Source organism: Balaenoptera acutorostrata, chromosome 19 (genome assembly GCF_949987535.1).
Source record: "Balaenoptera acutorostrata chromosome 19, mBalAcu1.1, whole genome shotgun sequence".
In the NCBI taxonomy this organism is placed as follows: domain Eukaryota; kingdom Metazoa; phylum Chordata; class Mammalia; order Artiodactyla; family Balaenopteridae; genus Balaenoptera; species Balaenoptera acutorostrata.
The window spans coordinates 60,733,866-60,957,782 of NC_080082.1; the positions used below are offsets into that span (position 1 = coordinate 60,733,866).

Here is a 223,917-nt window from a genome sequence, read left to right on the forward strand (position 1 = left end):
GGTGTCAGGGAGTGTTCTAATTTCATACTTTTACATGTTCCTGTCCAATTTTCCCAGCACCACTTATTGAAGAGGCTGTCTTTTCTCCACTGTATAAATTTGGAATGTTTGAACAGATTTTATGTGAAGTCACTGTGTCTCCTCTTTTACCTGAATGTAAATAGATACCATGTATGACTAGGGAACATTTCCCCTTCCTAGTATTATTAAACAGGAGTCATGTAAATCCTCCCTTCAACCAAAACTGATTGAACTTGATAAATAGGAACCAATAAAACTGCCCAAGCTCACACAGTTTGTTAATTTGAAAAGTATAGGATATCTGGTTGAAAAAAGATGTTAGAAGCCCAGTGTTTGATTGGCTTATTTGGATTCTAGAGGACACTGTATTCTACACCTGGGATTATTCCTAGCTCCTGCCCATAAAAATACTGGAAATTTTCCACTTGAGAGACAACTAGCCAGCTATTGGGCTTTTTTTTTTTTTTTTTTTCCTTTTTGGCTGCGTTGGGTCTTTGTTGCTGCGCACGGGCTTTCTCTAGTTTTGGCGAGCGGGGGCTACTCTTCATTGCGGTGCGTGGGCTTCTCATTGTGGTGACTTCTCTTGTTGCAGAGCATGGGCTCTAGGCACGCGGGCTCAGTAGTTGTGGCGCACGGGCTTAGTTGCTCCGCAGCATGTGGGATCTTCCCAGACCAGGGATCAAACCCGTGTCCCCTGCATTGGCAGGTGGGTTCTTAACCACTGCACCACCAGGGAAGTCCCGCTATTGGGCTTTAATTGAGACCGCCCCTATGTCTGAGGACATAAAATAATTCTGGAACCTGAAATACCCATGATGTCTTGGTAATGTTTGATAAAAATGCTAATAAGGAAGGCCACATCCAGACGTATTTTCTCATTCTGCCTCTTTCCCAGGAATTATTGCAGAATTATTGTAGAAATGGCCCAGAGAGGAAAAGGAATTGTCTCTGGTTCCCCAATGAATCAGTGTCATGGCTTACATAATCAGCACTCAAACCCAGGATTCCTGCTCTGAAGTCAGTGCTTTCCAAAAAAAAAAAAAAAAAGCGGGGGGCTGGGGGGAGGAATAGTTTCAAGAAAGGTGAGATTTTTTTAAAATTTTTATTTATTTTTTATACAGCAGGTTCTTATTAGTTATCTATTTTATACATATTAGTGTATATATGTCAATCCCAATCTCCCAATTCATCCCACCACCACCGCACTCCCCAAGAAAGGTGAGATTGACATGAACATTTTATCAGTGACTATCAAACAAGTTCATTTCCAAGCTCTGCAGAGGGCACGAAGGTCTACTTGATGTAGGGCTTTCTTTTAAAGAGCTCACTCTCAGGTAGATTCTCTAGTGAGATATTTCATTAGTTTCCTAACTAGAGTGACCTACCCAAATTAGAGTTTATTTTCCTCATATAAGAAGATGTGCAAACAAATGAACCTATCTACAAAACAGAAACAGGCTCACAGACATAGAGAACAGACTTGTGGTTGCCAAGAGGGAGGGGGTGGGGGAGGGAGGGACTGGGAGTCTGGGATTAGCAGATGCAAACTATTATATATAGGATAGATAAACAACAGGGTCCTACTGTATAGCACAGGGAACTATATTCAATATCCTTTTATAAACCATAATGGAAGAGAATATGAAAAAGAATGCATATATATGTACAACTGAATCACTTTGCTGTACAGCAGACATTAACATTAAATCAACTATACTTCAATTAAAAAAAAAAAAAGATGTGCGGAGGTGGGCTGTGCAGTGTTGGCGTAGCAGCTCCACGAGACCATCAGGGAACTAAGCTTCTTGAGTTGTTCTGGTAAAACATCCTTAATGAGTGGCTTTCATCCTCATGGTTACCTCATGGTTGCCAAATGGCTGCTCCACCTCCAGTATCACATCCATAGTCTAGGGAGGAAGAAGAAGGAAGTGACAGGAAGAAGAAAAGGACAATATCAGGAAAGCCAAAACTTTCCCAGGATTCCCCAGCTCACTTCCACGAAAACAATGTCACATGGAACCCCCTTAACTGCAAAGGAGGTCAAATTAGTGCTTTAGCTTGCAATATTGCACCCCTAAACAGGTTGAATTTATTAGTACTGAAGGGCAGGGTAGGTTACTATCTGGCACATACACAAAAACAAATAACTCTCTCATGAGGAAAAAATTACTTCCCCCGAAAAGAACAGATAAAATCCCTTGATAATTCTGATAGGGGAGAAATTACCCACTTCTGACTGGGTAGGACGATCAGGAAAGGTTGCATGGAGGAAGAGGCATTGAACTCAGCTGTGAAGTTGAAGTAGGATTTGAATGTGGACAGAGGAGAGTTGCAAGAGGGAAAGCTGCAAAAGGGGGAAAACTTGGGTGATGAGAGAGTTATGTTTAAGGTGGACTTTGGAGAGGGGAACATTTGGCAAATGTTGGAAAAGGCACAGGGGGATATAAGGCAAGAGGGAGGAAAAGTTGTGGGCAACCTCATCTACAAAGCGAGGAAGTTGGGAACTTTTCCCATCAGCAGTAAGAATCCCTATCCATTTTTATTTCCCCCAAAAGATGTTAAATCAGTTCCATCCTCTCCATCATTCACAGCCCATGGACCAGCTCAAGTGGGTCATTCTTCCCCGATCACCACACCAGTCTCTCCCCTGGCCACCTGGCCTGCAGTCACTCCCCCTCCAAGCCATTTCTCACATGGGTCCCAATGGGACATTGCAAACATCCAGACCTGATCCTGTCCCTCTGTGGTACCCAGCCCTTCCACGGATCCCCATTAGCTTTGGGAGAAAACCTGAAGACCTGGTACTTGAGACCCTACTAAGGGAGCTGGGGTGGGGAGTGACAGACTAGGGGAGAAAGGAGACACCGCACTGGAGCTTCACAGAGGATCGGGGAGGTGCCCCCCTCTCCCCAGGCACTCAAGCAACACATCCCACAGAATTCCTGCTTCCCAGAGGGAACAGGCCTTCCGATGACCAAAGAGGCAGAAGCCCCTGGCTTTGCTAAGAATACTTTCTGCTCTCCCCGCCCCCACAGCCTCTTTCAGTTACTCATCATCTCACCCATTCTGAACCAGACGGTTCTGTTCGGAGCCAGAACAGGAGGCCCTGGGTCTCTCCTGTTCCTGAGAACCATTGCGGCTGCAGATGGTGCTGCCACGGCTCCGGCTGGGTGAGTGGGATGAGAGGCAGCGCAGGGGGGGTCTGAGGAAGCCGAGGCCCCAGAGCCAGGGGTGGGTTGGGCTGCAGTGATGTGACGAAAGAGGACTTGAGGGTGTAGGGTACCAAGTAATCCATGTGGGTTAGACATCTGTGTGCCAGATTCTGGCAGGGCTGGGGGGTCTGCGCCAGGGAGTGGAGTTGGGGGCCAGGGTAGGAGCTCAGTAAGGGGGGTTTGAAGAGATGAGAGCACAGGAGCAGTCTGAATATCACTAGCACGTGCTGGGAGCTCCAAGGTTAGTCAGTTTTTCAGCGTCTGTTGGTCGCTGTCCATGCCATGCTTCCCCAGATGGTAAAAATGAATAATCTGGAGGACAGCAGTGGAGGAGAAGCCCTACATCACAATTCCCTGCAAATTCCTCATCCCCCCCCCACCAACACGTGACCCAGATAAAAAGTCCAAGATCAAGGGCTACTGTTCAGGGGAAATTACCCCTTTCTTCCAGTAACTTCAAACAACTCCAATGAGAAAGCACGTGGAAGCACTAAGGACCGAGTCCTCATTACTGGAGACCTTGAAGAGCGTGACTGTCCCTTATCAATCCATGATCTCACCAAATGGGCAGCATGTCCTAGTTAGTCTACGTAGAGCGAGACAGTTTCACATGTTCTTCCTCAGAAACTGGCATAACAATCTTTGCTTAAGATGAATGCTCAGTCAACGGCCACTGGGATTGGGAAGAAGAAAATCTAGAGAGGGGTTCTGTTTATTGAATGGGTAGTACTTGGCCATGCATTGAGCCAGGAACACGGCAAACCTTAGGGTGTTCATTCTTACAGCAAGGATAGTATGATACGGGTTCAGTGACTATCCCTATTTTCCAGACTAGGAAAGAGCAGAGAGGAGAAGTGACTGGCCAACGGCATCCAGATAGTGACGGAGGGAAAATCTGATCACAGGTGGAGCTGGGAAGGGGCAGAGTTGGCGATGGGAGGAAGAGAGAAGCTGAGGGTGAGAAGTCTAGCCTGGGGGTGGGGGGCAGATAAGGGAGCGCGGGCAATGTGTCATAGATCCTGAGGAGATTGCCTTGCCATCGGTCTGGAAAGTTGAGTGTTCAGGTGCAGGTCAGATGAGGAGAAAGAATGAAGGGCAACTGGTCTGTGAGGCCCGACTCCTCTGGGCTTCCAGAAAGCCTTTCCAAAGCTCCCTGTGAATCAGGAGTAAGGAGGAGGCTGGGTCCTGGGGGCAGCGCAGAGGGAATCAGGCTGCCTTGCCGATTCCTGACTCTCCCCCCACCACAGCCCCCGGCAGGCTGCTCGATTCCTCTTGTTCCTTGAAGAAGACGCTGCAGTGCAGCTGTTCCTTCCATGGGACCCCCACGCCCTCCGTGCGGTGGTGGACGGGGGGCGCTCCCGTGGGTATGAACGGCATGGACGGTGGCCTCCAGGTGACTTTCACCACGCTTGGCCCCTGGGCCAACAGCACCATCAGCCTGACAGAGCAGCCCCAAGTGGGCACGAGCCTCCGCTGTGAGGGCAGGAACCAAAAGGGAACCCACGCCTTGAGCATCCTGCTGACGTCAGGTGACAGTAGAGGGGCCCAGGGACGGGTGGGGAAGAGCAGGGTGGGCCCTGGAGCCAGGGGAGGGAGCAGGGAGGTCTCAGGGGACAGGCCTTCCTCACGCGCTCTCTACTTCCAGGGAAGAGTTCTTTGGTTCCCCAGACTCTCATGAAAGGACTGATCCAGGGCGTTTTCTACGGAGCCATCGCGATGACACTGCTCTTCCTCTGCCTCCTCACGCTCGCGTGAGCACCGGGGTGACACTAACCCGTCAGCCTCTCCTGGAGCCTGCCACCCCCAGACTCTGGCTGTGGGGCTGGACGGACCCCCGCCCTCGAGGAGCTCGGGGTCTGGCAGCAAACACGGTCCCCACGAGCCAGGGCCGTGGGGACTATACTAAGCCACGAAAGAGGCCCAAGGGGCCGAGGCTTTCAGAGACTCTCCTAACGGAGAAAGCGAAGGAGAAGTGGAGAAGCCAGCAGAGTCCCCAGGGCTCTGTCCGAAGTGGCAGCGATGCTGAGCATTCTCTCATTTCGTGGGAAGGAGCGTATGCAGACCCCAGGAACACGTCTGAAGGATTTCCGGTGTCTTTGTGCAACGTCAGGTGCACTGAAAGTGACAAGTAGTGGCTAAAAATGAGGTTGAAAAAGGTTCTAGGTGTTGGTTCATAAAGACTCTTGGAACTTGGCTAAACATGTTGGCCAGAAGCCTGGAGTAAGTAGGGTAGATTTCCCAGAGGTCAGGCCAGAGAGTTCGGTAGCGGAGCCTCTGGCCAGTCCAGGTGTCTTGGACTTAATCCTCAGCTGGGGGAAGAGTCAGCTGGGAGGGAAGGCGTGAACTTGGGTTGGGACACAGACCAGAGAGGGAGAGGCTGGAGGCCTGAGGCCAGGCAGGAAGCTGGTGCCGAGGTCTAAGCCGGGCCTGAGCCTGGCAAGTGACGAGGGGCAGAGAGGCAGGACTTGGGAATAACTGTGTATCAGGATGAGAAAGAAGAGGAGCAGGGTGGCAGGGCAAACTGGGAGCTATGTGGTTTTTCTTTTTCTTTTCCTTTTTTTTTGGCCTTGCCACACAGCCTGTGGGATCTTAGTTCCCCGACCTCATCTGAGCCCCCAAGCATTGTGCCCCCATTGTCCAGAGTATGAAAGCAATTCCCAGAGAGGCTGCGTGCCTTGCCCCAGACCACACGGCAAGCTGGCAGCGTGCTGAGGCTCTAAACCAGCACTTCCTATCAAGACCAGAGCCCATATGGTGGGGTGGGGAGCCAGAACTGATCAGGAAGTTCATTTCCTTAGAGCAAAGCATATCAGAATGAAGCAGGCAAAGAAAATTGCAACAATCAAAGCAGAAAAGAACCCTAAAGTCAGAGCGCACCAAGAACCCGAGACGTCTCTGAGGCCTGAGGGACGAGAAAAATCCATAGTCACCCCATCTTCTGAGAGCCGGATATTGGTGGGTACCCCATGTGTCTGGAATCCAGTCTATCAGAGTAATGGGCATAACATCCATGAGAAGAGGTACATACAGGGTTTAAAGGAAGTACTGTCCTCAATCCTACAGGACTTCTAGAATGCCAGAATGTGCTTCCAAATCATCTTATAGATGATGGTGCTAGGGCCCGGGGAGGAGGAGAAGGATGAAAATTAAGCACACACACACACACACACACACACACACACACACACACACACACACACACACACACACACACACTGAGTCCCCACTGAGAACAGGGTTGGGAGAAGCCCTAACAGCAGTTGTAGCATCAGAGTGGAAATCAAAGGGTTTGGTCTCTCTTTGGCAGGCTGCAGTCAGCACAGTGTGTAGATGCCAGAGGCCCAGGTCAGCCCAAAGTGCTTGAAGACCAGGCCAAGCCCAGGTTACTCCTTCATTTACCCTGTACCCCATATCCTCCTCAGGGCTTGGAAGGGTCAGCACCTGAGTGGCTGGGTCTCACTATTCATTACTCTTTATGATTCTCTAGGACCAAAGTGCCCTGCTGCTCTCCTTACACCCTGCACTAGGAGCTGGTGTCCCTTTGTGGATAAACCATGCATCTGTTAAATTCCACCAATATTTCCTGCAGTATCTCCTGTTCTCCACGTGGGGCAATGCTGGGATCTCAGAAAGGGCCTGCCCTCAGAGCACCCAGGCTGGTGGGGAAGGCAGCCTCACAGTAACAGGGCTGAGCTGGGGGTTAAGGTTGCCCAGAGGAGGGAGGGACTGAATCTCGCTGGAGACGTCAGGCAGAACTTCCCAGGGGAGTCTGGGGAACAGTCGGGTGGTTCCTGGTGGTGGGAATTCACAGGGAGGAAGGATCAACAGGAGAAGACAGTGTTGCAAGCTCCAACCACGGGATTTTGATGAGAGGCGAAGCCAATCACTGCTCCACACTGCCTTTAATTCTGTGCTCAAAGGGAGGGACAGAATTCTGTCCTTTTCAGCTTTGGGTACCTCACCTCTAGACTGGTTCCAACATCCTTCTTTCTTTGCCCTGCCCTGCAGGACCCATTGCCCTAAACTTCCAGGAAAAGCAAGATAAAGTGGAGCTGACAAAGCCTGTGAAAACGACATTCATACCTGGAGTCCCCATCATCCGTGGAATTACAAAAGTTCACAGAATCCTTAGAGACCTCAGGAACCCTGGAGTCTATGACAGACTCGGAGCCCGCAGAGTCTCCTCAGCTCACAAAGCCCTCTCAAGCCCCACCTACCCCTCTCACTGGTTATCTGTTGAACAGAGTTACTCTTGGACCTGGTCATTGAACCCTTGAAAGCAAACTCTATGATCTGCCGTTTGGGTTAGCCAGAAGAAATATGCCCCATCCCGGGATGGTGTCAAAGGAAGGAAAAATAAATGTGAGACTGTGAAATAAGTCCACCAAGAAGTAGCTTTTGAGCCCCTGCTATGTGCCTAATACATGAACCATACAAGAGCCATCACATATGGATTGAATCCTCACTTGAATGCTTAGTGGTTATATGTCTTTGGATACGATCTTTTGCCCACCTCCCCCTCCACCCCGCCTTCACATTGAACTTCCGTATCCTCACTTGAGGTGTACCTGGGTAGAGAGTGAGTGAAAAGTGGTGTCCAGAGATACAAGAGGAGGAAAGACATAACGATATAAAAGGCCCAAATGCCAAGATAAGGCATTGGGACTTTTCTGGTAGGGCCTTATCCTGATTCCCTTAGAATGTAAGTTCCATGAGAGCGGGGATCTTGTCTGTCTTGTTTTCTACTTTTATCACCAGCACCAGAATGGCTCCTAAAATAGGCTTTCAAAAATGTTTGTCGAATAATTGAATGATTAAGCTGTTGGAAGGTTCAAAGCAAAGTAGAGTGACCAGATATATAGTGAAAGATGATCCTAGGACTAGTTATTGAGGTGTATTTAGAAGAGGTAAGACTGGAAGCAAAGTGCCCAGTGAGGAAGTTATTACAATATTTCTTGGCCAGAAAGGAATACAAGGAATGAGAATGGGGTTCTGGCATGAGAACGGACCACAGCTGTGTGCTCCCTTCAGATTGGATGACAACCTCATTTTTGAAGCCAGATGCTGATAATTTTTCAGAGTTTGGGGAAAGTGTCATCTCTTTGCTGGGACATTATTTGTGAGTAAATCCAGGGGTTCTCCCTTCGTCACCAGTGAGATGGTCATCCTGTGCTCAGGGTAGGTGTTTATATAAGCCATGCATATATGCACGCAGTTCACACGTTTCACAGAAATATCAGCATCCACCGTGCACCATACAATGAGGCAAAGAAGCCATACACTGGACCTCACAGTCTGCACAAGTACACAGACGATGAAGAAATAAACACAAAATTATAGCCTAAAATGTTGATAAGTGTCAGGAAAAGAGGAAAGAATGCGATGAGAAAGTCTAAGGGACCAGGGGAGACACCTAGTTTGGACAGAGGGTCGGAGGAGGCCTCTCTGAGAAAGTGACATTTGTGCTGAGACCTGAAGGAGTAGGAGGAGCTAGTCAGAAGGAAAAGCATATCCTAGGCTCTGAGATGGGAGAGATTTGGTGAGGTCAGGAGCCCAGAGGGGGTCTATGAGGATGGAGCTCAGATTGTGGGGTGAGCTCCCAAGGGGCCAGACCTTTCAGGGCCTCCAGGACTCTGATGAGAAGTTGAATTTTTTTTTTATATATATAAATTTATTTATTTATTAATTTATTTATTTTTGGCTGCGTTGGGTCTTCGTTGCTGTGCGCAGGCTGTCTCTAGTTGTGGCAAGCGGGGGCTACTCTTCGTTGTGGGGCGCGGGCTTCTCATTGCGGTGGCTTCTCTTGTTGTGGAGCACGGGCTCTAGGCACGCGGGCTTCAGTAGTTGTGGCTCACAGGCTTAGTTGCTCTTAGTTGTGGCATGTGGATCTTCCCAGACCAGGGCTCAAACTTGTGTCCCCTGCATTGGCAGGTGGATTCTTAACCACTGCACCACCAGGGAACCCCGAGGGTATTGTTTTAGATTAAGTGTCCCAGGGTCCCTTTTTAATGGGATTTGTATTGGCCATGCATTTTCGGCCTTCCCTGGGGTGCCACACTTCTGGCCTTACCTTTGCATAGACCTCGGGGTAAAGAGCTCAGTCTCCTTTTCTGGGGTGTCCATGAGCGCCATCTGCAGGCTTACAGTGTGCTGTGATGGGACCCTGATGTCAGGCTGTTCTGGTGAAAAAGTTACTTGAGCGTTTAATTTACAAAGGAGATCTCGGCCCAAAAGAGGGATTGGACACGCCGCCGGCATATATAAGAAGCTGTGCTTCAAGGTGAGGTCCCCTAACTGGCATTCTAGAGGTTGTATGAAAGAACAATTTTGTCCTTCTCCAGAAACGCCTGTGACTGGGATGGATTGAGATGTTTTCTGTGCCACCTTGGTGTTTACCACAGAGTATGTTGCACCCGTATCGATCAGAAAGTCAATCAGCTTGTCCGCCACTGTCAGAGTTACCCGGGGCTCCTGTGGGGCATCTTCAGAGCGTTGCTCTCTCTCTACCATAGGAGAGGCTCCTGTCTTTCTTTTGTTGTTTTCCTTCTTATTCCTTAGCCGAGCGCAGTCTTTTTTCCAGTGCCCTTCCTCCTTACAGTAAGCACATTGTTCCCTCCCCAACGGGGCTCACCTCTCTCCAGGCTACTCGCCTTCCGGGAATCCAGTGCTGCCACCAGATAAGTGGCGTTAAGTCTTGCAAAGAGCTCCTTTCGTTGTTCCCCGTTGTTGAACACTTTAAAAGCAACATCTACCAATGGAGAAGGGTTCATTCCAAATGCACCATCTAACTTTGTAATTTTCTTCTTATATCTGGGGCGCTTTGCCCAATGAAGTTCATATTTACCATTCTCAATTTTCGGGGGCCTCAGGGTCTGCACCAGTGTAGCACCTATAAGCTTGATAAATTCTTTCTGGAAACTCTGATGGATCCTCATTGGGATTTTGGTGTATCTCTTGAATTCTGTTTAAGCTCTTTTGCCTAGCTACTCCCTTTCGAAGACCCGCTGAGATACACTTCCTGTAACGCTCTAGGTGCGGCGTATCTCCGTTATTAGGTTCGCAGTCAGGCTCAGGAGGAACTGCCAGATTTGCTTCTGGAGTTCCACCTGGGTCCGCTAGATGGAGCTAGTGCACTTCCTCTCTAGTCTTGTCAATGACCATCCTCCTTTCATCCCCAGTAAGCATCATACTCATAAAAGTGTGAATGTCTGCCCAAGAGGGATGGTGAGTGACAAAGGTAGACGTGAAAAGTTCAGTCATGTGGAGGGGGTCCTCTCGGTATGTAGGGTTATGGTTTTTCCAATTAAATCTGAAATTGAGAATGGATTGTGCATCCATAGAAACCCAGCTGATTGGCCATCTGTATTAAGGCCTCCTACGGGATATCGGTGCAAGGGAAATTGCCTGCTCCAGAAGTGGCGCCCAGTCCAAACTGGATGCTCTGTCGCATCTTAGATGGTGACACCAAACCAGGTCCCTGTGCCCCAGGGGTTAACACAGAAACTTCTAATCGGTCCCCATAAGTAGGCGAAACAGGAGGTGGTGAAAGGAGTGAATATGTTGGTGGCATGGGGGCAGTCAGAACAACCACTGGTGTAGACTGCTCGGCCACTGGGGGAGCCAGGTTGGCTGGAGGGGGGGGGTTAAGTTTTGAAATAATATGTCCTCAGTCTCATTTTCTCCCTCTCCCTCTTGTAGCACAGATTTTCCCCTGGTTTTCCTTTCAGATCACTGTACCATAAGGCGGCAGCTGTCTGACTTCTTTTCCTCCTGATGCAATAGCATAAATTCTTCTACATATGGAATCTCATCATTTATACGTGCTCTTTCACAAAGCAATTGTAATTGCAAGATTGTATAATAAGTGAGCCATTCAAGCGCCATTGCTCTCCTGATCCTAACGTATATTGGGACCACACACTATACAATAGAATATCATCTCTTTCTTAGTCACAGACCCACAACTATATTTTGCCCATTTATTTAAGATACGTCCCAAAGTGCTTTCCTTAGGGACCGATGGAGTATTTCCCATATTTATAAGTTCAAAAACAACAAAACACAAAAAGCACAAGCAAATTCCAATACCAAAAGCACAGATTCCATCACGAATGAATACAAAACAAAAGCAAAACAAACCAGTTCACAAATCGGGTATAGAGTCCAACAACAATTCCCCTCTTCAACAGGGCACTCCAATCCATGCAAAATAAACTGGCTTTTCCCCTAAAGGAAAAGCCTAAACTGAGAGGGGAGAATTTTCCTGGTTGTACACAGCAGAGTTACTTACCCTACTGTATGAAGCCCATCGGCTCCCAAATGTCGGTTCCTGGCTCCCACTGCCAAGTGCTGGGGCAGCCGGTGCCACTTCAGGGGATTTTGAAGGGAAGATCCTCAGGACAAGTGGTCCTGTCAGCTGCTAGGGCCTTACCCGAAAATTCCCCAAGCAGGGCCCACTGGCCACAAGCAGCAAGGCTCTTGGCTAACTTCGTCAAATTTTTTACCGAGCCCAAGCTCACTCTGCTTTACCCCATAACAGGCCAATAAATCAGGAGACAAGTTGTTGGGGCAAGGAATAACGACTTTAATCTGGAAGCTAGCAGACGGAGAAGATGGCAGACTCGTGCCTCAAAAAAACCATCTTCCCTCCGTCAGAATTTGGGCTCCTCTTATACAGAGGAGGGGGAGGGGGCGGGGCCCACTACAATTCCAACCAATGACTGAACGGGACCCCTAACGGTGTCTAACTGTCGCTCGCTTGGGGGTGGGGCCCACTGAGACCCCAACCAATGGCTGAGCAGGACTGCTAACCGATGCTCACTTGGGGGCGGGGCCCACTGCAATGCTGGCCAATGGCTGAGCAGGACTGCTACCGGTCACTAGCTTAACACCACGCCCCTATTACAGGAATAGGTCAGTGATGGGTTTGGACATGAAAATGGAAAGGTGGGTCTTGTTTCGTTCGTGATAAGGGCCTTGGTTAAGGACAGGAAACAAGGGGGTACCAAGGTGCCTCCTGATCGGCCCTGAAGGTCACGCACTTGGCATTTTGTTCCTTGATCAATGGCTTCCAATCCACCCATCACCTTCTTGCCCACAAGTACTGGGTTGCGAAAGGATTGTCATTAACGCTGATGAGATCTGGAGTCTCAAGGTCTAGCAGGGGTTTAGAAATGCCTGCTCAAGAAAGACGATTCTCACCAGGACCGCTAGAGCCCAGGGCACCCAGTAGTGATGGTTGGACGGCTGTTCGGTGCTGGCACAGACAGTAGAGACCCCTGGCTCAAGGTCTGTCCCTATTGGCTCTGGGTGCATTCGCGCATGCTCACTGGCACGCCTGGGGAGTGGAACTTGGTGGGGACAGGGGGGTGGGGCGGGAACCCCCGAGTGACCTCCTGGGGGTGGGGGGCGTTGGAGAGGCTCGGGGACTCCCGGCTGCCTAATGAGCTGGTTATAGGACCGCTAATGAGTTAGCCTTCCTCCACCTTAGTCACTTCCTGGTGAGTTAGTCGTTGTGCCCATGGTTATCCCACATGTCAGTTCATTGGGCTCATCGTGAGGTGTTAAATCAATCCAACAAGTCGTCCTTCTGGAAAGTAAGTTCTCCAGTCAGTGTTTCTATACTAGTAAGTTAGCCTGTCACTTGATGCGCTCAGCACAAGTAAAGGAGAACATTCAGTTTTCAAGGAAATAGCCAGATGGGGTTGTGCTAGGGAAGGTCTAGGCTGGAACTCTCTGAACCCCAGACAAGGAGGTTAATTTGGAAACAGAAATGATTATTTAGGGGGAGGAGAAAGGTTGCCCGTGGAGACAACCCATGGAAGCACCAAGGCCCAGGGAAGGGAATGAGACCTGGAAGAGATCAGAATTTTCAAGTCTGAAGGACCCTTACATGCTGGGCTATAAAACCCACTCATTTTACAGATGAGGAAAATGAGGGGAATCCAGGGAGGGCACGGTACTTGCCTCAAGTACTTTGCTTTCCTGGCAAAGCCCTGGCTGGAACCATCCCAGAGCTCTTCTCAATCTTCGGTTTGAGGTTGTGTATAAATCACTATATTCTCTGAAGCAATTAGATTCTGAAAATTCCTAACTAAAATTTTTATTTCAAAAAAATTTTTTTAGTATGTACTCTGACTGAAAGGAGAACTGGACACATCAACTCTCCCCTCTCAGTAACTGAGCAAGTAGACAAAAACATCGGAATGGATATAGAATACTATCAACCAAATTGACATAAGTGATATTTATAAAATATTCACCCAGCAATAGTAGAATACACGTTCTATTCAAGGGCTCATGGAACATTTACCAAAATAGACCATAGCCTGGGCCCCAATACAAGTCTCAACAAATTTAAAGGAATTGAAATCATATAAAGTATGTTCTCTAAGCACAATGGAATTAAACCAGAAATTAATAATAGACAAATAGAAAATCACCAAATATGTGGAAACTAAACAATGCACTTCTAAACAACTGATGGGGCTTCCCTGGTGGCGCAGTGGTTGAGAATCTGCCTGCTAATGCAGGGGACACGGGTTCGAGCCCTGGTCTGGGAAGATCCCACATGCCACGGAGCAGCTGGGCCCGTGAGCCACAACTACTGAGCCTGCGCGTCTGGAGCCTGTGCCCCGCAACGGGAGGGGCCGCGATAGTGAGAGGCCCGCGCACCGCGATGAAGAGCGGTCCCTGCACCGCGATGAAGAGTGGCCCCCACTTGCCGTAACTAGAGAAAGCCCTCGCACGAACTGAAGACCCAACACAGCCAAAAATAAAAAGAAATAAATAAATAAAGTAGCTATAAACAACTGATGGGTCAAAGAAAAAAATCACAGGGTGTGTTAGATTTTGAGGGCTGCCATAAAAAAGTACTGCCAACTGGGTGGCTTAAAACAACAGAAATTTATCGTCTCATAGTTCTGGAAGCTGGAAGTCCAAAAATCAAGGTGTTGGCAGGGTTGGTTCCTTCTGAAGTCTCTGAGAGAGAATCTGTTCCCTGCCTGTCTTTTAGTTTATGGTGACGGCTGGTAATCCTTGGCATTCCTTGGCTTGTAGATGCAACACTGCAATCTCTGCCCTCATCTTCACACGGCCTTATCCATGTGTGTTGGATGTGTGTTTCTGCATCCAAATTTCCCTCTTCTTATAAGGACACCGGCTGTGTTGGAGTAGGGCCCACTCCAAAGGTAATCTGCAAAGACCCAGTTTCAAATTAGGTCACATTCACAGGTATGTAGGGTTAGGGTTTCAACATAACCTTCTTGGGGACACAATTCAACCCATAGCACAAGACAAATTGGAAAATATTTAGAATTGAATGTATTTTTAAAACAACATATCAAAAGCTATAAGATGCCACTAAAGCAGTGCTTAGACTAGGAAAAAAAAGGTGGGGGGGGGGGCTCAAATCCATGGTAAGAGCTGCCGCTTTAAGAAAAGAAGGAGGAAAAGAGTGAGACCTCTGCGGCGCCCCTGGCGCTGCTTCAGAGCCTTGGTTACCGTCTGCGGAGCCCAGCCGCCACTCTCTGTGGGGAGGGGCCACCCAGCCGGGGTCTCACTTTAGGAGCCCTCCCATGGCTTCCCAGGAGAGGGTGGAGACAGTGACCAAAGGAACTGGGTTCTGGCGCTGCCCCAAGCCGGCCACTTACACCCCAGGGACCTGCGAGCTGCTCAGAGCGATGTTGAAGGAATCCAAACTGACAAACTTCCAACAGCGCCACATCGTGGACACCATGAAACGAGGAGACACTCTCCCACTACAGTGCAGCCCAACTTCCAGCCAGAGGGTCTTGCCTTCCAAGCCGCCGGCCTCAGCCATCTGCTTGCCTCCCATCCTGGCCTCCCGGTCCCACCTCCGGACTGCCAGCATGTGCCAAGCCAACGGGACCTACAGCCGGGAGCAGTCGAAGCCTCAAGCCACCCGAGATCTGGAGAAGGAGAAGCGAAGACTCCAAAATATTTTTGCCACCGGGAAGGAGCCAGAGGAACGGAAAAGAAAGCCCCCTCCTGTGCGACAGGAGGACCCAGCCCCTGAGCTGGACCGGTGTGAAGAACTGGTGAAGGAAATCCAGGAGAGGAAAGAATTCCTGGCTGACATGGAGGCCCTAGGGCAGGGCAGACAGTACCGAGGGATCATCCTTACTGAAATCTCCCAGAAGCTACAGGAAATGGAAGACCTTGACCACAAGAGTGAGGAACTTAGGAAGGCTTTTGCCACCACTTAATCTGCCTCCGGAGGGGGGCGGGGGAACCCAACCTCCACCACTGGAGCCCACCCCCTTGCCAAGCAGGGTCACCCCCAGGCCAGCCCACCCACCCCGGCCTTCAGCCATGTAAATGGTTGTATAGCACTGCCCCCGCCTAGGGTACCCTGGACATAGACAGCACCCTAGAAAATGGACCGCATCTCAGAAAATGAGCTGATTCTCCTTGAGGCTCTGCCCAGGGATCCTCGGTCAGCTGAGCCTCTGAGAGCCGTCACAGATACAGACACAGACACACACACAACGAATCTTTTCTTGGGGAAAGAGCCCCACACACAGTGAAAGCAAGGCAGAAGGAAAGAAATAAGAGAAAGCAGAAATCAATTAAATTAACAACAGAAGCAACTGACACTGCAGAAATACAAAGGATCATGAGAGATTACTACAAGCAACTATATGCCAATAAAATGGACAACCTGGAAGAAATGGACAAATTCTTAGAAATGCACAACCTTCCAAGACTGAACGAGGAAGAAATAGAAAATATGAACAGACCAATCACAAGCACTGAAATTGAAACTGTGATTAAAAATCTTCCAACAAACAAAAGCCCAGGACCAGATGGCTTCACAGGCGAATTCTATCAAACATTTAGAGAAGAGCTAACACCTATCCTTCTCAAACTCTTCCAAAATATAGCAGAGGAAGGAACACTCCCAAACTCATTCTACGAGGCCACCATCACCCTGATACCAAAACCAGACAAAGATGTCACAAAGAAAGAAAACTACAAACCAATATCACTGATGAACATAGATGCAAAAATCCTCAACAAAATACTAGCAAACAGAATCCAACAGCACATTAAAAGTATCATACACTATGATCAAGTGGGGTTTATCCCAGGAATGCAAGGATTCTTCAATATATGCAAATCAATCAACGTGATACACCATATTAACAAATTGAAGGACAAAAACCATATGATCATCTCAATAGATGCAGAGAAAGCTTTCGACAAAATTCAACACCCATTTATGATAAAAAAAAAAAAACCTCCAGAAAGTAAGCATAGAGGGAACTTTCCTCAACATAATAAAGGCCATATATGACAAACCCACAGCCAACATCATCCTCAATGGTGAAAAACTGAAACCATTTCCACTAAGATCAGGAACAAGACAAGGTTGCCCACTCTCACCACTATTATTCAACATAGTTTTGGAAGTTTTAGCCACAGCACTCAGAGAAGAAAAAGAAATAAAAGGAATCCAAATTGGAAAAGAAGAAGTAAAGCTGTCACTGTTTGCAGATGACATGATACTATACATAGAGAATCCTAAAGATGCTACCAGAAAACTACTAGAGCTAATCAATGAATTTGGTAAAGTAGCAGGATACAAAATTAATGCACAGAAATCTCTTGCATTCCTATACAATAATGATGAAAAATCTGAAAGTGAAATTAAGAAAACACTCCCATTTACCATTGCAACAAAAAGAATAAAATATCTAGGAATAAACCTACCTAAGGAGACAAAAGACCTGTATGCAGAAAATTATAAGACACTGATGAAAGAAATTAAAGATGATATAAATAGATGGAGAGATATACCATGTTCTTGGATTTGAAGAATCAACATTGTGAAAATGACTCTACTACCCAAAGCAATCTACAGATTCAATGCAATCCCTATCAAACTACCACTGGCATTTTTCACAGAACTAGAACAAAAAATTTCACAATTTGTATGGAAACACAAAAGACCCCGAATAGCCAAAGCAATCTTGAGAAAGAAAAACGGAGCTGGAGGAATCAGGCTCCCTGACTTCAGACTATACTACAAAGCTACAGTAATCAAGACAGTATGGTACTGGCACAAAAACAGAAATATAGATCAATGGAACAGGATAGAAAGCCCAGAGATAAACCCACACACATATGGTCACCTTATCTTTGATAAAGGAGGCAAGAATATACAATGGAGAAAAGACAGTCTCTTCAATAAGTGGTGCTGGGAAAACTGGACAGCTAAATGTAAAAGAATGAAATTAGAACACTCCCTAACACCATACACAAAAATAAACTCAAAATGGATTAAAGACCTAAATGTAAGGCCAGACACCATCAAACTCTTAAAGGAAAACATAGGCAGAACACTCTATGACATAAATCACAGCAAGATCCTTTTTGACCTACCTCCTAGAGAAAGGGAAACAAAAACAAAAATAAACAAATGGGACCTAATGAAACTTAAAAGCTTTTGCACAGCAAAGGAAACCATAAACAAGACGAAAAGACAACCCTCAGAATGGGAGAAAATATTTGCAAATGAAGCAACTGGCAAAGGATTAATCTCCAAAATTTACAAGCAGCTCATGCAGCTCAATATCAAAAAAAACCAAACAATCCAGTCTAAAAATGGGCAGAAGACCTAAATAGACATTTCTCCAGAGAAGATATACTACAGATTGCCAACAAACACATGAAAGAATGCTCAACATCATTAATCATTAGAGAAATGCAAATCAAAACTACAATGAGGTATCATCTCACACTGGTCAGAATGGCCATCATCAAAAAATCTACAAACAATAAATGCTGGAGAGGGTGTGGAGGAAAGGGAACCCTCTTGCACTGTTGGTGGGAATGTAAATTGATACAGCTACTATGGAGAACAGTAAGGAGGTTCCTTAAAAAATTAAAAATAGAACTACTGTACGACCCAGCAATCCCACTACTGGGCATATACCCTGAGAAAACCATAATTCAAAGAGAGTCATGTACGAAGATGTTCATTGCAGCTCTATTTACAATAACCAGGACATGGAAGCAACCTAAGTGTCCATCAACAGATGAATGGATAAAGAAGATGTGGCACATATATACAATGGAATATCACTCAGCCATAAAAAGGAATGAAACTGAGTTATTTGTAGTGAGGTGGATGGACCTAGAGACTGTCATTCAGAGTGAAGTAAGTCAGAAAGAGAAAAACAAACACTGTATGCTAACACACATATATGGAATCTAAAAAAAAACAAAAAAATGGTCATGAAGAACCTAGGGGCAAGACAGGAATAAAGATGCAGACCTACTAGAGAATGGACTTGAGGATATGGGGAGGGGGAAGGGTAAGCTGGGACAAAGTGAGAGAGTGGCGTGGACATATATACACTACCAAACGTAAAATAGATAGCTAGTGGGAAGCAGGTGCATAACACAGGGAGATCAGCTAGGTGCTTTGTGACCACGTAGAGGGGTGGGATAGGGAGGGTGGGAGGGAAGGAGACACAAGAGGGAAGAGATATGGAGACATATGTATATGTATAACTGATTCACTTTGTTATAAAGCAGAAACTAACACATTGTAAAGCAACTATACTCCAATAAAGATGTTTAAAAAAAAATTAACCTTCCAGAATTGGAAACAACTAAATTTTCATTAAAGTGGCTTTTTCATTTAAAAAAAAAAAAAAAAACAGAAGCGATACAGAAAAATCGGTTGAAACCAAAAGCTTTTTCTTTAAAAAAAAAAAACAACTCAATAAAATTGATAGACCTTAAGTAAACTGACTGAGAAAAAGACAGAAGACACAAATTTTGAATACCAGGAATGAAAGAGTAGTTATAACCACAGATCCTAAAGACATTACAAGGATAATAAGGAATATATTTTTCAGAAGAGAACCTTTCTAAACACTGGGAAGGACACAAAGATGTATTTGATGTAGGGCCTTTTCTCAAGGAGCTCACTCTTGGATAGATTCCCTGGTAGGGTATTTCATCAGTTTCCCAACGAAAGCAGTAACCAAGTGAAGAAGCGTGCGGTAGACTGTGCAGGTTTGTGTAGCAACTCCACAAGGCTGTCAGGGAACAAGGATCCCTATACTGTTGTCAATAATATCCTCAGTCTGTGGCTTTGATCTACATGGTTCCTCATGGTTGCCAGAGGGCTGCTCCACTTCCAGTATCACGTCTATATTCCAGGGAAAAAGAAGAAGAAAAGCAACAAGAAGAAAGTAGTGGTGCTAATATCAGAAAACCAGAACTCCCCAAAAGTCTCCAGCAGATAGCCTCAGACATTTGGTATTTCAAGTAGGCAAGTCTCTCAAAATATTTGCTTAATAATAAATCTAACAGCAGAGTCTGTGGTTTTTATTTTTGCATTGTCTACGTGGGAGAAGAGAACAGTACCATCCTACAGATAGGTATACAATTTAAGAAACAGAGATGTCAATTACAATGTTATTGTTACCAGAGCAAGAAATTATCAAGTAAGACAACCGGTCAGAATTCCATTTTATTTGGATATCATTTTCATAAGACATGGAATAATTTCTAATGTCTTTGGAGTATTGTAAGACCGCTTTGTTTGAATTGTTCTTCCAAGGGTGGATTTATATCAACAGAGAACAGAACAAATCAGTACCAGTCTTGAATATTCATATGAAACTGTATATTGCAGAGGAGAACATAAATTATGTTCTTATAAGCATTCTCAGTTTTGCACAATATCAAATCAGACTCCCTGAACTCTTTTATAACACAAAACCATATCTTTTGATTTATAGCTGCAGGGGAAGGGAACATCTTCAATTCTTTCTGAGACATGTTTCCTTTATCATGAACACTTTTTTTTTTTTTAAAAACCGAGCTCTCAAATTTCATTAGCTAGTATTATATGCAAAAAACAGACCTTCAGAGCTCAATTGTGATGGCAAAAAATGGGGTAATGGCTCAATAGAATTCTATTTGGTGATAATAATTTAATAGCATTTTTCTTGTACTTGCTTCGTTGGCCAGAACTATGTCACATGGCCAGCCCTAGATGTAAAGGAGGAAGGGAAATAGGTTGTTTTTTTTTTAACTGATAACTTCACCACCTGAACAAATTTGAAATAATAAGAACATACAAGAAGGTAAATATCAGGCAACTCTTGGGTTCTCCCTGAGACATTGCCCTAAAAGAGATGAATATATAGAAGTGCTGAAGCAAGTCTGAGAAAAGAGGCTTTTTTATGGTTGTGAGGATCCAGGAAGGCTACCAGGAGGAAGTTACATTTGACCTGGGCTAGAAAGAGAGGTATGATTTGAATGTGGGCAGAGGGGAGAGTTGCAGAAGGATGCCATGAAAAAGGGAGTGGCCCAAGTAAACATACAGAGGTAGGAATGCACGGAGTAGATGTGGTATATATGTATACATACTTGTTTCTCTTAAGCTTGCAAAGAATGGCAGAAAGGGGAGAAGTAGAGATAGGGCAAGTGTGAGCCCAAATTACGGACAGCCTTGATGCAAGGCAAGGGAGTTTGGAATTTATCTTGCCAGCCGTAGAAATGTCTTTTATCACTCGAATATCTCTTAAATTTTTTTTTTTTAAGGATTTTCTTTTTAATTAATTAATTTATTTATTTTTGTCTGTATTGGGTCTTCGGTTCGTGCGAGGGCTTTCTCCAGTTGCGGCAAGCGGGGGCCACTCTTCATCGCGGTGCGGGGACCGCTCTTCATCGCGGTGCGCGGGCCTTTCTCCATCGCGGCCCCTCCCGTTGCGGGGCACAGGCTCCAGACGCGCAGGCTCAGCAATTGTGGCTCACGGGCCCAGTTGCTCCGTGGCATGTGGGATCTTCCCAGACCAGGGCTCGAACCCGTGTCCCCTGCATTAGCAGGCAGATTCTCAACCACTGCGCCACCAGGGAAGCCCTCGAATATCTCTTAAATATACCCCATCCTCTCCATCCCCCATAGCCACTGGGCCAGCTCAGGCCACATCATCTTTCTCTTGAACTATTGCTTCCTCCTCAACGCAGACCATAGAGACCTTTATAACATCCACACCTGTTGTCCGCCCCCCCCCCCCCCCCCGCCATCATGGTTCAAAACCTTTCCATGACTTCCGCATCGACTTGCGAAAAAGCCCAAGCTCCTCAGCCTGGCATTTGAGACCCTTTAAAGGGAGAAGGGGCTGGGAGTGAAGACTAGAGGAAAGAGAAGAAAGCAGACATGGTCTTGAGACTCCACAGAGAGTCACGGGGAACCTTCCCTGTCCCTGTTCTTGAAGCTGCTCAGCCTCTGGTCCCCTGAGTCTCCTAATTCACAGGTGGACAGACCTTAAGGGTGATCGCAGAGGTAAGAATCCCCAGTAAACAGTGAATTTATTTCTACCTCCACCTTCTGCTTCTTACTGCTGCTCCTCTCCTCTTGCCTTCCAAATCCTGCGCTCCAGGATGTGTGGATCTGAGATCAAGAGTTAGCAGCATAATAGGTCCTGATCCTCTCTTGTCCCTGAGAGCCTGTTGGTGCTGATGGTACGACCACTGTTATGGCTGGGTAAGTGCAATGAGAGGCACGGTGGGAGCTGGTTGAGAAAGCCAAGGAAGTGCCGGGGTGGGTGTGGGTGCGGGGGTGGAAGCTGGGCTGGGCTGAGGTCAGGTGAAGTGGAATTCAGCAGAACTATTCTGTTCCTGGTTACAATTTATTTATTTATTTACTTATTTATTTATAAATTTATTTTATTTATTTATTTATTTTTGGCTGCGTTGGGTCTTCGTTGCTGCACGCGGGCTTTCTCTAGTTGCGACCAACAGGGGCTACTCTTCGTTGTGGTGCGCAGGCTTCTCATTGCAGTGGCTTCTCTTGTTGCGGAGCACGGGCTCTAGGCACACAGGCTTCAGTAGTTGTGGTACGCAGGTTCAGTAGTTGTGGCTCACGGGCTCTAGAGCACAGGCTCCATAGTTGTAGCATACGGGCTTAGTTGCTCCGCGGCATGTGGATCTTCCCGGACCAGGGCTCGAACCCGTGTCCCCTGCATTGACAGGCGGACTCTTAACCACTGCGCCACCAGGGAAGTCTCCCCTGGTTATGATTTATTATAGCAAAAGAACAGAGACTAAAATCAGCAGAGGGAAGAGCACATAGGGCAGGACCTAGGAGAGACCAGACGCCAGTTTCCAGTTGTCATCTCCCAGTGGACAGCACCCCTCCTCTCCCAGCAACAAAGTATGGGAAACTCACCAGACCTTGGTGCCCAGGGTTTTTATTGTGGCTCGATCGCTTAAGCATGGCAGACCACCCCCTTGGCTGACCTTTGTCTGCAGCCCCTCCAGAGATCAAATTGATACTGCATAGCCCAAGTCTTCCCCTAAATCATGCTTTTAGCATAGACTGTTTGGTGTGGCCCGAGGCCCCAGGTAAACCAAGACACTGGTCATTACTAGACAGAACATTGCAAGGGCCCAGAGCTTCCCACCCAGAACCTGGGCGAGAGCCAAGCCTTTCTAGGGTAAGATTAATCCTTTAATGCGCAGGTAGGATACTAGAGGACACGAGGTGAGTCTTTTTCAACTTGAATCTCTCCCCACAGGATTACTTTTTCATGTGTTGGTAGAAGTCAAGAAGATACCAGTGGAAGAGAGCCTGTGCTCTGCAATCTCTTGTGTATTTGAATTTCCCAAAGAATCCCCAAGCAGCTCCATGACCCTGGCCTCCTGGCTCAGTAAAAGCATCAGCTCCCCTGTAGCTACGAATCAACCCAATGTTGCCATAGATGGTAACACCAAGGACAGATCCCACACTATTTGGAGTCTCGAAGAGCAAGAATGTACTCAGCTGATCCACGACATACTCAAAAGGAACAACACGACGTACTTACTCTATGCAGATCTAGGAGAACACACGAGTGCTTTGCTGAGGGAGAATATCGATCTCTCCGTGTCAGGTGACATTCAATCTCATGCAATGGTTGGTTTGGAAAGAAGGAACTCCAGAAGGCGTTCTGGTAATTGTGTGGCTTTTGCTTCACCTGGTTCCGGGCTTTACAAAATCTTAGGTATTTCATTTTTACAACCATAATACAACTCAATTGGCACAGCTGATAACTTTTTCCCCCGAGTAGGAATGGCAAAGAGGGGGGGAAGTGACTTGCCCAGCGGTATCCAGCCAGTACGAGTTGGAGGTGTAAATGATCATAGATCAGCTGGGAAGGGGCAGAGCCTAAGGGAAGAGATGCATTGGGAGGGAGAAGGCAGAGTAGGAGGGAGTAGGCTAAGAGACAGGTAAAGAATCGAAAGCTATGTAGCTCCTCAGAAAATTCACTCATCCTGTCTTGAAAGTCAAGGATCTGGTTCAAGCTCTGCCACCTTAAGCAACTCTCTTCAGTTTGCTCACCTAGACCCTGAGGTGTGCCCCTTCCATATAGAGAAGGGAAATATACTTGTGAAAAGCCACCCAATAATAACAATCCCAGCTTCTATGAGGTGGTTGGATTAAGGGAGGGGTACCAAATGAGCTAATGGGTGGGAAAGCACTTTGCAACCTGCGACACTGTGCATCACTGAAGTGTCCATGAGGGTCCCTTGTCTCCAAGTTTTGGATCCAATCTGTCTCTCTCCTCCAGACCTGACCCAGAAACCAGAGCGCCACATCCCAGAGATTCTTGCAGCTGGGGGACGTATGTCCTTGGCCTGTGCCTTCAGAAGCACCTGCAAAGAAACCAAAGCCCTCTTCCTCTCCTGGAAAAGGCCCAATATGTCCTCTAACACAGACGGCTCCAGCAACTCCTCCTCCTCGGTGCTGCACTTCACCCTGAAGCCTAAGGACCATGACACCACTCTCGGATGTCATCTGAACTTCTCCCCAGCTAACCTGACCGGGAGTAGCATGGTCTGCCTCCAGGAGGCCTGTGAGTGCTGGTGGGCAAGGGAAAATCCAGAGTCTGTGAGGAACGGTGGGCCCAAGAGAAAGACCTAAGTCCTGGGCTGGGGGACAGGAACAGTCTGGGGCGCCGTCTCCTCTTCCCCTAAGTTCTGGGCTGAAAGGCCAGAGGTAAGAGCTGAGGCTGAGTCTGAGGCAGATGAGGAGAGAAGATGAAGGGGAGCTAGTCTGAGTCCCAGCCCCTCTGGGCTTCCGGAAAGTCTTTCTGAAGCCCCATGTGAATCACAAATAAGGAGAAGGCTGGGTCCTGGAGGAAGCAGAGAAGGGAAGTCAGGATGCTTGCTGACTCTTGACCCTGCTTCCCTACAGCCCCCGCCAGGCTGCTTTATTCTTCTAGTTCCTTGGAGAAGACTCTGCAGTGCAACTGTTCCTTCCACGGGATCCCCACGCCCTCCGTGCAGTGGTTGATGGGAGGTGTTCCCGTGGGTCTGAACAACATGAATAACATCCTGCAGGTGACTTTTAGCATAATTGCCCCTTGGGCCAACAGCACCATCAGCCTCCTCGGAGAGCCTGAAATAGTCACGGGCCTCCACTGTGAGGGGAAGAACCAATACGGAATCCATACTTCAAGCATATTCCTCATAAAAGGTAAGTATACAGGGGTCTAGTTACTGGGCTAGAATGACAACACCTAGGGACCAGGATGAGGCTGGGTACAGAGCCAGAGGAAAGAGTCGTGGCTCAGAATTTACAGCCATAGGAGAAAAACTACTCTCACTTCCCTCTGATTCCAGATAAGAATTCAGTTTCCAGTGCATTCGTGAAAGGGCTGATCCAGGGCATTGTGTATGGACCCATTGCATCGGCACTGTTCTTCTTCTTCCTTGTCCTCCTTGCGTGAGTATCAAGTTAAAATTCATCAGCAAGCCTTCCCCAAAGCCTACCACATTTATTTACATTCTTTATTTCCTACCTTATGATTCTTCCAGTTAATCCAGCTCTGTCAGTTTTCTTGATACAGACACTCACATCGTTAAATTTCAGCCATTCTTCTTTTCCAGTTTTCCATTTAAGGCTATAAATTTCCCCATACGCATGACTGTAGCTGAATCTCACAAATTTTAATATAAAGTCTTCTATTATCTTTTGGTTAAAATATCTCTAATTTCCATTATTATTTTTTGACCCATAGAGGTTTTTTTTAGAGGCATCAATATTTTCTAATAATCCTCATTTCTTTATTTCTATTTAAATCCAATAAGGTCAAAGAATATACTATGCATGATTTCAGTTCTTTATTTCTTTGTGACAAAATTTTTGTTTAGTTTATATAAATAAATATTCCAAGGTGGGCTTGAAAAGAATATGCATTCTACACTTGTTGAATGCAGTGTTTTATATAAATATTATATATATGTATATGTGTATATATATATAGCCTTTAAACCAAATGTATTAGTCATGTTGTTTAAATCTTCTCGAGCTGTACTGTGACTTCTGCTTTGTGCCCTTCTCTACACTTCATCTCCCATCCCTGAACCCCTCTCTTACCTGGCTGACGTTTACTCATTGTTTAGGACTCAGCTCACAGCTCTTCCATCATGTGCTCCAGAAAACCTTCCCTGGTACCTGGGCTGGGTGCCTTTTCAGGGCCCCCATAGCTATCTGGGCTTTGAGGTATTAGCACTAATGGTTTCACTCTGATGTGACTAAGCGTGGATATCTTTTTTTGTTTGTTGTTATATTTGTTTGGCCTCTTTAATCTCTGCGTTGGTGTCTTTTATCAGTCCTGGAAAAGTCTCAAACATTCTTTCATATATGCCTCTGCCCTTTCCTTTCACTATGGGATTCTCATTTAATATTTGTCAAAGCTTCTTTCTCTTTTTTTTTTCCTCTAACCTTGTCTCCTGTATTTTCCAAGGATATAGACAAGTAAACAAGTGCTGGGTTAGAGGCCTGCACAAGGAAGATTCTAAGGGAAACTTACCCCTTCAGCATCTCCTTATCCCTTGGGAGCAAACATCAATACTGCCCAGAAATCCGTCAGCCTACCTCTAGCCAGCCCTTTCCGACAGCACTCTGTCAGTACTACAAATGTTTTCCTTTTCCCCCCAACTCTCTTATCTCTTCTCCTCTCACTCTTAGCAATAAGGTTTCCCTACTTCGCAGGAAAAAAGCAGCTCCCCAAACCTACAGAGTTATTTACCATGGGCACTGATGATTTACTCCTTGCCTTTTTCAGACAAAGAGGCACCCCTTTTCCCATCCAAGGTTAGCCCTACCTCCTTTGCTTGGGAATCCATCTCCTTCACACTCCATTAATCATTCCTCCTGTCTCTTAAATTATCAATCGCTATTTCTTCACTGGCTCTTTCTCTGAATCATATAAGCATGTCCAAATCTCTCCCACCTCAGCCCCACAACCTCCTTCTTTGTACCATCCAGTGTTTAAAATCCAATAGCAGATGTTCTTTTTCTGGTTCACCTTTAAGTGACATTTATCACTGGGTGGCCATTTGTGATTGGATCCAACCCAGTGCTCCTTTCCAGAGGGAAGAAATATGGCAAAGCCATCTTCTGAAAGTGATGTGGGTGGGAGCAGGGGTGAGGGGTAGAGAATTAAGAAGAGTGACAGTGTTAGGTGTGGTTAGAATAGCCACTGAGGAGAATAATTGGGATCTGTACAAGGACAAGGAAAACACTTGGTAAGCAGCAGCAAAGTCCCAGCAGTGACTGGAGATGATTAATTTTTTTTTTTGGAGATTATTAATTGTTAATGGCACAGAGCGTCATTGCCCTGTGATGTTTCCTCCCACCAGTGGTCATTGGAAAGAAAGAGTAGATGGTAGCATTGATCTAGGTTTGGGTCTTTGCAGGCAGGGTCCCATGGAAGGGTGATGGGGTGGGGGAAAGGGAGGCAGGGAGGCTGGAGGGACAGAGCACTTCAAGTGGGCAACCAGTTGTACCCTGTGGGGTTGAGAAGGAAGGGAAACCAAGAGGGTCTTCACAGGTGCTAGAGAACATGGTGTCTTGGCCTTGAAGTTTCCACCTGTGGGATCAAAGAAGAGGAACATGAGATTGGAATGACAGCACAGGAAAGCTGATAGAGTAGAACCAGGGAGAGCATGGGGGCATTGGGGTTCATATTTTCACAGGTGGAAAACTTTGGAGGATAATGGAAACTTGGTGGTTATTAAGGGAGATAAGTTGCATTAGTCAGAAGTCTTCCAGTTGTGGGTGACCAGAGCTGAACTCAACAAGTTCAAGAGAACTTGACAACAGGTCTGGTTGCTTGTTGTCATAATCTCCCGGCCCTATTACCTAAGCCATGATTTTAAGCCATGATCGTTTTAATGTATCTCACAATTTCATAGATCAGGAATGTGGGTAGGACCCAACTGGATGAGTCGTCTGCCCTCCTGTGGCATCTACTGAGGTCACGTGGTGGTCGTTAGCTAGCAGCTGGGCTGGGCTGTGGCATTTTCATGGGGACCGTCAGAAGATTGCTGGGCCCCTCTCCCTTTCCCTGGAGTCTCAGGGCCTCTCATCCTGGTCTCTTCCAAGGCATAAGTTGCCAGTCCCCTTTAGGGCTAGACCTGGAATTGACAGTGTCATTTCTGCCATATTCTTTTACAAAAAGTCATAAGCTAGTCAAGATTCAAGGGGAGATGAAATAAACCCCACCTCTCCATGGGAGGAGTGCCAAAAACTTACAACTGTGAAAAGACTAAGGGAACTCTCTGTACACTGATATGCACAAATATGCCAGGAATATTGAGAAAGAAAAGAGATGCAGAAGAGACTTCTCTAGGGAATTCCCTGGCTGTCCAGGGGTTAGGACCCCGTGCTCTCACTGCCGAGGGTGTGGGTTCGATCCCTGGTTGGGGAACTAAGATCCCACAAGCTGTGCAGCACAGCCAAAAACATATTTTTTTAATTAAAAAAAAAAGATTTGTCTATAAAAAGAAATTGCATACATATCGAGACTTCAGGGGGCCAGGAGAGAAGCAGAGGAAAGGCACAGTCATGAAGGGCCACGAGGCTGGAGGGCTGGGACTTTTGTCCCGGGGGACACGGGGGCACCATGGGAGGGCTGTGAACAGCATTAACCATGTGGCTCACTGCCTTAGAATGAAGATGCGTAAGTGGTGGGAGGAGAGTCATATTCCCATGGCCAGTGAGGCCCTGATCCTCAAGAAACCAGAGCTGCTGGAGGAGCCAGAAACACCCAAGGAGTCTGAAGCTGAAACCTCACCTGCTTCTGTCAGAGGTACGTCCCTGGGCTGGGCTGCTGCACAGCTGAGACCACCAGAGGGCACGCGTTAGACACAAAGATGCCCAGAGCCCCCGGATACCTGGCAACCGGCCGGGAGACCCAGGGCTCAGCCAAAGCAGAGCATCTGTCTGCTTCTTCAAGCCGAGGCCCCATTCCAGCAGCCAAGCCCCCTGTGCCCCAGATGGTGACGACCCTGAGGGGTCCCAGCCCCTTCCTGCTGCCCCGCCCACAGGCAGCCCTTGCCCCACCAGGAAAGGAGAGCAAAATCTAGAAGGGGGCTTATGAGTCCGCTTGTGCTGCCATAAGAAAGCACCACAGACTTGAGGGCTTAATCAACAGAAATTTATTTTTTCACGATTCTGGAAACTACAAGTCCAAGATCAAGGTGTGGGCAGGGTTGATTCCTTCTGAGGCCTCTCCCCTTGGCTCGTAGACAGTCATCTTCCTCTTGTGTCCTCACGTGGTCATCCTTCTGTGTATGTCTGTGTCCTAATCTCCTCCTTATTGAGGGCACCAGTCCTATTGGATTAGGGCCCACCCACGTGACCTCATTTTACCTCATCTCTTTAAAGGCCGTGTCTCCAAACAAAGTCACATTCTGAGGTGCTGAGGATTAGGGCTTCAACGTATGCATGGGGTGAGGCGGGGAAGGGACACAATTCAGCCCATAACAGAGGCTTCAAGGAGCTAATTGGATTCCTCCGTTTGTGGGAGACCCTTCAAGGGGAAGGGGCTTGCCCACGGCAGAGGGACGCCAGGATCTGGTTCTCCCACAGTCTAGGGCTCTTGAGAGCGAAAGAAGACCGCAGACATGTGAACTCCAGGACAGACCAAGCCCAGCGCGTAGCTCACAGCCGCCTAGATCCAGCGGCCCGGGCAGACCCGCGCAGACCCGCGCAGACCCGCAGGGCAGGAGCGGCGGCTACAATTCAGAAACTAAGACCAGAGGCCCTGCCCAGCACTCACCCATTCACTGGGCAGACACCCCCCCAGGCCTCCTGTCCGCCCACACGCCTGCTCCCTGCCCTGGAGGAGCGAGGTCAGGACCGGCCTCCATCACCCAGGAGCACAGGTGAAATACAAGAACCCTGTAGGGGGCAGTACTAGGGTATGGGCTGTTACCGTGGCAGAGGCCACATGGGGCCCTGTGAACCAGAGTGACAGCGACCACCAACCAAGTCCAGCCCCAGCATTCTACAGGGAGAGAAACTGAGGCCCGCAGAAGGGAAGTGAGACCCTGTAGGTCCCTCTGCAAGGACTCTGGGGATCCTCCCCATCCCCACATGGCAAACGGGGAAACTGAGGCTCACAGAGCCCCAGGCCACACAGCAAGACCTTGCCCCGCTCAGGACCCCTGGGTCCCTGGAGCAGCTGTCCGGGCCCCTGATCATTTTCTCCCGACCTTATAAGCCTCCAGTGCAGAGGCTGCAAACTCAAGCCCACAGGAGCCAGGCGGGTAGCAAAACAAGTGCCTGGCGGGACCGCATGCACCTTGAGAGCACGTGCCCCACCTGAAGGGGCCGTCCCGCAGCCGCCGTCTCCACTCCCACGCCTTCCACCACCCACCCGCCCCGAGCAAGAGTAGGATCTCTATGGCCGGATCTGCGGGGTTTTTTTCCCCAGAGATCCAGATTTCCGTGGGAAATTTCTGGATTCACACACGTTGGTAATCGAGACCATGTTTTTTAAAAAACAGCATGGGCCCAGGAAAAGCCATACGTGGGCCTCTCATTTGCAAATCTCATCAGAAGCACAGACGTAGAGGGTCTCCCTTTCTCTAAACCCAACCCCTGCCAACAGGAGGTGTCCTTATTCAGAATTCAAACACCTCAGGCCAAGCGCAAACAGAACCCCCGGCTCAGGGCTGGGAGGATGAGGACGAGTTCCCGGGGGAGAGGAAAGATCCAGGAAGTCATTCACTCGCGCTGCCACGAACGTCCCCGGAGGCCTCCCGTGTGCCAGGCCCCGGAGGGAGGGCGCGGAGATGAGTCGGATCCAGGTCCCGCCCGCAAGGAATCCAGGTTGTCACAGCCTGCGCGGCCAAGGGGCTGGGTACAGGGAGACTCTGGGAGGGCGGGGGGCCGGCACTGGGGAAGGGGGGGGCTTGACCTCACCTGGGGAGCTGGAGCGGTGCCACCTGAGCTGGGGGGGCTGATGGCAGTCCGGGCACAGTAAGCCACAGGATCAAAACCAGGGGGGCACCCAGGGGGCTTGGAGCGCTCCAGCCAGGGCAGGGCAAGCAGAGGGTCTTGGCAGGGGGCAGGCGACAGGGAGAAACAAGCCAGGCAACATGCCACTGGCTGGGCCTGGAGGAGGCTCCCTGCAAACAGGCCTCAACCTTCACCCAATCCACTCTCAGGAGAATCAAGAGGGGCCGTGCCTGGCCGGCGCCCCCCACCCTCCAGGACGAACCGGGTGGAGAAGCCAGAGCTGGGGTATTGCATTAAAAATATATATATGCAGCTTATGAGCTTCTGACCTGCTAACTGGGGAGGCAGAAGCCACCCATACGGGGCTGGCATATAGCTCCCGCAGCATCCAGCTCCCACTTCGGGGAAGGTGCGGTTTCAATAGCGCCACAGGATTTTGGTGACTTACAGATCCCAGACGCAAGGGGGCGCGGTTGAGCCGGGGAAGGGCAGTCCTCCACCCCCGGGCACTGGCAAGCCCGAGATCGCGGGGTAGCAGCACCTATTACTTGTAAGGTGGTTGGGGCCAGGTCACTAACTGTTCTCGAGCTCAACTCTAAGTGGTTATTTTATTTTTTTATTTTTATTTTTTTAAATAAATTTATTTATTTATTATATTTGGCTGCGTTGGGTCTTTGTTGCTGCACGCGGTCTTTCTCTAGTTGCGGCGAGCAGGGGCTACTTTTTGTTGGGGTGCGTGGGCTTCTCGTTGCTATGGCTTCTCTTGTTGCGGAACACGGGCTCTAGGCGCGCGGGCTCAGTAGTTGTGGCTCACGGGCTTAGTTGCTCCGCGGCATGTGGGATCTTCCCAGACCAGGGCTCGAACCCGTCTCCCCTGCATTGGCAGGCGGATTCTTAACCACTGTGTCACCAGGGAAGCCCCCAAGTGGTTATTCTAAAAGGTGTCTTGGGAAAAACAAAGCGTGAACTTATGGCGAGCATCCTACACTCAAGTCCTTATCTAATGTTCAGACTCCGGGTGTGAGCAGAATTATCACACTATAAAACACCGAGACACAAGTGGGAAAAGCAAAGTAATTTTCCTCAAAAGTTGTTTTTCTCATTGTAAGAACACACGTGGCAACATCCTTGAGTTCGACTTCAAAGACCCCACACTCTGCCAAGCTCAGGTGTCTCACGTCTGGGCTGAACCAGGTGAGGAGTAACATTAAAGATTCGGGATTTTTCAAAAAAAAAAGACCCCACACTCCACCAGTTAGGGGCTCGTGGAGACACGGAGACGGAATTCAGGAAAAATGGTACGTCCTCCTGGGTGGGCGGCAGGGTGGGGACGGCAGGGAGCTGGCAGCAGCTTCATGAATAAAGATGAGGTTGGAAAGTGGATCATCTTCCTAGAAGTGGTTACAGGGCTGACCTTTTCCTCCAGAGTCAAGAGAGAGACACGAGAGGGCACTAAGGGGTCAGACACGGCTCCAACCCCAGGCTGTGTGACATCGGGCCAGGCACAGCCTCTCTGCGCCAGGATAAGAATCAAATGCTTGAAATGTAGTCGTGCACGGGGGGCCCCCATGCAAAGGGCCCCCAGGAACCTACAGCTCACCCCCTTCTGAGCAGACATTTGCTGATGTCCACTGTGTTTCAGCAATTCACGGGAAGGATCCCAGAACTCTGCAAAGCTGTCATGCTCACGGTTTACTGCAGCAAAAGGATAGAGATTAAAACTAGCCATGGGGGCTTCCCTGGTGGCACAGTGGTTATACGAATCTGCCTGCCAATGCAGGGGACACGGGTTCAAGCCCTGGTCCAGGAAGATCCCACATGCCACGGAGCAACTAAGCCCGCCTGCCCCACAACTACTGAAGCCCGTGCGCCTAGAGCCTGTGCTCCGCAACAAGAGAAGCCACCGCAATGAGAAGCCCACGCACCGCAACGAAGAGTAGCCCCTGCTCGCCACAGCCAGAGAAAAGCCTGCGCGCAGCAACAAAGGCCCCAGGCAGCCAAAAATAAATAAATAAATAAACACATTTTATTTTGGAAAAAAAAAAACTAGCCATGGGAAGAGCACACAGGGCAGAGTCCCAGAGAGGCCAGGAGCCTCCAGTGGTCCTGTCCCAGTGGAGTGGGAAGTCTGCGTGATCTCCCAGCAACAACGTGCGACAAGATGCACAGAGTGTTGTCGACAAGGGCTGCTCACCTGAGCCTCAGTGTCCAGGGTTTTATTGGAGGCTGGTTATGTAGCTCTTAGTTTCCAGGGCCACCGCCCACCAGGATGTCAAGCTGCTACCACACGACCCAGGGCATCCGCCATAAATCACACTGTTAGCATAGACTATCTGGTGTGGCCCAAGGTCCCCAGATAAACAAAGGCACTCGTATCAGGACATTCCAAGGGCTTAGAGGTTCCCTCCCAGGAGCCAGTCCTCTGTTTAGAATGGGCAGGGTTTGGACGACCCAGGCCTGCTGCGTTAACCCTTCACTGCGCACCTGTTTGAGGCCTGGTGGAAGTGCAGGAGATGCAGGTGAGTCAGCCGAGATGAGGATAAGAGCATCCGCCTCTGAGAGATGATGCGACTCAGTGGTCTAGGCTGTTTAGTGCCCACTTCTGAGCCTTGGCATCTCCCACTCACAGAGCCCTGCCCCGCCCCTCCCACCCCGCTGGGTTGACCTGTGTCCCAGTCTGGACAGGGGGAGGCCTGTCTCATCTCTGCACCCCTGCACTGCTCAGCACGGAGTGTGGAAACATTTGCCAGATGAGCAACAGAAGGAAGGAATGAGAAACCGTGAGGGAGAGACAGAAAGGTGGGGACAGAGACGGAAAGAGACAGATGGCAACCGAGCTGGAGAATGACACAGAGGCGGAGACAGGGACATAAACCAGAGAGAGAGAAGGATGAAGGGGAGGTGCACAGAGGGAGAGAAAGAGGAGCTCACGGGAAGACAGATCTGTATAAACCCCTTCTGTCCCTTCAGGAGGTGATGGCAACAACCATGATAATGGCACTGGCCAGGACTGAGTGACCCAAGCCCTCGGCCCTTATCCACTTAACCCAGCGGCCCTGCGGTCTGGTCATTGTGACCCTTTCACAGAGGAGGAACCTGAGACCCAGAGAGGTTCAGAAGCCTACCTATGGTCACACTGCAACCTTGTGAGATGGGAGCTAGGACCCCACCCCTACCCTCGAGGATGAGGACGCTGAGATTGAGAAAGGGGAGGGTCCTTCCCAGGGGCTCACAGCCTGAGAGGCAAAGCCAAATCCAACCGGGTGCACCTGCCCTCTCCTGGCTGCTCCTAGGACCTGGGTCCATCAGGATCACTTCTCCGCATCTCCCAGACAGGCTGGAGCATGGTCCTCCTTCCCAGAGACAAACACTGTTCTGGTGCCTAGTGTCTCCTCCCAGAGAGGTGGGTCTAAACCAGGAGCCATGTTGCGCCTCCCAGGGGACAGTCTGGGTTGTCATGACATCTAGTGGGTGGAGTTCCAGAATGCTGCTTAACACCCTTCAACACACGGGGCAGCCCCCACCACAAAGAATCACCCAGCCCCAAATGTCAGCAATGCCAAGACTGAGAAAGCCTATTCTAGAGGAATAAGATGGACCTACAAGCATACGTGTGTGTTACACATTTGCGTTATGTACTTTGCTTCCTTCCACTTACAGAATACCACACAGTCTGTATCACTAACCTCACTCTTTACCAGCTGCCTATCAATGCATATAATGTATCGAACCAGTCCCTTGTTGAGTATTCAGGTAGTTTGTCCTCTGAGCACTGCAGACAATGCTACATTGATGATCTGGTCCCTCAGCCGTTGGGCATGAACGAGAATACACCTGCGGGAGAAAATTCTGGATATGGACTTTCAAGGTTAAGGGTGAGGTACATAGTTTTCAGGGATAATGCCAACTTGCCCTTCATAGAAAGGGAACCGATTTCCCTCTTGTCAGCAACTGCCATCGCCAACCTGGTGTGTTTCTGGGTCCTTTGAACTTTGCCTATCCAGTGTATGAAAAAATAGTATCTGTGGCCATCAGAATCTTTATTTCACTTGTTAGGTGTGAAATGGAGCATCTTCCGCACTCCTGAGCCATCTTCAGGGGGCTTTGGGCCTCGACTGTGAAACCCCAATAGTGTTAGGACAGCAGGGGTCCTGGCCGGAAAGAGACAGCCACTTCCAGAGGAATTCCTAAACAGACTTTGTGATAAAGGTACCATTCACAGAGGTGCGAGCAGGGTTAGGGATACAGGGATGGTAAGGCTCCCAGGAACCAGCAACAGAAGGAAAAGATTCCTTCCAAATTCTGCTGCATCCTTGAGGAACTAGGGAGAGAAATGGTGTCTCTGAGGCCTTACTGAGGAACCAGAGCCGTGGCCAAGGGGCCACCTGACAGGCCCCAAGGTAGGGCAGCAGGCAAGGACCAGAGCATTCTCCAGCCGCACTTCAGTGTTCTGCCTGTGCCTCCCTTTGGCCAGACCCCCCTTGAGGTCAAAGGGCAAGTAAGCTTGCAGGGTATGAGAGTTCCAGGTGCTCCACATCCTTGCCAACACTTGCTACTATCAGTCCTTTTAGCCATTCTAGTGGGTGAATAGGAGTATCTCACTGTGGTCTTGATTTGATTTCCCTGATGACTAATGGTGTTGGGTATTTTTTTCATGTGCTTATTAGAAATCCTCTTTCTGTGAAGTATTTGTTCAAGTCTTTTGCCCATTTAAAAATTGAGCCGTCTCTTTTTTGTTGATTTGTGGGAGCTCTTTATATTGATATTTTCTGGCTATAAGTTCGTTATCAGATACACATATGGCAAATGTCTTCAGCTGTGTCTACAGCTTTGGGGAATTCCTTTACTTTTTTACTTCTCTGCTTTTACTTCTCTATGTCTGTTTCCTCATCTGTGGAACAGAGGTAAAGATAAGACACACCCACAGGGACATGATAAGGCTTCAAGGAGAATGTAAAATGTGCTCAGAAAGATGCCTGCATGTAGGTAAGTGCTCATATTGTCATCAGGCCTGGGATGGGTCATTCCAGGAAGAGGGAACCCCGTCCTCATCCTAAGCCTCATCATAGGGAAGCAATAAATGACCTTTTGCCGGGATCCCAACGGATTTTGTACAAGGGTGTGTTGGTACAATGGCTCTCAAACAAAAAATCCTGATTTGTAGTGTTTGCCAGTTGCCACAGTGTAAATACTTCCATCATGTCCAATTTCAGGCTAACAATGGTTTAACATCCATTTTGCAAAATTCCTGAAAATTTAACCATCAGTTCTCACAAATCAGTGCGAACAAGCAGCGGCACACCACCAGCTCTTACGCCACCTGGCTGTGTTAACGTAGGTGGGTCCCTTTCCCTCTCTGGATCTTCGTTCTCTCCATCTATCCAAATAGGGCTAGTAACTCATCCAACCCATGCATACAGTACATATTTGTCGAGTACCTACTAGGTGTCAGTCACTGGGCTAAGCTCTGGAGATAAGTCTTGAGCAAAAGCAGACAAAAAACAAACAAACAAAGAACCTGTCCTAGATGCCCAACATTGCTAATCACCAGAGAAATGAAAATCAAAACCACAATGAGCTCTCACCTCACGCCTGTCAGAATGGCTATCAGCAAAAAGAGCACAAATAACAAATGCTGGTGAGGATGTGGAGAAAAGAGAACTCTTCTACACTGTTGGGGGGAATGTAAATTGGTGCAGCCACTGTGGAAAACAGTATGGAGGTTCCTCAAAAAAATAAAATAGAACAACCATATGATCCAGCAATTCTACTCCTGGGCATATATCCAAAGAAAATGAAAAACATTAATTTGAAAAGACACATGCACCCCAGTGTTCATAGCAGCATTATTTACAACAGCCAAGACATGGTAGCAACCTAAGTGTCCATCAACAGATAAATGGATAAATATTCATATCTGTATATATATGAATACTACTCAGCCAAAAAGAAAAAGAATGAAATTTTGCCTTTTGCAACAACATGGATGAACCCGGAGGGTATTATGCTTAGTAAAATAAGTCAGACAGACAAATACTGTATGATATCACTTATATGTGGAATCTAAAAAATAAAACAAATGGATGAATATAACAAAACAGAAACAGACTCACAGATATAGAGAACAAACTAGTGGTTACCAGCGGGGAGAGGGAAGGATGGAGGGGCAAGATGGGGCAGAGGATTAAGAGGTACAAACTACTATGTATAAAAGAAACAAACTATAAGATTATATTGTATAGCACAGGGAATATAGCCACTATTTTATGACTTTAAATGGAGTATAATCTGTAAAAATTTTGAATCACTATATTGTACACCTGAAACTAATATAATATTGCAAATCAACTATACCTCAATTAAACAAACAAACAAAAACACAAAACCCTGCCTTAGCAAAGCTTATATTCTGGAAGTGGGAGATGGAGGGGAAGGGAAGTGACTGGAAACAAACAAGTGAACACATGAAATAAGGGAATGGTAAAGGCTATGGGGAAAACAAAACCGATGTCACAGAGAGCTGTTGCATTGGGAGCGGGGGTTACTTTGGATAGCATGATCAACAAAGGTTTTTTTTTTAAGATTTATTATTTATTTATTCTATTTATTTATTTATTTTTGGCGGTGTCAGGTCTTAGTTGCGGCACGCCGTCACTTCATTGTGGCGTGGGCTTCTCTCTGGTTGTGGTGGTGGATCTTCTCTACTCTAGTTGTGGCGCGTGGGCTCCAGGGCACATGAGCTCTGCAGTTGTGGCTCAAAGGCTCTCTAGTTGAGGTGCGTGAGCTCAGTAGCTATGGCATGTGGGATCTTAGTTCCCTGACCAGGGATCGAACCCACGTCCCCTGCATTGTAAGGCAGATTCTTTACCACTGGGCCACCAGGGAAGTCCCAACAAAGGCTTCTGAAAGGTGAGACCTGAATGATAAGAAAGAGTCTTGTGTCAATCTGGTGAGAAGAGCATTCCAGCAGAGGGAACAGCAAGTGCAAAGGCCCTGAGGTTGGAACAAGTTGGGCTTGTTCAAGGAGCCGAATGAAGGCCACAGCAGCTGGAGCTGAGTGAGTGAGGCAGTGCAGTAGCGTCAGCTGGTTTATGAGCTCAGTGCTTGTTGATCTGAAGGTGGAGGGCTAGAGACCAGGGCATTGCCTGCTGCCTTCAGAGCAGTCATCCAGGGGAGACGTGACAGCTCAGAGAAGGGTGGAGTGGGAAGAAGAGGACAGAGTAGAGATCTGTTTTGAAGGTGGAGGCCGAGCTAGCCTCCACCTAGATTGGGGGGGGGGCGGGGCAGTAGGAATAGAGGGTGGATATGCTTTTGCAGTTAAACAGCCCCTAGGGGGTGACTTCAAAAACTTCTGCCTCCAAGTGCCCCAGACATGGAGTGGGCTCAGGGATTGTTCTCTTGCCTCAGAGCCTAGATGGGGGCACAGGGGACAGGGATACCTGGTGGGCCAGGAGGGAGGACGATACCCGGTAAATGGATGCATAGTGGGACCAGGAGGAAGAACTAACTTCAGGTTGTTAGGGCACCGGGCTGAGCTAGCACCCTCCCCAGGAGCTCCGTTGTTCTTCTCAATAACCTTGAGAAATAGAGATGATTCCATCTTGCAGGGAAGACACTGAGATTCTGGGGAAAGAAGTGACTCGTCCAAGGTCCCGCCGCAGCCAAGTGACTGAAAGAATGAGCAGTGGGGATTCTTTGTACCTGAACCCTGGATTCCCATCTCCCAAGGTCAAGTCCCCCAGCCTCTCCCCATTCCCCTGTTATCCTGGGGATGAGGGTTGGGATGGACGGAAGAAGGAAATTTCACCCCAAAGTCAGTGCTATTCATGAAAGTAGATGGAGAAGCGGAACTATGTCCCACAGGAAGAGGGGGCTGGGAGTTCTGATTCCCGGGTCTGGGGGAGGTGGGGACTTGGGGAGCAGACCCCTGGGCCTGAGGGGGCTGGGGGCCCGGACTCCTGGGGTTGGGGGGCCGGAATTTCTGGGTCTGAGGGAGGATGAGATGGGGACCTGAAGCAGGAGGGAGGGGGGCTCCAGGAAAAGTGTCCCAGACCCGGGGTTCTAGGGATCCGAGGTGGGAAGCCATGTGGACGCCGGGGGCGGGAGGGGGTAGGGGCCGGGCCGCAGTAACAAAGGCCTCTCCCTCCACCGAGCAACCCTCCTCGGCCCCGCCTCCCCGGCCCCCCGCCTCCCCTGATTGGTCGGCCTTCCTGCCCGTCAGCACCGCCCCCTCCCCGGGTCTGCAGCAGCTCCGGCCGCCTCGTCGCGCCCCCCCAGCCCCCTCCCCCCGCCCCCGCCGCCCCCCGGGCCGGTGCAGCCGCAGGCGGGGTCCCCCCTCCCCCTCCCCCTCTCCCCCCAGGCCTCGCGCACCCCTGACCGGCCCCCCCTTTCCCCTCCCCCTTCGCGCCGCCGCTGCCGCGATGCCCCCCCCTGCGCCCGGGGCCCGGCTCCGGCTTCTCGCCGCCGCCGCCCTGGCCGGCCTGGCCGTCATCAGTCGAGGTACCGCAGCGCCGGGGGCGGGGGGCTCGGCCGGGACTCCAGGGTCCCGGGCGGGGATTGGGGGCGGGGGAGGGTGCAACCCTGGGCAGGGAAGAGGAGGCCCCCAGACGCGGAGGTCTGGGCCCGGGGGCGGGGGCTGCATCCTCTGGCTGGGAAGGGGGTCCTCGGACGTCTGGATCCATGCCCGGGGCGGGGGTCCGCGTCCTGGGGCCCGAGCCTGGGCCTAGGGGCGGAGGTGTGCTTCTCCGGGCCGGCGAGAGGGTCTCGGACACCTGGTCCCGGCCTGGGGGCGGGAGTCTGCGGCTCCGGATCGGGGAGGGAGATGGAAGCTCCGTAAGGGTCCCCGGCAGGATCTCTGAACTGAGTTGGTGGGGGTGGGAGGAGGGTAGGAAGAGGTATGCCCCGTCGGGGGTCTTCGTCTCTGCGTGGGGAGGGTCCCGCAGGGGGTCCCTGCCTGAGGGCTGGGGTAGGCGTTTCTGGAGAAAGGTTGGGGGGATGGTGTCTTCCCAGGGTCAGTAAGAGGAGGGGGCAGGGGTGTCCATAGACCTCCGTCCCACGGCCGGGAAAAGAAGGGGGTGGGGTCTGGTCTCCCAGCTGGGAAGGGGCTGAAATTCCCCAGCTGGGTGGTCTAGGTTGGGAGAAAGTATTAGTATTTGGAAGGTTGCAGTTACGTGGGGGGCAATGGAGCTGGAGATCCAAGAAGTTGGGGTGCTGGGCTGGGGACTCAGATATGGAAAGCTCTGGCTGAATATTTGGGTTCGGGGGCAGGACGGAGCCTAAGAGACGGGCAGATTGAGGAGGGAGGGAAGGGAAGGGTTAACACGGGGTCAAAGGGTTAAACTCAGCCCTCCCAGTGGGGGAGGGGGACTGGGGCTGGTCTTTTGTTGAGCAGGAAGGGGAGAATGGAAAGTGGGGAGGGGGGGGGGCTGGGGAGTGAACTTGGCAGTCTCTGTTTAGAGGACGTGTGGCTGGATCTTGTGTCTCCCCAGCGGGCTGGCAACCTGGGGATGGTCCAGGAGATGCCCCCTAAGGAGAGGAGGGGAGAGCAAGAAGGCAGGGGGCAGGGGACAGGGTTAATTCGGTGCTTCCAGAGGATTCCCCCAGGCCCTGCCCCAAGCCAGGATCACAGAGCCAGGGACACACAATCGGGAACACCCTAGAACCCCCAACAGTCTCAGCGAGACAGCGCCAGCGGCTCTGAGCCACCCGCCCACACACACCGGCCTCGCACAGCCACGTAAACACCCATCCCCCCGGTCTGACCCGGAGCCGCACCTGCAGACACCCACGGTCACACAAACCCGGCCCTGCACACACAGGACACAGGATGCTGAGCCGGAGGGTCCCTCCCCCCCTGGTGCAGACCGTCTGAGTGCCCCTCCCACTTGACCCGTCTGAATCCCTGCCTGTCTGTGTCTCTGTCTCTGTCACTTGTCTCCTGAGGTCTCTCTCACATCTCGGCCATTTCCGGAGGCTCCCTGGCTCTGGGTGACGTTCCGTTTGTCTCTGTCTCTGGGTCCCCTTCTCTCCATCCCTGCTGGGCCCAGCACAGTTTCACATCTGTCCCTCCCTGCCTCTGGAACTGCTTCTCCATGTCACACCACGTGTGTCTCTCTGTCTCTTTCTGGCCCCTGAGATGCACCTTGGTCCTCATTCACTTCTGGGAACTCAGGTCTCATCTCGCCCACTCCTTTTCCTCCTTGTGCTTTCACTGTCTCTGGCTGTCTCCCGTTAGCTCTCTCTCTCTCTCTTCCTTTTCTCTCAAGTAACTTCCCACTTTCCTTCTACTTTTACTCTTCAGAACCCTAGAAATCACTGCTGTTCACAGGTGCTGGGCTGGGATCTTAGTGGAACCAGGAGGTGGTCTGTGACCTAGGTCAAGTCCAGTCCCATCTCTGGGCCTTTTGTCCCCCATCAGAGAACTGCGAGCAAGGGAGACAGGGCAGAGTGGGGGATGAGCTGAGACGGGATTAGGGAGGCAGAAAGAGAGCCCCACTCACCCACCACCCTCTGACCGTTGGGACTGAGAAAAAGCCGGTGGAAGATAACACCAAATTGCATCTCCTCCTCTCTTTTATTCATTGGATGGTTTCCAGATTACGGGAGGAAAGCATACAAGTGAACCATCCACTACAAATATGCATAAGAGCAAACCCCACTGCGTCCAGCTCCCCTACCCTCCCCAAGCCCACTCTCGAGAGGGGGCCGGGGTCCACAGCCCTGGCCCAGCGTCCCCAGCCTTCTCCCACCTACACAGTCAGACGCGTGCAGTTCAGCATCTGTAAGGGATTGGTTAGTTTGATGTTTTTCCCCAGATAGAAACAAAATAAAGCCATTTCTCTGCAAAACTGGCTTTTTTTTCCCACTTAACTCTACCTCCCCAGCATCTGTAGATATTGTTCTATCGTGCCTTCCCCCCACCCCAAATTCTTTATGCCAACACACACACACACACACACACACACACACACACATCCGCTTAGAAAAGTAGATGCTGCAGGAGATTTGGGGGCAATTCCTTTGCCATATTACACGGAGTGGGGACAGGGTGAACCTGGGCATGGGTGACCCCCCAGGCCCCCGATTTGTCTGGACTGTGGGCGCCGCGTCATCGGCTCATTTAACAGGTATTTACTGAGCACAGAGTCGCTGTTCTAAGCACTGGGAATCTATAAACACAGCAGTGAAGTCCCTGCCCTCGCAGAGCTTACATCCTCGTGGGATGGAGAGAGATCCACAAAGTAAAAAAAAACCCTCAGAAGTAAACAGGTAATTTCAGAATGTGATGAGTCACGTAGAGAAAATAAGAATGACTCGGCAGAAGTTGGCCTTGTGACCTCAGGTGGTGTCTGAGCAGCTGAGGGGAGTTCAGACTGAAAGGAGGGGAGAAATCAGCCTTGGAAAGATCCCGAGGGACCGGCAGAGGCAAAGGCCCTGCGGCGAGAACCAGCGGAAAGAAACAGCCAGCATGTGGAAGGTTCCCGGGCTCTTGGCTCTGCAGCCAGACTCCGGGCATCAGTGCTAAGAAGGACTTGGGAGATCAGCAAAGAGGAAGAGGGCTCTGGGGACTCCTCAGTGGCCGTTAGACCAGGCCCGGCCCCTTCTCACGGCTCTTCTCTGCCAAAGCCACACGGATCCGCACTCACCCCTCCCTCCAGCCCGGCGTCTCCTCCCCAAACGCCCGTCACAAGTTCACACACACTCCTGGGCCTCAGTTTCCCCATCTGTGAGTTCTGGGATGGTGGAATCTAAGCATCCCCTGCATTGGAGGGTCCCATTTCCACCTAAGTTCCTTTGAGGGGCAGCAGGCTGTTCTTACGTCCAGCTCAAGGTCACTCAGCTTGTTAGAAATCCCCTTCTCTTTTTTTTTTTCGGTTTTTTTGTTTGTTTGTTTGGCTGCGTTGGGTCTTCATTGCTGCGCGCGGGCTTTCTCTAGTTGCGGGGAGCAGGGGCTACTCTTCCTTGCGGTGCGTGGGCTTCTCGTTGCGGTGGCTTCTCTTGTTGCGGAGCACAGGCTCTAGGCATACGGGCTTCAGCAGTCGCAGCACGTGGGCTCAGTATTTGTGGCTCGAGGGCTCTAGAGCACAGGCTCAGTAGTTGTGGCTCATGGGCTTGGTTGCTCCGCGACACGTGGGATCTTCCTGGACCAGGGCTCGAAGCCGTGTCCCCTGCATTGGCAGGCGGATTCTTAACCACTGCGCCACCAGGGAAGTCCCAGAAATCCCCTTCTCTCAAGAGAAGGGAATTCACCCACTGCAACCTTCATCCCTTGGTTTATCAAACAGGTATGAGAGCCACTGGTCTGGACTGGCAGAGACCCGTGTGGTCCGTCCCATCACCACTGGATCTCCCGCCAGGCTGGCACCTGCCCCGTAACCATCCCGTCAGCCAACACACATAGAGCTGTTTGCAAGCACTTAACTAGCAGGCACTGTATTGAGCCCGTTGCTTGGGTGACCTCCTTTCATCCTCTCCCCCACAACCCAATGAGGGAGGCACGATGATCGTCCCCACTTTACAGGTGGGGAAACTGAGTCTCAGGGAGGGGGAAGTAACTTGTGCAACCCAGTGGCACAGCTGGGATTTCCACCCTGGCAGGCCGGCTCCCCGGTCCGTTCTTTTAGCAGCCTGGTCATGCTGGCATGGTCGTGGCAGAGCAGATGCTGACCGCGTCTTTACATGCGTCACCGACTCAGGGGTGGGTGCTGGGCATAGAGCAACCTACAGGCCAGACCTGCTCTGCCCGCCTCCCTCCACTCCCGGGGGACCGACACCGAACCGGGGGATAACAATAGATGTTTCTTTAAACAGAAGGTGCGGGCTTCCCTGGTGGCGCAGTGGTTGGGAGTCTGCCTGCTAATGCAGGGGACACGGGTTCGAGCCCTGGTCTGGGAAGATCCCACATGCCGCGGAGCAACTGGGCCCGTGCGCCACAACTACTGAGCATGCGCGTCTGGAGCCTGTGCTCCGCAACGGGAGGGGCCGCGATAGTGAAAGGCCCGCGCACCGCGATGAAGAGCGGTCCCCGCACCGCGATGAAGAGTGGCCCCCACTTGCCGTAACCAGAGAAAGCCCTCGCACGAACCGAAGACCCAACACAGCCAAAAATAAATAAATAAATAAATAAAGTAGCTATAAAAAAAAAAAAAAAAAACAGAAGGTGCTGTTAGGAACAGCTAGCATTTCTTGGGCCCTTTTTGCCTGCTAAGTGCTGAGCTAAACATTTTGCTTGTACATTCTCATGGAATCCCTGACAAAAAACCCTCCGAGGGAAGAACTACTATTTTTCTCCTTTCTACAGTTGGGGAAACTGAGGCTCAGACTGGCCGGGGGTCACCCAGCCAGGAAACAGGGGGACAGACATTTGATCTCATCAACCCAGGCTCCTTAGAGCTTTCTTAGCGAGTCTCTAGAGACCATCCATCCCCTCTACGAACAGTTCCCTGCTTGGAGCTAAGCCCAGCTCTGGGGGACACAACCAAGAGATTCGGGCCCTCAGGGAACTCCTGGTCAGGTAGGGAAGACACCACTGGACAGTGTCCCAGCTGAATCAGAGGGTACACAGTAGAGAGAGTGGAGACTCTCTGCCTTGAACAGTCAGGGAGGTCCTTCTGGAGGAGGGGGCATTTGAGTTGGGGTTTTGAAGAATGTGTAAGAGTCCAAGAGGTGGCAAAGCATGTTGTAGGAATCCATTTACATTCACTCATTCAACAAATATTTCCCAAGGCTTTCCAGGCCAGGCCCTGTGCTGGAAGATGCTGGGGATACAGACCTGAGTCAGACCCAGGCTCTGCCCTCAAGAAGCTTATAGCTGGGACATCCCTGGCGGTCCAGGGGTTAGGACTCCGCACTTCCACTGCAGTGGGCACAGGTTCAATCCCTGGTCAGGGAACAAAGATCCCACATGCCGTGTGGTATGGTCAAAAAAAAAAAAAAAAGAAACTTATAGTCTGCTGGGGGAGACAGATACAGTCACCACAGCTGTAAGGGAGGTAGTCCAGGCATTGTGGGAACACAGACTAGGGCTGGAGGGGGTAGGGAGTCGGAGTTTCCCAAGGAGAATTCCTGCAGAGGGGACCTCATGTGCATTAGCTTGTTTATTTTTATATTAAACATCTCTTGAGGCCTCCTGTGGACCAGGCCCTGAGCTGAGTGATGCTGGAGGTGGGGAGACCCAGGCCCTGCCCTAAGAGGCTCCCGTCTGGTGAGGAAAGCAGACCTGAAAACAGTGCAGGGTGACTGGGACTGAGAAAGAAGGAGGAGCTGGGCCCGGTGACAGACAGGGTGGTGGAATGGCTAACCTGACCCCCACCCCCATTTACCGAAGCCCAGAGAGGGGAAGGGACTTACCCAAGGTCACACAGCATGGAGGGTCCTCCTGAGCCTGGAGTCTGGGAACTGCGTGAGACAGACATGCAGACCCACAACATCCAAATGTATAGACACACAGACCAGGAATCGAAGACCCACTTGAGATAACTTCATCACTCATCTCCCGAGACTGCCCGCAGCCAGGGCCCAGCTGGGTGTGCTGGGGAAACAGATGGTGTGAGCCAGGCCCTGCCCTGGAGGAGCAGCTGGGGGAGGCAGAGAACTCTGGTCCACGGAGCTGGGAGCAGAGTGGGAGCTCACATGGGCTCGGACGGGCCATCTCTCCTAGGAGAGGCCCCCATATACTAGGTCCCTGGAGAAGGAGAAGCGTTTTGATGGGAAACAGTGGGAAGGAGGGAGAGGGGAGAAAAGTGGGAAATGCAGAGCTGCGCTACGCTAGGGGAGAGGAAGCAGGAGAGTGACACCGGGACCCCGGACTCCAGGCTGAGGGGCTGGGACTTTGTCCTTGGGGGCCACTCCAAGTGTTGGAAAGATCCCTCTGGCAAGGAGTGTGTGTGTGTCTGTCTGTTTTTCTGTCTGCTGGACATATGATTAAGATCCTGCCCACCTCTGTGAGGTCCACACCCCCCCCCCCCCAGGGCCCTAGCCTGAGCTCAGGAGCCCTGGGTTCTTCCCTGAAGTGGGGCACCTTGGACAGCTTCCTCTTCAACCCCAGACTGGGGTTGTCCTCCTTGAACCCTGGACAGTGGCCGTCACAGGGCTGGGGGGAGGGGGGGCAGGTGGGGTGATTTTGCCCCCTGGGATGTATCTGGCAATGTCCAGAGGTAATTTTGCTTGGGGCAGGGGAGCTACTGGCATCTAGGGGGTTGAGGCCAGGGGAGCTGCGGAACATTCTACACCGCACAGGACGGCCCCACAATGAAGAATCATCCAGCCCCCAATGTCAGTGGTGCCGAGATGGAGAAACCTTGGTCTAGGATGTGTGTGACCAGGGGTATGACAAATCCTGTGGGGTGTGGGTGTGTGTGTGCAGACAGGGCTGTGTGTGATCTGATCATACGTGACAGCGTGACTGCATGCCCCCGATTCTTGGCCCAGGGCAGCCCCTTTGCATTTGAGAGGCTACAACTGTGTCGCTGTTTCACTGCACAGGCCGTATCTTCATGCACGACTTTCCAGGGCCGGGGGTGAGCACAGCCCTCCCGCTGGTAGTGTCACTGTGACCGAATCAGCCTGTGTGTGTGTGTGTGTGTGTGTGTGTGTGTGTGTGTGTGAGAGAGAGAGAGACAGCCCTCCAGGTAGGGCTGTAGCCGCGTGTAGACTTTGCACCTGCGCGCGTGGGCCCGCTGGTGTCCGGGTAACCGTGTGGGTCCGCTTGTATACGGTGGGGAGGGTCAGGGTGCCACGGCTGCTTGGCCTGGAGCGCGCCCTCTGACGGCTGAGACGCATGCTTCTGGGAGAGAGTTGTCTGTCCTAACCGACCTTCTCCTGGGTGTGTGTCCTGGGCTGTGTGCGTCAGCATGAGTATGTGGGTCTCTGTCCCTCTGAGCAGGACCCACTGCCATGCGTGGGGCTGTCTCCTGGCCCCCGGGCGGGCTCTGCGCATCTTTCCCGGACCCTGGTGACTGTGTGTGTGTGTGTGTGTGTGTCTGTCCCCTGGCCGCCCCCTCCTGTTACTAGGGTTGTGCGTGGCAGCACCCTTTCTGCACAGCTCAGGACGGGCAAGTCCCTTCCCTCCCTCCAGGGCCCTTCAGATTACAGGAGCGACTCTGGCCCTGGCGAGCCCAGGGTGAGGGGCTGCACACCCCCGGGGCCTGGCGAGCCCACTGCACTGGCTCTGGCCCAGCCCCGTCCAGAGGGGCTGCTGATGGAGAGGGCCTCCGGGAGTCGTTGGCGGGACACGGGCAATTAACTCATTAGATTAATGAGCTCCTCATCCTGGGGCGGGGGCCAGGGCAGCCGGGTGTAGGCCCGTGCCGCTCAGGCGTCCAAGGTCATCGGCCGCCTCCTTTCCCCTCCCGGTGCTGTCTCCATCTGCCGCCTCCGCGTGCCCAGCTCCCACTCCCTGGCCCCAGTCCAGCCGCTGGCCACGGTCCACACAGAGATGAGTGGCGGGGGCGGGGGGGGGCGCTGCAGCGCGCGGGCAGGCGTGGGTATGCGCCCTCAAGGGCGTGCCGCACCGGGCACGGGCACACGGGGGAGTCTGTGTAGACGCGAGGGTCTCTGTAGCACGCCTCAGCGCGTCCTGGGCGTCTGTGATAGACGTGTGTCCGCGTGGGTATTCGCGTCCATCCGTGTTTGTGTGCATGTTTGCATTTGCATGTCTGGATGTCTGTGTGCACTTATGTGGGTGTTGAGTATCTCCCTGAAGCATGTCTTTCCACGTGTTTCTGAATTAATGTGTGTACCTGTGTGTATCTGTGTGCACATGTCTGTTACATCTGTATATGTATCTGTGTATATGTGTATCTATGTAGTCGTGAGTCTGTGAATATGTGTATGTGTACCTGTGTACGTGGATATCTGTGTATGTGTGTATTCTTGAATCTGTGTGTATGTGTCTGTACACTGTGAACATGTATGTGTGTGCCTTGTGCCATGTCTGCGTGTGTGTCTGTGTACATGTGTATCTGTGCTTGTAGACGTACCTGTGTGCACACCTGTGCATATCTGTTTGTATCTGCGCGTATGCAGTTCTGTGATTGTGAATCTGTGCATATGTCTGTGTGTGTGCACCTCTGTACACAGCACCTCTGAGTGTGTATATATATTGGTGTACGTGTGTCTGTGTGCACGTACATGTGTGTTTGTGTGTGTGATTGTGTGTTGTCTCAGTGTCTCTGGAGGTGCATAGGTTTGTGTATCCCAGTCTGTCTGGGTCAGTGTGGGCTTGTGGGAAGGTGTTGCGTGTGTCTGCTCTGAGTGTGTCTGCCATGTGTGTCTCTGAAAACAACAGTGAACGTGTATGCCAGTGGGTGTGGGAAGTGTCTGTATCTGCTGGGGTGTGTGTGTGTGTGTGTGTGTGTGTGTGTGTGTGTACAGATGCGTACAGTCCCGCCGAGCTGAGCTGCCCTCCCTTCCACAGGGCTGCTGTCCCAGAGCCTGGAGTTCAGCTCCCCTGCGGACAACTACACAGTGTGCGAAGGTGACAACGCCACGCTCAGGTAGGGAGACCCGAAGGGTGCTGCCCCTTCACCTTGCTTGGGGGGAAATGATCCTGACCCCCAGGCACAGCCCACACCTCCCCTGTCAAGAGAGAGGTCATTGGGGCCCAGACTCTGGGCCCAGGTCCGCCCCTGGGCCTCAGTGTCCCCATCTGTCAAATGGGTGGAGGAATGGTGACCACCACCTGGGTTGTTGTGAGGATTCAAGAGTCTGTACACACGCCCTGAGCTTAGAGAGCCTGGCACACTGTGCCTTCTCAAGTGAGAGCCGGGCTTACACTCCCCCAGCTCTCTGCCTCCCCAGTCTGGGTCTGTCCCCCTCTCTCTGAGTCTCTATCCCCCTCTCTCTGGGTCTCTGTCCTTCTATCTCTGGGTCCCTCATCATTCTGCATCTTTGTCCCTCTCCCCCAGTGTGTCTGTCCCCCTCTTTTTGGGTCTCTGACACACAACAATCACTCAATAACCATCAGCTGTCATTCTGTTGTGCACTTGGGCTCACAGCTCTCCCTCACTGAGGCTCAGTTTGCCCACCTGTAAAGTGGGTACAGTCACACCTGCCTCCAAGCACTGCAGTGGGTCTTCCTCCCACCACCACCAAGCCCCCGCGACGGGGGACCCTGGAGGGCCAGGTAGGGGTGAGGGATAGAAGAAAACCACCCTGCCCTTGTCCTCCCCGCCAGCTGCTTCATCGACGAGCATGTGACCCGAGTGGCCTGGCTGAACCGCTCCAACATCCTGTACGCGGGCAACGACCGCTGGACCAGTGACCCGAGGGTGCGGCTGCTCACCAACACGCCCGAGGAGTTCTCCATCCTCATCACCCAGGTGGGGCTGGGCGACGAGGGCCTCTACACTTGCTCCTTCCAGACGCGCCGCCAGCCGTACACCACTCAGGTCTACCTCATCGTCCACGGTGAGCCCCCAGCTGAGGCCCTGGGTGGGGGAGGGCGGGATGGGCCCGGGTGGCGGGCGCAGGGGACAGGGGACCCTCGTGTCCTCGCCGATCCCTGGGACACAGCCATGGGGAGGCAGACACACACCCTGCCCTCACGAATTCCAGCCAAGCAGAGGGAGGGAACGTCACAGGCAACTTCTAGGGCAGGAGCGCTACAGGGGCGAGGGTGAACTCGGAGGAAGAGCGCATTCGTCCACTCGGCCCTGTTTATGGAGCACCTGCCGCCTGCAAGCATTGCTCCCCGGGCTGGGGACAGAGAAGGAGCCCGGCAGGCTGTCCCTGCCCCTTTGGAGGTGACTTTCCAAGGAGGGGCAGCTTCCCAGACATAACGTCTGAGCTGAGACCTTCGGGTGGGTGCAGGGCTGGTCCCGGAAAAGGAACAGCACGTGCGGGGGCTGGATGCGCAGAGTGGGAGAGGTGGGGCTGGAGAGATCCACAGAGAGGGCAGGAGGCTGCCTCACATGGCCGCAGAGGTGGTCTGGAGGGCAGGGAGCACTTGGAGAGACAGGACCACAGGGACAGCCCAGCGGGGCCGCTGACAAGCCCCGACCTGAAGCCAGATTCCCCCAGGTTCCCACCTCACCGCCACCACCCAGTGGCTGAGGGATCCAGAGCGAGCCGGGCGGTCTCAGACGCCTCATCTGCAAAACGGGGATGACGCTGTCATGTATCAAGTCCAAAACATCGTCAGTTGGAAGGGGCACCTTTATTTTATGCCTTGCTAGAAACGGAAAAAAAAACAAAACAAAAAAAACCCTTCCAATTAAACACTGGCCTCCTACATCGTAAAGCCATCCTAATTGGAGAAATGTGCAAACGGGTGGGGTCGAGGTGGGAAACGCCCCTGTGTGTTAGAATTGATGAATATAGCAACATCTACCCCAGAAGGGAGTAGTGAGGGTTTAATGGGTTAATTTTTGTCAAACACTTAGAACACTGTAAGCTTACACACAGTAAGCACCATACGAGCATTCGTTAAATAATTTTTTTAATAATAATACTAATCAATAAAAATAGAGACGGGGAAGGAGGAATTCAGACCAGAAGATAGAAAATAGAAACCAAGTTAGGAGGAAGGTGGAGAGAGACTGAGAAAGAGTGAGGAAGATAAGACCAGCAGCTGGAGAAGGAGCCAGACCCAGAGGGAATGGAAAACACAGAGGATTTCTTACAGAAAGACAGAGGAATGTCAGCTGGACTCCTGGGTCTGAGGGAGGAGGGGCCGGGGGCCTGGATCCTGGGTCTGAGGGGGGAGGGGCCGGGGGCCTGGATCCTGGGTCTGAGGGGGGAGGGGCCGGGGGCCTGGACCCCTGGGTCTGAGGGAGGAGGGGCCGGGGGCCTGGACCCCTGGGTCTGAGGGAGGAGGGGCCGGGGGCCTGGACCCCTGGGTCTGAGGGAGGAGGGGCCGGGGGCCTGCACCCCTGGGTCTGAGGGGGGAGGGGCTGGGGGCCTGGACCCCTGGGTCTGAGGGAGGAGGGGCTGGGGGCCGGGACCCCTGGGTCTGAGGAGGGAGGAGCTGGGGGCCTGGATCCTGGTCTGAAGAAGGAGGGGCCAGGCCTGGATCCTGGGTCTTGGGAGCCCACATCTGGCCTCTCACTGACCTTCCCTCCGTCCTGCAGTCCCCGCCCGCATCGTGAATATCTCTTCGCCTGTGACCGTGAACGAGGGGAGTAATGTGAACCTGCTCTGCCTGGCCGTGGGGCGGCCAGAGCCCACGGTCACCTGGAGGCAGCTCCGAGGTGAGGACCCCACTCCTGGCCAAAAGCCCCTTCCCTCACTCCGCAGTCTGGGCCTCTCAATTCCCCATATCCCTAGCTAGATACCCAGAATCTCCCATTACCCCCCTCCTTTGATTCCCCCCGGAACCCTTGTGATGACTGGATTTCCTCCTTCTACCCTGGTCCTGTTATTTCAGTGGAAGACCCCAGAGCCTTAGAGCCTTCCCCACTTGCCATCCCAGGCCTGGGCTGTTTCCTCCAAATCACCTCCTAGATCCCAACTTGCCCCACATCCCCGACCCCAGTGGCCTCAGTCTCTTTCCCCCCAGCTCACAGGATTCTCCTGGACTCAGACCCCTACCACTAGATGGCCAGAGCCAGGTTACAGCCATGGCCCTGGCCCATGTTCCTGTCTCCTGTGCACATCACTACATCTCTGCCAGATGCCTTAGGCCAGTGCTTCTCAAAGTGTGGTCCCCAGGCTGGCAGCATTGGCATCACCTGGAAACTTGCCAGAAATGCACATTCTTGGGCCCACCCCAGAGTTAATGAGTCAGAACCACCCCTCCCCGCATCACCACCACAATCTGTCTGAGCAAGCCCTTCAAGTGATTCCAGTGATAGGGCTAAGAACCACGGCTGCCCCCAAACAGAGTGCCAAGGGGCCTGAAAGGGACGTTCCAGATCGCAGACATCACCCACTCCCCTTTCACCTAGATCTCTACTGCCATTTCCCAGATCCCTAGATCCTCACTCACTGGGTCTTTGGAGACCAATTGTGCCAATCACTAGATCCCTTGGGACCCCAGAACCCAATAACTAGGTCTCAGATCCTTGGATCCTCCCCTCCTGGTTCATCTGAGCCCCACAGTCCTGGTCTCGAGTTTCTGGATCCCTGGATGCTCTGAGTCCCAGAGGGTCTTCTGAGCCGGCGCTCTGTCATAAGACCCCAGATATCTGGATTGCTGATCCCAATCACCAGATCCTGATTCCTTGGGCCCCAAGGGCTAGATCCCAGAACTCTGGATCCTCCCCCACTGGGTCTGTATTTTCTAGATCTTTCTGAGCCCCAAGATCCTAGGATCCTCCCCACTGGGTCCTGTGAGCCGCATGATCTGAGTTATGGACTCCCAGATCACTGTATCCCCTGAATGCCCCCAATTCTAGGACCCTCCCCACTGGGTTCTAGTTACTAAGCCCCAGATTCTCATTCTCTGCCCCACCCCTAGCAGGAGGTCCCAGGCCCGGCAAGCCCCTCCCCATTCCCACTGACCCGGGCACTCCAGGCCCTGCGCTGTCCGCCCCGCTGATGTGTGTACGTGTTGTGCCCGTGTTGTCCCGTGTTAAGTGTTTGTGTCTGGCCCCGCCCCCTCCCCTCCCCTCCCCCCACAGATGGCTTCACGTCCGAGGGCGAGATTCTTGAGATTTACGACATCCAGCGGGGCCAGGCCGGGGAATACGAGTGTGTGACTCACAACGGGGTGACCTCTGCACCTGACAGCCGCCGCGTGCTGGTCACAGTCAACTGTGAGCCCCCCGGCACTGGGCACGAAAGCGGGGCGGGTCCTGGGTCCCTGGGGATGAAGGGTGTGAGGGGTCTGCGTGAGGAAGGAGTCTTGGGGGGGTTGGGGGATGCTGGAGACCTGGACTCCTGGTAAGGAGAGAGGAGTGGGCTGGGGGTGGGACCCCTTCGTCCCCACCCGGCTAGGAGAATTCGCTGACCCTGGTCCCTCACCAGATCCTCCGACCATCACGGACGTGACCAGCGCCCGCACAGCCGTGGGCCGGGCCGCCCTCCTGCGCTGCGAAGCTATGGCGGTGCCCCCCGCGGATTTCCAGTGGTACAAGGATGACAGACTGTGAGGACGGCACCGGGGCCCGCCGTGGTGGTGATGGTGGTGGTGGTGGGGTCCTTGGTCCTTTGGACCGCGGGGGGGGGGGCAGAGGGAGCAGAGTACTGGCTCCTGAGAACTTGGGGGTCCGGCTTCTAGGTGTTGGGGTCCTCTGAGCCCCAGGGAAACTGTGGTGGCTTACTGGAAATTTGGGTCCCAGGATGATGAATGCTGGAGCCTGGTCTCCTCCGGCTCTTCAGGAAGAAGGTCTGGGGTGGGGGGTCGATACTGAGGATCTGGCAGACAAGTTTTAGGGTTAGGAGACCATTGGGTCTGGGGTCCAGCGGGGCCTGGGTGCCCCTAGTGGTCGGAAGTACACACTGAGAGAGTCCAGTGTCCCTGAGGGGCTGGGCTGCCTGGAGAGGGGCGTCGGTGGGAGTGGCCCGAGATCCACGGGTCGCTGGGGTAGGGGACAGAATGTAGGGTCTCCAGGGAATCGGGGAGCCTGACAGTCAGGGGGCTGGGCTTTCCGCCTGGAGAGGGCCCCGGGCCGGGGTCCTGCGGCCTGGTCCCTGACCCGGATCCCCGGCAGGCTGAGCAGTGGCACGGCCGAGGGCCTGAAGGTGCAGACGGAGCGCACCCGCTCGATGCTTCTCTTCGCCAACGTGAGCGCCCGGCATTACGGCAACTACACGTGTCGCGCAGCCAACCGGCTGGGAATGTCCAGCGCCTCCATGCGGCTCCTGCGTGCGTCACTGAGCGGCAGGAGGGGCGGGGCCGGAGCGGCGTGGGTGGGGCCGGGGCTGAATGGGCGGGGCCAGGGAGGTGGAGATGCCGGGCCTCCCCCAGACTGTCCCCGAACTTAGGAAAGAGACGCACCCCCGACTCAGCAAGAAACCGATCCCTTCTACAGACGTATTCACTGGGCGCCCACTAAGGGCCAGGCACTGGGTGCTGGGGACACAGCAACGCACAAAAGAGCCAAGGTCTAGGGACTCGCACGGCTTACCGTCTAGCAGTAGTAGAAAAGCAATAAACAGGTAGACACATAAGTAAAATGAAAAGCCAACAAATACATAAATAAGCAAAAAAATAATTTTGCATATCAATAAGGGCTATGAAGAAAATAAATAATAGAATTGGGGATGGTAGCATTGGATAAGCTCATCAGAGAAAGCTTCCTGGAGGCGGTAACCTTTGAACTGAGACTTGAATGATCAAGAGAAGCCAGCCCTGCCAATATCTGTGGGAAGAGCTTTGTAGGCGGAGCGGCCAGTGACCTGCCAGATGCTTAGACTAAAACAGAGTCAGAGAACAGGCGCATTGAGTGAAAGCCCAGAAAGGTCCCCAGGAGGCATCCTCAGACAACACCCTCAGAGCAGAGACAAGACGCCCGGGAGAGACACACATGGGGTCTCCCCACTCTGGGCCTCCTCCCCTGACCCCCTCTCTTTCCCCAGGCCCAGGATCCCTGGAGAACTCGGCCCCGAGGCCCCCAGGGCCTCTGACCCTCCTCTCCGCCCTGGGCTGGCTGTGGTGGAGGATGTAGGAAGAATCCAGTGCCCTGGAGTCCCCCCGCGGGGGGCCTGAGGCCGAGAGCAAGAGGAGAAAAGGGAACAAGCGCCGCGGGTCTCGAGGGGGCAGAGGAGCTCTCGGCCGCCGAGGAAGAAGAGAGGAAAAGGAAGGGAAAGAGGAAAGATCTTTACAGAACCCATCACTGTGAGGGATAACGCAAAATTATGCATCTTTCTACAGCCATTCTCGCCACTGTTCACCTTTCTGATTGTGACCCACCCCCGGCCACCCCACACCCCTCTCAGCTCAGGCTGTCAACTGGATCGCGTGTGTGTAGTGGGTGTGAGCGTGAGCCTGCACGCGCGTGTGTGTGTGTGTGTGTGTGTGTGTGTGTGTGTGAATGGGTGGGGAAGGGAGCTCAGCACTCTTCCCTACTCGACACCCCGCACATCCACTGCCCCCAACCTTGCTGTCTCTCACCTCTGGCTAGAGGTAGGTATGGGGGCTTCGTGCCGGAAGCTGTGAGGAGAGGTTTTCCAGGCTCCCTGCTTTCCCAATATATGCATTCACACAACCCGTTCCCCACCCTGTTGAAAGGCTGTCTCCTGGGCAGGTTGGGAGTGGGCAAGGGCCTCACGCTTGTCTGTCAAGCTGTCACTCAACCTCTGTGAGCAGGTGCAGGATCTCCATCTTGGCTCTGGGCCTCCCTGCTGTCAGCCGGCCGGCCGCCTGGAGCCAGAGGCCCCATCGCTGGCTCAGCGGCCTGAGACCTTCCCACTTTTCCTGTCCCTCCCCACCCTGGACTTTCTGGCCCCCTCCTGGGCCAATCGGTGCTTCCATCCAACTGTCAGGCTGGTGCCTGTTGTCACCTGTCTGTCTCAGTGCTTTGCCCCACCCTGCCCCCCTCCCCTCGACCACCTGCAGCGCCAACCAGCTGCCTTCAGCCCCCCTGCAGCCGGCCCACAGGTGTGGGCTTGCTGGGCTACCACTCCCTGGCCTCTCCACCGGCTGAACCTCGCAAAGGCTGACCTGACCGCCCTCACACACACTCAGACACACACACACACACCAGCGGCTGTGACCAGCAATTGTCCAAACTCCAGCTGTCCTGTAGCTGGTGACCAGCTGTAGTTCCCCCCGGGATGGGCAACTGTTATCAGGAAGGGGCTCTGAGGCTGTAACTTCAGCTCTGATTGTAGGAACACCCCGCCCTGGCACACCACGTCACACAAAGTGGGGGAGAGAGGGGCATCGCACAGACATCCTGAGCCCAGACCAAGATGCCAAGTCACCAGCTCCAACTCCCGGGAGACCCTCTATAAACACCCACCCTGAACTACACCACCCAGAGCTTGGGACGGGGAGAGAGGGCAGAGCAGGGGCAGAGGGGCAAGGGGCAGTGACTGTACCTCAGACGGGGGCGTGGGCCCCATCCCACATTGTCTTCCATTCCCAGGGTCCGGGGGACAGGGAGGGCAGGGGGAGGGGTGCAAGGGAGGGGGGACGGGGGGCCCTGGGGGCCGTGTGTTCCAAGTCATGGGGAGTGTTGAGACCACCACACCAATAAACGCCTTTTTCCAAAGTCTCCGCCTGCAGGTGTCAATGTCATTAAGGATATGGGTGAGTGGAGGGCAGAGTTGTGGTCATGGGTGGTGTCCCCCCAGCATCATTTCTGCCCTCCCTTTTCTCTTTGGTCGATTTGGAATTGATCCATTTGCAGAGGTGACCCGATTGGCTTAAGCCACTCAGCATAGCCCGTTTCCCACTGTGACTGGTTTAGAGGTGGGCACGTGACCCAGCCAGACTAATGAGAGAGCGAACACCAGAGCTGTGTGGATTTCCCGAGAAGAGATGGTCTTCTGCTGGATCATGTGGCTCAATGGTGTGAAGTCTAGATCTGCAGGGTTCCTTTTCTCCATTGCATGGAGAGATCTTGGGTCTATGGGGATAGCGATGGTGGGGAAGACAACACGTGGAGCCTGAGAATGTTAGAAACACTATGGAATGCAGAGTGGAAGGTCTAGAGAAACTGAGTCCATGAGGACGTCACTTGAGTAAGTGGATCAAAACTTACCTGATGCCCACGTTCACTTACATAAGCAATAAAGTCCCATGTATGTTTAAGCCAACTCATGCTAGGTTTTCTGTTTCTAGTGATTAAAAAGGAAATGAAAATTCTAGCTGATATAGATGTAGAGAGTCCAGGTATCCAGGACCCCAGGCACCACCTTTTTAAAAAGATCCAAGGACTGTATTTCCTAAAGGCCGCTTTCACCCCGATCTTTAACCAGAATCCTTTCCTTCCCTGAGACAGATGCTGGTTGCCTATACTTTCGTTGTTTCCACTTTCCTCTTTGCCCACCTCCCACGATACAGGCTGAGATATTTGGTTTCCCAGCCTCCCTTGCAGTGATGTGGCCAGTTTTTGTTCAATGAGACATAAGGGAAGTTTACTGTTAGGCTTCCAGGAAATTTTTTCCCCCACTCATGAGAGGAGAGGAACCCTGCTCCCTTCCTTTTGTCGTCACATACAGTTGTGTGAAGATGTGAGCTGCAGCAGCCATCTTGCTACGTGAGACACTATGCTGACCCACTGAGGGTGGCAGAGCAGAAGGACACAAAGAGCCCAGGTACTTGATGGGGTCACTGAGTTGCTGAGCCAGCCTGAAACCACCTACCTCCATCTCTTGCCATCATTTATTTCGTTACTTACAGCCAAAAGAATCTTCATGGATGCACTCCTTAAATTTCCAATGAGAAACCCAGGTGGAAAAGGAAGGCATCCTGCTGGGGATGGTAGCAGCAAGCCCAGGCCTTCACTGGCCCCAAATATTTGATCAGTCAACAAATATGGATGGCCTACGGTGTACCAAACTCTGTGTTAAGTGCTCAGGATAATGACACGGTCTCTACCTTCGTGGAGCTGCCAGTTAAGAGGGGGTCGGAGGCTAAACAAACAGTTATGTATCTAAGTACAAGGAGTAGGAGGCTCAGGGCCGCTGGGACCTAACCCACGACTGAGGCATGTTAGGGTCATGGGTTACGGAAGGGTCCTCTAAGATGGTAACGGTTACCTTTACACTTGAAAAATGAATGACATAGAGCAAAGAATGCTGCTGCAGGCACAGTACACTCTGGGAGCAAAGGCCTGGAGGCAAACTTAAGTATGGTGGAGAGAAGCAGGGGTGAAATTTCTGGAAGGGAAGGTCAGAGAGGCTGTGACAGAGGCCAAACCACAAGACTTTGAAGGTCACGATGAGGAGTCTGGACAATATCTGAAGGGCAACAGGCAGCCATAGAAGGGCTTAAAGAGAAGAGGAACGCGATCTGATCTAAGATGAAGACTCTGGGAGCTGGATGGAGCGTGGCCTGAAGCAGGCAAACGTTGATATAGGAAGACCTTTCCAGAGAACGGAGGCAGGGCGCCCCCTCCAGCTCGGGGCAGCACAGCAGGCCCTGCCGGTCGGCCACAGATCCTCGACTGCTTGAAGGTTGTGCAAGCCACACTGTTAGGTCAGCAGGAGTCTCTCCTAGCCCAGCAGTCCCATCTCCTTAGTTGCACAAATACAAGACGAGTCTTCTGCGCTGAGAGAGGGAGACAGGGAGTCCCACTTTATGGGTCCAACCTTCAATCACAGCAGGACGGGAGGTCCCCTACTACTGCTGCTGGGGTGAAACAGGAAGTCCCGTCCCAAAAGTCCTGTGCAGAGCAGGCCACTAGCCCTGGTCACACCTGCGTGGCTGCCCGAACAGTCTTGGGGACCCCATGTGAAAAGTTGACTGTCCTGAGATCAGTGGCCTGAAAGAGAACGGAGGGATGGGGGACAACCTCAGGGGTTACCCTGGATATGACATAACTCACCCTTTTCTAGAGCTAGCTCGCACCATTCCGAAATTAGCTGAGTTCCCTCCATTTGCAAGGAGGAAAAAATGTCTAGCCACCCTTGGGAGAGAGAAGACATGCAACAACCCAAATTTTATGGGGAAGAAGACGTTCTATCCCACTTCGGAGAGAAAATGGAAGTTTTGCCAACTTTTATGGAGAAGAATGAAGGCGTTTCCCTTCATTTGGGGGGGAATTGGAATTTCGCATTTCTTTTAATGTATATAAAAATTGGATGGGAAGTCCCATTCAACTTTTATATATTTAAAAAAAAAAAAAAAAGACAGGAAAAATCTACCAACTTTGTAAACCAATAAGAAAAGCTGGAGGAAGAGAATTCAAACCATCTCCTCTGCCTGACTAAAACACAAAAAGTTCCACCTCCATTCCAGGACACTGGGGCACCCACACTCACTGGGTGGGCCCTGGTTGGGCTAGGGTCCTCCAGTGGAACACTGAGGGGCAGAGGCTGTGGGGTCTGCTCTGGGGTCTCGCTCTGAAACTTCCTTTCCGGTAAGGAGAATACAGGGGTCAACTTGGGAGGATGCTTCTTTTTGTTAGGAGTCTCTCCTGGGAAAGGGACAGGAAGAGAAATAGAAACAGTTGATTGGCTGCTCTGACATGCCCACCCAGTCAATGGCAAGGGAAGCTGGGCTGAGAGGTGGAGCCTTACTCTGATTGGCTGATACGGAGGTAGGAAGGCAGGTTGGATGAGGTAACTGCCGCTGATTGGTTCGGAGCCTGAAGCAATGGGACTCTCTGTAGGGAACCTACCAGTTGGTCACTCACTCACCTTGAAAGTGGCACAGATAGCAGATGCACAGGATGAGAAGTGCTGCCAGGAGCGCCAGGCCCAGTAGGGAGCCCAGGACGATGCCAGCGATGGCCCCGGGGCCCAGGATGGGGCCTGGAAGAGACCAAGAGAAGGCGGATAAGGGGAGCAGGAGCCAAATCCGGACCTGTTTCCTGAGCCCCCTGCCCCAGCCCCCCTCAGAACCCAGGAATCTGGGACCCCAGCACTCTCAATTCATTTAACATTTCCTGAGTGAATGTGGTGTGCCTGGCATTCTGCCAGGTGGTGAAGATCCATTGGTGAGCAAACCAACATACCTGCTACCGTGAGGATTAATTTTAGGAGGGAAATCAGAAACGAATGTGCAAATAAATAACATAATTTCAGATTTTGCTCAGAAGAAAAAATAAATGGGCTATGATAGAAATAATGGAAGGGGAGGTGACATTTAGAAAAGTTGGTGAAGGAAGGTCCTTGAGGAACATTTGAGCAGAGACCTGGGGAATAAGGAGCCGGGCATGCTAAACAGGGGGAAGGGTGTTCCAAGCAGAGGGAACAGAACATGCAAAGACTCAGACGTAGGAAAGAGTTTTCTGCGTTCAATGAAAACTGTGGGTGGCGGACACGGAATGAAGGTGAAAGAGGTAAAGGATGAAGTTAGAGGGATTAACGGGGGCCAGAGCCTAGGCGTGAAAGGCTTTTAAGCAAGGCAGCAACAACGTGATCGGATTTGCATAACTTCGGCTTCTACCTGGAGAATGGATTGTTAAGAGGGCAAGAGGGGGCGTATAGAGACCAGGTAAATGGCTGCTGCAGTCCAGGCAAGAGAGGATGGTGGTGTCTGACCAGAGTGTAATGGAAAGAAGTGGATGGATTGGGAAAGCATTTCAGAAGGACGTGATGGGACCCTGCTGGTATTTGGGATGTTGGAGGTGACGTCAGCACGTGGGCGGCGCCATGTCCCAGGACGGGAAGACTGGAGAGTTGGTGGGGGCGGGGGGGGGGGGGCGGGGGGGGAGGGTGTGGTTGGGGAGAAAAAAACCTCAAGAGATCTATTTTGGACATGTGAAGTCTGAAATGCCAGCTGGACATCCAAAGTGAAGATGTCAAGTAGGGAGGTGGCTTTTCAAGTCTGGAGTTCAGAGGTCTGGGCTGGAGATCAGACATTTGAGAGTCATCTGAGTATTAATGATATTTAAGGTGATGAGAGTGGACAGGCCACACTGGGGAGAAATATAGGTGGAGAAGAGGGCTGAGGACTGACACATCCAATACTTAGAAGGTGGGGAGTGTTGCTGGTTGAATTGTGTGTCCCCCAAAAAGATACAGTGATATCCTAACCCTCAGTACCTGTGAATGTGACCTTCTTTGGAAATAGAGTCTTTGCAGATGTAATCAAGTCAAGATAATATGCAGAGACTTCTTTTCCAAAGAAGGTCACATTCACAGGTACTGAGGGTCAGGACGTCAGTATACAGTAGTTCCCCCTGCCCTTATCTTCAGGGGATACATTCCAAGACCCTCAGTGGATGCCTGAAACCACGGATAGTGCAAAACCCTATGGATTCTATGCTTTATCCAGCATCACTACTCTTGCGCTTTGGGGCCATTACTAAAATAAGGGTTACCTGAACACAAGCACTGACACAGCATGACGGTTGAACTGATAACTGAGACAGTTTCAAAGTAACAGGCAGAATACTCCGGACAAAGGTGTGATTCACATCCCTGGTGGGATGGAGGGGGCCAGCGTGAGATTTCATCACGCTACTCAGGCACACAATTTACAACTTATGAATCGCCTATTTCTGAAATTTTCCATTTAATATTTTCAGACCACGGTTGACCCCTGGTAACTGAAACCTCAGAAATCAAAACCGAGGATAAAAGGGGACTACTGTATCTTTGGGGGGAGACACAATTCAACCAATCAAGTCGAGATGAGATCATGAGGGTGGGCCCTAATCTGATATGACTTGTGTCCTTACAAGAAGACAGAGGCAGGGCTTCCCTAGTGGCACAGTGGTTAAGAATCCGCCTGCCAATGCAGGGGACACGGGTTCAAGCCCTGGGCCAGGAAGATCCCACATGCCACGGAGCAACTAAGCCCGTGCGCCACAACTACTGAAGCCCTCGCGCCTAGAGCCCGTGCTCCGCAACAAGAGAAGCCACCGCAATGAGAAGCCCGCGCACCGCAATGAAGACCCAATATGGCCAAAAATAAAAACAAATAAATAAATAAATTTATTAAAAAAAAAGAAGAAGAAGAAGAAGACAGAGGCACACACAGGGAGGAGGAGGAGGCTGTGAGAAGCTGAGGGCAGAGATTGGAGCGGCGCCAAGGATTGACCGTCACCGTCAGAAGCTAGAAAGAGGCAAGCAAGGGGTCTATGCAGAGTCTCGGAGAAAGCATGGCCCTGCAGACACCCCGATTTCAGAATCCTGGCCTCCAGAGTTAGGAGAGAATACATTTCTGTTGTTTCCAGCCACACAGTTCATGGTACCTCCTTACAGCAAGCCCAGGAAACTAACACAGAGAAAGAAGGAAGATCCAACAAAACAGACTGACAGGAGGAAGCCCAGGAGGAGGGCTTCTCAGCCCAGCTGGAAGCCCAGCAGCTCTCACTCACCGGCGCGGTAGACCTGGCTTTGGGATGGGGTCCCTGGCTGGTTCCCCAGAGTGGGCAGGATACGAAAGACCCAGGCCCGAGGCTTCTGAGGAAGGAGGGGCACCACAGCTGAGCGATCCTGAGCTCCGAGGGTTAGCAGGGAGATCCAGTCCTTGGACGCGGTGGCTTTGCTCAGGTCAGGGTTCTCTACCTGTGCCTGGATCTGGAAACTGCTGATCAGGGCCCCTCGCTCCACATCCCAAGTCAGCACTGCTGCATCCCGGGTTCTCTGCAGCCTCCATGAGGAGATAGAAGGTCCTGGGGGGGTGGGGGTGGAATCAAGGTGGGGGTTGGATTCATGGGTCCTAGCAGGGAGAGGAAAGAGGGCCACGGGCCTGGACTCCTAGGTCCCAGGGGCAGAGGGTCTGGAGACCCCAACTCCTGGGTCTAAGAAAGGAAGGGACTGGGGGCCCAAACTCTTGGGTCTGAGGGTTTCATGGAAAAAGTGACTGGGGTCCAGGATTCCCTGACGGGTCAGGGATCTGGGGGTGGGAGTTCTAGGGTCTGGGGTCGGCAGAGGCCGGGGACCAAGATATCTGTGTCCAAGGGAGGAGGGAACTGGGGGCCTGGACTCCTTGGTCTGAGGGAGGAACAGGCTGGAATCCCAGTCTCCTGGGTTTGAGAGAAGAGAGGGCTGGAGGACCTGGGTTCTGGGAAAGGATGGGGCTCACCAGTGAGGGTGATCTTGTCGCCCCCAGCACCCAGCGCCCCACTGCACAGCACGGAGTAATTTCCCAGGTCCCAGTCCAGGCTGAAGTTGCCGATGAGGAGCCTCTGCCCATCCTGGCTAGGCCGCAGGCGTCCCTGGTCTCCGGAGGCCAGGGGCCGCCCTTCCCGGGCCCAAGATGCTCGAGAAGGTGGGAGACAGCCAGAGGCCTGCAGCGCCACTTCCACCTTCCCTGACTGTGTCTCCTCGACCATCGGATGCAACAGCACCTCTCGAGGGGCCTCTGCAGGTGGAAGAAACCCAATCAAGAAAGAGAACAAGTCCTGTGCCCTTTGGTGAATCTAATAGGGCACCTTAGCCAAAAGAAGAAGATCTGCCCTTTCAATCACTCCCTCATTCATTCATCTGATTTCCTTAACAAGGACTTAGGAAGTACGTAAGACAGGCCAGGTCCTGGCCTGGGAAACTCATATTATTCTCAACCATGTATTGCTCTGAACACGTGGGAAAGTGTCAGCCCTCTTCCTGGGTCCAGGAAAGAAATTTTGGCCCCGCCCCTGCTTGAGGTATAGGGAAAACCTCATACCTTCTGTAGGGTTAAAGATAGAGGAAATCTCTCTTCCTGTAGTTAGGAAGTCCCCTTTTCTCAAGTTCTAAAGGAGGAAAGAAATAGCCCCTCCTCCTCGGGAAACAGGAAAGAAGTCCCACAGGCTCTCACCCGGGGTGACAGTGCAGGTGCGCGTGGTCATCAGGTGGCGAGCAAGGCAGGTGACGGGGACGCCGCTGAGCCGGGGCTGGGCGGGGACAGCCTCCAGGAGCACAGAGGACACCGGTCCCGCCTGGACGCCTTTGGGGAGACCCTGGAACTGCAGGGAGGCGGCAGGGAACCCGCCGGGCCACGAGCAGCGGAAGCGGAGGAAGAGATCCCCAGGACCCCCTTCGACTGAGCACTGTGGGGACCCGGGGGGCAGATCTGTGGAGGGGAGGGAGAGATCAAGGGGTCAGTCAGTTCTCTCCCAGTTCCCCTCTAGCCCCGCCTCTCGCGCGTTCTCTCCACCTCTTCTTCACCTGGGCCCGCCCTGTAGGCACTGACCCCGCCCCGTTCTCTTACAGACCCCGCTCCCTTTCCCCGGCAACTCCTGGGCTAGGTGGGCAGTCGCAGCCCCACTGACTGCCCCCCTTTCCGAAGGAAACTTCATCTTCCCACACTGATACCTGTCCTTCCAAACGTAACCCCGACCCTTTTTTCTAGCTCCACCCCTTCCACCAGGTTACTTTGGCCCCCCTCTTTGATTACTCCGCGAGTAGCCTCTTCCTACTGAACCCTCCCCTTTTCTTGACATCCCTGCCCTTCCTAGTGGACCCTGCCCCCTTTCTAAGACGACTCTGCCCCTTTCTAGAATGATTCCACCCCTTTCTCTCGTGACTCTGCCCCCTTTCCCAGGTAACTTCTCTCTCTTGCTGATCCCACTTACTGGCCCAAGCAACTTAGTCCCTTTCCTTTCTGTCTCCTACTCTTTGCCGTTGAAGTCCGCTGCTTAATTTGATGAGACGCCTTCATCCCGAGGAAGCTCCGCCCTCTCAGTGCTGGCCCAGCCCCCTCTCCTGGCCATCCTTGCTCCTCCCCTTCTCTTGTGCATCCCCCGGTTCCTTCTACGGGGATCTCCGCCCCTCCCTGCCGGCCACGCCCCACCACGCTCTTTCCCCCCCGCCCATCCCCCCCGGGTATCCCAGCCCCTTGCCGGTTCCGCCCCTTCTCCCGGGCATCTCCGCCCTTCCTTGCTGACCCCGCCCCTCCATCCCACCCCGCCGCCCTCACCCGCCACCGTGAGTTTGAGCAGCGAGCGGCGGCGGTAGCCGGTGCGAGGGTTCGCTGCGAGACAGGCGTAGGCGCCGCCGTGGCCGGGCCGGACCGCGGGCAGCAGGAGACGCGGGCCGGCGGGCACCGCGGCCTCGGCCGTGTCGGCCAGGCTCCATGCGATGTCGGCCGGTGGCCGCGAGGCGGCGGTGCAGCTCAGGGTCACGTTGCTGCCCGCGGTGACAAAGAGGGAGGGGTCGGCGTCGCGGTCCGAGGAGACAGTGATGACCGGCAGATCCGGGCCGTCTAGGCGGAGGAAGGGGGTCGGAACCGCGAGAGTCGGGGTCAACTGGGGCTCCTCGAGGATTTCCGGAGACTGGACCGCCAGCCCTCTCCTCCCCAGGGACTCCAGGAGCCTGAGCCCTCAGATCCCTGTCCCCGACCGGAGGCACCCCCGCACTCACAGAAAACACTGACGTTGGTCGCGGCCTCCGTGTGGCCGAAGGGGCTGTGGACGCGGCAGGTGTACCGGGCCTGGTCGCTGCGCGTAGGGCGCGCGATGAGCAGCTCGTCGCCCTCTACGCGGATCCGGAGTGGCTCCACTTCCGCAGGGTCCGCTGACCCCAGGACGCGTCCGTCCCGGGTCCAGCTCAGCTCCCCGCGACCCGGCCTCCACCCAACACAGCGCAACCGGAGCTCCGCCGCCCCCTCCTCGGTCTCCGGGACCTCAGGCTTCACCGACAGCTTGGACACGGGCTCTGGGAGAGGGGGAATGGACTCAGGACTCGGTTCTCAGCCCCCTCGTCCCTTAGGCCCAGGGAGCCCCAGCCCCCTCCACCTCTTACACCCAGGATTTCGCCCCAGCCGAGGCCCCCTCTTAGCCCTCCTCTTAGCCCCAAGAGTCCTCTTCTTCTCACAGACCCGAGTCCGAGTACCCAGCTCTCTCCTCTCTGGGACTCGGGAGTCCGGGCTCCCAGGAGTTTTGGTCCCCAGGTCCAATTTCCCTCAAGCACCCGTCTTGACCCCCAGCTCCTCTTCTCCCTCCCTCCAGCCCAGAAGTCCCTCTCCCCTGTCTAGGAACCCCTTCCTCTGGGGCAGGAAACACATCCTCAGAACAGCAGTAACCTGCCCACAGCAGCCCCTGCAGCCAGCACTCGGGACCTCAGGGCCCACTTACCATATACACGCACCATGAACTCCCAAATCTGCCGGGAGACCCCGGCCTGGATGACCTCAGCTGTGTAGAGCCCAGCATCCTCTAGCTGGGCAGAGGAGAGTTCCAGACTCCCTCGGGTCTGGTCAAATCGTAGGCGGTCTCCGTACGTGGGGTCCAGGCTGATGAGCGGGGCCTCTGGCCCCAGACTCCCAGCTACCAGCACCTTGGAACCTTGGCGCCAAACCAGCAGAGGGGAAGGGGGACCAAGGCCAGGAACTGGAGCCAGAGGGAGCTGGATTGTGGTCCCCACCAGCACTGCCAGAGGGCCCCCCACTTGCGGGGGCAAGCTTGGCCCCGAGCGGGCCTCTGAGGTAACTTTGGAGTCCAGGCTCCAGGCAGAGGATTTAAGATCCTGATCCTGAGGGGAGAGTTTTGAAACTGGGGCCTCCACAGAGACGGTAGTATTGGGGACTTGCCTTTTGGAAGCTGGGGTCTTAACAGAGGAGGAAGGCTCCGGGTTTGGGGCAGGAACTTGAGAACCCGAGGTACGAGGAAATACTTGGGAGCCAGGGATTCCGGAGAAGGGGTCCAGGTTCAGATTTTTGCTCTCAGCAGAAACACTGGACCGGAAGGACCCGGGCACCTCCTTCAAATTCAGCACCTCAGGAGACCATTCAGAATGAGGGATATCAGCAGAGGCTTTTGAACCTGGAGACTGATCTGGAAATTTCCAGCTGGGGGGTTTGATGGAGGGAACTTTCAAACCCGGGCCCTGGGAAGAGCTTTCCGAGTCCGAGGAGAGATTGGTTCTCTGAATTCCAGAAGAGGCTTTGACGGCGGCGAGGACTCTTACTCCCGAGGCTGCAGAGGAAAGGAGGGGAGGGAGTTGCTGGGCTGCAGAGAAGGGAAATGGTGGGCAAGGGGCTGAGTAGGGGGGCTTACCCAGGAACAGGAAGAGCAGCAGAGCCCGTGAGGTGTCCATGGTACCAGCTGCACCCGCGAGGATACTGGGGCAAAACCCAGGGCCTGCACCCACTCCTCCCGGGCTAGACGAGTCCAACAGGACTGAGAGCTTCCTGGGCGGGGACGGAAGCCAGATCCAGGGGGAGGTGCCAGGATCCCCCACCCAGATATTATGGCTGAGCCACCCACACCCTGCCCCACTTGTCCTCATCAGCTAGGCCCAGCGTAACCTCTGCACTCCCCAGCCCCTGGGGGCAGACGGTGAGACTGGAGTCCCAGCTGGAAACTTAGTAACAAACTTGTGGAGGGGGGTGGGGAGGTGAAGTCAGGAAGACTTCCTGGAGGAGAGCACGCCCCCACCCGCCCGCAGGTCCGATCCTGCTCCTCGTCTGCTCTCCACGGTCCCCTGCTGCCCTCAGGGCCAAGTCTCAAGTGGCTATCTTCCACCCAGTTGTCTCTCCTGAGAGCCAGCACTGTGTCTCCTCAACCCCCAGGTCTTAACATGCCCCGTGTCCCACTAAACTTAGAGTCTTCCCCCTAACCCCACCCTCCTGCATCCTCCATCTCCAGTGCGGCTCTGCCACCTAGAGGGATGCTGGGAGCCTTCCTCCCCTTCTTCCTTCCCCTCACTGCTGTCAGTCTCTGGATCCCACCCCTCCTGCCCCCTCAATCTCTCTGCTCCATCCCTTCCTCCTTCTACCAGCCAGACCCCAGCACAGGCCCTGACTTCCTCTGTCCGCTTGCCTAGCCTCCTCCCTCCAGTCCGTGGCCCCCCAGATGGTCCTTGAGTCTTTCTGCCCCCAGAGCGGCACCCCCCATCCCTCACAGCCCTCCGGTGGCTCCCCAGCACCTGGCCTTGGAAGACACCCGAGTTCCTCATCAGAACTTCCAGGCCCTGCGTGGCCTACACCCACCCCCTCCTTTCCCCCTCCAGCACTTCCTCTTTGAACACCCTGCCATTCTTAGGCCATCTCTCCCCTCCCAGCCTTGGCCGGGACAGTTTCCTTTGCCTGAAAGCTCTGGCTCACTCCCCCACCCCTTCCAACCTGGCTTAACCACAACTTGTCCTTCAAGTCTCACCTTATCAAGAACCAAAATAATAATTACCCATGTACTGTGGTCCAGGAACTGTGCGAAATTCTTCCTGGGCGTTATCAGGCTGAACACTTCCAAATGCTCTATGAGCTGGGTGTTTACAAACAAGGATACCACGGCTCAGAGACATCAAGGAAACTGCTGGAGGTTGCACAGCCAGAGGGAAGAGCTTGGTCCACAAAGGTCAGGCTGCTCACTCCTCCTGAAAGCTTTCCCTACCACCCCATGCTAATAGTGGTGATAATACAGAGTAACATTTTCTTCATGTCAGCTATGGTTCTGAAGATGCTACATTAATGACCCTTCAAAACCCCATGGGAGGACTTTGCTGGTGGTCCAGTGGTTGACTCCGCGCCCCCAGTGCAGGGGGCCCAGGTTCGATCCCTGGTCAGGGAACTAGATCCCGTATGCCACAACTAAGACCTGGTGCAGCCAATAAATAAATAGATATTAAAAAAAAAAAAAACCCATGGGGCAGGTTTTGTAGCTTAAAAATGGCTATAAATTCAACCCTCCTCCTACTAAGAAATAGGGTCTATCTCGCCCTCCCTTGGATCTAGGTAGGCTCTGTGACTGTCAGACCAAGAGAGTACAGCACAAGTGGCCCTGTGCTAGTTTCTGCACCTAGGCCTTGAGAGACTGGCATACTCCACTTCCCACATTATAGAATGCTCCCGCTCGGGACCCAGCCGCCATGATGTGAGGAAGCTCAATCATCCCAGTGGAGAGGAATCATGGTCCCTGGCCAACAGCCAGCTCAAGTCAACATCCCCAACCAGCTTGCCAGGCACATGACCGAGGCATCTTAGACACGCCATTTGAGCCACCCAGACTGATGCTACATGGAGGACAGGCAAGCTGTCCTCGCCAAGCCCTGCCCAAATTTCAGATTTACAAGCAAAATAAATGATTTTTGGCTTAAGCCACCAAGTTGTGGAGAGGTCTGTCATGCCATGACAGACAACCAGAAAATGGGTATTATTACTAACTCCACCTGATGGAGGAAGAAACCCAGGCTCAGAGAATAGGAACCTGCCAAAGGTCCTCTCAGAGCCAGGGACTGGCCAGGCTGGGAGCTGAACCCAGGGCCTTGGGATCTAGACCCTAGGCCCCCAACCACTACACCAAGCTCTTACTATTTCGATCGTCCACATGAGGAAACTGAAGATCAGAGACAGGAAGTAACTCACTCAAGATCTCACAGCTGGTAAGTGTGACAGTGAGGGTCTAAAATCACTATGTCTGACTCCAGGCCCCCGCTCTTCATCCTCACACTAGGTTTTGATTGTCTGTTGCTTGTCTGTCTCCCCAACCAGGACCAGACCTTCCGGCCTCATTCCCTCTCGTGTCCCAAGTCTCAACAAGAGCCTGGCCCCATTGTCTGTGCCCCCTTCACCATGGAAGCTCCTCACAGGCAGGGGCCGGATGCGACTCCCCTGGTTCCCCAGTGTCACCCAGCACAGGACCTGGCACACAGGAGACTTAAGTAAATGTTTGTTGAACGAATCAAAGAATGGGTTTCTGGGGAATGAGTTAACAAAGACAGACGTCGGAAGAGTCATGGTTTTATTGCCGGGTTTCAGGGAAAGGGCTCAAATGCGCCCAATCTCCTTCAGCTTGGCCACCAGGTCCTCTGTGGTCTCCACCTTGACACCGGCCGTGCGCTGGGGTGGGTCTTCCACGCTAATTACGGAGAGCTTGGAGGTCAGGTCCACGCCCAGGTCCCCGGCCTTGATCACCTCGATCTTCTTCTTCTTGGCTTTCTGCACATGGGAGGCCCACGGTTCACAGGGCTGCCCAAGCCCCTGCCCACACTCCTGCAGCCCCCTTCCATGGGTGCCACGTCCGCAGAACCACTCTCACTGGCTGAACCCTTCTGGACCTGCCCACTGGCCAGGGCACACGTGACCTCTTACAGGGCCACACCTGCTGTGGACAATTCCTGCTACATCCCTGCTGGCTGGGATGCCCTGGGGAGCCCTCCTATCGTGGGAGCCCACCTTTAGTCAACCGCCGTGGGAAGTCCTTCACTGGCTGGAACGGACTGGCAAAGTCATCCTTCTGGCAGTAATAACTCAATAGACTTTTGGCCAAGATGACCAATTGTACTCTCCCTGTTGGCTGAGATGATGACTCATTGAACCCTCCCTATTAGATAAGATGACCTACTGAACCCTCCCTATTGCCTAGGATGACATGCTGAAACCTTCCTACTGGCTGAGATGACTCACTTGAACTCACCTATTGGCTGAGATGACTCAATGAACCCTCCTTGTTGGATGAAATGACATACTGAACGCCCCCTATCAGTTGAGATGACACACCGAACTCTCCATTTCGGCTGAGATGACAACTCACCCTATTGGCTGAGATGACACATTAAACGCTATTGGCTGAGATGACACACTAAACCCTCCGTATTGCCTGAGATGATACATTGAACTCTTCCTATTGGCTGAGATGACCCAATGAACCCATTCTAGAGCCATGATGAACAGTGAACTCTTCCTGTTAGCCAAGAGACCCCATGAACTCTTCCTAGTTAGCCATGATGGCCTAAATGATTCCTTCCTGTTGGTAATGATTACCGGGGGAACCTTCCCTGACAAACCAAGATGACTTAATGAATCCTCCTTATTTGGCTAAGATTATACAATGAACTTTTCCCATTGGTTGGAATGACAGAGGAACCCTTCCTAGAGTCCAGTGAAGCCTTTCTATTGGCTGAGGTAACCAGCAAACCCTCCCTGTTCGCCAAAACAGCCACACCCCCCAACCCCGAACTCTCACTATTGGCAGAAATGATTCAGTGAACCTGCTCCGTTAGTCAAACTGACCGGGTGACCCCTTCCTTTGGAGGAGACGTCCCTTGGGTCCTCTCTCCTCCCACCTGACCACCAGGGAGGCACTGGGCGTGCAGCACTCACCCGTCCCCAGGCCCCCAGTGGCCCATCTGCCAAGCACTCACCATGATGTTGGGCAACGTGGCGTAGCGGGGCTCGTTGAGCCGCAGGTCAGCGGTCACCACGGCAGGCAGCTTCAGGCGCAGGGTCTCCAGGCCCCCATCGATCTCCCGCTCCACTTTCATCTTGTCCCCTTCCATCGTCACCTGGGAGGCGAATGTGCCCTGGGGAGGTACAGCGTTGGGGAAGCACAGGTGAGGTTAACCCAGGGCAGGCACAGAGCAGTCCACTGTTGAGTGCACGCCACACGGATGAGCCAGTGAATGAGAACAGAAGTGGGAGAGTCCCGCAAGGTGACCTACAGACATCAAGCTCAAGAACAGGAGGAAGCCACAAGAAGGGAACTCCAAAATCCAGGGGAGGGTGTCTTTCCTGGGACCCAGGGTATAGGTCCTAATGTCCTGAACCTGCCCATTGGATCTCCCTTCCTTAATGATAATGAACATGTATTGAGTTTTGGGCACTGTTCTAAGCAACTGTATTAAGTCATCAGATCCTCGTAGGAACTCTATGAGGTAAGTGCTATTATCCCCATTTTACAGATGAGGAAAACTGAGGCAGAGAGAGGCTCAAAAATGTGTCCAGCCTGGTTCCAGGCTCCATGTCATGGTCTCACTTACACACCTTTCTGTCCCCAGGAGCTCCCTTTGAGGTCCCTCTGCTGAGCCAACAACAGAGCCTCCTGTGTACCTTGATCCTCGAAACATCCTCTGGGGCCCCCTCAGCACCCACCCTCTGGCCCAAGGCTCCTCTGCCCTTCGGTCCTGAACCACCATTTCCTGACGTGACCTACACCCTCTCTGTCTAACCAACCTGCTCTCTCTGTTCACTTATTCACTGGACAAATCTTTCAGGTCTTAGTTGGAATGTCCCATGAGCCCGGCTCTGGGGATGCACCATGAACACAACCAACAAGGACCCAGCTTTTGGGGGCATTTATCCTGCAGTGAAGACCACCGGTAACCAAGTAAATACACAGTGGCCACTGGCCACATGTGGCTTCTGAGCACGCGAAATGTGGTTAGTCCCATCAAGGGAGGGACGGAATTTTTCCTTTTATTTCATTAATTTACATTTTAAAACCAATAAGCAAGATCCATTATCATGATTGTGGTGATGGTTTCATAGGTGTGTAACATGTGTCAAAGCTTACCTAACTGTACACTTTACATGTGTGCAGTTTATTGTACAGGTCAGTTTTATCTCAATAAAGCTGATTAAAAAAAAAAAAGGATACTTGATGCAGTTATTGGAAAACGTTTAAGTCTGTTTGGAACAAGTTGGATGCGTGAATCTACTTTTTCAACAATGAGTATTAGGAGTCTAAGTATTTCTTATGGAAATTGAGCATCTGAATTGAGATGTGCTGTAAATATAAAATACACACTGGTTTTCGATGACCTCGTACCAAAAGCCAAAAGAATGTAAAATAACTCAATATATTTTTTTTCGTTTTTTTTCGGCCACGCCACACGGCTTGTGGGATCTTAGTTCCCCAACCAGGATTGAACCTGGGCCCTCAGTAGTGAAAGCAGAGTCTTAACCACTGGACCGCCAGGGAATTCCCAGCTCAATATTTTTTCTATTGATGACATGTTAAAATAATATTATCGATATATTGTGTGAAAAAATATAGGATTAAAATGAATTTGGCCTTTTTTACTTTTTTAATGTAGCTGTGAAAAGCTTTAAATGACTCATGTCGCTTGCATTTCTATTGGACTGGAATGGGAAACGTGGGGTTGGGGAGGGGGCGTGAGTACTTCCATAGACAGTGGGCAAGGCAGGCCTCTCCAAAGAGGCGATGTCTGAGGAGAGACCTGGTGGGGAGTGAAAAGCCCTGAGGAGATCTGAGAGAACCCTGCTCCAGGCTGAGGGAACAGTCAGTGCAAAGGCCCTGAGGCAGGGCTGAGTGGTGTGGCTGAGGAGCAACAGGCTGGGGAAGCGGCATGTGAAGGCCCAGATGTGGCCTGGGGTCCTGGCTGTGCGCCCCTCCTTCCTGCCCACTGGAGTGGCCGTCCTGCTTTACACCTGCCTCCCTCCAGAAGGGCAAGGACAGGGGTGGCTGTGTTCTGAGCCCCCAGGCCTGGTCTTCAGCAGATGCTCCCCACTCCAGCCTCACCTGTGGCCAGTCCAGAAATCCGGCTGTCATCTGCCCTGTCTGGTTACAATCATCATCGATGGCCTGAGTGCGGAAAGAGAGAAGACTGTACAATGATGGAGCTTCTCACATACCATTTGGGCCTTTCTCTAGAATGCAGGCTGGCAAATGTTTTCCCTAATGGGCCAGGTAGTAAATATCATAAGGTCTCTGTCACAACCACTCAACTCTGCTGCTACAGTGCACGACCAGCCATAGTCAATTGCACGAGCAGCCACAGACAATAAGTATCTATGTAAACAAACGCAGTAGCATTTCAATAAAACTTTATTTATAAAACCAGTGGTGGCCATGGACCACAGTTTGCTGACTCCTGGTCTAGAATGATCCCAACCCCTCACTTGGGCCCCGAGATAGGCAGTCACTTGTCCAGGAGCACCTGAGGGCACCTGGCATCCCAGATGCCAAATCTTTGCCCCTTGTCTAAATATTCCAGAGGCCTCCCTCTAGCCAAACCCTGTGCCAGTCACACTAGGGAACTAGATGAAATGGCATCTGGGCCAATGAGAACGTTTTATCCCTGACCCCAGTGATTGGTTCAGGGATGGGCACATGACTCCAGCTGGACCAATGAAGTGCCAGCTCTAGAAGCTTTGCTGGAGCCCTTGGGAAAGAGATTCTTATCTTTCTCTCGGGTTTGTTAGGCTGGTGGGATGTGAGCCTGGAGATACACAGAGTGAAGCCAAGACAGAGGAGAGGAGTGTAGAGCACGTGGGACTGGATCAAGCTGTGCCTGAAGCTTGTTACATAACCTAATGAATTTGCTTTTTGGCTTCAGCCAGTTTGAGTCACGATTCTATCACCTACCTGCTTGCCCAGCAGCACCAGGTCCACCTTCTCCTTCTCTGCCAGCTTGGCCAGGACCCGGGCCACCTGCAGGGGACCCAGGCGATCCGCCTCCGCAGCCGGCACCTCCACGTGGATGCCTCGGTCTGCACCCATGGCCAGAGCGGTGCGGATGGTCTCCTGCGGAGCAGAGAAGGGGCTTGACTTGGCTTCTAGCCCTAGGGGGACCCAGGAGCCCGGTCTCCAGCCCTCCTCCCTCAGACCCAGGAGTCCAGGCCCCAGTCCCTCCTCCCTTAGACCCGGGACTTGGGGTCCCAGCCCCTCCCCAGGCCCCCGAGCACCTGGCACTGGGTAGGCCCGCAGCTGACGGCAATGACTTCCTTCACCAGCTTCTTCTCCTTGAGCCGTACGGCCTCCTCCACGGCGATCTCGCAGAAGGGGTTCATGGAGTGCTTCACGCCATCCGTGACCACACCCGTCCTGTCGGACTTCACCCGGATCTGCTCAGCCGGGAGGGGAGGTGGCAGGGTCAGGGGGAAGCAGGCGAGAAGGCGGGGGTCGGGGGTGGGTGGTGGCCGGGACACCAAGCCTCGCGCAGGCTGGACGGGGACCACAGGGATCTGGAAAGGGGCAGGGCCTTGTCCAGGGTCCCACAGCTCCAGGGACAGAGAGGGTGAGAAGTCACAGACGGGTGGAGGTCACCTCCTCACTCAGACATTCGCTGAGCACCAGGGACACCTGCCACGCTCGTCCTACTCTATGGCTGTTCCTGGGGCCTGAAAGAGTGTTTCTCAAATTTTTCTTGACCATAACCCACTGCGAGAGGTACATGTTACAATATCCCCAAGGGTATTATAAATGCACAACATACATTTATACATAAACATAAATACCAAGGCAATGCAAGGTTCGGTGATCGATTCTAACCCTTCCATTATACACCATACCCTGACATTTTCTGTTCTTTTTTTTAAATGCCAGCCTGCCACATGGTTTTCCTGACCGACACATGGTTAAGATCTAGTCTGAAAAACACTAGCATTGAAAGCCTCTCTCTGCCCAACAGGCTAAGGTCAAGGGCAAGCAAACCTCGTCTATTCGTTTCCTCACATGGTGAGTCTTCACTGAACACTGGCCCTGCGCTGGATTCCTAGGCACCACCGTGTGCAAGGCAGACAGGTCTGCTGGCCCGGGAGCTCCTGGTCTGGCACAGGGGGGCATGGCAGGAACAACTAACTACTGCTTCTGTTAGTTTCCCGAGGCTGCTGTGACAAATGACCACAAACTTGGTGGCTTACCGTCTCACAGTTCTGGAGGCCAGAAGGCCAAAACAGGTTTCGCTGTGAAATCAAGGTGTCGGCAGGGCTGCGGTCCCTCGGGAGGCTCAAGGGGAGAATCTATTCCTTGGCTTCTTCAACTTGGAGGGGCTGCCAGCATTCCTTGGCTTGGGGTGGCATCACTTCACCCTCAACTCTGTGCTCTGTCTTCATGTGGCCTTCTCCGTGTGAGTGTGTGTCGAAACTCAACTCCTCTCTTATAAGGACTCTTGAGATGGCATTTAGGGCCCACCTGGGGAATCCAGGAGAACCTCCCCACCTCCAGATCCTTAACTCAGTCGGGACTTCCCTGGCGGTCCAGTGGTTAGGACTCCGTGCTTCCACTGCCAGGGCCCTGGGTTTGGTCGCTGGTTGGGGAACTAAGATCCCACAACCCGCCCGGTGCAGCCAAAAAAAAAAAAAAAAAAAAATCCTTAACTCCATAACATCTGCAAAGACCCTATCTCCAAAGAAGGTAACAGTCACAGGTTCCATGGATGAGGAACTTCATAGCCCAGGGGGGCCCACTGTTCCTCCCACTACAATCCTCTTGGTGGCAAACAGGGACGACAGTATTGGCCACTGCAGGAGCATCTCACAGGAGCCCTGTTCTAAGCAATCACACGCACCCTAACTCATCAGTCCTGGCAACAGCCCCGTGAAACAGGAGCTGTCGCTGTCCCTGTGGGCAGACGAGGAAACTGATGCTCCGAATGGAAGCTCCTGTCCCAAAGTCACACAGCCAGTCAGCAGTGCTCTGCGCCCCAAGCACTCAAGTCCCCTGCTGTACCACCTGACAATTCCTGAAGGGGAGTCCAGGAGCTGTGAGACAGCACAATCGGGGCCCGACCCAGTCTGATGTTGGAGGCTATCAGGGAAGGCTTCCCTGAGGCAGTGGCACTTGAGCTGAACCTGAAAGAGGAACTGGCATCGAGCAGGTGAAGTGTGAGGGAAAGTGCTGGGGGTGGGGGAGGAGCACGTGCAAAAGCCCTGAGGTTTGCGGAGTCCCAGGAGGCTGGTGCGGCCAGGGGAACACAGTGTGCTGTCAGAGAAGCTGGCAGGGGCTGAACCGGGGTGACAGGCACAATAACAGATCCTCAGGATGCCCACATCCTAATCCCTGGAACCTGTGACTGTCACCTACATGGCAAAAGGGACTTTGCAAAAGTGATTAAGTTTAGGATTTTGAGAGAGGGAGATTATCCTGGATTATCCAGGTGGGCCCAAAGTAATCACAAGGGTCCTTATAAGTTAAAGAGGGAGGGGAGAGAGCATCAGGGTCCAAGAGAGAAAACGCTAGACTGTTGATCGAAGACATAAGAAGGGGCCACAAGCCAAGGGACGCAGGTGGCCTCCAGAAGCTGGAAAAGGCCAGGAAATGGATTCTCTTCTTGAGCCTCCGCAAGCCATGCAGCCCTGCTGACACCTTGATCTTAGCCCAGTAGACTCATTTCAGACTTCTGACCTCCAGAACTGTAAGAGAATAAATCTGTGTTGCTGTGAGCCACTAAGTTTATGGTAACTAGTTACAGCAGCAATAGGAAACGAATTCAACTGCGCAGGGCCCAGCAGGCCATGCCGGGGAGCTGGGTCTTGGTCCAAAGAACTACAAGGAAAGGTAAAGAGGTGAGTGGATCCAACTTAAGTTTGTACAAGGTCGTTCTGGATTCTTGGTGTAGAAAACTGGAAAAATGGCAAAAGCGGAAGTGGGGAGACAGCTGGGCAGCTGTTGGTCACCGAAATAAGAGATGACAGTGGTTCGGACAGCCGTGACAGTGGCTCGGACGATCCATCCACATGTGGAAGGGGATGGATTGGAGAGGTCTGTGAGGGTGAAACTGACAGGGTGCTGGGGGAGGAGAGGGAAGAGTCTAGCAGGACTCCCGGGTTTCTAGAGAAGCCTGGCTTGGGAGCCTGCATTATCTGGCTCGGGACCTGACCTCTTTCTTCTCCTTGGCCGGAGCAGATGTGGGCTGACAGCAGGGACTCTCTCTCTGGGACTATTTCCCTGTACCTGTTTCTCTGGGGCTGAAGGATGCGGTTATTCCTCCCATCCACCGGACAGAACTGAGATGGGAATGTGGGATTCAGGCAGGGGTCCCCCAGTCTGGCTGTACCTCAGGGACCGGTAACATTAAAAGGAGGAGGAGAAAGAGGAAAAGGACAACTCGCACTTTCTATCACTGTCACTTCATTTTGAAAAAGTCACCTTAGCACCAACAGTAAGGCTCAAACCCCAGAACTTAATAAATGCACTTTACAGAAAAAGCCACGGCGCAAACACCATGCGCTGAGTCCATGTTTTTTTTTTTTCACTGGAACCTGGGCTGGGCATGTCACCCAGGATTTCCCCAGAATTTCCCAGACACGCCCCTGGCTCCACCCCTCACCTCCTTCCCTGGTCATCTTCCTCAAACTGCATCCCTCCTAACTCTCCCCGCCCCCTTCCTCTGTTTCCTTCTGGAGCACACCTGCCATATGACATATGCTGTACTGATTAGCTGTCTTCTCCCCAGCAGATCGTCAACTCCACGAGGACAGGGATTTACGGGCATTTTGGTCATGACCGTATCCCCAAGGCCTAGAACGGTGCCTGGCACGTGGTGGATGCACTGGAAATATTTGTCGGGGGAATGAATGAGAATTTGCTCACAAGAGTAATGCATTAAAACCTGCACCTGTCCGTTCATCAAACACTTACTAAACAGCATGGAAACTAACAGGCCAAAGCCCTGTCTTTCATGAAAAAAATAAAATCCAAGATAGGAGTTTCCCCTTTATAAATAGGAAAGCAGTCCATCAGTATAAGGCCTCACCGGGAAGCCAGGGGGCCCAAGAGAGGGCCTCAAGCCTGCTCCGGCCCTGGCAGGACTCTCAGCCCCAGACTCCTGACCCCCAAGGAGGAAGGGGTGCGAGCTCTCCAGAACCAGGGACCCGTGCCAGCTCACCTTCTCCATGGACGACCTTTGAAGCCTGAGTTGATTTCAAGCTTCAAAAACACTGTTTAGTTAAATTACGTAAGTCGGGAAACCATGGTTGGCCTGAAAAATCAGTGACGGTCTTTTTTTTTTTTTTTTTTTTTTTTAAATAATGATGTTTTATAAATTGAGGGAGATGATTCAGTGAAGCTTCCAGGCTTTCTCTCTAAGGTGTAACAAATTAACTCTCAACGGAAACAGCCAGAGGGGACTTCCCTGGTGGTCCAGTGGTTAAGACTCCGTGCTTCTAGTGCTGGGGGATGGAGGAGCATGGGTTCAACCCCTGGCTGGCCGCATGCCACACAGCGCTGCCAAAAGAAAGAAAGAAAGAAAGAAAGAAAGAGCCAGAAACAGGCAGGCAGGCAAGCCTCCAAGGGCTTTATAGGCGTTAACTCATGTAACCGTCCAGACAGCCCAGGAGGTTGGTTACTGCCAGCACCACCCTCATTTGCTAGATGGGTCAACTGAGGCACAAAGAGGCCAAGCAGGTGACCATGGAAGGCCTCACAGACAAGGTGACTTTTGAGGAAAGCCTGGAAGGCAGTGAGGAAGCAATGCTGGGTCAGACCTTGCACACCACCACCCCCTCCCGAAAGGAGCTGCCAGTCTGGGGGCAGGGGGTGACAACTGGGCAAACAGAGGATCTCCATCCAGTGTGGGAAGGGCTGAGACGCAAGTCCAGGGGGCTGCAGGAGCGCCCAAGGACACATCAGGGTAGCCTGAGGGGATGGGGCGGGGTGGGGGGGTGGTGGCTTCCTGGACGTGGTGATGCCAGAGAATCCCTACACCCTATTACAATCAGTGGGGTCAGAGTTAGGCAGGACAAAGGAGGGGTGAGAAGCAGAGGGGGGAGGGGGGAGCTGGAAGGGCACCCAGACAGAAGGCACAGCACGGGCGGAGGCCCGAGGCAAGCAGCAGCCGGGTCTGTCAGGAAAGTATGAGCACCTGGGAGGCACAGAGGGGCGATGGAGGGCCAGGGGGCCAGCGCTGGACCGCGAAGGGGCTCGAGCACCCGGCGGAGGGGCGGGGACTTTGTCCTCAGGGTGCTGGGAGTGGTGGGATGAGGAGGAGGGGAGGGGCATGGTCAGCCCTGGGGGCAGGAAGCCCCCCACACCCAGGCTGGGAGGGGACAGACTGGAGGGGAGAGACTGGGGAACCAGGAGGAGACAGCGGTGAGGGTTCAGGTAGAAGATGAAGCCTGAACTGCTGGAGAAGAGGGAGCAGGGCAGAGAGATGGAGAGGGCGGCGGGGTGCGGGGGGGACGGGGCTGAGAAATGACAGGCTCTGGGAGATGAGGGAAGGAGGGCTGGGGTGGTGCCCGGGTTGGTGATTAGGTAGTTAGCAGCGTTTGAATCACTCGTTTCAGACATGTCCAGGGAGATGCCCTGGGGCACTGTGGAAGGGGCAGGCCCTGCCAACACTGCGAAAAAGTACAGGAGCTCATGTCAGAACGAGTTCACACTTCCCCATTCGGCACGAACACCAGAGGCACCCATGGGCCAGGTCCTGGGCTGGGCAACGTTGGGACCCAGAGCTGAGTCAAATGTGAGCCTGTCCGGGGCGGGAGACAGACATGACCCCAGACATCTCAGGCCAGGGCCCAGGGCTGGGGCAGAGGGAGGCTATGGGAGCCCAAAGGGACAGTCAGATTGGGAAGGACACCAGAAGAATCGGGTCCCAGGACCCCAAGACGAGCTTGTCCCCCAAACAAGCAACCCCCCTGCCACACGCTGCCAGAGCTGTCATTCGGCCAAGTGGCTGTTGAGTGAGAGCAGGACTTGGCTGCGTTTTGACCTGACTGCGATTGCCTAGCCGGGTGATCCGGCAGGTAACAGAACCTCCACAGACCTGTGTCCTCACCTGTCCAACAGGATTAATAACATCTAAATAGGGGAATTCCCTGGCGGTCCAGTGGTTAAGACTCTGCGCTTTCACTGCCGTGGCCCGGATTCAATCTCCAGCTGGGGAACTAAGATCCCACAAGGCATGTGGCATGGCCAAAAAAAAAAAAATCTAGACGGTATTGAAAGGACTGAATAGGTTCATCTCCATCAAGGACCCAGAACGCTGCCTAGTGCATAATAAGGACCCACTAAATGTGAGTTGTTAATGACTGCTTAAGTTTTCATGCTAGGGTCAGGCCTCCAGGCCCTGTACTGGGCAATGCTGGGGACACAGAGGTGGACTCCTAGTCTGATGGGCATTGCGGGGTGGGGACATACATGGATAGAAAATCACTGCCTTCAGTCTGGTTTAGGCCAACTATTGAGACAAAGTGGCTTGAGGGACTGTGTCTGATTTACCTCTGTCTGGACCAGCTTCTGTCTGGGGACAAGTCAGGCCCTCAGAGACCTTGCCCTCCACCCCTCTCGTGGAGGTTGTAAGCTAGACCACCAACTTGTCAGATTGGTTTTCATGTCTAGCAAACACACTTCTCCCTTCCCAGCTAGAGTCTCCTCACCTGCCCTGGGGCTGTGACAGCTTCTGGGTTCCCATAGGACCTCCATGACGGCACTTTTTCTGTGCTGAACAGTCAATTGAGTGTGCAATGCAGCCGAGTGGGTGAAAAGCCTGGATTGTGTGCAAAGCACTAGATGGGATGAGGAGTCAGAGGGACCTGGATAGGAATCCCGGCTGTGGCCCTTCCCAGCTGAGTGACCCCTCTGTGCCTCAGTTTCTGCGTGTGTTAAACAGGAACCATGGCTCCTCCAGCAGGTAAGAAATAGAGAAGGTAACTCGCCCTGCAGACAATTCTCAGGAGAGTGAGTACGGAACTGGCGGAAGGGGAACGGGGTCATGACCCAGAAGGGCTGGGTTTGAATGAAGAGGGAAGGGGCGTCAGAACCTCTCAGTTCTTGATCTTTGCCCTCAGGTGTGACTTTGACGTTTGAGGGAAGAGCTGCAGAGATCAGAGGTACCAGAAGACCCTCATACAGTGTGCGCTCTTGACCCCGGAAGTATACGGCCGCGGGGCTCAGGGAGGAGGGAGGGGGGGCCCGGTCACCTTCACGGCGAAGTCGATGACCCTCTTGACAGCCACAAGCGCGCGCAGCTCCGCCATCTTCCCGCCGCGGCGACCCGCCGGGTCGGTCCTCACACTCGGCCTCACGGTCCGGACGCCCCGCCCCCTGTCCTTCTCTGCGCCGGCGCCCCGCGACACCAGCCAGTCAACCACTGCGGTGCCCGCCTCCCCACCCCGACAAAGGACCAATCAAGAGGCCGGAAGGGGGGGCGGTGCGGCAAGCGGATGCGGGCCAATGGGGAGAGGATCCTGGGGAGAGAGGCGGAACCCGGAGGGGAAAGGAAAACCTGCTTCGTGAAGGGGGCGTGGCCGACAACTAGGGGAAAGGTCTTGCGGGGGAGGGAAGCGCTGCCAGGGAGGAGTTCCAACGAGTCGTCCTGAGCTTTTCCCAGTGCCCTAGGATTAGCCCTCTCCCCTAGCTCCCCACCTCTTACTCGCCTCTCCGAGTTGCGGTACCTATGTGTCCGAGTCCCCCCATTCTCTCCATGCCCGTGTTCCTCATCCCCTCTATGATCGTGCCTCTACGTTCCCCCATATCCGTCCTCTCCCGTCCCTGTCTCCACTTTTCCTCCATGTCTGTGTCCCTACATCCTCTCCACGAGCCCTTGTCCCCTCCTGACCCCACTACCCCCTGTCCCTGTTCCCATCAAAACCCTTGTCCTGTCCGTGTCCGAATCTCCGTTCCCGTGTCCCCCCATGTCTCCACGTTCCTTATAGGTTCGTGTCCTTACTTCCTCCCTGAGCCTCCAGGTACCCCCGTGTCCGCGTCCTCAGGTCCCCCAGAAAGGCACGTGGAGCCGCGGCAATGGAAGCAGTTCCTTTATTCTGCCCCAGGCAGCTGCGGTCATAAGCACACGGGGAATCCACTGATGGCATCCGTGCTCTGCATGATCATGTCCGCCAGCAGAAAGCAGAAGCCTGGCGGGAAAGGAACGGAAGGCGGGTGGAGGAGGGTGGGTCCTAGGGCGGATGGCCGGGAGGGCCCCGGGGACTGGGGTTTGGGGGCTCCCAGGGCGTTTCTGTCGGGTCCGCGGGAGCCCAGGAGTGTGTTTGGGAGTCCCTGGGAGGTCACTGTGGTGTTTCCTGGGAGGACAGCTGGGGAGTCTCTGCAGGGACGGGGGGGTCCTCGGGGCAGTCTCCTCTCCACCCTCTTCCGTTATCCAGGTTACCCGCGAGAACAGAGAAGGGTAAAGCCAGCCACCCCGAAAAGTAGGACCAGGAGAAGAAGACGTCGTTTTTCCATGCGTTCTTCACTGTGTAGCCTGTCATGGCGATCAGCAGCAGCAAGCCTGGGCCCCGCCCACCCGCCAGGTGAGGGCGGCCAGGGAGCTGCACCCAGGCCCCACCCTCACCGCGCCCACCGCCTCAGACCACGCCCTTCTTGCCCGCCCTCCCGTCCCTGCTCTACCCCACCTCCCTGGCCCCGCCCCTGATCCCGCCTCTTTAGCTCCTCCCCCTCGAGGCCTGGTCCCCCCCGAGCTCCCCCCGCCGCCCCGGGTCTCTGGCTCTCTTCCCGGTGCCTCTAGTCGCGCGCGACTCCTGGGCCCCTACCTCCTCCAACTACCAGGCCCACCCTATGCCATCTCACCGCAGAGGAAGAAGATGGCACTCGTGGTCCGGCCCCGCGAGTCGCCCTCCTGGCACAGAATCCGTAGCCCCATCACCAAGCCCACGATGCTGCAGCCCGTCGCCAGCACCATGCACGCCCCGGTCACCGCCAGCATGGCTGGGGAGACCGGGCCGCATCAGCCCCGCTGGCGCCGCTCCTGGCCACCACCCCCATCCGCCGGCTCCGAGCTGGGAGCAGAGTCAGGGTTTTGGATGGGGACTTGGAAGTTACATCGCAAGCGGCGGTTAATGTTGCAACAGGGAGGCAGGTCCCCGAGTTGGGGTTCCTGGTGGCCTGGTCACGGAGGGGCAGCCGGATCTTAGGCTGAAGTGGAAGGGCTGGGGGCGGGGGCACCGCAGGCTGTGCCGGGCTGTGGTGTCAGGTGAGGGGGCCAGCTGTGGTCAGTGCTGGGGGGCTGTCTCTCCAGTAGGGGGGGAGGGTCTGACAGCTGGGCGGCCGGGCCTCACTCTGGCAGGGGATGTTGGAGCAGGTGCCCCCGCTGCACTCCTGCCACAGGCCACTGTGGCCCCCAGAGTAGCGGATCCAGTAGTTGGTGGCCGTGGACAGAATGGTGAGGATGTTGGCCAAGAAGCCCAGCAAGGTGCCCCCGCTTTGAAGGCTCCGCTTCACCCCCATGCCAGGGAGGCTGCTGCCTAGGACCACACGTGCAGGATTGGCCAACGCTCCTCCCACCCCCAGGTCCCTGAGACCCCTTCCTGCATGTCCCTCCGTATCCCAGATGGCTACCCCTGCACCCCTGCCTGGCGCCCCTACTTCTGGGACCACCCCCCTCAGGCCCCTCTCAGACCCAAGACCACCTGCCCCCTCAGGCATCACTGCTTAGGAACCTCTGCCTTCCAGAGACCTCCATCCCCCAGTGGACGTGACTTTGGCCTGTCCCTTGCCTTCCCCACCACACACCCACCTAAATGACTCACCCACAGCTCCCAGGGCTTCTCAGACAGAGCCCAGAGGGTGGGGGAAGGGAGACTGGGTCTCTGTGAGACAGCAGGAGTTCCAGAACCCCCTCTTCTAGAGGCCACTTAAAGAGATAACCACCCACCCATACACACACACACACACACACACACACACACACACACACGCAGCTCTTCCGGCAAACTGACAGCTCAGAGTCAGATGGCAAGTCTGGGGGACCCTGAGGGCCATGACATGGTAGCCCATGTCCTTCTAGAAACTGCTCTTCCCTTGACCCCATAAGCTCTCCTGGTCCCCAGCTCTCTGTGCCCTCCCAGGCCCCCATGCAGCCCCCTGCCCCTCCTCCTCCCTCCACTTCTCAAGGCCGGTCCTCCTGGAGAACTCCATTCTGCATCTTCTTACCAGGTGAGCTCCAGTGACCACTGATGCTCTGAGAGCATCCCAAACTCCATCTCCAGCCCAGGTCCTCACCTGCTTCTGACCGTCTCCCAGACCCTGACACTCAGCCACACCCCCACTGAGCTCAGCATCTTCCACCAAACCAGGGAGGACACCATCATCCCATCCAGTTCGTTGGACCACACCCCCGGGCACTATCCTTGCCCTCTTCTTGCCTCTCACCCTACAAAGCCCTTGGATCCCTGAGTCCAGTTCCTCCCACCCCCTGAAACTTTCTGGCTCCTTCCCTCCTTTCCCTCTCATGCCCTGGCCCCAGTGCACCCTTGTCCTGTCTCATGTCCCACCTGTTGGATTTCCAAGCTCTTCTCTCCCCTTCAAGCCTCCCCCATGGGCCCCAGAAGGAGCTTCCTGGAACCCAGACCAGACGCTGTTCCTCCCCTGCTCAAACCCTTAGCTCCCCATCACCCTCAAGAGACAGTCAACTGCTGGGCTAGAGGCGCTGCCTCCTACCCGCCTCTCCATCCTCATTTCCCCGGACCCTCATTCTACAGTGGACCACAAAGCACTATTCTCCATCCTCTGAGAACTCCCGGCCTCTCCACGCCTTCACCTTAGGGTCCCTCTGCCTGCATTACCTTCCCTCGGCCCTGGAGAAGTTCCTAAACACCATCTCCCCAGAAAGCTCACCTCCACACCGCACCCCTCCTCCAGACACAGCGAGTCTTCCTGCCGTACCCGCCCTGGGCTCTGCCTGCCCCCACCGGACTTGGAGCCCCTGGCGGGCAGGGCCTGATCTGACTCACCTCAGCATCCCCAGTGGGAGGCCCAGCAGAAAGGATGCACTCAGGAAAAGCCAGCTGAAAGAGTGAATTTGTTCTTTTTCTTTTTTTTTTTTTTTTTTGGCTGCACCCCGCGGCTTGCAGGGTCTTAGTTCTCTGACCAGGGATTGAACCCGTGTCCCCTGCAGTGGAAGCACGGATTCTTAACCTCTGGACCACCAGGGAAGTCCCAAGAGGGAATTTATTAATGAAATGAGCAAGGCACACTAAGGGTGAAGGCAAGGGTGACAAAATCAAAGAGGGGGCAAGAAGAAAAGAGCTAAAGGGAGAAAGACGAAGGGAAGAAAAGAGATAAAGGATGGAGAGACGAGGGCCCTGGGGCCATGCCCGAGCCCGCACTGGTCCCCACTCTGGTGGGAGCATCTCTAGGGCAGGGCAGGTAGCAGGACTGACTCCTCTCTGAGTGCCCAGTGTCATCCACTGTGGAGCTGGAGTGTCGTCTCCTTCCGTTGTGGCAGCATTAACCTCGGAATAACCAGATCCCAGCGAATTTTTGTTGAATGAATGAAGACACAAAGGAAAGAGCTTGCAGACGCTGGGAGTCAGGGCAGGGAGGAGAGCCAGCTATTTTCGTGGTTCCTGATGATGCCTTCAGAGAATGGAGTGCCCAAGCCATCCTGTGGTTCACATGGCCTCATAGCCAGGCCGGTGGGCCCCGTAGTGAGCTCCCAGACTCAGGCCACCTGGGTTGGCAGAGAGAAGTTAGACCCTTGCTCCTGCGCTGCTCCCTCAGAGCCCCCAGCTGGGCCCCTATCCACCCCCAGAACTCCCCAGGGCAGCAGTCACCTGCACAGAGAAAGAGGACAGTTGAAACCCAGCCCAGGTAGAAGGACCAGGAAAAGAAGGACTGGATCTGGGTGTGTCCAGGCTGCTTCCACCGCTCAACAGTGTAGACCACCATGGCCACTGTCAGGGAGAGGGCTGGGGACGGAGACAAGAGAGACGGCTCAGCCCCTCCGCAGAAACTCAGCAGGTCCCAGCGCCCCAAGCGCAGCCCGGAGTCCTTACCCGCGGCAAAGGCTATGAAGGTCGAGACGATGGGGCCGCGTCCAGGGGCAGACAGTGAAGGGATCCAGGACATGACCAGAAAGCTCACAGAGATCAGGCCCCAAAGGGCAGCCAGAATGCAGAAGCTCTGTGTCACGTGGATATAGCCTGCTCAGAGACGGGACCGCTGAGTGCCCGTCCCCTCAGGCCCTTCCCGACCCCAAGGGAGACCGCTCCCCCTTACCTTTTACTGCGCCCTGATCCCCCCTTGGCCAGAGGCCCGAGTGAGACAAGGAGCTGGGCCCCTCGGCCACAAACCAGAAATTCGTGCTCAGAGCCACCAAGAGAGACAGCAGGCCCAGGGAGCTAGTGAGCAGGGCCAGGGACCGGCAGGTCTCCATGGGGGCGGAGGCTGGGCTTCTGGGTCCTGGGTGAGGAACAGCCTGGTGATGCAGATTCCTGGGTCTCTGAGAGAGGAGGAAGCTATGCCCCCCGGACTCCTGGGAGAGTCAAGCAGTTGGGGCAGCTGGGGGACCTGTGGTCTTTCAGATCAGACTAGTTTGGTCTCACCCAGTTCCTGGCAACCGACTCTCGTCACACATCCTCCCTTCCCGGCTTTCATCGGCACCCGCCCCCCAACCCCTTGAGGTTCCCCTCACAGTATATGGTGGGGGGGAGGGCCCTGGAGATGTCACATTGTCAGTGGTTTGGGTGGGTGGAACGTGCCTCTCTGTCTCTACAGAAGGTTCTATGCCTCCTGCCCTTGGAGCCCTCCACACCCAGAGGGGGCTTCCTGGAAGAGGTGAGAGAGAGGCTTGGGAGGCCCAGAGGTGGGGTGTGGTGAGTGAGGCCAGGGTGTGAGTTAAATGGGAGGGGGAGGTGTGGCCAAGAGGGGACAGTTGGGGGATGCATCATTCTTTCCTGTGGGTTCTGCAACCTTCCGTTCTGGCAGACGGGGGCCCCAATTCTAGGGTCTCCATAAAAGGAGGGGGCAGGAGGCTAGGAAACCTGGGGCTGAAGGAGGAAGCCGCTAGGAGGCCTAGACTCCAGGTCCTGAGCGTGGGGACACTCAGACTCCCGGCTCCTTGCTTGGAGCTTATGCCCAGGGCAGGTAAACAGAGATCGCAGTTTTGAGCTTGTGGAGGGAAGGCGTGCCCACATCCTCATCTGACACATGAGTTCACACTTAGTGCTGTTTTGAGCAAGGCCTTCAGTCTGGTGCGCTTCATCAGCAGGATCTGGGTTTCTGTGGTCAGGGAGCGGGAGTTGGGGGTCAAGGATGTCAGTGCAGGACTTTCTGGCCCTCCCCTCACGGCAGCATCAGGTCCTGGGCCCCACCTCAAACAGAAGGTGAAGGTGCCGCAGCCCAGGTAGAAGGCCCAGACAAACTTGACCTCTGTGAAGCAGGAATGACCTGGAAGAGGACTTCTGTCCCGCAGATGAGCTGAGCTAACGGTCCCAGGACAGCTGGCGAAGGGGAGAACCGGAGTGACCCAGGAGGCTGGGTCCTCTTCCTCGGTTGGAGACTCCAGTTTGCAGGCCCCCATCCCTCACCCAGGTCCTCACCAGTGGGGTAACTGGCCACTCCTGAGAACATGCTCATGAGGACAGGCTCCCAGAAGGGGATCCAGGTCTGGAGCAGCTGGGGTACCATCACAAAACTGGCACTGGACATGGCTCCTGTGATTAGCAGCCGGGCAAGCTTCAGGAAGTTGCAGCCAAGGGCATGTGGTGATCACATGCACAGAACCCATCTGAGATCTTTTTTTTCTCTCTCTCTCTTTTTTTTTTTTTCTCCTCTCTCTCTCTCTCTTTCTCTCTCTCTCTTTTTCTTTTTTGGCCTCACTGCATGGCTTGTGGGATCTTAGTTCCCCAACCAGGGATTGATCCCTGACCCTCAGCTGTGAAAGAAAGGAGTCCTAGCCACTGGACTGCCAGGGAATTCCCCCCATCTGTGATCTTGACCCCCATCCCAACTGCAGGCAGCTCCAGTCCCATCCTTAGCCCCGTCCCTACCCTCCAACCCAACCCCATTCTCATTCCCAACAACAAATTCAATCCCATCCTTTTATTTATTTATTTTATTTACTTTTGTGTGTGTGTGTGTCTGCCACACCGCATGGCTTGCGGGATCTTAGCTCCCTGACCAATATAAAATAAAAATTAAATTAAAAAAAGAAGAAATGAAAAAAAAATCCTTTAGATACTGTGTAGAGAATGGACTGCAGGGGCAGGGGTTGGGTGGGGTGTGGGTAAGGGTTGAGGTTGAGCTGGTTAGAAGTCTGTGGCAATAAGCCAGGTGAGACATGATGTTGGCTTGGATCAGGGGGTAACCATGGTTGAGCAAGAAGGGGTCAAATTCCGAATACATTTTTAAGGTAGAGCCAACACGATTTGCTGATGAATCAGATGTGAGATGTAACAGAAGGAAAGCTATGGAGGGCGATCCCAATGTTTCCGGCTTGAGCAGCTAGATAAAAGTGGACTTGTCATTTACTACGTTGGGGGAGACCACGGGAGGAGCAGACGCGGGGTGTAAGAGAGATCAGGAGCTCAACTTCAGGTATGCGGAAATTGAGATGCCGCTTCTTTTCAAGTGGAAATGTTGAGTAAGTAGTTGGAGATACGAGTCTGAAGTTATAACATCATTATTATTGCTAGAGTCAGCCCCTATAAATATGATTCCTGGAATAAGTCTCAGGAAATATTTCTACTTAAATAGGCCTCAATAAATTCTAATTAGAAAAGAAGCCTTCAGTTGCTATTATTACTAGAGGAAGCCTCTATAAATAGAGTATTTTTGTTATTTGAGGAGGTCCCAATAAATATTTCTAGGGAGTAAGCCTCTATTAATATAACAGTTCCTAGCATAGGCTGTAATAAATGTTCTTATTATTGGAATAAGCCTCCCTAAATAGTCTTTTTTTTTAAAAAAGGAATTCCTTTATTTTTATTATTTATTTATTTATTCATTTATTTTTGGCTGTGTTGGGTCTTCGTTTCTGTGCAAGGGCTTTCTCTAGTTGCGGCAAGCGCGGGCCACTCTTCATCGCGGTGTGCGGGCCTCTCACTATCGCGGCCTCTCTTGTTGCGGAGCACAGGCTCCAGAAGCGCAGGCTCAGTAATTGTGGCTCACGGGCCCAGTTGCTCCGCGGCATGTGGGATCTTCCCAGACCAGGGCTCGAACCCGTGTCCCGTGCATTGGCAGGCAGATTCTCAACCACTGTGCCACCAGGGAAGCCCAGTCTTATTATTTTATGATAAGCTTTAGTAAATCTCATGGCAGTTGGCATGAGTTTGTTGAATGAACTAATGAATGAGTGAATGAAGAGAAGATCAAGGTCATGAATGATTGATAAAGAGGCAGGTGCAGGACGAGGTGCAGATCAGAGTTCTGGTGCTTCTCCTTGGAAGGGTCCATCCAAGGAAGGGACAGGAGTTTGGGAGAGCCAACTGGAGATGGCGCGAGTGGGCAAGGTTGTTTTTTCTTTTTTTTTTCTTTTTTTTGGCCACACTGGGCATCATGTGGGATCTTAGTTCCCAGACTGAATTCGCTCAGTGGCGTTTTGGAGGGCTCCGAGGACCTCTGGTTGTCTCAGCGCAGAAAGAATTCAGCGAGAGGCAAACTGATGAGTTAAGAAGCAATTTATTAGATTATTAGAATAGGATGCTTGTGAGACTTACAAGTGGGTGGGCGAGAGGGTGTCTCCCCAAGAACTTAGTGGGCTACCGTTTTATAATCAAAGGAAAAGTGGGGAGGAGGAGAAGACCACCTTCTTCCTCATTCTTGAGTAGTTGTCATGCTTCCATCAGCAGCTCCGCCTCCAGGTTGGGCAGGGGAGTTTTTTTTGTCCCTACATGGTCAAGCCAGGACTGTCATGGCACTATGGAAAAATTATTTCAGGTCTCAGTACAATGAGGGTCTTTCACTTTGAAATGTCACCTTTCCATAAATTATTGTTTTTTATGTGTGCAGAGAGCATGTCATAGGGGTTATTAACTCACTGAGCTCACTGGACAGGATGTGGGTCTCAGGCCACCATTGTTTTATTGTTTGGGGCATGTCTCATGCTTCTGTCGCATGGTTTTGTTGCTAAGCAAGCCTGCTTGGTTTTGTGGTTAAGCAAACCTGCTTTCTTAAAGTGATCATTAACTTACAGGGGTCTCCCATACTTTTTCTTTACTTACAATCCCCTAGTGTAAGTAAATCCCCTATTTAACTAATCCCCTATTTAATTACCTACTTTGTCCCTTTGTTCTGTCCCTATCATGACCAGGGATAGAACCCATGCGCCCTGCATTGGGAATGTGGAGTCTTAACCACTGGACCACCAGGGAAGTTCCACAGATCTTTTCATTTATCGTATTATCCTACTGTGATATTATGTTTTATAATAAATATATATTGTTGGGTCTTTGTCCCCACTTCTGGCATAGAGGTCCTAAAACTCTTGGAATTTCCTAAGTTGTGAGAGCGAGGGGAACCAACTACATGATTAGAGGGTCAGAACTTGCAGTCCCACCCCTTGACCTCCTGGGAGGGGAGAGAAGTTGGAGATTGAGTTCAACCACCAAAGGCCAATGATTTAATCAATCATAACTATGTAATTAAGTCTCCAGAAAAACCCAGAAGGAGAGGATTCAGAGAGCTTCCGGGCTGGTGAACACGTGCTTTTTGGGGGAGAGTGACCTACTTGGAGAGAGCACGGAAGCTCCGCACCTCTTCCCACTTACCTTGACCTGTGCATCTCTTCCATCTGGCTGTTTTGAGTTATATCCTTCTATAAAACACTGGTGATCTAGTAAGTAAAATGTTTCGCTGAGTTCTGGGAGCTGCTCTAGCAAATTAATGGAACCCAAGGAGGGGGCTGTTGGGACCTCTAGTCTATTGCTGGTTGGTCAGAAGCACAAGTGACAACCTGGGCTTGTGATTGGCATCTGAAGTGGGAGGCGGTCTTCTAGGGCTGTGTCTTTAACTTATGTGATCTGACACTTTCTCTAGGGAGATCCTGTCAGAATTGAGTTACTCGCTTGGTGGTGTGGGGAAAAAGCACACCCATCAGAATTGGACCTACACATTGGTTTCCTAGCAGTTGAACCCAGGGACTTCCCTGACGGTCCAGTGGTTAGGACTCCGCACTTCCACTGCAGGGAGCCCAGGTTCGATCCCTAGCGGGAGAACTAAGATCCTACACATCGAGGGGTGCAGCCAAAAAAAAAAAAAAAGGGGGTGAACCTAGTAGGGTGGGGACTGTGTCATTTGTCTCTGTGCCCATCCCTACAGGAACTGAGCAGGCAGGTCTACTCTAATGCCACCACCCCTGCCCCACTCACCACACTTCACCCCTCTTTCTCTCCACCCGAACCCCTCAGGGACCACACGTCAGTAGTTTCCGTCAGTTTTATTAGACTCCAAAGTCTCTCTAATGGATATTCCATTTCTCTAACAACCCCCCCTGGTGGCTGGGGCCTTGGGTCTCCTCAACTGCCTCCACCAGGCCCTAGGAACCAGGATTTCAGGCCTCTAGACCCTCCCCCTCCTCTTCAGTGACCTGACTTTGACGTCCAGATGAAGTCGGGGCACACGTTTGGGTTCAGCGGGGAGTGGACAGGCGCCGACATTCATTCATCCGGTAGGCACACATGTAGAAAATTCCTGCGCGAGAAGAGATCCCGGTTGACCCCGCCCAGCCCCCCATCAGCCCTCCCAGCCCCTGCTCCCAGCGCAAGACAAAGATACAGGATTCCCTTTCTCCCTGGTGTCCACAGGGCTTGGGGTCTGCCTTCTGGTTCAGTGCCGGGGGCGCCTGTGTGGGACCCCCCCCAATCATCTCACCCTCTTGAGTGCTGCTCGCAGTGCCACAGACACTGGCCTTCCCACCTCCAAACCCAGTACCTGCAAAGAAGGTCATGAGCAGGGCTACCCAGCCCAGGATGTAGGACCAGGAAAAGCGCCAGTCCCCGAAGCGGCGACCGAGGAAGGTGACAGTGACTCCAGTGTAAATGGCCAAGGCCAGCAGGACGAAAAAGGCTGGAGAGAGAGGTCGGTGGGCGGGGGGGGGGGGGGTGGGGGGGGGTGGCGGGGAATGGGGATGGGAGCGGGTTTGGAGATGCGGGTGGGAATGAATAAATTGAGAAGGGGATATGGGTGCAGGTAGGGGTAAGGGTGAGGATGGGGGTTGAGTTGAAAGTGGGAGTAAAAATGAATGAGGAGTAGGGTTAGGGTGGGAATGCTGTGGGGTTGTGCTGTGCTGTAAAGGATCTGACTGGTCTTTGTGTCTGGTTCCTGGCAGGGAAACTCTAAAGCCTTGGACTTTTCTGAGTACCAGGAGTGTCTCTGTTGTTCTTGGATCACACCTGAGTCTATGCTGATGAGCAGAGATGACTCGGGGACAGGAGCTGGTCAGCAGAAAGACCAGCCGTGGGAATAGAGAGTTGGGGCTCTGAGCCGCTTGGGACCAGTCCAGCCTCTGGGGAGGAAAGGGGAGCTGGAGATTGAGTTCAATCACATGGCCAGTGATTCATGCCCTTGTAATGAAACTCCAGTAGAAATGCTGGATGCTGACGTTCACTGGAGCTCCCTGTTTGGTGAGTGCGTGGATGAGCTGGGGGGGCGGGGACGGGGGCGGGGCGCGGACGAGCCCTAATTCTGCAGGGAGCGTGCATGGAAACTCCATGTTCAGGACCCCTCTCCGGCTTCACGCCGTGCATCTCTTTAGTTGGCTGGTCTTGAGTTGTACTCTTTACAATAAAACTGTAAGTATTATGCCTTCCTGAGTTCTGTGAGTTATTCTAGCACATTTCTGAACCTGAGCAGGTCCCGGGAACCCTTGAAGCTGTAGCCGATTGGTCCAAAGTACAGGTGAGCTGGGGACCCCACTTGCAGCTGAAGTTGGGGCAGTCTGGTTGGGAAACGTGCCTTTAAACCTGTGGGGTTTGATGGCAGCTCCGGTGGTTAGTGCCAGGATTGAATGGCAGTACACATAGCTGATGTCAGAGCTGATTGGCATTAGAAATAGTCCTGAAGTTGTCGCTGAAGGTGGAGGTGGGATTCGGGTGCGGGTGCAGCGGAGAGTGAGGAGCAGTGGGGAGTGAACGTGGTGTTGGGGGCAGAGCTGGAGGGGGAGCTGGGAGAGGGGTAGGTGTAGAGGGTGATTCACTCACTGGAGGCGAAAAACACGATGCCCGCAGAGAAGGGCCGGGAGAAGCGGGTGAAAGTGGGCTGCTGAGCGAACGCCATGATGCCGATGATGATGCCAGAGGTGGCACACAGGGAGGACAGGATCATGAAGGCCCGGGTGGCATTCCAGTATGCTGTGGGAGCACCTCACGGTCACTCCTGTGCCTTCCTTGCCCTCAGTGGGGAAGGCTGCTACCTCTGAGGGCAGGAATGCCTCACCCCTCTCAGTATTCCTGACCTAGCTCCTCCTTCACCTCTCTGAAAAAGCCTTCCTCTTCACCTGGCAGACTCCTATTCATCCGCCAAAGCCCAGCTCCCAGATCCCCTCCTCTGGGAAGCATCCCTTCACCCCTCAGGCACCATCCTCACTCCCTCCTCTGGGTTGAGACTCTCTTTGCCTGTTTCCCTCTCCGGCCTGATTGCTCCCTGAGGACGGGGACCTGGTTGATTCTACACCACAGACACACCCAGCAGAGGTTTGATTTGCACATGGGCCTGGAGAAGTGTTTGCTCAATGAATGAATGAGTGAATGAATGCCGATTTCCCATATCCTCCTGCTACTCACTCTCTATCCTCTCTCCCATGCTCCCTTTCCCTTCCTTCATACCACTTACCCATATTTGGAAATGTCTCATTTATTTATTTCTAACTTGTTTATGATGTCTATCTCTCTCCACCGAGTTCTCAGCTCTGTGAGGACAAGGGCCTGGCTTTCTCACTCACTGCTGTATCTCCAGCACCTAGTGCCTGGCACGTAATAGGTGTTCAAGAAACGTGTTGAATGAATGGAGATGCCCTGGGACCACTCATCATGATCTCATCTTCCGTTTGGCGACTGTCAAGTACGTGCCAGTCTCCCTTCCCATGTATGATCCTATTTATTCTTTCCAAGAGCCCTATGCTCTAAGTAATATTTTCATGCCCATTTTTCAAGTGAAGGAATGGAGGCTCAGAGAGGTGAAGTGATTTGCCCAAGGTCCCATAATTAGCAGAGGGACTGAAGTTGAAAGCCAAGCTCCACGCCCTCAGTCTTAACTGCTTTGTTATTCTGTCTCTCGGAGTACCCAGGACAATTATCACCCCGGGCAGAACTGGGATCCTGCCACTGAAAAAGCCTTAGATCTTTGCAAAATGCAGTCTTTCGTCTTGTGAAAGTCTAGGGGAGAACAATTCCTGGATAATTCTCCACGGATGTTGTTATGGGTTGCTGGGTTGCAGTTGTGTCTCCCCTTTCAAGTTCATATGTTGAAGTTCTAACTGCTCCCCGCCTCCTCCCACTGCCTCGGAATATGACCTTATTTGGAAATAGGGTCTTTGCAGATGTAAGTAGTTAAGATGAGGTCATACCAGAGTAGAGTGGATTTCTAATCCAATATGATTGGTGTCCTCATAAAATGGGGAAATTTGGAGACAGACACACACCCATGGGAACATCACGCAAAGATGAAGGCAGAGATGGGCTGGTGCATTTACAAGCCAAGGAATACCAAAGGTTGCCAGGCAACCACCAGAAGCTAAGAGAGAGGCAGGGAACAGATTCTTCCTCACAGCCCTCAGAAGGAACCAACCTTGCAGAGACCTTGATTTTGGACTTCTAGCCTCCAGATCTGTGAGGCAATAGATTTCTGTTAAGCCACCCAGTTTGTGGTACTTTGTTACGGCAGCCTTAGAAAACGAATACACATGCCTCTGGGTATTTAAAAGTCTGGAGGACTTTTGGGGGATGTTATAGCCTATTTCTTTCCCATGGCTGGGCTAATGCAGGAGTGGAAAACACAAATGCCTCTGAGGCTTGGCTGCAGCTGTGAATAAAGGCAGGAGACGGCAGGCTGCATGGGGAACATGTTATGTCCCACGTACCAACGATCAATTATCAGCTTCATCTTTAGATAAAACCTTCCCTATTCAAATCACAGTGTGGTTTCCGTCTCCTGAGGGGACCCTGACTGGTGTACCCCATTTGAAGGGGGCATTTGCTGCTCATACCCAGCTGACCATGGGCCTGGAAAAGACAGGCAAAACTGGATTATTCAAAAAGAGCTGCAAGTCCAGATTTTAATGTAAAATCTCCAGATTTTTTAAATACTGGTAATGACTTTGGAAACTTAAAAAATGCTATGCATACATGTCTTGGGTTGGGTTTGGCCTCTGGGAAGCAAGCTCAGGACTCCTGCTCTAATTTTGGTGATCGGATTACATCAGCTATACAATGGATGAACAAATTAAACCTGCTGTTTGGACAAATACCCAAGCGTCAATCGGGGTGAGGTATGTCCCTGAGGCTCTCAGTCTTGTGGTCATGAAGATATCAAATGAACTTGAAGACCTCCCTCCAGCTTCCCTCTCTCCCATCCCCAGCAGAGGGAACTCAAGAGTGTCTGGTGGTGTTCCCAGTCTAAAGCAGGAGGAGTGGTAGAAGTGTGACAAAGGAGACAGCCAGAAATGAAAAGGATGCACCAAGTCAGCCAGATGGGGCTCTGAAACTGGTGGCCCAGGGCAAACCTTTCCACTTCTCCCTGCCTCAATTTATCCCTCCAGCAAATGGGCAGGTTTGGTGAGATGGGGTAGGTGATATCTGCCACGAGTCTGTCATATCACAGGGCTCAGTGAGGGTTGGGTCCTCCTCCCAACCCCCCGCCCCCACCAAAAGAATTGACTTTTTGAGGTCAAGTATCATGTCTTAGTTCATAGACACAACGGAAGAGCCCTCTTAGTGCTGTTGGGACACCGAAGGGAGTTAATCCAGGCAAAGCGCTTAGAATAGCACGTAGGACACAGTAACAATACATGCCAGTTATTGTTATTATTATTATTATTACTACACTATTATTGGATACAGATAACACAGAACATGTGATATACTATATATTATTAATATATTATATAATGTATGTTGTATAATATATATTATGTAATATACTATACATCTCTATGCACCTCTCTTTCCATATATATGCATGTATATACATTTGACCCTTGAACAGCACAGGTTTGAACTGTGCAGGTCCACTTACACGAGAACTTTTTTCAATAAATACATACAGTACTACACTATCCGCGGTTGGTTTAATCCCCAGATGCAGAACCACGGATACGGAACCGCGGATACGGAGGGTCGACTACATGACTTGAGCATCCGGGGGCTTTGGTATCCACGGCAGGTCCTGGAACCAGTTCTCTGCGGCTACTGAGGGACTGAGGGAAGACTGTACATATATACAAATATATATGTATATGGAAAGAGGCACATAGAGGTACAGAGTATATTATAATAATATGTATTATATAATATAGATTGCAGGAACCCTATACTGTAAGTACTATTTTTATCCCCATTTTTACAATATATAGTGTAATATATACACGTATATATCTATATACACATATACATACACACACATATATACATATACACATATGTATTACATGGCTTGGCTCACAGCAAGTATTAAAAAGTATCTCATCCAGTATTAGCAAATTTAGGGTCCGTATTGCTTCTGTATCCTCCTGGTACCTAACATAGTTCTCGACACCTAGTAAATATTTAGAAAATGCTCTTCGGATAACCCCAGCCCCAACTGCTATACCTGACCTCTATTTCATGCCAGGAAATGTCACCTCTCTACTTAACCTCTCAATCGGTACATCCTGTAATTGTACTAGAAAAAACTACTGAAATCCCAGTTCTGCCCCTTCCATGCTGAACGACCTTGGGCTGGACGCTTTCCCTCTCTGAGCCACAAGGTTCTCCATCTGCAAAACAGGTGGCCCTTCCACCGTCAGGTTCTGCCCTGCGGGGGGCTCTGATCCCAGGCACAGCCCAGACCCCGCCCCAGAGCCTCACCGATGCTCTCCGTCTGCAGGTAGCACTTGCTGCCCAGGCAATAACGCCACAGGCCCTGGTGGGCGAAGGCCCCCGACAGCCGGTACTGCATCCAGTGGTCTGTCGCCGTGGCCACCACCAGGAGGATGGTCCCCACCCAGGCGCAGAAGAGGCCACCACCCATGAAGCTGTACATGGTGATCTGTGGGTAAGGGGAGAGATGGGGTCAGGAGCTGGATTCCCATGTCCTGGGGGAGGAGGGGCTGGGGGTGTAGATTCCTAGTCTGAGGGAGGAGAAGCTGGGGTCCTAGACTTCCAGATCCTAGGTGAGGAGGGAGCTGGGGGGCTGGTACATTAGGTCCCAGTGAGAGGAAGGAACTGGGCACCCTGATCCCTGGGTCTGGGGGGCAGAGGGAGGGATCTGGACTCCTGAGTCTGGGGGAGGAGAGGCTGAGAACCTAGACCCTTGGGTCCTGGGGGGAGAAAGGGGCTGGGGGCCTAGACTTCCAGGTCCTAAGCCAGGAAGGGGCTGGCCACTGGGACACCAAGTCTTTGGGGGATGGAGGGGGCTGGGGGCCTGGACTCCCAGGTTCGAGGTGAGGAAGGGGCTAGGGCTAGGACCCCACCAAGTCCCTGCGAGAGAAAGGAGGCCTGGCCGCCTAGGTTTAGGGGGAGGAGGGGCCCATGGCTCCCACGCCTGGTCCCTACCTGAGGGGCAGAGCCTGCCCTGAACCCTCCGTCTGCCTCGGCCCCTCTGTGCAGACTGAGCCCAGTCAGGCCGCTGGCCTCTCTGCTCCCAGGGTCTCCCAAATCCCTTAAGCCTCCCCATACAATGGCCCCATGGCCCAGCAGCTTCCAGCAGGCAGAAGTGCAGTGGTGGCAGACGCCCCAGATGGAATTCGCTGAAGCAGGAATCCAGGTCCTCCCTCCCTGCAGCCCCTGGTCCCACCGGCCTCTCTCTGTGACCCTCCCAGCCACCCTAGCACCCTTTCACAGGCCTCGTTCCACGGCACCCTCGGGGTTAGCCCAAGCTGTGTAAGCACACACAGACACAAGACATAGGGACACTCAGCCATTTATTGTTCAACCCGGCCCCCCTCCCCCACAGGCAGGAAATGGGGTGGGGCTGCAGGGGTCTGGGTATGTTGGGCCAATGGGGTTCTTCGCAAGTGGGGTCACAGGGCATGTCACCTTTGGGGCTGGGACAGAAAGGAGGTTGAAGACGAGGCGGGGCTGGCCGGGGTTGAAGATGGGCTGGAGGCAGGAGAAATCAAGGATGAGGGTTGGCTGGCCTTTAGGCAGATGGGGATGGGGATGAGGGAGCTGGGAATGAGGATGGGTCAGGGCAGAGACGGAGAATGGAATGGGGGTGAACGGCTGGGGGATGTGGGCCTCAGTGCGGCCATGGGATGGGGCTGGCAGAGGCAGGTGGGAATGGCTTTGGGGTCAGGGATGGGCCTGGCTGGCATGGCTGGAGGAGCCCTGGGCGTCGAGAGTGAGGTGAGCGTTGTCGCTGTAGTTGGGCACAGTGTCAGGAATGGGAAGAGGCTTGGGTTTGGGCTTGAGGTTCGGGGCTGTCTCCCTGGCTTGGGATCCTATGTCAGGTCTGGGTTTCACCAGGCGACTCGCGGGACCCCCTGCTGAGGCTGTGGTTTGGGAGGAAGAGGGATGGGAGCAGGATGTTTCTTGGGTGTCTCTGGCAGGGCTGAGGCCACCCTGGGCTCCAGGAACACCCTCCTGGTGACCCTCCAGGGCGCCCTCCGGAGTCCAGGGTGCAGGGTCCTCGGGGCCCTAGTACTCGGCCTCCCAGTCCTCAGCAGGCGGCGTCTCCAGGGGCGGCTCCGGACCCTGGGTGTCCTTCTTCCCATCCTGGGCGGGTGGTGTTGGTGATGGCAGCGTCACCGGGGGGGTCCTGGGGCCAGCCCCAGGGCTCCCCACCCAGCCCCTCTCTGCCTGCTCAGCCCTCCCAAGTCCCCACTGCCGCTGGCCCTGACCCCGGCCCGGCCTGCGTCGGACATCCCAGCCCCCGCGTCCCCTGGGCGGCCTCTTGGCGGTGCCCGGCTGGGTGCAGCACGCATTGGGGGCGCAGGGGCAGGAGGGCAAGGACTGCTGAAGCGTGTAGGCTCCCATCAGGGCGCTGTGCAGGAGGTAGGAGAGGGCATCCAGACGGACGGGCACAGTGACAGAGGCCAGGGTCTCGGGGAGCCCCAGGTGGGCTGGATCTGGGGTGCCCAGGAGAGAAGGGAACAGGGCTGGGAAAGGTGCAGGCGGCTGCGACTCAGTCCCCAGGGACGGCAGGTTGTTCCTAGAATGACAAAAGGACAGGTCAGCGGGTCTCCCCATCTGCATATGCCTTCCCTACTGCAGGCTTTCTGCTTCCCGGCTTCTCCCAGGAGTCCATTTCTCCCCATCCTCAGGACCGAGCTGGCCTCTGACTTCCGGGCCCCTTTCTCTCTCTGTTTCTTCCCGTTTTCTTTACAGACAGACAGACAGACAGCTCTGCCAGAGCTTTAGCATCCCACAGAACGCGGTTCCCATTCCAGGCTGCCTCCCTCGCGGTGTGTTTGGGCAAATCATTTTCCCAATCCGAACCTTACTTTTTCATACCCAGAGATAGCTTCTGGTGGTATCAAAGGTGCCTATTAAGGGGGTGGGTCTGGGAAGTGTTCAATAAATGTGGACAATTATTATTTCTCCAGCCCTACGGCTGTGTCTGGCATCTTCAATTCTCCTGGTTCCTTCTCGAAATTTCTCTGTTCCACAAATATATTTCTAGCTCTCTCCCTATTTCTAAGCATCTCGCTCAACTCTCTCTGTCACCAAGATCGTCGAAGATTCTGTTTCTGTGTCATGATACCCAAGACTTTTTTTTTTTTTCCTTATACTCTCTGGGTCTGTTCAACTCTCTGATTTTCTCTGTCCTCCCTCTTTCTGGGTCTTCGTGCCCCCCGCGGGAAGTCTTGCGTCTCTCACCCCTCTGGCCCAGCCCCTTCCTTTTGCTGTTCCATCTTCACCGGGGTCTTTCAAGTCTTTTCTAGCACCTTCGCGTCGATTTCTCCAGGGCCCAGTGACGGGGAGGCGTCTGGAAGAAGATGGGTGGGACTTTGTCAGAAAGGGGGCGTGGTTTGCGGGGCGTGCAGAGCCGCAGGAAAGCGTGCACGGCTGAGTTCGCGGGGTTCCAGTTCGTCAACCCCACGTATCTCACGTCGCAGACCCCGCCTGCCGGAGACCCAGGAGCCGGGCGCCCGAGCCTCAGGAGTGCAGGCCCCCGGCCCCTCCTCCCTCAGACCCAGGGGTCCAGGCCCCCGGCCCCTCCTCCCTCAGACCCAGGAGTCCCCGCCCCCGGCCCCTCCTCCCTCAGACCCAGGATCCAGACCCCCGGCCCCTCCCTCCTCAGACCCAGGAGTCCACGCCCCCGGCCCCTCCTCCCTCAGACCCAGGATTCAGACCCCCGGCCCCTCCCTCCTCAGACCCAGGGGTCCAGGCCCCCAGCCCCTCCCCCCTCAGACCCAGGGGTCCAGGCCCCCGGCCCCTCCTCCCTCAGACCCAGGAGTCCCTAGCCCCCTCCTCTCTCTCCACCTGTATTCCTGGGCCGTGTCCTCAGGGGACCCGATGGTGTTCTTTAGGACTAAAGGGACATTTAAGGAAGTCTGGACATTGGGTTCTCCAGGGGGCAGAGGGGTTAGTAGATGGATTGGCGATCGTAGAGGCTGGATTTCACTCTCAGCTCCGTCTCTCACTTAACTTTGTGAGCTTAAGCCCGTCTAGTCTCTGTGCTTTTGAGAAATGGGGCTAATATTACCTTCTCGGATCTCGTGAGGTTTAAAGGATGTATCACGTGCGTGAAGTAGTCAACACATGATCTGGACTACAATTAGTCTCAACCAATGAGAGTTTCTTATTGTTATTGCTGGTGGTCGTGGTAGTATTTTATTGAGAAGCAATAGTCATTCTCATATCTATTTATTTAAGAAATATTATTCAGTGCCTGCTATATGCTACGCCCCAGGTTGGGCTCCGGGGACTTAGCCCGGGACAAAATACATGCACGCTAATGAAACTTTACATGTTGGGAGAGAAACACACAAGACACAGTATATTTCCTATATGCAGGAGGTCTGTGAAGGTGTAAAGACAGGACAAGTGATACAGAGGCACAGGGGGCAGAGGGTTATTTTATTTTATTTTTTATTTTTTGGCCACGCCACCGGGCACGTGGGATCTTAGTTCCCCGACCAGGGATGGAACCTGCATTCCCCTGCAGTGGAAGCTCAGAGTCTTAACCACTGGACTTCCAGGGAAGTCCCCCATGGGCTTATTTTAGATAAGATGGTTAGAGAAGGATACTGTGGGACAGAGCCAGCTGACCTGGGAGTTGATTATTCCCAGTGGAGGGACAAGCAGGTGCAAAGGTCCCTCAGGGTGAAACAAACATAGTGTTTGAGGGACTGGGAAGCAATAAGCTAGGAGGAGAGGGACAGGTCTATTTTAAATATATATATATATTTAAAATTTTGGAATACCTTCATATTTACAGAAAAGTTACAAAGATAACTTTGTAACTCACCCGATTCCCCTCTTGCTATCTTCTTACATTATCGTGGAACATTTGTCACAACTAAGAAACCAGCATGACTCTTAAGACTTCTCACTAAACTCCAGACTTGATTTGGATTTTGCCAGTTTTTACACGAATGTCCTCTTTTTTTTGTTCCAGAATCCAAGGCAGGATCCCACTGAGTCATCACATCCCCTCAGTCGCCTCTGTTCTGCAGCAGTTTCTCAGTCTTTCCTTGTTTTTCACAACTTTGACAGCTTTGAGGACTACTGGTCAGTTTCTTCTTTTTAACAAACTAGAGGTCTATTTTAATGAATAATTCCAATTTATTTAGTCCTCATTTCACAGAGGTTCAAACTGTGCCTCAGAGAGGCTAAGTAAGATACTCAAGGTCACAGAGCTAGTCAGTAGCACGACTGGGATTTGAACCCTGGCTCCAGAGTCTGTGATTAATGGAGACACAAGTAGGAGGCAGACTGTATAGTACCTTCTAGGCTGACTTTGGAATTTTTTTTTTTTTAATTCTGGAACATTGAGATGACTTTGAACATTTGTAAGCAGAAGTGTGACATAATTTATGTTTTAAGAAGAGCACTGTGCCTGCAGCTTGGAGAGTGGGTTGTGGTGGAACGCAAGAGTGGAAGCAGGAAGCCTAGGGAGAAAGCTGCCATCCTCCAGGCATGGGTGGTGACGGCTCCAAGGAGGGTGGGGGTAGTGGGGATGGGAAGATGTGAATAGATTTAAGATGTATTTTGGAGGGAGAACCATCAGGATTTGCTGCGGGGCTGCTGGACGTGAGTGATGGGGAATCAAGGGTGATGCAAAGTTCTCAACCTGAGCGGCGCCTTTGAATATGAATTTTCTTACAAGAACTTCACAACATCCCACTTTGAGGATGAGAAATCCGAGACTAGCTTTCGAGTTCTGTGCTGGATGATGCTGGTGACGCCGAGATGACGCAGAACCGCTACCTGCTCTCGAAGGGCTCTCAGTCTTGAGAGGTGGGGGACAGACACGGAGATGGACAGTAACATTCTGGGGTGATGGGAGCCGGGACACAGGGAGGAACAGGACAGTGAGAGCCGGAAGCGGATTAAACGTTGCCTGGAGGCAAGGAGGTGGAGGGGGAGGTCGGGGGCCAGGAAAACATTGTTGCTAGCTTGCAAGGCGTGGGGGAGAAGGTCGGAGAGGTTTTTGGGTTTTTTGGGTTTTGTTTTGTTTTGTTTTAGAGGAGGTGGCCTTTGGGCTAGGTCTAGGGTGAATGGGTATTTGATGTAGAAGAAACGGCGCGAGCAAAGGCTAGGTGGCTGGAATCTAAAGATTTTTACCAAGAAGGCTGGCTTTCCTTTCCTAGCGCCTATGATTAGCATGCAGGTCTCATCCATCCGGTTAGGAAGCTTATGTCGAACAGGGCTCCGAAATAAGGGTTCGAATCCTCGTTCCGCTTCTTACTAACTCTTGACCTAAAGTAAGCTAAGTCTCTGGATTTTTGCGACATAAAACTCAATTCCAGCGTAACGGCACTGCTTCTGGTTTTGTTCTGTTACTGTCCCTCCTGTTTCTGCGGTCAGGGTCCGACCTCGCCACTTACCATGTACCTGGCCCTTTAAGGCCCTCCTCCCCGAGCTGGGAGAGCGGAGGCGTGTTCTTGCGCTTCTAAGGAAATGCCCTTTACCCAGCTTTCAAAATTGACAGGCAAGTTCTGAAAAGTGACCAATCAATTCCTGCGTCGGGAGGGCACGAAGGTTCCGATTTGTTGGGGAACGCCTGCAGCAATAGGTTTGAGCTCCGCCCACTCCTTGTTACGTTTAACAGCGCGAGACGTAATCCTCAGCTCTGATTGGGGGGAAGCTCACGTTGCTTCCGCGTCTCCTCCCTCCGTCCGTCAAATCCGGGGGTGGAGGGCTAGCACCCTCGCTTTTTGATTGGCTACGTTTCTGAGCGCGATTCTCTCTCTCTCGCCCTCTGATTGGCTGTTCCTTTTCCGCGCCTTCTCCGGGCTGTAACTATTTTGCCCCGGCCTTTAGCAGAGTCCCTTGTCTGATCTCCGGCACGGTGGCAGCGTCCGCGTCCGGGGAGACCCAGTCTAGGCCTAGCGATGCTGAGCGAAGCTTGGAGGGGAGAGGGGTCCTCAGGCTGAGGGGAGTCCCGTACAGAGGTCTTCTTGGCCCACTAGGGAGCCTCATTGCCCCTTACCAGTCTTAGGACCAGTCTCTTCCTTTCACTGACCCCTACAGGACTCGGACTGTCAAAGTCCCAAGATTAGATCTTCAGGGCCTTCCCAGCCCACAGGGCTCACGGATTCCCTTAAGTCCCCATCCCACCCCCACCCCCACCCCCGCCTTCCGTCCCCCTGCAGGAGGTCCCTGGGGGCCCTGCTCTCTCCCTTGAGCCTTACCCACTCGTTCAACTTCTCCAACTTAGGGGCCCTTCCAGTCTTGGGGTTTTTCCACTACCCCAGAAAATGGCCGGGATGCTCGGCAAGAAGTTACTGGCGTTGAGAGATTCGTGGGCTGAGGTTTGTGCTGGAATGAGTGCCCCTAGGTTTATGTGGCTGTCATGAATGCTTTTTAGACTGCTTGGAAGCTGGGATTTGCTAAAAGTGTCTGCTCAAGTGGCAGTGGGAGTCTGGAGGTCGAAGGGCCCCAGAAAGGGAGATCACTTAGACACTTTCACTTGCATTAACTCATTTAAATTCTCATAATCTTTTAAAAAGTGCTGTTTGTTTTGCATTTGTATTATTTATCTTTTAATACAGTAAAATTCACTCTTTTTGGTGTGCAGTTCCGAGTTTTGACAAATGCATAGAGCCATGTAACCATCACCACAAACAAGATCCAGCGTATTTTTATCATCCCTCCAGATTCTCTTGGCTGCCTCTTTGTCATAACCTTTTTTTTTTCTAAAGGTTTTCACCAGTTCTTTATTGAAAATGCACCCAAAATTTCACATCAGAATCATACTATATGTTGGAGGAGTTTGTTGTATATAATTTATAATCATGCTTACTTGAAGTACTAGGTGAACTTTACCTTATACATTCCACATAAAAGGTTAGTTACTCCAAGTTCTCTTATTGTCTTTAGAAAGCCTTTTTAAAAAAAATTTTATTGACGTATAGTTGACTTACTGTGTTTAATTTCTGCTGTACAGCAAGTGACAGTTATACATATATAATATTGTTTTTCATATTCTTTTCCATATATGTATATAACTGAATCACTGTGCTGTACACCTGAAACTAATATAACATTGTAAACCAACTATACTTCAATTAAAAAAATTTTTTTAAAAGGTGACTACCATCCAAAAAAAAAAAAAGGAAGAAGCAGAAGAGTCCAGGAAACCTCTTCAGACCCATCCACCCAAGTCCTCACATTTTTGCTCCACAACAGAGCCAGTGTTTGGACACCTGCCACTCAGAGCGCCATCCAGGATTAGCCAGAGAAGAAGCTTCCACCAACAAGAGGCCACTGCTGTGGCCACTTAGGTCAAGAGTCACTTGTCCCCATACATGGTGTCCCTCCTCTAGGCCCCAATACTCTGGGAAATGGGGGGGGGGGTCAGGGACAACTGGTCTCCCTCCCCTCTCCACGGAGTCCAGTCCCCGCTTAAAACCTCCACTGGATGGAGAGGGGAGGCGATGGGATTTAAACGGAGTTGGAGGTGAAGATTTAAGACCAGGCTGAGTTTTAATAATCAGAGCTGACTGGACAGTAACAGAAGGTCTGAGATATTGTTAGGAGATGAGAAAAAGAGTTTTAACAGAGCACGATCGAGTCAGAAATCAGAAACGTAGACCTATTGTTTAGTTATACCTCCTGGCATTCATAGTCTCCAATTAACTGGCTATAGAGAGCATCTGGCAATGCGGAATCGCCAAGCTGAGTCTACTGGCTCCAAGCCCGTTGTCATTGTCGCTGTGTCTATCCATCCACACCTGCCTTTCCCCAAGAGGACTGGACAACACCACCCTCCTCCCCCAACCCCCCACTCCAAGTCCCAAGTCGTTATTGCAGAAGTCGGGACTTTAACACGTGTATTTCAAAGTTACTGACCACCCCCCCACCCCGGGCTTCCCTGGTGGCGCAGTGGTTAAGAATCCGCCTGCCAATGCAGGGGACGTGGGTTCGAGCCCTGGTCCGGGAAGATCCCCCATGCCGCGGAGCAGCTAAGCCCATGCGCCACAACTACTAAAGCCTGTGCACCTAGAGCCCGTGCTCCGCAACAAGCGAAGCCACCGCAATGAGAAGCACCGCAAAGAGTAGCCCCCACTCGCCGCAACTAGAGAAAGCCCACGCACAGCAACGAAGACCCTATGCAGCCAAAAAAAATAAAGGTACTGACCCCTGGTCAAACCTGTTGTCCTAGCAACATAATCTTGCAATTTCCCAGGTTAAACAAATTTTGAAGGGTCGCTTGGCAGGATTTGGGGGCAGAGGGAGGGAAACAGAGACCCCTCCAACATTCTGCCCGCTCTAAGTTTATTAAAAGGAATTCAGGACCTGCAGTGGTCATCCCTTTTAGGACCTGTCTGAGTTTGAATGTCACTTCTGCTATTTTGTTGTGTGAACCTGTCCCTCTCGAAGCCCCATCTATAAAATGAGGCAGTTGTACAAACTACCATGTATAAAATAAATAAGCTATAAGGTATGTTTTACAACACAGCGAATAGAGCCAATATTTTATAATAACTATAAACAAGAGTATAACTTTTAAAATCTGTGAATCACTATGTTTACACCTGAAACATATTGTATATCAACTATACCTCAATTTAAAAAAAAAAAATTTAAAAAAATGAGGCAGTTGCATTGGTTGATCCTACTCCATGGGTCTGTAATTCAATTACTCTGGGTATACTGGCTTCTGGTGGCCAACTTCAGTGCTTGCAGCTAGTTCAGTTTTTTATTTTATTCAGTACACAGAGGCACTGGCACACTTAGGAGGCAAAACATGTCAGCGTGGGCCTCCTTACCATATCATCATATGCAGTAACTACCAAATCCGGGCTCTGGGGGTGACTATGGAGGAAAAACAGAGAGTGCTTAGGACACAGTGAGCACAGCTCTCTTTTTTGCTACCTTCTTCTCCAAAGCTATTTGCATCCCACCTGCAGACTGGAGCTCCATGGCTCAGCCAACTGGGCTAGTCAGTTAATACCTTCCACAAGCCGAGAAAATTTAAAACACTATAGTTGCCATTAAACAAATGTAAGATGATAACTTTCTCTATTCTTCCGAATCAAAGAAGGACACCCACCATACATAACTCATCATACTTGATACTCAGATCATCGTACTTAAAGTCTGGGTAACAGTTTACAGTTTATAAAGTGCCTTCATCTGTGTTCTCTCTTTTTCTTAAAAAACATGTTTTTATTGAAGTATAGTTGATGTACAATATTACATAAATTACAGGTGTACAATAGAGTGATCCACAATTTTTAAGGTTATATTCCATTTATAGTTATTGTAAAATGTTGGTTATATTCCCTGTGTTATACCATATGTACTTGTAGCTTATTTTATACCTAAGAGTTTGTACCTCTTAATCCCCTACCCCTATACTGCCCCACCCCCCTCATCTGTACTCTCTTATTCAATCATTATAACAAGCCTTCATAGTAAGGGTGTTACCTTCATTTTAATACATGGGGAAATCGAGGCTCAGACAGAGAAAGTCACTTGCCTACACTTATTCTGATTAGTATGTAGTAGAATCTGTACACAAGTGCAAGTCCTTTGTCCTTTCCATATACTGCACCTGCCACCCCTCCTTATCAGGTCCCCTCTGCTCAACAAGCCACCAAGAGGCCAATATAAGGTCATGACCAAAAGCCTGGGCTCTGGAATCAAACCTTACTAATCCTGTGGCTTTGGATGTGTCTGTAACCTTTTCATGACTCAAGTTTGCCCAATTGTATAATAGAGATAATATCTGTATAAAGGAACCCTTGGAAAATTCCAACTCAAAATCTTTTTCTTTCTTTTCTTTCCCTCTTTATCTAATTGCATTTATCCTTCTAAGGAGTAAAGACATCCCCTCCACCCCAACTCCCCCACCACGGTCTTAGAAAGGAAAAAAAGGATCAACAGAGGCCAGCTTCATGGACACAGCCTGACCACTCCTTCCTGCTGAGATGAGGTGACCAGCTAGCCTCTCTTTATATCTGAGATGACTGACCATCCTCACGTTCTGCCCTGAGTTTTGGGTCCTTTTCACTCAAGAGCGCCACTTCAGGAGGGATTGTGAAAAAGCAGGGAGAGCAGTGGTTTTGGAGTCAGCCATGGGTGGGACCCCTGATATTGTCGATTTCTCCTGTGTGTCTTTAGATAAGTTAATTCACCTCTCTGAGTCTCAGATATCTTCCCAATGGAGATACTCTTAAATCTTACAGCACAGTTGGCTCACAATGTGATACATAGCAGGTGTTCAAAAATATTAATTTCCTCCCTCTTACTATTAAACTGCCACTCAAGTCCCCTCGCCCTACAAGTCCTCACCCTAGAAACCTTCCATCTAGTCACAGAGCTAGCCAGTGTCACCTTGGCTACTCTTGAACTCTCTCTGGACCTCCGCTTCTGTTTGCTCTTCTGTACAAATAAGTGGGTGAGTTTACATTACATGAAAATTCCACAAACTTCTCCTAAACCGAAGGCTAGCTATCTTAGGCTTAGCAGGGCAACAACTCCACTCTGCCTGAAATCAGCCATAGGCGATACAGAAAAAAATGGGCATGGCTGCACTCCAATAAAGTTTTATTTATGGACACTGAAATTTGAATCTCAAGTCATTTCCATGCATCATAAAGCATCCTTCTTTTGATTTTCCCCTTAACCATTTAAAATGTAAAACACACTCTTGGCTCACAGGTGGCAGCCGCCTAGACTTGACCTGTGAGGTTGGCAAAGATGAACGCTTAATCTTCTTTAAAGGCCCTCCCACCATTGAGAAACTGAGACTGTGAGTATTCAGCCAGGGTGGTGCCTGGGTTTGTCAGAGGAAAAGCTTTACCTTGCTTAGAATAGTGTATTTGGAGAAGGCCGCTCTGGAGACATTCATCAAGCTGTTCCAAAATGCTAGGATCTGGGATGGGATCATCCCAACCTTGGACGATGAAATGAGAGAGAGAGGGAGACAGAAAGACAGACAGACTACGCTCTGTTTTCCTCTTCCCAATTGCTCTGCCTTTCTCCCTGGTCTGGATCCCAGTTCTCCAGCCCAGTAGACCCTCAGTGGAACTGGATTTCAGCATACTCTGGGTGAGTATCCTTGAGCCTCTGGGTGTCCCATGGTCTGAGGCCTGGGAAGTTGAGGACAGCATAATGGAGCTCCTCCTGGTTGTTCTCTGATTCTGGGGCTTGAGGGGATGATTTGGGTCCTGGACAATTGTGGGAAACAAGATGGAGCTCCTTCTGGTTCTTTCTGTGTTCCGGGGGGTGAGTATCTGGAGCAGGGGCCCAGGAACGACTGCTTGGTTTGGCTTTCTGTTTCTGAGCCTAAGGGAAAAATGACCATCCTTCATTCATTCATTCAACAGATACTTGAGCCCCTACCACGTGCTAGGCACCAATGGAGGAACTGGGGTTACATCAGGCAGTAAAACAAAGACCCTGCCCTCGCTGAGCTCGCCTTCCATCTCGGGACAGGAACAAACAATAAAGACAAGTCTGTGGTTAAGCCTCCCAGCTTGTGGTTCTCTGCTATGGCCGCCCTAGCAAACTAATGCAGATAGATTGGTGTAACCACCACCAAAAGACACCGAACTGCTCCATTACCACAAACATCTCCCTCCTGCTGTCCTTCTCATCATCCTCCCATCCCGAACCCCTCACAACTACTAACCTGTCCTCTATCTCTACAATCTTATCATTTGAGAGTGTTATATACACGGAATCCTGTGTATGTGACCATCTGAAATTGGCATTTTTCACTTTTTTTTTTTCTTGGTCCCTAAGTTCTATCCAACCGAGGGGGGAGAAATGGTTTGGATGGATTTGGGAGGAGATTTGCAGATGGATTGATTGTGGGGGGGGGGATAAAAAAGAGAGGAGTAAGAAATGACTTAAAGTCTTTAGGCTTGAGCCGCTGGGCAAATGTGGTGCTATTTGCTGAGATGCAGAGGATGGAAGAGAAGGGTTTTAAGTGGTGCTTAGTCATGAGTTTGGTTTTGGACAGGCTAAGTTTGAGAGGCCTATTAGACATCCACATGGAGATACTGCCTAGACAGTTGGCTATGAGTCTAGAGCTCAGGGATGAGTCTGGGAGGCGTAAATTTTGGAATCATCCGCATATAGATGTTCTCTCCTGAAAATATCCAGCATTCACCCAACACTTACCAGGGGCCTGGTACTGTTCTAAATGCTTTACAAGTAGGAAATGAGCATATTGAATACCCAGAATGAGCCTACGTGGTGGGTACTACTATTATCCCCATTTTACAGTTAAAGAAATCGAGGCACAGAGAAGTTAAGTGACTCATCCCAGAACACACAGTGATGAAAGCAGACAGGAACCCAGGCAGGCTGACTTCAGAGCCCTACCCTTAATCATCACTAGGACATACCATCTCTCAGTGATATTAATCATTGGTGACATCATTAATTTTACTTAGTAATGTCGTTGGTAGTAGTAATAATGGAATAGCTGCTACCTATTAGGCAATAACGTGTGTTGTAATCCTCAAACCAGCTCTCAAGGAGGAAGCAGTAGAGGCTCAGGAGGGAGGGATTTGGTCAAGATCTCATAGACGTTAAGTGCCAGAATCAGAATTTGAATCCAGCACCCGGGCCTTTTCCATTGCGATGTCTCTCGGGCAAAGGGCGGGGGCGGGGCTGGGGAGGAGGGTATACAGGAGTCAGAGAGGGGGAAGAAGAGACAGCTGGTTGGGACCACTCACCAGGGGGCCAGTTTTAGGGACCACGTTGATGTAATGCAGGATCGTGCTCTTCCGTGAGACCCTGGACCTCGGAGTCTCTCCCGCGGCCGGGGCCGGAACCTCTGCTTGGGTCCACTTCTTCCTCAGAGTCCTCACGCTGAGGGAACACCCCGCCTTGGTGTGCGCCCCGGCCCCGCCCCCCTTTCCACGGGTCCCGGATCCCACGCTCCCTCCATCGCTGCCCCTGCACCTAGCTCACATGATCAGTAGGAGGCAGAGGAAAAGGAGGGTCATGAGGCCAATTCCTAGAAATATTCCGCTGGAGAACGCTTTGGAGGCGAATCCCTTCTCATCTGCACGAGGAAACGGTCAGCCATCTCTGAGCCCTTCCCATCTCCGTGGGTCCTCACGTCCACCCGCCACTAGGCGCTCCGGCTTCCGGCTCCCATTCCAGAGGTTTTTACCTAGAGCCCCTTCCCATCGACTTCTTGGAGACTCCGCTACACCCCAGGCCCAAGTGTCAGGCTTTCCGATTTAATTTCCCCGCTCCGCATCCCCAGCCACAGGCGCCCCCGTGTCCCCGCTCCCCAGCTCCTGCCCCAACCACAGGACCCTGTCGCTGTCGCTCTCAGCCCCCGCCTCCACGGGGCGTCCAGTTGGCCCCTGACCTGGCAGCAGCTGGACAGTGGCGCTCTGGGCCCCGTGAACGTTCAGGGCCTCGCAGCTGAGTCTGAGGCCAGAGCTGAGCCCCTCGCTGAGGCTCAGGGAGCTGTTGGCCCAGGGCCCAGCCGAGCTGGAGGTGACCTTGAAGGAGGCGTTGCCGAGCTTCCCCTCCAGCAGCCCCTCCCCCAGCCGCCAGCGCAGGGAGGGGGCCGGCTGAGCTCGGCAGGAGCAGTCGCAGTGCAGACCCTCATCCTCCAGGGAGCAGGAGGGTCCCAGCAGCTGCGGGGGGTCTGTACAGAGGGAGGAGAGTCAGCGGTGCCTCCCCCCACCCCGGGACCCAGGTGTCCTGCCCACAGGGGTCCCCGCACTCACAGACCACGGAGAGGCTCAGAGAGATATTTTGGGAGCCCAGAGGGTTTTGAGCTCGGCAGGTGAATTCTCCTTCATGCTCTGTTTGTATCTGAGGCAGCTCCAGGACCCCAGGATCTGAGGGCTGGGAGGGGCTCAGAGTCTGTCCCCCTCGGGCCCAGCTCAGCCGGGCTGGGGGGTTGCTGTGAGCGACACAGAGCAGACGCAGGCTTTGGCCTTCCAGGACCGGAAGAGATGTGTCATTTCTGAAGTTTTCCAGGACTAGGGAGGGAAGAGGCAGGATGGATGAACAGCTGAGGGCACAGGGACCCTCTTCCCGCTGACATTCCAGACGTCTGGGCTCCCAGTTTGGCACTGAGGAGCCCTGGTTCCTCTGATCTCCCTTCCTACCTGTCCTATTTCCTTGGGAGACCATCACTTTCAGGTTCTCTGGGGCATCTGAAACAGAGACAGGGTACTTGACTCTAAACAAGCCAGGGGTTTCCTTCTGGGCAAAGTGAACGTCCCTGCGGGTGAAGGGCTGGGAGGGGGAGGGGGGTTGAATCACCCACTGAGTGATTCTCAGATGAATGACCCAAGGGAATAGACCGGTAAGAAGGGCAGGTCCCTAAGATATTGTGATTTAGAACAGAAATAGGTATTTGATCTTCGTCCCTATTCATGGCACAGAGCTTCTAAAACTCTTGGATTTCCTGAATGGTAGGTAAGCGTGATAAATGTGCCTTGTTGTTTATAACAAACCCCTTTCCACCACTCCTGAGTTTAAGTTAATGAAGTGACTTTTAGAAGCGCCCAAGGGTGAGGGCTTGTTGCCAGGGGAACCAACCACGGATCACAGGGTTAGAACGTTCATTCCCACCCCCTGACCTCTGAGGAAGGGAAAGGGGACTGGAGATTGAGTTCAATCACCAATGGCCAATGATTTAATCAATCGTGCCTATGTAATGAGGCCTCCATAAACCGCCCCCCCCCAAATTGGGGTTTGGAGAGCTTCCAGGTTGGTGAACACTTGGAGATTTGGGGAGAGTGGTGCCCAGGAAGAGGGCATGGAAGTTAGATGCCCCTTCCCCATACCTTGCCCTATGCATCGCTTCCATCTGGCTGTTCCTGAGTTATATTCTTTTATAATAAACCGGTAATCTAGTGAGTAAAATATTTCTCTGAGCAGCTCTAGCAAATTAACTGAACCCAAGGAGGAGGTCATGGGAACCTCCAATCTATCGTTGGCCGGTCAGAAGCACAGGAGACAACCTGGACTTGTGATTGGTGGCTGAAGCGGGGGCGGGGCCAGTTTCCAGAAACTGATCCCTTAACCTGTGGGATCTGACGCTACCTCCGGGTAGATAGCGTCAGAACTGAGTGGAATCGTAGCACATGCCACTGATGTTAGAGAATTGCTTGGTGGCGTGGGGAAATCCCCCGCCCCCGCCCTCGCGCGCACCGCAGTCGGAGCTGGAAGCAGAATCCCTAGCCCCATAGGCCTGGGGTTCCAGGTCCCCGTAGAGCTCTGGGACCCTGCCCTCAGCCCCCTCCCTCCTCCCCGCCCCCCGCCCCCCCCCCCAAACCAGGCCCCTGCTGGTCACACTCACACTGCACGAAGAGCTCCAGGCTGCGGCTCTGAGAGCCAAGCCCGTTCTCAGCTCGGCAGGTGTAGCGACCCGCATCCTCTGCCTTCACCCGGGGCAGCACCAGCTCCAGGGTTCTGGAGCCCGAGGGGTGGGACCAAGAGAGGATTCTGTCCTGCAGGGCCCAGCTCAGTGTGGCAAGCGGCATGCTGTCAGCTGTACAGAGCAGCCGCAGGAACTGGCCTTTCTGGACTTCCAGATGGGGGCTGTTTCCCTGCGGCTCCAGGGCTGCAGAGAGAGAGAGCGCTCGAGAGAAGGACTGCAGGGGGGAACACCACTCCCCCGCCCTCCTGACACCCCCAAGTGGCCCTCAGTACCTGATACATCGGTCTGGGAAATGCTGATAACCAGGTCTTTGGGGGCATCTGTAACAGGATGGGGAGCTGGCTTTGGGGAGGAATGAGAGATTCCCCACCGCCAGAGAGAACCCCCTCGGGGAGAAGAAAGTGTGACAACCCTCCGGGAAGACAAGTGACAAATGAGTGCCAAAGATGCGCTTATGGACACAGGTCCAGACGGCATCCCCGTTCCCCCTCCCTGGGCCGAGGCAAGCGTCGCTAGACTCCACGCCTTCCTCCCCACGGATCCGCAGAGAGCTGACCATCATCGCCCTGCTGCCTCTCTCCACCTCCGCATCCCCCGTGCCTGTCTGCGCGCCCTGACGTCCTTCCCGCCACCAAACTCACAGGCCACGCTAAGTAGGACGGTGTTCTCTGTGCTCAGTCCCTTTCTGGAGACGTCCACTCGACAGGTGAGCTTAGTGCCGTGGTCCTGGGGTCTGGGTGTGAAGGTGAGGGCTAAGAGGTAGGAAGCTCTTGGTCTGGCCTCGTGGGCGGAGACGGCGGCCCCCCTCCAGGAGAGAGTAGGGGCTGGACATTCCTCAAAGGGCCAGTCAAACATACAGATGAGTGTCACCTGGTGCCCAGGCTTCAGAGTCTCTGGGATGTAGATCTCTGGCTTCTGGGTCAGGGCTGGGATGGAGGGAGAGAGGGTGGGATGCTAGACCCCGATGGGGGTACTCCCGGGGGTCCCCCATGGTCCGTTCCCCATAGCCCCTCCCCAGTATGAGAAGGGGGGAGGGGGGAGGGGGGAGGGGGGAAGGGGGGAGGGGGGGGGTCCCACCCCATTCCAGCTCGAGCCAGTTCCGTACCTGTCACCTCCAGACGGAACTTGTATTCCATGAAATTATATCGCACGTAATGGCCTCTCTCCAACCGAAAGAAGTACAATGCACTGTCCTCCATACGTACATTTCTGATGAGCAAAGAGCAATTCTGTCTGGCATTGCCAAGGAGCTGGAACCGGCCTTCGGTGTGTGTTTGCACGTCTTGACCCGGCTTGTTTGTGGCCACTGGCAGACCACTGTCTGTGGCGGTCTGGTCTTTGAACCAGAAGCCGTAAGCCGGCGTGGAGGGAACCCAGCCTATGGTGGGATAGGAGATGGAGCAGGGCACGACCACACACAGGCCTTCCTGCACCCTCACCAACTCCTGCACCTGCAGCTGGAAACCTGGATCCTGAGCCCATGACCCTACAGGGAGACAGAGAGAGGCTCAAGCTGCCACCCCAGTCCCGGCCCCCAACCGGGCCCCTCCTGGCCCCCCACCTCGTTCACTCACCGGCCCACAGTACAGCCAAGAGCAGTGGTGGGAGCATCTCAGGCACGGGGACCTGCCCTGGGACACACTCATTCCCCAGACACTGTGTCTGGCACTCGGCAAAGGCAGAAGGCGGAAGCTGAGCCCCGGGGGACTGATGCATGAAATGAGCTTCTGATGCTGAGACCCACACCACTCATTTTCCTTTTCTGGACTCTCCCCACCCCCGTCTTGCCCACTTGAACTCACTCTTTCCTGGGGGGCTCGCCTGGCGTTTGGGGTCCCTGAGCTGGTCACCTTCCCGAGTCATCTCTGGGGGAGGGAGTGGAGGACATGTGTCTAGACTTGGGGCCTGGCTTTGGGTGGGTGGAAGCTGGGGACTCTCCCGCTGGACCCTGAGCCGTTGGGGAAGCAGAAGTGAAAGTCCCCAGTAAGTCCTTCTTACAGGGGCCTCTGGTGATGGTGATGGGTGCTGGGCAGGGTGGATTTCTGGGGCAGAGGGTGGGAGTGATAGTGCAGGGCTAGTCTTGCCAGATAAAAGGCAGGATGCCCGGTTAAAACTGGCTTTCAGATAAATAGTGAATTTTTTTTAGTATAAGTATGTCCCAGAGAGTGCATGCGATATACTTCTACTAAAATCATTCATTATTGAGATCTGAAATTCAACTTTAACTGGGCACTTTGCATTTTTATTTGCTAAATCTGGCAACCCTAGGCTGGTCTCAATCTCTACCCCTTCACCCTCCCTGATGGGCTCACTGACTCCTGGTCCCCCAGGAGCACCCACCCCAAGGTCTTTGTCTGCTTCCCAGTCTCCCCTTCTGTCACACAGTTGGACGACACACATTTGTAACACCTGCTGTGATAAGAACACAGACACCCAGGGGTGATGCTGATGGTGGGAGACTTAGGCAATGTAAGGGGCATGGGATTTGTGGAGTGAGTCAGTTAAACTCCCCCAGATGCAGACTGTTGTTCCCCTCCCCTTGAAATGACTCTCTGTTTTGGTCACGTAGAGACACTGTGTTTGCCTATTTGACCTCCATGCTCTGGAAGCTTGTGTGTGGCAGGTGTCATGCTGTTTATGGCAGAGGGGGACACACATAGGTAAATCAGACAGTGTCTGACCTCAAGGGAACCCAGCTTGGTAAACGAAGATCCTTAGAAACAGAAGAGCACTGAAGTGTTCGTAAGTGCCCCGCCCCCCACATGCTGGGGCAGATATTCCTGCTGGGCCCTGGGGAAAGGGTGGTCACTACTTCCTGGCAAAGTCAAGAGGGGCTTCCCAGAGGAAGTGACATGTAACTATCCTTGTCCTCGCATCTACTGTATTAGTCTGCTCAGGCTGCGTAATAAAAGAGTCTTCGAGGGACTTCCCTGATGGTGCAGTGGTTAGGAGTCTACCTGCCAATGCAGGGGACATGGGTTCGATCCCTGGTCCAGGAAGATCCCACATGCCGTGGAGCAACTAAGCCCATGTGCCACAACTACTGAGCCTGTGCTCTAGAGCCCTCAAGCCACAACTACTGAGCCCATGTGCCACAGCTACTGAAGCCCGTGCACCTAGAGCCCGTGCTCTGCAACAAGAGAAGCCACTGCAATGAGAAGCCCATGCACTGCAACGAAGAGTAGCCCCCGCTCGCCACAACTAGAGAAAGCCCATGCACAGCAACCAATGCAGCCAAAAATAAATAAAATAAAATAAATAAGTTTATATATAAAAAAAAGAATTTCCTTAAAAAAAAAATGAGTCCTCGAATCCACTGTATTAGTCTGCTCAGGCTGCATAATAAAAGAGCACAGAATGAGTGGCTTAAACAACAGAAATGTATTTCCTCACAGTTCTGGAGGCTACAAGTTCAAGATCAGCGTTGTCAGCAGGGTTTGTTTCTTCCGAGGTCTCTTTCCTTGACTTGGAGACGGCCGTCTTCTCCTCCAGTCTTCACCTGGTCTTCCTTGTGTGTATGTGTGTTCTCCATAAGGACTCCAGTCATACTAGACTGGGACTCTGCCCTATGACCTCATTTCAACTGAGTTACCTCTTTAAAGACTCTATCTACAAATATACATTCTGAGATACTGGGGGTTAAGACTTCAACATATGAACTTGGGGGCAGGGGGAGTGCAATTCAACCCATAACATCCACCCTCCTCTTCACTCTGCTCCCGGGTCCCCACTGCCCAACCTGGGCTTTCTCTGGGGGGAAGCGGTTTCCCTTCTCCCAGGGGAGCCCTTGCATCCAGGAACATCACACCCTTCCTTCTGTCAAGTTCACAGAGGAAGGGCCTCTCAGTGGGAGGAGTGAGAGGGAGGGAAGGATGCCTGGGTCCTGCTGAGGGCTTGCCCTGAAGGAGCTGAGAACTGAGCTTCCCCACCCCCCAAAGCTTAGATCCAGCCTCACCTCTGCCTTGGAGCATCTCCATGCCTCTATGGGGCTGATGGGAGTAGGAACCAGGAGAGTGGCAACATCTCAGGCCTTCCGTGGGTTTCTCCACACTATTCCATGCTACCCCATCAGACAGAAAAGGGAGAGAGGACCGTCTGCTACCCTGGAGCTGAAAGAAACCAATCCCCAGCTCCTCCAGGCCAACCCAGAGGTCTCACACGCCCCACTGATGAATGTGGGCCACCCTCAGGATTAGATATGCCTTCAAAGCTCAGAGCTGATCCCTGACATGTGGAGGTGAGGAGGTCTCCTGTACCAGGTGAGATCAGTTGGGCAGCTTTATATCCATAGCCAAGCGGCCAGGAAGAGATGGAAACAGAGTGGAGCCAGGGGACCCTTCAGTAACCCCACTTGTGGACCAACCCATCCCCTTCCGGAGGCAGCTGCCAAAAGGTTCCTGGAGGTGGTCCTGAGCTCCCCTCCTCCGCTTTCCCGGAAACCCTGAGGGTTCGCTCTTCTCTTCACAGGAACTGCCCTTTACTTACTGTCCATCCTGCACATCTTAGTCCAATCTTGCCTCCATCCCTACATCCCTCAAACTCTTCTTGTCAGGATCACCAAGGATCTCAAATGGCTAAAACCCATAGGTAATTTCCATTGTCATCTCATTTGGATGCCGCCTGCCCAGCAGCATTTGGTGTGCTCCGTCACCCCTTCCTTCTTTTTTTTTTTTAATAAATTTATTTATTTATTCATTTATTTAATTTTTGGCTGCACTGGGTCTTCGCTTGCACGCGGGTTTTCTCTAGTTGCTGAGAGCGGGGGCTACTCTTTGTTGCGATGCACAGGCTTCTCACTGCGGTGGCTTCTCTTGTTGCAGAGCACAGGGGCTAGGCGCACGGGCTTCAGTAGTTGTGGCACACGGGCTTCAGTAGTTGTGGCTCGCAGGCTCAGTAGTTGTGGCGCATGGGCTTAGTTGCTCCACGGCATGTGGGATCTTCCCGGACCAGGGCTGGAACCCGTGTCCCCTGCATTGGCAGGCGGATTCTTAACCATTGCGCTACCAGGGAAGCCCCACCCCTTCCTTCTTGAAACACTTCAGTCTGGCTTCCCCTGTCACCTAGAACTGCCATCTCGAAGGCACCTGCCGGAGTCGGGCTGCCCATAGAATACAGAGGACACCATTACTTCCTTGGTTTTCCTTCGACCTTTCTAGACACTCTTCTTCATCTTTAATGGTTCCGCCTCTGCCCTTGCCTCCTAAATCTTAGAATGCGTCAGGATCACTCTCCCTAGATGTCCTATTTCATCCATGACTTTAAAAATGCATGCTACATGTGATATTGTGATTTATAGTAAGTATATATTTTGGTCTTTGTTCATGGTTCCTGGCTCACCGCACCCAAAACCCTTGGAATTTCCTGAGTGATAAGAGCAATGAGAGCATCTTTTGTTGTAATATTGGTCTCTTGTCCTCAGTTCCTGAAAACACTTCAGAGCCAGAAATGAATGTCTTGCTATTCACAACAAACCCCTTTCCACCACACCTGAGTTTTTGTTAATGAGGTGACTTTTGGAAAGCACATAAGGATGGGGGCTGGTTGCCAGGGGAATGAACCATGTGATTAGAAGGTAGGAAATTTCAGTCCAATCCCTGACCTCCCAGAAGGGGTGAGGGGCTAGAGGTTGAGTCAGTCGCCCATGGCCAATGATTTAATCAGTCATGCCTATGGAATGAAGCCTCCATAAAAACCAAAAGTATGGGGTTCAGAGAGTTTCCAGGTTGGAGAACACGTGAAGATTTGGGGAGAGTGGTGCACCTCCCCAAAGAGAGGGCATGAAAGCCCCAAGCTCTTTCCCCATACTTTGTCCTATGCATCATTTCCATCTGGCTGTTCCTGAGTTATATCCTTTTATAATAAGCCAGTAATCTCAGAAGTAGACTGTTTCTCTGAGTTCTGTGTGCCACTCTAGCAAATTAATTGAACCCAAGGAATGGGTCATGAGAACCTCCGATCTACATTTCAATAGTCAGAAGCAGAAGTGACAACATGAACTTGTGATTGGCATCTGAAGCGGGTTGGGGGGCACTCTTATGGGACTGAGCCCTTAACCTGTGGGATCTGACACTATCTCCAGGTAGGTGGTGTCAGAGTTGCGTTGAGTTGTAGGATGCCCAGCTAGTGCGGAGAATTGCCTGGTGGTGTGGGGAGCTTCCCCCCAGCCCACACTTTGAAATCGGCCATCAGAATTGTACTACCAATATCAATTTTTTGATTTTCATATTGTCCTACAGTTGTGTAAGATGTTAACACTGGGGGTAACTGGAATGCATGAGACATCACTGTACATTTCTCTGCAACCTCCTGTGAGTCTCTAGTTGCTTCAAAATGAAGTTAAACTACAAACTAAAATAAATGATCACAAGACACACAACAACAACAATAAAGAAACACGCTGATGACTCATAAATTATATATTTCAATTCTTCCCTGTCTACTTGACATCTACTCAGGAATATATAATGGGCATCTCAAACTCAGTATCTAAATTTTCATGCAGCACTCTTATTTCTCATCTCAAACCCTCTCCTTTTCAGTTGTCTAAATGTTATTGTTTTGTGGTACCAACATCTGCCCATATCCTAGCAACATTCTGATGTCTTCCTTTGCCTCAGTCCTTGCAAGACCTGTCAGTTCAACTTTTTAAATATTAAAAAAAAATCTATCCACTTATCCCCATCCCCACTACCATTCATTACCCTAGGCCAAGATTTCACAATCTCAGTACTATTGACATTTTGAGTCAGATAATCCTTGGGGAGTAGAAGCTGCCCTGAGCTTGTAGGATTTTTTTTGTTTGTTTGTTTGCTTTTTAAAAAAAAGGAATCTTTATTTTAGCATGGTTCCCAAGGTGACAAAGAAGCTTGTCAAAATTTGAAGGACACTGATATATAATAAGAACATGCTACAGAACCTATATTCTACATACAAGGTCTTGATTATTACTTTGGTCACCCAGAAGGATGAAAAAATGCATAAAGTAGCCTAACCAGTTCCTTACTATCACATTTGCTTACTTTTCTGTCACTATTCGGAAAATGATTAGGGATAGCTTCTAAACGTGTTTCTAATGAAGTTCTTCTGTATGCACTTAGGAGATGGGAAAGCAAGTGACGTGGTAAGAGGATGATCCCAAAATCAACGGACGTGGATGAATCTGACTGAATAGGAAACACGCAGGATGTGGCGATGGGTGTGTTGATGTCTATTTCACCGTGGCTGCCAGGGAAGGATTTAGCCTTTTATCGAGGGCCTTCGGATGCACAAGCTGCATCACAAGCTTGTGGCAGGTGCGCCAGCGTGCGGCAGAAAGGGCTCCTGACACCGTCGGAGCCTCTTCTCTCCTGCAAGTTGTTGTTGTTTTTTTAAAAAATATTTATTTATTTATTTGGTTGCACTGGGTCTTAGTTGCAGCAGGCAGGCTCCTTAGTTCTGCCTCGCCGACTCCTTAGTTGTGGCAGGTGGGTTCCTTAGTTGCGGCACGTGGGCTCCTTAGTTATGGCATGCGAACTCTTGCGAGCTTGTAGGATGTTGAGCAGCATCCCTGGCCTCTACCCACCAGATGCCAGTTGCCTCCCTCCCCCCATCACAGTCGTGACAATTAAAAATGTCTCCAGGCATTGTCACCTGTTGATAAAAATCACCCTTGATTGAGAATGATTATCCAGGTCCTGGTCACCATCACCACTCATCTGTTTGACAAAAATCTATTGATGATTCTTCCTGCTTCTTTTTTTAAAAAATTATTTTATTGAAGTATAGTGGACTTACATTGTTATGTTAATTTCTGCTGTACAGCAAAGTGAGTCAGTGATACATATACAGACATTCTTTTTCAGACTCTTTTCCATTACGGTTTATCCCAGGCTATTGAATACAGTTCCCTGCTTCTATTTTTGCTCCCCCCGTAATGCAGTTTCAACACAACAACCAGAGTTAGTTTTAAAATATAGATCAGATCAAGTCACCCTCTTGCCCAAACATTTCAATGGCATCTTATTATAGTTAGGAGAAAATCCAAACTAATCACCATAACCTATAGAACTCGAACTGATGTAACCCCCAATGACCCCTGCAAACTCACTTTGAACCCAGAACTTTACTTCTGCATTCCCGCCGGCGATTCCCACTCTGCTTCTCACATTTACCAAATTCATTTCCGCCTCAAGAACATGACACTAGCTGTTCTCTCTTCCAGGAATGCTCTTCCCGTGGCTGGCCCCCCTTTCACTGTTCTCAGCTCAAAGGCCATCTCTTCTGAAATGCTTTTCCTGACCTTACAACCAACTTGCCCCAACATTTCCCCACCCGTACACTTTTCCAGATTTTTGGTGATTTCTTTGACCTCCTCAGAACTTTCCACCTTTCCTCAGTGTGACCAGAGCACCTCCCCACTTTGCAATTGCCTTCTCATCCAAGCCACCCTTCCCCCCCACCCCACCCTTGGGCAGACCACAGACTAGGGGCTACCTGAGTCCACGAGAATCTTTATCGGTCATCCTCATATCTGTCTTCTCTGCCTAAGAATGTTCAGATTTTTCTCTGAGCCTATTCCTTAAGAAAAAAGCTCTACAAGCCTCTGGTTTTCCTTCTCTAATTCAACAGATGTTGAACACCTGCTTTGTCTGTCCCTGAGGTCACAACGGGGGCAAAGACAGATATTGAGAGGAAGTGAGATTGGGGGTGGGTGGGTAGGTATGGGGTGGGAGCAGCTGAGGAGGAGGAAGAGAGGTAGGTAGGTAGGTAGTTCAGGATTCTGCCCTAGAAGGGTGCTGGGTGTGGGTCTGAGGGCTGGATTCATTAGGAGGGATGAATGAAGGAGATGTAGGCAAGCATTCCAGTGGTGAATGAAGAGTCTGGGTCTGGCTGTAGCTGAGGCCCTGAGGGTGCTGAGGAGCCTTTGTTGGGGGGAAGGGAGTATCTTAGACACCCCCTGGCTAGCATCTTTGTATCATTCAGATACACCTGTCTCAGTTCCCGCCCATAACGCTTGTGCTGCAGTTCAGGATGCTGCCCCCAGAGGGCGCTCCATTTCCCCGGCACACACTGACCCTTGAGCCCCAGTCACCAGGATCTCTGCTGTCCAGAGTCCTGAAGAACTGCAGCTCTACAGGGAATATTTCTCAGGCTCTGGACACATTTGCAAACGTTGCTCATCCAAAAAGGCTGCATTCATTCTCACTGAACCTACAAATAATGATTCTGCTCTTTTCACTGCACCTCAGTACAACTGAGTCTCTGCCGGGGGAGAGCATATCAAAGCAAACACTAAGTCTCCACAACCATCCCGCTTCCCTCACTGCAAACCCACCCTTCCTGAAATTTAAAACACCTCAATATCTCTCACAGTGTCATTCTCAAATGACTTCTACCCAGGCACACCGAACATGTGATGTCCTCATAAGAAAATGTTCCTGTGGTGTCTCAGTCTGTTCCGGCTGCTCTACTAGACATACCAAATGTAAGACCTGAAACCATAAAACTCTTAGAAGAAAACATAGGCAGTGAGCTCTTTGACATTGGTCTTAACAACATCTTTTTGTCTCCTCAGGCAAGGGAGACAAAAGCAAAAATAAATAAATGGAACTACAAAAAATTAAAAAGCTTTTGCACAGTGAAGGAAACCATCAACAAGACAAACACACAGCCTACTAAATGGGAGAAGACATTTGCAAACAGTATATCTGATAAGGGGTTAATATTCAAAATATACAAAACACTCATGCAACCCAACATCAAAAAACCAAACAACCTGACTAAAAATGGGCAGGGGACCTGAATAGACATTTTTCCAAAGAAGACAAACAGATGGCCAACAGACACAAGAAAAGATGCTCAATATCGCTAATCCTCAGAGAAATGCACATCAAAACCACAATGAGATACCACCTCACACCTGTCAGAATGGCTATAATAAAAAAGACAACAAATAACAAGTGTTGGCAAGGATGTGGATAAAAGGGAACCCTCGTGCACCGTTGGTGGGATTGTAAATTGGTGCAGCCACTATGGAAAACGGTACAGAGGTTCCTCAAAAAATTAAAAATAGAATTGCCATATGATCCAGCAATTTCACTTTTGGGTATTTACTCAAAGAAAACAAAAACACTAATTTGAAAAGATATATGGGTGCTTCCCTGGTGGTGCAGTGGTTAAGAACCCGCCTGCCAACGCAGGGGACACGGGTTCGAGCCCTGGTCCGGGAAGATCCCACATGCCACAGAGCAAGTAAGTCTATGCACCACAACTACTGAGCCTGCGCTCTAGAGCCCACGCACCACAACTACTGTAGCCCGCGCACCTAGAGCCCATGCTCTGCAACAAGAGAAGCCACCACAATGAGAAACCCATGCACCACAACGAAGAGTAGCCCCTGCTCGATGCAACCAGAGAAAGCCCGCGCACAGTGAAGAAGACCCAACGCAGCCAAAAATAAATAAAAATAAATAAATAAATAAATAAATTTATATATATAAAAACGGTATATGCACACCAATGTTCACTGCAGCATTATTTACAATAGTCAAGATATGAAAGCAACCTAATTATCCATGATAGATGAATGAATATATAATATATATGATATTACTCAGACATAATAAAAAATGAAATCTTGCCATTTTTGACAACATGGATGAATTTAGAGGGTATTATGCTAAGTGAAATAAGTCAGACAGAGAGACAAATACCATATGATCTCATACGTGAAATCTAAAAAACAAGAACGCATACAAACAAACAAAACAAAATGACTCACAGATATAGAGAACAAATGGGTTGTTGCCAGTGAGGAGGGGGTGGTGGGCAAAATAGGTGAAGGGGATTAAGGAGTGCAAATCACCAGTTATAAAATAAATAAGCCATAGGGATGTAATATACAGCAGACGGAATCACGGTCAATGATATTTTAAGGGCTTTGTGTTGGGACAAATGGTTACTAGACTTATCATGGTGATCAGTTCATAATGTATGCAAACGTCAGATCACTATGTAGTACACCTGAAACTAACACAGTATTGTACATCAACACTACTTCAATAAAAATTAAAGAACCTTTAAAATATTGACCCAACATACAAATAACTGCCATCAAGAAAAAGACCAGTATTATTTCAAGAAAGACAAGACCAAGTCATCAGCCACATAAAATTGACAATGTTCAGCAATCAGTGAAAAATTCCTAGACACATAAAGAAGTAGGAACGTGTGACACTTAATAAGAGAAAAACCATTCAATGGAATCAGGCTTAGACATGACAGAGGAGACAGACCTAGCAGACAAAAACATTAAAACATTGATTACAAATATTATCCATATACTCAAGGATGTAAAGGAAAACATTAATATAATAAAAGAAGAAACATAAGATTAAAAACCAAGGAAATTAACTTGTAGAGAAGAAAATAAATTATCTGAAGTGAGAATTTCACTGAATGAGACTAACATCAGATTCAATATTGTGGAAGAATAATCAGTAAACTTGAAGATGTAGCATCAGATCCTATTCAAACTGAAGAATATAGAGAAAAAAGGTTGGAAATGGTGAACAGATGCTCAGAGCTGATAATGAGATAATATTGGGCAATATCACATATGTAAAATAGGAGACCCAGAGGAGAATAGAAAAAAAAAAATATATATATATATATAAACATTGGCTTCTATTTTTAGAAATTTGATCACTACTATAAAATTTCAGATTCAAGATACTCAACACCCTCCAAGTAGGATAATCTCTGTTTCTCTCTCTGTCTCTGTCTCTCACACACACACATTTACATGCCAAGGCACATATTATTCAATTATTAAAACCCAGTGAAAAAGAGAAAATATTAAAACCAGCTAGAGAAAAATATAAACTACAAAGAAAGAAAGATGAAAACAAGGCAGAATTCTCATAAGAAACCAGGCAAGCCAAAAGAATTTAAACAACAGAACGGGGAAAAATTTAACCTAGAATTCCTAATCCAATAAAAATATCTTTCCAAAGCTAACGTACATGAAAACTTTTCCAGACAAACACTGGCTGAGAGAATTCACCACCAGCATACCTACACTACAAAAATATATGAAAAGATCTTCAGGTAAAAGGAAAATGATACTGCAGAGAAACTATACTGTCATCTTAAATTAGAAATAAATCTGAGAAAAGAGGCAGGGTTATCTTAATGCAAAAGGACAGCTTTATTGTTTGCAAGGTTTGCAAACCAGGGATAAGAAGCCTTTGGCTGTAACCAAAAGTACGTTCCTTGGAGGTGAAGGGGTGAGGGATTTTTGAAAGCGCAAGCCCCAGAAGCCACAGTTGGGAGACTTGTAAAAGGGGATTGGATGGCCCTGGCAGCCTGACCAGAAGTTTCCAATGATGGCTGTCATTGGAGCATCTCCTTAGGGTTTTTTTCAGCACAATCAGAAGTCCTTATAGTTTTTGTTCGTGGTTTTTCTAACAACTCAAGAGTACGTGACTGAACCCTAGGTCTGTCATGATTGCCTGGCTTCATTTTATTTGGGGTACCTGTCAGCCACAGCAGGTCCATTTTCTAGTTCTTTCCACAGGGAATTCCTCTTATTTTTACTTTTCCTTAGGGGATTTTATTTTTACAACAAAGGGATGAAGAGCAATTGAAATAGTTCATATGTGGATAAATATAAAATAGTCAATTTTTCTAATTAAAAAAATCTCTTTAAAATTAACTTCAAAAAATACTATATTATGGGATTTATAACAATATATTATAGGTCACGTTATGGGCATATCAAAACCATGCTAAGGTAAGCACATAGAAGAAAAAATATTACATGGAGCGTAGTTCAATTTAATAATAAAAATATCTATTTCCTCCTTGCCCTCACAACAACTCATACAGAACTATCAAGAAGAAACCTGGAGACCAGATGTGAAGAGATGTTATTTCTGGATAGGAAGCAGGGCCAAGTCATCCAGGACCTCCTTGTTCATAGACCTCTGAAGCACCACCGTGAAGAAGGGGACTCAGACACACCTCTCAACACTATTCCCTTGTGAGTTTCTGCACCTGTAAGGGAAACACAGTTCTGAAGTAAGGGACCAGTTTCGTGGAAGGTTTGCTCTGGAAAGGACAAGATGGAGGTGTCCCCAAATCAGGGACACCTTAAGAAGGGCTTCTCACCTGGTATAGTAGATCCAGGTGAGGCCATAGGTGAGAAGGAAACCAGCCCCCATCAGGGCCCCCCTGAGCAAGGTGAGGACTAGGGGCCAGGAGCCCTGCCGCTCCCCAGAGACTTGGGGGCAGGAACAGGAGACACCGGGAGGACGAAAAGAGAGAGGAAGGTGGACGTTAGATGTGAGTTTCTGTAAGTCCACACCATATTTTTTTTCTGGCCGCGCTGCTTGCCATATGGGAGTTTAGTTCTGTGACCAGGGATCAAACCCACGTCCTCTGCATTGGAAGCATGGAGTCTTAACCACTGGACCACCAGGGAAGTCCCTGTAAGTCCACACCTTAACCCTGCTTACCACCCTAGCTCAGAAATCAGGCATCCTTGCTTATATTCATCCTGTACAACTAGGTTCAGGGAGACACAGAGGGAGGGAGCCCCTCAGGTGCTGAGCTCGGCAGGTTAATTCTCCTCCATCCCCTAAGACCACCTGGGGCAGCTCCAGGACCCCGGGATCCAAAGGCTGTGAGGGGCTCAGTGTCAGGCACCCCCGGGTCCAGCTTATCCTGGCCGGTGGGTTGCTGTTGACAGCACAGACCAGGAGCAGGGACTGGCCCTCCACGACCCGAAGGGAGGTGGCATTGCCCAGGACCTCTGGGACTAGGGAGACAGAGAGAGCTAGAAGGGCAAGGCTGAGAGGCCCTTCTCTCCCTCTGTCCTTCCAGACACAGGAACAGCGGCTCTGAGACAAGCACTGCAGGCAAGGCCAAGGAGCGGGGGCGGTCTATGAGGTGAGATGGGGGAAGGAGAGGCAACTTGATGATCCCAGGACAGGGGGAAGTGGACGCTTGAGGAAGAGTCGGCCATATCTAGGCCTGGGAGAGAACATCCCAGGAGGTAGCCCCTGATGTGTGAAACTGCGCAGGGCACTGACACACGTGGGTCTGGCCACTTGGAGGCCCGCACACAGGCGATGAGGGCCCCAGGGAGCAACGGGAGGGTTCTGAGCAAGGAAGTCATAGGGTCAGATCTGGGGCATGTAGAGATCCCTTTGGGGTCCCAATTCTTGCTGGCTGGACAGGGCCAAGACTAGAGGCTGACAGGCCAGAGGGGAGGCTGGTCCGGGTCCAGGCCAGAGAGAGGATGGAGGCCTGAGTTGGAGCTGCGGTCACGGGGATGGATGAGGGCGATGACGTGAGTCATTTTCAGAAAGTCAACTTTGCGAAACTCACTGAGTCCTGGGGACGGTTGGGTGAGACACAGAGTCTAAAGGAATTTCCGAGATTTAGGCTCGGATTACTCATATCGGAGGGTCCCTTGCAGGGGGAGTGGAGGGCACTCAGGACAGAGGTTTGTGAGAGTCTTCAGGGCAGAGGTAGGATTGGAAACCCCGGGGTAGATGAGCTTCCCCTTGGAATCCTGCAGAAATCAGCCAGAAGCCTGGTACCCAGCTTGGGAACTCAGTCTCCTTGTGGGAGAGACGGAGACAGGGAGGTGGCAGGGAATCAGGGAAAGGATGTCATGGGAAAGTGAGGAGGGAGCAGAGGTGGGAAGGGAGGGAGCAAGCGGAGGTGACAGTGAGTTGTCACTAGGAATCCACAGTGGCCCTAAGGTGAGTCCTGCCAGGGGACAGGGTTGGGGGGGACGGAGGGCAGACGTAGGAGCAGAGAGGGGATGAGGAGTGATGGGCTTGATTCTGTCCATCTTCACAACACCCCTGCATCTGACCTCCATTCCACCAGGTGCTCTCCCACCTGTGCTATTTCCCCGGAAGACACGAATGTCCAGGTTCTGTGGAGCGTCTGGAACAGAAAGAAATAAATGTCCCCCTGCAGTATGATGACGTGTCATGAGTAACATGACACCGTGGGGGGGGGATCTCAGCATTCTCCTCATCTTGACCCCAGCGTGCCTCCAAGAAGAGTCCCCGAGTATCCCACCCAGGCCTCCCCGCCCCGACGCCGTCCGCCCTCAGGGACCCGGCGTCCCGGCCCCGCGCTCACAGGACACGTTGAGCCTGGCGGTCCTCTCCGTGCTCACGCCAGCTCCGGGCAAGGTCACTCGACAGGTGAGGTTGGTGCCGTGGTCCTGGGGCCTCAGGGCGAGGGTGAGCCCTGGGGAATGGGGACTCGTGGGGTGCAGGGAAGTGAGGGCAGCCCCGATCCAGGAGAAGGTGTGGGGTGTCCCCCTCTCACAGGCCCACGGCACTGCACAGGTGATGTTCCTGGGGCGGCCGGATTCCAGGGTCCCCTGGACGTGGATGTCGGGTGTCTGTGTCAGAGCTGAAGAGGAGAGAGAAACGGACCCAGGCCCTGGAGGGGGGACCCCGAGTGTGCCCCTCAGAGCGGCCTCTGCCCCAGGCCAGCCACAGCGTCCTGTCCTCCCAGGTCCCCTTGGGTTCCTCCCAGGATGAGAAGACAGGGGGTCCCCTCCCAGCCCTGCCCTGGGGGCCCTCAGGGCCCCTGCGTCTGTGTGTCCTCTCCTTGACACCATCCTCACCTGTTACACGCAGGAAGATCATGTTCTCTGTGTAACTATATCTCACAATAGGCCCTCTCTCCACCCTAAAGAAGTATGTCCCCGTGTCTCCCCTCTGTGCATCTCTGATGTCCAGGGAGCAGTTGTAGGTCTGGGGGTCTCCAAGGAGGTGGAATCGGCCCTGGGACTCCGTCAGCACCTCACGATCTGGGTTGTTTGTGGCCACTGGAGGATCCTGGTAGATACTGGCCCCTTCCCGGAACCAGTAGCCGTGAGCTGGGACAGAGTTGTCCCAGTAGCTCCGGGGATAGTGGAAGGAGCAGGGCACGCGGACACACAGGCCCTCCTGCACCGTCACGGACTCCTGCACTTGCAGCCAGTAGTAGCTCGAACCCTGAGCCAGGGACCCTGCGGGGGAACGAGGGTCAGCCGCAGCCCCTGCCCCGCCCAGCCCTCTCCCCGCCGCCCACCCACCTGCCCACAGCAGGGACAGCAGCAGCGGCGGCATCTCTGAGACGGAGGGCTCCTGGGCGTCCTGTGTGTGAAAAGAGAAGCGGGAGGCGAGAGGGAGGCAGGGCTGCGGGGAGACCCACGGGAAGCCGGGGAGGAACACGAGACTCAGCTGTGCTCAGAAGAGGAACTGCAGAGCCGCAGCTCGTCCCCCCTCCGCACAGAGCGGACGGACACCCCGCGGCCCAGAGACCCCGGAGACCTGCCCAGAGAGGAGCAGGCGAGGAGGAAACCCCTGCCCTGCCCCCCATCTCGGGTGGGTCCTTCCCGCCCCAGAGCCTCTGAGGACACGGAGACGTAGGACACGGCGAGCCTCCTAAGGGCCTCCCGTCTGAGCACCGCTGTCCACACCAGGGAGCCGCTCAACCCCCGTCTCGACCTGGAAGCTCGCAGCCTCACCTAGACCCTCGGGTGGCCGGTCCTGCAAGACGCAGGGTTCTTTAGGGTCTGTGTGAGCGTCTGGGGCAGGAGACAAGAAGGGGCTCCTGGGTGACGTGAAGGCAGCAGCCAATCAGCCATTCACTCCTTCACCCAACAGTGAGCATGTTGGGCTGGTGACCTGGAGACCAGAAGGGATAGGCTGGCCTGGTCCCTGCCCAGGACATGCTCCCACCCGGCCCCATCACTTCCTCCCCAAACAGGCAGCAGTGTCGGGCTTTAGAACTGCATGTGAGATCGCCATGTGTCCTGGTAGCATATTGGGTATTTTTTTTTTAATGAGTATGATTTTTTTTTTAATCTAGTAAAAAAATAACTCTTTTCAAGTTGAAAACCTTGAAATTCTGTACCTACTAAACAACCAATCCTTATTCCTTCTTCCAGCTCCTGGCAACCACAGTTCTATTTTCTATGTCGAGGAATTTGACTACTTTGTCTACCCCGTATAAGTGGAATCGTGTAGTGTTTGCCTTTTTTTCACTAGGTTGTTGAACTTCCCATAATGTCCTCAAAGTTCATCCGTGTGGTAGCAAGTGTCAGAAATTCCCTCCTTTTTCAGGCTGAATAATATCGCATGGTTTTGCTTATCCCTTCATCTGTTGAGGGGCAGTTGCGTTGCTTCCATCACTTGGCTATAGTGAATAATGCTACTAGGAACACGAGTGTGCAAATATCTCCTAGAGTCCCTGCTCTCAGTTCTCTTTGAGAGATATCCAGAAGTGAAAGTCAGGATCATATGTTAATTCTATATTTAAGTTTTTGAGGAAGTATCAGACTCTCATCATCCCACCCCACCCACTTTTTTTTTAACCTCATCTATTGTCATCTTACACTAACTATACAATTTAAGGTCTCTACCCTGGACCCCTCCTCTGATCCCCAGACTTTCATATCCAGCTCTCTACATACATTTCTGCATCATATTTGATCCTCATTTCCCTTCACCTACAACGTCCATTAGAAAATTCTGTTGGCTTGACCTTCACAATATATTCAAAATATATCCTCTCTCTCTACACGACCTCCTTGGTCCACTGCACCATCACCTCCTGCCTGGAGTACCCAGCAGTGTCATGCCACATCTCTTTCTTGCTGCCCTGGATCCACTCTGGCTGATTCTGAACACAACAGCCTTAGGATCCTACCCAAATGAGGGTCTAATCATATGTCCGCTCTCCTCAAAGGCTTCCAGAATCCTGCATTGGCCTGCAGTCACCTTGCATGGGGTCTGCAGAATCCTCCCATCTTCTCCCCAGTCCCTTTGCCTCCCCACGCCAATATGTCACATGCTCCTGTCCTTGTGTGATTTTCCTCCAAACCTGTCAATAGCTGACATGCTCTAATTTTACTTATTACTTATTTGAAAAATCCTTGTCCGCATAACAACATCCCCATTAGGACAGAAGTACTTCTCGTTTCTAAAATCGCCATAAAACAAAATGTCATTTTAAACATTGCATACGGTACAATTCAATGGCACTAAGTACATTCACAACGTGAGTGCAACCATCATCACTCTCTATTTCCAGCATGTTCTCATATCCCAAACAGAAACTCTGCTGCAGTTACACAATTACTTCTCACCATCCCCATCCCCTAGCTGCAAGCAACACCATTCTACTCTCTGTTTCGATGAATTTGCCTTGTAGGGAGCTCATATAAGCAGAATCAAACGATATTTGTCCTTTTGTGTCTGGCTTCTTTCAGGCAGCGTACTGTTTTCAAGAGTCACCGGTGCTGTAGCATGTGTCACAATCGCACGTGTTTCTTTGGAAGGCTGAATGATATTTGATTGTATGTGTCTACCACATTTGGTTCATCCATTCTGCAGTTGCTGGACGCTGGGATTGGTTCCACCACTGCTGCGAATCTTGCTGCTATGAACGATGGCATGCAAGTATCTGCTTGAGCCCATGCTCTTTTCAGCAATGAAGACCCATCGCCCCCCCAAAATAAATAAATAAAAAATTTATAAAGTATGTTACATAATGAATATTTCAGTTAACAACTTGCCATCGCCAAGAGCACTATACATGTGCAGGTCTGGGCTGGGAAGTCAGGGGTTGAGAAGGTAGCAGAGTTGCCCCTGGAGGTGGACACATGGACACATTCACCGAGGGGGAGAAGAGGGCCCTGGGCGGAGTACTGAGGACACGTTAAGCTCTCACGCGCGGTGCGCACGGGCTTAAGCTTAATTGTGGGTTGTAGGGGGAGGTGGTAGTGGTGACTGAGATGGCCCGGCCAGGGAGAGAGGAAGAGAACAAGGTGGTTATTGGTGACCCAGGTGAGAGTTCTGCCAGGCAGGGGTGGGAGAGGGCGGCAGCCAGACGGCCGGAAGCAGAGGGGTGATGCGAATGGGAGGCATTGCGCTGACCGCCTTTAGCCCTCTCCTATTTGAGCTCTGAGACCCCGCTTCTGCCCTGAGCCGCAGAAACCGACCCCACCTCCGTCAGTGCCGCAGAGGAGAGCTTCCCTCCTACCTGTGCCATTTCCTTGGACGGGGCCAATAGCCAGGTTCTGGGAGCATTTGGGATAGACAAAGAAAATATTTTCTACTTCAATCATGGGAAGATATGGTGGCTTTAACTCTTTGGTTGGATCCACAGAAGGGTGGCAAGGTGGGGATGGTTGTGCTTTCTTCTCCCTTCTCAGGCCAGGCTTCTGGCCACACATCAGGTCCCACAGGCTCTGCAACTGGGTCCCTCTTCAGGGATCCAGGTGTCCTGACCACCCCCCACAGAGGATGCCGAGCCTGATGGGACCAGGAGCTCAGCCAAGCGGGGAGAGAGAACCTGAGCTGCTAGTGTCAAGTAGCTGATTAAAGCAATGAGTCAAAGTGAAAATAACAATTAAGCCTTTAATCACTTACTTGTTAAAGAACAGTGAAGCAGACTTTATTCAGGACCATTGTCATAGGTGCAGGGACCCCTGCAATGGGGTTTTGCAGCAGGGGAAAGAGATCAGCCTCAATTCTGAATACAATGAGGAAAAGTGGGAATTTATTGCCAAGGAGCAGGGTGAGGGGTCAGCGGATGGAAAATTACTAAGAGGAAACATAGGGGCAAAGGGGGATTCTGGCTAAACCGACCTACCAGGCTTCTTGCTGAAGGCAGGCCAGGGTGATTGGATATCAGCTGGGGGCTAGTGGAGGAAGAGGAACCCCATCAGACATTGAGGGTAAGGGATTTTCGTTAAACTGACTTACCAGGATTCTTGGAAAAAAATGGACGATGCAAAGATAGATGCAGAAGTCAAGAACTTGTTGAAAAAGAGCTTGAAGAGCCTGGCTAGAGTTTAGCCAAGGAGAGAACCTTTGCCGATGGTCAGGGTGGCCAGCACACACATGGGGGTCGTCTCACGGACGAGGGACCCAGAACAAAAAGCTCTAGTGGGTCTAAGGACCCTGGGCTGGGGGTGGCGTTGGGAATGGAAATGTACTGAGTCCTGAGTCAGAGTGGGGAAAAGTGTCTCCAAGTTTTCCTGCTCCTCCTCCCTAAGGAGGCTTCATTAGAGATGCCTGAAGACCTCTGCCCAAGGCTTCAGATAAACAGACCAAAGAATAAAGTCATCTGAGCTAGGAATGCAAAAATGTGAACAGCACAATGGGCCAGAGCAGTTTGAGTCCTTCACTGCAACTCCTTTCAGAGACTACAGTGCAGCATGCCCGTGAGGCCAGCCAAGGAAAGCTTTTGCATTTGCCTATGATCAGGCCTGAAAAATCACGTATAGGTTTGGAGCTGAACTCTTCAGATGGCTCTACACACAGACCTATCACCTCCTAGGAAGGTCTCCTGACAACGCAGGGCTGGTGTCATGATCCTTTTTAAAAACTTTATTTATTTTTAAAAATATTTTTATTGGAATATAGTTGATTTACAATGTTGTATTAGGTGTACAGCAAAGTGAATCAGTTATACATATACATATATCCTGGTGTCATGATCTTGGGACCCGAACATATGGGTGAATAATAAGGAATGAGGGACCTTGGGCCCCATGGAGGAGAGAAGCAGCCTCCTACTGGACTTTGGGCTGTTTAGACTCCAAGATGGTTGTACTTCAGGTTAAAGGGATGTAGATTTGGGGTATCTGGTACAAGCTGAAGAGGAGAAAACGATTCAGACCCCAGAGAGGAGACCCTGAGACTCCACCTTGGCTTGCCCTGGGGTCCTCAACAAGTCCCCCACCCTCCAGATAAGGAGTACATGCGTTCCTGTCTCTGGGGTTCTCTCCTGGGGATCCCTGGCTACTTGTCACATTCAAATATATTGGGAGTCATTTTTCACATAATATTTCTCTACCTTAAAGTATTCCCACTTTCCCGCATCTTTGGAGAATCTGATGCTTAGAGAGCAACTGTGGGCCCCTGGATCCCACAGAAGGTTGGATTGGCCCCAGATTGTTTCTTCCAGGTTTTGATGGGGTCTGTGGCCAGAAGGGGATTACAATGTCTGCTGCCCACCTCCAGGATCTGAAGGTGGATGTCGAGTGGGCTAAAGTCAGTCCAGAAAATCCATGGGTTGAAATGGAGAATGGGATGGGATGCATAGGTCCTCCTTCACCATCACTGAGTGAAGGTTACAGATCGCACCTGCACCAACCTCCAGGGACCACTGCAGGAAACAGAGTCTCTGTCTGCAGCCCCGCCCGGAAACCTCTTCCTCACATCTGTTGCCCTCACGGTTGTGGCCACAGTGGCAGCAGCATTTCTGGGCTGCACAGGATAATCTAGATTCGCCTGACACCATCTGATTAGCCTTTCCTAGCTTGGAGATGGGGGCGGCCATGGCGTGCTAAGAGAGCTGGGGATGCTTCCTGGGTTGAAGTGTATGGCTTCTATGTCAAACTTCTCCCTTCAACAGAATTACCCATCTCTCCCTCAGGCCACTGCAGGGGGGAAGTGAAAGCCAAGCTCTTCTCTCCTGGGACCACAGCTGGGTGGACTCTTCCTGTACCCTGAAACGCTGACTCTCACCTCCTGAAGACCAATGCCCGCTCCCCTTAAGAGACATGGGGGGTTTGGGGGTCTATTTTCCCCAGACAGGTTTCTTGGAGTCCAGATAGACGTAGATAGGGAGGCCTTTATCCTGTTCATATCAAGTCCCCAAGCCTCTCCCAATTCACCTTCCCATCAGAACCTACCCACAGCGGGATTGCTCTTTCCAGCCAAGACACCATCTCGTCCCCAGGAAGCAGGGGTGGGGTGTCGCTGTCCGTGGTGCTGAAGCAGTATTGGGTCTTGAGTTTAGGAATAACTGGATTGTACAGAAGGGTCTGACTAGACACGAATCAGATCTGGACCTCAGGCCAGAAAACCATCTGAGGCAGAAGGACTGGGCCTGCCTAGGAAGGAGAAGATCAGGGAGGGGCCGACCCTCTGGTCTGGGGCCGATCCTGAGCCTCTCCTTCTTCCTTCTTTACTCTCTGGAAAGTCTTGTAGATTCTGCCAAGCCACTGAATCAAAGCCAGCAGCAGCTCTCCCCGCCCACCCACCCCCCCCACTTCTTGTTTCATGAGAAAAATAAAGCCCTATTTGGTTTTGGGTTTTTTGTTTTATTTATTTTTGGCTGCGTTGGGTCTTCGTTGCCGAGCGCGGGCTTTCTCTAGTTGCGGTGAGTGGGGCTACTCTTCATTGCGGCGCATGGGCTTCTCTGCGGTGGCTTCTCTTGTTGCCGAGCATACGCTCTAGGCATGCAGGCTTCAGTAGTTGCGGCACGTGGGCTCAGTAGTTGTAGCTCACGGGTTCTAGAGCGCAGGCTCAGTAGTTGTGATGCACGGGCTTAGTTGCTCCACGGCATGTGGGATCTTCCCAGAGCAGGGATCGAACCCGTGTCGCTACCAGGGAAGTCCCGCCCTATTTGTTAAGGTTCCTGAAAGTCAGCTTTTTTTGTAACTTAGAGTGAAATGCCTTTCTAATTGATACAGTATATGGAGATGATTCCTCCAATTCCATTTGAAGCCAACATGACATTTTCCAAAAGTGCCCTACTCACATGAGAGTGCCCGGTATGCTTGACTTCCTTCACTTTTGCAAATTCAAGAGTAGAGAAACAGTATTATATCTTTTCTTTACTTTGCATTGATGTGATTATAAACAACCTTTCCCATCTTTTTAAATTAACTGTAATTCTTCTTTGTGATTTATCTATTCAAAGGGTTTACACAGAAGGACCGTGGAGTTTTCCTTATCAACTTCTCTAAAGATTCTGATCTCATCCCTATTATTAACCTTAGAGGATAATATATTTTTACCAACAAAATATGCATCCCTAGATTTCAAAGTTACGGTTTTACTATTTTTGACCTTTATGTGAATGGCATCATACAGTACACATTTTTTCCCTGGCTACTTCCACTTGGTATCAGCTAAAAAAAAAATTTTTATGGTAAAGTGTATAATGTTCAGAAGATACAAATGGGTAAGTGTGCAGCACAGTGACTTACCACAAAGCAAATGCACTCAGTTCACGAAATATCGTCAGTTTGAGATATCGAGTATCGCCAGCTCCCAAAATATCTCAAGAGTCTACACACCTACCATCAGAGCATGAGGTTCCTACTTCCTCACATCTTTGCTACCCTTGCTGTTATCTGCCTTCTTGGTTTTCCAATCTGATGTGTGTAGAGCAGTATCTCGTTTCGGTTTGATTTTTTTTCAACTACCAGTGTGTTTGAGCATCTCAATATGGACTTGTTTTCCATTCATATTTCCACATTTCTGAAATAAAGATTCATGTCATTTGCTATTTTTATGATGGCTTGTTTTTCTTCTTGTTGATTTGTTAAAGTTTTGGTACATTCTAGTTAAAAAGCTCTTGTGAGCTTCAATGAAGGAAATAATTCCTCCCATTCTGTCATTTCTCAATTAAATTGATCTCAGTTGTCCTCTATTTGATGGGAACCTTCATTTTGATGCAATCAAATCTATGTGTCTCTGGTCACAACACTGTGTATCCCTCCTAAAAGTATCCATGATCCTGGCTTTTACATTAACCATTTCCATGCTTTCTTTATAGTTTTATCACCAATGTATCCCTAAAAATTATAGTTCAGGGGCTTCCCTGGTGGCGCAGTGGTTAAGAATCCGCCTGCCAATGCAGGGGACACGGATTCGAGCCCTGGTCTGGGAAGATCCCACATGCCGCAGAGCAACTAAGACTGTGCACCACAACTACTGAGCCTGGGCTCTAGAGCCCGCGAGCCACAACTACTGAGCCTGTGCACCACAACTACTGAAGCCTGCGCACCTAGAGCCCGTGCTCTGCAACAAGAGAAGCCACTGCAATGAGAAGCCCGCGCACCACAACGAAGAGTAGCCCCCGCTCGCCGCAACTAGAGAAAGCCCGCCCGCAGCAACGAAGACCCAGCACAGCCAAAAATAAATAAATAAAATTTTTTTAAAAAAGTATAGTTCAGATAACCCTATTTCTGCACTTTTTATGAGTGCAATCATATTATATGTCATTGCCTGTGTCTTGCTTCATCTTTTTATTGATATAATTTACATATAATGAATATATATTTAGGTACATTTATAAATAATAGATTTATACACAACAAGTAAATTTTAAAATAATCAATAGACTTTTTTTTTAGAACAGTTTTAGGTTTACAGAAAAATTGAGCAGACAGTACAGAGAGTTCCCATATGCACCCCAACCCCCTCATATTCTTCCCTATTATTAACAACTTGCATTGGTGTAGTATATTTGTTACAAATAATGAACCAATATTGACACATCATCATCAACCAAAGTCCATAGTTCACACTGAAGTTCTCTCTTTGTGTTACACAATGCTATGGGTTTTGACAAAAGCATAATGTCATGTATCTACCATTATAGTATCTTACATACATATTTTATCACATATGCATGATATACACTTATGTATGACATATAGATATATATATAAATAATTTTTATTTAATGTATTTATGTCTAGTCCACAGGTTTTTTAAAATTTTTTTTCTTTTTTTAAATTAATTTTTATTGGAGTATAGTTGCTTTACAATGTTGTGTTAGTTTCTGCTGTACAGCAAAGTGAGTCAGTTGTATGTATACATACATCCAGTCATTTTTAGATTTCCTTCCCAGTTAGGTCACCACAGAGCACTGAGTAGAGTTCCCTGTGTGATATGGTAGGTTCTCATTAGTTATCTATTTTATACATAGTAGTGTATGTATGTCAATTCCAATCTCCCAATTCATCCCACCCACCCTTGGTAACCGTAAGTTTGTTCTCTACATCTGTGACTCTATTTCTGCTTTGCACATAAGTTCATCTGTATCATTTTTCTAGATTCCACATATAAGCAATATTATACGATATTTGTTTTTCTCTTTCTGACTTACTTCACTCTGTATGACACTCTCTAGGTCGATCCACGTCTCTGCACATGGCACTATTTCATTCCTTTTTATGGTGAGTAATATTCCATTGTATACATATACCACATCTTCTTTATCCTTTCCTCTGTCGATGGACACTTAGGTTGCTTCCATGCCCTGGCTATTGTAAATAGTGCTGCAATGAACATCGGGGTGCATGCATCCTTTTGAATTATGGTTTTCTCAGGGTATATGCCCAGGAGTGGGATTGTTGGGTCATATGGTAGCTCTATTTTTAGTTTTTTAAGGGACATCCATACTGTTCTCCACAGTGACTGCACCAATTTACATTCCCACCAACAGTGTAGGAGGGTTCCCTTTTCTTCACACCCTCTCCAGCATTTATTGTTTATAGATTTTTTGATGATGGCCGTTCTGACTGGTGTGAGGTGATACCTCATTGTAGTTTTGATTTGCATTTCTCTAATAATTAGTGATGTTGGGCATCATTTCATGTGTTTGTTGGCCATCCGTATGTCTTCTTTGGAGAAATGTCCATTTAGGTCTTCTGCCCATTTTTTTGTTGTGTTGTTTGTTTTTTTTGATATTGAGCTGCATGAGCTCTTTGCATATTTTGGAGATTAATCCCTTGTCAGTTGCTTCATTTGCAAATATTTTCTCCCATCCTGAGGGTTGTCTTTTCGTTTTGTTTATGGTTTCCTTTGCTTAGCACACAGGTTTTTGTTTTTTTTTTTTAATGTCTTTCCATTACTTCTTTTATTTATTTATTTATTTATTTATTTATGGCTGTGTTGGGTCTTCGTTTCTGTGGGAGGGCTTTCTCTAGTTGCGGCAAGTGGGGGCCACTCTTCATCGCGGTGCGCGGGCCTCTCACTGTCGCGGCCTCTCTTGTTGCGTAGCACAAGCTCCAGACGCGCAGGCTCAGCAATTGTGGCTCACGGGCCTAGTCGCTCCGCGGCATGTGGGATCTTCCCAGACCAGGGCTCAAACCCGTGTTCCCTGCATTAGCAGGCAGACTCTCAACCACTGTGCCACCAGGGAAGCCCAGCACACAGGTTTTAATGAGTTTTGATAAATGCATACATCCACCCCAATCAAGATGTAGAATATTTCCATCACTACTCAAATTTTCCTTATACTATGCCTCCCTGAGGCACCCTTTACTGATTTCTATTGCCATAGCTTAGTTTTGGCCATATTAGAACTTCATAAAAATGGAATCATAACTGTGTACTCTTTTATGTCTGGCTTCTTCGGATTCCTGCATGCTGTTGGTTCCTGCCTCAGTGGTTCATTCCATTTTATTGCTGAGTAGTATCTCTGGGACAAGGAGTCCAGAATCTGCTGCTTCATGTATCTGCCCTCAAGTGCTGGAGAACTGACTCTGGAGATCCTGCTTACCTCACATGATCCATCCCGCTCCTCTGGACCCAAGACCTGGGGCCTCTGGGGCAAATTCACATCAGCAGGCATGTCCACTCTGGGCTTCTACTCTCGGCCTTTCTTGCTGACAACTCCACTTTTCCCAGGAGCCCAAAGATAGGTGGGCATCTGAAGGCTCCAACCAGAGCCACAGGAGAGAGTGGGATTGGGAAGTGAAGGATTCTGTAGCCTCGACGATGTGGCCTGACCCAGGGGCTCTGCAGAGACACCAAGAAGCCCTCGAAAGGCAGTGACCACATGGTCACTCATCCACCATTCACTCTACACCAATTTCTGGGGGCCCTTTGGGAAGGTCACTGTGCTAGACACTGACAGTAGACAAAGCTCAGAAAAACTGAACAGCATTAAAACAAAAAAATAGAGATTTGGACTAAATGAAACTTAATCACAGCTCTGCCACCTTTTAACTGTGAGAATATGAAGCTATGACTTTAGTTGTAGTTTCCAAAATGTGTTGGAAGGTATTAATCACAGGTTTGAAAGTGACATTCTATGAGGCTTGTGAAGTCCTGAGCACCTGCCTGGCACTTGGTAAACACTGTACCCTAAATAATCCCCAATTTGGGGTTTCAAATAACCCGTCCCAATAGGAAACCATCAGCAATCTGCCCAACAGCCAATCAGTGACCCTTACTATGTTCACAGGGACCCAAGGAGAGGCCAACGCTGACCCACTCATTCATTCCCAAAGGACCCCAACACTCACTGCCCAGGAAGCAATGCAGTCACCCTCGCAAACCTCCATCACTGACCCCCTAGGTCTCCCATCAACTGGTTCCCACATGCTGTGCTTAGCACTGCACTTTACTGATTTCGTATGTCCTCCATCAATTACTGCCCCCCTTGAGTGTGTTACAATGTAAGCCTCAAAGCCCTCCAATCCCTGAAGCTCCTGCTCCCAATCAATCACTGCCTCCTACAGCCCCCCAAGTGGTGGATCACTTCCCCTAATGTCCCCCAGCCCCAGGAATAGTTCTCAGGAGCCTGGGGGCAGACACAGGGAGCAGATATTCTGGACTGCCTGTTCCTGGGACCATCTGGTTCCTCCTGCTGAGAGCAGACCACAGGGGGCAGATGTTTCCTCGTCCACAGACCTTCAGTGTTACGGAGGTAAACCATGGTCTGGCCGATGAAGAAGTATGTGTTTGTTTTTGTTTTGTTTTGAATTAATTTATTAATTAATTAGGCTGCGTTGGGTCTTGGTTGCGGTACGCAGGCTTCTCTCTAGTTGCGTCTCGTGGGCTTAGCTGCCCCGCGGCATGTGGGATCTTACTTCCCTGACTAGGGATCGAACCCGCATCCCCTGCATTGGAAGGTGGATTCTTAAGCACTGGACTGCCAGGGAAGGCCCCAGAATGTGTTTGTTGGAATAGCTTTGCTGGGGAGAGCGATGGGGAATCCGTGGGGTGAGTATCAGGGGTGTTTCCAGGGTGAGTGACTGGGGAGATTTACAGTGGGGGGGGGGTCTTTGAGGAGAGTGATCTCTTCCAGGGCGTTGGTGGGGAGAGTGACTGTTGGGGACTGCGTAAGGTGAGTGATGGGAGGATCTTTTCACTGCGTGACAGGGAGTCTGTGGGGTGAGTAACGAGGTTCTGAGTGTTGGGGGCCAGTTTCTCTAATTTAAGTTGGACGTATGGTTCCTGAAGTTTAACCCTCTCCTTTTGCTTTTCTGTATGTACGTATGTAAGTACTTTTGTAACCGTTAAACTCCAAGTATAATTTTACTGTTGGGTTTTACATCATTGGTTCATGAGACTTGCTCATTTGAGGACAGTGAAACATGCATCTGAGAAGGGACCTAAGTTCAGAACCTTATAGGAGATGAAGCTTGTCGAGCCCTTAGCACCTTCCTGGCACGTGGTAAACAGTGAATAAAATAAAAATCAGCAAGTTGCAGAGTCAGGTATCAGGTACCGTGTTTAATTTTCACACAATCCTGTCAGCTAAATATTACGTTCATTATTACACCCATTCTGTGGATGAGGAAACTGAGGCTGAGTGCTGTTACATAATTTGCCTTAAGGTCCAAAGGGAAGTACAGGAAATCAGTCCAACGTCCGCCTCATTCTAAATTGCACACAATTGCCACTATCCCATCTGGTTCCCTACATGATCCAATTCCAGAAACACCATTTCCGTTTCCTGTTGCCGTCAGAGAGCTTAGGTTTTGGAGTGGCCATGTCTGGTGTGCCTACTCTGAGTTGTGGACATTTCACTGCCTATCCAGATTATTAGAATAGGATGCTTTTCCAGTCTTTGCCCTGAGGCATGTGATGATACACATCTGTCAATTGCCGGCAAAGAAAGAACTATAATCCCATTTCAGGGATTGAAGCTTGCCATCTGCTAAGGGCTCAACTGTGCCTTTTGAGATGTTTCAGTAAACTAATAAGGAATGTGAAGGCATTATCTCAAATTTTGGCGAGCTGCTGTGAAGTCATAAATTAAATTAAACACAAGGCTGATGTTCTCACTATGAGACAGCAAGTTTCCTGTCTGGGTATTTGTTGGCTGAGCCATTCTTCTGGGAAGAGAATGAAAATTCTTTTATTGATGGGGCTCTCTGTTCATCCCTTGTTGTATAAGACTAAGAACTTGGCATGTGTTTACATGTATAATTTGGTATTTAATATCAAGTATGTGGTTTTATTATCCACATTTTGTAATTGTGCATTTCTTCCAGGTGCTCAATCCATCCCTGTCCAGAGAGTTTTAAAAATATAAATTCTAGTGTGAAAGCAAGCTATGGTTGTTAGAGAAAAATTTAAATGACAAAAAGTGAAGAAAAAAAAAAAGAATAGGATGCTTGTGTGCCTTACAAGCGGGTGGGCGAGAGGGTGCCTCCCCAAGAACTTAGTGGGCTCCTGTTTTATAATCAAAGGAAAAGTGGGGAGGGGGAGAAGACCACCTCCTTCCTCATTCTTGAGTAGACGTCATGCTTCCATCATCAGCTCCACCTCCAGGTTGGGCAGGGGAGTTTTTTTGTCCCTACATGGTCAAGCCAGGACTGTAAAAATTATTTTAGGTCTCTGTATGATGAGTACCTTTCCAAAAATTATTGTTTTTTATGTGTGCAGAGAGCATGTCCTAGGGGTCATTAACCTACCGAGCTCACTGGGCAGGATGTGGGTCTCATGCCACCATTGTTTCATTGTTTTGGGACATGTCTCAAACTTCTGTCGCATGGTTTTGTTGCCAGGCAAGCCTGCTTGGTTTTGTGGTTAAGTAAACCTGCTTTCTTGAGTGATCATTAACTTACAGGGGTCTCCCATACTTTTTTCTTTACTTACAATACCCTAGTGAGATTAACTATTAATTACCTAATTTGTCCTTTGCTCTGTCCCTATCATTGGGACACTTCATTTAAAGGGAGGAGAAAGAAGAAAAGTCAAGTTAAGAGGAAAATACAATTAGTCGGGACAATGCCAGCAAGCCCAGTTGGGCAGAATTTTCAGGAGGCTTTTCCATCATCAGAAGCGTACCCTAGAAAAGTGGGCAGTAGTGGCCATAAAGTAAACAATGGGGCAGATTTCAGGAAAGGGAGAGTGAGGCCGAGTGAGGTTCTGAAGGAAAGGATCTGAAATGAGCCTCCTCATTTATGGTAACACGGAAGCATTTCATGGTCACGGGAAGGATAGCCATTAGAAGGGAATATCACACAAAATAACACTGAAATAACTCAGGTCTACAAATTCATGATTGCACGAGAAAACTCAGGGAGACTCAGGGAGAATGGCGATGCTTGGGAAATGAAACAAGAACGAAAAGTCTGGGACAAACCCTAAGACTGGTAAGAGGGTCACATTCCTTGAATAACATATTCTCACCCAGGTATTCTTCCATTCATTCAATTCATCCGCCCATCTATACATCCATCCACTTATCCATATTTCCATCCATCCCATCCACCCATCACATCTGTATTTCCATATATCCATCCATTCTTCTGTTCATCTCTACCAGGTAAGGTTCAATTACGAAAATGGAAATCACTCTAAGTATTTAAGACAAAGGAAATTTAATCAATAAAATTGGCTACACAGTTGACAGAAGAGATGAAAAATTCAACAAAGGACAATAATGCAACCTAGAAATGAACAACAGCAGGAGACCACCACCAGGACAAAGGGAAGGGGCAGTGTGACAGAGCCCAGAGATCTGGACACCCAGAGGAAGCTGGACCATGGCAAGTCCTCCCCTTTGGGAGCTGGAGGCTCAGAGGGGATGCAGCCACTGCCAGAGAGGTTGCACAATGCAAAGAGAGGGGAAGAAATAAATACCTTGGATTTTACATTTTCCTCCTTGATTTTAATCTCCAGCATTTGACTCAGTAACTGAACCTAGTTGGAAGCCAGCTAATAAAGGTACTTGGAAAATGTAGCCTGCAGGGGTAAATCCCATTAGTACAGAGCTGTGTAGGTGAGGGACCAGGAAATGGTCTGAGAGCACACTAGCCAAGGACTGATCTGTACATCCACCCATCCTCTCCCATAGGTCCATCCAGTTCAGAAGACCAGACATGAAACTGGACAGACATTATTTCTGGCTGAGAAAAGTCAGCAAGTATGACCTGATACACAGAGGTAAGCTGTGGTGAGAGCGACGCCTGGGGGACAGAGACTCTGTCCCTCTGAGCTTCTGTGCCCTGCCTTTCACCACGTCTGGAGAGAGAGTGGTTCAGCCCACAATCCCAGCCATGCTCCTCTAGGACCCTCCAATTGTGTGGGAAATGGTAAGAGAAGGTTCTGGGCTAGGGCTGCAGAGACAGACAAGGCCACTCTCCCTTGGGATTTGGGGGCTCACGTGTTCGATCATCTGAGGAAGGGGCTGCTCACCTAGATCCAGGTGAATCCACAGGTGAGTACGAAGCTGGTCCCCATGAGGGTCCCCTTAAGGAGGGTCAAACCCAGGGGCTATAAAACACCTTTCTCTACAGACATAATAGTCATCTGAGTGAGAAGAGAGAATGAAGTTGAAGAAAGACAACTGTGGAGAGAAAGGGCCTTGGATTTTCAAGGTATGGAAAATAACCCTAAAAGGCAAGAGGAAAAGAGTGTGTATGGAAGTGTGGAGGACAGAGGCGAAGAGAGGAAACCTTGGCAAGATTACATGTAAACATAAATCCAAATTAAATATAAACATAATTGTGTTTGTGTGCATACGTGTATACATGGTGATACATACATTGTCAACCTAAATAAATTTAGGAAGCAATAATCAAGCAGAAAGCATTTATTTGGGATCAAAGAATTGCAATTCAGGGCACACAGATTCAGGTAGCAACCCAAACAGCGTCCCACACGGGAGTAAAAGTCAGAGGTTTTTAAAGGCAAAAAGGGGAGATTTGCACTACAAAGATTTTTTATTTGAGGGACTTCCCTGGTGGCGCAGTGGTTAAGAATCTGCCTGCCAATGCAGGAGACACGGGCTCGAGCCCTGGGAGGATCCCATGTGCCGCGGGGCGGCTGAGCTCATGCGCCACAACTACTGAAGCCCATGTGCCTGGAGCCCATGCTCTGCAACGAGAAGTCACCGCAATGAGAAGCCCGCACACCGCAATGAAGAGTAGCCCCCACTCACCGCAACTGGAGAAAGCCCACGTGCAGCAATGAAGACCCAACGCAGCCAAAAATAAATAACTAATTTATTTACTTATTTTTTAAAAAAAGAATTTTCATTAGAGTTGGAGGCAGAGTCTAGTCTTAGATGAACATGGTTGAGTGCTAAGGCTATAACTAGAGGGTGGAAAAAGTTCGTTGCAGTGACAAGTCGCAGGTGTTCTTGCAGTGTTCTTGAAATATCTGTGGTTTGATCCAGTTCAAAAGTTCATGGTTTCACCTGGTGGGGACGTGCATAAGGTCCACCCCCTTAATGGCCTCCTAGATCCATTTAAAAAACCCTTGACATAAATGACTCTATTTAATTTCACATTTCACAACATCATATATAATCTCAGAGTTGGGAATGCCAGAGTGATAAGCAAAGAGTTATAAGCTTATAAGCTTTAAAGCTTAAAGACATAAATTCAACTATATAAAATGAAATTTGGATAGCAAATCCAAGCTAAATGAAATCAAAAGACAATGACAAACCAGGAGAATATATTCATGGTCATGTTATAGACTAATGATTGTATTTCCTAACATAAAAAGAACTTGTCCAGGGGCTTCCCTGGTGGCGCAGTGGTTGAGAATCTGCCTGCCAACGCAGGGGACACGGGTTCGAGCCCTGGTCTGGGAAGATCCCACAAGCCGCGGAGCAACTAGGCCCGTGAGCCACAACTACTGAGCCTGCATGTTTGGAGCCTGTGCTCCACAACAAGGGAGGCCGCGATAGTGAGAGGCCCGCACACCGCGATGAAGAGTGGCCCCCGCTTGCCGCAACTAGAGAAAGCCCTCGCACAGAAACGAAGACCCAACACAGCCAAAAATAAATAAATAAATAAATAAATTTCAAGAAAAAAAGAACTTGTCCAAATCCTTAAGAAAAGAAATATAGGCTAATAATGATGGAAACAGATATGAATAGTCAGTTCACTGAATGGCAGAACAGATTAGAATGGAAAATATTAATCATCATGAAACCTATTTAAAAATGCTCACCTTCATGCCTAAAAAGAGAAATTCTAGTTAAAACTATGATGGGGTACATTTTTCATTGTTAAGAATGGAAAGATCAAAATCAGTGCTAACGCAACCTGCTGTTGAGGTTGGAGTGAAGCAGAGACTCTCATCACATTGCAGGAGACGGTGATGCAAATTGGCACAATTTCCTGGAGAGCCATTTGGCCATATCTATCAACACTAGTAATGCACGTGCCCTCTGAGGAATTCAACTTCATACAGACATTTTAGCAGACAGGCATACCTTGGAGATAGCTCAGGTTCAGTTCCGGACCACCACAATAAAGCGAAATAAAGTGAGTCACACAGTTTTGTTTTTTTTTTCTTGGTTTCCCAGTGCATATATAAAAGTTATGTTTACACTATGTAATCTGGTAAGTGTGCAATAGCATTATGTCTAAAATAAAGAAAAAGAGAAAAACAACCCAATGTACACACCTTAATTCACAAATACTTTACTGGTAAAACATGCTAACCATCATTTGAGCCTTCAGAGAGTTGTGATTTTTGCAATAGTAACATCAAAGATCACTATCACAGATCATCGTAAAAAATAAAATGAGGGACTTCCTTGGTGGCACAGTGGTTAAGAATCCGCCTGCCAATGCAGGGGACACGGGTTCGAGCCCTGGTCTGGGAAGATCCCACATGCCGCGGAGCAGCTAAGCCCGTGCGCCACGACTACTGAGCCTGCACTCTAGAGCCCGTGAGCCACAACTACTGAGCCCACGAGCCACAACTACTGAGCCCACGAGCCACAACTACTGAAGCCTGCACACTTAGAGCTCGTGCTCCACAACAAAAGAAGCCACTGCAATGAGAAGCCTGTGCACCGCAACGAAGAGTAGCCCCCACTCGCCGCAACCAGAGAAAGCCCGCGCACAGCAACGAAGACCCAACGCAGCCAAAAATAAATAAATAAACAAATTAATAAATTTATTAAAAAAATAAATAAATAAAATGAAAAAGTTTGAAATACTGCGAGAAATACCAAAATGTGACACAGAGACATGAAGTGAGCAAATGCTTTTGGAAAAATGGTGCTGATAAACTTGCTCGACGCGGGGCTGCCACAAACCTTCAGTGTGTTTAAAAAAAAAAAAAGGTGCAGTTATCAGTGAAGCGCAATAAAGCGAAGCGCAATAAAACGAGGAATGCCTGTATATAAGGAGAGAATACATCCTTAAGTGCTCTCCAAAAACCATCACATTAACATAACAAAGGACACTTTTATGGCTCTCATCACTAAGGAAATGTCGAAGTTTTTAGGAGTTCTCTGTCAAGCTCAACACCTCTGGACTCCCAACATGTGTCTCCTCTCTGGGCAGAGTTGTGCGAGGGACGAAGGGGCCGGATACCTGCATTCTGAGAGTAGGGCTTTAAATCAGTGTAAAAAGTACAGAGAAAGGGTATTTTTCAGAATATGCAATGCTGTTTTCTCCTAGAACTATATATACACAAGTATTTAATTGGTCCCCTTCCAACGCGGGACAACTCCAAGACTCTTTAGGAAGGGTTGCCTAATGTTTTCCCTGCCTGTACGGAATGGAAGTTCCTTGAAAATGGCGGCCTCCTTATCATAATCCTTATGGGCGCGGCCATGTCGTCCTCCTGACACAGTCCCTGAAAGAAATTGAACCGCTGAGTACAGAGACGACGTGACACGCCATGATAACTATTGGCAGGCAGTGGCTTCAAAGGTTCTAGTGAGCATGCGCACAGTTCAAACCCGGCCTCCCAAGTCCTGACCGGAATCCCAAATCGCAAGGGGCCCAGAGCGGCCATTTCGCTTATGTTGTCAACTGTTCTAAGCTGTGAACCGCCTGCGGGATGCTGAGGTGATGTGCAGTATTAGCAATGCGTAATCTGTGGGGTCAATGAGGGGAGATCGGCTTGGCGTGAGTGATGTGGGCGTTTGGGGGCCGAGTGATGGGGGCCTGTAGAATGAGTGATGCCGGGTGCGCGGAGTGAGTGGTGGGGGTCCATGGGGTGAGCGATGGGGTTCTTAGTGGTGGAGGCTATGGGGTAAGCGGGGTTTTCTAATTTAAGTTGAATGCTTGGCTCGCTGATTTTCACTCTTTCTTTGCCTAATTTCTGTATGTATGTATTTTTGTAACTTGAATTCCAAGTGTACTTTAATGCAGATCTTACATTGTTGGCCTGGGAATCTTGCTCATATGAGGACAGTGAACGTGCGTCTCAGGAGGGCCTTGGTATGGTACCAGGAGCCATTTGGGGAAGTGATCCACAGGTTGGGGGGGGGGCGTAGGAGGCAGTGGTTGGTTGGGAGCAGGAGCTTCAGGGATTGGAGGGCTTTGAGGGTCACACTGTAACACACGCAAGGGGGGCAGTGATTGAGGATCTATGAAATCAGTAAAGTGGGGTGCTACGGGTAGCATATGGGAACCAGTGGATGGGAGACCTAGGGGGTCAGTGATGGAGGTTTGCGAGGGTGACTGCATTGCTCTTTGAGCAGTGGGTGTGGGGTCCTTTGGGAATGGTTGAGTAGGTCCGTGTTGGTCTCCTCGGGTCCCTGTGGACATGGTAAGGGTCAGTGATTGGCTGTTGAGCAGATCAATGATAGTTTCCTACTGGGGTGCATTATTTGGAACCCTATGTTGGTGGTTATTTGGGGGGTCCTGTGGAAATCACACTCCCTTTGGAAACATTTCTTGGCAATCAGGGCAGTAATGATTTCAGAAGCCTGGCCGTGGGTGACTGGGAGGCATTTCATGACCTTCTTTGGTCTACTCACTGGGGATTTCTAGAGGTCAGTGTGGGCAACGACTATATTTTGGTTGGGGCAGGGAGGGAGAAATGGAGAGGCAAGAAATGGTAGGTGATTGGGAGTCCTGGTGCATGTCTGCAGGTTTTCCAGGTGAAGGTGGAGTTCCATATATTGAATTTGAGTTTTGTTTTTGTCAGAAAATGCTGAGCTGTCTATATTATGGATGGGCACTGAAAAGGCCAGAATGTCGGATTAGGCACTCCAGACACGGACAGCTTGAAGCCTCAGCTCTCTGAAGGCAACAGGAAATGTAATTGGCACTTCTGGAAATTGACCACGTAGAGGACTGCATGGGATAGTGGCAACTGTGTGCAGTTTAAAGTGAGGCGGACCTGGGACTCACTCCCTGTTCTTCCCTTTGCAGACTGAGTGACCTTGTAACAGCACTGTTTCCTCATCCACAAAATGGGTATAATAATGATCATAATATTTAGCTGACAGGGTGGCATGAAAATTAAACAAGGTACCTGACACCTGACTCTGCAGCTTGCTGATTTTTTTTTCAGTGTTTCCCATATGCCAGGCAGGTGTTGAGGGCTTGACAAGCCTCATCTCATGTAAGCTCCCCGATGCCTACGATAAATACCTTCCTTCTCATTTTGGAAACTGCAACTGAAGTACTATCTTCGTCTTCTCACGGTTAAAAGGTGTCAGAGCTGCAATGAAAGCTTCATTAAGTTTAGCCCAAACCTCTTCATCTTTTCTCATTTTTTACCCCAATAGCTAGACTTTTCTGAGTTTTGTCTACCCTCATCTCAAACACAGTGACTTTCACCTAATGGCCTTCAGAAATTCATGTGGAGTAAATATTAGATGAGAATTATGTGGTCGTTGTCTTTCCAGGACTTCTGGTGTCCCTGCAGAGCCCCTGGGTCAGGCCACATCGCTGAGGCTGCAGGACCTCCCTTCACAGCCCCAGCCTGACTCTTCCCAGCAGCTCTGATTGGAGCCTTCTGATGCCCACCCAGCTCCAGGCTCCTGGAAAGAGTGGAGCTGTCAGCAAAAGAGACCAAGAATTGAAGCCCAGAAACGACATGCTTGCTGATGTGAATTTACTGCAGAGGCCCCAGGTCTTGGGTCCAGAGGAGCGGGATGGATCATGTGAGGTAAGCAGGAGCCCCACGGGGACAGTTCTCCAGAACTTGAGGGCAGACACAGGAAGCAGCATATTGGACTCCCTGTGTCTGAGACGATCTGGATTCTCCTGCGTAGAGCAGAGCACAGGTGGCCGATGTTTCCTCATCCATGGGCATTGTGTGTTACAGAGGAAACTGAACTGGCTGAAGAAGGATGTGTAGTAAAAGAGGGCTGGCCCTGGGGCAAAGGAAGAAGCAAAAGTACATCCAGCCACAGGCGGGGCAACGCTGATTCCTTCCTTCTCAGCACAGGCGAAGATCCTGCATCTTCCATCCACCGCTGGGTCTTCGCATGGTCTTAGCTGGTCCCCACCTGACTCCTCACCCGAGACTGGCTGGTTTCCCCTTTGTCCTCATAGTTTACAGTCATTGGATACTAGAGCAAGAACTGGCTTTTAAGGACCATGTTGTTTTTCCTACTTTAAAAGATGAATAAGAGTGCCGGGGAATAATGTTTCCAAATTGCCCACAGATATTAATATTTGATATTTTGGAATGAGAAAGCAGGGTTCTTCGGTATACTCAAGATTTCCTGAAATTCCAAGTTATTCTGTGTATTTCATGACACTTTATTTGCATGTTTTTAAAATAATAATGACCCACTCCGAAGACCTCATTTTAACTTTGTTACCTCTTGAAATACCTTGTTTCTCCAAATACAGGCACATTCTGAGGTCCTGGGGGTTAGGACTTAAGCATATGAATTTCGGGTCGGGGCACACAATTCAGCCCATACCAGTGACACTGTTGTAGAAAAATGTCTTTCATTTTGTACTAAAGTTGGCTGAATTGTTAAGAGCATTTCCAAAAGCACGTTCAGTTACGTGTTAAGATACATGATACTTAGTAGCCTTGTTCCTTTTTTAACATTGAAGATATTTCGTTTGCTTGCCCTGATTCTGTTTTGCTCACTGAGATTTTCGAGCAGTTTCTCCGCTCACGTTAGAATGTTCTCCAACAACATTCACATGACGTCATCTTGGCTTTGCAGCCTTCCCTCTACTCTGGCCAATACTGTGTTGTTAGTTTTTTTTTTTTGGTTCTGTTTTTGTTTTTGTTTTAAATAACTCTGCTAATTTAATCAAAAGAGATATATCATTGTTGCTTTAATTTGTATTTCTTTACAAGCAAAATAATTTTTTTTCCCAAAGTTTTATTTGGTCAATGATTTTTCTCTTGTGATTTACTTTTCTTGTCCTTTGACAATTTATATTTTAGTTTGACTTAGTCTCTGGACTTTCAAAGATGTATTATATATTAATAACCCATTTTTCTTTGCGTATCTGTGTAAATTTCTTTTGCCACTGTTTACCTTAGAAGTAGTTTTTGGTTTTATTTGCACATGGTTTGTTTCACTGGGCTTGTAAATAAAACAGCTGTCACCATTGTCTTTTCTTCTGAAATCCACCTCCTGAGAGGCAATCAATTTTTACCTTTTTAACTAAATGTTTTGGTACTTACTTCCTAATCCTTTAATGACACCCTAATATAGCTCCGTCTCAGATTCCCAGGTTTATGTTTGGCCCTCTGTCATATACTCCCACCTGCAGCACTCACATGCATGCTTTTCACGCTTACCTTTCCAAGAGGTGGGTTAAATTTTGATTAGCTCAGTATTCCCTGAAATCAATTTACTTCTCCTGTGTGTCTCTCTCTACATAGAACACTTCACTTCTGACACTTATGGTCACCAAATGTGCAGGGATTTTTCCCACGCCAAGCAATTCTGTGACACTGGCTGGGTGTCCTACAATTCAGTTCAATTCTGACACTGTCTACCTGGAGACAGTGTCAGATCCCATACGTTAAGGGCTCAGTTCTTCAAGAGTCCCCCCACCCCCTTTCAAATGCCAATGGCAGGTCCACCTGTGCTTCTGACCTATCGGCTATAAGTCAGAGGTTCTCACAACTCCCTCCTTGGGTTCAGTTAATTTACTAGGGTGGCTCACACGACTCAGGAAACCAGTTTACTCGCTAGATTACCAGTTTATTACAAAGGATAATTAAAGGACACAAATCAACAGCCAGATAAAGAGATATATAGGACGAGGTGCAGAACAAAGGAGCCAATTTGTCACGCGGCCCAGCAGTGAGCCCAGGTAAGAATCATGGGGTTAGAGATGTATGCAATGTAGCCAATATTCAATTAATAAGTCACTCAGTTTATTGTACACAATTAGCACACAACACAGGTTCGTCAAAGTAGGGAGAAAAGGGGTGGGGAGTAAGGAGTCACTTGGCCCAGTGCTCTCATTATAAGGAGTCTGTCAATAGGATGTAATGGTTACACCCCAGGGGATCTTGTCTCGCTCAGTTGCTCCTTCTGTTCCAGTAAAGTCGTTCCTTATCTACTCTTAATTTATCACTCTGAGACGCTCCCAGCCCTATACCGGCTGTTTCACAACAACTAATGCGGAAGTTCACATTGGCCACTGTGACTCCATTTTGCACTACTTAACATAGCTTAAATCCTATGAATTTCACACAGAGGAGTAGGAATCATAACAAAAAAGAAGTCACATCACTGGGAAGCCATATATATCATGGCGAAAAAAATCATTAAAAACACACCCTTGTATGTAAGTGCCCATTCACCAATGATGACTAATTCTCATTGAGCTGGGGTATGTTGTTACAGGGCTCCGTGTCATTTGAGGACGTGACCATAGACTTCAGCAGGGAGGAGTGGCAGCAACTGGACCCTGCCCAGAGACGCCTGTACCAGGACGTGATGCTAGAGATCTACAGCCACCTCTTCTCCGTGGGTGAGCACATCTGACCTGGGACTCTTGGACAGGCCTCCTTGAGGAGATGCCCTTCCTTCTTGTGGCATGCAGTGGGACATCTGAAGAATGTAATCAGTTTGCCCTTGGCTTGTCCCAAACTGTTCATTCCTTTTGGGCATCTTTGAGTGTTACTTTGTTCCTAGTGAAAGGTGTTGACTTTTCTGATATGCCAATAGAGCTTCATTGAATGGCCTCTAAAGCCCATGACCATGTCCGAATGCAATATCCTTTCTTATTCACAGGGTATCACATTCCCAACCCAGAGATCATTTTCAGGATGGAAAAAGGAAAGGAGCAATGGATGGGGGAGGCTGAACTCCCACGTCAGAGGTATCACGGTGAGTGACTGTCAAGTCCAAGTCGTGAAGATCTGAGGGGCCATTATTCAACCTACCACACTTATCCATTCCCCCAGTGGTGGACACAGGTTACCTCCTACTCCTAGTTTCTAAGGCTAATGCCACCAAACATTATTTTGTAAATGTCCCGTAGGGGCCAACATAAGAATTTCTGAGGTGAATAGTCAGGAGTGGGATTGCCTCATCATTGGATATGCCTACACTGAATTTAGCTAAGTAAACCATGTGGCTCTTCAGGTGGGCTTCACCATCCACACTGTCATGTGGGAATGCACAAGGATTTGCATTTGTACATCTTGCTTGCCAGCATTTAATATTTATCAAATTCCTCATTTATGGCCTGTGTTATGACAGAGCTGCTTCATATTTTAATCTCATTTTTCTACTAACAGAGTGTTTCATGTTACCTGACTGGATTTTCCATCTGTATATTGCTTTTGTCATCTTGTTTTATCCCTTTGTGGAGTTTTCTGAAAGCCTTTTTTTTTCCTTTTTATTTGCCCCCTGAATTCATCAATTTTTTTCCTGTGCTGGATCTTTCTTCTTTACCCCTAATTGCGGTGCCTCCAGCTTGGGCCTCTGTACTTCCCTCTGGTCATCCCTTCATAGAGGAATTACTTTAAATTCCTTAAATCCCTTTAAAGGGCCCTTCTATTCTCAACACTTAGGCCTAAAAAATTTTTTCTGATGATCCCTTTATCAACCCCTCCAGGCCCCATGCCTAAACTGTGTTCTCTTATTTAGCTACATGGTGGACAGTTCCCGTGGGATGACTCACTTCCTTATTTTGGGGAGCTCAGAAATTGGAATCATTACACACATCAGAAATTCTTCTCACCATATACATTTTTTCAGATTCTTCTGTTTCTTGGCTCTTCCATCTCAGTCTTCTAACTCATTTTCTTATTTTAGAAATTCTACCCCTTTTTCTTTTTTCTTTTTTTTTGGCCACGCCACTCGGCTTGTGGGATCTTAGTTGCCTGACCAGGGATCGAACCCACGCCCTCGGCAGTGAAAGTGCAGAGTCCTAACCACTGGACCGCCAGGGAATTTCCATTATTTCTTTTTTTTTTTTTAAGGTATTTTTAAAAATGTATTTATTTTATTTATTTATTTTTGGCTGCGGTGGGTCTTTGTTGCTGTGTGCGGGCTTTCTCTAGTTGCGGTGAGCAGGGGCTACTCTTCGTTGTGGTGTGCGGGCTTCTTATTGTGGTGGCTTCTCCTGTTGCCGAGCACGGGCTCTAGGCACCCGAGCTTCAGGAGTTGTGGCTTACGGGCTCTGGAGTGCAGGCTCAGTAGTTGTGGCGCACGGGCTTAGTTGTTCCGCGGCATGTGGGATCCTCCTGGACCAAGGCTCGAACCCATGTCCCCTGCATTGGCAGGCAGATTCTTAACCACTGCACCACCAGGGAAGCCCCATTTTTTCTTTTTGAAAGTACAATTTAATTGACCCTTTTCGTTAATTCCACGGGTATCACCATAAACCAGCTCCCTATTTTCTCATGCTTGGGTTATTTTGTTCCTAATGGTATTTGTGGATTCCCGGTCATCATGAGTTCGGTCAAGATGCCATTGACAGATTTTATTACCCCAAAGATTGGTATTTTGTTTCTTTTTTCTCAAATTTTAATAAGATAAATATATATATATATATATATATATATATATATATATACACACACACACACACACACACACACATACACACTAAAAGTGATTATAAAGAGCATTCTCATTTTTTAAAAATAGTGATAGATGACTGAGGTTTGGGGACAGGACAAGGGTCTGGGATACAGTTTATCCAAGTGATGGAAAGAGAAAAGAAACAAGATGTGATGGTCTTATCATACTCAGTATTTATATCTCTGGTAGGATAAAGTAATAATAAAATTTAGCCACTTTTTTTTTTTAAAGAATCTGTTGTTACGTTCTTACTAGCGAATAGGATGATCAGTGACTCCCATTCTTAGGAAAAAATGGCATATTAAGTAAAGCTGAAAGTTATAACAAAGAGACCAAGGACCAGTATAATTTCCAGAATAATTTCCCTCCTATAAAACACTTCTAAAAAAGGCAGGTCAGCAGTAAGCCTTATGTTTTGTATTCATTCGGGTGTTGAAGTTTTTCTCTTGTCATTGCAGTACCATCTTTTATGATGCTGTCGCTCTGTGGGACTGAATGCACTGCACCCAAAGCCAGGTTCTACTAGGCAGAAAAGGGATGGAGGGTATTGAGAAGCTGTGATTTGTTACCCTGGCCAGAAGTGGTGCATAATGTTGTATGCACATTCCATCAGCAAAAACAGTGTCTGTCACATCTCATTGCAAAGGAAATTGTGAGCTGTTACATGGCTTGGCTGCCCTGTACCTGGCCACAGTTAACCTCTGTGGAAGAAGGGTGAAACAGATTCTAGGGGACAGCTTGCTTGTCCAGTCTTCCAGTGTACCCTTCTTAGGATATGCATATTCCTAAGTTCAACAAAACAAACTTTAGTTTCATGGAGAGTTGCGAGTTTGGGTATAGGTATTCTTTCAGTGCTTGGCTATGTCAGGATTGATACTTTTTTTAAATTTACTTATTTATTTTTGGCTGTGTTGGGTCTTCGTTTCTGTGAGGGCTTTCTCTAGTTGCGGCAAGCGGGGGCCACTCTTCATCGCGGTGCGCGGGCCTCTCACTATCGCGGCCTCTCTTGTTGCGGAGCACAGGCTCCAGACGCGCAGGCTCAGTAGTTGTGGCTCACGGGCCTAGTTGCTCCACGGCATGTGGGATCTTCCCAGACCAGGGCTCGAACCCGTGTCCCCTGCATTAGCAGGCAGATTCTCAACCACTGCGCCACCAGAGAAGCCCCTAGGATTGATACTTTAATAGTATTTCAGAGGAATATCTAGGGCTGATGGATTTTGTATTGTTTCTCACGAGTGGGAGGAAGCTGGGAGATTAGTTACAATTTAGATCTGAAAGCTAATGAAGACCTATACAGATGGTCCCTGACTTATGATGGTTTGACTTATGAATTTCTCAACGATGTTGCAAAAGCCATACATGTTCAGTAGAGACCATACTTTGAATTGTGAAATTTGATCTTTTCCCAGGATAGTGATATGCAGTACCTTACTCTTGTGATGTTGGGCAGCAGCTCCCAGTCAGCCATGTGATCACGAGGGGAAACAACCAGTATACTTACAACTTTTCTGGACCCAGATAACCACTCTGTTTTTCACTTTCAGTATAGTATTCAAGAAATTGCATGAGATAGTCAACACTTTATTATAAAACAGGCCTTGTGTTAGATGGTTTTGCCCAACTGTAGGCTAACGTAAGTGTTCTGAGCACATTTAAAGTAGGCTGGGCTAAGCTACGACGTTCAGTAGGTTAGGTGTATTCAATGCATTTTCAACTTATGATATTTTCAACTTCCCATGGGTTTATCAGGACACAACCCCACTGTAAGTCAAAGAGGCTCTGTACTCCGAGCCCCCTCCTTCAACCTTTGGCTATCCACAGATGCTGCCCTATGACACATTTCCCTCTTTTATCCTGTAGTCATCCCACTAGGTCTGGGTGTCAAGACCGCCTATATGAGTGGAGCCAGTTTGCCCTTGTTCAAATCTAACTTTCCCCAAGGCTGAGCAAAGTGATTTTCGCTAATTACTTAACCACTTTGTGTTTCTTTTTCTTCATGTGGAAAACCGTGATAATAAGTAGTTAGCTCCTGGGGTTGTTGTGAGGATTGAATGAGCTTATGTGTACATCACATAGAACATTGCCTGGCGAGTGCTAAGTGCTATACAGATAAGTGCTTGACATAAAATAAGGGCTGTGCAACTGTTTTCTCTCATGATCACCATCAGCACCACCACTGGTATATATGACTCAGCAATTTCCCTGTGCGCAATCTCAATCAGCTCCATGTGACTTTTCCTCTATCCTTTGCTAACTGTTCACTGTATCTATTTCATCTTTTTCTCCTTCTAGAAGGGGAGTTTGGGCTTGAAACCCCACACTGGGAAATTTCTGAAACAGCTTCATTTCACAATGAGATGGTGGGTGAAGTCACAAGAGATGGCTCATGGTGTTCCATTTTAGAAAAGCTGTGGGAAGAAGCTGACCAAACAAAGAGAGACCAGAAAAATCAAAGTAAACCTTCACATCAGGGGGCTTTCCTCAACCAGAAAAAATTGAACACAGAGAGGGACTGTGATTATAAGGACCCTGGGAAAATCATCCACACGAGGCCCCACCTTGTTCCTTCACAAAAGAGACCTCATAAACATTGCTCTTTTGCAAAAAGGTTGAAACCTAACCTAGAAGTAAATCATCAAAGTCAAAGCAACACCACAGAACACCTTGATGAGATGGTTGAATCTGGTCAGCTATTCACCCATAGCTCTTCCAGTGCCAGCTGCAAAAATACTCATACAGGAGAGAACTTCTGTAAAGGTAATTCATGTACAAAAGTCTTCGGCCGTAAACAGTCACTCACACAACATCAAGTTCACACTCAGGAAAAACCAGATAAGTGCACTGAATGTGGGAGGGACTTTACCCAGAAGTCACACCTCCTTGAGCAACAGAGATTCCATAGTGTAGAAAACCTCCAGGAATGTGGTAAATGCGGGAGAGCCTTCACCCCACAACCAAAACTCGGTATATATGTGACAGATCATACAGGTAACATACCGTATATATGTAAGGAATGTGGAAAAGTCTTTGTTCAGAGGCCAGAACTGGTTACACACCAGAAAGCTCACACTAGAAAGAAGCCCCATAAATGCCATGAATGTGGAAAAGCCTTTTTCCAGATGTTATCTCTCTTCAGACATCAAAGAACTCATACTAGAGAAAAACTCTACGAATGCACTGAATGTGGGAAGGGCTTCTCCCAGAATTCAACCCTCAGTATACATCAGAAAATTCATACCGGCGAGCGACAGTACGTATGCAGCGAATGTGGGAAGGCCTTCACCCAGAAGTCAACACTCAGCTTGCACCAGAGGATCCATTCAGGGGAGAAGTCTTATGTCTGTATTGAATGTGGCCAGGCCTTTATCCAGAAGGCACACCTGATTGTACATCAGAGAAGTCACACGGGAGAGAAACCTTATCAGTGCCACAACTGTGGGAAATCCTTCATTTCCAAGTCACAACTTGATATACATCATCGAATCCATACTGGGGAGAAACCTTATGAATGTAGCGACTGTGGGAAAACCTTCACCCAAAAGTCGCACCTCAACATACACCAGAAAATTCACACTGGAGAAAGACACCACGTGTGCAGTGAATGTGGGAAGGCCTTCAACCAGAAGTCAATACTCAGCATGCATCAGCGAATTCACACCGGAGAGAAGCCTTACAAATGCAGTGACTGTGGGAAAGCCTTTACTTCCAAGTCACAATTCAGAGAGCATCAGCGGATCCACACTGGAGAGAAACCCTACGTATGCACTGCATGTGGGAAGGCTTTCAACGGTAGGTCAAATTTCCATAAACATCAGATGACTCACAGTAGAGAGAGAACTTTTGCCTGTTACAAGTGTGGACACACCTTCACCCAGAAATCAGAGCTGATTACACATCAGAGAACTCATATCGGAGAGAAACCTTACGAATGCTGTGACTGTGGAAAATCCTTCAGTAGGAAACCACAACTCAAAGTGCATCAACGAATCCACACAGGAGAGAGACCTTACGTGTGTTCCAAGTGTGGGAAGACCTTCAACAACAGATCAAATTTTAATAAACACCAAACAACTCATACCAGAGACAAATCTTACAAAAGCAGTTATTCTGTGCAAGGCTTTACTCAGAAGTCAATTCCTAATATGCATTATACGTAAATGAAATAAACTCTGAATTTCTTGAAGAAAAAAATCTTATGAGTCAGATTTAATCATGTATTATAGAATTCATGCTTCAGAAAAACTCTAGGGATGCACTGCATGTCACCAAGTTACACATTTTATGTGAAGGAAATTATTCGGGAAAGAACTTTTAAGAATGAGTGGAAATGTCCATATTTGTACTAGCCTCATTAAAAGTTATAAAATTCACTTGGGGAAGAAACCCTGACTAATGCATTGAGAAGTTTCTGTAGAATATGGTGTAAGACAGAATCTTTAGGTCAGCATATTTGTTTATATACACACATACACATACCCTCAATTCTGTAGTGTTTGCTATAGAATTCACTGCAGAACAGGAGGTGTCAATAAATTACATATTTTTTAAAAGAACCTAATATATATACAGATAAATGTACATTTTTTGGTAAATGCATAAATGTGATTCTAGTCTTCACAGTGTCGTTTTTCTCTTTCTTTCATGATTAGTTCAGCTCTACCCTCCTCTTTCCACCTCCACCATCTATGGTGAAACTTTTGGTCTATGGACTCTTTCGTATTTTTATACACGCTTCTTATCATTTACGCCAAGAGTCAGCAAACTGGCCATCAGCCAAATCTGGTTGGCCACCTATATTTTTTAAATAAAGTTTTATTGGAACACAGCCATGTTCATTTGTTTATGTATTGTCTGTGGCTGGCTGCTTTTGTGCTCCAGTGGCAGAGCTGAGTAGTCATGGCAAAGGCTGTATGGCCTGCAAGCTGCAAGTATTTACTCTCCGGCCCTTACAGAAGAAGTCTGCCAACACTTGTTATCCACACACACTCATTACTATGCTCATAAGCATACACCTATATAGGTACTCTTCCCTTTGTTTTATAAATATCAGACCGTATCATATACACGTGTGCACTTGTTCTTTTCACGCTACAATACAGCTGTTCAGTGACTACATTAGTATTCTATCAGTATGTGGACATGCTGTAATTTATTCAACCATCCTCACATTTTTTATTATTCATTCTTTCCCCCACCATTTTTGCTACAAGAAAGCAGCAGAATAGCATAATCTGTAAATGGACAGGCCCAGGAGTCAGGTTTCTGTACTTGCTTCTACATCAATCAGGCAAGATATTTAACTCATCTGTCCTGGTTTTCAAAAGCAAGATGACAGTAGTGCTACCCCACGAGTCCTTGTGAGAAATAAATGGGTAAATAAGCCTTAACTTTAACTGCGTGGAGAGAACCAGACCTTGGTGAATTTGAGTAGGGCCCTGTGTGACCAAGTGAATGGAAATGAAAGGATGGGGGTTAGGGATGGCAGAGAGGAGAAGCAAGTAAAATAAAGCCTCCTTTAATATGAAACCAGGTGCGATGGGTGGGAAGGCTGCCCTGCAGCCCCGGTCTCAGGGATTCTGTTCCAGCCTCTAGATACCCCTCAGCCTGGCACCGGGGCTCCTGGGGCTGAGGGGCTGATGTCCACAGTGAGGCTGGTGTAGAGGGGCTGCAGCTCCTTGGAGAGCAGCCTGCATCCCAGCGAGTTCATGCCATCGTGCCGCCACTTGCGACGGATCCGGGCCAGAAGGCCAGGACTAGGAGGAGGGGCAGGAGGGGCAGGAGGGGCAGGCCGTGTGAGCCGAGGGCTCGGGAACAGGCCCAGGACTGGCTACCCCCGCCCCCAACCCTGACTCACCTCTGGGGGCTCTGCTTTTGGCTGCAGTCCTGCCCCTCCAGCATATGGTAGTAGCCAAAGGGCTGATGGGGCCGTAAGAGGAGCATCCCACTGAGTTTCAGCCTTACAGGGGAGAGGACAGGGAGACCAGATGCCTGTCTCCTCTGATAGAGTCCCCACGCCACACCCGGCCCCTCAGGCCAGAGTGGCTTGCGTCTCCTGCAATCCGACATAGCTTGTGTCCCCTCTCAGTCTAGGGCAGCCTGTGTCCGCCACACCATGGAGGGACCTGCCGCCCCCTGTGCTAGGCTCCCTAGAGCAGGGCCCCCTACCTGGAAGTGACGTCATCATCCTCCGGATCCCAGCCCCAGTATGTGTTGGGGAAGCCATTGATCCTGACGTAGTGAATGCGGCGCAGGGCAAACACCCCTCCAAGGTAGCCCCAGTAGGGCAGCCTGCAGAGGCAGGGAGAGTTGGAAGCACAGAGAATTTCAGGGAACGGTCCCTGGCCCTTTCCTGGCCAGGATCACAAGGTTGACTTCTGGGTTAGCCCTTCTCCACTCACCCCCATGGGAACCTCTCCCCTGACCCCTAGGATGTCTCCATGCCTGATTCTGGGGTAGCCCTTCCCCTGACCCTTGAGATGGCCCCTCACGTGACCCTGGGAGATCCCCTCCCTGAATCATCTGACAGGCCATTCTTGTGACCCCACTAAGGGCCCCTCCTTTTATAAGTTCTCCTTCTCTGACCTCTGGTACAACCTCTCTGCCTACAGCTTTATTAAGCGCATCCTGATTCCCCCACTGACAGCCAATCCCACTCCCATTTGACACCCACACCCAGGAGGAAGGTTCTTCACTGTCTACAAGGCCTCTCCCCAGGCCCCATCATCCTCTGCACCCTCAGCACCAGGGATCAGGGCCTGGACTACACAGAGAGGCGGGGCAAGGCCCAGGGAACTGGGGGCCTGGCCCAGAGTCTCCCACAGGAGGTCCCCTCCCTCCACCTACGTGTACTTGAACCTGTCAATGGCCACAGACACGTGGGCAGGGAAGATGTCACAGATGTAGGGGTTGCGATCGTCCTTGGGGAGCAGGTTCACATCGTGGAAGGAGACACAGTCCCGGTCCTCCTCCTGCACGGCCTCCCAGAACCCCATGCTGTGAAGCTTGCCCCGGTTGAAGGCGGTGTTGTTCACCTGGGGTGGACGGAGATGCTCGGCGCTGCCCTCACCGCAGGCAGTGGTGTCCCCGCCACCTGCCAGGCCTGTCCTCTCTCACCTTGTCGAGTGCCGTTCTCCGGCCTGCAACCCCTTCTTATTCCCACTGTGGAGATGGAAAACCCAGACTTGTCCAGGAAGGTGCAGTTCAAAGGTGACCTCCCCTGAGAAACTTTTCTTGGATCCCCACCCCCATCCTGGTCAGAGTCAGTATCTTTAGCCTCTCAGCTCTCCCTCCTCGGCCATCTTCAAGGTTCTCAAGGATCATCACCGTCCAGAGGCCATCAGAGGGAGGCAGAGGTCAGGAGTGATTGGGGACCACCTGTGTCTCTGTTTCTACTCCTACTAGGTAAAGACTAGGTCTGATGCCCAGGATAGGGTTTGCCTCTCCTCCTCCTCTTCTTCCTTCTTCATCATCATCTTCTTCATCACCATCCTAACCATAACCATCATCACTTATGATTACCGTGATGTTCACCATCAGCATCACCACCACCATCACTATCACTATCTTCATCATCTTCAACATCACCAACAGTCACCTAACCTCCATCGTCACTATTACCAACATCATCATGACCATCACCACCATCATCACTATCATCACCACCATCATCATCACTGTCATCAGCAGCATCTTAACGATCACCATCATTACCACAGTCACCACCATCAACACCACCACCACCATCATAATCACCACCATCATTATCACTATCACTTACTGAGCACCTACTATGTGCCAGGCATTGGCTTCACTGCTTTATACTCATTAACTCAATGAATCTTTGTCTCATGAATGAGAAAACAGTGGCACAGAGCATAAATGCCCCAAGTTTATACATAGTTATACTGAGTAACAGTGTGCTGAATGAATGGATGGATAAATGGATCGATGGATGGATAGATGGATGATCGGTCCCAACCTCAGATCACACAGGTAATAATGAACAAGGCCAAGATTCAAACAGGCATCTAACAGACCCCAAACCCAGTGCTTTAATTTACCCCTTAGGTTAACTTCCCAATCTGACCAGCCCTGGTCTCAGAGAGACCCAGATTCACTGGGATTGAGCCCTTCCCTTAGACAGCTATTCAAGCTTCCCTTAGACAGCTATTCAAGCTGATCCCAGACTCAGCCAGTCTAGACCAAACCTATAGCCTTTGGTTCTGGTTTCCCCCAGTGCAAGTTCTTCTTGATTCATCAATCCTGCCCCCTGGATACTCTCTGGCCCAGATGCTCTCAGCTCAAAGACTGACAACTCCAGCCCTGACTCTCCAGGGCCAGGCTCAGACCCCTCTGCCCTCTTGCCCCTGCCCCTCCCCATTCCTGCCGCACCTGGTTCACCACATAGATGGCATAGTGCAGTGGCTGGTGCTGCAGGAAGGGGTGCAGGTGCAGGAGCAAGTGCTGCAGGTGCTGGGCTTGCCCGTAGGGCACCACTACCGCCGTGTGGTGCTGTGTCCAGCAGTCAGGTGGCCAGTACTGGCCTCCCAGCTCCACCAGGGCGTTCTTTTCCACCACCTGCTCCATCGTCAGGTTGTCTGGGATCATCACCTTCAAGGGCCCACCTGAGAGAGGCAGAGGCCAGGGATGGTCAGGGACCCACCCCAGAAACCCCACCACCCAGTTGTATTGGGTTAAATCATGCCCCCCACAAATTCATATCCACCTGGAACTCCAGTATGTGACCTTATTTGAAAATAAGGGCTTTGCGGATATAATTGGTTGAAGTGCAGTCATACTGGTTGACGGTGGGCCCTAAATCCAATGACTGAGGTTCTTATAAGAAGGCCGTGCACAGAACCAGACAGAAGGTAAGTGGCCACAGAGGCAGAAGTTAAAGTGATGCTCCTCCAAGCCCAGGACTGCCAGCAACCACCAGAAGCTAGGACAGAGGCACAGGATGGTGTCTCTCAGAGCTTCCAGAAGGAACCGACCCTTGACAACACCTTGATTTCAGACTTTTGGCCTCCAGAACCGTGAGGGAATAAATTTCTGCTGTTTTAAACCACCCAGTTTGTGGTACTTTGTTATGCCAGCCCTAGCAAACTAACATACCAGTCCGAAGGGCTCTGAGCTGGGTCCAGTTGGCTCAAAAATGTCCTGCCCTCCTGGGTTTCCCTTCACCTCTCCGTACCTCCTTCTGTGTTCCTCCCCTCATCTCTCCCCTGGCTCCCATGCTTCTCTTGTCCCTCCCTCAGCAAGCTCATCACCTCCTGTTGCTTTTCTTCCTTTGGGCCCTGATGGTCCTCAATCTGTCTCCTGAGCTCCAACCCCAACCTGCCTCCCAAATGTCTCCTCCTGGGCGGTTCTCAGGCCACCCACTCTCCCTATGTCTCAGACCAGCCTCCTTCTCAGTTCCCGCTCTCACTGAGGGCTTCACCGTCCACTCACTCGTCCCCAGCTGTGCCTCTTCTTTCAGCAGCAGACCATATTTTTTCCCCCAAGACGGCCACAACGATATCGCTTATCCAACATGCCCTTATCTCAGCCCTGGTAGCTGGCAAGGCAACATTTAACTGAGCCCTGGAAGATGGGGCAGAGGCGGCCATGGAAAGTGTCTCTGGCAGAGGGAACAGCAAGTGTAAAGGCCCTGAGGCAGGAAGGGGAGAATACGGAAAGAGTGGTAGATAAGAGATCAGAGTGGCAGGGGACTGAAGATAGATCAGAAAGTCTCTTCCGTGGTCTTCCCTGGTAGTGCAGTGCTTAAGAATCTGCCTGCCAATACAGGGGACACGGGTTCGAGCCCTGGTCCGGGAAGATCCCACATGCTGTGGAGCAACTAAGCCCGTATGCCACAACTACTGAACCTGTGCTCTAGAGCCCGTGAGCCACAACTACTGAGCCCACACGCCACAACTACTTAAGTCTGCGCGCCTAGAGCCTGTGTGCCACAACTACTGAGCCCGCGTGCCACAACTTCTGAAGCCCACGTGCCTAGAGCCTGTGCTCCGCAACAAGAGAAGCCACCACAATGAGAAGCCTGTGCACCGCAATGAAGAGTAGCCCCCGCCTGCCACAACTAGAGAAAGCTCATGCACAGCAACGAAGACCCAACAGCCAAAAAATTAATTAATTAAATTTAATTTTTAAAAAAAGAAAAAAGAAAGGCTCTTCCAGGTCACGGTGAGGGAGCAGGAGAGAGGTGTGATCTGGTTCACATATATAAAAGATCGCTCTGGAGCGAGGGTTCACAACTGGGGAAGTTTCTGTCCCCACCCAGAGGACATCTGGCAATGTCTAGAGACATTTTTGATTGTCACAAATGGTGGGGGGGGTGCTGCTGGCATCTGGTGGGCTAGTAGAGGCCAGGGATGCCCCTGAATATCTTACGGTTTACAAGATGGCCCCACCCACACCCCGTAAAACCAAGGATGTCAAGTACTGAGGTTGCAAAACTGCTCTACAGGCAATGTGGTATGTTCTTCAGCAATGTAGGGTGACCCAGCGGGGAGGAATGCCTTGGTCTCTTTGTCTCTCCCTCCCTCCCTCCCCTCCCCTTCTTCCTCCCTCTCCCCCACACCCCACCTCTCTCTTTCCCCAAAGAAACTTCTTGGCCTTGAGACCTGGGTCGCTGTCAGCACTGGTCCCTAAGGAGGACTGGGGAGTGTTCTCATTTCCTGCTCTTCCAAAGACTCACTGATGACAGGGACTGATTCATGGACCCTGAAGGCTTCCCTCTGGCTGTAGCATGAAGAACAAATCCTGGGTTTTTTTTCCCCTTTCCTTTCTGTGTTTCAAGGGCTCCCAGCTGATGGATGACGAATCCTGTTTTGAACTTACACTTGGAGAGAAGTGGAAAGTGGGGATCTTGCGGAAAGATGGTAGAGAATGAAATGGGATCAGGAGAAGTTCTGCTCCCCAGGTTCATCCCAGGGGACACCTTTCAGCTGGAAGCAAATGGGTCCCGTGAACAGAAACGGGTAGGATTTGCGTTGGTCCATGCTGGTCCCCGTGATCATTCTGAAGCCAAAGGTGAAGAATATGAATAGATGCATCAATGAGCTAATCGAAAGGCACTGAAAAGTTACATACAGCCTGATGTCCTTGTCACTGAACTGGCGAGTATACTTTTAGATGAACTAGAAAACGATCTCATTACAGAAGCAGGCTCAGGACCAAGTCTCAAATGGGGGGCAAGACAGAATGTGATCAGGGATAGACAATCCTCCAACTTAAGAAAACAGGAGCATTAAGGAGATAAGAATCCACTCTCGGTAGCAGATTCTGTTGTGGGATAGGCATAAGGTAGAATTTCTCCCAGCCTTTCAGCTGGAAAGGCAGCTTTCAAAGGAGCGCTGTTTCAGAGAATACCATCCAGGCTTTTGAGGGGTACATCTAGAATTAGACAGCCGTCCTCCTTTAGGCAAAACGAGAAGAACTAGACCCCACATGTATGGTGGAAATGCACCCTGCTCACACACAGAAGGTAATCAATAGTCAAAAACAACTCAGGAACTTCAGCCGGGTTTGGTGCTGTCCTTCAGGGACCAAGACCAGTCTCTGAAACACCCTGGTAGAGTTGGCCCAGCAGCAACTTATGGACGTGTTTGCTGGGATGAAAAGAGCAGGGCTCATAACAATCCCTATGTCCCCGCTGGGAATGCGGCGGGTGTGGCCCACGCCTGAATCATGCCACACGGGCCAGTGTCCAGCTGCTCTGTGAACAGGAGGTGCCAACAAAGCCTCGATGGTGACATTTCCCGTTCCGAGGCAGGGGGTCAGTGAGCTCGGAGGAGCGAAGAGTCTCAGGTGGGGTATGTCCTCTCAGGAGCGTGATTCTGCATGCAGGAGTGGAGGCATCAGTGGTTTCCGGGAGCCACCAACAGAGCAAGTGTGTTAGTTACACATCATGTTGGTTACAGAGTTCAGACAGCCAGACTCACGTTCCCAGATGTCCTCCTCCTCATGCTGGGATGGGAAAGCCTGCTGCTATTGAAAGTGTGGTCTGTCTCTTGGAAAACCCAGTAGAAATGACCCCTCGGATTCCACAGGATACATGAGAGGCACTTTTAGAGCCTGAGAGTTACGTAGATTTCACATGATTGTTTTCTTACTCCTGGTTTTATAATTAATCTCTATTGTATCCATAGGGATTATGATTTAGTGCTACAGTGCTACTGTATTTGGGGCTCTTGATGATGAAAGTTTAATTATAAACAATGATTAAAAAAAAAAAAGAATTTGCTAATCCCAAACTCCTAGTCCTCAGTATGTCTGTGAGTCTGTTTCTGCTTTGTAGATAGGTTTATTTGTGTCACATTTTAGATTCCACATTTAAGTGATAGCATATGGTATTAGCAGATATAAACTATCGTATATAGGATGCATAAACAACAAGGTCCTACCGTATAGCACAGGGAACTATATTCAATATCCTGTGATAAACCATAATGGAAAAGAATATATAAAAAAAGAATGTCTATATGTGTATAACTGAGTCACTTTGCTGTGCAGCAGAGATTGACACAACATTGTAAATCAACTATACTTCAATTTAAAAAATTTTTTAAAAAAGAATTTGGCAGTATTATCATGTGACTACAGTTGTGGAAGCACAAAGGTGTGTTCTTATTACTTCCTCAAAAAACAGAAAAGATTCCATCTCACTACCATTGAAAGGTAAACCAGGTATGATAAGGTCAATTTTATGTTTTGTTTCTCAAACTTATGTTAAGATTTCAGGAAAAAATTCAGATGTCTTAAACCAGCAGCAATGTTCATGCATGGTACATGATTCAAATTAGTGAAGTGTACACCCACATTTTCCAGCTGACACGGTACTGTTTGCTCTAATAATAATCTTATACTTTCATTTGTAGGCAAGAGGGAAGGTGTGGAAAGCAAACCATCGAGAAGCCCCTCTTTCCAAAGAAAATCTCACATTAGTAACATGTCTTCTTTAAGAATGAAAGCCATTTTTTTCAGTCAAGAAAATATCTTTCTGCCTGCATCTGTTAGGCTCAGATATACATGCCCCAGATCAGATTGTGCTTTTTGCCCTAAGGCAATCCCTAAACTTCCTGACCTCCAAGGAGGTAAGAAATGTCTTTGGGGATATGGAAGCTGTTTTATCTAACAAAGTAAAGGTCTTCCAAGTGGGGTATATACACAAAACTCCCTGGGCGGTGGCGTGTACTTCTAGTCTACTCATTTTGATGAAGGTGAAGCTTGGCTCACGTTGGGATGTTCTGTATTTAGAACAACCAAAAACATTATAATTCAGTGAAGCTAATTTTTAAAAAAATTTAACTGGAATGTTTTCAGGGACAAATTTTTCAAGTTACACTGACTACAATATCCAGGTAAACTGGTTAGAACTGGTGTGCGTTATTCTCTAAGATAATTAAAACCTATTTGAGTCATGTCACAAAATATTTATTCCATGAACAGCCTACCCTCATCTCATGTCACCTTATAAAATGTGTGGTTTCTACCTGTGAGTAACAATAACAAACACTTGTTAATGTTGAAAAATTTCAGGTATCAACTTAAAATGAGTGAGGTGGTGGTACAAAGCTTTTCAGAATGGTTTTGGCGTCTCCCAAGCAAAAGTGTTTTAAGATGACTATAATATATGCCCACACACACTTCTTACGTCTTAGTTAGTTTCAAGACTTATGAAAGGGCTTCCCCGGTGGCGCAGTGGTTAAGAATCTGCCTGCCAATGCAGGGGACACAGGTTCGAGCCCTGGTCTGGGAAGATCCCACATGCCACGGAGTGACTAGGCCCGTGAGCCGCAACTACTGAGCCTGCGCGTCTGGAGCCTGTGCTCCGCAACAAGAGAGGCCGCGATAGTGAGAGGCCCGCACACTGCGATGAAGAGTGGCCCCCGCTCGCCGCAACTAGAGAAAGCCCTCGCACAGAGACGAAGACCCAACACAGCCAAAAATAAAAATAAATAAATTTATTTTTTAAAAAAAAGACTTATGAAAAATTGTCTTAGCCATTTCCTAAATCGTAAAACAGAGGCTAACGGGAAAATTCATTTACTGGATCGTAAGTACACATATTAAACTTCTTGGTTAAGGTCCCTTGTCTTGGGGAGTAGAGCAGAGTGACTTTGCTATTCGCTAAGACTTACGCGTAGTCCAGAACAGGGCTATCCAACATAATAAAGGTCACAGATGTAATTTAAAATTTCCTACTAGCCACATTTATAGAGTAAAAATAAACAAGTACAATCAATTTTTAACATTACACTTAACCCAATGTATAAAAAATATTACCATTTCAACATGTAATCAAGATAAAACATTTTAGTGAGATATTCCACATTTTTTTTTTCACATAAGGTCTTCTCATCTGGTATGTATTTACATTTTCAGCACAGCTCAATTCAGATTATCCACAGTTCAAATACTCATTAGCCACACGTGGCCAATGGGTACCATTCTGAACAGCCACACCTCAGACGTCTGTACATAGTTCCTGTGTGCCTGGCAAAAACCTATATGCTCACATCACTGGGTTCCATTTCTGTCCATGAGTTCAAGCTGGTTAGTGGTCTTGTTCAAATTTTCCAGATCTTTACTGTTTGTCGTCTACTTGGTTAATTACTGAGAGACGTAATAAAATGTCACAGTGCTTCTGGAATGTGTCAATTTCTTCCTGTCGTCCTGTTAACTTTAGTTTTATTTCTTCTGGGACTATGCTGTTATGTGCATCCCAGTTTAGAACTGTTTCATCATCCTGGTTGTTCCTTTTTCATTTGTGATGACATTTTATCACTGACAGTGCTTTCTGACTCAAAATCTGTTTTGGTTGGTGGTTAATGTGGCTAAAAGATTTCTTTGAGTTCTTTTCCTGGTATATCTTTTCCCACCCTTTTACTTTCACTTTCTGAGCCTATTCATTACATGCGGATCCCGTGTACATAGCATGTAACATCTTTTTTCTTCTTAACTCTCTTGGTGCTAGAGAAAATTCTGCTTGTTCGTATTTTTTTCTACAGCAAAACATATTTCTTAACGATTTCCCTCAACCTAAACCAACAGTAAGCTTTTAGGTTTTACTGACTATACATTCCACAATGGGAGTCCTAACATGAATCAAACACTTCCCTGGTGCTGGTCCATTTCATCCTCAAAGCCACCCTTTGATTTCATAGAAAAGGATACTGAGGCTCAAAGTCACTCAGGTGTGAGAAAAGAGCATGAATTTGAGTCCGGGCTCATGTGTGTGACTCCAAGGAGTCCCTGCTTAACTGAGGGTGTGTCCTAGGGGGACAAGGGTGGTAGAGGTCAGGGAAGGCTTCCCCAAAGAGGTAATATGTGGTTAGGTCCTGAAGGATGAGTAGGCATTCAAGCCCCATTCAAAGTGGGTGAAGGGTATTCTGGGCAGAGGGATGGAGGCAAGAGAGAGTTTAGTGTATTCAAGTAGTGACGGTAATGGTAGCTAATATCTGCGGAGTGCTTACTGTGGCCCAAACACTGTTCTAAGCACTCAGCATGTACCTCTTCCCAACCTCAGCACTACTGACATTCTGGGCAGGTTAGCTCTTTGCTGGGGAGGCTGTCCTGTGCGTTGGAGATTTAGTAACATTGCTGGTCTCTACCTACTGCACGCCAGTCCCCCTCAACCCAGTTGTGACGACCAAAAATGTCGGCCAAATGTCCCCTGGGATCAAAAATCATCCAGGTTGAGAACCACTGCTCTACTCCTATGAGGGCTGGACTATTTCATCTCTACCTTACAGGCGAGGAAACGTAACTTGTCCACATTTACACAACTAGATTGGTCACCCGAGGATCTGAACCTCCATCCTCAGCCACCACATCCCACGGCAGCAGCCTCCTGCCCGAGCTCAGTGCTCACGGGGGCGCAGATAAAGGAGGACACAAGGAGAGGGAGGCTAGGAGCAGCTCAGGAAGGGCCCTGAGTACCTGGCCTGCTCTGCTCCAGGCCTTCCGCCCAGTGATGCTAGGGACCCAGATGCAAATCCAACCAAACCCCTCTCTCAACAAGCACCCGACCCGCGACTTCCCTGGTGGCGCAGTGGTTAAGAATCCGCCTGCCAACACAGGGGACACGGGTTTGAGTCCTGGTCCGGGAAGACCCCACATGCTGTGGAGCAACTAAGCCCGTGCGCCACAACTACTGAGCCTGCGCTCTAGAGCCCACGAGCCACAACTACTGAAGGCGCCTAGAGCCCATGCTCCGCAGCAAGAGAAGCCACCTCAATGAGAAGCCCATGCACCGCAACGAAGAGTAGCCCCTGCTCGCCGCAATTAGAGAAAACCCGCGCGCAGCAACGAAGACCCAACGCAGCCAAAAATAAATAAATAAATTTTAAAAAAAAGAAAGAAAGAAAAAGCAGCCAACCCAAAGAGATGCTGAAACAGAGACAGCCACAACCCAAGGTGACAGGGCCTCTGACAAAGTAAGGGACCAGGGGCGTGGGAGCCCAGAGGTGGCTTTTTAATCCAAGGCAGGGGAGAAGGGATCCTGTGCACTTCCTGGGGGAAGTACATCCAAGTGGCTACCTGGAGGAGGAACAGGAGTCAGTGTGGCGGGGGAGGAGGAGTGAGGGACGGAAGGTCTTCAGGAAGGGGAGAGAGCGTGTGCAAACACCCGGCAGAAAAAGTTATTTCTCCAGCAAAGGTGGGGACCTGCCCGAGGTGCAGGGGTGAGAGATGAGGCTGGAAAGTCATCAGGGGCCAGGTCACACACACCAGGCTGAGGGACTCAACCTTTACCCTATAATTGACAAGCAGCTGCAGACAGCCATCGGCCCTCTCCAGAAGCCCCCGACACCAACTCAGTCTTTCCCCTTGGAAATTAAGCTAACGTGTTACCACTGCTGCCCCAGGGGAGTGACATAAGGAACCAGAACACTGCCCTGCACTCTTTTCACAGCTCTTCCTAAGCACCAAGCCCTGTCCTGAATGCTTTACACATATGAAATCATCTAGTTCCTCCAACAGCTGCTCTTATTATCCCCTGAACAGAGGAAGCCCAGAAAGGTTAAGACACCTACTCAAGGTCACACAGCTAAGCAAGTGGCACAGGAGTCACGCGGGCAGGCTGGCTTTCACATCCTCTTTTTTTTCACTGAAGCCCAGTTTAAGACGAACCTTTTTTTTTTTTTTTTTTTTTTAACTAACTTCTCACTCAATATGTGAGGGGTGTGGAGATCCGCTTAAATACTTAAAGAAACTTTCATAGCGAGGGGCTAAAACCAACACAGCAACACCTGAATGTATACTAATTTTGGGGTAGAAAACCAGGCACAGCAGAATACCACTTAAGCCAGGGCCCCTCAGCCTCGGCACTACTGTTATTCAGGGCCCGGGTGATTCTTCGCTGTGGGAGGCTATCCTGTGCAGAGTATGTTTACCAGCATCCCTGGCCGCTGCCTGCCTGACACCAGTCACACCCTTCCCCTCGCACCCCAGTCGCGACAATCAAAAATGTCTCCACACATTGCCAAATATTCTCTTGGGGATAAACTCACATCCAACTGAGAACTGCCTTAGATTATCTGTAGGTTGCCTGAGATTTTGAAATTCCCAACTCACGGCTTGCTTTAAAAGAAAACTTAGGCCTAGCCCCCCAGAAAAGGCAGCCATGCCTGGTTATGAGACTTAAATGACACGAAAATTATAAAAGTTTATGGTTTGGTCAATAAACACTTTGCTGTTAACTCATTTATTTTCACACACACTCTGTGAGGCAGGTACTATGATCATCACCCCCATTTTACAGACGAGGAACTTGAGATGGTGCAAGAGAAGTGCAGAGCGCCGGTGTCTGGCACATGCTAACTCCTTATTAAGTGCCCCCCACGCCCCATGCCCTGGTTGGCAGCACCTGTTATCTCTGGGTTCCTGCAGCACCTGACATCTGGAACCTCCACATCAAGCTGTGCCATCCTTACCTCCCCAACCAGGCCTGGTACACCTGTGTCCCAGAGAATAGGACCTGGCGCACAGAAAGCCTCAGGAAATGATTAACAAATGAATGAACCTGATGACCAGGCTTCAACAAATAGGTTCAGACACCCAAATGTCCCCCATCACTACCCTCTCAAGGGCTTCACAGGAGTAGACACAGAAGGATCTCAGAATATAACATGCAAGAGAGGCGGCAATTAGGGGGCTGAAAGCTTGGACCTGGGGATCAGGGCTCCGGTTGACTCTTGGGAAGGTGCTCCGTTTTTTGGTTTGGGAGGACTTGTTCCCCGGGGAACCCTCCGTCTTACGGGTCTCACCTGCCTTCCATCCCGAGCTCTGCCTTCAACTCCACCAGGCAGGAGGCGTGAGCACTGGCCCCTGACCCAGGTGCGCGCATATCTGCTCACCGCGTTTATGCCCCGAACCCGCAGAGAGAACCGCAAACCACTACCTTTCGGCTCCGTGCAAGCATAACGCCCCCAGCCCGCACGGCGGCGGTCCTCAGCCGGGGCGCACACCCGCTCTCCCGTCAGTGGGGGCGCGCGCAAAAACCCAAACTGTATCCCGATCCTTGGAATCGGTCCACCGCCCTCTCTACCTCTCCCTTTCGCACCCCTATCCCCTTCGTACCCCGCCCTGACGCCTCTCCACCCCCACCACAAACTCTACCATGCTCCCACAAGAGCAGAAAATCTGAAGAACATCCACCTTTGAAATAAACCACACCGCGCAACGCAGGGCATCACCCAAATCACACACCTCACCAGCTCCTGCGCAGGCGCACTCGGAAATCGAACCGCACTGGCATGGACCACTCTGGGAGCCGTAGGCGGGAGCGAAAGACACCACCGCGAGGATCGCCGGGAGTTGTAAGCCCAGCTTGTCTGAGAGCCGTAAGCGCTCCAGGCCGAACCGCCGCACGGGCACCTGGGAGTCATTCGCGGGTTGACCCAAAGCCTTCTGGGAGTCGTAGTTATTTTACCTGCTTCCGCGTTTTCTCTGAGCCTGGACCGTCCGGCGCGGGTTCTATTCAGGTGAGTTCCTCCTGCCTCGGCGGGTCGATCTCGGCCCTTGGTCGCGCTGCAGTGGAGAAGTTAACGGTCTCCATATTTTTCTCCCACGCATTCCCCTCCGTGATCCCCCCAAAGCCGGTCTCCCAGCGGCCCTCCACGCGGGAGTGCCCTAAGCCGCTGGTGTCCCTGCTGACCCGCTTTGTACTCTGCCGGCCGGGTCTCACTCCTTGTTCCCACCGCCCAAGCTGGGTGCGGTGCGAGCGCACCCTCTTCTGTCCCGATTACAACCTTAGAGTGGTCAGGGCTGGCCTTCGGTGAGGGTCAGACGGCCGTGGAAGCCCAGAGGAGGCGCCAGACCCAGCCCAGAGTTCTGGAAAGACTTCCAGAGCAAAGGACCTCAAATCTTACCATGCCCAAAAGAAATTCCAGATTCTTTGCCCTAAACTTACTCCTCTTACGATATTTCCCCATTCTTCCCTAACCCCCACCACCTCTTTACTAAATGGTCCCGCTACCCTTACAAGTGCTCAAGTCAAAACAGAAGTCGGAGTTGTCGTGAGTCCTCTGTTTCATCCACTGCCGTCCCCCAAAACTTGGCAGAGTCCCATCTACTCTTGTCTCCGGAAGCGATCCAGAATCTGACCACTTCTCTCCAATTCCACTGTCCCCACTCTGCTCCGAGCTACCACTGCTGCTTACCTGGATCACTGCAGGAGCCTCCCCACTGGTCTGCCCATGTCTGTCCTTGCCACTCTCCACCCCTCTATTCACACGCAGCCCAAGGAATCCTGTTAAAATAGAAATTAGATCCTGTGACTACCCAGCTTAAAACCATCCAACGGTTCCTATTTCACTCAGAATAAAGTCCAAGCTCCTCACCCTGCCAACCTCCAAGCCCCCGACCCTCTCCAGTCTTGAACCACCAACACACCTTCCAGCCAAGAGAACAGACAGGACCTGCCCTTTCAGGTCTTTTGCATTTGGTATTAACTCTATCCGGAAAATTCTTACCACCTTGATCTAATGCCTAACTCCTTCTCTTCCTTCTGGCCTCAGCTCATAAGATAGTTCCCTCATATTACTGTTTATATCTGAAAAGTATTTCGGGTCGGCTCCTCCACTAGAACTTAGTGCCTGCAACCTTTCCTGTTTTGCTTCCTACTGTGTCCCCAGTGCCTAACCAATGTTGGGCACTTTGGAGGCACTGAGTGGATATTCGTTGAACGAATGAATGAAAGCTTAAGCTGAGACTTGAAGGTGCCAGGCCTGCACAGTGCTGGGGGAAAAGTGTTCCAAACAATGGGTTTACTCTGAGCACTATCTAGGCAGCCCGCCAGGAGGCAACGACCCCGCAATCCGGAATCCACGTGTAACCCGCCTCCCCTCTCCACCCATCCAGGAGAAGCCGACCCCTCCCGCCTCGCCAGGAGCCCGCGATGCCCGCCCCGCAGTGCGCCTCCTGCCGCAAGGCGCGAGCCGCCCTCCGCCGTCCGCGCTCGGGCCAGGCGCTGTGCGGCACCTGCTTCTGCGCCGCCTTCGAGGCCGAGGTGCTACACACGGTGGTCGCGGGCCGCCTGCTGCCGCCCGGCGCCGTGGTGGCCGTGGGCGCCTCGGGCGGCAAGGACTCCACTGTGCTGGCGCACGTGCTGCGCGAGCTGGCCCCGCGCCTCGCCATCTCGCTGCACCTCGTGGCCGTGGACGAGGGCATCGGCGGCTACCGGGACGCGGCGCTGGCGGCCGTGCGGCGGCAGGCAGCGCGCTGGGAGCTCCCGCTCACCGTCGTGGCCTACGCAGAGCTCTTCGGGGGCTGGACGATGGACGCCGTGGCCCGCAGCACGGCCGGCTCCGGCCGCAGCCGCTCCTGTTGCACCTTCTGTGGGGTGCTGCGCCGCCGGGCGCTAGAAGAAGGGGCGCGCCGCGTGGGAGCCACGCACGTCGTGACGGGTAAGCGCAGGCGCAGCACAGAGGGGCGCGGTGGGAGGAACGGGCGCATGCGCGGACGATGGGCGGCCACTGTAAGGCCACTGAGGCGCGTGCCCCAGAGGTCGTAAAGGAGACTGCGCATATCCTAATTGGAGACTAAACAGGGAGGAGAAGGTGTGCATGCACACTTAAGGTTCATAGTATGTGCGTGTCCTTAGGACGGGCATGGTAAGCTTTTGAGTCACTGCCATCATCTTTGTACACACACGCTGGCAAATAGAGGGGTGATAGGGTACTCTATAGGGGCTAGGGCTGTGGTTCTCTGCACTTTATTAATGACATTCTTTGTGTCCCTTGTCACAAAAGGAGGGGTATGAAGGGGTATCTCCCATGAGAAGCCATCTATAGTCTGAACGCAACTGTGTCCTTTTCTCTATTCGCTTCTCTTTGATAACACTTTCTCTGTACCAATCATTACTTAAACAATTGTTGACCATTTATTGTGTGCCAGATGCAAGCTATATAGCCTAGAACAAACTACCTAACCTTGGTTTCCTCTTTTATATAATGAGGATATTAATACTATCTAGGTCCTAGAGTTACTGGGAATTAGATGAATTATGGGAATTACGTATGAAGCACTTAGACAAGACACTGAGAAACAGTAAACATATAAATGTTTGCCGTTATGATGATGCACAAGACAGTCTCTGCTCCTGTCCGTTTCTCACATACGTAATTATAACCTGATTATAATTATTTCCTGTGACACTAAGGAAAATGACACAGGAGGACCTAGTGAAGGGAGAAACGTGGAGATTAAGCAAGCGTTTCCTGAGTGAGCGGAGACCTGAAGCCGAGTGGGTAACTAGGTGAAGAACGAAAAGGGGGTGGGGAGAGGTTCTGAGCAGAGGAAACAGCTTATGCAAAGACCCTGAGGAGGAAAAGTATGGCCGACTTGAGAAGCCCTAAGACCAGTGTTTTATTACAGACTCAAGTATAAGATGACAAGTTGCAGAGTAAGTAGAGATTTAGCTTCAAATTTATGGTGACTGTTCTGTAAATATGCACTTACTTTCTCCCTGGTCCTTCTAAATACCATAATCTGCATTCCCAGAGGCACCTGTGTCAACAGCCCACTTGAGCATCTCCATCAAATGCCATTTTGACGTCTGTGCAGTCTGAAGTACACTTTTCACTAAGACTAAAATTATATCTGTAGCGTAAAGCAGTTTTACTCACTACCTGAAAGGGCACCGAGCACAGAGCCTGGTTTGCAATACGAGGGGGGCAAATGAGGGCACCCCAAGTTGCTCCACGGGAGCCTGGTGTGTTCCCCTCTCCTTTCTCGCGGGGTCCACCCGCAGCCTCCCCCCGGCCGTCCCGCGGACCCGCCGGCCCCCGCGCCCCCTCCTCACCGGCTCGCGTCTCTCCCCCAGGACACAACGCCGACGACATGGCGGAGACGGTGCTCATGAACTTCCTGCGGGGCGACGCGGGCCGGCTGGCGCGGGGCGGGGGCCTGGGCTCTCCGGGCGAGGGGGGCGCCCTGCCGCGCTGCCGCCCGCTGCAGCTGGCCTCGCAGAAGGAGGTGGTGCTGTACGCGCACTTCCGCCGCCTGGACTACTTCTCCGAGGAGTGCGTGTACGCGCCCGAGGCCTTCCGCGGCCACGCGCGCGAGCTGCTCAAGCTGCTGGAGGCGGCGCGGCCGTCGGCGGTGCTGGACCTCGTGCACTCGGCCGAGCGCCTGGCGCTGGCCCCGGCCGCGCGGCCCCCGCCGCCCGGCGCCTGCTCCCGCTGCGGGGCGCTGGCCAGCCGCGCGCTCTGCCAGGCCTGCGCCCTCCTGGACGGCCTGAACCGCGGCCGGCCCCGCCTGGCCATCGGCAAGGGCCGCCGGGGGCTGGACGAGGAGGGGCCGCCGGGTCGCCGCGGGAGCCGCAGCCGTCCGGACCCCCGGCTTCGGAGCCCATCCCCGGCTTCTAGAGACTCCGGTTCTCCGCTGGGATCCGACGACGTGGGAGTGCGGGGCCGCCTGTAAATGACACTGTGAAGGAACCCGAGTTACCTTAGCCCGGGCTTCGGTGTGAGGTTGGAAAGGGGTCGGAACCCCTTACTTGTGATCCTGCAGAAGCTGGGGCTCTGGGCTCCTGGGGCTGCGGAGGTCTCCTGGGTGTCTGGGGGACTCCTGGGCCTCAGAGAGGAGAGAACTAAACAACTTTCCATTCCTGAGCGAGTGGGAATTAGGGGGCTCCTTGCCTGTACCTCTGTGGGGTTCTGGGCGTGCTCAGATAGTCCTGCCCTTCTTGAGCGCCTACTGTGTGCCTGAGGTTTCATGTTTGCCTGCAGTGGGATAAGCAAAACCATGTAACTTGATGGGAACGTCAGTTACAGCAATCGTGATGCTTCTGTGTGAGCGCTGTGCACAGGGCAGGCCGTCTCATTTCATCCCCAGCATGATCTCATTGGCTGTAGCCTTGTTACCGAGTCCAAGCTCGCTCTGCTCCCTGCACCACAGGCCAATAAATCGGAGCGGAAGTGTTGAGGCAAGGAATACGACTTTATTCGGAAAGCCGGCAGACCGAGAAGATGGCAGACTAAAGTCTCAAAATAAGCATCTTATCGGGGTTTGGTTGCCAGTTTCTTTTACAGCACAGAGAGGGTGAGGAGATGAGGAAGTAAAGTGAAAAGGCCATAAGTTTTGTAAATATCACCTGGAATAGCCAGCCTCGGGGAGGGGATGTGTTAATTTCTTCTTTCTTGTATCCATCCACAGGTGGACAGGGTCCGGATGTTTCCCTGAACAAAGGCACTTTGGTTTAACCTTCAGGCAGAGGGGCAGGGTTCCCCGAGGCAGGCCATTATGTATAGATAGTATCCTTTTAGTGAACAAAAGCAGCGGAAAGCAAAGGTTAAAGTAAAAGAAACAGATCCAACATGTAGTCAGATTTGACTCTTCCCTGTTACAACCTGAGGCCAACTAGCCTGAGGTCACCTCGCTGGAGCCCCAACTAGGGGCTTACACCCAGGTCTGCCTGGGGCTCCTCAAGGCAGTGGATTTAGTCCTTACCCCCAATCTCTGTGTGATGGGTAGGGAGCCGCTGGGTGAGCTCCCCAGACCTCAGATTCTAGAGGCAAAGCTGGGTGAGCCTGGGTCAGTGACTTAACCTCTCTGGTCTTCCATTTCCTCCACTGAAAATGGAATCAAAGCCTCCTAGCAAAGAGCACTGTTGTATTTGATAAAGCGCTCAATAAATGGTGTCCGACTTGGTTGTTCGTATTAAAGTTTGGCCACCAGGGGGCTCTGGGTTGCTTCCCTGCCAGTCCAGACAGGTGTGAGGCTCAGAAACTTCCTGCCTGACCCCTGGGGAGACTTGGTGTCCTCAGTCCCACCTCCGAGCGTTGCTGGGCTGGTCCCTTGTCAGGAGTGCCCTCCTTGCCCATCTTCTGGCTCACATCCTCCAGGGACCTCCCAGAAGCCTCCCTGATTCCTCCCATCTAGGTGAGGATGTCTCCTTCCCAGAACAAGCAGCCATGAAGTGGATCTGAATCCACCTGAGCATCTTGCGGTGGAGAAGGTGCAAGGATGCAGAGCTTCTGCATCTTCACGACCATAAGATGTGTGTTGGGGGGAGGGTGACTCAGAGACACCCCTTGCCAGTTGTTGGGTGCCCTACCCCCTCAGGATTCCCTTGTGCCCAGATTCCAGGGTCCCCAGGATATAGATGTCAGGTGTCTGGGTCAACACTGGGGAGGGACGGAGAGAACCAGAGCTCAGAAAAGTATGACACTAGGATGAACCTCATGCCATCTCCCAGTGTCCTGCTTGCCCCCATCCTGGCACCTCTGTTGCTCACAGAGCAGTCATAGGTGGAGGTCCTCAAAGAGATGGAAAAGGCCCAAGGTCCTTGATCCTCCCTTGCAGCTTTTGACCTGGTCTGTTTATGGGCATAGGAGGATCGTAGTCTATGTTGGCCCCTTCCATAAATCAGAAGATGTAGACTCTTTTAGAGTAAACCTAGAAATTTCAGGATGAAAGAACGTCAGAGCATGAAGAAGCACTTTGTCCTACACAGTGTCCCCAATCTTTATACCTGCAGCTCCTACCCTTTGTGCTTCTCCAAGTTGTACCCCAAAGTGGAGACCAAGGACCCTGCATAGAGTCACGTGTTGCAGACCACTTACCCCTATACACTCGCAGCCAGGGAAGTGGCAGCAGCTTGGGCTTGGATGGGGCAAGTCTGGGATGCCTGACACCACCAGATCAGTTCCTTCTATCTGGAGATAAAGGGCAGCTTCAGAAGCAGCAGTCATCCAGAGACTCTTTCTGGATTGGGCTGCCTCCACTCCTCCCTCTTTCAGGAGCTCTCCTTCTCCCCAGTGATGACCAGGGAAGTGAAGGCTGAGCTCTTCTTATCCCAGGTCTGATGATAACCTGTCAAGGTGGTTCCTTCCATCCCACTCGCCACTCATGTTGCCTCCCCCAAGTGTCCATCTCCATCCCCTTCAGAAAATGGATGGACTGTGGTCTCTCGCTGCTCTCCTCGAATTCTCTCAGAGCAGGGGAGTGTGGGGGGCACAGGACCTACCTGAAACGGAATCTTCTCAATCCTGGCTCTTAGCCCAGGCCTGATCACACAAGAAGCTTCAAGAAGGGATGGCTGACCTCAAACTCATCTGCAAGGGGCTCCTTCTGGTCAGAGGCTGAAACTGAGAACTGGGGTGCTGGGTCCAGACCCAGAATTGGGTGTGATGTTTGCAGGTTTCTGGTGTCAATTTCAGTTCAGAAAGCCACTGGATTTGTATGTGGCTCTCGGTCCGTTCTCAGGTTTCCCATGAGCCCTGCACTCGCACCTTCAGAATGAGTTCTAACTTCTGTACAATTCCTCCAGCCTCAGAGAGTCTCCCCTCTTTATGGTATCTATCGAAGCTTCCTCTCCTTACCCCACTGCTACTTTTTCCTGACCTTGCCTGGCTTCCTCTGTACTTCATGATAACTCTCTCCATGCTGTGGTCCACTGAGGCCACAAGATCTTTTCCCCAATCTGAATATTTACCGTTCATGGAGAATAAAGGAAAACTTAGAATTTATTTCTGTGACCCATCAGCTAAACCAGACTTCTGATACTTCATTCCTTTATTTGAGCTGAATCAGGACGTGGCAGAGCGCCAGGCATAGAAAATGATCATAAACCATGTTCTCTGTCATCCAGAGTTCCATGACAGTATGAGAAAGGATTAAAAACAAGAGCAAACTATCACCGTACTGGAAAGTGAGGGGAGAAAGGGGAGGAATCTGACACAGGGAAGATTTTCTGCAGGGGGTGAGGGTAGAGTCAGCCCCGAGGGGCAAGGAACTGTGAGAAATACATTGTGTCTCTGAAGCTAAGTCCCCTCTTCCCTAGGATGAGGAGAATTTCAGGGGAGACTGAGGAGGAATTGGCTGTCCCCTGATGGGCACCTCTGTCCTGAGGGACAGAATGTCACCACTCCCATTCCCCCAGCCCTCTTTCCTCTGCAATTGAGACAGGTTAGGGATCTGCCCCCAGGGGGCACTCCAATCACCCTGCCAGACCCTGGGGAGGTCCTAGCTGAAGGGTTGACGCTGTCCATGGTTCTGGATCATAGCTGGGCACTGAGTTCAGGAAAACCCCAACTCTTCTCAAGGACCCCAATCCACAGGCACAAGGTCCTGAGCCTTAGGCCAGCAGGGCACCTAAGTCGGAGGGGCTTCAGAAGGGTTTCTTTTTTAATTAATGTTGTCATGGTATCTAATTTTGTCTGCTTTTACATTTGACCTTCTCTATCCTTATAATTTAGATGCATATATTATAAAGAGCATATACTTGGAATAAGAATCCAAGCTGACTCTCTGTTTTTAACTGAAGCATTTATCCAATATAGTCAATGTAGGTACCCCACGTTACATTTTATTTTCTATATGTGCCACCAATTTCACATTATTTTATCTCTCCATTCTTGTCTTCTTTTGATTTACTAAGCTTTTTATAGGATACTTTTAAAGACTTCTAGTTTGTAAGTCATACATTCTGATTCTATTCTTGTCGTCATTACCATAAAATTCCTGCATGCATAATTAACCTATTAAAGTAAATGAAAACCTCTATCTCCTCCTGGATAATCTGCAGATATTAGGAAATGTAAAGTCCACTTACCTCTCCCTGCCCTCAGCTTTGGACTCAGCTGTTGCTATTGTCAGGAAATCTTTTTAAGTTTTTGGTCGCACCCCACATCATGTGGGATCTTAGTTCCCTGACCAGGGATCGAACCCACGCCCCCTGCATTGGAAGGCCGAGTCTTAACCACTGGACCTCTGGGGAAATCCCTATTGTCAGGAATTTTTAAACTATCTTCTATTGTTACTCTACAGGTAAAGAACCCCCCATTTATTTGTTCTAAATTGTACTGCTTCCTCATCTTTGAATTATCTTTACAGAGTATAGGTTATAAAATTATATTTCAAGATAGTATTTGCTTTCTTCTGCTCTCCATGGTGCTATTTGATAAGTCAGTCAAACTGCTCTTCTTTGGAAGGTAATTGGTCTTTTTTATATATAAATTAATTTATTTTATTTTATTTATTTTTGGCTGCGTTGGGTCTTCGTTGCTGCACACAGGCTTTTCTCTAGTTGCGACGAGCGGGGGCTACTCTTTGTTGTGGTGCGCGGGCTTCTCATTGCGGTGGCTTCTCTTGTTGCAGAGCATGGGCTCTAGGCGCACGGGCTTCAGTAGTTGTGGCACGCGGGCTCAGTAGTCGCGGCCCGTGGGCTTTAGAGCGCGGGCTCAGTAGTTGTGGCACATGGGCTTAGTTGCTCTGCGGCATGTGGGATCTTCCCAGACCAGGGATCGAACCTGTGTCCCCTGCATTGGTGGGCAGATTCTTAACCACTGTGCCACCAGGGAAGTCCCCATGAAGGACTTTAAATGCTGGGACAGATGCGTGCAATGTACTAAGACCAGGAAGCCACAGACAGGTTTGTGCAGGAGAATAAGGGTCAGCCCTCTGGCTGTTGGGAAGATCCCTTTAGGGTCCGTAAATGAGATAGGGAAGGGATTGGAGGTCAGGAAGTGAAGGAAATGTGCTGCAAGAATTGACAGATAAGAGTGAGGCAGGGAGATAAAGATTATGAACCGAATGTCAGGCTGAGGGGCTGATCTCTCCCTGGGGAGGCTTCGAAGAGTTCTGGGAAGGAGAATGACATCAACAAGTTGCCACCCTTTCCTCTGTGCCTGTTGTAAAAAATAAATAAAATGAAGCCTCAATTTAATAGAGTCAGGAGACCAGAGGGGGAGCTTTCACCCCCTGTGATGATAGTAGAGCCCAACAGGAAGAAGAGAGACTGCTCTTCTTTCCTGGCAAGGACTCAGCCAATGAAAAGCCAGGGACTCTTTGTTTACTCTAGCCCCCAACTTCCTTTGCCCCTCTGTAAAAGCAGTCTCCTTCCCTTGCTGTGTCAGCACTTGCACATGGCTCACAATGGTTGCAGACCCCAAGTTGCCATGCTCAGCTAATGCGGAATAAACCCATGTTTGCTGGAGAAATGTCTGGCCGTCGATTTTTTTCAGGTCAACACTAGTCACCCCCAGCCTCAGGAGAACTTGCCAGGAGGACCTTTCTGTTCGAGGAAGAGAAACCAGAAGACACTAAGCGCACGCCACATGATGGGACCTCTGTTGGTTGATTTTTATGTGTTCTTTCTTTAATTCTCACACGACTTTGAGGTAAGACACATGATCTCTGATTTACAGAACGGAACACTGAGACACAGAGAGATGAAGTGAATTGCTTGCTAACGATGCCTTAGGAAGTGCTGGAACCTGCATTTGATTGAGCCCAAGTCTCTCTAGTCCTATCACCTGTCTTCTTTCTGCTCTACCTGGGGACACTCACACGGTAGTTAATGCTAACACTGCCACAAAGGCTTCATCAACTAGTCCCTGACTTCTCCTCTTCCCCACAGAGGCTGTGATTCCTCCAGCCAGGACCAAGCTCTGGGCGAGTACTCATTAGCTTGTTTTGATCTCTGAGTACTCGGTGGTGCTGGTGGCCTCCTGGTCCAAAGGCTCCCAAGACTTCATCCCGTGAAAGCTGAGGGAAGCGTAATGGAGCTCCTGTTGCTCCCCTGAAGGCAGGACATCCTCTGCAGGGGATGACGTCTGGTCTGGGGGGCCGTCTGGCCAGGGCTTTTGCCTGGAACCCTGAGTAAAAGGGAGAAAAGGGAGTCAGAGAAGGAGTAAGGCAGGCACTTTCCCCTCCAAGGGAAAGTCAGCCTGATGGGACATTTATTCATTCATCTTCTTATTCCACACGTGTTTCCTATGAACTCAAATATTCACTCATTCATTTACAATTTTGTAATACTAAGACTGATTAGGCCATATCAAGGGCTTACAAATCGTATTTCACCTTCACAAAAAGCCCCAGTATGAATGATACTCTCATTATCCCCATTTTACAGGTAGGGAAACTGAGGTGGGGAGGGGTAAAGTAACTTGCCCAAGGTCACTCATATAGTAAATGGCAGAGCCAGGACTCAAACCCAGGTCTGCTGTGTTATTGACAGTGTCTCCCATGCCAAGTCCTGGGCGAGGGGCCAGATGGACTGTGTGAGAAAACAGACATGGACCCTGACCTCAGGCAGCTTACAGTCTGCTAGGAGCACTGGATTAGAGACAAGTAAACAAAGGAAATTTCTAACTTCGCGGTGTGTTGTGAGATAGCTTATGCAGAAACTAGAAAAGAGATGGCAATTCTGGCTTCCCTGGTGGTGCAGTGGTTAAGAATCCGCCTGCCGATGCAGGGGACACAGGTTCAAGCCCTGGTCCAGGAAGATCCCACATGCCACGGAGCAACTAAGTCCATGCGCCACAACTACTGAGTCTGCGCTCTAGAGCCTGCGAAACACAACTACTGAGCCCGTGTGCCGTAACTACTGAGCCCGCGTGCCACAACTACTGAAGCATGCATGCCTAGAGCCCGTGCTCCGCAACAAGAGAAGCCACCGCAATGAGAAGCCCACACACCACAACGAAGAGTAGCCCCCACTCTCCACAACTAGAGAAAGCCCGCACGCAGCAACGAAGACCCAACACAGCCAAAAATAAATAAATAAATAATTTTTAAAAAGAGATGGCAATTCTGGATCCTGGGCCTGGGCTCCATAAAACAAAAATGAAAATAAAGCAGGACCCAAGTCTCCCAGCAAAGATGGTACCCAGACACTGGTAAGCCATTCCCTTTTCTCTCTCAAGTCTGCCCACACCCCTACATCATCATGCTATAGAAGAGTGTGTTGAAATCAACATTAGCCTTCAAAAGTAGCTCAGAAAGAAAAAAAAAACGAGTTCCAGGTTAGGAACAAATGGTTTTATGACCTCAGAAAAAAAATAGAATATCCAGACAGAGCTGCCCATATCAGACATGAGCAAGGTAAAATGAAATGACAAAGCAGCTAGGTGTATTGACGCTACTGCAGCCAAAGAGGGAGAAATAAGGATGTGCGTCCATTAATAATAGCCTTACCATATATTAAGAAGGGATTAAATTGGTCATCATAAGGCAACATGCAGCTCAGATTAATAAACAGGAGAAAGTGATATGTGCATTCTTTCATTCAATACCTCTTTGCCAAGTGCTGGCTATGAGTTAGGTGCCGTTCTTGCAAATGAGGACATAAGAGGAACTGAAACAGCCCCAAATACCTGCCTTCATGCAGTTCCTTATTAGAGTGGAGAATAGTAACATTAGGTAACAGTTGTAAGCAATTTCCCCATGACCTAGGCACATTTCTAAGCATTTCTCGTAACAACCCAATGAAACAGTTACCACCATATCCACGGTCTCATTTCCAGAAGAGAAAATAAAGAAACAGAGAGGTTAACTAACTTGTCCAAGGTCACACAGCTTGGAAGTGGTTGGATCGAGGACTTGAACACAGGAAGTTGAACTCCAGGGCCTATGAAGCTCATCGCTTTACTATTCTGCCTACAGTATGAAAGTTACAGAAAGGTTGAGAGTAAAATAATGGGGAAAACAAAGCTCTCTGTCACGGTTCCTGTCAAGATAGTGAATTCACACATGCCACTGGCTCTATTCACCAAGATCCAACAATAGAAGAACTACAGATGGAACTCCAGGATGACAAAGTTTTAGAAATCAATTAGTCGATTGCTTGATTAATCAGTTGATCACACCGAAGTCCCTGGGGGGGAAGTAAAGGCTAATGTGAACAAATGGGGTCGGGGAGGTGATGTGCTGCAGCCCAGGGCTGGGGAATCTGCCTTGTTGATGAGAGGATGTTTCCCCTCAAATGTGCTTGAATTCTGCTCCTTTCTCTCTTCTACTCTTGCCTTGGGACAATCATTGCCTGCAGAATTCAGAGAGCGTGGACAGGGCAGTGATATGCAGGTGCCCAGAGGTAAGTGCTGGATAAGCACCGTAGTTTCCCTGGAGTGAAGAGAAGAAAAGTAGACTTGGAACCTCACTGGCCTTTGGGATTTTTGTCATCATTTTCTCCTTTCCAAACTACAGAGTCTAGTGGATCAAAATCCACGAAGAGTCCCTGCCCAAAGCTCCTTCTCTCTGAGGGTCAGAAGGCAAAGGGGTGACTTAAGCTGCTTTCTTGCGGGGACAGGAAGTGGGAATGATGGGCAGTGGTTTTGGTGCCTGGGGGAGCTCCACCCTGGGGCTGGTCCCCGTTGCTCCTTTGAGCTGACACAGACTATCATCTGCCCTTCACCTTCACCCAATCAATACTCCAGACAGAGTAACTAACATCCCCAGGGGAATATGCCCTCCCAGCTCACAGGACTGGACACCTGTGGAGTGTAAATGTCCCAGAAGGAAAACAAACCAACGGAACCTGGGAACTTCCTGTACCTCCAAAGCACAAGCATTAGAACACTTTGATCAAGGGTTTAAACTAAGCACGCTAAATGCACTAAGAGAAGTGAGTGATGATATTACCATCGTGAAAGTGAGAATAAGAAATTAGGTACATCAGTCAATAACTCTGCAATATCTTTGTATGATGACATATTGTAACTAGACATCATGGTGATCATTTTGAAACATACAGAAATATTGAATCACTATGTTGTGTAACAGGAACTAACATAGTGTTGTCGGTCAATTATACTTCAAAAATGAACAAACAAGCAAACTCATAGAAAAAGAGATCAGATTTGTGGTGATCAGAGGTGGGAGACTGGGGGAGGGGGAATTGGATGACAGTGGTCAAAAGGTACAAACTTCCAGTTATAAGATAAATAAGTACTAGGAATGTAATGTACAACAGGATGATTATAATTGACACTGCTCTATGTTATATATGAAAGTTATTAAGTGAGTAAATCCTGAGTTCTCATCACAAGGAAAAATTCTTTCTATTTCTTTAATTTTGTATCTATATGAGATGATGGATGTCTGCTAAACGTACTGTGCTAATCATTTCATGATGTATGTGAGTCAAATCATTATTCTGTACACCTTAAACTTATACAGTGCTGTATGTCAAATATATCTCAAAAGTGCGAGGAAAAAAAGGAAATTATATACATCAGAAATTATGTACATAAAATGTAAAACAAGAAGTCATGTAATCACGTAAATTATGTGAGAAGGAAATGTGTATGCAGTTCTGTAAAAAGTGGAAATATTATGTCTGAAAAATAGAATAGGAAGACCCCAATGGCGGAATGAAGAATAGAATGAATACAATTGAAGGCACGTCAGTGAGCTGGAAGGGCCTCTGACGTCGCCCCTAGAAGGAAGTAGGGAAGGATGAAGAACACAACATATGAAAAGAATAGTTGGAACTTCCCTGGTGGTCCAGTAGGTAAGACTCCGCGCTCCCAATTAAGGGGGCCAGGGTTCAATCCCTCGTTGGGGAACTAGATCCCGCATGCGTGCTGCAACTAGAACCTGGCACAACCAAAATAAATATTTTTTTAAAAAAAGAAAAGAGGGCTTCCCTGGCGGCGCAGTGGTTGAGAATCTGCCTGCCAATGCAGGGGACATGGGTTCGAGCCCTGGTCTGGGAAGATCCCACATGCCGCGGAGCAACTGGGCCCGTGAGCCACAACTACTGAGCCTGAGCGTCTGGAGCCTCTGCTCCTCAACAAGAGAGGCCGCGATAGTGAGAGGCCCGCGCACCGCGATGAAGAGTGGCCCCCGCTCGCCGCAGCGGGAGGAAGCCCTCGCACAGAAACAAAGCCCCAACACAGCCAAAAATTAAAATAATTAATAAATAATTAATAAATAATTTAAAAAAAAAAAAGAAAAGTTACAATAGATAGAGGACAGAAATAGAAAATCTCAACTCAGATTATAATAGTCCCCAAATGATATGCTTGTTTTTTTTTCTTTTTGGCCACGCCACATGGCATGTGGGATCTTAGTTCCCCAACCAGGGATCCAACCCTCCGCCCCTGCATTGGAAGCATGGAGTCTTAACCACTGGACCGCCAGGGAAATCCCAACAGTCCCCAAATGAGATAAAAAGGAAATTAAAAGAAGAAGAAATATTTGGACAAAAATAGTGGAGATAAAATTGCCAGAATTAAAGAAAAAATGAACCACTTCAGCTCAAAGGACCCCCAAAACACAAGAAAACAGACAAGGAAAAGCCCACATCCAAATAGAGTATTCTTAAGAATATCAAAACCAAGGAGAAACGTATAAACCTTTCCAGGGAGAATGAGTGGATTACCTACCAATGTGCGAGACCTAAGATTTCTAACAGCGATACTGGGTACAAGAAACAATGAATAAAGTGTTCAAAGCATTGAAGCGAAATCACCTTGATCCTGGAATTAATATCCTGCCAAATGAAATTCAACTGTAGGGGCATAAAAATATTTTCAGACACAAGTCTTAATACAGGAAAACCCAAATGAGAACACGTTGGGAGGAAGAATTCAAATAAAAAGAATTCAAATAAAAATAACAAAACTAAGAAACCACACGCAAGAAATATAGGATACAAAGGTGCTCAAATAAATACCTCAGGAAAAAGTGTACCTGTATATATATTTGTTAAAAGACCAGAGAATGGAAAAATGTTAAGTGTGTTCATAATTACCCAGAATGAAAACTGGAGATCTAGAAAAAGAACCAACATTACAGTAGAGGGTGGACAGAGGGGAAACCAATAGATATAAAAGCACTCGAGTTCTTTTTGTTAGGTGTAAGACAGAGATGTTAAATTTTTAAATAAGAAAGGAGAAAATGAAATATTGAAAAAAAATGGAACCAAACAGAAGAAAGAGGTAAAATAGTACAAAGAAATCCACATGTATCAATAACCACAATAAATACAAATAGAGTGAACTCAACAGAGGATGTCAAATTGCATTTTTTAAAACCTGGTTATACACTATTTAAAAGAATCACTGCCAAAGCATAAATAAAATGTTGGAGGGGGGCGGGGAGAGGAAAGGATGGAGAAATCCTTTCTAACTGACGAATGACAAATTGGTGTATCTGTTTTAAGATCTAACCAAATAGACTTTAAAACAAAAAGTATCAGTAGGCACAAAGACGATCACTACATGTGATTAAGTGTGATAAAATGTTCAATTCACTAAGATACAATACTTCTAAAATATACAGTTTTAATTTAAAAATACATCAATTATAAGAAATATATTTGATAGACCTCCAGGGAAAAATTGACAAGTAAACTATCATAATGTAAGATTTCAAATATTGATAGGTCAGGAAGACCTATTAGGAAAGATATGGATTTGGATTTGAACAATACAGTTAACACACTGGCCTACTCATCTTACCTGGAACTTATGAAATAGGAAATATATTTTTTTCTGAAGCATATAGGAAATATTTACAAACATTCATCACATACCAGGCCACAGATCAAGTCTCAACAAATTTAAAAAATAGGTATCATAAAAACCATGCACTCTGAGAAAAAACTCAATTTAGTTAGAATTTAAGGATGGAAAGATGTTTTTAAATCCCCATACATTTGGAATTTTTTTTAAATCCCCAATAATTTAAGATTCCAGAAAGAAATCACAATAGGGTTTTAGCAATATTTAGAACTGAATGATCTTAAAATAACACATTTCAAAATGTGTGGAATGAAATTAAAGTCGTATTCTGAGAGAAATTTATCCAAAAATACTTTTATAATGAAAGAAGTGTGCTATATATTAATAAGCTAAGTATCCAGCTTAAAAACGTAGTGAAAGAACATTGGAATAAACCAAAGCAAGTCAGTGGGAGGTGCTAAGGAAATAAGAATAAAAATTAATAAAATGGAAAACAAAGATACAGTGAGAAATCAACAATCCCCAAAGCTGTTTTTTTAAAACTAATAATAAAAAATAGGCAAACGATTACCAAGAATTGTCTAGGAAAAAAAAAAAAAGAGGGACTTCCCTGGCAGTTCAGTGGTTAAGACTCTGTGCTCCCAATGTAGGGGCTGTAGATTTGATCCCTGGTTGGGGAACTAAGATCCCCCAGGCCGCACCAAGCGGCCAAAAAAAAAAAAAGTCACAAAAAACTGATGTCAGGAATGTAAAAGGGGAAGTAATCCTAATTAAACAGTACGCAATTAAGAGACTACTACCCATAACCTTTTGTCAAAAAATTATAAAACTTAGGTTAAATGAACAAATTTTTAGGGAAAGAAAAGCTCACTAACGGACACATAAAATGACTGAATTAGGAAAACTGCACATAAAGACAAGAGGAGGCGCAGGTGGTAATACGAGCGACACATTAATCATTCAAGAAACGGGTCATTTCAGTTTTATACACTCTCAGATAATAGAAAAAATGGGAATATTCTCCAGTTCCTCACTATTATCTTGATACTCAAACAAGCAAACAACACGGAGAGAAAGGAATACAAGAGGTCCATTTTACTCTTGCATATATGTGCAAAAGTGCTCAACAAAAGTTTAGCAAACTGAATCTACTAGGGGGTAAAAAAAACAAAAAAAAACAAACAAAAAAACCCCCCCACACACTGAACAATTTGGTCTTTTCTCAGGAATGCTAGAGTAGTTTCATGTTACAAAAATCTAACTGTTTCATTCACCATTGGTAACAGATTGGGGGGAAAATCATATTACTAGATGTATCTGAAAAGTTCAACTGAGATGTATGATAAAAACTTAAAGTTATTTAGTGATAGAAAAGAACTTCCTTACCCTGATGAAGTTTAGGTTATCTACACTAAAAAACAAAACAAAAACCTACAGCAAAAACCAACTTAAATGGATTGGTTAAACTTAAATGGAATAGTGGGTGCCTTTCCTTCAAAGCCAGGAGTAATATAGGATACCCATGATCACCACTTCTATTCGGGTTTGGAATCTTAGCCAGGATATTAAGACAAGAAAAAAGAAGGAAATGCTTAGTTAGGATCAAAGGGAAGAAATAAGCTGTTATTATTTTGCAGATAATATGATCATTGAATTTGAAATCCTCAAAGATTCTGAGTGGCACCCAAGACCAACCTGTAATATTTTTTAGATTGCAAAAATCCATTAAAAATACTTCTATGTTGGGACTTCCCTGGCAGTCCAGTGGTTAAGACTCTGCCCTTCCACTGCAGGGGGCACGGGTTCGATCCCTGGTCAGGGAACTAAGATCCTGCATGTCATGCCACACGATGTGGCCAAAAAAAAAAAAAGTCTATATACAAATTATTAGAACTAACAGGAGAGCTTAGCAAATTGGAAGAATATAAAATCAATCAAATAAGTCATTACATTTCACTCACTGCTGCACCTACTGAGAGAATAAAGATAATTCTCGGCACACAGACAGATGACACCCCAGTAGAGGTAAGTGTCACTGTGAAGAGATACACATTGATAGTGAAGACCAGGGAGGAGCAGGAAATACTGAGGAGCTCAGTCTGGCCACCGAGTGGACATGCCCAGGGCTCCCACTGCAGGAGAAGACGCCCACATCACTCACCCAGGCGATGGTACCCATGACGGGGTCTTCACTATCCACGCCCTCTGGTCTCCTGGCTGCCTGCTTTCTGAGGGCTTTCACTCTAAGAGAAGAAAACAATGTAAGAGAAGAGAAGAAACTGCAGCCAGGATGGCTCGGGCAAAGGTAAGCAGGCTGTCCCCACTCCCTGGTAAGACAACTGAGGCATCCGGACCCTGGAACCGGACTCGGAGGCCTTCCTGACGTGCAAGTGAGTGCTTCAACCTCTTGGATGACCAGGACCTTGGCCAAGACTGAATTTCCATCACTAAACACCCCACTTACACATGAAAACTTGCACATGAATGTTATTATTATTGGCAAATGATAGCCAAAAAGTGGAAACAACCCAAATGTCCATCAGTGGATGAACGGATGAGTAGAAATGTGCTCCATTCATACAAGGGAACATTATTTGGAAATAAAAAGGAACGAAGTACTGACACATGCCACAACATGCACGAACCTTGAAAACATCACGCTAAGCGAAAGAAGTCAGTCACAAGGGACCACGTATTTTATGATTCCACTTATATGAAATGTCCAGAATAGAGGGACGGAAAACAGATTAGTGGTTGTCTAGGGCAGGGGACGAATCGGATGGGATGACAAGGGGTGTGGGTTTCCTTTTGGTTTCATTTCATGGGCTAATGAAAAAGTTCTATCAAAATCACGGTGATGGACACACAACTCTGAATAGACTAAAAACCAATGAATTGTACACCTTAAATGTATGGGAATTCTATCTCACGAAGGCTGTTACCCATTCCCCACCCCCTGCAAAAAAAAAGACCCCCTCTGGATCTAGTCTCCTCAGCTCTGCCTTTCTGGGATTAAGTGACCTTTCTCTGGACTGCCTACCACACACCTCCCTGTATGCCTCCCCAAGAACACAGGCTTACATGCAAAAGAAGATAAGGCACAAGCACAGTGACAGCAGGACCATAGCACCAGCACCTGCAAGGGCCCCACCAAGCACTCCGGTCAGGGATGCCGGTTTCCCTGCAGAGGAGAGGGCTGTGAGATGAGCTCACTCCCGGGAGTCAGTCTCTTGCCTTCCCACCTCCTTGCGGAACTTGCTGGAGAAGCCCTTCAGGTCTGAGATGGCGCAGCCTGCCCGAGCAACCGCCTTCCGTCCAGGCCCCAGCCCCGCTCCCACCAGGCATCGTCTTCTAGGACCTTAACTCCTTTCCCCCTAAGCCTCTGCCCCCAACAGGCCCCCTGACCTGGCAGCAGCAGGACAGTGGCGCTCTGGGCCCCGTGGATGTTCTGGGCCTCGCAGCTGAGTCTGAGGCCAGAACTGAGCCCCTCGCTGAGGCTCAGGGAGCTGTTGGACCAGGGCCCAGCCGAGCTGGAGGTGACCTTGAAGGAGGCGTTGCTGAAATTCCCCTCCAGCAGCCCCTCCCCCAGCCGCCAGCGCAGGGAGGGGGCCGGCTGAGCTCGGCAGGAGCAGCTGCAATGCAGACCCTCATCCTCCGGGGAGCAGGAGGGTCCCAGCAGCTGCGGGGGGTCTGTACAGAGGGAGGAGAGTCAGCGGTGCCTCCCCCCTCACCTGGGCCCAAGTGTCCTGCCCCCAGGGGCTCCCGCACTCACAGACCACGGAGAGGCTCACAGAGGTATTTTGAGAGCCCAGAGGGTTCTGAGCTCGGCACGTGAATTCTCCTTCTGCAGCGCCTAAGCCTGGCAGCTCCAGGATCTTGGTGCTGGAGATGCGGGTGGCGTTCAGGGCTGGGGACGCCCGGAACCAGCCCAGCCGTGCGGGGGGGTTGCTGTCAGCAACACACAGCAGTCGCAGCGCCGGGCTCTCCGAGATGAGAAGGGCCGAGGCCCTGTTCTGCAGAGCCTTGAGGTCTTTGGGGGAAAGCGCAGCGAGAGCTAGCGGAGGCCGAGGTCTCACCCCTCCCGCCCTCCCAGCATCTAGTTGGCGTCTCCCTCTCTTCCCCTGGCCCGCTAGCTTGCTTCGCTGTGGCTTCCCAGGCTGGACCCTCACACCCGAAGGAGCTTGACCCAACGTGGCCAGGCCTAGTATCTTCAGGGGAGGCTCAGTGTCTCAGTGGGACGTGCCCGGGCTGCTTGGTGGAAAGAGCACAGAGAGCCTCAAGCCTTGGGAAACTGAGGCAGTGAAGGCACCAGGAAATGGGACTCAGGAGGCTTCTGTGGAGGAAAGCCACAGAGCAGAACCGTGGTGAAGCGAAATGGGCTTTGACCAGAGTGCGTGAGTGCGTATGTGTGTGGTGTGTATGTGTGTGTGGCCTGTGTGTGCATGTCCATGCGTGTGTAGGTGCATATTTGTGTGTGTGTGTTGCATGTGCATGTGTGTATGTGCGTTTCTGTATGTGTCTGTGTGTATGTGTAGAGATGTGGATTGGATATGTGTGTATGTGCATGTATATATGTATGTGTGTGCATGTATATATGTATGTGTGTGTGTGTGTATATATGTATTGAACCTGTGTGTGGACTAGTGCCTGGGAGGTGGGGGAGGGAGGGTGGTGATTTTTATCCTTGCTCTTCCCATACGTGATGGCAGTCAAGCCCTAATCCCACCCTCTCTGCTTGGAGGTGGTCCCAGGAGCTGGACCCAGCCCTGGAGAAGAGCGGTCCTTTCCTACCTGTGACATTTCTGAAGCACAGGTTGATGCTGAGGTTCCACGGAGCGTCTAGGATGGAAAGATACGGCCTTGCTTCAGAGGCGAGGAGTGGGATGCAGACTGACCCAGCACCCAAGGAAGGAAACCAGGGAGCGGGGATGGCTGCCCTTCATGGCCTCTCCCCACCTCGGCTCCCAACGCTCAGATCCATAAAAGAGTGAGCTGGCCCTCGTTCCATCCCTGCCCTCCACACACACACACACACACACACACACACATGCCGACTGCCCTCAGGGACCCAGCCCCCCTCCAAACTCACAGGAGACATTGAGCCGGATGGTTCTCTCCATGGTCACTTGATCTCCTTGGAGTTCCACACGACAGGTGAGGTTGCTGCCATGGTCCCGGCGCCTCGGGGTGAAGGTCAGCACCGAGGACTGGAGGGTCTCTGGGTCCACGGCGTCAAGGGCATCCCCCGCCCAGGAGAATGAGAAAGCTCTTCCCCCATCACAGACTAGAGACAGGCGGCAGGTCAGGTTTGTGGGGCGGCCGGACTCCAGAGCCTCCAGAAAATGGATGTCAGGTTTCTGTGTTGGGGCTGAGGAGGACAGAGGGAGATGCCTGGGCCCCAGGGGGGTGGGGGCCCAGAGTGGGACCCTGAGAGGGACCCGTGCCTCAGAGCCACAGCTCACCCCAGGTCCTGTGTCTCTTCTGAACCCCTAAACCCCGAGACCTGGAGCAGGCAGTGGTCCTGTGTCCTGTTCCTGTTCTAATACGGGAGTCTCCACGTCCCAGGGTCCTCTCCTGGGCCCCTGCCATACCTGTCACCTGCAAATTCAGCTTCTTATCTCTGTAACTGTATTTCACATCGTCTGCCTCCACTCGGAAGACGTAAACTCCTGTGTCGCTCATCCTGGCATCTCTGATGTTCAGGGACCAGTTCTTTTTCCTGGGGTCCCCGAGGAGGTGGAATCGGCCCTGGGTCTCTGGCTTCACTTGTCTCCATGGGTTGTTTGTGGCCACAGGATCACTGTGGTGTATGTTGTCCCCTTCCCGGAACCAATAGATGAAGGGTTCGCCAGAGAAGGGCCACGACCTCCGAGGGTAGGAGAAGGAGAAGGGCACGTGGACGCCCAGGCACGCCTGCACCGTCACTGAGTCCTGCACTCGGAGCTCGTACCCTTGGTCGTCCTGCAGGGACCCTGGGGGACACAGAGGCTCCGCTGCAGCTGCGGCCCCTCCCCCACCCTTGCCGCCCCTCCCCCCTCGGCCCACTCACCCCCCCACAGCAGGGGAAGCAACAGCAGGGCCACCATGTCCGCGTCCGCCAGCGCAGAGCCCGGGTCCAAGTGCCTCCGTCAGGGAAGGAGGCGCCGCGAATGTGGGGAGCGACCGAGGAAGCCCCAACCGGAAGCCAGTGGGTGACAGAGAGACAGCCTTGGCCCAGCACAGAAGGGGAACTTGGACGCCACAGGCCGTAGGGGTGAGGTGGGGACCGAGAAGTCACGCTGTCCCACCCTCTCCCCCCGCCCTACGCTGCAGGGGAAGATCCTGAGGCCCCTGGTGTCGGAGACGTTTCACCGCATGTGGCTCTGAAATGATCACCTTCCAAACGATGTTCACGTCCACAGTGGGATCGCCGAGGGGGCCAGTGCAACCAGAAAAGAGAAACGGGGTCTAGCCCTGCTCATCCGGCGGGACCCACCCTGCGGCTGAGAAACACTCAACATTCTGGAAAAGAATATTGAAAATTTTCTCAAAACCATTCACGTTCGGGCAGGAAGGAAGTTTCCAGACCCAAACACAGTATAAGGTGGAACCCAGAAAGGAAAGCTGAGCATTAAAAGCTCCTTTACTCTGAAGGGTTTTCAAAACATGGCAAACGGGGGTGTTGGTCTTCATGGATCTAAGGGTCTTGTGGGACCAGCCGTGGAGCACAGGCCCACGAAAAACAGGGCGGGGAGGGGTGGGTAAAGGGAGACCCTTGCCCCATTCAATGGGCATCCCGAAAGGCTAGACCACACAGAGAAGCATAATTCAGGACCCCTCACTCTGCACTGCCTTTTTAAAAAACCCCCAAGAAGGGCTCAAGCCACATGTGGAAATAACCTGTAAACTTACTGCTCTCTAGAGAAGAAATTTCATAAAGGTTTCCCAAATTTGACAATGATGATAAGCATTTTAGACACTCCAGTAACAAACTGTGGGGTTGAAAGAAACTTTCTTTTACGTTTATATAGAAATACATCTATTTTTTAGTTTCTTAAACTATAAAAATAAAAAGAAATTTCCATCAGTTGTGCCAGTGGAAATAATGTCTCTTCTTTCCATTCTATTTTAGATATAACATACTTACAATTAATAATATTATTAGTATCATATTAATATTTATTAATATACAAGATAACTCTCCTATAAAGAATCAGCCCAAAAGTGTGGGGAACAGGTGTTACACAGGTGTGACACACAGGTGTGCCTTACTATTAAGAAAAGTAGTCTGTAATTTTTCTGAATTGACTTATCTTTTGGTTTGCAGCATTTTAGCTTTATGATTGATGAAATATGTTTTCTTATTTGAAAAGAAACTAAGATGTGTGCCTATGTATGTGACCTTTAAGAAATATGTATATTTGGTCTTCACCCACAGTTCCTGACTCACAGCTCCTAGAACACCTGGAATTTTCTGATCCCATAGGACATATGGGAGCATCTTTTGCTATAAGATTTGGTCTTTGTTCTCAGTTCCTAAAAGCACTTTAGGGCCAAACAGGTGACATGGGTGTCCCATTTTGTACTTGGGTGCCACGTTTCTACTGTATTCAGTGACATTTTTTGTTCTAAGGGGGGATCTCAACATTTGTATAAATGTCAGGCTCCACAGAACCTAGGACTGGCCCTGCTGCTGGATCCAGGTGAACAAGAGGTGATGAGCTCTATCCCCTCACTCCTCACCTGTTGCAGGGGACATTGCTGAACAAAGCAATGAGGGCCAGGTTCCACAGGCTTGTGCTGCACAAATTCACAGCAGGTGGTGGTCTAGCAAATCTCAAGCTGGGATTATCGAAGAACAAGAAACAACAAGTGTTGGTGAGGATGTGGAATAACGGGAATCCTTGTACACTGTTGGTGGGAATGTGAATTGGTGCAGCCACTGTGGAGAACAGTATGAAGGTTCCTCAAAACTAAAAATAGAACCATCAAGCACTTTCGTTTTTGAGTACTTATCTTTAAAAACATGGAAACAACAATTTGAAAAGATATATGCACCCCCATGTTCATGGAAGCATTATTTACAATAGCTAAGACATGGAAAGAACTTACATGTCCATCGGTGGGTGAATGAATAAAGAAAATGTGCTATGTGTACACCATGGAGTATTCTTCAGCTATAAAAGAGAAGGAAATCCTGCTTTTGCAACACATGGGTGGGACATGAGGGCATTATGCTAAGTGAAATAAGTTAGACAGAGAAAGACAAATACCATATCATCTCATGTACATGTGGAATCTTAAAAAAAATCAAAAATCAAATAAACTCATGGATACAGAGAACTGATTTGTGGTTCCCAGAGGTGGAGAGTTGGGTCATGGGCAAAATGGGCAAAAGTGGTCGAAAGGTACAAACTTCCGGTATAAAATAAATCAATCATGGGGATGTAATGTACATCATGGTGACTAGACTTAATAATACTATTAACTATAATAGTATAGTTAAGAATACTGTACTGTATATTTGAAAGTTGCTAAAAGACTAGATCTTAAAAATTCTCATCACAAGAAAAAGTTTTTAGCTATATGTAGTGATGAATGTTAACTAGGTAGATTTGGTGATCATTTTGCAATATATACATGTATCAAATCATTGTGTTGTACACCCGAAACTAACATAATGTTATATCTATATCTCAAAGAAAAAAAATATATATAAAAGATTTTTAAATCTCAAGTTGGGTCCTTAGATTAGAGTGGTCCAAGGCTACCAGGCAGTGTTCCCTAGTTGAAAGGCTCCACTGGCCTTTAAACACCTGCTTAATGAATTACTTATGTTAAATCCCCTCTGCCGAAATACATAGTGTGGCTTTTGTGTTCACTATTGGCCCTGGACTGATAAACTCTCAAGAGATGAAAAAAAAAAATGGGGTGATTTCAAATGCCCTTATGATAAAACTCACAGTCAACTGGAAGTAAAAGAGAAGTTCTCTAAAAAGATAAAGGGTGTCTTCAGAAACATCATAGTTAATGCAGCAGCATAGGTTCTACCCTAGGAAGGCAATAAATATAGGTAAAAGGTATAACAATTGAAAGGAAAAATAAACCAAAGAGGTTTCTCTTCATAAAGGTTTATGTATACAGAAAAATCCAGAAGTATATACACACACATTTGGGGGCTTAATAAGAGAGCACAGGGCTTCCCTGGTGGTGCAGTGGTTAAGAATCCGCCTGCCAATGCAGGGGACACGGGTTCGAGCCCTGGTCCGGGAAGATCCCACACGCCGCGGAGCTACTAAACCCATGCGCCACAGCTACTGAGCCTGCGCTCTAGAGCCTGCGAGCCACAACTACTGAGCCTGTGCGCCTAGAGCCCGTGCTCTGCAACGAGAGAAGCCACCGCAATGAGAAGCCCGCGCACCGCAATGAAGAGTAGCCCCCGCTCGCTGCAACTAGAGAAAGCCCGCGCGCAGCAACAAAGACCCAATGCAGCCAAAAATAAAATAATAAATAAATACATTTTTTAAAAATAAATAAATGAGAGCACAATTACAAGAGACAAATTGCAAATTTAAAAAATCAATTGCATTCCCCTTTCACAGTAATAAATAACTGGAATTTTATGTGAGAGGCCATTGACAATAGCATCAAAAATAGGATATACCTGACATTTAGAAAGGAATATAACAAAAGTATAATGTGCATGACCTCAGCGGAGGAAATTATAAATCGGTCTTGAAGGACATTAAAGACGGAAATAAATGCAAAAATATGCCACATTATAGGTGTGGAACAACAGAGTATAAATATGCATTCTACCCAAGTTCATCTGAGGAATGAAAACAATACGTCACCAAAACCCCAAGGGGATTTTTTTGTGGAATTCGATAACTCCATTGTAAAATTTATAATGAAGTAGACATTTCAAGGATAGCCAAGGTTACCATGAAGAAGAACAATGTGTGAGGCACGGCTCTGCAAGATATCAATAAGTAGTACAACGTCCTAGAAGATAACTTATGTATAGAAAGAGGGATAGGCCGGTGGACCGATGGAACAGGAGAGGGAAGCTGGAAATAAACCTGAACCACAGGAAGCATCCTGTGTGACAGAGAAGGTGATACAAAGAAGTGACAAAGAGATAGCCTTTTCACCAACTTTGTGGGCAATAAGGGATCTGAAACAGTCAAATGAAATTGCACCGCTAGCTCATACCAGGCACAAAATCAAGTGCAGATGCTCTGAAGACCTATTGTTTTAGAAAGACAAAACAATAGAGCTGTTAGAAGACAATCTAGCAGGAGGTGTCCATGAACTGGTGGTAGGGAAAGATTCCTGAACAGGACAGAAATAGCACCATCTATAAAAGAGAGACATTGAAAACTCGAACTGGATTAAAATGAAGAACTGTTCATAAAAGACACCATAGGAAGTGCCGAACCATCGGCCGTCAGGTGGGAGCAGATACTTACAACACATACAAACATCAAAGTGTCAGTATCCAGGATATAAGAATTTCTATGAATACATAAGGAAAAGGAAATACAGAAAAATGGGCACAGTTGAGCAGGGGCCTCAGAGAGGACAACATTCAACAAGGCCATCAATGAATGGAAAGCTGCTGCACCTCACTGCAATCAGGAAAGCACACACATTAAGACAATAATAGGCTATTACTATACGTGCTCCAAGTTGGCACCTATTAAAGTACCTGAAAACACCAAGTATTAGGGAATGTGTGAAATATAAATTGGTCCAAGTATTTGAGAGGAAATCGGCATCATCCAAGTAACTGGCGATGTGCTTGCATCAGGGCCCAGAAATTCCACTCCCTGGATGCATGTTCTAGAGCAGCCATGACCAATGGCAGCCACACCCCACATGTGGCAATCGACTGCTTGAAGGATGGTTATAAGGATGGGTGCTGTAAGGGGCTACACGAAGTGCTGCTATAAGGGCTAAATACACACTGGAGTTCCAGACTTAGTACAAGGAAATGAATGTAAACTATTTTGGTATTCTGAGGCCAATTCCAATGTGTCTGTAATTTCACCCACACCACCAACAAGCAATTCTCAGACACCAGCAGGGTGCTCTAGAATTCAATTCAATCCAACTCAATTCCGACAGTGTCTACCTGTAAATAGCATCAGATCCCACAGGTTAAGAGTTCAGTCCTTAAAGACTGCCCCTTCCTCCCAGCTTCAGATGCCAATTTCAACTCCAGGTTGTTACCTGTACGTCTGATCTGCTGGCTACAGATAGAGGTTCCCAAGACTCTCTCCTCAAGTTCAATAAATCTGCTAGAGCAGCTCACAGACTCAGAGAAACACTTCACTTCAGAGATTACTGGTTTATTATTATGAAGGAATACAACTTAGGAACAACTGAATGGAAGAGAGGTATAGGGCAAGGCATGGATCAGGACACAGAGATTCCATGCCCTCTCCAGACCTGTCACTCTACCACCACCTCCACCTGTTCACCAACTTGGAGTTCTTTTGATCGTCCACACTTTTGCGTTTTTAATGGAGGCTTCATTACATAAGCATGATTGATTGGATCATTGGCCATTGGTTATTGATCCAACCTTCAGCTCCTCTCCCCTTTCCGGAGGTTGGGGGTGGGGGCAGAAATGAGAGTTCCATCCCTTTAGTCACATGGTTGGATCCTTGGGCAACCAGTCCCCATCTTTAGCTATTTTCCAAAAGTTGCCTCATTAAAATGACAAAAGACACCTTTACTGCTCTCAGCACTTAGGAAATGCCAAGGGTTTTATAAGTTCTGTGCCAAAACAGGGAAGAAGACTAAATATACGTTTCATGTTATGAATCGCAATATCACACTACCACATTGATAATTTCCTAATGATTACAGATTGATGAAATAGAGTTTTTAATTTATTTTATGGAAGTATAGTTGATTTAGAATGTTGTGTCAATTTCTGTTGTACAGCAAAGTGATTCAGTTATACATATATATGTTCTTTTTCATATTCTTCTTCATTATGGTTGATCACAGGATATTGTATATAGTTCCCTGAGCTATACAGTAGAACTCGTTATTTATCCAGTCTATATATGATAGTTTGCATCTGTAATCCAAAACTCCCAATCCATCCCTCCCCTTCTCCCCTTCCCCCTTGGCAACCACAAGTCTGTTCTCTATGAGGCAATAGAGTTTTGATATATTCGTTAAAAAAAATATATTACAAAAATTAACTTCACCTTTAAAACTTTTTCTTAATATGGCATTTAGAAAACTTTAAATAACACATATGGCTCCTAGATAGAGCTAACATTATGTTTATCAGATAGTGACCATAGAAAAAATATTTCCCATGTTCACCAGGATATATAGTCAGGAATCCTCTGGCCTTCGTACCACTGACAGTAGAAGCAGCTCTCAAGATTTTAATTTCAGATGTTGCCCGGGGACAGCCTCATTCCACTCACCCCACATACTCTGTCCTGGATGTTGGGAGTCAGAAACAATTGGGGTGGATGAGATGGGAAGAAACTGCAGCCGGAAGCCACAAGGTAGAGACAGAAATGCAGAAGAGGAAATTTCCCCATAACCTGGGCAAGGAAAGCTGGCCCCTGAGGCTAGGGAAGAGGCCAAGCTGGCCCACCTCAGGGGCACAATGCCCACCCTAATAAAAGTAAAATAGGGCTTCCCTGGTGGCGCAGTGGTTGAGAATCTGCCTGCCAATGCAGGGGACACGGTTTCGAGCCCTGGTCTGGGAAGATCCCACATGCCGCGGAGCAACTAGGCCCGTGAGCCACAATTGCTGAGCCTGCGCGTCTGGAGCCTGTGCTCCGCAACAAGAGAGGCCGCGATAGTGAGAGGCCCGTGCACCGCGATGAAGAGGGGCCCCCGCTCGCCGCAACTGGAGAAAGCCCTCACACAGAAACGAAGACCCAACACAGCCATAAATAAATAAATAAATAAATAAGATTAAAAAAAAAAAAAAGTAAAATAACCCAAACGATTGAGTTGGGGAAATGAAACAACTATTTTTACATTCGAGGAGAGTTACAGACTTCGTATCAGTGAAAGGAGTGTGTATATCATACATATACTTAAAAAAACAAATTAATAATTATATTTTTATTGAGGTGGTATTCACATGACATGAAAATACTAATGATAACTTTGGATGTATCCACTTTTGGAGGATGAGATGAAGAGGAAACTAAAATGACAGTGGATGATGAAGTAACTTCAATGAGGAGGCTCCCTCTTTTGGAGGAGAGAGGAAGCACAGTTGAAAGTTCTAGACCCCATGACAATGGAATGAGGATTTGGGAGATGCCTCTTGGCGCCAGCAGCATGGGCACCAGACACAGACATCCAGGAAAAGACTTTCTATGTTGAGAATGAACGGCGAGTTTTTGCAACATGATACCTAGTATCCTATTGAAACTGTTTCCTGTCATGAAGGACTATTTTCTCCTGCTGCCCCCAACACTTACACAAAATACACTTGTATTTAGTGCTCTGGAAATGCAAGAAGATATCTATCAGGAAGAAAACTTTAAAAAACATTCCCATGTACAACTGCATCGAAAAGAATGAAATACCCAGGAATAACTTTCACCAAGGAGGAGACAGATCTGTACTCTGAAAACTATAAGACATTGATGAATGAAATTGAAGAAGACACAATGAAGTCAAAGATATACCATGCTCATAGATTGGAAGAATCAATATTGTTAAAGTATCCATTATACCCAAAGCAATCTACAGATTCAATGCCATCCCTATCCAAATACCCATGGCATCTTGCACAGGGCTAGAACAAATAATCCTCAAATCTGTATGAAGCCAAACTAACAGAACATAAGTCAACTACGCTCCAATTTTTAAAAAAGATTCACATCCAGAATAAAGAACTCAAATCAATAAGAAAAAGATTGCCCAATTTTTATTTTTAAATGGGCAAGAAGCAAAACAGGAATTTCACAAAAGAACACATTCAAATGACTCAACATCATCACACATAAGGGAAATAAATTAAAAAGGCAATGAGGGACTTCCCTGGTGGTCCACTGGAATAGAATCTGTCCTGCAATGCAAGGGAAGTGGGTTCAATCGGGACACTAAGATCCCATGTGCCGCAGGGCAACTAAGCCCAAGTGCCACAAGTACTGAGCTCGCGCGCCTCAACTGGAGAAGAGAAAACCCGCACTCTACAACTAGAGAGAAGACCACGCGCCCCAGTGAAGAGCCCACGTGATGCAACAAAAGATCCCGTATGCCACAGCGATGATCCCGCATGCTGCAACTAAGACCCGACACAGGCAAAAATAAAAATTTTTTTAAATTTTTTAAAAAGATAATGAAATACTGCCACAAATGGATTGCAATGCTGAATATTGAGCAGGCAAGTAATACAAGTGCTGCTAAGGATGTAGACAGATCAGAACACTCATGTATGATGGTGGGATGTAAATTCATTTGACTACTCAAGAGAACTCTTTGATGGTACCTTCTAGAACTAAATATATGCCGACCTTATGATGAATCAGTCCCATACTCACCAGGAAAATGGTGCTAGTCCTCCTATTTTCATCACAACATTCATAACAAAGTTATTTTGAAAAAGCCAAAGTTTGGAAACAAATGCAATGTCATCATATTTTAGCGTCAATACATAACTGGAGAAATAGTCACATGTAAAATACAATTTTAAAGACAAAAACTATAGCAAAACCAAAAATGAATTATTGATACATGTAAAAACATGCATAATCTGAAAAACATAATACTGAGAGAAAGTACAAAGATTGGCACACGCATCCATCGGGACAGAAAAGGGAGAGCTAAACAATGAATAAATATTTCTTCTTCTTTTAATTTCCTTTTTATCTCATTTGGGGACTGTTGGGATTTCCCTGGCGGTCCAGTGGTTGAGACTCTGAGCTTCCACCGCAGGGGACGTGGGTTCAATCCCTGGTTGGGGAACTAATATCCCACATGCCACATGGCCAAAAAAAAAAAGAAGAAGAAGAAGAAGAAGCCTTATTTGTAACAGATCACTCAAAAATAATGGTAGATGAAGAGATCATTTTGCTGAAAACTGTCACAGGAAAACTAAAAGGTAAGAATGATTTTTCTATTATTATGTTACTTAATAATATGTTCAAATAATGAAATGTTGTGATATTTTACACTAACTATTATGAGGTAAGCAACTTGAAACCAAGAAAGAAAATCTGTTTTCCTGATTCTACTGTGTGTGGATGTCCCCACTGATAGGGAAGTTTTGGAGACCAGAAACTCAGGTGTTAACAAGGTAACTTCCGGGTCATGAGAGGAGAAGCCCTTTGCAGGGCTGGCGATGCAGAGAGAGGAGCCGGGTGGAGGAGAGGGCTGAAGGACGACCAAGGGCACAAGCAGGGTAGCAGATGGGGAGCGGCGCTTCAGAAACAATGGGGCGGGCAGTGAGGGTGCGTCATCAATAACCATGTTTTATTTTCTGTATCTTATGACGTTTTGACATCTTCAAAAGCTTGCTGGCCTGAAAAGGACACCGCCTCGCAATTATTAGAGACAGAAAAGGGCTGTTCCAGGACCTCACCTTTAAAATGCAAACCAATCAATCGCTACCCCATAATCCCCAACCACCCCTTTAGCTACCCCTCACTCGCCAAGCCACTATTTCCCTTACCCTAAGTCACTCACGAACAGGTAACAGATTACTACAGATCACCCCTGCCGCCCAAAGCCCACCAGAATTATTCAAATGAGCAGATCCTAAAGAAATTTCCCTGCGCAGCCCTGCCTTTCCCATGGAAACCCCATATAAAGGCTTCTCCGCACCTGCTCCTGCTTCTTGAGCAAAACCAGGTGCTTCCCCTTTGGTCCTGCCCAGCGTGACTTGCCACCTACTCTTGGAAGGTGTGAGTAATAAAAGTCTCCTTTCAATGGTATTGACTCTTCATGTCATCACGCAAATTAAGAGCTCGTGGTTGCAAATGAGGGTTTGAGTCGAGCGTTTCCGGGGAGAAGCTGACAGTGATGGCCCCATGGCTGTCTTCTGGGCTCCCCATCCGCACGTGAATCCCGTCTTGAGAAGGAGGGAGGCTCAGCCCTGCTCCCTCGTGGCCTCCACACCTGCAGACCAACACTGTCTCAGGTCAGAGAGTCGGACAATTTACCTCTGGCTCCAGGCAGGATGGGCCAGCTCAGCCCCACCGGGAACTCGAGGGCCATTTACCAGACTTCCCTGGAGAGGAACGGGTCTGCTCACCTGGTGTAGTAGATCCAGGTGAGGCCATAGGTGAGGAGGAAGCCAGCCCCCATGAGGGCCCCTCTGATCAGGGTGAGGACCAGGGGCCAGGAGCCCTGCTGAGCCTCAGTCACGCGGCTGCAGCAAGACGGGCTTTCTGGGGAGGGCAGAGAGGGGTGAAGGTCTGTCCCCAGCCCCCAGCCCCTCCCACATTCCAAACACCTGCCCAGGCTGCCTACCCTGGCACCTGTCCTGCAGCTCATTCTGCACAGCAAGGCTGACGGAAACTTGCTGGGAGCCCAGAGGGTTCTGAGCTCGGCAGGTGAATTCTTCTTCTGCAGCGCCTAAGCCTGGCAGCTCCAGGATCTTGGTGCTGGAGATGCGGGTGGCGTTCAGGGCTGGGGACGCCCGGAACCAGCCCAGCCGTGCGGGGGGGTTGCTGTCAGCAACACACAGCAGCTGCAGCGCCTGGGTCTCCGAGATGAGAAGGGCCGAGGCCCTGTTCTGCAGAGCCTTGAGGGCTTTGGGGGAAAGTGCAGCGAGAGCTAGCGGAGGCCGAGGTCTCACCCTCCCGCCCTCCCAGGATCTAGTTGGCGTCTCCCTCTCCTCCCCTGGCCCGCTAGCTTGCTTCGCTGTGGCTTCCCAGGCTGGACCCTCACACCCGAAGGAGCTTGACCCAACGTGTCCGGGCCTCGTATCTTCAGGGGAGGCTCAGTGTCTCAGTGGGACGTGCCCGGGCTGCTTGGTGGAAAGAGCACAGAGAGCCTCAAGCCTTGGGAAACTTAGGCAGTGAAGGCACCAGGAAATGGGACTCAGGAGGCTTCTGTGGAGGAAAGCCACAGAGCAGAACCGTGGTGAAGCGAAATGGGCTTTGACCAGAGTGCGTGAGTGCGTATGTGTGTGGTGTGTATGTGTGTGTGGCCTGTGTGTGCATGTCCATGCGTGTGTAGGTGCATATTTGTGTGTGTGTGTGTTGCATGTGCATGTGTGTATGTGCATTTCTGTATTTGTCTGTGTGTATGTGTAGAGATGTGGATTGGATATGTGTGTATGTGCATGTATATATGTGTGTGTGTGTATGTGTATATGTGTATTGAACCTGTGTGTGGACTAGTGCCTGGGAGGTGGGGGAGGGAGGGTGGTGATTTTTATCCTTGCTCTTCCCATACGTGATGGCAGTCAAGCCCTAATCCCACCCTCTCTGCTTGGAGGTGGTCCCAGGAGCTGGACCCAGCCCTGGAGAAGAGAGGTCCTTTCCTACCTGTGACATTTCTGAAGCACAGGTTGATGCTGAGATTCCACGGAGCATCTAGGATGGAAAGATACGGCCTTGCTTCAGAGGTGAGTAGCGGGATGCAAACTGACCCAACACCCAAGGATGGAAACCAGGGAGCAGGGATGGCTGCCCTTCATGGCCTCTCCCCACCTCGGCTCCCAACGCTCAGATCCATAAAAGAGTGAGCTGGCCCTCGTTCCATCCCTGCCCTCCACACACACACACACACACACACACACACACACAGACACAGTCACAGACACACACACACACACACACACACACACACAGCCGACTGCCCTCAGGGACCCAGCCCCCCTCCAGACTCACAGGAGACATTGAGCCGGATGGTTCTCTCCATGGTCACTTGATCTCCTTGGAGTTCCACACGACAGGTGAGGTTGCTGCCATGGTCCCGGCGCCTCGGGGTGAAGGTCAGCACCGAGGACTGGAGGGTCTCTGGGTCCACGGCGTCAAGGGCATCCCCCGCCCAGGAGAATGAGAAAGCTCTTCCCCCATCACAGACTAGAGACAGGCGGCAGGTCAGGTTTGTGGGGCGGCCGGACTCCAGAGCCTCCAGAAAATGGATGTCAGGTTTCTGTGTTGGGGCTGAGGAGGACAGAGGGAGATGCCTGGGCCCCAGGGGGGTGGGGGCCCAGAGTGGGACCCTGAGAGGGACCCGTGCCTCAGAGCCACAGCTCACCCCAGGTCCTGTGTCTCTTCTGAACCCCTAAACCCCGAGACCTGGAGCAGGCAGTGGTCCTGTGTCCTGTTCCTGTTCTAATACGGGAGTCTCCACGTCCCAGGGTCCTCTCCTGGGCCCCTGCCATACCTGTCACCTGCAAATTCAGCTTCTTATCTCTGTAACTGTATTTCACATCGTCTGCCTCCACTCGGAAGACGTAAACTCCTGTGTCGCTCATCCTGGCATCTCTGATGTTCAGGGACCAGTTCTTTTTCCTGGGGTCCCCGAGGAGGTGGAATCGGCCCTGGGTCTCTGGCTTCACTTGTCTCCATGGGTTGTTTGTGGCCACAGGATCACTGTGGTGTATGTTGTCCCCTTCCCGGAACCAATAGATGAAGGGTTCGCCAGAGAAGGGCCACGACCTCCGAGGGTAGGAGAAGGAGAAGGGCACGTGGACGCCCAGGCACGCCTGCACCGTCACTGAGTCCTGCACTCGGAGCTCGTACCCTTGGTCGTCCTGCAGGGACCCTGGGGGACACAGAGGCTCCGCTGCAGCTGCGGCCCCTCCCCCACCCTTGCCGCCCCTCCCCCCTCGGCCCACTCACCCCCCCACAGCAGGGGAAGCAACAGCAGGGCCACCATGTCCACGTCCGCCAGCGCAGAGCCCGGGTCCAAGTGCCTCCGTCAGGGAAGGAGGCACCGCGAATGTGGGGAGCGACCGAGGAAGCCCCAACCGGAAGCCAGTGGGTGACAGAGAGACAGCCTTGGCCCAGCACAGAAGGGGAACTTGGACGCCACAGGCCAGAGGGCGGGGAAGGTCAGGCTGGGAAATCATCCTGTTTCCCTCATCTCTCCCATTTGCAGCTGCAGACCGTGAGCTACTGAAATGTGAGGCTTGTCTAGGCTCCCGAGGCCCCGTCGCTGCAGCCCTTCCCCGTGCACTGTTGTCTACACAGGGAAGACAGCATCATATGTCCGGCTCCCTGGGGATCAGAGCCTCTGGGGGGGGGGTCAAAGAGCAAATTCATTATCACATGTGGAAGGGAGCCCAGGCTGAGGGTCCAGGTGATGGAGGCCTGCCCCCAAGTCAGGAGAGAAGATAAGTTCTCAGCAACAAGCGTGTCAGTTGGACATGACTTGGTCCACAGTGGTCACAGAGCTGCGGTCCCCACCAGCGATCCTGGAGCCTCCCGACCCCTTGGAGTCAGGTCCCCTTTCCCATCCCTGTCCTCGTCCAGGCAGCCTCAGCCTCTCGTCCTGGTGTTGGTGCCCAAGGCAGACTGAGCGCAGGGCGTTTGGAATGTGGGAGTTGAAGGCAAGGAGTGCCCGGGTTGGAAGCCAGACATCTGCCTACCCACCACCTCACCTGCCACCTGTTCAACTTTACCAAAGTTACTTAGCCTCTCTGTGCCTCCGTTTGCTCATATGAAAAACAGAGACACTAGCAGAAATGCTGCGTGAGGATGAAATGAGCTCATATGTGTCAAGTGCTTAGGACACAGGCTGGCACTGATACTCACTCATTCAACTAAGGCTCTGAGGACACCTGCTGTGCGCCACGCCCCCACGTAGGGGCTATGTAGGGGCTGGAGATACAACACAGGGTAAGCTCCTAGGATGGTAAAGGTGGGTCAAAAATCTGAGTGAGTGGGTAGACCAACATTTAATAAGAAAATTAAGATACACAGTCTCTTGGAGAATGATGTAGTCTAAGGAAACAATCATAAACAGGAAAGCAGGAACTCCCATGGTGGCGCAGTGGCTAGGACTCCGTGCTCCCAACGCAGGGGGCCCGGGTTCAGTCCCACAGGGAACTAGATCCCACATGCATGCCACAACTAAGAGTTCGCATGCCACAACTAAGGAGCCCTGGAGCCTCAACTAAGGAGCCCTGGAGCCTTAACTAAGGAGCCTCCCTGCCACAACTAAGACCCAGTGCAACCAAATAAATAAATAAATAAATATTGAGAAAAACAGGAAAGCAGAAGAGGAATTGTTGAGAACTGCTCAAAGTTTTTAAAACGTGGCTGGGGCAGGCCTCATGGAGAGGGTGACATCTGAGTAAACACATGAAGAAAGTAAGAGAATGACTCCTATGTGTATCCAGGCAGAAGTGATCCACCCCGAAGGAAGAGCGCATTCAGAAATCCCAAGGTGGGAGCGTGTGTGGTGTGTGTAGCAGCAGCTGGATGACAGGGTAGCAGAGTGATTAACGGGGTAAATAAGGAGAGTAGGACTGAGAGGTATCATAGGTCAGATGATGAAGAAATTTTGAGACTATTGTAAGAATTTGACTTTTACTCTGGGTGTATTAGGGTTCTCTAGAAACAGAACCAACAGGATGTGTATACGTATATAAAGAGATTCATTATAAGGAACTGGCTCATGTGATTACAGAGGTTGACAAGTCCCAAGATGTGTGGTCAGCAAACTGGAGACCCAGGAGTGCTGATGGTGTGGTTCTAGTTTGAACGTATGCAGGCTTGAGACCTAGGAAGAGCTGTTGTTTCAAGTTCGAAGGGAGGAAAAATACTGATATCCCAGCTGGAATGCAGTCAGGCAGGAGGAGTTCCCTTACTCACGGGCGGGTCAGCCCTTTTCTTCTATTCGAGCTTTCAACTGATTGGATGAGGCCCACCCACATTCAGGAGAGCAATCTGCTTTACTCAGTCTCAACTGATTGGATGAGGCCCACCCACATTCAGGAGAGCAATCTGCTTTACTCAGCCTACTGATTTAAATATCAATCTCATCCATGGGGTGTATATATACACAACGGAATACTACTCAGCCATAAAAAAGAACAAAATTTTGCCATTTGTAGCAACATGGATGGACTTGGAGGGCATTATGCTAAGTGAAATAAGTCAGACAAAGAAAGACAAACACTGTGTATCACTTATATGTGAAATCTAAAAAATAAAACAAACTAGTGAATGTAACAAAAAAGAAGCAGACACAGATATAGAGAACAAGCTAATGGTTACCATTGTGGGGGGATATAGAGGTGGGGGAGCGGGAGGCACAAACTATTGGGTATAAGATAGGCTCAAGGATGTATTGTGGGGCTTCCCTGGTGGCACGGTGGTTAAGAATCCACCTGCCAATGCAGGGGACACAGGTTCAAGCCCTGGTCCGGGAAGATCCCACATGCCACGGAGCAACTAAGCCCGTGCGAGCCACAACTACTGAGCCCGTGAGCCACAACTACTGAGCCTGTGTGCCACAACTACTAAGGCCCACACGCCTAGAGCCCGTGCTCCGCAACAAGAGAAGCCACCGCAATGAGAAGCCTGCACACCACAACAAAGAGTAGCCCCCGCTCACTGCAACTAGAGAAAGCCGGCGTGTAGCAACAAAGACCCAAGGCAGCCAAAAAAAAAAAAAAAAGGATGTATTGTGCAATATGGCAAATATAGCCAATATTCTGTAATAACTGTAAATCGAAAGTAACTTTTAAAAATTGTATTAAAATTTTTAAATTTTTTCAATAAATAAAATTAAATTAAAATGTAAACAAAACAAACAAACAAAACCCAAACAAACAAATATCAGTCTCATCCAAAAACACCTTCACAGAAACACCCAGAATAATGTTTGAGCAAATGTCTGGGCACCTCGTGGCCCAGCCAGGTTGACACATAAAATGAGTCATCACACTTGCCTGAGTTGTTGTGATTTCAACAGCGATAGTGATGTGTGTGTGTGGGTTTCTTCCACATCACCAAGCAATTAACTCAATTCTGACACCACCTCCCTAAAGATAGCACCAGATCCCACAGGTTAAGGGCTCAGTCCCACAAAACTGCCTCAACTTCAGACACCAATTACAAGTCCAGGTTGTCACCTGTGCTTCTGACCCACTGGCTATAGATCAGAGGTTCCCATGATCCCCTCCTTGGGTTCCATTAATTTGCTAGAGCAACTCCCAGAACCCAGAGAAACCAGTTTACTTACTATCTTACCAGTAATCTAGATTACTAGATTATTACAAAGGATATTAAAGGATACAAATCAGCAGCCAGATGAAAAGATGCATAAGGCAAGGTATGCGAGAAGGGGCATGGAATTTCCACGCTCTCCTGGGTACACCATTCTCCCTGAATCTCCACCTGTTCGCCAGCCTAGAATCTCTCCAAACCCCATGCTTTTGGATTTTTTGGAGACTTCACTACATAGTCATGATTGATTAAATCAGTGGCCATTGGTCATTGATTCGACTTCTGGTGTCCTCTCTCTTCCCTAGAGGTCAAGGGCATGGGACTGAATGTTCCAACTCTCTAATCACCTCTAGGGCTTCCCTGGCAACCAAACCCCATCTTAAGTGCTTCTCAAAAGTGGCCTCATTAAAATAACACAAGACCCCTTTATCACTCTCATTACTTAGGAAATCCCCAGGTTTTTAGGAGCTCTGTGCCAGAAACAGGGATGAAGACCAAACATATATATTTCTTATTATAAATCACAATATCACAGGTGTGAAGGCAGTTCAGGGCTTGAGCGGAAAAGGGGTTAGGCTCTGATTTGCTTTCACCTGATCACTCTACTTGGCTGTACTGAGCCTAGACTCCTCCGCCAGGGCTGTTGCAAATGCCTGGGATGTGAGATGGGGGTGGCCAGGTCAGACCAGGTGGAGTTGGTGAGAAGCAGACCAGAACCTGAACACCAGAAACCCTTTCAGAAGCAAAGGGTCTGCTGTCCAGGAAGGTCTGGAGCTGAAGCACCCGTTATATACCTTCCCACAAATGGCCTCCGGTCCAGACCTCCCCTATCATTGGTTCTGCATACCAACCTCCTCCCCTAATTCATAAAACTTTGACCAAATCCAACTTGGGGAGACGGATTTGAGCTTTGCCTCCTGTCTCCTTGCTGGTCGACCCCTCAGTAAAGCTTTTTTCTTTTCTCAAAAGCCTGTGCCATCATTTTGGCTTCTAGGTGCATCGAGCAGGGAGCACTTTGCTTGGTAACAGTTGCCGACGTGAAGCCACCATTGCCACAGAGGCAAAGACATTAAGGGATTTTTTAAAAAATATTTATTTATTTATTTAGGCTGCTCCGGGTCTCAGTTGCGGTCTGCGGGATCTTAGTTCCCTGACCAGGGATCGAACCCGGGCCCCCTGCGTTGGGACCACGGAGTCTTAACCACTGGACCACCAGGGAAGTCCCTAAGGGATTTTTAAAGAAGAGGATTGGGCACTCTACTGGGAATGTGTGGAGCGAGAAATGCACATTAGACACACAAATGGAGAATCAACAGACGCTCATTCTATGAGTCTGGAGTTTAAGGAAAAGTTCTAGCTGGACACACGAACTTGGCCTGTCACCATGCAGACAGCATTTCAAGTCATGAGCCTAAGAGAGATCACAGAGGGAGTGAGTTTAATTGGAAACGAGAAGGGAGTTCCCTGATGGCGTAGTGGTTAGGATTCCAGGCTTTCGCTGCCGTGGCCCAGGTTCGGGGAACTGAGATACCGCAAGCTGCACTGTGCGACAAAAAACAAAAAACAAAAAAAAAAAAGGAAAAGAGATGAGGACCATCCCCAGGGGCTCTATGAGCTGCATATCAGACCCAGCTTCCTGCTGAAAATAACTAAAAATACAATTTCATTTTAAAATAAATCATCACTGTAACTGTTCTGAAAATCCTCAAAGCGCTGGCAGGAGAGAAGAATTTTCAGTCCGAAATCTAGGAGAGGGTGGAAATCCAGAGAGGGAACCCAAGTCACACATGCCCTGGGGGAATTCTGAACATGAAAAACTTGAATTTGGGGCTTCATGGACCTGAGGATCCAAGTCAGACTAGACGTCAGGGAAGGGAAAAGCTTGGGGCTCGTGGTCACACGTAGCTTCTGCACAATCTCAGGCTGTCTAGGGGGGATGGAGACTAGAGCAGGACCAGCCCTGCAGGTGGGCCTGCACTCCCCACTCACCCCCACCCAGGGTTACCCAGTCATCAGTAGGGAGGGCAGAAGCATCTCTAGGCTGGAAGGTCAAGACCCTGCCCTTGAGACACTTGGTGACCTGGCATCTGGGACCTGGGACCATTTACTGAAGTGCTTGCACCTGGAGAAACGTCTCACTCAGCAAAAAAATACAAAGAAACTATAAGGGACTAAAAGTAACTGCATGCATGGGCAAGTGGAGCAAATTATGAACAACAAGATACAAAAAGACCAAATCCCAACTGCCACTTCTGAGGTGTGGGGAGCAAAAGCAGGGTCCTGCGCATGATTCCTGCACGCGCACCAGCAAGGGGGTGGGCAGGCCACCTAAGCTACCCCCTCCAGCCCACCCACTGATCCGCCCCTACCCTCACCCCATTTAAGGGACCAGCTCGCCCCCCTAGAGAGTGAGCAAAGGCACCTTTCTGCAGCACAATAAAGCCCAATAAAGCCTTACCTGAATTTCTCATCTGGCCTCTCATCAATTTCTCTTTTGTCTTTTTAATGATTATTTTTTTTATTTATTTATTTTGGCTGTGTTGGGTCTTCGTTGCTGCACGCAGGCTTTCTCTAGTTGCGGCGAGCTGGGGGCTACTCTTTGTTGCGGTGCGCGGGCTTCTCATTGTGGTGGCTTCTCTTGTTGCGGAGCACGGGCTCTAGGCGCACGGGCTTCAGTAGTTGTGGCATGTGGGCTCAGTAGTTGTGGCCTGCAGGCTCTAGAACGCAGGCTCAGTAGTTGTGGCGCACAGGCTTAGTTGCTCCGCGGCATGTGGGATCTTCCTGGACTAGGGATCAAATCCATGTCCCCTGCTTGGCAGGCAGATTCTTAACCACTGAGCCACCAGGTAAGTCCCTCATCAATTTCTATTGATTAAAGGGTCTAAGGACCTGGGTCTACAACACCCTGGTATTACTTTATTCTCTTACCCCATGTTCTGATTCATCTATCAGGAATGGGAACACAGACAAGATCAGGGAGCGGGAAGGAAGTTGCTTCTAGAAGCCGCAGGGCATAGACGGAAGGACTAGACGCAGGGATGCTGATTGAACAGAAAAGGAATTGTTACCAAACGCAAGCTCATGTTCCGGATGCACCGTGAAGCCAAACAAACCCAAAAGTCAGAGTTTGGAGAAAGGTTTATTGCAGGGCCACGCAAGGAGACAGATGACTCACGCTCAGAAAAACCTGAACTCCATGAAGGGTCTCAGCAAAGCATTTTTAAAGGCCAGGTGAGTGAGGGGTGTCCAGGGTGTGTGATCAGCTCGTGCACAATTCTCTAATTGGTTGATGGTGATCAATACTTAGGCGCCAGAAAGGCTGGGGGCTACATGCTCCTGATCACCAAGTAGTTAATTTCTCCCATTTGGTGGTGGTTTTTAGCATCCGGAAAACTCAGGAAATATACATGAGATACTGTTGTCGGCATACTTCAGAGAAGAGCTACGGCAGAGGGTGTGGGGGAGGGGGTCTTTCCCAGGAAGTCCCCATAGGGTCCTGCTCGGCTGCAACATCTCTGGGGAAGGAAGAAGCTGAACTGGACATCCTCAGAGCTCGATACTTCGTGAGAGCCTGCCTGAGAACAAGGCCAGCGAAGCTACAGGGTGAATGATTTTTTTTTCTTTTTTTGGCTGCGCTGCATGGCATGCGGGACCCTAGTTTCCCCTCTCCCCCCACCCCCTCCCACTCCCATCCTCGCATGGAACTTAGATCCCTAACCAGGAATCAAACCCGTGCCCCCTTCAGTGGAAGCACGGAGTCTTAACCACTGGACTGCCAGGGAAGTCCCAACAATTTTTTTTAAAAAAAGGAGTTTGGTGACACTGACCAAGTCCCAAAACCCTCAGTGCCTGAAGCCAGTATACTTCAGAGCTTTTCAAGCTAAGTGAGTCAACACTTTGTTTTGTTTTCTCCATCAGGCCAACTTGAGCTGGAAAGATCTCGCGTGTGCCTAACACAACCTTGCCCCTCACTGCCAGGCGCACACACCCTTACCTCCTCTGCCTCAGCCCCTGAAGCTGCCCCAAACCTCCCCGTGAGACTTGCTTTCAATTTCCCAGTTCACAACCCTTCTGTGGACTTCTGGGAAACACGCTGACCTATGTTCATAGTTTTTAGCAGCTCCTTCTCTGATGCCCATTAATATGAAATAAAAATGACCAAAACCTGCCGTAGAAATAAACAAAGACCAATGTCTTAGTTCAGGCTGCCATAATGAAATACTGGGGGGCTTAAAGAAAAGGAAGTTATTTCTCACAGTCCTGGAGGCTGGAAAGTCCGAGATCAAGGGGCAGGCTGATTCGGTTCCCTGGTGAGGGCCCGTTTCCTGGCTTGCAGATGGCCATCCTCTCACTGTGTCCTCCTGCAGCAGAAAGAGAGAGATTGAGAGAGCAAGCACTGCTCATTCTTCTTATTATAAGGACACTAATTTCATCATGGGGGCTCTACCCTCATGACCTCGTCTAATCCTATTTACCTCCCAAAGGCCCTACCTCCAAATACCATCACTTTGTGGGTTAGGGCTCCAACATATAGATTTGGGTGGGGAAGCAAACATTCAGTCCAAAACAACCAACCAAATGAGAACAAGCAGGGGCTACTTAGTCAGAGCTTGCTGTTGTAAGCGAAAGTGGGGTCCGGCTGCTCGCCCCTCAAAAGCCAATAAAGAGGCAAGGTTGGTGGAAAGGAAAGTTTGCTTTATTTTGGATGCTGGCAGCCGTGGTCGGGGGCGATGGGGAGGACACCTGTCCAAAGGCCGACTCCCTGCCTCTGACAATCAGGGGGCGAGAGTTTTTATAGACAGAGGGAGGGGGTTACATGCAGAAACAGCTCTGTCAGCTCTGACAGTCATCTTGACATTGGTCCTCGGTGGTCTGACCAACATCATCTTAATCGTTTTAGGTAAAGTTAATCTTCACTTCCAGGGTTGGTTTGTTTCCATTTCTTTGAGGCCAGTTCTCGGAATTGTGGCAGCTTACGTCATGGCTACGGTCTGGTCATCATGCAGTTAACTTCTTCCACCTGGTGGGGCTTTCAGTATCTATAAGACAGCTCCCAGGATATGGCTCAGAAGGTTACCTGTGGCCCTTCAGGAGGAACTAAAGGTCCTTGACTGTGCTTAATGACTAAACTATTATTATTTGGTCTCCTTTGACTGTTTTCCTTCGTTTCTGCATTTTCTCACTTCTCTGAATAAACTTATTATTTGGCTAAAGTTTTTCCACAGACAAGAGGCAGGTGGAGGGCATGGAGGTCATAAATCATAGATAGGGTCCTGCCTCATTTCAAGCAGGGGCTACTTAGCCAGAGCTTGCTGTGACAAGGGAGTCAGCCACCATCACGTATGTTTTGGCAGACAGTCAAAGGCAGGCAGAGGAGTGGGGGAGATTCATAGAGGAGAAAAGAGAAGGCTTCAGGTGTGCTCTGATTGGGGCTGTGGACCTGACGAAGCTGGAGGTGGGCTGAGTAGAAGTGGGGCATGCTGTGTGATTGGTTGGGGGTACATATTTGGCTTGTTCTGATTGTTTCTAAATTGGGAGCAGGGACCAAAAACTAGGGAAGCTGCCATCAAGTCCTGCCCATTTGGGACTGATTGATACAGGGGTTGTTGTTTAGCTTCCTGAAAGGTTGCCAGAGATATGGTCTGACTTTCTACAAGTCTGACTTGTTGATAGCAGGCTGGCATCGTGGGCTGGTTTCTGTAAATGATGGGTTGGTTTCCTGGGCTTGGTGCTGCCCATTGTGGGTTAAGGTTCTATTTTGACATATGTTCTGAGGTCATCCATTTGTATATTAAGACTCTCACAGTGTTGTAGAACAAACCCCACATTCAAGAAGAGCTGCAAAATCATCTCAGGGACAGGACCTACACACTTATTTTTTCAAAACAAATCAGTTACCTTCTTGAATGTCTAAACAGAAGACGCAGGACTAGTCTGGTGGTTGAGCTAAAGAACAGGCTAAAATTTCTCTGCCTGGGCTTCCCTGGTGGTGCAGTGGTTAAGAACCTGCCTGCCAATGCAGGGGACACGGGTTCAAGCCCTGGTCTGGGAAGATCCCACGTGCCGCAGAGCAACTAAGCCTGTGCGCCACAACTACTGAGCCTGCACTCTAGACCCTGCAAGCCACAACTACTGAGCCCACATGCCACAACTACTGAAGCCCGTGCGGCTAGAGCCCATGCTCCGCAACAAGAGAAGCCACCACAATAAGCCCACGCACCGCAACGAAGAGTAGCCCCCCGCTCACCGCAACTGGAGAAAAGCCTGCACGCAGCAATGAAGACCCAATGCAATGGGTCATTTGGCAATGAAGCCAAAAATTAATTAATTAATTAATTAATTAAAAATAATTTCTCTGCCTAATTAAATTATGTGAAGCCTAAGATTATGGCTTAGGGAAAAAAGACTGGGCAGCCCTGGTCTCAGCGGCAATGGATGGTGGGGACAGGACCTCATCTTTTGTCACAAGAGATGAGGTCCCAGCAGCATGGTGACAGGAGACTCACAGCTGGTATGGGGCTTCATGGTGTGGAGATAGACAGTGGGGATTAATATCCCATTTAAGTTGCTTCCTTTTTTGTGGGGTCATTCCCTGCTGCAGTCCCCAAACTTTAAGTATGTTACACATAATCCCATTGGATTCATAGTGCTGGAGAATGCCAGAAAGAAGTTTTTGTTCCCATATTGGGAGAAAGGACATGACTGCGGATGATACCTAGGAGAATGACATCATCCACAGAAAGCCTCTCAAATAAGATGCAGGGCTGGCAGTTTTGCATTTCCTCTACTTTTTTGGCACGGGAACTTCAGTTATAGTCTCCTGATATTAAAATCCTGGAGGGCTGCAAGATTTGGAGGACCTCGTTTTGTACCATGCATGATGTTAGAATCCCTGAGGGTATCAATCTGAAATACGACAATTTGGACATAATTGAAGGAGGACAGAAGGAGCCAAGAACAAAGGCATAACCATTGTCTGAGGACATGGTATGATGTAGTGAAGTTAAAGAGTGCGGAGGAAATCATGCAGGGCTCCATTTAGCATGGTTGTCAACCATGGGAAAGATGGCATCCACACTCGAGCAGCAATGACTCCAGGGCTGAGGAAAAACACGAGGCACCTGTGAAGATCTGGCTCTGATTTGGCTTCTGGTGAACAGGCAAGGTCTAGCTCATATTTGTGTTTTATTTGGCTGAAACGGTTTGGAAATATTTTAACTAAAAACCTTAGAATATTTAAACATTGGGAAATATCTCACAATAACATGAAAGCCTTCTTGAAAAAATCGGAAGGTCTGATATTCTCACAGAGTAGCCATCAGCCGAGGCTGAACAATAACTGATCTCCTTTACTTTGCTACACTTCCCACCATGCACTATCGTCTCCCTCCGCTAAAGCCAAATCCAGGTACCATTTGTCAGAACACGTGCCCAGTTGTCTTCCTTACACTAATCTACTTCAGTCATTTACCATAGCTGCCTTGTCCATGTAGAGATTTGATCTGGGTGGCCCTGAACCTACCAAAAAAAAATCCCACAAGCTGTAAAGTGTCTCTAACTGGACTTAGCCAAAGTCAAGCACTCCTTGAGAAAGAGGAAGAAACCAAAGTTCAAGGGCTCCCCCTGCTGGACTTGGCGAACTTAGCATGTTTAACATATGTCAGAGGTTCAGTTTAGGGAAACCATGTTCCCAACGTGCAGATGTGATAGGCCCAGCCTCCAACAAAAATATGACACACACGCAGAAAGAGAACAAAAATGACATAGCAAGAGGACTTCTGGTTTCAGTCCTAACATTCAAATTGCTTGGAAGTTGTCAATCTCATTCTGACAATGAGAAAAATGTGAACAAACTGGGAATCAATGATTTTTCTCAGACCCATCAGAGAACTGAGATCACAGAGCAAGCCACCACCCTAAAATCTAGAGAGACTGGAAAATCCAGAAAGTTACAACTGAGATCTTTCTCTTCACTTTCTGCTCAGCTTTGCTGTGAACCTAAAACTGCTCTAAAAAACTGTCTATTATAACAACACCACTACTACAGTCGAAAGAGACAAACCAAGCATCAGAACAAGACTCTGAAATGACCCAGATGTTGAAATTATCACACAGGGGATTTAAAATAGCCATGATTACTATGTTAAAAGTTCTAAAAGAAAAAAAATAGACAACATGCAAAAACAGATGGTAATGCAGCAGAGAGATGGAAGCTCTAAGATAGAATCAAAATGAAAGGCTAGGAATCAAAAACACCGTTAACAGAAATGAAGAATTCCTGGTCTGTCTGACTGACAGCAAACTAATGCCTCCCCTGCAACACTGAGATGGGTCCAGGAGAGAAAATCCCTCAGGTCCTCGGGTCCTGGCTTGGGGAAGTATTGACTTTTTAAAAATATTGAATATTCTAATTCATGAACACGATATATCTCTTATTAAGGGCTTCTTTAATTTCTCTCAGCAACATTTTCCAGTCTTCAGGGTAGCGGTCTTGAAACTATTTGTTAGTTTTACTTTTAGATATATTGTGGATTTTCATTCTTTTAAAAAAGATATTGTATTTTTAATTTAATTTTCTGCTGTTGCTAATATGGATGTAGAAGTTATTTCTGTGTATTGATTTTGGTTACAGCTACTCTGCTAAATTACCTACTAATTCCAATAGTTCGCTCGTATATTTTGTTTGCTTGTTTTCCTTTTTGTTTTTTGGCCATGCCAGGCAGCTTGAGGGATCTTAGTTCCCCGACCAGGGACTGAACCCGGGCCCATGGCAGTGAAAACACAGAGTACTAACCACTGCATAGCCAGGGAATTCTTCACTTGCATATTTTGTGTTTTCTCTGTACACTGTCTTGCCATTGGAAACAATGATGTTTTGCTTCTCTCTTTCCAATCACTATGCCTTTTATTCCTTTTCCTGCTTCATTGCACCCTCTAGTACTTTCATTACAATGTTGAATAGAAGTGGTTGGAATAGACATCCTTGTCTTTTTCTTGACCTTAGAGGAAAAGTGGTCAGTATTTCACTATTTAGTATAACTGAAAGCCCATGTTACATAAGTACAGTGAATCCAGGGCTACTCACCCAAAAAAAAAAAAAAAAATTCTAGATCGTAGTTTGTATTTAGTTTACATACAGGTTTTAAAAACTTTTTAAATTCATCAGTCACAGTTTAACACTTGGAGATATCTCGAAACAGTCTGAATGGCTAACTTCTCTTGAAAAATTTAAATATCTGGCATTCCCATGTGACAGAAATCAGCTGGGGCTGAGCAGGAGCTGCCCAGCTTTACTTTGCTGCATTCTCCCCTGCTGCGGTCTCCCCTGCACGGAGGCCAAAGTTCAAATACCATTTGTCAGTATACTTGTCCTGTTGTTTTTCTAACCCAAGGCCTCCTGCACTCACTTTTTTTTTTTTTAATGATTTTTTAAAATATTTATTTTAAAATTTATTTATTTTCTTTATTTTTTTTCCCGCTGCGTCTGGTCTTCGTTGCGGCCCGCGGGCTTCTCTCTAGTTGTGGCTTTTGGGTTTTCTCTCTCTAGTTGTGGTGCCCGGGCTCCAGAGCTCATGGGCTCTGCAGTTTTTGCGGCACGCAGGCACGCGGGCTCGCGGATTCTCTCGTTGAAGGCGTGTGAGCTCAGTAGATGTGGTGCGCGAGCTCAGTTGCCCCGTGGCATATGGGATCTTAGTTCCCTGACCAGGGATCGAACCAGCATCCCCAGCACTGGAAGGCGGATTCTTTACCACTGGACCACCAAGGAAGTCCCTGCACTCACTTTTATACCTGCTTTTCTACTGTGGGGACTTAATTTTGTATCTCCTGGGAAAATAGATGCACTGACGCATCAAACAAAAGTTCCTCCAGCCAGAGGCTTACTCTCCAACTTCATTCCTCAAGAGTGGATTTGCTCAAGCTGAGGTAGGAAAACAATCAAAGTCTAAGACCGCCCCCTGCCGGACAAGGCGCACTCAGCAAGCTTGACTGGTAAGTTCAAGGAGAGACCAAGATCTCCAATTTCTTCCAAAACACTTCTGATAAAATTCTTTAGAAATTTATTTTATTGAAGTATAGTTGATTTACAATGTTGTGTTAATTTCTACTGTACAGCAAAGTGATTCAGTTATACATATATATACATTCTGTTTTCTATTCTTTTCCATTATGGTTTATCACAGGATATTGAATATAGTTCCCTGTGCTATACAGTCGGACCTTGTTGGTTATCCATTCTGTATATAATAGTTTGCATCTGCTAATCCCAAACTCCCGATTCATCTTTCCCCCACCCTCTCTCCACTTTTTACAGATAATAAAATGTAAAAGGAATATAGCATGAAAAAATTAGAGAGTATTTTAATTGATTAACTGTATCAAACAAAAATGGTAGGCTGCAGCAGCTTCCCACTTATTGGAAATTACAGAGAATTTTCTTTTTAGATATAAGCAATGATAAGACACCAAAATCAAAACAGAACTAGAAAACCTAGGGGAAATAATTAAGGAAAAACAATGACAATTAAAAATTAAAATGGGCTTAGGAGAATAAAATACAATATTTGGCACACAGAAAATAAAAACCAGTGGTGTAGACTCCAGGGTTGGGACAATCACTCAGGATGAGGGGGAAAGAGCCAACCGTGAAAATGATGAGAAGAAAGGGGATAGCTCGGGAGGAACCTAATTACTCGGAGAATTCTTTGTTCAGTTCATTGTTAATAACTAGAAAATTGGGGATAAATGGATGATTTTTCAGGAACATGTAAATTTCAAAAAAAAAAAAAAAATTCTCAAGAAGAGATGAACATGTTAAATATATTAGTAACTATAAAATAAACTGACAGAATCATATTAAATTATTTCAAACTATCTACAAACAGACAATGCTGATTCAATGTAAACTAAAGATAAAAATGAAAAGTTGGGGACTTCCCTGGCGATCCAATGCTTAAGAGCCTGTGCTTCCACTGCAGAGGGCGCCAATTCCATCCCTGGTCGGGGAACTAAGCTCCCACATGCCGCAAGGCACAGCCAAGAAAAGAAAGAGAGAGAGAGAGAGAGAGAGAGAGAGAGAGAGAGAGAGAGAGAGGGAGGGAGGGGGGGAGGAAGAAAGAAAGAAAGAAAGAAAAAAGAAAGAAAGAAAGAAAGAAAGAAAGAAAGAAAGAAAGAAAGAAAGAAAGAAAAGAAAGGTTTCCCAATTATCTGTATAGAGCCAGCCTCATTAAATATAAAAACCTAATATGGTAACATGAAAAGCATTAACTACAGATGAATCTCCCTTTTGAAGGTTGATGGGGAAATTCCAAAATAGATAATTAGCAATAGAAACCTCCAGTAAATTAAAAATATATACCATGGGGAGTTCCCTGGTGGCCTAGTGGTTAGAATTCCAGGCTTTCACTGCAGAGGCCCAGGTTCAGTCCCTGGTCAGGGAACTGAAATCCCGCAAGCCGTGGGATCACATATGTGTATATATATATATATATATATATATATATATATATATATATATATAATGACCAAATGGATATTACCTAGGAATACAGACATGATTGAATATTCGAATATCTATTAAAATAAATCTTCATTTAAATAGATCAAAGGAGACTATGCGTATCACTGTGTTACATGCTGAAAGGGAGCTATTAAAATTCAGGTATCATTTGCAGCAAAAATCCCCTTATATAGAATTATTTTCTTAATCTAGAATTCTATTTACCTACCTACCTATCAAGTCACATAAAACCAAAAACAAGCTAAATGCTTCTATGTAAAACACTGCATTGGCCTACCCTGGGATTTTTCTTTTCAGTCTTTACTCATTTCCAAAGCAACCTCATCTAGTCCAAAGGCTTTAAATACTATCAAATATTGACAACTCCCAAATGTATATCTATGTATATCTTCATCCTAGTCCTCTTCGCAGAACTCCAGACTCATCATTTTTTTTTTTTTTTGGCTGCGTTGGGTTTTCATTGCTACATGCGGGCTTTCTCTAGCTGCAGCGAGTGGGGGCTATGTGGTGCACGGACCTCTCATTGCGGTGGCTTCTCTTTGTTGCAGAACACAGGCTCTAGGCACATGGGCTTCAGTAGTTGCGGTTCGCAGGCTCTAGAGCGCAGGCTCAGTAGTTGCAGCTCACAGGCTTAGTTGCTCCACGGCATGTGGGATCTTCCCAGACCAGGGCTCAAACCCGTGTCCCCTGAATTGGCAGGAGGATTCTTAACCACTGGACCACCAGGGAAGTCCCTGTAGATGTATTTCTGATGTATTTGTGGGGGGAGGTGAGCTCCACATCCTACTACTCTGCCATCTTGATTCTCCCCCCACTTCTCTTCCTCTTCTGATCAGTAGAGCTCAGGTGTGGCAGAGCAAGATAGATACCTGTGCAGAGAGGTGACCTGGAATGCAGTGTCTCAAACAGAGTGAGGAGATTGTCTACCCAAGAATGTCAGAGAGAAATGTCAGAACCTCACCTAAGCGAAGAGGGCATTTGCGTGTTGAGAGCATCAGGGTTGGGTGGGGACATCCCAGCAGGGGAAGGGGAGCCAAGCAGAATAAGAACCACCGCACTGGGAAGGAATAGTGGCTGTGATGGGGAACTAGTTACACTCAGAGGAACTAATCAAGGGAATTCCCTGGCGGTCCAGTGGTTAGGACTCCAAGCTTCCACTGCAGGGAACACAGGTTCAGTCCCCGGTTGGGGAACTAAGATCCCACATGCCATGTGGCAGCCAAAAACAGAAAAAGAAAAAAAAAAAAAGAGGAACTAATCAAATAAGTAAACACATTATGGCTAAGGGGAACAGATTTCCCTTTCTCAGAGAAGGGATTTACACCTATGGGAAGGCAGAAAACCAGAATGACCCAAGTGGTATTGGGTTGGAACTAGAGGTAAAGGAGTGAACTCATGAATTTCAATATGTGTTTTATGAATGGATTAATGAATGTGTGCAGACAAGAGACTATTTCCAACTAAGTCAGGAATGAGACAATAAGCTCCCACTGTCACAATTATTATTTAACATTCTAACCGTGGGGTTCTTGGTTGTGAAGGAAACCAATTTGGGTTAACTTAAGCAAAAAGGGAATTCATTCATAGGACATTGGGCAGCTGACAGATAGGATGAGAAAGCTTTAGTTCCAAGTTTTAGAAAATGGGTC

At 49.7% G+C, this 223,917-nt stretch overlaps 16 protein-coding genes and 1 long non-coding RNA gene across 30 annotated transcripts; 6 read left to right on the forward strand and 11 right to left on the reverse strand.

Moving 5' to 3' along the window:
- Nucleotides 1-3,166: 3,166 nt before the first annotated feature.
- On the forward strand, nt 3,167-7,510 carry SIGLECL1 (SIGLEC family like 1). The gene is made up of 5 exons (XM_007179949.1): nt 3,167-3,191; nt 4,481-4,762; nt 4,879-4,984; nt 6,032-6,188; nt 7,265-7,510. The coding sequence occupies exons 1-5, from the start codon at nt 3,167-3,169 to the stop codon at nt 7,508-7,510; spliced, it is 816 nt and encodes a 271-aa protein (XP_007180011.1).
- A 7,299-nt stretch (nt 7,511-14,809) lies between these two features.
- On the forward strand, nt 14,810-15,460 carry LOC103004512 (UPF0193 protein EVG1-like). 2 transcript variants are annotated; one of them, XM_007179904.1, is made up of 2 exons: nt 14,810-14,912; nt 14,976-15,460. In XM_007179904.1, the coding sequence occupies exons 1-2, from the start codon at nt 14,810-14,812 to the stop codon at nt 15,458-15,460; spliced, it is 588 nt and encodes a 195-aa protein (XP_007179966.1). The 2 variants fall into 2 exon arrangements, with proteins under 2 accessions (XP_007179966.1, XP_007179965.1); XM_007179903.1 differs by having other exon boundaries at nt 14,810-15,460.
- A 23,451-nt stretch (nt 15,461-38,911) lies between these two features.
- On the forward strand, nt 38,912-55,502 carry IGLON5 (IgLON family member 5). Of its 2 annotated transcripts, XM_057533608.1 has the most exons (8): nt 38,912-39,018; nt 47,936-48,014; nt 48,695-48,927; nt 50,589-50,708; nt 52,080-52,214; nt 52,426-52,546; nt 53,112-53,266; nt 53,980-55,502. In XM_057533608.1, exons 1-8 carry the CDS (start codon nt 38,940-38,942, stop codon nt 54,066-54,068), a joined length of 1,011 nt encoding a protein of 336 aa, XP_057389591.1. In that variant the 5' UTR covers nt 38,912-38,939; the 3' UTR covers nt 54,069-55,502. The 2 variants fall into 2 exon arrangements, with proteins under 2 accessions (XP_057389591.1, XP_057389592.1); XM_057533609.1 differs by lacking the exon at nt 53,112-53,266.
- Nucleotides 55,503-56,494: 992 nt separating this feature from the next.
- On the reverse strand, nt 56,495-66,099 carry VSIG10L (V-set and immunoglobulin domain containing 10 like). 4 transcript variants are annotated; one of them, XM_057533494.1, is made up of 10 exons: nt 65,943-66,099; nt 65,022-65,861; nt 64,309-64,602; nt 63,866-64,150; nt 62,765-63,019; nt 62,051-62,329; nt 61,341-61,637; nt 58,711-58,824; nt 58,333-58,487; nt 56,495-57,619 (listed from the first exon to the last, which is right to left on the reverse strand). In XM_057533494.1, the coding sequence occupies exons 1-10, from the start codon at nt 65,980-65,982 to the stop codon at nt 57,587-57,589; spliced, it is 2,592 nt and encodes an 863-aa protein (XP_057389477.1). In that variant the 5' UTR covers nt 65,983-66,099; the 3' UTR covers nt 56,495-57,586. The 4 variants fall into 4 exon arrangements, with proteins under 4 accessions (XP_057389477.1, XP_057389476.1, XP_057389478.1 ...); XM_057533493.1 differs by having other exon boundaries at nt 56,496-57,833; XM_057533495.1 differs by lacking the exon at nt 58,333-58,487 and having other exon boundaries at nt 56,496-57,619.
- A 2,508-nt stretch (nt 66,100-68,607) lies between these two features.
- Nucleotides 68,608-80,426, reverse strand: ETFB (electron transfer flavoprotein subunit beta). Its single transcript, XM_007179902.3, has 6 exons — nt 80,267-80,426; nt 73,310-73,468; nt 72,990-73,148; nt 72,144-72,206; nt 70,027-70,185; nt 68,608-68,821 (listed from the first exon to the last, which is right to left on the reverse strand). The coding sequence occupies exons 1-6, from the start codon at nt 80,321-80,323 to the stop codon at nt 68,651-68,653; spliced, it is 768 nt and encodes a 255-aa protein (XP_007179964.2). The 5' UTR covers nt 80,324-80,426; the 3' UTR covers nt 68,608-68,650.
- Nucleotides 80,427-81,088: 662 nt separating this feature from the next.
- CLDND2 (claudin domain containing 2) lies at nt 81,089-83,976 on the reverse strand. Its single transcript, XM_007179901.2, has 5 exons — nt 83,919-83,976; nt 82,361-82,546; nt 81,873-82,010; nt 81,454-81,573; nt 81,089-81,202 (listed from the first exon to the last, which is right to left on the reverse strand). Exons 2-5 carry the CDS (start codon nt 82,527-82,529, stop codon nt 81,129-81,131), a joined length of 501 nt encoding a protein of 166 aa, XP_007179963.1. The 5' UTR covers nt 82,530-82,546; nt 83,919-83,976; the 3' UTR covers nt 81,089-81,128.
- Nucleotides 83,977-84,287: 311 nt separating this feature from the next.
- NKG7 (natural killer cell granule protein 7) lies at nt 84,288-85,588 on the reverse strand. Its single transcript, XM_007179900.3, has 4 exons — nt 85,302-85,588; nt 85,079-85,225; nt 84,857-84,991; nt 84,288-84,753 (listed from the first exon to the last, which is right to left on the reverse strand). Exons 1-4 carry the CDS (start codon nt 85,456-85,458, stop codon nt 84,695-84,697), a joined length of 498 nt encoding a protein of 165 aa, XP_007179962.2. The 5' UTR covers nt 85,459-85,588; the 3' UTR covers nt 84,288-84,694.
- Nucleotides 85,589-88,791: 3,203 nt separating this feature from the next.
- LIM2 (lens intrinsic membrane protein 2) lies at nt 88,792-96,257 on the reverse strand. The gene is given in 5 exon segments (XM_057533667.1): nt 88,792-88,941; nt 90,610-90,713; nt 90,954-91,088; nt 92,222-92,371; nt 95,948-96,257. Coding segments are annotated over 4 exon segments (657 nt in total). The 3' UTR covers nt 88,792-88,941; nt 90,610-90,651.
- On the forward strand, nt 91,711-107,391 carry LOC130705674 (uncharacterized). 3 transcript variants are annotated; one of them, XR_009006027.1, is made up of 4 exons: nt 91,711-91,813; nt 92,920-93,080; nt 96,102-96,269; nt 100,779-103,705. It is a non-coding gene; the product is annotated as an uncharacterized LOC130705674 (long non-coding RNA). The 3 variants fall into 3 exon arrangements; XR_009006026.1 differs by having other exon boundaries at nt 91,718-91,919; nt 92,927-93,080; XR_009006025.1 differs by lacking the exon at nt 91,711-91,813 and adding an exon at nt 106,650-107,391 and having other exon boundaries at nt 92,370-93,080; nt 100,779-103,137.
- On the reverse strand, nt 97,127-102,389 carry C19H19orf84 (chromosome 19 C19orf84 homolog). The gene is made up of 3 exons (XM_007179898.2): nt 102,211-102,389; nt 99,035-99,143; nt 97,127-98,366 (listed from the first exon to the last, which is right to left on the reverse strand). The coding sequence occupies exons 2-3, from the start codon at nt 99,067-99,069 to the stop codon at nt 97,853-97,855; spliced, it is 549 nt and encodes a 182-aa protein (XP_007179960.1). The 5' UTR covers nt 99,070-99,143; nt 102,211-102,389; the 3' UTR covers nt 97,127-97,852.
- A 111-nt stretch (nt 107,392-107,502) lies between the features above and the next one.
- On the reverse strand, nt 107,503-114,268 carry SIGLEC10 (sialic acid binding Ig like lectin 10). Of its 3 annotated transcripts, none has more exons than XM_028165900.2 (11): nt 114,053-114,268; nt 113,308-113,580; nt 112,844-113,128; nt 112,475-112,522; nt 112,122-112,385; nt 110,923-110,970; nt 110,536-110,793; nt 110,169-110,453; nt 109,760-109,853; nt 109,522-109,657; nt 107,503-108,121 (listed from the first exon to the last, which is right to left on the reverse strand). In XM_028165900.2, exons 1-11 carry the CDS (start codon nt 114,063-114,065, stop codon nt 107,855-107,857), a joined length of 1,971 nt encoding a protein of 656 aa, XP_028021701.1. In that variant the 5' UTR covers nt 114,066-114,268; the 3' UTR covers nt 107,503-107,854. The 3 variants fall into 3 exon arrangements, with proteins under 3 accessions (XP_028021701.1, XP_028021700.2, XP_057389508.1); XM_028165899.2 differs by lacking the exon at nt 114,053-114,268 and adding an exon at nt 113,777-113,832 and having other exon boundaries at nt 113,308-113,688; XM_057533525.1 differs by lacking the exons at nt 110,169-110,453; nt 114,053-114,268 and adding an exon at nt 113,777-113,832 and having other exon boundaries at nt 113,308-113,688.
- Nucleotides 114,269-124,240: 9,972 nt separating this feature from the next.
- On the reverse strand, nt 124,241-176,327 carry LOC114237663 (myeloid cell surface antigen CD33-like). The gene is made up of 9 exons (XM_057533614.1): nt 176,242-176,327; nt 173,600-173,688; nt 172,870-172,967; nt 128,293-128,353; nt 127,840-128,226; nt 127,344-127,622; nt 127,095-127,142; nt 125,352-125,463; nt 124,241-125,237 (listed from the first exon to the last, which is right to left on the reverse strand). The coding sequence occupies exons 4-9, from the start codon at nt 128,324-128,326 to the stop codon at nt 125,195-125,197; spliced, it is 903 nt and encodes a 300-aa protein (XP_057389597.1). The 5' UTR covers nt 128,327-128,353; nt 172,870-172,967; nt 173,600-173,688; nt 176,242-176,327; the 3' UTR covers nt 124,241-125,194.
- ZNF175 (zinc finger protein 175) lies at nt 146,920-158,642 on the forward strand. 4 transcript variants are annotated; one of them, XM_007179896.3, is made up of 7 exons: nt 146,928-147,021; nt 148,109-148,221; nt 148,336-148,380; nt 148,815-149,077; nt 151,746-151,872; nt 152,136-152,231; nt 156,228-158,642. In XM_007179896.3, exons 4-7 carry the CDS (start codon nt 148,928-148,930, stop codon nt 158,090-158,092), a joined length of 2,238 nt encoding a protein of 745 aa, XP_007179958.2. In that variant the 5' UTR covers nt 146,928-147,021; nt 148,109-148,221; nt 148,336-148,380; nt 148,815-148,927; the 3' UTR covers nt 158,093-158,642. The 4 variants fall into 4 exon arrangements, with proteins under 4 accessions (XP_007179956.2, XP_007179958.2, XP_007179954.2 ...); XM_007179892.3 differs by having other exon boundaries at nt 148,109-148,380; XM_007179895.3 differs by lacking the exon at nt 148,336-148,380.
- LOC130705688 (beta-1,4-galactosyltransferase 3-like) lies at nt 159,535-161,105 on the reverse strand. The gene is made up of 4 exons (XM_057533738.1): nt 160,791-161,105; nt 160,101-160,223; nt 159,790-159,891; nt 159,535-159,688 (listed from the first exon to the last, which is right to left on the reverse strand). Exons 1-4 carry the CDS (start codon nt 160,925-160,927, stop codon nt 159,535-159,537), a joined length of 516 nt encoding a protein of 171 aa, XP_057389721.1. The 5' UTR covers nt 160,928-161,105.
- LOC130705668 (cytoplasmic tRNA 2-thiolation protein 1-like) lies at nt 172,777-178,090 on the forward strand. The gene is given in 4 exon segments (XM_057533607.1): nt 172,777-172,921; nt 174,300-174,844; nt 176,263-176,756; nt 176,759-178,090. Coding segments are annotated over 3 exon segments (1,050 nt in total). The 5' UTR covers nt 172,777-172,921; nt 174,300-174,336; the 3' UTR covers nt 176,807-178,090.
- Nucleotides 178,091-182,848: 4,758 nt separating this feature from the next.
- Nucleotides 182,849-194,781, reverse strand: LOC103001299 (sialic acid-binding Ig-like lectin 5). Its single transcript, XM_057533665.1, has 9 exons — nt 194,685-194,781; nt 194,227-194,607; nt 193,725-194,003; nt 193,427-193,474; nt 192,408-192,665; nt 192,041-192,325; nt 191,717-191,816; nt 190,797-190,878; nt 182,849-183,040 (listed from the first exon to the last, which is right to left on the reverse strand). The coding sequence occupies exons 1-9, from the start codon at nt 194,719-194,721 to the stop codon at nt 182,849-182,851; spliced, it is 1,662 nt and encodes a 553-aa protein (XP_057389648.1). The 5' UTR covers nt 194,722-194,781.
- Nucleotides 194,782-204,091: 9,310 nt separating this feature from the next.
- LOC103001014 (sialic acid-binding Ig-like lectin 14) lies at nt 204,092-207,500 on the reverse strand. 2 transcript variants are annotated; one of them, XM_057533585.1, is made up of 7 exons: nt 207,415-207,500; nt 206,957-207,337; nt 206,455-206,649; nt 206,110-206,157; nt 205,088-205,369; nt 204,870-205,005; nt 204,092-204,733 (listed from the first exon to the last, which is right to left on the reverse strand). In XM_057533585.1, exons 1-7 carry the CDS (start codon nt 207,449-207,451, stop codon nt 204,541-204,543), a joined length of 1,272 nt encoding a protein of 423 aa, XP_057389568.1. In that variant the 5' UTR covers nt 207,452-207,500; the 3' UTR covers nt 204,092-204,540. The 2 variants fall into 2 exon arrangements, with proteins under 2 accessions (XP_057389568.1, XP_007179950.2); XM_007179888.2 differs by having other exon boundaries at nt 206,455-206,733.
- Between the last annotated feature and the right edge of the window lie 16,417 nt (nt 207,501-223,917).

Excerpts from the sequence above, each read along its gene's own strand:
- SIGLEC10 (XM_028165899.2), bottom strand. The coding sequence starts at position 113,813 with ATGCTCCCACCACTGCTCTTGGCTGTACTGTGGGCCG. Across the intron at positions 112,523-112,843 it reads CGTCCTACTTAGCGTGGCCT|ATGCCCCCAAAGACCTGGTT; the intron begins GTGAGTTTGGTG and ends ATCCTGTTACAG. Across the intron at positions 108,122-109,521 it reads TCCCTAAAACTGGCCCCCTG|GCTCAGAAACAGAAAGCCAA; the intron begins GTGAGTGGTCCC and ends TTTTTCCCTTAG.
- LOC130705688 (XM_057533738.1), bottom strand. The coding sequence starts at position 160,927 with ATGGGGTTCTGGGAGGCCGTGCAGGAGGAGGACCGGGACTGTGTCTCC. Across the intron at positions 160,224-160,790 it reads GTGTCTGTGGCCATTGACAG|GCTGCCCTACTGGGGCTACC; the intron begins GTTCAAGTACAC and ends CTGCCTCTGCAG. Across the intron at positions 159,892-160,100 it reads GATGATGACGTCACTTCCAG|GCTGAAACTCAGTGGGATGC; the intron begins GTAGGGGGCCCT and ends CTCCCCTGTAAG.
- LOC103001299 (XM_057533665.1), bottom strand. The coding sequence starts at position 194,721 with ATGGTGGCCCTGCTGTTGCTTCCCCTGCTGTGGGGGG. Across the intron at positions 192,326-192,407 it reads TGTGAGCCTCTCCGTGGTCT|ACCCCCCGCAGCTGCTGGGA; the intron begins GTGAGTGCGGGA and ends CCCTCTGTACAG. Across the intron at positions 191,817-192,040 it reads CACTGTCCTGCTGCTGCCAG|GGAAACCGGCATCCCTGACC; the intron begins GTCAGGGGGCCT and ends TCTCCTCTGCAG.
- LOC103004512 (XM_007179903.1), top strand. The coding sequence starts at position 14,810 with ATGGCTTCCCAGGAGAGGGTGGAGACAGTGACCAAAGGAACTGGGTTC.
- LOC114237663 (XM_057533614.1), bottom strand. The coding sequence starts at position 128,326 with ATGCCGCCGCTGCTGCTGTCCCTGCTGTGGGCAG. Across the intron at positions 127,143-127,343 it reads CGCCAGGCTCAACGTGTCCT|ACGCTCCACAGAACCTGGAC; the intron begins GTGAGCGCGGGG and ends TTTCTGTTCCAG. Across the intron at positions 125,238-125,351 it reads ACCTGGATCTACTATACCAG|GTGCAGAAACTCACAAGGGA; the intron begins GTGAGAAGCCCT and ends TTTCCCTTACAG.
- ZNF175 (XM_007179894.3), top strand. The coding sequence starts at position 148,928 with ATGCCCACCCAGCTCCAGGCTCCTGGAAAGAGTGGAGCTGTCAGCAAA. Across the intron at positions 151,873-152,135 it reads CAGCCACCTCTTCTCCGTGG|GGTATCACATTCCCAACCCA; the intron begins GTGAGCACATCT and ends TCTTATTCACAG. Across the intron at positions 152,232-156,227 it reads CCCACGTCAGAGGTATCACG|AAGGGGAGTTTGGGCTTGAA; the intron begins GTGAGTGACTGT and ends TTCTCCTTCTAG.
- VSIG10L (XM_057533493.1), bottom strand. The coding sequence starts at position 65,982 with ATGGACACCTCACGGGCTCTGCTGCTCTTCCTGTTCCTGG. Across the intron at positions 58,825-61,340 it reads AAGCCAGGTCTACCGCGCCG|GCCCCATCCTGGGCCCCGGG; the intron begins GTGAGTGAGAGC and ends GGTCTCTTCCAG. Across the intron at positions 58,488-58,710 it reads CTATCTGTGCCACTTTCAAG|GAGAGACTCCTAACAAAAAG; the intron begins GTGAGTGAGTGA and ends TCCCTTTCCCAG.
- ETFB (XM_007179902.3), bottom strand. The coding sequence starts at position 80,323 with ATGGCGGAGCTGCGCGCGCTTGTGGCTGTCAAGAGGGTCATCGACTTC. Across the intron at positions 73,149-73,309 it reads GCGGGCCTACCCAGTGCCAG|GAGACCATCCGCACCGCTCT; the intron begins GTGCTCGGGGGC and ends TCTGCTCCGCAG. Across the intron at positions 72,207-72,989 it reads TGGTGCTGCTGGGCAAGCAG|GCCATCGATGATGATTGTAA; the intron begins GTAGGTGATAGA and ends TTCCGCACTCAG.
- SIGLECL1 (XM_007179949.1), top strand. The coding sequence starts at position 3,167 with ATGGTGCTGCCACGGCTCCGGCTGG. Across the intron at positions 4,763-4,878 it reads GAGCATCCTGCTGACGTCAG|GGAAGAGTTCTTTGGTTCCC; the intron begins GTGACAGTAGAG and ends CTCTACTTCCAG. Across the intron at positions 4,985-6,031 it reads CTCTGCCTCCTCACGCTCGC|AGCAAAGCATATCAGAATGA; the intron begins GTGAGCACCGGG and ends TCATTTCCTTAG.
- LOC103001014 (XM_007179888.2), bottom strand. The coding sequence starts at position 207,451 with ATGGTGGCCCTGCTGTTGCTTCCCCTGCTGTGGGGGG. Across the intron at positions 206,158-206,454 it reads CATCCGGCTCAATGTCTCCT|ATGCTCCGTGGAATCTCAGC; the intron begins GTGAGTCTGGAG and ends TTTCCATCCTAG. Across the intron at positions 205,006-205,087 it reads GCTGCAGGACAGGTGCCAGG|AAAGCCCGTCTTGCTGCAGC; the intron begins GTAGGCAGCCTG and ends TGCCCTCCCCAG.
- C19H19orf84 (XM_007179898.2), bottom strand. The coding sequence starts at position 99,069 with ATGGAACAGCAAAAGGAAGGGGCTGGGCCAGAGGG. Across the intron at positions 98,367-99,034 it reads GAAGGGGCTGGGCCAGAGGG|GAACAACCTGCCGTCCCTGG; the intron begins GTGAGAGACGCA and ends TTGTCATTCTAG.
- CLDND2 (XM_007179901.2), bottom strand. The coding sequence starts at position 82,529 with ATGGGGGTGAAGCGGAGCCTTCAAAGCGGGGGCACCTTGCTGGGCTTC. Across the intron at positions 81,574-81,872 it reads TGCCATCTTCTTCCTCTGCG|GCTTGCTGCTGCTGATCGCC; the intron begins GTGAGATGGCAT and ends GGCGGGGCCCAG. Across the intron at positions 81,203-81,453 it reads ACCCTTCTCTGTTCTCGCGG|GCTTCTGCTTTCTGCTGGCG; the intron begins GTAACCTGGATA and ends CTTTCCCGCCAG.
- IGLON5 (XM_057533608.1), top strand. The coding sequence starts at position 38,940 with ATGCCCCCCCCTGCGCCCGGGGCCCGGCTCCGGCTTCTCGCCGCCGCC. Across the intron at positions 39,019-47,935 it reads CCTGGCCGTCATCAGTCGAG|GGCTGCTGTCCCAGAGCCTG; the intron begins GTACCGCAGCGC and ends TCCCTTCCACAG. Across the intron at positions 48,928-50,588 it reads GGTCTACCTCATCGTCCACG|TCCCCGCCCGCATCGTGAAT; the intron begins GTGAGCCCCCAG and ends TCCGTCCTGCAG.
- NKG7 (XM_007179900.3), bottom strand. The coding sequence starts at position 85,458 with ATGGAGACCTGCCGGTCCCTGGCCCTGCTCACTAGCTCCCTGGGCCTG. Across the intron at positions 85,226-85,301 it reads GGATCAGGGCGCAGTAAAAG|GCTATATCCACGTGACACAG; the intron begins GTAAGGGGGAGC and ends GTCTCTGAGCAG. Across the intron at positions 84,992-85,078 it reads CTTCATAGCCTTTGCCGCGG|CCCTCTCCCTGACAGTGGCC; the intron begins GTAAGGACTCCG and ends CTCCGTCCCCAG.